Consider the following 288,358-nt stretch of genomic DNA (forward strand, 5'->3'; position numbering starts at 1 on the left):
ATATTTTGTAATCCCATGTATAGTTTCTCGAACCTGCAAACATGGTTTAAAGGTTTTCATACTTATGATTATCTAGCTTTCAATTTGAAAACTGTGGCAATCATATTACTTTTCTGTTTCTGCTCATCATCATAAAAGCTATTTCACTGTGTAATAGTAGCTCTCTGTTGAGATATTGATATTATTCAGGGGGTTAGGCACATGAGTTCTATATCTGTTTCATCCATTGGTCTCCCAAATTAAAACAAAACCCCCAAAACATTTATCTTAGATGCTCTGGCATAATAGCTGACCATTATTATCTTAGAGGTACAACATCAAACTGGCGCTATTGCCAGGGACTCGAATTTCATTAAGTTTTCTTGGGGCAACGATATGTATTCTATTCCTTTAAGGTGATTAAAGGTCTAGAAAGGTTAAAATCCTTCACCTAGCGACTCCACTCTCCCAAAATGGCACCTTTTAAGCACACCAGATCTCGTTTAGAGGCTGACTTAGTTGATCCTTTATCAGACCCTGAAAAAATTATAAGAAAAGCCAGTTCTAAAAGGGGACATCAACCCTCTTCTTCTTCTTCTTCAGTCTTGCAGTCTGAAGATTTACCACCATTTGATCCTTATAGTAACATTCCATCCAATCCAGATTACTCCCACTTATCACCTAGGGTTGCTGAACTCTTAAACAGGGGAGTTGATTTTAAATCAGCATTCCTCATTCATTCATTTGAAATTCATCTAAAACCCTCACTACCACTAGGATCACCTCAACTGAGTCTGACTTGGGTGTTAATTTACCAGAATACAAACCAATAGATTTCATATCCCCTACCACTTATTCATTTCCTCCCACTTTTGGACAACCTGAAGCTTCTACTTCTGAACAACCCGAAGAGACCTTCTCTATGTATTCAAATCCACTCTTCAAAACAAAGGAGGGTATTCATCCACAGGTCCAGAAGTTAGTTCTTAATACTCCTTTGAAATCATTCAGGAGATCCCCTCCTTCTTCACCTCCAACTAGTTCTTCACCCCCTCAATCACCTTCTTCAACCCCTTCTTCATCTTCTTCAGTCCTTCATCTACCCAAACACCTCATACACCACCTCTCACTATGGCTTTCCAACCTATTGTACAGGCTAGATATGTAGCTTTAGTCTTACCTCCTAATCTCGATGCACTCCCAGCTGGATACTTGAAATACCTTCCCAGGTATAATGGGGAAACCGACCCTTCTGTTGAATACCATCTTCAATCCTTTTTAGACTTTGCAGATAACATGAATATTGAACAAGAAAATGTTTACATGAGGTTGTTTGTACAATCACTTGAAGGAAATGTAAGAATTTGGTTTAGGCAGTTACTTGCAAATTCCATTAGAAATTGGGAAGAACTTACAAATATATTTAAAAACCAATGGGGTGTGAAAAAAGATCCTCTTTACTTCTCGCTGAGTTTGATGAACTTAAAATAAATTTTGGTGAACCTGTATCAAACTTTATCAAAATATTCAATAAGCTTTATCATAAAATTCCCCCTGATTGTAAACCCCCTATAGCAGCAACAAAGTATAGATTTTCTAAAGCCTTTGATGATGATTTTGTTATTATGCTGAGAGAGAGAACTTCAAGAACTCTTGAAGATATGCAAACAAATGCTATTGAGGTAGAAGCAAACAGGGCTACTTCAAATTCTTTGAAAGCTAAAGAGGAAAAGGCCCAAAGAAAACTAAAATAGACACAAGAGGTTTCTAGTTCCTCTAAGACTAAAACTGAAGATTCTAAAATAGATGAAATAACTTCTCTTCTTAGAAATCTATGTAATAGAATTTCCAAGATTGATACTCAACGTAGGACAATTCAACAAATAGTTTCCAGACCCCAAAATCAAAATCAAGGTCAATATAAAATAAATCCACAGTTACAAATTCTTCAGAGACCTAGTAATGATCAGCAGATTCCCACTCCTTTGTTGATAGATGATCAACAACCTGATGATAATACTATGATCATCAATGAAGATATAAATAATATGGATACTTCCTCTGATCAAACAGTCATTATTCCTCTTACACAACAAAATCAGGTTCAAGAAGATCAAGAGTCTTCACAGGTTTCTAAATACCATGCTTTCTCTGAATTTTTAATTACAAAGTTGAACAAAAGATATGATCTTAGGCCTAGGCCTGGCCCTGGAAGACCTCCTAAAGAAACTCCAGTAATTGAACCTCGTGCCAAAACTGCTCAAACTCAAACGAATTTTATTTGACCATTTTATCAGCCAGTTGATATTCCTCAAAATGACAAAAATGTATTGACTACATTTAATGTTGAAAAAGAGTTAGAAAGAGTTAAAATCCCAATTCCTCTTTCAGAACTTTCTAAAAACCCTGGGTATAAAAATCAGGTCTCCAAATGGATACAAAATACCTCGGTTGATGTTGAAGGTGATATCATCAGTCTGCAAGATGAAAAACCAGCAGTTGTTTTTGGCCCAAGCTCAGATATGATAGATGAAATAGTGCCTCCTTTCTATGTAACCCTTAAGACAAATGATTCCATGTTGTATAATTGTATGCTTGATTTTGGAGCATCACATAACCTCATGCCAAAAACTATCATGGATCATTTGAAACTTGACATAACTAGATCCTGTCATGACTCGTACACCTTTGATTCTAAAAAGGTGCCTTGCTTAGGATTGATTAAGGATTTAGTAGTCACCCTTGCCCAAATTCCAGTGAAAAGTGTAGTACTTGATATATTTGTCACAGATATCCCTCCCAAATTTGGAATGATCCTTTCTAGGTCCTGTTGTGCCAAATTAGGGGGAACTCTTCAGATGGACATGTCTTATGCTACTATTCCAATTTATGGGGGAGAACACCTAAGATTATATAGGGAGGTGAAATTTGTGCACACTGTTTGCAAAACAGACCAGCCAAGGAACCATCCCATTTATGCAATTGACCAAGATTTTGGTTGCTTTCAACTCTCTTCAAACCAAGTGCATGAAACTCAAGTTAAAATTGAAGATGTAATTGAAAGTCCAGTACCAAATCAAACTGATATATGGAAGCTATTCTTTGATGGCTCATGTACAAAAGATGGATCAGGAGTTGGAGTAGTTTTAATATCACCAGAAAAAGAAAACATTACCTAATCATGTAAGCTTAACTTCGAAGTTACAAATAATGTGGCTGAATATGAAGCTTTCCTTTTGGGATTACAATTAGCCAAAAGCTTAAAGGTTCAAAACTTAAGTGTTTTTACTGATTCAGAACTTATTGTCAAACAAGTCAGAAATATTTGCCAGACTAAACACCCTAGACTTAGGTCTTACCGAAATGAAGTATGGGATTTAATTGAAAACTCCTTTGATGCTTTTAATTTGACTTATATTCCAAGAGATCAAAATATTCATGCAGATGCCTTAGCTGTTTCTGCTAGTTCCTTTAAAATTAATGATCAGACTAATTTACTCTAACAAATACAAGTCAAGTATAGACCATCTATCCTAGACAATCTAAAACACTGGCAGATATTTGAAGATGGTGAACACTTGAAATCTTTTCTGCAAGTTGTAGATCAATTATCTGTTCTACAAATTGATGAATATAGATCCGAAATAAATGAAAATACAAGTGAGAATGATACTTCAGATTTCAGTTCAAAAATTGTTGATCGTGACATTATTCAATTGTCTAACAATTTTATTCCCAAAGGCTTGATACCTTTAGAAAAATTGTTTGATCAAAATGATGTCCTCCGAAATCCTCAGTCCATCTCTTCGGAAGAGGACATAGAAGAAATTAACATTGGAACAAATGATGATGTAAAAAGCATCAAAATATGTGCATCTCTAGACCCTGAGATTAAAACTCAATATCTTAAGTTACTTCGAAATTATAAGGATGTTTTTTCTTGGACCTATGCTGACCTAAAAACTTATGATACTTCATTAATACAGCATAAGATCCCTTTGAAGCCAGAAGCAGTACCTTATTAACAAAAACTTAGGAGGATTAATCCAACCCTTCTACCAACTGTCGAAAAGGGAATTAAGAAAATGCTAGATGCCCAGATCATCCTCCCTCATAGATATTCTAATTGGGTTGCAAATTTAGTTCCTGTTAGGAAAAAGAATGGAGAAATCAGACTTTGTGTGGACTTTAGAAATTTGAACAAAGCATCATTAAAGGATAATTACCCTTTGCCCAAAATGGACCAGTTACTTCAAATGGTTTCAGGAGCACAAAGACTTTCTATGCTTGATGGTTTTTCAGGTTATAATCAGGTGAATGGTGATCCAGCAGATAGAGAAAATACAGCCTTCACTACACCCTGGGGTACATTTATGTATGCTAGAATGCCATTTGGCTTATCAAATGCTGGAGCAACATTTCAGAGAGCTATGGATGTAGCTTTCATGGGTCAGGTAAACAAATTTGTGGTTATTTATCTTGATGACATTACTGTTTTTTCTAAATCTGATTAGAAACATCTAAAGCACTTGATCAAGGTTTTAGACGGGTGTAGAAAATTTGGGATATCATTGAACCCTAAAAAGTCTTTATTTGCTATCAAAGAAGGAAAGCTATTGGGCCATATAATCTCAAAGGAAGGAGTGGTAATTGATCCCAAGCGTGTGTCTGCCATTGAAACATTGACCTTACCTAGAAACAAGAAAGAAATTCAAGCTTTTCTGGGTAAGATTAATTTTTTAAGGAGATTCATCCCAAACTATGCAAAGAGTGTAAAAGATATAACTGATATGCTCCGAAAGGATCATGAAGTTAAATGGACTGTCTCTTCCAAGCATGCATTTGATCAGATCAAGAAATCTATATTCGAAGCTCCCACCTTAGCCATCCCTGATTATACTAAACCATTCAATCTCTTTTCTTTTGCCTCAGAAACAACCCTTGTTATTGTTCTATTACAAAAGAATGAAGATTCCCATGACCAGCCCATAGCCTTTTTCAGTAAGGTTATGAGAGATGCCGAGCTTAAGCATGACATAATCAAGAAGAAAGCCTATGCCCTCATTAAAGCCCTGAAATATTTCAGGATGTATGTCCTACATTCACCTATTACTGCTTATGTTCCTAATGGTGCTGTAGAAATCGTTCTACTCAACTTGACACTGATGGAAAAAGAGGTAGGTGGATCACTCAAATACTTGAGTTTGATCTAACTATCAAAACTACAAAGCTAGTAAAAAGCCAAGGATTAGCCAAGCTTCTAGAATAATCCAATTGCAAAGTGCTTGGAATCAATTCTATTCTAGAAGTACAAGGGAAGAATCCACAAGAACCTTTTGTCCTTGCACAAGGGAAGAATCCACAAGAACCTTCTGTCCTTGCACAAGGGAAGAATCCACAAGAAACTTTCCTAATTTTACAAGGGGAGAATCCACAACAACCTTCTCTTCAACCTGAAGAAAAGAATCCACAAGAACCTTTACCTTCATATCAGATTAGCCCTTTACATATTGATGACAAATTTCTATTGTCAGATTGGTATCAAGACATTGTAAATTTTCTGCTCCATTTTGAATGCCCAACATCATTCTCCAAAGCCCAGTGTAAAACTCTTAAATTGAAAGCAGTCAAGTACTACATCATAAATGCAAATTTGTACTGGAAATATCCACTAAATATTTTGTTATTATGTTTAATAGAATCAGAAACTGAAGGAATCATTGATCAGTTTCATACAGGATTTTGTGGAGGACATTATGCTTGGAGAGAAACAACATACAAGATTTTAAGGGGAGGATTTTATTGGCCAACATTGTTCTTGCAAGTAGGAGCAAAGGTCAGAGGTTGTGTTCCTTGTCAGATGTTTGTTGGTAAGCAGAAACTAGCAGCTCTTCCACTAGTACCATCAATAATATCAGCACCTTTCCTTCAATGGGGATTAGATTTTGTTGGAGAAATCCATCCCACTTCAAGTAATTAGCACAAATGGATCCTCACAGCAATAGACTACTTCACTAAATGGGTAGAAGTAATTCTGGTAAGAAATGCTACCGATTCGATAGTAATTAAATTCATTGAAGAAAATATCTTATCTAGGTTTGGTTGCCCAACTCAAATTGTCACGGATAATGCAGTAGCATTCTCTAGTGTTGAATTGAGACTTCTGTGACCCATAACAGTTGTAAGAAGAGCTTCGACGTAAATCACATATTGAAAGATCTTTTTCAACGCGTTTCGAACCAGCAAGTGTGGCTCATCGTCAGGACAAGTTGAAGAAACAGATCCAGCTTTGCATGATAAATAGTCTGAGCAGGGCCTCCAACAGGTATCTAGATCAACAGCTAGCTGAACAGTCTATACAATCTCCAACTTAGTCTACCACTTCTCATGAACAACAAATAGTCCAACATGTTGGAGGCATTCCAGAGAATAAAGAGGAAGACATCTTCCATGTCTTCAGTGAAATCAAAAGAAAGAATGAGGAATTGAAGTTAAATACTTACACCCAGTTCTGGAAGCATTCTTCCAGCTCTCAAGCAAGGCTTCTTTCAGTCTTTGACTCTGAGAAAGGGAAGATGTAAATGGCTTTCTTACAGGCCCAAGTTCCCCAGCCCAGGACTGCAGCACAATATCAGAAACACACTTCTTTTGAGTTCATTGTTCAGGATGTGCATCCAATTGATCAAATTGAGATGCACAAAAAAACTGGACAGATGACTGCTTCAACCCTGACAAACACTACTATGACTTTGTCAAAATTGCAGGTTACATTGGCCAACATTCAGTCACAATTTAATTTAGAGAAGCTCTCCTCGCTAGCAAAGGATACCAAGATTCAATCCCTGGAAAATCTAGTGCTAAGGATGGGATATGATCCATCAAACATAAATGTTGCTGAGGAGCTCATTAAGAAAAAGAACACTGAAGTTGCAACACTAAAGAAATAGCTAAAACTACCAGCATCTGAGGATCCAATGGCCAAAGAAATCAAGGACACAGAGACTCAAAAGTCAGACATGATGAAGCTCATCATAGAACAGAATTTGCAAATAAAACAAATGGAGGAGCATATGGAGAAATTGGTTAAGGAGAAGGAGGAAGATATCAAGAACATTCAAACTTCAACAGATGCAGTTTCTCTTGCAGCAGTTCCCATCACCAGAGTCTCTACTACAGCCACTACATCAGCAACAGGTACAGTAGAAGGAGCTGAACAACTTACTGAAGTTGTCTATCCAAACATGAGAAATCAATAAATTGAAGGATGAGCTCAAATAATTATGCCTCTTCAAGTCTATATCAGACAGTACACACACAACTGAAACAAATAGACTTAAAGGTCAAGTGGAAGTGTTGAAGAAAGAACTCACAGATTCCTTCATAGGAAACAAGTTGTGTTTAGCAAAAGAAATTCTGTGGGAAGAAATCACAGAGGCAATCAAGGAGATTTGGCCCTCCCTTAAGATAATATTTGACCAAAAAGGTATTTTGGAGAAAGCTCAGGAAGCAGTGGAATCCATAAATAGGTAGTTGGAGGATATGCCAGAGACTGCCTCTGATATAATCAAATTTCTAAATTCCAAGGATTATTATGAGCTTGAGGAGTTAAGGATAAGTGATAGAATTGCAGCAATATTAGAAGTAAAGAAGGTTATCACTAAAAGAAATCTCAACCTTCAGCTACAAGGAAAGTGCAGCAATGTTAACAACATGGTTCAAATATTCTTCAACAAAATTGAACCTTTGATCAGCAAAGGTTTACCTTCCATGATGGTTATTAATGATAACTTGATGCCAATTGAAGATTATGTTAAGAAGTTAATAGAGATGGGCACCCATGCAGCTTCAATAGCCAATATCAAAGGAACGGAAACACCGGCTCTCATACTAAAAACACTCAAGGATTCTTTCTTCATCCTGGATGAAATCAAGCACATATTTTAGTAAAACCCACTTTTACTAAATATACCGAGATGGATGAAATCTACAAGAGGGTAACAAAGATTTCTATCCCAGATAAGAAACGCTAGGAAGAATTAACAGATTTACTGGATTAAGGATAATGGAACAGCATTCAGTTTTTTGTGGGAACAGTCAATGAGCTCCAACCATTTTTCAACTTTTTCAGCATTAGTCATCAAACAGCGCAGCACCAAAGCAGTGCCAGATCATTAGACAGTTTTATTTTTTATTGTGTAAATAATCTATTTTTGTAAAAGCAGTTTAGGATATTTTTCATCCTACTGTTGTATAAATAACTCTCTTCATGAGTTATTAAGGGTTTCACCCTTGAAGAAGCATTTCTAGACATCTGATGTAATTAATCTTTCTGGATCATTAATACGAAGCAAAGGATTCTGAATTCTGTTTTGCACAGTTTGTGTTTCCTGTAAGTGTTTCCAGTGTCATTCATTATGTTTTTCTTCATATACTTGTATCTTGCAGAGATAACTAGGTAGGAGATTGTATTTCAATCTATTCCTATAAGCTTTCTGAAGTGATAATCTATAAAGAGAATGATTTAATGAACTGTTTGTTTAACTAATTCCCTCAAAATTAATAAATCATCAGCATCTTTTGTAAGCCCATGTGTATTTTCTCGAACCTGCAAACATGGTTTAAAGGTTGCCATTATTATTCTGGTCGGAGGAAATCTTCAGATGCATAGGGGATGACTTTGGTATCTATCTTGACCATGATAGAACCTACATTGAATCAGGATGTTTATCCATCGCCAGGATCCTGGTACACCTGGATACGAGAGAGGGATTAGGGGAGAGTTACCGGCTCCAACTTGGGGACATTATTCGATGGTATATCCTTGATTATGAGGGGATCCCATTTCAGTGCAGGAGGCGTCATGAGGTGGGGCACCTGTATAAATATTTCCCGCTTATTACTAGGATGTACACTGAGCCCCCGAAAAGATTTGTTATTGCGAGTACCCAGACTATCTCGGAGGTAGAATCAACCCCTGCACAAAACATCACAGAGGATCCTCAGAGGAGGAGGAGGGTGGATGTGGAGGCATCTCATCACGTGGGCACCCGGACTCTTGATGCTTGGGTCACTCGCTCATGTTCAAGGGGTCCTGATTTATTTCTGGGTACTCTTAATTCCTCTCCCCCCTCTTCTCATAATTTTATGAATTCTGGCATTGCATTGTTATCTTTAGTTGCTTCGGGAATGGGTTTAGATGCATGTAAATTGAGTTCTATTAATTTCCCTGTTGCATCGGCTCCCCTCACTGATCTGGTTACTATACTGACTATTACTTCGGACCCTATCCCTATTCCTACTAGGGAGGACTCTAATTCTAGTATCTCACATAGGTACAACCTTCAATCACAGTCCCATCTCCAAACCCTCACCTTCGGATTGGGTGAGGACCCCATCCCCTCAAGAGCTCAAAAATTGCCCAGGGGTAGATAATCATATATGTCAAAAGCAATCTTGAGAGTGTTCATAGAGGTGGCAACTGGTATCCTGATTCCTATTGATTGGGTTCTTAGAGCAAAGGAAAACCCTGATTGGGTTATCCCATGAAGTGCCTATCTTTCTATTGCAGGAGTTTGGCCAACCCGGACAAGAAACTAGCGCTCAAAATACTATTAGGCTCGTCAGGATTGATGTATTATTGCTACAAGAGACTTTGGGAGATGGGGCCTCCATCAAAAATATTATGTTGAGCATGCTTTCGGCTTGGATTTTCCATACTTTGGATGTGAGAGGGAGATATGGGGGATGTGCTTTGGGTTTCAATAAAAAGACTATCAAGATTGACAATATTTGGGGCAGAGAAGGATATTTGGGGGCTGATTTCATAGCCACTGATATTGATGTGCCTCTCAGACTGATAAATATTTATGGTCCCTACCATAATAGGGATAGTTTTTGGGACACACTGATAAATTCATCAATTATGCATAATGACAACATTATCATAGGAGGAGACCTAAATTTCTCCTTCGTTCATGTTGAATCTTGGGGAAACAGGGCACAGACTGACCCCTTGACGACATATTTTGAACACCTGTTGGACTACAATAACCTTATGAACATTGACTCAGCCAAGATTATGCCGACTTGGAGGAATAAGAGAACAAGTGAGGATGCTCTGGCCAAAAGATTGGACCAATTCATCATCAAAGCACTTCTGTTGGCGAAGCTGGACAAAATCATACAATGGGTGGGATCGGGGGGTATATCTGACGACTCCCCAATATATTTGGAAATTATGAATTCCAATCACAAGCCAAACTCCCCATTCAAATTTAACTTGACTTGGCTTGCAGAAGCTAAATTTCACAAATTAGTCATGGAATCCTGGACTCACTGTGGTCATGAAAACAACTCTACTCCAGTTGTGGTGATTGCCAGCAATTTAGCCCGTATCAAACTCAGAACCATAAGATGGGCCAAAGAAAAAAATAATAGGGATGAGGCTACTATACAGAAAATTGAATCTGACATTTCGGAGTTGGAGAGCAAGGGTATTGCTAGTTATTCATCCTGTGACAGTAAGGAACATTTAATACGATTGGAAACTGAAAAGATTTGCCTCCTAAGACAGCAAGAGGAGACATGGATATTGAAGAGCAAAGCGACTTGGCTGAAGGCTGGGGACGAAAACACAAAGTTATTTCAACAATGTGCCAGGGGGAGGAAAATAAGTAATACAATTTGGACTCTAAGGGACCATATTAAAAGGGAAGCAAACACTTTCAACCAGCTCACAGATATGGGAATCAGACATTTCTCCCAAATGTTCAAATCACCCAAGGATGCTACCATTGTTGAGGTACTCCGCATTGCTGTAACAATGCTTAGATTTGTTGAGGGAGAGGATATAGAGACATTAAACAAGCCGATGACTTTGTGGGGGATATTGAGGTTATTCTGAAGTGGTTCAAAAGAGACAAAAGCCCGGGACCAGATGGATGGTCTATGGAATTCTACCTTACCTTCTTTGATTGTACTGGGGTCAATCTCCTTATGGATATTGAGGATTGTAGTCTTTCAGGACAGATGCATGAGGGATTCAATTCGACATTTATTTCTCTCATACCCAAAGTTGATAACCCTCTATCTTTTGATGATTATCGTCCTATATCCTTATGCAATTGCATATACAAAATAATATCAAAAATTATTGCAATTCGCATCAAGCCTATTTTATCCAAGATGATTTCCAAGGAACAATTTGTTTTTTTAAACCATCGTCAAATTCATGAAGCCATTGGGATAGCACAAGAAGGGATTCATTCGATAAATCTCAAGAATACTAAGAGTATCATTCTAAATATTGACCTATCAAAAGCTTTTGACAGAGCTAGTTGGACATATCTCCAACTTATTCTAACCCATATTGGATTCCCTCACTCATTCATAAAATGGATCATGTGTTGTTTTACATTTGCATCATATAGCATACTCATTAATGGGGTTGCATTTGATTTTTTCCATGTTGAACGTGGTCTGTGACAGGGGTGTCCTTTATCACCTTTGTTATTCCTTCTGATCATGGAGGGACTAAGTAGACTTATAACAAAAGCCCATGCAGAAGGGTCTTTAGGTGGTGTAAAGATGTCAGATGTTTCCTATCTTTCTCATCTATTGTTTGTAGATGATGTACTTATTTTTTTAGATGGTTCTATCTGTGATACCACTTGCTTCAAGAATATTCTATCCCTATTTTGTAAAGCTACAAGTATGGAGCCCAACTACAACAAGTCTACCATCATGCTAGTGTCATGTTTACAAAATGAGCAAAGACATGCCTTACAACATTTTCAATTTGTCAGGCATTTTCAATTTGTCAGGCAAGAAATGGAGATTGGACTCAAATACCTTGTATTCAGGCTCAAGCCAAATGGTTATTGTATTGCAGACTGGACATGGCTTATAGAAAAAATTGAAGGGTGCGTCATCATATGGTAGTAGCAATGGCTTTCTAGAGTAGGAAGAGTAACACTTATAAAATATGTCTTGGATGCCATCCCAGTATATTGGATGGCCCTTGCCTGGATCCCAAAAGGCATAATCAACAGAATACAACAAATTTGTTGTCGATTCTTATGGCGGGGGAAAAATGTTGGGAGGACCTTTGCCTGGGTTAGATGGGAAAGAATTGGAAAACCAAAAAAATGGGGAGGATGGGGTATAAAGGATCTGCACTTATTTGCAAAGGCACTTGTTGCGAAGATGGCGTGGCAGATTATCACATCTGATAGTCTATGGAAAGAGGTGGTTTATTATAAATACATTCACCCTCTATCAGTTATGGACTGGATTCGCAGGCCGACCCAGGGCAACAATGGCGCATCTATCATATGGAAAGTTATTACTCATTCCATCAATGTCATTAAGGAAGGACTGGCTTGGTGTATTGGAATGGTGAGCTGGTGCGACTTGGCATAGATGCTTGGTCTAGATGTGGTAATGCACACATTCTACGACTAGAGCTCAAACAGACTCGGCATTGGATGGAATCACTCAACTCTCTCATATTGCAGATGGTCGAAACTCATCCTGGATCTCACAAAAATGGTTTAATTCACAAGAACTCAGGATTCCGAAAAGGTGGATCAGGGTGCGGCATCGTTTCATTTGTGCACTGGAAGAAGCTCACATTAGGATTACTATATAGGAGGATGAAATCATATGGGCTATTGCAACACATGGTCAATACACCCCTAGGGATGGATACTCAGCTCTTATACTAGCATAGGACCTAGTGGAGGTGGTTTGGTGGTGGCGCCCACTATGGAAGCTTAAAGCACCTCACAAAGCCCACCTTTTCATGTGGTGTATATTAACAAATAAAGTGCCCACGGAGGACAACCTAAAGCGTCGTGCCTATCATGGTCCTTCTAGATGTTGCTTTTGCAAAGACAGTGCCGCAGATATTGATCCCTTGTTCCTACATTTCCCTGTGACTAGTCAGGTGTGGCTTCAGATCACTAGCTCCCTCCACATTGTGCACAGATGGGATGGGTCTCATCTATCTGATGTCTAGAAAACTTGGTGGAATGCTGCAGCAACACAAAAAATAAGGAACCTCCCTCTGCTTGTTTGTTGGGGTATTTGACTGACCAGGAATCGTACTATTTTTCAGGATGCACCCATACTATGGCCGGCCACTTGTAACCATATTGCTACTATATATCATTTGATCCCTGAGGATTCAGGAAAACAACCTACCTGTGTCATCATTCCTGAAGTTATTGATAAGAATATCCCCTGGGCATATTTTGATGGGTCGGCACAGAACACTGGATGTGGGGGTGGGGCGGTACTACACATTAATGAATCACATCATTTCAAGCTCAAATTGGGAAGGGAGGCACCAACAATTTTGTTGAACTAAATTGTCTCAGATACCTTCTCATTTTTTTCTCTGGAACAAATCTTGTTATAAACTGGATCGACTCTGCATATCATTGTCACGTGCACACACTCAGGGGTTTACTAGATGAAGTCATCACTTTAAAATCACATTTTGATTTTATTGTATGCTCACATATAGGGAAAGGAATTTGGTTGCTGACTTTCTTTCCAAGGAGGTCGTGCAGCAGCACAGGGGGCAGTGGTTGATTCAAGAATTTCAAGACCAAGAGTTCTATCAGTTTTTCCACCAGCCATTCATTAAACAGGATGGGTTTATATCCGATTGATCATTCGACAGACTAGATGCATTTTTGTTTTTATATATTATGAACTATATGGACAACTATGTTTTTTATTTGTTAATAAATATGTCTTTCATTGTAAGTATTGGAACTATATGAACACTGATCTAGATAGAATGGCTTAGTCCATTACCTGTGATTATGCATACTCACACGCTAATAATACAACATGTAATTTTCTTATCTTGTTAATAAAAATTACAATTTTTTCTTAAAGAGAGAAAAAAACAGAAACAAAAAACAAAAAAAACAAACTCTCGAGATTAAAAAAGACACTAACAATTTTAATCAAATAAAGATCAGTAAATATTAATGGCCACTTCTAAACACTAATAATAATAATGATATAAATTAAATATTCATAGGTTACTAGCATAATCTTACATATAAATATTATAATTATAATTTTAAATTAATACGTAATTAACATAATAATAAATAACATACATACGGAAAACATAGTTAATATATGACTCGCATTTGATATATATAATATATATTATATATTATAGATGTAGGTAAAGATACTCCTATATAATATATAGGGCATAATAATAAAACTTTCCATTATCTATTAGAATATAATAATATAAATATAAATTAAGACTCCTATAACGTAACAAAAGTTTAATATATATTATTAATGGGAGATATATATTTTATTATATAAACACTATAATATATATAGATATATTATAAGATTCTTTACATCATTATATAAACTATAATATATATAAATATATTATAAGATTTTTGACATCATTATGTAAATGTATTAATATTTAATTAATTATTAATTTTTGTTCATGTCAACTATTTAGAGTTTGAATGGTGCATTTTTTATTTATCTCAATATTTATTGTTTTTTATGTTTTTGACATTTCCTCAAGTCTTGAAGATGGACATGACTTGTGGTTCCAAAACGTCGATTACAATATCTAAATCTGTGGATCTTCTTCTATTAATAAAAAATCTCAAACAATAGTCATATATGTAGTCAAAAACCTAGTTTAGTCAACAAATATAGTCTTGTACCTCTAGGTGCCTATGTATGCTCCTTCTACAGTCTTGTACCTCTAGGTGCCTATGTATGCTCCTTCTACAAGTACAGGTGAAGTGGGGGGTTTGAACCTTGAACATCAAAAGTTCCTAAAATAAAAAAGAAATCATAAAAATTAACTATATTTTAATTTTATTTAAAATAATAATAATTATTAATAACCATATAAAAATTCACTCTGTGATGTGTAGGTCACTGGTTCGAAACTCCGTGGGCAAAAATCTAGTCATGTTAAGGGTTGGCGTGGCCTAGGCCGAGTGCGATCTAGGGTGATTTTGACAACTTAGATGCCCCTAGGTCGCGGTTTCTCAAGCCACAGATCAACCCTGATGTAATCTCTAATGAACTATAAGTTAAACATATGCATTTTAAAAAGGCGTAGTCTAACTTATAGACAAAATAACCTTTTTCACCGGAATTCACCAAAATCCAACAATACAATTTCAAGATTTTTTGTTGTTTAAAATACATTTTTGAATGCATAAATGGATTCTGCACCCTGAAAAACCCCTAGGGCATTCGAATTATGCAGATTAAACAATTTGAACTCAAGTTTTTAAAATTCTTTGGCGGATTTTGATTAAAATTAACCATAGAAAATCTCATGAAAAAGGTTATTTCGTCTATAAGTTAGACTACACCTTTTTAAAAAACATGTAAGAATATCTTTACCCCATTTTATCATGGAGATTCTTAATATGTAAATAAGCTTTGTTGCAATACCATGAGCCAATACCATGGCTTATCAATACCACATGTCTGAAAAACCATAACTTATTTCATATGACACTTGTTCATATGACATTTTTTAAATTAATGAATTTAATTAAAAAAAGTGTAACTACTTTGAAAATAAATCTCACTGTTTGATTTGTATATACTACTAAAATTATTCTAAAATATTTTATGGAGGTTAAATCTCTACTATTCACATAATAATTATTGATAATCAAATTAAAATTGTATAAGCTCTATTCTAAAACAAGTATAATATGCATTGTTGTTGCTTAGTATCTGCCTCTTATGCGAAAAGTAGAGAACCCTTATGGCATGAATGTTTTTATATAACTTAGTTGTATTAAGTGCATGATTTAAGCACCATAACCTTGGTGGAGAAGGAATCAAATTGCTAACAATCTATTGGTACATACTAACATAGTTTTATGAAAAAATGGTCGTCAACAATTAAATAATTAAACTGTCAAAAAATACTATGATTAATAAAATATATTAATTGGAAAAAGGTGGAAAAACATTGTTATTAGAAATAATACAATAATTAATAATGATTATAGGTTAATAAATATTTATTGTTAAAAATAAGTATGATAATGAATGAAAAGAACATAATAATTATGGAAAAATCAATATATTTAAATTATTATTTTTGATAATTAATTTATGAAGACACTTGATGCTTGATTGTTTTTAGAAAAACAAAATAATGTTATTAAAAAGAATACAAAAACAATCAAGGAATGATTAGAGGTTAATAAATATTTATTGTTAAAAATAAATATGATAATAGATGGAAAGAAAATATTAATTATGGAAAAATCTATGTATTTAAAAAAAAATGATAATTAATTTATGAGAACACCTGGTGATTAGATGGTTTTTTATTTTATTTTTCTAAACAATTTTAAATTCTGATTTTAAACCACATCAAATTAGTCGTCCACCAATTGAAATTAGAAATTAAAATTTTAAAAATTCAAAAAATAATTTTCAATTTCTAAAATAATTAATTTTATATTTAATTTTACCAAAACTTTAATAAACTTTGCAGATAGTTTTTAAAATTTTTCAAATTAATTAAGAGTCAAAGCATTTTGACCCAAACTGATTACTATATACTTTGTCTTCTACTCGCCAATAAATTTATAATCTAATGAATGTTGACAAGTACATCCTAGATGTGGTTACTCTATTTGGATTATGTTGACATTAAACTTCAACAACAAACCTTGCTAAGGTTGGCCCCTAAAATTAATCTAATTAAATATTGAATCTTAAGTGCAGGTTTCTCCAAAAATGACAAGTCAACCTTGTTTTAGAATAGCTCGACTAGTATAAATAAGGGTCACTTCAACCCTATTTTGAGCTTCACTCATCCAAGCATCAAGGAGAGGAATTCAGATCTAAAGAAAGGGCAACATAGGTCATATCCCATGAACCTTAAAGAGGAATGAAGGCAGAATTACTTGGTTCTTATCTCTAATTTTGGGAAGGGCTATTGGTGTTTTTTTTCTAATTATATTTTGGGAGAATTTTGAAGTTATATTTTATTGGAGTTCGACCCTTTTTTGTAGCTTGAACTTGCCCTGAACTCGGCTTGATCTAGCCTCAAAATTCGTCCTCTTGACAACTTGAAATTTAGCCGGGGGAGTCTGTGATTCGGCCTGAGGAGTCTATGATTTGGTCTATGGTAATTCAACCCCTCGTGTCTTATAGAGTTTTGACCCTGAGGCAATAAATTCGGCCTCCTGTCACAACTTTGGTCCTGAAGTAAAGGGGTATATTTGGCCACAGTTTTTTACCTTATTTGGAGCAAGCTTTGGATCAATTTTTAAGGATACATTGGATCAACTTTTGGATAGACATTACATCATTTTTTGGAGACCTTTGAAGAATCCCTAGAAGCCTCCCTTGAAACAAAGTGAAAAATATTTGTGAAGTAGACTTGGTGAGTTTTTAGAGCAAAATTTTGAGCAGACCTTGAAGTATCTTTCTAAATCAGATTTGAAGCTTACCTGGAGCATATTTGGAGTTCACTTTGGATTTTTTGGGCTAGTTCTATAACAGTCATTGAATACCTTTAAAGCAACTTCTTTGGAACATTCTTAAAGACCTTCGGAGTAGGCTTTAAACCATGTTTGAGTTCATTTTTGAAGCAAATTGGGAGGCACCTTTGAGCAAGTTTTGAAGACATGTGTTGGAGATGTCCTAGTGCAGACTTTGGAGACATTTCTTGAGCAGACCTTGGACCAATTATGAAGTTTATTGAGGAGACCTTAAACTAGAATTTCAGAGACCCCTAAATCAAAATTGTTGAAGCATCTTCGAAGACCCCTGTAGCAGACTTAACGATGCCTCTTGAAGCATATTTTGAAGACCCTTTCGGAACAACTATCGAAGATAGTGTTTGGAAGTATTTTGGAGAGAGTGGGGCCTAAATTAGCTTAAGAGGATTGGATTTCTCATATATAGATCAGGTTGGAGCCTGACTTAGATTGAGAGGTTTGGAATCCTCATTCAAGGTTGGAACCTTGAAAGAATTAAATTTTTGTAGAGCCAAAACTTGAGGATTAGAGTCCTCACCATTTGATGTATTTTAACATAAGATATTTTATTTCGGTGAATTGGGGTATCTTGTGTTTCATTTTGTGAACAAATTTTAACTGGCGTAATATAAAAATTGAAATAAATACTGATTCTTCCCCTCATCTTAGTATTTCCAACAATTGGTATCAAAGCCAGTACCTTCAGTCTTAGCCTAACAACTGAAAGGAAGATCCAAATAATCAAATGGCAAGGTCAAGAAGTAAAGCCTTGTTGATGTGGATTTTATGACCTTTGTCAACAGAGGAGAAGTGCCCTAGACCGAAGCTCTTTAAATAGCCCAAGTTGTTCGGTGTGGTCATTCTCGATGGGTTTTAAGGCTTTGTTATGTATAGGATCTACCACTACTTGTTAATACACCTAAAACTAATGATTAATATAATGTACAAGTTGAATAATTAACAAAGTATAATACATAAATCAAATTAGCATTAGTAACTAAAATATAGAGAGCACTGTACATCAATTATGATACAACAGATGAAAGACCTAGAAACTTAACATTAATGGTGAAAATAATAATTGTATTTATATTTGTTACAATGTATCGAAATGGAAACTAATTTTAATTTATATATGCAATTATAAATTAAAATTAATAATAGTCTTCAACATGAGTAAATAAAATACGAATGACTACAAAAAGGTAAGTATCTTATATTTTAAATCAACGTAGAGAAATCAATGTTCATTTTTAATGATTCACATCAAGACATGTAGAATACTAACTAATGTTAAATATCTACTATTTTTTAGCATAAACAAACTAGAGAGATGAATGTAACTATTTCCAAGGATTTAAATAAAGTTTCAATTATCTATTTATGAGTCAAACCAATAAATAAATAATGAAATGTAACAAACATATTAGAAACAACTACAGTGCATATGTTAATTCAACTCATATATAAATGACATTATTTGCAATCAAGATTTTTGAACACAATTCACAAGAATCTGGATTGAAGTAATACCCAGATTAGTATCACCCTTGGGATAAAAATAATTGAAGGGAGATATAATCGATTATAAACAACTAAAATTGAACTGACAAGATGGAAAAGAAATGCAAATATTGTCATTGTTCGTTCACGGGTCCAAGCCATAGAACAACAGCATGTTATCTTCCCAAAATTTAGGAATCAAATCACATAACATTAAGAAGATCAAAAACAAAAGTGACTATGAAAAAGAGGAATCACATAAATATCATTTGATTGAACCAAACCAAACCAACCACCCTTACAATAAGGTTTCCAAATCAAAATTCCATGGTTAGAGTAATGTTTTCCAACATTTATTTTCAGTATTATCTCTCCTAAGATTCCACCCCCCATTAAAAATGTTTTATAAAATCAAATTGTTTATTTTCAAAATTACAATATTTTGTCTTTGACATATCAATCATATCCTAACTACTTGCAAGAAATAAACATAGAATAACTAACAAGTAATCTTCGCATGATTGAAGGGTATCCATAACAACTGCTTCATTGAAATCAATATCCCCACAGAGACAACCTGTCAGCCAACAAAGCAGACATAATTAACAACTTATAATAATATTAAACAAAGGCTACTACAGAATTGAGATTATGTAACAGCCGTATTAAATTTAGTAAATGTAAACAAAACAAGGCATACCTTTAAAATTTTGTTGAAACAAAGATAAACAAAAACCTTTATTTAGTAGGATTTGAATATGGAGAAATGGAAACCTTTACATTTGAATATTTAATGACTATATGAGTCTCTCTAGATTGAGTTTTTACTTCAGTTTTCGTAGACTTGTGTTTACTGTGACTTTCTCTTAATCGATTTTAGGTTTTAATTTTATCATTCTCCTATAACAACTGGTTAATACGATGTTCCAAGTGAGGTATTGTAACAAGAAATTGTTGGTGCTAGTACAAGTCCAACAAACATGGGTGAGAGGAAGAATTACTTTGAGGAGTCTTCTCTACATTATCATTTCCATTACGCTTAAACTTATCATTGTCAGAGAAACCAAAATTGTCTTTGGCCTAAGGTTTAGTCTTCTTCTATGAAGGCTCATATGGATCTTCTACATCGACAAAGACCTCCTTTACAGGAATGTTCTTCTACCTATTATGCCCACCTCTTGAAATTTTTCTTTCATTCAATTTAGTCTTTACTTTAGATTGCAAGTTATACTTCGGTTGACTGCTTTGTTCTCATTTTGTAGGTTTGAGTCGAGGGCTACAATATGAGGGTTTAAACTCCTTAGTTTCCCTAAATTCGAGTTTCAGATCCTCATAATGAAATTCGACATTTTTAGCCATGCTTCTAATTACACAAATTGGTGCAATTTCAGTATTTACAACCTCGTTATCATCAAAATAATCTGGGTGCTTTGCATGAAATGACTCATTGGGGTCATTATCAACTTGAGAATGAGAGGGGAATGGTTTTGTAGGTGGGGATTTAGACAAGACCCTAACATTGGGTTCTGGTTTCTCTGCAACATGGGGTTTCTGCAGCTCATTACTGTGGAGGAACGTATTCCACACATTGTCATTTGTAGCCAAATAATACTTCACAGAGATACAAATAAAGTCATGGTGGAATAAGGACATGTCAGGGTTCTTACATTAGGCCTGATAAGATTTGGCTATTTTGGCCAACCTTTTAGAAAGAGAAAAAAAAATGAACGTATTCCACACATTGTCGTTTGTAGCCAAATAATGCTTCACAAAGATACAAATAAAGTCGTGGATGAATAAGGACATGTCAGGGTTCTTACATTAGGCCTGATAAGATTTGACTATTTTGGCCAACCTTTAAAAAAAAATGACGGCAAATTCAATTCATACACCATAAATGCCATGAGGAGACACATATGATAAATGAACACCAATGCATAATTCCCCTCACATGTGACATAACGACGAAGAAAAAACAACAATTTTGTCACTTTGGTTTCAAGAAGGGGATCAGCATACCTTTGACATCATACGTGTGATTTTTGTTGGAGAGAAACTTCTTCCATGGAATTTCAAGTACCAAGAAATTATTTTACCATTTATCTCTTTTTGTGGGAAGGTGGATCGCCTCGGTGATAAACCAACATCTATAAGAATCTCAAGGTCATCGTCTCTCGTCGTTGCACCATCAAAAGATAGAAGCAAAGGCTCAGACTACTTCTTCATTAAAACCCTGAAATAGCTAAAGGAATTCCCACCATCCAACTTGTTTAAACAATGGTAAATACTCCTCATAAGTCTCCGTGAGGTCGGATCCAACTAGATCTATTCTAATTACTGGAAGCATGGTCGAAATATTGATAAATATTTTCTAGGGATATGGCTCAGAAAGGAGTGACATAGTAGCGAAAGGTTACGAAAACCTAACAGTCAGTAGAGCAACATGGGAAGGTTGAACAACAAACACAAAATGCATTGAATGGGAATAAAAACCCTAATGCATGAATCGGTGGAATAACGGGACCATTCGTACAAAGAAATAAGTGCGACAACCAAAACAATACCATGGCTCGATGATTTGAGTCGATTAATGGTGAATGGTATTAACAGGTGATGAAACTACAGTATGGGTTCAGACATGCTATGCCAAGTTATCAAAGGCCACAAACATTTTAATCGACATAAATCATGATGGATCTGCTTACACTTGCCTCACATCGTTTCATCATAATACGTAGAGAATTATGGATACGAACATTAAATTTTGTACACAACCAAAGATTTTGTTATTGAATATAATGACCATCAAACCATAGCTACAAGACAACACATTGATTGATAGCTTTAAAAATCATCAACAATATGACAAGGTCACGAATTGACAAGGTTTCCAATGTAAACATATGAAACCTTTGCCATAACAAATAAACCATATTAATGTAAGAGCAATAAAACTTATAAAACCAGAGTATCAATACCATCAAATTTGGAATGAGACCTTTCACATATGGTAAATAGACCAATGTTATATTAAGGTTCGACATCCATATAATTCAAATAACCCGTTAAAACGTAAACAAAATCATGACTGGCGTGCAATGTGAAATAAAAATAAAAATAAAAATATATACATAAACCATAATGGAAATTTTAATAACATGTTGACTAGATTAAATACATAGGTCAAGTTGTTATTGCAACAGAAACAAATGCGCAATATTATGTAACAAAAACAAGCAGTAACACACGTCAAGAAATTAAAGATAAGTGTTCCATTTGGATGGAGCAAGACGCCATTATTATAAAAAAAAAGTCATCTTTAGAATCCATATTGAAATCCATACTTCAAACCATCGTCAAGACTTGAATTCAAAACTAATTACGAAAATCAAAAGAAAACACCCAAATCAAAAGAGGGGCCCATATCATTTCAAAAATGAGAGGGGAGTTAGTTGGGTAGCCAACAATCAACAGCTCGCTGGATGAACCAGTTATCTTTGTCTTGAAATGAGTTAAGTATTGGGAATACAAATTATTTGTTATATAAGATATAAATGATAAACAATCTAAAAGTTGATCGCTTCAGTTTTGCTTGAATGTAATTAGCATTAAACTATTCAAATACCTGTTGAAATTAAAACAACATACATAAATCTTATATGTAATTCGTATATGCTTTCAGAGAACCAAATAACCAACAAGTTAAGAGAATGAACTAGTTTATCAGGATGGTGGTTTAAATGCAAATTTAATACCACATGCATTACTTGTAACAACCCTGGTGAAAATTCCATGTAATAAAAGTTAATAAAGGCAAAATAACAACCACGGTTATGGGACACTTATTCCAAGTTGAATGTTGTGCAAGACATCCTACTGTGGGTGTTCATTTGGTTTATTATGGCTAAGGAAATTGACAAAGTCAATGGCAAAGGCTTTTGAAAGGCAAAATGGAATTTTTGGCAATTTATTTATGAAAATAATGGAAATTAGGAAAAAAAGGAAGGTGAAAGGTCACAGGTTGCATGTGAGGAGGAAAATGAAGGAAAATAATGGAAAATGAAGAAAATAGAGACCACAATAATAAAAAGGCTTCTAAGGATTAGTTCATAGCTTTTGGTTAGTTTATTTTTGGAGTTCTCTCTCTATTCTCTCTCTCTCACACTCTTGGACACTTAGAGTTTTCTTGGAGCATTTCAACATTGGATCAAGAAGGGCAGAGAAGGCAAAGAGGAAGCAAAGATTAAGCAAGGAAGAGCAGGATCAAGCATCTACAATGGGTTTACTTGCAGGTATCGATTTGCATGTGTGATTTCCTTGCTAGATTTGGCATGCATGATATTGCACGTGTGTTCTTGGTTCTCTTCCTGTCATTAGCATGGGTTTTTCCAGGTGTGATAGTGTTCTTCCGCCTTGACTTTCCATTTCCGGATAGCCATGATGTGATGGGGTTCTCATGTTTTGGTTGAGATGGATTACCGAATGGATTTGAATCTGAGTGACGTGGATCTATGAATGAATGAACACATGGCCTAATGATCCCTGAACCGAACTGTGGAATGTGGTAAAGCCACTGGCCTAGTGACCCCTGAACTAGACTATGGGTTGAGGTAAAGCCAGGTATTGTGTGCCTCAGTGGGCCTAGGAATCCTTGGCTGGTGAATGGCGAGATATATGGTAAAGCCTAGAGTTGGTTGCCCTTGATCAGGCCTAGGAATCCTTGCTGGTGAATGGCAGGATATATGGTAAATCATGAAAGGTGGTGTCTCGATTATGGCCTAGTGATCCCTATATCAGACCGTGGATTGCAATAAAGCTTAGAGACTAGGAAGCAGGAAAATTCCTCACGTTGTAAGTGGATAAATCTGGTGGCGTCCATGCTTGTTTATGGCTTAGTGATCCGATGAGGATTATGGTAAAGTATGATTCTGTTGATGAGGGTGAGGTGGCTTAGCCTCGGGAAGCCCTAGTTGGTTCTTTTGGTTTGGGTCCTGTTGTCATTGTGTATTTTTTAGGTTGAGGGAGTAAACACATAAGACAACATCAAAACCACTTTGGACGGTGGGATCTAGCCCTACCAGCTTCAGAGAGGGATCTCTCTGTAAAATTTAGCTTTGTTTTGAGGTAAATTTTAGGCTAGTTATGATTGTACTTGTTTGTTTTGATTTGATTGGTTTGGTTGATTTAAGTGTTATAATTGCATTGGGCTATGGAGTCTATCAATTAAACTGGATTTTGCATCAATTTTTTGAGGAGTTCTCAAGGGCAAGGTAGGTTGCACTATTCGGATCTTTTTAGAAATTAAATGGATTGTGAAGTAGCAGAGACGAAAGGCTAAATAAAAATTAAGGAGAAATTAAGAATTCCTTAATTTGACTTCAGTGGAAAACATGAAAATTATTAACAACCAAAATAGGGTGCTCTAAATAACAAATCATATTCATCACAGTTTCTGCTAAATAATTGAGATTTCAGAATAACAGAGAAAGAAAAACAATGTTTAAACAAATAAACTGAAGAAACACATCACCATTTGATACACCACATGAATCTTGTGAAAGGTCCCTGTCTTATTGATGCTCCAACACTTTGAAAATTACAATATGCAAAAGAAATTACATTTAGAAATCAACATCTCTTACTTCAAATGATGAAGTATTTATAAAAATTCTAAACTAAAATATCTTGAAAAAATATCAAGATTTGTTACAAATATCTCAAACTGTATTACACAAATAGAACTAAAATATAGGACATTCAAAACTAATGAATCTACTTGGAACTATATTTTTGGATTGTTGGTGACAAAGAAGAGCAATTCGAATATGATAGCAACTCTTATTTGATGAGGTGGCCTCCAAGTCACTAACTGTCTTTGAGCTTTTTCCTCCCGAAATTCTAAAAAATAGGGTCCTGTAATCCCTTTGTATATCCCAAACCGTAATAGCGGTTAGAAAACTGAGAGATGTTTTTGTAAATGATGATGTTGGAAACAAAAACCTCTTTCAATTTTTGAAAATTCATTTCCACCTGCTCGAAAAACCACATTTGAAAACACTAACTAAAAACAGGAAAATTTCGGGAAAACATACCTGCAAATATTCATCCAAATCTCCCAAACCATAACAGCTGTTACAAAACTGAGAGAGGTTTTTGTGCATGAGGATGTTAGAAACAAAAATGTCTTTCAGTTTTTGAAAATGCATTCTCAGTTGTCTGTAAACCATGTTTTAAATGACTGTGTTGTATATGAAAAAACATATTTTTAACTAACCATGAAACGAACATATGACGTGGAGGCATGAGGTGACATGGAGGTGGGGATGATGTGGAGACATGACGTGGAGGTGAGTGGGGACAACAATCCAAGTGGCAGGCAGTGAGTGGTGTGGGAGTGACAGTGAGGTCAAATGTTAATTTCGTAACGGACATGGCCAGGTGTCGGGATAGGAGTGGAGGGGAGCGCGCAGGAAGAGCTAGTGGGAAAGGGGGAGAAGGTTGGTGGATTTCGGAGGGGGTATAAGGCGGTAAGTGGTATTAGTCGGCGAGGTGGGCAAGGTGCGAAATGTGGGGAAGGTGCCACGTATGGATGGGGCTCGGCAGGAGAAACTACCTTTTTAGACCCCCCCCCTCTCAGCAGTAAAGGTAGGATGGAGAAGGGGGGCCGAAAAAAGATATGAGTCATTGATCGAGATCAGTGGGGAATCCCGATGCTCTGACAGCAGCATCCTTTAACCATATAAGACAAAACAACTTTGTCCATATGCGCCTTATTACAATTTATTTAATCACATTTAAATGATGTGATTAATTTAATATAAACACACTTAATTATTCTCTAATGTTGCATTTCGACTTGCAAGCATATTTTTTTTTAATTTCTCAAGGTTTTGACCTTTTTGGAAATAATTTAAAACATGGAATATTATTTACAACATCTGAAATATAATAATCATCAGCTATAATTAAGCAATCCTATAAAAATTATAGGACCGTAACAAGTCCCACGTTCATGCTTGGAATATGGCATAGGGGTGATTGGATGAAGAGAGATTTGGGTCAGCAAATCTATGGTCGAGTAGAACGTGGCAGTCCCATACTGGGTTAGCTTTTGCAATAATTAATAAAAGTTCCTTTCTTCAGTGTTTTATGAGCAAACGTACTTGATTATATGTGGCAATTATGGTTGTTGTATCCTCATTATTTATGTTGTTTATATGTTGGTTATGAGTATGTTTTATGATAGTGAATATGTGTTGTTCTTGTCATGTTTCAATTTGTAAATGTTTGAGCAATGAATCTATGACCTAATTGATGATAATGCAGCTAATGTGATAAACCATCAATCCTTCTTAGCGATTCTCAGATAAGTATAAGACCCCTATGCTCAGATATGTTATTATGACCTGTATAATACATATTTGTGACATGTTTGATGAAATTCCTGCCATGGTTAGTAGGGGTCCATTCAAGTCTTTGTTCAAGAATTTGTATTGGCATCATTGTCTTTATGTTTCTTTTCATTTCTGTAAATTCCATGAAGTTATGGGTAGTGACTGGGTCCTAGCCCTGGAATTTAACCTTAAATATCGCAGTTGTTGGCATAACATTGACAGAAAAAGGCTACAGTTGTACTCAAGCATGCTCATGGGAGTGACTGGGTCCCTCAGTTGCTTGGAGGGCTTGGCAAGGGAGCGACTGGGGCTCTAGGTCCTTGAACTATTGAGTTGCCTCAAGGGTTGGTCACCTGGAAAGGTGGGGTAGCTCTTGGAGGTTCTGTAGGATATGTGGATGTGTGGATGTTCAGTTTAGTTGTGTTTTGTCAGTTCCACTTCCTTAAGGTGACCTAGGAGGTTGAAACAGATCATAGTAGCCTCTTGTCACATGTTTACCCAAGTTGGTCGGTTACTTGGGTAGATGTGAGAGGAGGGTGTTACAAAGTAGTATTAAAGCATGGTTTACCCCTTGGACTGGATGGGTGGTGTGTTGGTCATGCATTCATGTTGGTTGCATATGTGTTATCATGTTTGTGGTCTATATACTGGATATGTATGCATGGTGTTGGATATGGTTGCGGTGGTGTTACCGTGTGAAAAGTTAATGCGTTGTTGTTGGATGTGTTTATCATGAGTTTATGTCGGTTATGCATTAGATATGCATGTCAGTGTTCGTATGTCTCGTGTATACATGCATGTTGTCCATATGTTGATTATGCATACAGTGATATGGTTATAGTTGCTATGCATGAGGTCATGATGTGTGGTGGGTATGGTCATGTTTTTATGATTCGATAATGGTTGAGATGACGATTAAATGATGATATGATTATGTTTATATATGTATTGTACTAATCTAGTCAATCTTGCAGATGAGATAACCTCCCTGAGTTATACTAAGGTATGTTGGTTTGTTTATGATTTGATTTAGAGGACATAATATGCCTTGCAGGAAGAAATCAAGATGACTAGCAAGATGGTAGACTACAAATATTCTCCCTATGAATCAGATGAGCAACATGGTGTTGGGCACTCTTCTGACTTAGTAGACACGTTGAGGAGTTTGAAGGAAGAAATAAGGAGTTGTAAAGCAAATAATGACATAATCATGCAGGCACAAGAGAAACAAGCAGAAGTCAATGCAGTAATTCTTCAGAGTTTGTCAGAATTGTTGAGACAGGGACCAATCCAGATCAGCTATGGACAGGAGGATGGGACAAATGGGGCATATGGAAGTAGGTCTCATGGTGGTCACTAGTTAGATATAGATGACATGATTAGAGATGGTAGATTTTTGGGTACTCAGGATAGAAGAGGTGATGGAAACGGGTATTATTCTAGTTCTAACACGCACTATGATTGTCACCATTATCACCTTTACAAGAGAAGCGATAGGGGATACTTGCCGGATGATTTTAAGAAAGCGAAGCCACCTACTTTTGATGGAGAGTTGAAGAAGCTTGAGGATGCAAAGGCTTGGTTACTTGGCATGAATAAGTTATTTGAACTGCATGATTATACAAAGAATATGAAGGCTAGAATAATTATCTTCAACCTCAAAGGGAAAGCAAATATATGTTGGGAAGATGTAAAGCGGGTCAAAGACATCAGGATAGAGGAGTTGAGTTGGTATGAATTCAATAGACTCTTCAGAAATAAGTACTTGTCAGAAAGGTACTATGACAGCAAAGCCAAGGAATTTTATGAGCTCTAAGTGGGATCGATGACAGATGAGGAATATAATACCAACTTCTTGGAGCTATTGAGGTATGTATCGTATCTTAAAGATGAAAAGGTTAAAGTTCATAGTTTTTTTAGTGGATTGTCATTAGCATTTAGAGATCATATTGAGTATGATGAGCCTCGATCACTTAAGGAAGTTATTGGGAAACTAAATCATTGGTATGCACAGTAAAAGCGCAAGATAGGATCTCAGCAAGGATGGAAAGGGAAATATAAAAGTAAGGGTAAATGACAATCAAAAAGAACAAGGCCTCAGAATTCATAAGAGAAAGAGAATTTTGCATCGCATAAGAAGTTCAATGCAACTAGACAAGGACATGGGACACAATAGTAGAATAGAGGTGATGGTACAGGACAATTGGAGTGTTGGACATGTGGTAAGGAGCATCTTAAGAGGGATTGTCCACAGAATCAAGGTGGTAGGCCTCAGATCTATAGTGCACAGCAGGCATAGCCTGTTGGGGATGTTGGGAAGAGCATTCTTCATATCTATGAAGTGTTGGATAATAGGCAAGAAAATCATCAAGCATCTATCATTGAGATGGATGGTAAGCTTTGTGATCAAGTTGTTTCTATTTTGATTGACCCCGGATCTAATTATAGTTATGTTAACCTTGACTTGGTGGCTAAGTTTGGTTTGAATAAAGAAGTGAATGATGAATCTTGGTTAGTGCAGTTGACTATAGGTACCAAGAAGAGAGTTCATCATTGGGTAAGAGCTTGTGCATTTGAGTTGAATAGCATGCCTACTTCAACACATTTGAAAATACTACCGTTGGGGTCATATGATATGCTTTTGGATATGGACTGACTATATTTTCATAGGACCAAAGTGGATTGTTATGACAAAGGCATTGTGTGCTTGGATGATAATGGGGAGGAAAGAATCTTACAAGGTAAGACGAAAGAAACATCAGTTAGGATGGTGACAACTATGCAGGAAAAACACAGTCACATAAAAGGGTGTGTGTTATTTGCAGTACACATTTCTAATGATAAAGGTAAGGAGGATGTGGATGCAGAGATATTGAGCAGGTACCTGATCTTGCAACAGTTTCAGGATGTGTTTCCAGCTGAGATTTTAGAGTTGCCACCTCACAAGGAAGTAGACTTTTTTATTGAGTTGGTACCAGGGGAAGCACCAGCATCAAAGGCACCGTACAGAATGAGAACTCCAGGGTTAGTAGAGATGAAGTTGCAGTTGAAGGAAATGCTTGACAAAGGATACATTAGGCTAAGTGTATCACCATGGGGTGCATCAGTCTTGTTTGTAAGAAGAAGGATGGTACTCTCAGGTTATCCGTTGATTACAGGCAGTTGAACAAGGTGATAATCAAGAACAAGTACTCGTTGTCGAGGATTGATGACTTATTTGATCATTTAAAGGGAGAAATAGTGTTCTCAAAGATTGACTTGAGATTTGGATATCATCAGGTACACATCAAGGAAGAGGACATTTACAAGATAGCTTTCCAAATTAGGTATGTGCATTATGAGTTTGTTGTAATTCCATTTGGTTTGAATAATGTTCCAACTACCTTTATGTGCCTGATGAATAGTGTGTTGTGTCCTTATCTAGACAAGTTTTGTTGTTGTATTCATTGATGACATTTTGATATATTCTAAGAATGAGGAAGGGCACGTCGAGAATTTAGCAACAGTGTTGAGACTGTTGAGAGAGTATCAGTTGTATGCTAAGCTCAGTAAATGTAGCTTCTTTCAGATAGAGGTGCATTACTTGGGGCATGTGGTCTCCAAGGAAGGCACAACAGTAGATCTAGAGACGAAAAGAGCTATCATGGAGTGGGAAGCTCCTAGAAATAGGGATGAGGTAAGATCATTCATGGGGCTAGCATGATATTATAGGAGGTTCATCAAGAACTTCTCTCAGATTGCATATCCTATTACGTCATTGCAGAGGAAAGGTAAGAAATTTGAATGGATTAAGGAATGTGCAACAAGTTTTGAGAAGCTAAAGTAGTTGTTGACAAATGATCCAGTGTTAAATATTTCAGACCCGGATAAACAGTTTGTAATGTGTACATATACTTGCAAGAGAGGACTTGGTGGAGTCCTTATGCAAGAGGGACATGTAGTATGTTATGAGTCATGGAAATTGAATGAGCACGAGTAGAACTATCTGACACATGATCTTGAGTTGGCAGTGATTATTCATGCATTGAAGATGTGGAGGCACTATCTTCTTGGCAGGAGGTTTGTATTGATGAGTGATCACAGTGGGTTGAGATACTTGTTTGACTAGCCAAATCTAAATGCCAGGCAAGCTAGATGGTTGGACACGATTAGTGAGTTTGACTTTGAGACCAAGTATATCAAGGTAAAGAGAACATGGTTGCAGATTCTCTTAGCAGGTGGATACATGTAAATCACAATTCAGCTATGAGTTCTTATGGGACAAACTTACAGGATCAGATTTTATAAGTAGGTCGGCAGGATGACAGGTATAGAGAGCTTGTGCACAGGTTATAGTGGAGTATGTTTGGTCCCTATAATACTAGTGTAACCCCTCATTGTTATTAGTGCAACCCCCTTATTCTTTTGTTGTGCCCATGTAGTCCCCATATTGTTATTATTGTGCCCCATAGAAGCCCACTATTGTTATTGTTGTGCCCTTACATTATTATTGTTATGTCGGCTTTGATTATATTATGACCACTTAGACTCCTATATATAGAAAGGAGGTTTAGTCATTTGTATCATCCAATAATTGTTCATTTGTGTAACTTAAAGGAGGTTTCCCCCTCGAAGAGGCTAATTTTTAAAGCGTTGATCTATCTTTTCTATCTTTTTGTGAGTTGGTTTCATAACATTTGGTATCAGAGCTTTGGATTTTAGGGTTTCGCTGCTCCAAGCAGGGCATCGTGGAATTTTCGCTATAAATTTTTTTTGCGACGTTTCAAAAGCTAAAAAAAAAAAAACCATTTCAGCTGAAATCATTCTGAACCTTAGGTCTGAATTTTAGATGTTGTCTCGCTATATTTTTGGAGATATGATCTGAGGAAGTTAGGGTTTTTGTAGACTCTCGAATTACATTCCAAACAGGTAACCTTGGGAAATTCGTCATAACTTTCTCTCTGGGCATCTAATTGAAATGTCGTAAAAAGTGATAGAAATAAGACGGAATGTAGTTTGTTGAATATCAGTTATTGAACCAGAGGTCAAAACAGTGACACGTGGCACATCGTACAAGTTTTCTCTACTGAACTAGTCTATAATTAGGTCATTGCGGGAAATTGGTCATAACTCTTTCTTCGGGAATCCAATTGTGATCAAACTTGCAGGGTTAGAAAGAGGACTCAAATAACTATTACAAGGTGTAATTTATGAAATGGGAGATCCAAAATTACAGAGTTACAGTCGTTTCAAGATCGAGCTCCTAAAATCAAGAAAAAGCGATATGAGGAAGTTTGATGGCAAGGATCTGTAAATTGGATACTACAAATGGAGCAATATTTTGATCTGCATGGTGTACCACTGTTACAAAAGGTACATATTGCATCTTTATATTTAGAACCATATCAATTTTTATGGTATAAAGGGATTTGTTCTAGTAAACCACTTGTCACTTGGTCAATTTTCACGAAGGAAATGATAGCACATTATGAGGATACAAAGAGAAACACCTTCTTTAGCCAATTGATAAATCTCAAACAAAAGGGTTCAATGGCAGAGGACATTGAGGACTTTCAAAAATTGAATAAAAGGGTAAATGATATTCCAGAGAAGCAGAGGATTAATGTCTTCATAGGGACTTTAAAAGATAACATCCAACATGAGGTTCGCCTTTCAAAACCTGATTCATTGGAGAAGGCATATAGGTTGGCAAGAAAAGTGGAAAGAAAAATTATGGCAACAAGGAAGTCTACCCCTCACAACTATAAAGATGGAAGTGTTGTTTCTCCTAGCCTTCCACAACCTACAAGGTTGACACCACAACAATTGGAAGAAAAAAGAGCAAAAGGGCTTTGTTACAGTTATGATAGCAAATACACTAAAGGTCATAAGTGTGTTGAGAAGAAATTATTTTACATAGATTGTGAAGAGGAGGAAGAAAAGGATCAAGAAATGTCAAAAGAAGAGGATATACACCAAGAACCAACCCCAGAGAAAGAAGAAATGAATCTGACCATATCTTGTAAAGCATTGGAAAGAATTACCACTCCTCAAACTCTCAAGATAGAAGGACATATCAAGAAGAAGAAGGTTCAAATAGTGAAATATCAAGAAGAAAAGGTTCAAGAAACATCAAAAGAAAAGGATAATCACCAGGAACCAACCCCAAAGAAAGAAGAAATGAATCTGGCCATATCTTGTAATGCAATAATAGGAATTACCACTCCTTAAACTCTCAAGATAGAAGGACATATCAAGAAGAAAAAGGTTCAAGCAGTGAAAGATCACATCGAGCATCAACAACAAGTTCTCCAACTTTTAAAGGATAACCTCACTTTGGCACAGAATCAAATGAAACAACATGCAGATCAATATCACAATGAAAGAAGTTTTGATGTAGGAAATTGGGTATTTTTACGAATACAACCATACAAAAAAATGTCCCTCAAGCAAGCTAAGAAGGATAATAAATTATCACCAAAGTACTATGGTCCTTACAAGGTGCTGCAAAATATTGGTACTATGGCATACAAATTGGAGCTTCCTGCATCTTCCCAAGTGCACCCAGTTTTCCATGTTTCATGCTTAAAGAAGGTTATAGGTGAGAAGATCGCAGTTCAAACAATATTGCCAGAACTTAATGAGGAAGGAAAAATCATATTAGAACCAGAAGCAGTCACAAAAACAAGAAATTGACAACTACGGAATCGATCAATTTTATAGTGTCTCATCAAGCAGAAGAACTTACCCGCTGAAGATTCCACATGGGAGGATGATAATTTTATACAGAAGCATCTAGAACTACTCAAGCGTTGAGGACAACACTTTTTGAAGGAGAGGGGCATGTTAGGTCCCTATACTACTACTATAACCCCTTATTGTTATTAGTGCAACCCCCTTATTCTATTATTGTGCCCATATTGTTATTAGTGTGCCCCATAGAAGCCCACTATTGTTATTATTGTGCCCTTATAATATTATTGTTATGTCGGCTTTGATTATATTGTGAACCCTTAGACTCCTATATATAGAAAGGAGGTTTAGTCATTTGTATCATCCAAGAATTGTTCATTTATGTAATGTAAAGGGGGTTTCCCCCTCGAAAAGGCTGATTTCTAAGGCGTTGATCTATCTTTTCTATCTTTCTGTGAGTTGGTTTCATAACAAAGTACAAGTAGTGGTACAGGTACAGTTGCACAGGATGCGAACTATCATCTCTCAGCAAATGGCTTGATCAGATTTAGGGACAGGATATATGTGCCAAACAACAATGAGCTCAAGAAGATTATTTTGAGGGATTTTCATGTGAAACCGTATTCAAGTCACCCATGCTGCCAAAAGACATTAATAGTAGTAAATAAGTTGTATTATTGGATGAATATGAAGAAGAATTTGGTAGAGTTTGTGGCTAGATGTTTGGACTGTCAGTAGGTAAAGGTAGAGTATAAGCATCCAGGTGGACTACTACAGCCGATTCCGATTCCAAATATAAATGGGAGCTCATTTCTATGGATTTCATTACTGGTTTGTCGAGGACATCTAGACAACATGATTCCATCATGATTGTGGTGGATAGGTTCACTAAGGTAGCACACTTCATTCGAGTGAAGACTATTATTCAACTAGTGATGTGGCACAGGTGTTCATCAAAGATGTGGTCAGATTTCATGGTGTTCCGAAGAATATTGTGTCAGACAAGGATGCAAAGTTCACTTCCAAGTTTTGGAAGGAGTTATTTGCAGGTTTAGGTATAGAGTTGGCCTTCAGTACAACTTATCATCTGCAAACATATGGATAGACATAGAGGGTTAATAGGATATTGGAGGACATGTTGAAGATGCATGTGATGCATCAGTAGAGGAGATGGGAGGAGTACCTTCTGTTGGTTGAGTTCACTTACAATAATGGTTACCACGAATCACTGAAGTTAAGTTTGTTTGAGGCATTATATGGGCGAAGTTGTAATACTATAATCAGTTGGAGTGATCCAATAAACAAGGTATTGATTGGACCAAACATGTTAGCAGAAATGGAACATGAAATACAAGTAATCAAGAAGAATCTAAAGGCAACACAGGACAAGCAGAAAAGTTATGCAGATTGGAACAGGTTGTTTAAGGAGTTTCAGGTTGGGGACAAGTGTACTTGCGCATCAAGCCAAAGAAGAGCTCCTTGCATATTGGATCGTGTGCCAAGCTAGCACCTCGCTTTTGTGGACATTTCAAGATTATTGAAAGGATTGGTCTAGTAGCCTATCGACTTGCACTGCCTCTGACAGTGAAATTCCATGATGCTTTCCATGTGTCATCGCTTACGAAGTATGTTAAAGATGTCGATCATGTGATTGACTTGCTTGTATTGCAAGTGGAGCCAGATGGAGAATTCCAGTTGGAACCTTAGTGTATATTGCAGAGAAAAATTCTTATGCTCCAAAACCGAACAATTGAGCAGGTTAAAGTGCAGTGGAAGCACTTTGGGTTCGATGAAGCTACATGGGAGATGGCAGATTAGATGTGGGCTATCTATCCTTATTTATTCGTTGGTTGAGCGAATGTCCTTGATATATGTTTTGGGTATATGTTTAATGTGATGTTTTGGTATAGGTACATATGCATATGTCCGTAAATACCGCCATGAATTGTGATATAAAGCTCCAATAAGTGATATGGGGTTCATTTTAGTATGATTGTCATGTTATTATGTTGTCACGTTGGTTTGCTTCTCAGCAGGTTGATCATTGTAAATACTGCAACGAGCTAAGTTATAAAGCTCCATGGGCAGTATTTTTTTCTTTTAGCAGTCTTGTTGGTTGTGAGTGTCATTGAACACCGAGGACAGTGTTCCCCCAAGGGGGAGGGTTCTATAACAACCCTTCTTTTAGCAGTCTTGTTGGTTGTACGTGTCATTGAACACCGAGGATGGTGTTCCCCGAAGGGTGGTGTCTCGATTATGGCCTAGTGATACTTGGATCAAACTGTGGATTGCGGTAAAGCCTAGAGACTAGGAGACAAGCAAATTCCTCACAGTGTATGTGGAGAAATTTGGTGGCATCCATGTTTGTTTATGGCCTAGTGATCCAGTGAGGATTGCAGTAAAGCTCAATTCTATTGATTAGGGTGAGGTGGTTTAGCCTCGGGAAGCCTTGGTTGGTTCTTTTGGTTTGAGTCCCACATTCATGCTTGGTATATGACATGGGGATGATTGGATGAAGAGAGACGTGGCTCAGCCAATATACAGTCGGGTGGAGCGTGGTAGTCCCATACTGGGTTGGTTTTTGCATTCATTAATAATAGTTCCTTTCTTTGGTATTTTATGAGCAAATGTATTGGATTATATCTGGCATTTATGGTTATTGTATCCTCATTATTTATGTTGTTTATATGCTGGTTAAGAATATGTTTTATGACAGTGAAGATGTATGGTTCTCCTCATGTTTTAATTTGTAAATTATTGAGCAATGAATCGATGGTCTAATAGCTGATAATCTAGCTAATGTGATAAGGCATCAATGATTCTTAGTGATTCTCAGATAATTATAAGACCCTTATGCTCATATATGCTATTATGACTTGTAGAATGCATATTTGTGACATGTTTGACGAAATTCCTGTCATGGCTAGTAGGGGTCCAGTCAAGTCTTTGTTCAAGAATTTGCATTGGCATCATTGTCTCTATGTTTCTTTTCATTTCTGTAAATTCCATGAAGTTATGGGCAATGATTGGGTCCTAGCCCTAGAATTTAGCCTTAAATATCGTAGTCGCTGGCATAGCACTGGCATAAAAAGGCTACAGTTGCACTCAGGCAGGCTCATGGGAGCAATTGGGACCCTCAGTTGCTTGGAGGGTTTGGCAAGGGAGCGACTGGGGCTCTAGGTCCTTGAACTACTGAGTTTCCTCAGGGGTTGGTCACCTGGAAAGGTGGGGTAGCTCCTGGAGGTTTTGTAGGATGTGTGGATGGTCAGTTTGGTTGTGTTTTGTCAATTCCACTTCCTTAAGGTGACCTAGGAGGTTGAATTAGATCATAGTATCCTATCGTCACATGTTTACCTCGGTTGGTCAGTTGCTTGGGTAGATGTGGGAGGAGGGTGTTACATTACCTCTACTATTAGCAGGCGTCCATAGCCTTGAAATGAGTGCCTTTTAACTAAATTTAGATGCTTGGATCCCATCATACTAGTTGTTTGGTCAATTTAGAGTGTCCTAAATTGCTATATTAATTGTCAATCCGGGAGTCGTAAATTGTTGAAGTGTGGCGCACTATATGTGCAAGATAACCTATTTCTTACTTTTTGTCATTTTTTATTTTTTTATTTTGTTTTGGGGGTTTTTATCTTCGTTTATCTCCTAATGTGAAATGGAAATTCTATCCCTGAGTTTTAAGATTACTCTAAAAGACAAGTATGGATATAAATTTTCAAGGCAATTATGTCCTTTATAATGATTTCCAAAACTTCAAACTTCAGAGGGTCTTAGAACATACTAATGATGAAATTAATTCCTAAAAGAAAATGAAAATGTGCCACTATTCTAATCAAACAAACAGTGAACTATTGATCATGAAACCATTATCCATGCTACTATCTAAATACAGAAGAAATGAATTAAGCTACTGCACTCAACGAAATCCAAAAATTGCAAGTAAAGTAAAACTAAAATCAAATTACATAAATTCATAGTCTGACCCCTCGCCAGTTAGTCCAGCTATGGCTTTTGGAGGTAATCATCAACAACTTGAGCAATCTGATATCTAATTGCAGAAAAGTAAAACTAAAATCAAATCACATCAATTCATAGTCTGACCCCTCGCCAGTTAGTCCAGCTATGGATTTCGGAGGTAATCATCAACAACTTGAGCAATCTGATATCTAATTGCAGAAAAGTAAAACTAAAATCAAATCACATCAATTCATAGTCTGACCCCTTGCCAATTAGTCCAGCTATGGCTTTCGGAGGTAATCATCAATGATATGAGTAAGTTGATTTCTAAACTAACTAATAAAGCCAATGAACAAGACTGAAATAAACAAAACAGAACTGGAATTAAAATCTAAGAAAAGCAAGTCAGCGGAAAGACTGATTCCATGTCACTAGGTTTTGCAAAAGGGAATGTATGAAGATGCCTGGGCCTACTGTAATCTGGAACATACACATTGATCAGCATTAACAGCAATGTACAAAGCATGTAAAATTATGAACAAGAATGAAGCGTTAGTACCATAGTAAATGAAATATACATAAGTGAATAACTATGGCATATTTGTAATAAACATAAAGAAACACAACATGAAACTGTACAGCAATAAGAAACAAAACCTCGGCGTGTGCAGGGGCCCTCTGCACAACCTCGGGCAACAGCTATCAATCAAGAATTACGCTCATGCAATCATGTAGAAACAGAGTCTTCTCATATATTTCAAAACGCAGTCACAACAATGAAACTAGTGTCACGGCACAGTGGGCTTTTTTAACAGCAAAATTATATTCAAAAGACTAACTCCTATGCGTATAGAAACACATTATTTATAACAAAAGGTTACATAACTGTTTTCCTGTAAACTACGCTGACAGAGGACACGTAAACAACAGCGTCCATGGATTTAGCATCATGGCTGCTGAGATTATGCAATCTATTGAAAACGGCTTGTTGGATTCACATCGTGGGCAGCCTACAAGTGTCAGCGCGCCTCCAGAGATCTAGAAACGACCACGAAAATCTTTCACGTTCTTGGAAACGGAGTCCTGTTGTCGTAGGACTCTTTTGTTTAACCACCGCTTGACCACCGTTGACCACGACTTCCCCTGATGAATCCGACTGAGTCAATAGGACTCGGTCCATGTCCAAGTCATTTCCAACTTGCCCATGTGGCTCGCTTTGCTTAATGACACCTGCAATGTAGACTTTAACAAAAACAGCTGCGGAAACTTGAAGCAGTTGCGGAAAGTGACAGGATTCCGCAGCTCAATGAGCAAAAATCTAGCTCAAACAGCAGACACAAAACATAGTTAAAAAAAAACCACTTTAAATGCTCTTTTATGATTAATATGCAATGATGTTGATAGCTTAGGAGATCCAGGTGAATGGAAAGAGTCTAGGAAAGTGTATAGGAAAGATGCAAGTTCAGGGCTTAACACTAGTTATAAATTTATGGCTTAGGATTTTGTTTGTTTGTTGCCTCAGAAGTAGACCCTGAACCTCCTTAAAAGCTTGAGATGACATGTAGATTTAGAAAGATAACATGTGAAAAAAATTAAATATTAATTTGGAATCCCATATGTCACAGGCAGAGCCACTGCTACAAACAAGCATCCATAACCTCGCCAGAGACATCTCTTAAACTCATTTTACTTTAGTGATTTTATCCCAATGAAATAACACAAAGAGAAGTTAAGACTATGAGTAGTCATTGTTAATATGCATTAAGAATCTCTAGTAATTGGGGAAGCAAGTCTAAAATCCCCTTAAGATATAGGATGGTGTAAAAAGTTTTAAAATTACCAACCTTACATTAATTACACTGCTCATAAAAATTATATTGTTGAGCATTAAGCTCTCTTAACAAAGTAAGAATTTTAAATCATCTTCATTTCTGCAGCAATAATGAGATTCCTTAAACATAAAACACTTTTATTTATCAGTTGTTACTGAAGTAAGCAAATCAGAGAGTTTAAAACATCAACAAATAACATTTGTTACAAAAATTTCCATGAAAAATATGTTTAAGATAGAATTATTTTATTTTCAAGTTGTGGAATTCATCAAACAAGCAACAGAAAGAGAAAAACCATGTTGAAAAAAAAGCAAGCAAACTTCAAAAAAAAAAAACAAATTTATAGAAATAGGAGATCCCCAAAGGGATTTAGGAAAACTACTTCTTCAAAAGTTTCCCATTAACTAGAAGGGGTTCAGACTGACCTTCAAGAGTTTGTAGACGTAATGTACTTGGGCCAATCTTTTCTGTAACAATGAATGGCCCTAGCCATAACCTCAAAAACTTGGAATGCTCCCCTTTGTCCTTGTGGGCTTTGTCCCATTTAAGAGCCAAGCCACCAACCTCAATATTCTCGTAAGAAGAAGATCTGCCATCAAACCACCATTTAACAATTTTTTAATGTTGATGTAGTTCATGTTTTAATTGCTTTCTTTATTCTTCCAATTTAAGCAAGGCATTTATCTTGTTTTGCATGGCAGAGGATTTGACTTCCTGTACTTGTTGAGACAACTGTAGAGAAGGTAAGAAAATATTAGGCGGTAGAATTGCTTCTCTACCATAAACAAGAAAAAGGGGGAGTTCCCAATTGCAACTTTGGGGGTTATCCGATTAGCCCATAATGCGTTAAAGAGAGCAGTACATCGCTTTTTGTGATGCTCAAAAATTGTTCTTTTAAGGATTTTTGTCAGATTTTTGTTTGAGGATTCAACAAGACCATTCCCTTAAGGGTAATAGTTTTTTGAGTATTTAATCTAAATACCTTTATCTGAAGCATAAGCATCTAGTTCCTGAGAGGAAAATAAGATGCATTATTGAACATTAATGATTTTGGAACTCCAAAACGAGTGATAATGTTAGAATCTAGAAATGGAATTACCTATTTATCATTGACCACTTGCAAAGGAACTACTTCCACCCATATTGTAAAGTAATTGGTAGTTTTTATGATATATATTTATGTTGTTGTTTGAAGGAGGATTCATGGGACCAGCAATGTCTAAGCCCCACTATTGGAAGGGAGCTTCAACAGTAATAGGCTTAAGGGGAAGGTTGGTTTTCTCATCCTACCGACAGACTTTTGGCAAGTCTCACATCTTCGTACCAGGGAATGAGCATATTTAAATGAGGCGTGTCAATAATACCCAACTTTTAGCACTTTGTGAGTAGTGGTATCTCCGCCAAAATGACCACCAGCGGGACCAAAATGAAGTTCATGGAGTACTTTTTGAGAATCATTTTGTTCTAGACAACGAAGTAATATCCCATCATAATTCTTACGAAATAGAACATTATTTATCAGTTGATAAGGAGCAAGTTTGAGCCTTAATTCTCTTTTGTTTTTGGGTTCAAGATGAGGCGGTGTTGTACCATTCTGCAAATAAAATTTGATATCAAAATACCAAGATTTAGGATAATCTAATACACAGGAAACCTCTTCTTTCATCAAAGAAACTTCGTTATTAGAACAAGAATCCCTGTTGGGAGAGTTAACAAACTCAACAACCACATTGAAAAGACCATGACCTTTCACTATTTGAGTAAGTTTGATCTCCAAGTCATACTCTTGGAGGGTTTTCATCCAATGAGCCCTCTTTTCTACTAATTAATTCTGCACAACTAAATTTATTACTGTTGGATAAGGAACAATTACCTTTGTTTAAGATTTTAGCAGATATGACCGGAAATGCTTTACTGCCTTGAAGACAAAAGGCCTATTTATCTATTGTCAGGTAATGTAATTCAAACCCCTTAAAGGAAAAGCTCATAAATGTAATAGGAAACTCACTATCAAGATTTTTTTTTGTGTAAGGACAACAACATAACCAAAATCAAATGCAAAGGTATAGAGTATGAAATCTCTAGAGAAATTAGGGCTCATTAGAGAAGGAGCCTTAGAGATGGATTGCTTTATAGTACCAAAAGCCTTTTTTTCTTGATGTTTCTACTTATTGTTATAATTCTTTTTAACTAGATCTTGAAGTGGCTTGATTATTTGAGAAAAAACTAGGGACAAATCATCTAATAAAATTGATTTTCCCGAGGAAAGAATGCATGGTCTTTTTGGAATTTGGAGGTGGAAAACTATCAATGGCATGTGTTCTTACCAGGTCAATCATTATACCATATTTAGACATGATACACCCTAACCATTTTCCTTTAGTGACTACAAAGATAGACTTTTTGGGATTTAAAGAAATGCCAAATTTCCTGCATCGTACAACATGTTTCTAAGATGTGAGATATGGTCAGATCTATGTTTAGAATAAACAATGACACCATTAAGTTATACGACAACATATTCGTTTATAAGCCCCCTAAAGGAAATATCCATTGCCACAACATTAATCAAATCGAAGGGCATATTTCTGTAGGCGAATGTTGCCCATGGAGTTCTAAAGGTAGTTTTGAGTTGGTTAAAGGGAGCCACCATAACTTGGTTATAGCTCGAGAAACCGTCCAAAAGAGACAACATCTCGAAGCATGAAACTTGTTGTAGGATTTTCTCCATGGGAGGTACTAGGTAGTTATCTTTGTAAGAGGCTTTATTCTGGTTTCTGAAGTCTAAACAGAGATTAAGGTTTTCGTTTTTCTTTTTCATTGTGATAAAATTTGTAATCCGTAGCATATGAAAAACATGGAAGATAATTTTTAAAAAGTAATTTGCCACCAATTCATAAATGGTCGTGACTATAATTTAATTTTTAGGCATGATAGATGACATTTCATCCATGGAAATTGTTATGATATTTTCGCCTTAAAAATGAAAAGAAACCAATAATTGTTGTCCACTTCGAGGGGGAAACCTCCTTATACAATAAATACAATGAGCAAGACAATATTTGATGATCCTAAAACTAGGTCTCCTTAGTATATATATAGGATACAAATGATAAAATTATAATAAAATGGAACCATGAGGGGTTCTAGCCTATATAACAATAGAAATGTAATCACTCAATATCTATGGCTTAATAAGGGGTTTTTTGGGTTAACATGAGGCTTATATAGGGCTTAACATGCCTCTCCCCTTCAAAGAAGTGTTGTCCTCAACACTTGACTATCTGTGGGTGTTTCTGCATGAAACACTCATCTTCCCATGTCACTTCTTTCACTAGTAGGTTCTTCCATTTGATAAGGTACTCAATAATTAGGCTCGGTTTCTTAGCTGCTTATTCCTTGTTTTCAAAATTGTTTGTCATTCTAGTATTATTTTCCCTTCCTATTTGATCTCCGGTAGAAGAGTTTGGACTAGGATCTTATCATCAATGACCTTATTTAAGCAAGAAACATGGAAGACTAGATGTACATGTGAAGATGGAGGTAGCTCCAATTAGTAGTACATACTTCCAATCCTTTGCAACACCTTATATGGGCCATAATATCTTAGAGCTAATTTATTTCCCTTATTTTTTTGCTTGAGGGACATCTATTTATATGGTTGTAGTCTCACAAATACATAATCCCCAACTTCAAATTCTCTTTCACTGTGAAGTCAATTTGCTTGTTGTTTCCTCCTATTTTGTGCCACAACCAAGTTGTTCTTCAAAAGTTTGAGAACATCTTGTTAGTGTTGGATGTGGTCCAAATATTTCCAGTGAAAATTAGATCTTTGTCACTAACAATAATCTTTGGTATTCCATGTAGCTTTTGGATTGCTTCCATGAATGCTTCTATCGTAATATTTTCTTTAAAAGGATGAGAAAGAGAGCAAAAGTGGGCATACTTTGTCATTCGATCTACCACTACCATAATGAAACTCTTTCCTTTAGATTTGGTGAAACCTGTAATAAAATCCATTGAAACTTCTTCCCAATGTTGGCTTGGTATGGCTAATGGTTGAAGGAGCCTTGGGGTCTTAATAGGCTCTCCTTTTATTTTTTTGGCATACCGTACATTCCACCACAAACTTTTGCACATATGCTTTAAGACCTTCCCAAAAGAAATTATTTCTTGATCCTATAGTATGTCTTTAAGAACCACAAAATTCCTCCTATAGGAAAAGTGTATAATTCTGATAAGGCCTTTTTTTTTAGTCGGGAATTCTTACATAAGTGGTCTTGATACCATAACAAAAAAGATTTCCATGTAAATTTCTCTATTGCATCAGGGTCCTCCTGTAATTGTTGAATGATATTGCATATCTTCTCATCTTGTTGCCATTTTATCCTTGCTTCTTCCACCCAATCAAATTGTGGAATGGAAATAGCAAATAATAAACCATTTGTGTATTCCTCTTTCCTTAAGAGTACATTTGCCACAATATTTTGTTTTCCCTTTTGTAGATAATTTCAAAGTCATAAATCAAAATCTTTGTGACCCATTTTTGTTGCTCTTTTGAAGATATTATTTTCTCCAAGAATTACTTCAAACTATCATGATCTATTTTTACTTTGAACTGTCTTTATATTAGGTATGGACACCATTTCTTAACTACATGTAGTATGGCCAACATTTCTTTTTCATAGATTAGTCTAAGTAAGTTCTTTCCTTTAAGTTCACTACTTGCAAAGGAAAGGGGTATTCCTTCTTGCATTATTGAGGCATCACAATCCACAAAAAATATTTTTGTGAAGCTAGTTGTGGCCAAGAAAGGAGTTGTACACATATCCTTTTTAAGTTTTTAAAATGCATTGGTTGCTTTTTTAGTCCAAGGAAATGCTTCCTTCTTCAATAATTTTGTTAGAGGTGATATTATTTGACCATAATTCTTGACAAATTTGTGGTAATATCCTGCCAATCCTAAGAATCCTCTGAGTTTCTTCAAGGTCTTTGGGATTGGTCATTCCCTCATAGCTTTGATTTTGTTATGATCCACTTTGACACCATCATGTGATACAATATGACCCAAATATTCCACTTATTGAACCCCAAAGGCACACTTGGAAGGATTTGTATATAGTTTTTTCTCTTCCAATAGTGTCAAGACCATGTCAACATGTTGTACATGTTCTTCCCAAGATTTGTTGTAAATTAATATGTCATCAAAAAATACTAGCACAAATTTTCTAAGGAAGGGTTTGAAAATAGAATTCATCAAGCTTTGAAATGTTGAAGGTGCATTTGAAATTCCAAATAGCATAACCAAAAACTCATAATAACCTTCATGTGTTATAAAGGTTGTTCTGGGAATGTCTTCTCACCTCATTTTGATTTGATGATATCTAAATGAAGATCCAACTTAGTAAAGAAAATTGTTCCATGTAATTCATCAATGACAGGAATAGGAAACTTATATTAATTTTCATTTTGTTGACTTGTTAGTAGTCTTGACACATATGCCACGAACTATCCTTTTTTATAACCATCACCATTGGTGAAGAGAAAGCACTTTGGATAAGCCAAATGATGCCTACCTCTAACATTTCTTGAACCATACCATCAATCTCACTATTTTTTTTCATGTGGATATTTATAAGGTCTATTGTTAGGTGGAACACTTTTAGGTTGCAGATGAATATCATGGTCATGTTCTCAGACAGGTGGAAAACCCTTAAGCATTTATCCAAATACCTTAGCATGATTGTTGATAACTTTTTAAAGATTCACTAAAGTAGAGGATACAAATTATTGAATATCTAATGAACACAATTGAGAAACTACACCTTAGTGTCCCTTTTTTAGAAACTTAGTCATGTTATTAGAGGTTACCACTTTATTGGCTTTCCCTTGGATAAGTCTAAGCTCAGTTTCCTTTCCTTCTGAGAAAAATATTATAAAAAGATCTTGGAAATTAAGAGCCATTGTTCCCATTGATTATAACCATTGGATTCCTAATAAAACATCAACACCACCCATTTATATTGCAATCATGGAACTAACCAATAAATACTCCCCATACTCAACTTAATCTTATTGTACTTCCTTGAACAATTTATGGTACCACCATTTGCAATCATTACTTCAAATTTAGGTGTTGGATATACAAATCAATTAAATTTTTAATTGGTGAAGTTATAGGTACTATTTGAATCAATCAACATTGTTACCCTTTGTCATTTGATATATCCTTCTATCTTGAGGGTTTGTGGAGTGTTGATGCCATCCAATGCTTGACAAGACATTGTTGGAGCAATTTCTTCTAGCTCTAGATATTGTGAAGTTTCCACTTCATGATCTTCTTTGTCTTCACAATCTATGTAGAATAATTTATTCTCACTACATTTATCCCTTTACTATACTTGTTGTCACAGTTGAAACATAGTCCCTTTGCTCTTTTTTCATCTATTTTCCTAGGAGACAACCTTGTCGGTTTAGGAAAGTGAGCTTGATTTTCTCTATAGTTATTAGTGACCAATTTCCTATTGGCCATATTTTTAATTTCAACTTTCCTTTCTAGACTGAAAGCATGCTCTAGAGATTTGGGTTCAAAGAGATGCACCTCATGTTGGATTCTTTCCTTTAAAGTAACCATAACTAGGTCTAACAAGTTATCCTCTGGAATATTCTTTACTCTAAGACTCAACTTTTGGAATTGTTGAATGTGCTCTATAATAGGACTTTTTTTTTCAAAGATTTACCAATTGAATAAAGAATGTGTTGCTCTTAATATCCCCATAATGTGTTACCATTTCCTCTCTAAAATTGGACCAAGATATAACAAAATATTTTCTTTCTTTCACAAAGTCATTAACGATACCATACATGTTGCTATTGTTCTAAAAAAATTGATGCAATATTTACCTTTTGTAAGGATGCCACTTGGTGTAGATCTAAGTATTACTCTGTCTAACATATCATGTTACAAAATCATTACCATCAAATTTTGTCATATTAATATTTGGGATGTAATAGTCCTTAATGTTGACTTGAAGCCCTAAAAATGTGGATCTTGGATTGAAAATTAATGGTTATGGTTCTGTGATTCAAAATTTTTGCTCTTGAATTGTGATAGCATGCTCCTCATATGAGATTGATTCACAACGATATGCTTCTCCTTATGTTCAATATTTCCTTGGATATCCACATCCCTTTTAGGAAGCATCTCCAAGAGAATATTTTCCATGGAAATCATGGATTTTTGTATTTCTTCCTCACTTTCATTCATCTTCTTTTCCATTTCTCTATTAAGAATTTTTTGGGAATATGAGAAATCTACCTTTTTCAACATACTACCATCCATTTGATTAACTTTCTCTTCTAATTGAGATAACCTAAATTCTAAGGCTTCACTTTCTTCATGAGTAAAGGGTGGGCCTTTAGTAGATTTTGTTGGTTCAATATTTTTCTTTGGAGGAATTTTGGAAAATAATAATATCCCTCCTCTTTATTACAACCAAAAAAAGAGGATTTTCTAATGAATAGTTAGGTCACTAGTAAGTCACATACCTTAATTTGGACAATATTGGAATGGTTGAAACTTTATTGATATATCTCTGATATTTGAGGCATTCTAGATATGAAAAATTGTTTTGTACTACTTTGATATGTAGTTTCTACAATTCCATAGGTGTGAACTAAATCTGATGTGTCAATTGGGAGTTGTAAAAATCGTTCCCAAAACTTGTTGATTTGTTTTTGGGATCTTCCCACGCAAACTTGTATGCCACACGTCCAATTATTGAAATATAATTTTAGAACCAATATCTAAGGTATTTATATATGTCTCCTAACAGTGCTGAAGATTTCATATCTAAAAATTTCCAGACAAGAAGATATAACAAAAATACCAAGTTGACATGTTTAAAATTTATTTCATGACTATTTATAAACCTTAAGTTCCATAAGGTATAAATCCAAAAGTATAGTCAACCAAATTCCAAAAATGGAACCAACTATTCCTCGATATTTCTACTTAATATGGTCAAAGTTACACTTTATGAAGCCTTGTAGAAAAAAAAGTTATAGCACAAATGCCAGATTGACCCGTTTGAGACTAAATTTTGGAGCATACATAAACCCTAACTTCCTTGGAGCATATCTTCGAAAATACAGTGAAAAAATATTTGTAACTTGGATGAAATGTTCTCCAAGAATTCTCCTCAATGTGGTATGGGTTTCATGGTCTGGAGCCTCACAAGAAAAAAAAATTATAGTGAAAATCTTGAATTGACTTGTTTGAGATAGATTTTAAGAGCATTAAGAAACCCTAACTCCCTTGGACCATATCTCGAAAAATATAGCGAAACAAGATCTTAAACTTGAATCATAGATAGCCCAAGATGTATGCTCAATCATATCCATGTTTCACCATCTGAAACCTCCTATAAAAAAAAATTATAGTGAAAATGCCATGATGACATGTTTGAAGCGATAAAACCTTAAGATCAGGAGCTATGAAACCAAATGTTATGATATTTACACCTTAAAAATGATAAGAAACCAATAATTATAGTCCAATTTGACGGGGAAACCTTCTTATACAATAAATACACTGAACAAGATAATATTTGATAACCCTAAGATGAGGTCTCCTTTATATATATATATATATATATATATATATATATATATATATATATATATATATATATATATATATATGAGACAAAGGATACAATTATAATAAAATGGGACCATGAGGGGTTCTAGCCTACATAACAATATAACAATAGAAATGTAATCACTCAATATCTAGGGATTAATAAGGGGTTTTTGGGTTAACATGGGGTTTACATAGGGCTTAATAGAAACCATCTCCAAGTTGTTCTTCACATCACTAGCTTTGAAATGAGCTCTCTTTTTCACAATTTGGACATTGGGAGCTCAAGTTATGGCTTTTGGAACTTAGTGACTCAACATTCATTGATTTATAAATATTGACATTTTATTTATAAATATGGACTATTTATCTCACATGCATTATAGGTGGGCATTTGTAACAATTTACAAGGAAATAAGATTCCCATATAGTTTTTTATGGAGTAGAAATAGTCATGGGTCCTCACGTAGTTTGTGTTTAGTGTAAACTTTTTGTCACCACCTCAATGCCCAATCATCATGCCAAGTCACCTATTTCCAACTAATACCTTCCAAGTGTCACCTAGAGATACTACCATGTGTCATTATGAGTTGTGCCAAAGAAAGAGGGGGGGAAACTTAGGATACGAGAATGCATGAAAATAATCTAAATGTAGAGAATGTAAAATTTTGGTCACTGCCTCAATGCCCAATCATCATGCTAATTCATATGTGTCCAACTAATAGCTTCCAAGTGTCACCCAAAGATACTGCCATGTGTCATTGGGAGACATGCCAAAGAAAAAGGGGCCAGGAAAACTTAGAATATGAGAATGCCTAAAAATAATCAAAGTGTGGATAATAATACATATATGAATAAGGAGCCTAATACAAAGAGGTAAAAGTAATGTTGAGAAGTAAAAAGTAAGAAAAATGACTAAGTAAATTGATGGAGAGAAGTGAAGTCCACAATCTGCATTCAAAGAATGGCTCGGTTGTAAAATTGAGAGTATATGTGAAAATTGACTGAGTATAAACAAGTGGATGAAACAATTTGCATGAATAACAAAAAGGCTAAGTAAATTGGTTAAATCACTAAGTAAAAATAGTTAAATAATGAGAGGGGAATGAGAAAGAGTGATTCTACATGGAAAGAATCACTTAGTAAGAGTTTTAAAATTGGATGGGAAAATGGATCATGAAAATAATATTGGGAAATGGGAAATGGATGAAAAATAATGAAAAAAATGGATAATTGAGGAATATATAATGAAGAGGATGTAGTTAAGTTAATTCTATAGGTTCTGATACCCACCAAAAGTGGGTGACCCCATAGGAGAATTTTATCTCTCATTATCTCTTCCAGTCGGTAGCCAGCAGCCCCTGACAGCCACTAGTAGCTGTTCAATCAATTTAATGTCTTAAATTGCTAACATAAATTATCGACCAGGGTTAGTAAACTAATGAAGTGTGGCGCACAATATGTGCTTAGTTAACCTTGTTTCTTACTTCGTTGAGTATGTTTTTGTATTGTTTTGAGGGTTTTTTCTTCTATGCCTAATGATTTTAATGGATGTTAAGTCTCAATGACAAACTAAGTCTAAATGGATGTTTAATATAAAACCTAATTTCTAAGAAGGAAGAAAAGGAAATGTACTTCAACTAACTTAATTTGCATAAAATCAAATCAAAAACTTGAATGGTTAGTCTATTCTAGGCCGACACTGTGTCTATGAAAAGCAGAGCATTATTCTAGATACAATTGTATTCATTGATAAGATGAAAATGAAATCACTTCCTATCCTATCCTTGAAAACTCTTGATCAAAAACAAAATTAATCCTATTCTATTTTATGAAAGCAAGCAATATAAAAACAACTATGGTCTACTGCATGCTCAAATACTATTGTGAACATTCAATATAGGAAGATTTCGAAATCATCTTCTTGAAATGACTTAAGCAATTGAGTATACATTAGATGTGATATAAGAAAACATAATAAAAGCATGGAAAGGAAAACTTGCAGCTACTATGTGATCTAATGCCTCTTAGGCAACCCAAATTGGAAGAACTACCTTCTTGGACTTGTTGATCATGAGATTACACAATAGGTGAAAGCATAATCTAAAAAGCATGACAAAAGCATAAGGGAAGAAACTAAATCAATGTTTATTCTTAACACCTCAAGCAACCAATATTGGAAAATAGTTGAATGCTACCTTCTTGAGAAGCTCTTTGGAAAACATAAGGTTAAATAGTGAATGTAAAGCTAAATCTAAGAAAGCATTGTAATGACATGTGAAAGAAAACTAAGTCACTATATGCTCTAATGCTTCAAACACAATCCAATTTTGGAAAAGAAAAAATTATTTTCTTGAGATGCTTTGATTAGCATGAGATTACACAGTAATTAAGAAAACAATAAATCTTAATCTATGAAAGCAAATAAATCTTAATTTATGAAAACAAATAAATCTCACACATTGTAGATGGTCAATCCAAAAGTATGAGGATGGAAAGTTGAGAAGCTCCAAATGCAAACCTTCTTCTTTATTCAAAACATGAGCAATTCCCCGACTTTACACATAAAATGATAGGAGAAAACTTCCCCTATTTATACAAAAAGATGAGAAGTTATATCATTAATGAGAGTCCATGAATCTCTCTCCATATCTCTAGAGTTACAATCAAAATAGGAAATGATAAGACACGTCTTCTTAAAGTTTCAATACAAATAGGAAATGAGACACATATCCTTATGATCCCATGGTCTTCTCCACTCAAATTCGAATTTGGTTTTGGGAGGCCATATAAAGGTCTTTTAGAAGTTTCCTTTTGACCTACACATGTCAACAATCTCATCCCACTTGTTAGGTATAAGCATATGCACATTATCTTCTAATTTTTAACCATAAATTCATTTAAAAATGTTAAGAATTAAAAAAGTTTGGAAAAACATAAATGTGACCCAATAATGATAATGGTAAGGTAAATGTAATGAAATTGAGGTGGAGTGAAGGTGACAATATGGAAATATAAGTGAAAATGTAATGGAAGTGAATGACAATTTCAAGGCCCAACATACCCCCCAACTGAAGCTATTGCATGTCCTCATGCAATCTATTACATTAATTCTTTTTGATCCTTGAGCTTTGGCTTAACTTTGCATGATATCATTTGATAACTTCATACTTCTACAAAGTCTTTTAGTTGAATTGCAACATGGTTGGTTCTTGTGTTACAACCATATTTTGTTGTTGCATTCATTTTTTTATCTTTGAACTTTTCATAGTGATAATTTGATTATTGTTGCAAAGTATAACTTTATTAAATTGCATCATAGTTGATTCTTGTGTGACAAATATGATTGTGTTTGTATCCAACTATCTTTTCAATACTTTTGAAAAGTCTTTGTATGCTCATAACAATAATGTAATAGTTAATATCTTTTGAAAGTATGTGGGTTTTTGAATGTGATATGAATATGGCAAAATATGAATATGAATGTATCCCCCCCCCCCCAACTAATGATATTGACAATTTTATGAGATGAGGAAGAGAAATGTTTTTTTCCAAAAATTATCATTTTAGCTTTTCAAGGAATTTTATGGTAAAGAGTTAGAAAATGACATACCTTAACTTACTATTTGGAAATGGATGAGCTGCATGTGTGGTGGCTGCAAAATTCTGATCATAATCTTCTTCAAGTAGTTGGACAAGTCGTGGAGAAAAGAGTCAAAATGGCTTTTTATTGCTTCTATTAAAACTTGTTGAATCTGTTACGGACTAGTGCTAATTCTGCTACTGCCATCTAATTCCGCAGCTGTTATTTGATTTTGTAGCTGTCATCTAATTCTGCAGCTACATGTCTTCTACATTTGCTCCAAAATGCTGAAAATGATAGTCTTCATGTCTTCAAAACTCATTGGCACAATTCTTGCTATGTGAATAGATGTTCTGATGTCGAACATAGCAGGAAATTGTTGACTTAGTGGCCATTAATGGATGCCACTAGTCAACACGAGAACTCTCACCATTGATGACAATGAGAGTCAAGATGCCCAAACACATCTTGCTAGGTACGAATAATTTTGTTGTTGTCGAGTACCTAGAAGATCTGATGAACAAGAGACATTAATGTATTCCCATTGTTCGTTGGCATGAGGACTTGCCATTAAGGCATGCAAGCCTCAAGGTGTTTTTGCAGTGATTTTAGACTCAAAGGACTATGGACTCAATAATTTTCATTTAAACAGGGTATATTTGCGAAATGAAAAGGATAGGAAAGGAAAAACGAAAATGGAAGATGACAATGGAAAATAATAATGACAATGGGCAATAAGCATGTCAGTGAGCTTCTTGCTTTTATTTGCGGGTCAGGAGTAGACAAAAAGTAATGGGAAGTGTATGTGAATAAAGGAAAATGAACAACTGACTCTTGCTGGGAAAATAACTGTGGCTTGATTCGAAGTTCTTGGTTGGATTTATAATTCAAAAGGGAGGAAGAGTAATGGTTTTGATGAATATGGACATGGACTTGTTTTTATGTTTCTCATGAGATTGGTCTTTTGAAAACTAATTGTCATCATAATTTAATCTCCTTGTTGATCATTCAATCATCCTAAACATGCAAAAAAATTGACACAAAGAACATAAGTGTGTTAAAAAAGAAATAGCTAATTTCTTTCTGATTCTTATGCAAAAATTGAATGTCAAATGAAATAGATAAAGGAAAATCAAAAAGTGTTATATTCGGTCCAATTCATGATATCGATAACAATTCATTTTTAAGAAATAACCATGAAAAATAAATCATCTCCCTGTTGTCGGATGACTTCATTCACTGTGCTCAGTAAAATTATTGGCATCACAAAGATTTGTTGTGTCCTGCAAGTTAAAACTTCATAGAAAAATACACAGCAACAATATTAATGTCAAATGTTCATAAATCGTCTAAATAATTTTCCAATTGTTTTGCAAGCCATTATTGAATCGTCATCTATGCTGCAAAAATAACATGCTGTCAAAAATATTTGAAGCGGCAAAAAATATGAAAAAGTACTTGTACAAAATATATATATATATATTTCAATCAAATTTTGCAAGTATTTTTCGTTTTTATAAATTGCTTCAAAAAATTGATTGCATCATTGCAATTTTTTTCTTTTAATTAATTTTCTTTATCAAAAAGACATTATTAATAAAGAAAATGATTTGTTTTATTATTATTTATTTTTTTAATCATGAGACACATATGTGTCTAAAATCAAATTTATTAAATCAAATTGGACTCTTAGACCTCATGCCATGTGGAGCAGAGTTTGTTATTCACTTGGATTTTTCTATTTTCAACTTTCCATGTTAAAATAGTTCCAAACAAATCGTTTTTTCCTCACGCAATCTGCAAAACGGAGCTCTAAAGAACCATAAAATTTGTTCAAACGGTCGTGAAATTCAGAAAACCATTTATGGGTTACCTAATTCACCCTGTTCCTGAAAAAAATGTGTTTCATGTTTTTCTAATTTGGTTTGGTTTGTTCAGAAAATGCATTTTAAAATCATGTGTTTTTAACAGTTACGCATTTTTGGCAATTTCGCTTTTTGGCAATTACTTGTGCAACAAACTAAAATTGTTGTGGTTTGATTTATTATTATTATTATTATTATTTATTTTTTTAAAATTTTTTTGCCGGTTTGTTGTTGGTTATGCCTACTGGTTCATGAGCGTCTTGGGAAATGCTTGCAGAAATGCTATGAGCAGCCACAACTTCTCTCTAACTGTGTGTAGACGGGTTGTTGCATCATCTGCTTCCGCCATGATTTTTCCCTCTGTTCTGTGCCGCCTCTCCAATTAGTTTCAACGACCTTTTCAGCCTCCCTTCGTGTTCAAGATTTCAGGACATACAAGGGTTTGAAATCTAGAGCAGAGCACCGACTTCAAATGCAGGTCTAGTCTGGTTTAAAGATCTAGTTGGTTTTTCGGAGCAAACCAATAAACGGAAATAGATCCGAGATCTTCGACATGCAAATCATATTATAATCGAATATCAAACCCACGTGCCAGGTTATTAAGTGCCACCGAGCCATCGAAATATTTGAATTTCATTCCAATTAGTTCTCCTCGAAAAAATATGGATCTGCAATATCAATTGTCGACTCATCATCTTATAGAAACCAATATTTTATAACAACTTTGGAGCTCGAAGCTCTACAAAATGTGCATATGAATTTACGGGTTGATCAAGGTTGGGCCAAAGCAGCCATTGTGTTTTCACCAAATGTTGCAGCGTTGAAAACTATGCTTCTGACCATACTATATAATGGCGTGTGTGCTTAATTCATGAAAGCCCAACTCATGGTTTTTTGCGAATGATTTTGTTTTGTGTTGGTCCTTTTGTTTGTTTTATTGTGTTGTTTTATTTTTTTATTTTATTGTTTTTTCTTTTCTTTTTCTTTTTTTTTTAATTTAAAAATAAAGGTTTTATTTAGTAAAAAAAAAAAGATAAATAAATTAACTAGGCATTTTTATTTTTATTTTTTAATAAACAAAGAAAAATAATTTGTTTTAAGAAGATTTGAGACAAGAGAAATTGAGATGGAGATCAAAATTTAGGCAATTTTTTTTTACAAGGAATAGTCAATTTAGATCTCCTAGTCATTTTTCAGATTTATGAATTTTATTACAAAATTGCAAAGCTAACTTATTCAATTTCCTTTTTGATCTTCCAGGTCGCACAAGGCACAAGAAGAGAGCATACTTGGGAATTTTTATTCGTTTTTTTTTTAGATGTAAGAAATAAGGTCTCCTAATTACACTTCCCCGACAACGGCACCAAAATGTTTAGTCAATTTAATGTCTTAAATTGCTAACATAAATTATCGACCAGGGTTAGTAAACTGATGAAGTGTGGTGTACAATATGTGCTTAGTTAACCTTGTTTCTTATTTCGTTGAGCATGTTTTTGTATTGTTTTGAGGGTTTTGTCTTTTATGCCTAATGATTTTAATGGATGTTAAGTGTCAATGGTCAACTAAGTCTAAATGGATGTTTAATATAAAAAATAATTTCTAAGAAGGAAGAAAAGGAAATGTACTTCAACTAACTTAATTTGCAAAAAATCAAATCAAAAACTTGAATGGTTAGTCTAATTTAGGCCAGCACTGTGTCTATGAAAAGTAGAGCATTATTCTAGATACAATTGTATTCATTGATAAGATGAAAATGAAATCATTTCCTATCCTATCCTTGAAAACTCTTGATAAAAAATAAAACTAATCATATTCTATGAAATGAAAGCAAGCAAAAAACAACTATGATCTATTGCATGCTCAAATACTATTGTGAACATCCAATATAGGAAGATGTCGAAATCATCTTCTTGAAATGACTTAAGAAATTGAGTATACATTAGATGTGATATAAGAAAGCATAATAAAAGCATGGAAAGGAAAACTTGCAGCTACTATGTGATCTAATGCCTCTTAGGCAACCCAAATTGGAAGAACTACCTTCTTGGACTTGCTGATCATGAGATTACAAAATAGATGAAAGCTTGATCTAAAAAGCATAAGGAAAAAACTAAATCATTGTTTATTCTTAATGCCTCAAGCAACCAATATTGGAAAATAGTTGAATGCTACCTTCTTGAGAAGCTCTTTGGAAAACATAGGGTTAAACAGTGAATGTAAAGTTGAATCTAAGAAAGCATTGTAAAGACATGTGAAAGAAAACTAAGTCACTATATGCTCTAATGCTTCAAACACAATCCAATTTTGGAAAAGAAAAAATTATTTTCTTGAGATGCTTTGATTAGCATGAGATTACACAGTAATTAAGAAAACAATAAATCTTAATCTATGAAAGCAAATAAATCTTAATTTCTGAAAACAAATAAATCTCACACATTGTAGATGGTCAATCCAAAAGTATGAAGATGGAAAGTTGAGAAGCTGCAAATGCAAACCTTCTTCTTTATTCAAAACATGAGCAACTCCCCGACTTTACACATAAAATGATAGAAGAAAACTTCCCCTATTTATACAAAAAGATGAGAAGCTATCTCATTAATGAGAGTCCATGAATCTCTCCCTACATCTCTAGAGTTACAATCAAAATAGGAAATGATAAGACACATCTTTTTAAAGTTTCAATACAAATAGGAAATGAGACACATATCCTTATGATCCCATGATCTTCTCCACTCAAATTCGAATTTGGTTTTGGGAGGGCACATAAAGACCTTTTAGAAGCTTCCTTTTGCCCGACAGATGTCAACAATCTTATCCCACTTATTAGGTATAAGCATATGCACATTATTTTCTAATTTTTAACCATAAATTCATTTAAAAGTGCTAAGAATTAATAAAGTTTGGAAAAATATAAATGTGACCCAATAATGATAATGTTAAGGTAAATGTAATGAAATAGAGGTGGAGTGAAGGTGACAATATGGAAATATAAGTGAAAATGTAATGGAAGTGAATGACAATTTCAAGACCCAACTGTAGCCAATGACGATGTGTCATTCATATCTCCACCACCAGCATTAGTCATATGTTTCATTTCCCATTTTGCAAGAACACATGTTGGAATGTGGGTATCCGATCAAAAGGTACTTTATTCATTTTGCAATCAGTTGCTTACGCTTGTTTGTATTTTGGGCATTTGACATGGATTATGGGGTAACTTGGAAGGAGGAGGGGTATTGACCATGATCTTGTTCTCTCACCTTAAATGGGGGGTTAAATGTAGATCAAGAGGAGAGCTTGGTTTATGTTCATTACAACTTGTGATTGTTGTCCCATTATTGTGAGGAGGCAAAGAATAATAAAGACCTTAACCTTTGGGACAAAATCCAAGAGGATGTTAATTTGGAGGATGGAGCATTGCAATTAGAGAAACCGGAGGATGTTCTTATCTAGGATGATGATGATTGATATGAGACAACACCCTCATCCAGTGTTATGGTCCCTAGGTTACATTCTTCAACAACAACAACCAATGCTTCATCTTCATCAGTTCTACAACTTCCACAACCACCATCTTCTTCACTTCCACCACATGGAGGCTCACATAGTGGTCATGGTGTGAGGAGGAGATATTAGGAGATAAATTCACAGTTCACTACTTTTGTCACAGCCTAAAGTCTCTAAACTCTATAGATGATATATTATACTCTAGAGTGTTAGACTTATGAGTGTTGTGAATTTGAACTTTTCAGTCTTACTCTTCTTAGTTAAATGTGTAGTTGGTTGTGGCTGGGTGGCCTTTTTGTAAACATTATTATTTGAATTTTGGTCATGACTCATGTTGATATTTACTCGCTAGATAAGTTATTTGACTTTTATGATTTTATCTTCTTAATGTCCACTTTCTATTATATGCTTAAAATTTTGGTGCTTTCTCCCTTCTACCTTCTATTATCTATGATATGCTTAAAAATTTGATGTATGTTTCTAATTGCTAGAGTCTAGATGGTTGATGCTTGAATAATTAATCATTGATGTACAATGGATGTTGTATTTATCTTGATTTATGTACAAATATGCATGTTTTCATATTTTTTTACAACTAATTTGGTATTTTGGATGTTATATATATATATATAGAGAGAGAGAGGGGGGGGGGGGGGGGGGGGAGAGAGAGAGGGGGGGGGGGAGAGAGAGAGCTTCCGACGTTTATGACAAAAAAACGTTCTGCTTCGCGCAACATTTGTCCTTACCATAAACAAATATACATAGGTGTGTCTATTTTGAAATAAGGCTTACAAAATTTTAATTTAATTATCAACAATTAATAGTTGGATGATAGGAATTTAAATTTTATGGAATATTTTTAGTGGTAGGAAAGACAGGGTTGAGATTTATCTCAAAAGAAATTATGATAATTTTGCTTTTCAATTTAATTAAAAAGAAATATAAAATCAAATTAAAATAAAATATATAAAAAATATTTTGACTCTGAAATGAATTATGGTTTTTTGGGAATGTTGTATTGATAATCCATGATATTGGCCTCTAACATTATAACAAAGCCTATTTATAAGTTAAGAATCTTTATGATAAAGTGGGGTGGAATCTCCATGGTCAAGAATCTTGTTATATATTTTTAAAATGTATATATGTATAATTTTATATCATTTTTTAACAATATAACGTGCCTTTTGTCTTTGATCAACGTGCTCTTCACTGCTCCAAGGATATTGCAATGAAACACAAGCCCTTGTTGTTGTGCAATATGACCTTGATATTGTTAATTTTTCATCAATTTGTTCTATGTTGCAACTATTACTTCGACAATATCCAATAGCACCCAATCTAACAATTTCATTTCTTCAATTATCCAATGATAGTAGAACAATAATAGACAGAACAATTAGACAAATGCACAATGAAAGACAACCACAAGATGAGACACAAATTTGGTAAATGACCAGGGAAAAACCCCACTAGGGGGAAAGGCCTTGCAAATCTTCTTCTATTAGATTGTCTTCAAATGTTCAGCGGAGAGAGTACATCATCCAACATCAATTTCAATATCCAATATTCAATTGGCTATCCAAAATGGAGATGAAAGAGAGTCAACAACAGTCAACTCAAGTGCAGATCTGTCCCAATCAACAACAACCAACATCAACAGTCAATGCCCTAACCAGTCAACAGTTCACGGTCAAATCAACCCTTCAGCAACTCGTTCTAGGATAGTCAAATTTGACCTTTAAATCTTGTCAAATATTAGTCAAAACAGTTCCAAAACATATGGTCAAACTCTGTGAAAGTCTGTTCTTTTGCCTGCAGTGAAATATGTAGTCAGCGTCAGTCAAAGCGCCCAGAACTTTTCAGTTTTGGTGCCAAAAGATGTGGCCTGGAAATATCGATGTTATGTTCAAATCCACAACCTAATTAAGAGTTATAATCCCCATTTCATGTAGAAAAACCACCATCTCCTGTGGAAGAATGAAATTCGCCCCATAGTTGACCCAAGCATCTCGACCAATTCTGACACGATCACCAGGGCCAACCTTCCATGCTAAACCTTGTTCAATCACACCAAAAGACTTAATGACAACCTTCCAAACTGCTGAGACATTTGGCTTTTGCTTGTTAGAGGATCTAATCCAATCTTCTATGGATAAAGGAAATATGTATTTTCTAGTGACAAAATTAATCCACAAACTTTTTGTAGATAATAACCTCCATCATATCTTTGCTACCAATCCTTTGGAAAAAGACACTAAATTTTTCAGACCCCACCCACCTGATTTCTTTGGAAGAGAAATTTTCTCCCATTTGACCCATGGAAAAAATTTGTTGTCCTTTGACCCCAACCATAAAAATTTACAACCACTTTTTCAAGCAGAATTGAGAATTCCTTTTGGAATCCAATGAAATGACATATAGAATACTAGTATTGCTTGTAAGGTTGATTTGATAAGCATTAATCTACCTTCCTGAAACAACCACTAAAAGCTCACACTCTGAGCCTTTTTTCTATCTTTACCAATAGCCAATGCCAGTCCACCTTCTTGTAATCGTTAGGCTTAAGATTATAAAGCATCTACAACATGTAATATTCATAATTATAATGGAAATTATGTTTTTTTTCTAAGGAAAAAAAAATCGTTAGGCTTAAGATAAAATCCCAAATATTTAAGCCCTTCCTCAATATTATTTATTTGAAAAGGAAAGAGGTTTTTACCATTAATAAGTTCATCTCTAGACAATCCTACCGTAGTGAAAGTTGATTTCTGCAAATTAACCAACATATCTATTGCTTTTTCAAAAAGAGATAGAGCAGATTTTATTGAGGCTATATCTCTCCTAGTTTGATCGGAGAACAACAAAATGTCATCAATAAATGAAAAATGAATCAGGGTAAGATCTCCAACTACCGAAAATCCCTTTAAATCACCCCTTCTTTTCACTTATGCCAATAGCCTACTTAGTCCCTTCCCTATCAAAATGAATAACAATGAAGATAACAAACAGCCTTGCTGAAGACCTCTTTTAGCATGAATTTTTTTTAAGTAGATCCATTGATAAGCATTGCAAAGGAGACTGAGGTTATTCAAGACATGATCCAATTTATGAATCTTGCCTCAAAGCCCAAGTGCGTTAATAACATTATGATGTAAACCCAACTAACTCTATCATATGATTTAGATAGGTCGATCTTGAGAAACATACCTTTTAACTTCTTAGTTTTTAGGCTATGGAGGTCCTCCTGCGTGACCCCTATGGCCTCATGGATCTCCCTTCCTTCCAAGAAAGAAAATTGCTCCTTTGAAATATTTCGAGAAACAATTGACTTCAATCTATTAGAAATGATCTTTGCTATAATTTTGTATATGTTGTTGCATAATGAGATCAACCTGAATTCATCAAAAGAGTGAGGGGAGTCAAATTTGGGGATCAAAGATATAAAAGAGGAGTTAAAAGCATCATACATTTGTCTAGACTACCTATAATCCTCAATAACTTTGATGAGATCCTCCCTAAGTATATCAAAAAATTCAAGGTAGAATTCGATCGACCACCCATCGGGACTTGGGCTTTTGTCTCGCTGGAAACCGTGCAAGACCTTCTACAGCTCCTCCTTAGAAACTGACTCCATGAGAGAATTCTTAGCATTATCATTAGATAACCATGGAAAATGTCTAGCGAAATCTATCACTTCAGTTAGAGAGATGTCTTGGGGAGCTTTGAAAAGGGAATTGAAGTGACTTATGCCCAATCTAGCTACAACATCAAAATGATTTGCTTGCCCCCCATTCATATCATCAAGGGCCCAAATGGTATTCATATCCTGACGCCCTTTAGCATATTGTTGAACAAACTTCGAGATCTTGTCCCCACCTTTCAACCATATCTCCCTACTTATTAACCTCCAAGACTCCTCATGTTCCTTCAATATTCTATTTTTGGAGGCTTCAAGTTGGATAATTATTTGTTTGGATTCCTCAGATGAATAACCCCCCCTTGAGGATCTTCTAATTACTCCAGCTCTTGCTACACCCTCTTCAGGACCTCAAAATATGTTTTCTTTTTTTCTTTTTCTCATTCAATGGTGGCTCTTTTAATTCTTTTGAGGTTGTTCACAAATCAAGCCATAACTGAGCCTTCCCTATCTGGGCAATAGGGGATCCAATGCTCCACCATTAGATTTCTAAAGGATTCATATTTCATCCAAGACGAGATAAATTTGAATGGGGATATGGAATTTCTAATACCTCCTATTAGTTCAAGAAAATTGGGATGGTGATCAAAGCTACCCTCCGCTCTAACCCACTGATAAAATAGGGAGATTTTGTTACCAAGAAGAGATCAATCCTTCGAACTATCATTGCATCCCTTGAGCACCTATTACACCAAGTGGGCTTTAATTTTATTAAACCAACATCACATAATTTATGCACCTCCAAAAAATGAGCAAATAAATCAGAAAGAGGATCTGAATGGGAATGCATATCCCAAATTTCTGAAATACCAAGAGAGAAATTCATGTCACCTCCGATAACCACATTATCTACATTCATGTAGGAACTTTCCATCAATATTTCCTTGAAAGAAACCCTGTCTTGACAAGGCCCATAAATGTTTACCAACCTGATCTCCCTTCCCAAATTCAACACAAAAACATTGGCCCCTAGGCCCCTTCAACACCCTAGGAGCTCAACATTTTAATATTCATTTGATTAATACCTAACACTAACCCACTAGAATGCCCCCTGGCACCCATTGCTACAAAACTCCAACTTGCATTTAGAGATTCTGATATTTTTACAGTTGCATCACCAGGGCCAAGGGTTTCTTGAAGAAAAATGACATCAAAAGAGTAAACAAGCAAAAGTTGTTTAAGAAATAATATTTTCGAGGAACTAGCTGGTCCTCGATAATTGAAAGAGAGGAACTTCATGGAGAACCTGAGAAAGGGGCTTGTGCTGCTCTAAGTGCCCCAAGAATATATTTTTTCCTTTCAACAACAACATCCAAACTGACCTTCAATTTAGCCCTAGAGATGTGAGATTGTCGGCCTTGAGGGTTTGTTGTTTAGATAAATCCTCTCTGCAGACAGAGATGATCCCTCTAGCCCAATGAGTGGGACTAGCAACCTATGTGACAATCTACTAGAGACTTTCCTAAGCTACAATTGAAAAGAGAGATGAAGAAGATGACCTACCTCGTTCTGATGCTATCAAGTCATCTTTTGTTGAAAATCTTGAATCACTTGTGTCACAAGCTCGTTCCTACTGCTTACAGCGTTTATGCACCTGCATAAGAGATCAAGACACAACAAGGAATGCAAATACCAATAGCATATTCAAAAGCAACCTACTTAATTGATTAAGGAATGTTAAGATAGATGATACATAAGCATACACATCAATGGAAAATCAACCAGCAGTTGTATATTAATAGAAAATAAGGGAGCATACAACCAAGCCTTTATGTCAATAGGCTCTCCTTGAATGAATGTCCAAGTCCAAGCTAGGCTCTCCAAGCACTCCTTCTCGAAGCCAAATGAGTAGCATATAGGCACAATTTTAGCATAAGGGTGCAAATAGACATAGACCAACCATTTGGGAATGGGAAAAAATGAATATATAGGCAGGGAAAGGGAGTTAGGATCTCTCCAAAGATAGGAGAAGACCCTCATCTCAAGGAAGTAACTCATAGGGATAAGACCAAGAGTCCAAGTTGGGAGAACTCGACCTCATCCACGTTGAACAACCTCCAGCTCGCCACTTTGGAAGTTTCTAGATCACAAAGCTTCTCATCCTCTTTTGGAAAATTTCCTTTTAGGGATCATCGCGAGTATACAAGCAAACAGAGCGATGGCATTGCGAGGTTAGTATAGTGCAACTAGCGACCATCGCGGTTTTTAGTCTCATAAGAGTGATGATCCTCAAATTAGGGTTTAAGATTTATTTCCTTAAGGGGAAGCTCAAGGCATTTTCCAATCAATGTCTTAGGGAGGATCTGAGCTGCATATATGAATGAGTGCACTGCATAATGGTCATGTTTCAGGCACTTCAGGGTATGTCACAGGGAAGTGCAGGAGGTGTGACAAAATACTGTGTAACAGATGCCCCTTAAAGCATGAAGGCAAAACGGGGAGTGATGGTTGAGATACTTTACAAGATTTTGCAAGGATGAGGAAAAAACTGTCAGGAGACTTGCAAATCAAGGATGCATATACATATACATATCTGATATCAAAACATGAATCCATGGTATGGACACAACCATCCAGATGATAAGGACTATATGAAAGGATCCATGTCACGGGCTCAGCCATCCAAATGAGAAGGATCATATGTAAATATAAGATGTAAGGTATGGACGCAACCATCCAATATAGAAGGATCATCATAAATGTAAAGTCCCACATATGGTCAAAGCCATCCGCATAGCAGAAACATGTGTACAATGACGAATAACACATAACTTCATGCAGCCTAAGTCATATCAGACAAGACTCAGGGTCTTGCGCTCCATCCCAACCCGATCAAAGTACAATTTCTAACATGCTAGAAAACCACCTTATTATCGGCCAATGATGTGGACCGTTAACAGGCATGAGAGAAACCACCAATAATGACAATGGCTCTCAAGGTACGACAATACAAGCTGTGAACATGAAAATGAAGCTGATGTTGAACACTCGTGGAATCACCCGATCGAAGGTCAATAGTGAAAACCTGTTGTCGGATGTGAAGAACTTGTCATTAAGGCATGCAAGCTCCAAGGTACTGAAAGGAAATTTCTAACTCATCTTCCTGGATAATGAGCTGAAGTCGACAGGAAGTGACTCGTTGAAGGAGGGCCATGATGATTCCCCCATCATCAACATGAAACAAAGAATAAAGTGGAATGAAATGAGTAAGATCCAAGACTATAGCAAAGGGTTAGACAATGTATAGGTAATAGACTGCAGATAGGACTTCTCTTGAACATATTGGCAACACGACTCTGGAGTGTGGCAGCATTAGACTCAACATAAGACCAAGGGTCATAACGACGAAGTGGAATAGTCAGATGAGAGTCAAAATGGATCATTCATACCCGAGAAGACAAGTGATTGAGTGAGGATATCCCAAACCTGACACGAGATACAAATGAGTGTCATGTTCAAGAGCGACATGCTACCTATACAAGAGATGTTTCACTTTCATTTTCCCCACTATTTATAGTGAGTACCTCTTTATTTTTACACAAGATTGAAGAGGATACCATATGCTTGTCGTATAAGTTCATTCTTTGAATGAATCCATCCTAGTAAGTTTTACGAGTCCTAGGAAGGAGAAACTCGGTCTCATCATGGTGACAAGTCTTTCGCCGTTTAACTTTTAACGAGTCCGACGGAAGAATAACTCGGTATATTTTTCATATTTAGAGAGTTTGAAAAAGAGACGAAAAAGAAAACTCCATCAGGTCCCTTTTTGTAATTTGTCTCTCGAATTCGAAAAGGTAGAAAACAATATTCGAGAGAACCTCTTGACCATGTCGACCAAGGTGTACCTTTTTCATAAATAGTCAATCTTAGCCCAAAAAAGGGGTAAACATATAGTGAGACGACGTCAATTCATTTAATTTAACAAGTTCGAAAATAAAAGTACTCGGAGATTTTTTCATTTTTCGAGAGTCAGAAAAGCGCTGAAAGATGACTCTGCTTGGAAGAATGAGTAATATAAAAGGATAGCAATTGGTTCTAATCATGATGGAACTACTCAAAACACGTAAGGGTCAAGAGGCTGGCTAATAAGACCAATCACCGCAGACGTTCCCTAGGCAAGGGTAAAACAACCAAGTGAAAGCGTATGATCGGCCAAAGAGATGGTGACGATGGAATGAAAAAAGCAGGGCTCATCTGGAAAGACAGGCTGATAAAAACAACAATCACGAGATGTAAAATGGGAATGGTTTCATTTTTACACAAACTTGAAATATGGGAAACTATACTTGAGTATACTTGACGATGGTTTCATTTTTTCACAAGCTTGAAACGTGGGAAAAAACTATGCTTGGATTTGGTTTCATTTTTACACAAGCTTGAAACGGAAACAAACTATGCTTGGGTTTGGTTTCATTTTTACACAAGCTTGAAACAAAGATAAATTATGCTTGAGATAAGTTTGCATGCCCCCATCATACTGAGATGACTTCAAATCGAGGAACATTCCCCCCAAGCTTCAATTCATTCACCTAAGTGGATGGAATGAAGGTTCACCTACAAGATCAAGTGAAAGACTCAACTAGAATTTTACGAGATCTAATCAAAGACTCGAATTGGAAGGGGATTTGTTTCATTGTTTAACAAGCTTGACAAAGGAAAAGAACCATGCTCATGACACCTTATTTCATTTTTTAACGGGGTTGACATAGTAAACAAACTATCCTCATGGGGACCTATTTCATTTTTTAACGAGGTTGACATAGTAAAAGAACTGTCCTCATATCCTTTATTTAATTTTTTAAGGAGCTTGACATAAGACAAGGAACTCTGCTCCATGATCCTTGTTTCATTTTTTAGCGAGCTTGACACAAGACAAGGAACTTTGCTCCAAGGGACCTATTTCATTTTTTAACGAGGTTGACATAGTAAAAGAACTATCCTCATGGTCCTTGTTTCATTTTTTAACGAGCTTGACACAAGACAAAGAACTCTGCTCTATATCCCTTGATCACAACCCAAAAGAAGCCATGGCTTCCAAGAGTTTCTCATTAGGTGGGAGAACAACACTCCAGAAGGGATACATGTCCAGGGATCTAAAGTAAAAACTGGGCTCCAATGCCCCCAATACATGGCGTACTACATCACCTATGAGAGCATCAGTGGATGTGAGCATGGAACATGTGGCCATGTAATTAGCCTGTGGTGAAGGTGATACTGCTTGCACATAAGAACCATGTAGGGATGATGGTTGAGTGGGTGTTGAGTCAGGACCAATGAATGTAAGTTGATCAATGATCACAATGCTTCCTTCATGCGGGAAACACATCACTCGAAAGAGGGAAGAGACAAGAGCTCCCATGACATAAACATAGTCATGAACAAGGAGTCGATTAAAATTGAATGGGCCTTAGACAACCATCACGTCTATATAGACAGTCTTTCCTCCCAAAATAATAGGTAGCTTAGGAAGGATCCCTAACAGTTGATTGATTCCTCTGTTAAAAGCTAACAGATTCTGGGTGATGGGGACAAGCTGGGGAGAACCTAAAGCTTTCCAAGCAGTTGAGGACAGAATACTAACAGATGTGCCCTTGTCTATGAGCGTGCTAAGTATGACCATACGGTAATCTAAAAAGGCACATAAGATGGAAGGCGATATCCTACCAGTCGACTCCAATCAAAAGAAGTGACTAAACTACTCGGAGGGGGTGTCGTAGGAATGTGAGAACTGCCCTCTTGCTCTATGGGAATAGGAGAACTACTCTCATGCACCTCAAGAACTGAAGGATTTCCCTCCTGTTCATTGGAAACTGAAGAAACAAGAAGAACCTGAGCGGTATGGGGTTCACTCTCTACTAGAAAGGGACGGTTAACTGAAGGTGGAACCAAGTCTACTATTTTCTCGACCAATGGTTGGTCAAAAACAAACTCACAAGACTCACTTTTAGAGAGAACGGGGTTAACCAAAGTTGACTTTTGATCAATCACTGGATCAACTAGTGAAGGATCGAGGGAAAGCTTTTGATACCCAGTCGAAAGACGAGGTTGAGAAGCTGTAAGGTTTTCCAACTCTTTGGAAGCTTCATCTATAATAGGAAAAAGGTGAATGGGATGATTACCTTCACACAACTTACAGGGAAATTTCACTTTTCCCTTTTTCCCATGGGATTTACTGTTACTAGTTGAGGGTTTGTCACTAGCATGAACTCCAGAGTCTGATGACAAAGGTTGATGTGAACCTGTGAACCACACTTCTAAGACCTTGGGAATGCCAAGACAATTTCGAAGAAGCTGATCACCCTTACATAACATGCAAGGGAATTTTACTTTCCGGGGCTTGTTGGAAGATTTTTCTTCATTAGTTGCATCGGTAACAATAGTTGTTTGGTTGCCCCTTTGCTTATTTTTCTTCTTCTTCTTCGTCCTCTTCTTCTTCTTCTTAGCTTCTTGGTTACTAGAATCCAAAATTTCACCAGGCAAAGAGGAAGAAGGTGAAGAAATAGGCGAAGAAGCCAAGGGGTCAACTTTAGGATCAACATGAAGTTGATGTTGTTCAGATTGAGGAGAACTTGGTTGAAAAGCAGTTTGGACACTCAGAACCACCGAGGTCTAAAATAACCAAACTCACAGATCAATGGTCAACCCAGGAAGGTACAACGTCACCATATAGGGAGCACCAACATTTCTAAAAGAAGGAAAAGGAATAGGATTCCTGTCAGGGGGATTTCCTTGGTTGGTAGACTCGGGAAATGTTGCCATTGGTATCAACCTAAGATCTACTAAGGAGTATTTCCACAGAAAGGATGTTGTTCCGTGGTTAATTAATTTTAGAATTTGAAACAAAAACTTTGCCTTTACATGTTTTAAGAGTCGAGAAAAGGACAAAAATGTGACTCTAGTCGCTTTCATTGGTTTAACGAACTTGAAAGAACAAGTACTCGATGATCTTTTCAAGTTTAAGGAGTCAGAAAAGATCGAAATGACTACTCGAGTTACTCTAGGCAAAAGGGATTACCAAGTAACCGTGAACTGCAATATACACCTTAGCAAATAAATTTACTAAGGACTTGACGTATGTGCAGGCAATCTCCTCGAATGTTGTTTTCGGTGTATCACATTTACAGGGCAGAAGACTCGGCTTCTTATGGATAAAGGTTTGCAACCTATGAGGGTATCCCTTTATATACTCGACGGTACGGGGAGCACAAGTCCGTGCTAGCGTTGTCTAATGCAAGAGAATTTCAAACGACAACTGCTAAGTTTTATAGACGTCGGAACACATCTCTAGCCTAGACCACTAAGTATGAGTGTTAATGTTTCAAATGCTCCTTAGATTAATTGATAGATTTCAAAACGTTTATCTTCAATTATGTTTCAGTTTTGGGCTCAAAACGATGTCACCTGAACACCTATCATGCAACTATATGAGAAAATGAAAACTTTCCATTTCTATGAAATCTAAGCTAATCAAGGGAAGAAATTTCAATCAATAATGCATCATGAAAAATGCCTTCCACTAACTTTCACAATGCAAAATGTGAAAATAAAATCTAATCTTCAATTTCACTAAATGCAATGCCAAAATGTGATCCTCTAAGAAACGAAAATCACTTTCCTTTCACTAAGATGCAATAATGAATTTTCTTTTCACTTTGATTCAATCAATGCAATCTAATGCAATGAGCAAAGGAAAATGCAATCAACTCAACTCAATGAAAATTTCTTTCACTTTTGTCTACCAAACGCAATGCCAAAAGTAAAAATGATTTTCACTTTTCACTATCCTAAATGCAAATTTTCGAAAGCAAAATGATTTTGAATTTACTAAGACGCAGTTATATGAAATATGCTTTTCTTTTTGTTTTGAATGATTTGATGCACCTAATACAGTTTCTAGCTTTCAATCACTGAAAAATGTAATCTATTTTCAATGATGAATCTCAAAATATAACTTTTCAATGCAACTAATCTAATGCATTTTCACGAAAAGTAAATTTTGAAATACAAGCTAAAACAAATGCAAAATGATGTTTTCAATGATTTCCACATAAAACAACACTCAATCAATCATCAAAACAAGCATCTCAATGACACCAATAAGCCGCAAGTGATGACAAATTGACTAGAAACCGTAGAACTCAATCAGATTTCATTTCAAAGCCAATGAGACAAATTTTGCAAATTAATCAAGACAATCAATCAAAAACACCATAAACACTTTGGAAAACCACTAATAGAGGACACATAGACTAAAAACAAGAAGAACAACCCTATTTTCTCTCATACTCTAGGATCATCGCTCTTGTTTAAGTCAAAACAACGATAATCACAACTGTAATTTAACATCAGCGATGTCATCGCGAATGTCAGTTAGAAAATTGTGATGGGCGAGAAAAATGAAGAACAATAAAATAAAAAATCTTTAAGACCAAACAAAAATCAATGTCCTCAAGCAATCACCAGCAAGTGAAAATAGTTATAGAAAAGAAAACAAGCTATAAAACTGGCGGTTAGTCAAACTCATCACAAATTCAAGGTGAAGGATTGAATGGAAAGGTTTATAGCCTCCCTTGGTTAGGTGCTCAATATCTAGCTCAAAAAACAAAGTTCTCATATTGGCTCAAAACCTAAACGAATGCGTCTGTCTCGTTAAGACGATCGCAACACAATTCGTTTCACTGAAAATTGAGTCTGGATGAAGGAGAAAAGGCCTAATGTTCGTTTTCTTAAACAACTAAAAAAACTGTAGAACATGACAGAATGATGACATGGAAATACAGTCAGCATAATGGGAATCTTCTTCAGTTTTTGTCCAATAAGACTGTGACAAGTGTCACTTCAAGATTCGTCAGTTTGGTTGTGTGAAGGTGAAATTTCTCAATGTCCTCCAAGGTGGAATTATGGCTTCATGGTGAATATTATGTGGAAATTGTTTGTTTATATATCTATATATATATATATATATATATATATATATATATATATATATATATATATATATATATATATATATATATATATATATATATATATATATATATATATATTTTTGCATACATATTAAACAATGGCACATTTCAAATGTTTTATGGGATAGTTCCGAACTAGATACAAAGGCGTACATATTTTGGATGGCAAAATGTGTTAAGGAATGGGCAGAGGGTTGGTCGAACCCGTGACCTCCCCCTCCCAACTCTAATACATTGCCAATGAACGAAGCGCATGTTTTGTTAAACGGAGGCCACAACACCATATTTAAAACCTACAATGTATGCGACGGTGGAGCGGAGGGAGCCAGCCCCACAGGCCATCCCCCTCACGATACGACCATATGCTATGACCACGGGCCAACGCCAAGCATAAGCGCGCCTAATGCACCATTAATCCATACTTAAATTAATTAATCCGTTGTTAAGGTTGGCGGAAGTTTTGGCGGTGCGCCAATTTCTGCGGAGTTGCCAAATTTGGCGGCGCTAACTGGAGTCTTCTCTAGTTTTAGCGAAGTTTCTTAGGGAAACATTAAATGAAGCATATCTTGAGAAATTTTCGACCAAATTGAGCTCAGAAAAAGGTGTTCTTGGATAATTTGGACACTATGGACTCATTGGCATAGGTTGCAGAGGCAATAGAATACTTATATAGGTGATTTTTCCATAGGGAAGTTCAGGGAAAACTAGGGCCATCAAGGAAGGAGGTCATGCCCAAATCATCCATAGTCAATTTTTAGAGATCTAATAGTCATTTTTGGCTAATTTGAACATTCTGAACAGATTGGTGTAGGTATTAGCCATAAAGCTTTGTAAACAACATTTTTTCCACATTGAGCTCATACAGAAGCCCAAGCCATGGGAGATGGACCAAGGAGATGTAGCCCAGGAGGGGTGAACTCCTTCATCAAAACACTGTGTTAACGTGTCTCTTTGATGGTTTGCTACACTGTATATGTTTGTTGTTCAATATTTCTTTTTGAAGCTATTTTGCTCATGAATTCCTTTTAAAACTTAAGGAAATTTAACTGATTGTATGCACAAAGAGCTAATGAAACCTTAGCACAAGTAGAAATAAGCATACACATATTTATAAATCTATAATTGTTATTAGCACATTAAAACTAATCATACAAAAATAGATCAAGTTGGTATCAGAGCCAAGTTGAATTGATTGATTGCTTGAGTTTGTGCTATTAGCATTTTAATGGTTGCAAAATTGTGATGCTTACAAGGTTAAAGTTGCAGAAAGGAGAAGAGATGTTATTGGTTGCAACTCCTGCGGTAATGCCCAGAAGAAGGAGAACCACAAGGCCACAATCTCCACCACCCAAAGTTTCGATTCCAACTGCACTTGAAACTCCTCAAGTTTTGTCTTCAACTGAGATTGAAGAGGTACAAGCAGTACCAGTTTTTGAGTCTGAATCCATAGCCATTATGCCTGGAGAAAGGGACCCTGAAGGTCCCTCTTCAGAAGAGGAAGAATTCAAGAAAGCTTTCTATACCTTGACTGAGATGGTTAAAGTCCTCTATGAAGAGAGGAACACTAGAATGGTTGGTGAGAGTTCTAAACCTCCACATGGAGAAAGAAGCTCAGAGGACAAAAAATATGAGAAGAAGGATTCCAAAGGGAATGATGGAAATCCACTTCCATCTCCACCATCCTCATCATCTCCATCATCTCACACAACATCATATTCCACTATCACCACTGAAACTACCACTACTCATTCCAAAACTCCAAAATGAAAGACTCCATTACTAAAATTGGACATAAAATTCGAACTTCCCATGTACAATGGAGAGGTGAATGCATAAAAGTTGGACAATTGGATTCGACAGTTGGAGGTATACCACGGAATTTAGAACCTTCAAGAAGACGACATAAAGATCCAGTTGGCTTCACTGAGTCTAGAAGGAGTTGCACTAGTTTGGTGGGAAGCAAAGACTCGAGAGGAAATGAGAATCCATGGTAAGATATCAATCACTTGGGTTGAATTTGTTTTTGCAATTAAAAGACAATTTATCCTTTAGCCTATATGCAAAAATCCATTATGAGTTGGCATAATTTTAGGCAGCTTAAAGGCCAAACAGTCCAAGATTATACACAGGAGTTTAGGAAAAGGGCTTTGTTATTAGGAGTGAATTTGAATTCCCAAGATACACTGCTGAAATATATTGGGGGTTTACATTCCTATCTTAAACACACTATTCTTATGTTCAATCCAACTAATTTAGATGAAGTATGTGTGCAAGCCACACATCTTGAATCTAGAGGAAAGAACACTTATGAAGAGAATAGTAATAAAAAGCCACCTAAGGGTAAGGAGAAAGAGAAAGGAGGAAAATGGAAAGGGAAGAAAAATGCAAGTGTGAAGAAAGAAGGGGATAAATTTATCTGTAAACACTGTTCAAAAGAGGGACATAATGAGGATCACTGCTAGAAACTCCATCCAGAAATGAGACCAAATAAGTTCAACAATAAAGGGAAACAGAAAACCACTGCTATCACTCAAGAAGATTTAGGTTCTGAATCAGGTGATGAAAACAAAATCACTGTCATGGGAATCAAAGGAAAACAAGATATTGCAAGCACTAGTTCACAAAACTGTAACACTACTACTACTCCAGATGAAAAGAGACGAATTGAGTTATTTCATGTTAGGGTCATATCTAAACACACCAAGATTGACACACTCTTCAATAGTGGGTCACAAGTGAATCTAATCTCTGAAGAATTAGTCAACAAATTGAATCTTGAAACTATACCTCACCGTAAACTATACCCTTTGGGATGGATAACAAGAGACACCAGTTTACAGGTTACAAGAAAATGTTTGTTTAAGTTTATAATCACTGCAAATTTTGTTGACGAAGTAGAGTTAGATGTGGTATCACTTGATATTTCAGGTGTGGTGTTGGGTAGTCCATATTTGTATGACTGGAAAGCAGTCTTTTACCACCATGAAAACAAGTATCACTTGTTCAAGGATGGTGTGGAGTATATAGTGAGAGCCCATCACAAAAAGTTAAACATATCAGTTGTTAATGCAGGGCAGGCAAAAAGACTAGTGAATTCAAGTAAAAGTTTAGTACTTCTCATGTTCAAGCCAAATGATGATATTGTTTATGAAAATGTTGTTGCATGTAATGCAAGTTTCAATTATGATTTGGTTGGTTCAGTTCATCAGAGTGATGAAGTATTTCAGGTTGTGAAAGAATCGTCCTTCAAGGAGAAAGAAACTTCACATGAAATATCTTTGCAGCAAGAGGTTTTTCTTTGTGATGTTAGCATGCAAGGGTTGAAAAATTGCAAAGTGTAGAGACATCAATGCAATGCAAAAGTTTGTTGAACAATGGGCTCACTCAATCATCCCTTACACCACGTTGTGCACCGATGGTTATGGTGCCAAAAAGGAATGGTAAGCATTTCAAAAAAAAGGACAAAAGAAGTAGTTTTCACCAAAGCAAAGTTGTAAAAAGAGATCAGTGCAAGAATATAAATAACACCAAACAAGAATGGTTTGTATGGCTTTTAATGTTGTATGTTTTTTGTAACACTTCTATTACATACATGTATTTGAATTATGGCAAAAAAGAGTCATTTTTTGAAGAAATTGTCCACTTGGGTAACATAAACATGTTTAGAAAGTTTTCTTATGCACATGTCATCTATGAAGGAAAATTGTTTGATATTTTGAAGATATCAAAGTACAAGTTGGGTTTCACTTCTTTGATGCATTTGGGCCATGATATTGGAGGAGGTAAGTTGAAGTCAAGCCTCTCCAAGTTGGATGCCATTGTTGATTGGTCAACGCCCAAGATCGTCATTTTGATAAGAGGTTTGTTGGGAGCAGCCCAATATTGGAGGAGAGTTGTTTTTGACATTTCTTCTTTCGTGGCTCCTTGGCATGCATTGTCATGTGTGTGCAAAGTCTTCCACTGGGGAGGCAAATAGAAAGAGGCATGTGTTGCTTCAAACCAAAAGATCAGTTCAATTCTTTTTTATGATCTTTCAAACTTGAAAGGTTCATTTAAGTTTCAAATTTATGCAAGCAACTTCACCATCTTATTTCTTATGCACATGTCATCTATGAAGGAAAATTGTTTGATGTTTTGAAGATATCAAAGTACAAGTTGGGTTTCACTTCTTTGATGCATTTGGGCCATGATATTGGAGGAGGTAAGTTGAATTCAAATCTCTCCAAGTTAGATGCCATTGTTGATTGGTCAACGCCCAAGATCGTCATTTTGATAAGAGGTTTGTTGGGAGTAGCCCAATATTGGAGGAGAGTTGTTTTTGACATTTCTTCTTTCGAAGCTCCTTGGCATGCATTGTCATGTGTGTGCAAAGTCTTCCAGTGTGGAGACAAACAACAAAAGGCATGTGTTGCTTCAAACCAAAAGATCAATTCAATTCTTTTTTTATGATCTTTCAAACTTGAAAGGTTCATTTAAGTTTCAGGTTTATGTAAGCAACTTCACCATCTCATTTCTTATGCACATGTCATCTAAGAAAGAAAATTGTTTGATGTTTTGAAGATATCAAAGTATAAGTTGGGTTTCACTTCTTTGATGCATTTGGGCCATGATATTGGAGGAGGTAAGTTGAAGTCAAGCCTCTCCAAGTTGGATGCCATTATTGATTGGTCAACGCCCAAGAGTGTCATTTTGATAAGAGGTTTGTTGGAAGTAGCCCAATATTGGAGGAGAGTTGTTTTTGACATTTCTTCTTTCGAAGCTCCTTAGCATGCATTGTCATGTGTGTGCGAAGTCTTCCAGTGGGGAGGCAAACAACAAGAGGTATGTGTTGCTTCAAACCAAAAGATCAGTTCAATTCTTTTTTATGATCTTTCAAACTTGAAAGGTTCATTTGAGTTTCAGGTTTATGCAAGCAACTTCACCAATTTATTTCATTAAGAATATTTCCATGGTATAAAGATTAAGTTGCAGTGATCCATGCACTTTCATTGGATGGATACTTGTCAAAATTTTCACTTGGTTTGAAGGTACAAAAGAGGTATAAGCAACAAGTTCATTGTTATGCCTTTTAGGCCTATTGGTTATGAAACTGTTGTATTCATGCATCATTACGTTTTACATGAAATTTATGTTCATAAAATTTCATACTTTCAAGATGTACAATCGAGCTTGAGTCAAGAAAACCAAGTAGTGAAATTTGTCATCCATTTGCATTATATTTTGTTATGTCATCTTGGTAAGAAGGATGTTACTTTTGATGACGACATGGACAAAACTATGAGTTTCTATGAACGACTGAAAATGGTGCAACAAACAGTGCAAGATCAGCTTGAAAAGGGCAAAGACAAGTACAGGTATTATGTCAATCCTAGTTTTCAAGTCAACGGTGCAAGCTCGTGTCAGTTTTGCAAAAAGAGGCTTCAAGTTGTTGAACAAGGAGAGAATGTTCAGATTTCACATTCTGAATGCATTCCTACAAAATTTCTGAATCAGTTTCAACAAGACGCCATCCGTGATAGAAGAACAGGGTCCTCAAGGCAAGTGAATGTTGATTTCCTTAGAGAGGAGCTCAAGGAAACAAATTCGTCAAAAGCCAATTGGATCAAGCTTGGAAAGGTGAGGGGGTTGTACCCTCATCTACTTGTCAGATAATAGTATCTTTTGGGGCCCAAAAGGCTTATAGTGGAGAGGAATGATTAGGTGCTCAATATTTAGCTCAAAAATCAAAGTTCTCATATTGGCTCGAAACCTATACGACTGCGTCCATTTCGTCAAGACGATCGCAACACAATTTGTTTCACTGAAAACCGAGTCTGGATGAAGAAGAAAAGGTTTGCTGTTCGTTTTCCTAAACAACTAAAAAAATTGCAGAACATGACAAAATGATGACATGGCAGTACAGTCAGCATGATGGGAATCTTCTTCAGTTTTTTCCCAATGAGGTTGTGACAAGTGTCACTTCAGGATTCGCTAGTTTGGCTGTGTGAAGGTGAAATTGCCCAATGTCCTCCAAAGTGGAATTATGGGTTCATGGTGAATATTATGTGGAAATTGTTTGTTTATATATATATATATATATATATATATATATATATTTCAAAAGGTGGAAAAACCTATCAAACTCAGTTGTCAAACCAACAGTGAGGACAACCATCTCTGGCTGCTATCCGCGAATGTCGGTTGACGCATCATTGTTATCAAGGAAAACCACGCCACCTGGAATAACCTGCTGGTGGTCCGTAAGGGAGCAGGCTTTCACTACTGCCAGATGCCTCTGGGTCTTGGGCCGTTAACCTGTTTCCTTACGTCCGAGGAAGACGAGCTCTTAGCCAAGCAGAAGCAATTTTAGGGCATACTCCAGGCCCATTATATATATATATATATATATATATATATATATATATATATATATATATATATATATATATATATATATATATATATATATATATATATATATATATATATATATATATATATATATATATATATATATATATATTATTTTATATGATTTTTTATTTATTTATTTATTTATTTTTTCCCGTAGAAAAAATCGTAATTTTATTCATATTGATAAAATTAGATTTTGTAGATGCTTGAAGCATATGCAAATGGCTGTTCCTGTGTAATGACAGGCAGAAAATAGCGGATGGCTGTTCCTGTAAAGACAGGAAGGTAACATAAATAACAGAAAAGTAATGTTGTGTCAGCAAGCCTATGTTTTCCTGCCTTTTTTCTTCTCTACTTTGCGCCAGACTCCAGTGTTGGGAGTGGGAACAATTATAGCAAGTTGGTTTTCCTCTGTGTACATTGGTTGTTCTTTATCAGATTCCGATCCTTCGGAGCTATATGCTCGTTTGGCGCCGCTTATTTCCAGCGGTGATTCTTGTTGCCGTACCAAGTGATCTGGCTCCAAATTGGGCCCCTCGGTGCTCTCTTCCTGTGTTTTTTCCTGTCTCCTACGTGCGTCTGTGGGTTCTGTGTTCAGTGCCTCTTCCTCCAGTGGTTCGGTATGCTGCCAACCTTTGGGTTTTTTCTGTTGTTTCTTGTTCCCTTTTGGCTCCTTGCTAGCCTGTGGACATGCATATTGAAGGTGCCCTGTCTGCAAGCAGCCGCGACATCTGAATGCCGTGTTCTCGTAGTCAAGTTGTTGCGTCCACAGTGAATTATTAAAATTCAATGTGATGTGATCTGGGAGTCCTTGACTTAGGTCCACTTCAACACATATTCTGGCATATGTGAAAATTCCTCGAATAGCTCTGTCTTCATCTGTTTTAAGATGTTTTCCTAGGGAATTCCCAATGGCTATTTTATATGATTTTATTATCATATATTATCTTATAATTATAATTATATATTATATATTAAATATCGAATATCATATAAATCCACATAATATATAGATATATTTCTATGGTATAGTTCTGAACCATATACAAAGGCGCAAATATTTCGGATGGCAAAATGTGTTAAGGGATGGGCGGAGGGCGGGTCGAACTGTGACCTCCCCCTCCCAACTCTAATACATTACCAATGAACCAAGTGCAGGTTTTGTTTAACGAAGGCCACAAAACCATATTTAAATTCTACAGTGTATGCGACGACGAAGCGGAGGGAGCCAGCCCTGCGGGCCAGCTCCCTCACCATACGACCATATGCTATGACCATGGGCCAACGCCAAGCATAAGCGCACTTAATGCGCCGTTAATCCAGGCTTAACTTAATTAATCTGTTGTTTAGGTTGGTAGCAATTTTGGAGGCATGCCAACTTCGGTAGAGTTGCCAAATTTGGCGGTGCTAACTGGAGTCTTCTCCAGTTTTAGCGGAGTTTCCTAGGGAAACATTGAATCAAGCATATCTTGAGCAATTTTCGACCAAATTGAGCTCAGAAAGAGGTGTTCTTGGCTAATTTAGACACTCTGAACTCATTGATACAGGTTGTAGAGGCAATACAAGACTTCTATAGGTGATTTTTCCACAGGGAATTTCAAGGAAGCCAGAGCCACCAGGGAAGGAGGTCATGCCAAAATCAACCAGAGTTAGTTTTCAGATATCTAATAGTCATTTTTGGCTAATTTGAACATTCTAAACACATTGGTAAAAGAGTCAGGAGCCATAGAGATTTGTAAACAACATTTTTGCCACATTGAGCTAATACAGAGGCCCAAGCCATGGAAGCTGGACCAAGGAGATGTAGCCTAGGAGGGGTGAACTCCTTCATCAAAACACTGTGTTAATGTGTCTCTTTGATGGTTTGCTGCACTGTACATGTTTGTTGTTCAATATTTCTTTTTGAAGCTATTTTTCTCATGAATGTCTTTTAAAACTTAAGGAAATTAACTGATTGTATGCACAAACAGCTAATGAAACCTCAACATAAGGAGCAATAAGCATACACATATTTATAAATATGTAATTGTTATTAGCACAACAAAACTAATCATACAAAAACAGATCATCCCTAACAGAGTCGCCATTTTGTTGTCTAGGTAAATCCTCTCTGCGGATAGAGACGATCCCTCTAGCCCAATGGGTGGGACTAGCAACTTACATGATAATCTACTAGACACTTTCCTAAGTTACAATTGAAAAGAGAGACGAAGAAGATGGCCTACCTCGTTTTGATGCTATCAAGTCGTCCTTTGTTGAAAATCTTGAATCACTTGCGGCACGGGCTTGTTCCTACTGCTCACAATGTTTATACACCTGCACAAGATATCAAGACACAACAAGCCATGCAAATACCAATAGCATATTCAAAAGAACCTACTTAACTGATCAAGGAATGTGAAGATAGATGATACATAAGCATACACATCAATGGAAAATGAACCAACAGTTGTATATTAATAGAAAAGAAGGGAGCATACAACCAAGCCTTGATGTCAATAGGCTCTCCTTGAATGAATGTCCAAGTCCAAGCTAAGCTCTTCAAGCACTTCATCTCCAAGCCAAATGAGTAGCATATATGCACAATTTAGCATAAGGGTGCAAATAGACATAGACCAACCATTTGGGAATGGGAAAATATGAATATATAGGCAGGGAAAGGGAGTTAGGATCTCTCCAAAGATAGGAGAAGGCCCTCATCTCAAGGAAGTAACTCGTAGGGATAAGACCAAGAGGCCAAGTTGGGAGAAATCAACCTCATCCACACTGAACAACCTTAAGCTCGCCGCTCTGGAAGCTTCTAGATCACGAAGTTTCTCATTCTCTTTTGGAAAATTGTCTTTTAGGGATCATTGCAGGTATACAAGCAAACAAAGCGATGGCATCACGGGGCAAGTATAGTGCAACTAGTGACCATCACAATTTTTAGTCTCATATGAGCGATGATCCTCAAATTAGGGTTTAAGAGCTATTTCCTCGAGGGAAAGCTCAAGGCATTTTCCAATCAATCTCTTAGGGAGGATTTGAGCTACATTTATGAATGAGTACACAACATAATGGTCATGTTTCGGGCACTTCGGGGTATGTCACAGGGAAGTGCAGGAGGTGTGACAAAATACTGTGTAATAGGGTTCCTGAGGGTTTTGGATGGTGAGGGGCGACCCAAGCCACCCACAAACTCCAGTGGCACAACATGGTTAATTTCGACCTTAAATTGTATCGAGAAACAATATCTGAGGATGACGAAGAATCCCTAGAGAGCGAGGGAACAGGCAAAGGAAAAATCATAGTGGTAAGGGAAATAGGGCAAGGAACAAAACCTAAACAAAATCCAGACGATGCAGAACATGATGTAGGACCATATGCAAATGCGGAAGGAAGCGATTGCATATCCATAACCAAAGAACATAAAGACTTGATGAGATAAGATATAAGGAGGGATGATAAAACAATACCTGACGCCGGTGGTGCAAACGAAGACAAACCATCTTTCAGAGTAACCTGATCATTGTGAAGAAGCCACAAATCTTCATCCATCGGACAAGGCCCGATGTCAACCTTATGAGACACCCCAAGATACTACTACAATTATCTCAATAATTAAGATGATAAAAAAAATAAAAAATAAAATTAATAATTATAATTTAAACTATAAAATTATTGTTGTTTACTCTAGATTAGACCCATCTCAACTCTGGACTTGATCCCTCAGGTGCTTGGTAGATTCAGATTTAAGATGAATCTAGGCTTGTAAGTATAACAATAAAAGTTACTTTAACAAGCTATTTGATATTATATTAGATGGTTATTTAATTATTATTATTTATATTTTTATACATATAAGTTTTGGAGATCAGTGAGTGTAATTATTTTGAAACAAATAAATCATAGAGAGTTGAGGTCACTAAGTTCATAAAGGATTTAGATAACTAGCTTAGATCAATCTTAACTCATGATGTATCAAGTGCTCGGAGGAATTGAGAACCGCTCCACATCCACACGATCCCCTTTGTGATGCTCCATTGAACCACCCTGCAGGCATAATGATTGTAGGAGAAGATCTTGTCTTCACAGAGATCCGGTTTGAATGTGTGTGTAATGGAATGGCATCCTCCCACGAGATCACTTTGTAGCAGATTATGTTGTAGTCAATTGGCTTCCCTTCAAATATATGTTTGTTCCTTGCATTCCAGATCTCCCAGATAACATATATGGGCATTTGTAATTCCCCAGATGTGCATGCAAACCTTTGGGACATAGAGTTTTCCAAATTTGTAGCCGAAATAAGAGGGATGCTCAAGAAATATGCTAGGTTTCTCAAACCAAATAATAACACTATATACAACCTTCATTGGAATGGAGGCCCTGGTACCAACACTAGAGTTGAAATCATGGCACTTTGGGGGTTGCTCTGGTTCGCCAAAGAGAAACATCTGAATATCATCAACATCTATGGAGATTCCAAAACTCTCATAGAAGGTATTATGGGACACTCTGCATTTGACCCACCTCTATTATCTGGATGGATCAACAGGATTAAACAGGTGCTAACCTCTATCACTTCCTACTCCATGACACATGTATACAGAGAGGACAACAAGGAAGCAGAGAAGCTGTCCAAAGCGGGTCTACAGAGGCAATATGGTATCATGCATTACAAACTAATAGTAGATCAACACATTAGAGAGGAAGGCGAGATCAACTTGCCATAAAGACGAATATTGTATTTACTAGTTTTTCTTATCTTGAGTATAATTATGATGGGTAGACATACACTACAATTTTTTAATTTTGCTTTGTATTTGCTTTCTGGATTAGTGTATTAAGGATTGTCTAAATTGAATGCTATATTCAGATCATCTAACAACTTTTAACTAACTGTCACTATGTTTTTTTTGATATATTGCTCTGATGCATGTACTAGACTATTATTCTCACTATGCATGTATTGGACTTTTAAATATGTATAAAAGCCAACGTTTTTTCTTTTAAAAAATGTGCCGAGAGAAATAAAATTTCTAGAAATGCAAACCTTCATAGATCTAGATTAGTTTAGTTATTTTTTATGATTTTTTTTTGAAATATTAATAATGTGAAATGTGTTATGAAGTAAAAATATTGAGAGATTTATTATACATCAATATTTTGTTTATCAACTATTTACTAATTATTTAATTAAATTATAACATCTAATTATATAATTAGACTAATTAAATTATAATATTTAACCGGTTTTTATAAAATTAAAATGAAAAGTTAAAGAAAAGAGAAAAGCGAAAGAGTTCGTCGGTGCAAGGGTGATGTCACAATTCAAAAACGAAATGGGAAAATATGAGAAACCAAAATGACAGAGGGTAATATTCCGCCCACAATCAAGCGAATTTTTTGTTTATTTTAAGTGAAGTCAGATAGTGGTTTGAGCTTCGGTGCGCGATACACAGATCCACGTCTGCATTGAATGCAAGCAAAAATCAAGGGTGGTAACCTCGTGTGATCCGCGGGGAGAACCGCCAGACCACCCTCCCAAATTTTGGTACCAGTTGTCGCTTTGATTTGATTCGATCCAGTAGTTTTCGCTCTTCAATTCAACCTTCTTCGCGGTCGGAAAGGTTCAATTTGGACTAACATCGGACCAAACTGAGAAGCGTTCCAAGTTCCAGTATAAATGCGCAAGGGGACAGCCAACTGAATTCAAGCTCACGAGATCGTGTAGGTGAAGTTCCCGGCTTTTATATGGTTTTCCACTTATTTTGGTAAACTCTGTCATTGTTTGCTATACTCTCTCCAATGCAGGGTATGGGTAATAGCCTTCTAGGGCTTCGATTTGTTTAATTCTTCTTCTGGTTTAGGTCGGGCGGTAATTTAGCTTCGTATATAACCCATGATCGAACCCTCCCACCCCGCCTGTGTGTTTTCAAGGAAGGCTTGTGAATTGTGCACCGGGCAAGTCATTTGGTAAAGTTCGAGCTGAATTTAGTTATAACATAGGTGGATGTGGGAATTAAAGCACACTGATCGTGATTCGAAGCATTATAAGCTGCGTTCATTCCTATTTGGTCTTCATGCTCTGCAGCTTATATCCCTCCTTGTGTTTGTTTTCTCGCCAGAGATGATCTGATGGCGAGATCCGATGAAACTCGTACCAATTCCATGATAATCATCAGCCGGATTTTGATTTGCCAGATAAACAAGAATTGGGTACACCCAAGCGTTCTAACCAGTACATAAAATTAGCGCTACCAAGGCATTTAGCTTTTCTTTCCCTTCGCAATCAGAATGTCAATTTTTCATGGTGTGGGAGAAACAAAAAGCTGGGTAATTATTTAATACAAAATTGTAAGTTGGCAGTTTGAGTAAAAATAGAATGTTTTCTTTCGTTTTTCCTTCAGAAGGCTAATGCCTAAAATCATTGCTATGTATTTGCTCTTTGAGACGGGAAACTTTATGCTCAAGTTTTCTTTAAGGCCAAAGGAAATGCAGAACACGAAAACTAAATCTTAAGTTAAGATAAAAATTTGTTTGTCTGGTAGACCGTGATCCTTATCTGGAAATACCCTATAGTACCCTTTTCTCATGCTATTCCCACATGCCTGTTAAAAAGGTTAGATATGCCAAGTGAGCATCTTGGAGTTGTTTTTACCACACCTTTCATGCTTTGCCTTCTGGTCTTCTCCTGTGTTGTGGCCAAAAGAAATATTCATAACTGGTAATACTCTAGAATACTCCTATCCCATTCTATCCAATTGTTGATTAAAAAAGTCAAACATAGAAATTAAACGTCTTAAAATTGTTTCTAGAATTATAAAATTGTTCTATACAGAGAATGTTCTTTTGAGAGGGGACACCAGGAATTGGTTGTGTATGCAAGTTAGGATATGGTTTACCAACGTTTACAAAAGTGAGTGAAATAGGCAGTGTAGAAATAAGTAAATTTCTAATTCCTTTGCATGGCGTGTTTCAGCCTTTGTGGCTGCTTATGAAAAGGGTATATTGCACTCAGGAATATTAACTTGTGGAATAAAACATCAATTGTGAAACAACTTTTTAGATATTTTAATCAAGGTTACGTATGGCTTTTGATTGCTGAACAGATTTGCCCTGTTGAAGTCTTGGGTTCTTTTACAAGCTTCTTCAGCAACAATAATAATTGACTGCGAAGATGGTCAAACTGACGATGATTGCTCGTGTTACTGATGGTCTTCCTTTAGCGGAAGGCTTGGATGATGGGCGGGAACAAAGAGACCTGGAATTTTATAAACAGCAGGCCAAGTCATTGTTCAAAAAATTGTCACACGGTCAACATGAACCTTCAAGGATGTCCATTGAAACTGGCCCATATATATTTCAGTATCCTTTAACTAGGTTTGCAGTAGACTTCGGTCATTCTTCTTGATCAGAAGTCCTTAGCAAGTGTTCCAAAATTAAAACTATTTTAAGATGCTGCATTTAGTGGATTGTCACACGGTTATCTAATATTATAAATTGTATATAGTGCTTTTCAATTTTGTGGGTAAATTGTTGGACAATACTAGTTCACTGTTCCCAAGTCTCAATCTAGTAGATGGAAGCCTGTTGGTTAATATTTTCAAAATTGTAGGCGATAGTGGAACAAGAGTAAATTGAAGTTTCTTTTCCTAACAATTTCTTAAAACCATCCTTGGTTTGTTCCTCACCTTATTTCAAAATTCAAATATGACAGCCCTAATTTGTAGCAGCATTCTGTTTATGAAACAATCAACCTTTGCAGTTTATTAGTGCTGGTAAAGATGATGCGAGTTCTTGTCCAGCTCCTGCTAACCTAGGCACAATATTGTGTTTTGTGCCTTCTATTTATTTTGCTGGTCTGATGGTACTAGCTTCTTGTACAGTAACCACACCTGTCTCTATACACATTTGCTAATAGCTTGTAAGCATGGTGGGAGCCTTGAGGTTCACCAGGGATTATGAGGCAGTATGTGTTTATGACACAGAACATTTTTAAATTTGGAATTAGCAATAATTTTGTGTCAACACCAATTCTTAGAATTTCAACTTATTTGTGATGATTGACTTGGATGCCCCTTTTGACTGAGTAAACATTTATTTTGGGAAAATAGATACCAGGTCATTTTTTGTGGTTTATAAGAGGACTAATGATTTAACTGTGTTCCCATTTTTCATTCTATCTTGGCACGGTCTTAGAAATTGTTTATGTTTTTATATGAGATTAAGGGTATGACAGTTACGTTTCTAAATTCTGGCTGTATTGTCAGTTTATTAAGTTACTCATTATGGATGTTGCACCCGAATTGTGGTCGTAGAGTAAAAGATGTGGTGATGCCACCCCCATGTACTGCCGTGGTCACCTTGACGAAGACTTGAGCAGAATGAGCTTCTCGTCCAGGTTCATCTTTAGTGATACCTCCATCACCATTACTATAACTGTGTGGGGGCGGTGGAGGTCATGGTGGTGCCAAGAGGAAGGAAAAGTAGATAGATCATAGAATAGTTGTTTCTCTTTTTTCATTGCTTTATTTTTCATAACTTCTACTCAATTTTGCATTTCCTTGTTTAGACTTAACTTAAATTGGAAGTTATGCTAATGGCCTTGCTATCACACGATCTTGCACCTTAGTGCAAATATTTCACAAGGTACAAAGACGAGTGGAACATGGAAGTGTTGCCACCATCACCTAGACAACTACTTCCCTTGTTTTAGAAGGATGAGTCCAACACAAGGAAGGCTTTTCTAGTAACACTTAGGATTCTGAAGGCAAAACAAGTCCATTCTAAGGTCGCCTATGTTGTTACCCAATTACCACCAATTCTTATGATATACGAGTTGTGTAATTATCGGATCCACAAGGTATTGATGTTGGATACACAAATCTAGGCTTTAGGTACGGATACGAATATGGATCCACCTAGATCCACGTACAATTTACCACGTAAACAAATCCTTAAACCTAGAAATGGATCCCATGCTACTGAAATGGATCCTGTGCTAGCTAGCCTTTACATGTCGGATCCCAAGCAAATAACATTAGAGTTTTTGGTTTATTTTTTGTTTTTTGGAGGATATTTGCTACTTGTTTGAATTTTGAAACCCTAAAAACCAAATATTCTATTTAGATTTTTGGTTTGATTATTTATTAGTAGTTTGTAGGTTGTATAGTTGTATAAGTTATTAATTACCTACAGGTTGTATAGCACACGATAATGTTAGCATGAAAGGTTTAACACATCAAATTTTTAATTTTCATTTTTTGATAATGCTAACAGGAAACCTTTGAGACAATACATAGATAATAGTGTATAGTGTACAAAGGATGGTTATGTGATTAATAATTTAATTGTGTCAATCCCATCCAACTCTAGGTGAAGAGTCCTATAACAATATGATACATAGATTATAACACGTTCTCAGCGTACAATATTCATTTACCATTGTAGTTAGATGGGAATTTTTAAATTTTAAGGCAAATTTCAAGGAAGATGACAGGTTGATCATGACGTAGAGTTGAAATATTAAATGATAAGCATGTAGACCTGCATTTGGACCTACTTTACATCATCATATCAATAAAGTGATCATTGATGCGACTCTAAATTTTGTATTTACAAATATATAAATTGCAGTGTTGAAAATATCGGCATCGGCAAAATATCGGTGAGGGTCTTGAAAACATCTTATCGGCAATATTGGCGAAAATATCGGCAAACATAAAAAATCAAAATTTTTAGTTTTCTAAACATTAGCTGATATTTTCAAAATATGGTGATATTTAGCCGATATTTTTAAAATATCGCGATATTTAGCCGAGATTTTCAAAATATCGCGATATTTTCAAATTTGAAAATATCGCAATATTTACTTGCCGAAATATCAATTCCTTGAAAATATCGCGATATTTCAGTTCTAATGTAGTGATTCATGAAAGGTTTTAATTTTTAATGTTGAATAAGTTTTTTAAAATTACAAAAAATATATAATTGTATTCTTTTGGATGTGGTGTTTTCCCACCATATCCAAATCCTAGCTTCTTCTTCTTTTTTTTTTTAATTTTTTAATTTATTATTTATTATTTATTTATTTTATCCCACCGGAAAAATCGTAATCTCTCATTATATGGTGAAAAATTACATATAGTATATGCTGTTCAGCATATGCGGATTGCATCCATGTCTATAATATCTACAAACCATTCCTGTACATGTCTGTGTCAAAAACAAAAAATCATCACGCAGGATGATGCTGTATCAAAAATCAAAAAATCCTCGCACAGGATGATGCTGTAAAGGTATTCTATATAAAAACATAATTGCACCTTGCAGGATGCTGATCATAAATAAAACTAGATTATCTACATCATATACACTTGACAGTTCTTCAAAAATTCAATGACCATCCACTTGATTGTAGATTTGGTTTATATAAGGCCTGTGGAAGTACTGGTACTGTGAGGTGCCCCTCTGTTCTTGGATTATCCATTGTCCTCCTGGCAGGTGCGTGGCGTCCTTGGATAATTCGTCGGCACTATGATTATGCTCCCTGTAGATATGACGAACAATGATGTTATTAAATTGTGTTTTGAGATGCATAACTTCGTCCAGAATATTTAAGAGTGTGTGCGCATGACATCTAGTTTTCAAATTGATCCAATTTATGATAATATTTGAGTCCCCATATATCTGTAAGTCTCTGCATTCATGATTTAAAGCAAAATGCATAAGATGATGAAGAGTTATGAGTTCTGCAAAGTTGTTCGTTCCTACGCCTAAGCCCATCTTGACTTTGTAATAATGCTGATCTGATAGATATAGTATGAAGCCCCCCCCACATCCATGTTGTTGAGCAGCTCCATCGAAAAATGCCCATGGTGTGGAGTGGTCTATGGGGTCGGGGCAGTTGGTCTGCGAGAACGAGGAGGAGTATATTCAGGCAATTCGTGATATGCTGCAATGATTTTGGCAATAACAGATTGCCATCGAATTGAGCCATTTTCGAAGATCAATTTGTTCCTAGCCAGCCAAATTGCCCAGCAAATGATGAGAGGAAGGCATGTGCGGTTTGTTCCAGCGTGTGCTCAGTTCCAGGTATCCCATGCTGTTGTGATGTTTTCACCCTCCCATGCTCTCGTGAACTTAATTTCCTCAGCCACGTCCTTCCATATATGTTTTGTGGTTTTGCAAGTAAGAAAAATATGAATGGTCGATTCAGATTGCTGTTTGCAGAGTATGCACTAGGTGGGACCATACACAGACTTGTTCATAAGCGATTCCCCAGTAGGGACCTTATTTCGGAGAATGCACCAGAAAAAGAGTTTTGTCTGGGGTGGAGTCTTTAATTGCCAGATGAGCTTCCACCAGCTTTGAGTGATTTCTGGTTGTTTGTTATTAATCAGACACAGGTAACCTTCCTTGGGGGAGTAGTATCCAGATTCGGCCTTGTTCCACATGAGCTCGTCTGGGCCTTCCTTGATGCGAATGTGGGATTCACTTAGAGCACTTGTGTAATCCTCCCAATTTTGGTGCCAGATAGGAGGCAAATTTAACTGCGTTGCCGATTTCCATGCTTGTGTGAAAATGGATGAATTCTCTTGGTCCGCAATGTGAGCTATTACTCTAATGTTCTTTTGATCGAGTAATCGAATAAGCTCACGAGGGAGATAACATCTCCCTCCTCCACCTGTCCATGGATCCATTCCAATGCGAGCCCTGGTTCCATCATTGATTCTCCACGTAAGATGACTGCGAATGAGGGGGAGCGAGTACAATAGGGCTTTCCACACCGATGAAATACCTGTTCTGTTCCAGCCAGGCAGTCAGATCCAATCCATGACTTGTAAGGGCCAGATGTATTTATGGTATGAGATAGACGTCCAGAGATTTTGCTTGGTAAGCAATGTCCATCCCATTTTCGCAGCCAAGGCATGTGCAAAGTATGATAGATCTTTTAGACCCCAGCCTCCCCACTTCTTAGGCATGGCAATATTATCCCATCTAATCCATGCAAAAACTCGCTTATCCTGTCCCCCATTCCAGAGGTATCTGCAACAAATTTGCTTGAGACGGGCAAGTATTCCTCTAGGTATCCATGCTAAAGCCATCCAGAATACAGGTGTGGCCTCCAGGACTGATTTAATGAGCACCAACCTTCCTGCTCTGGATAGAAAGCGATGGCTCCAGTGTGAGATCCTCTTCTCAAATTTGGAGATCAGCCAAGTCCAGTTCGCTATCTTGTGTCCCAAAGGCTTGATCCAGTAACCCAAATATTTGAATCCCTGATCCAGAGGTCGAGGGTTATAAGGGAAACGATGCAAGGCAAGATTGGATTCTTGAGCAGAAGTGTAAGCCTGGGAAATAGTTGATTTTGTGTGGTTTGCCGACATACCAGTGGCTCTGTAGAAAGAGGCAAGGATCTTATCAAGAGTGATCGAATCTCGTATACTTCCGTCCAAGAAAATGAGGACATCATCCACAAACAGGAGATGCGTCAGGTAACACTGATCAGTAATCTTTAAACCTGACAATCTGCCATTCTGCTTTTCATGATAGATGAGTCTGCTCAGACACTCCATAACAAGCAGAAAGAGGAGCGGTGAGAGTGGGCAGCCTTGCCTGAGACCCCTTTCAGCATGGAAAAAAGGAGAGGCAGAACCATTAATGAGCAGACTGTAGGAGGGGGTTGATATGCAAGCCATTATCCAATTGGTAAATGAGAGGGGGAAGCCCAGGTGAATAAGCAGCATTTTGATATAAGTCCAGTCCACCTGATCAAAGGCCTTGGCCAGGTCAATTTTGAGAATGATACCTTTTAGTCTGTGGGCTCGGATGGAATGAATGGCTTCTTGAGCAGTGCCAATTGCTTCATGAATCTGGCGATCTTCAAGAAAAGCAAATTGTTCAGGGAGGATATGCTGAGAAAGGATAGGTCTGATATGATTAGCAATGATTTTGGAGATAATCTTATAAAGGCAATTGCAGAGGGAAATGGGCCGGAAATCATCAAAGGAGGCAGGGGAATCAGTTTTAGGGATGAGGGCGATGAAGGTAGAGTTGATAGCATTGAACAGTCTACCAGATGATCGACATTCCTCCACAACCTGAAGAAGATCCAATGCCAATAGATCATAAAAAGCCAAATAGAATTCTATAGACCACCCGTCGGGTCCCGGGCTTTTATCCTTTTTGAACCACTTTAATACCCCCTCAAGTTCCTCCAGAGTGACAGGTGAAGTCAATTCATTTGCTTCTTCCTCTCCTACAAAGCGAGGGAAGAGTCCAGCCACTTGAATGATATCTGCTAGATTGGCCTCATGGGGAGATCTGAACAGATTTCGAAAGTGGGAGGTGCCCAATCTGGAGAGTTTTCGGAAATTGTCTGCTTGCTCTCCATCAGGAAGGGGCATTTTCCAGATCGTGTTAGTAGTCTTCCTTCCCTTGGCAAAATTTTGGTAAAATTTGGTATTATCGTCTCCTGCCAAATGGCCCTGCTCTTCAATCTCCATGATTCTTCGCTTTCCTTAAGAATCTTGTCTTTCTGCTTCTTAAGCTCAATCAGCTTGATCTTCTCTTCTGCTGAGGTAAAGCCAAGATTCTTTTCATCCAGCAATAATTCCAACTCAGCTTCAATGGCCAAAATCTTCTGATCATCCTTAGCCTTCTTCTCCTTTGCCCAGGCCATGGTTAGTTGTTTAAGATGAGAAAGGTTGTGGCAAAATCCCTCCGCCGCTGTTCTGTGATTAGATATAGGGTGGGAGACCCAAAAGTCCTTAACAAGTCTAGTATACTCCTCATCTTGGAGCCAGACATGATTGAATTTGAAGGGTGCCTTTGGCTTGGCATCAGGTCCAAGAATCTCTAGATAAATAGGAGAATGATCAGATTTTCCCCCTGCCCCCACCCATTGTCTGTATCTGGTCAATCTTTGAAGCAGGGGGATTTTGATCAGGAATCTGTCGAGTCTTCTAGCCAGGGCTGCATCCCCTACTCTCCGGTTCCTCCAGGTAGGCATAGGCTTGTTCATGGGGATATTAGCAAGATGGTGTTGGTCCAGAATGTCTTTAAAGAAATCAGACAAGGGGTCAACTTGGGCTTGTGATCCCCAGGATTCCCCATATCCCATGGAGAAATTAAGATCACCCCCTATGATGATTTGATCCATAGATGTCGAGTTTAATCCGAGAAAATGCTGCCAGAATTCCTCTCTCCTCTGGCAAGGGCCATATACATTGATAATCCTCAAGGTCTCCCCTAGCTCAGCCGAGAAGAAATCCATGCCTATAAAGCCCACTCCTCCCCAGGTGGCAGTTACATTTATGGTCCGAGGATTGTATCCGATGGCTATGCCTCCAGCCCTACCTATGGCATCCAGTGCATGGAAGTGCCATCCAGGTCGGATGGTAGTAAGGGTATGCTCAATAGAATCTGCATTGCCCAAAGTCTCTTGCAGCATAATGATATCAGTAGGTTCATTCTCAATCAACCTCCGCATGGCTAGTTTTTTGGAGGTACTAGCCAGACCTCTGCAATTAAAGGAGAGGCATTTCATGGCGGAACCCCCTCTGGGGTTTGCAATGCTCTAAGAACCCCTTCCATGGTGGATTGCTTGCCCAATGCTACCTTAGCACCGGGTTTTTGTATGGCCTTTGTTAGGTAAGATTTACGCCCGCAGGAAGATTGAGCAGGGGGTCCAGGGTAGGCCAGCCCCAGCCTAGTTTGCGGGTCAGGACCCGATATGAGCCTGGATCGAAGGTTGTAGGAGTGAGGCAATACCGGGTGGGAAGAGGCCGAAACCCCTGTTGAGGATGGGGTCGGATGGACAGTAGGGGAGGAGGGGGCAATGATGGGCGGGGGGATGGAAATCGCACAAGTAACCAGAGGTGCATTTACATCCAATGGTGCAACAACGGAAAGTGATAATGAAGATGAGTGAGAGATTAGAGGAGAGGAAGGAGAAGTACCCGATTTCCGCGCCATCTCCGCAGCAGCTGCAGCTCTTGCTCGCGTCAAAGGGGGCGAGGGCGGCCTGTTGGCTTCTTCCGCCTCCTTTGAGGATTCACCCAAGTTGAAAAGCTTTGGAACCGGAGTACTGATGCGCGATGCCGACACAGGAGCTCGAGATGCCGACACAGGAGCTTTTCCTTTTAGAGACGATGGCGAGCTGAGGGAGTCAGCAGGTTTCGTGAGCAGAGGACATTCCTTGAATACATGCCCTACCTTATGACACCTTCTACAACGGAAAGGAACACCCTCGTAATCCAAGATCTGTATCTTAGTGTAATGCCTCCATTTCAGGGTAATCTTCTCTTCCAGGCCCTCCCTTGTGTCCAAGTGAACTAGGATTCTTGCCAGCGCTCGGTTTTTTGTTTGAACATAGGTCTTATCATATTCCAAATACGTCCCAAGGGCATTTCCAATCCTAATAAACACCGCTTCAGACCAGAATTGTAAAGGAAGACCTGGTAATCGCACCCAGATAGGTCCTGCTCCAATTTGTTCCCGCTCCGGATCGAATAGCGGTGACCAACGCTTGAGGAGGACTGGTGCCATCTCTATGTGCCAGTATTTGGCAAGAATCAGATCAGTATATTCAGCCTTTGAAAAGTGTAGGGCAAACCAACCCCGAGCCAGGCTCTGTACCTCTGGGAGCTCCTGAAGAATGCCACCCCAGATCTCTTTTACCCAATTTGTGAGCCTGGTTGCTGAGTAAGCCCTTCCTCGCACATGTCCAACAAGTACTCTGTTGGCCTTGTCCACGACCTCGCCCATTGGTATATCTTCACCGAATGTGATGGTAAGGTCCTTTGCGGACGTCTTCACGCACTTGACCTTTCTCTTCCCTGTTCTCGGCGCCGATGGGTGTTCCGTCAATGGATCTGATCCCGCATCCTTCAGGGGAGTCGCCGCTTTAGATTTTATGACCGGAGAGTCGAAGCAACCCGATGGGAGGGAGTTAGGGTTTGCAGAAACTGGAGGGGGCGAGCTCCGGGGAGGCGCCGGGTTATGGAGGGGGAGTGGATCGAAATCAGGTGAGGGAGGCGTAATGGCAGTGAGGAGATCGAGCGTGCCAGGGGAAAGCGGGGGGTAATCAAGACCCGAGGTTTCCAGAGAGAGAGATCCTAAGCGCAGCGACGAGGCTGAGGATCCCGGAAGCGCAACAATCGGCGAAATGTCCGGGAGAGGAGGAGCAGATCTGTCAATGCTAGGGTTAGGGCTTCGACTGCCAAAAATGGTTTGTCCCTCGAACGGATCCTGGGAATAATCAAGGGCCTCCTCTTCGATATCCATCGCTTCCATTAACGGAAACTACCACCAAAACCGCTAGGAGATAGTTGACCATGCACAACAAACAGATGTCGACAGGTCGTTGAGGTAGGGTAACAACTATCACATATGCCCGAATAACTGCGATTAAATTAAGTTCTGTCTCTGTGCAGGTGCAGGGAGGCGCTTGTGCCACTTGCCCGCCTGCGGCCACGTTAGAGCCCAAAACATATTCGCTGCCTACTTCTGTAGACTCTGAATCCTAGCTTTTCAAAAATATGGTGGATTCATATTTGAATCCGATTTTGTAATACCCCAATTTTGATTTTCCGCATTAGAGATGATTTTTGGAAGAGGAGGAAATTCCGACGTCGGGACTTAGGAGGAAAAAGGGAAATCAAAACTTTAGTGGAGAGTGGGGACACCACATGGAGAGAAAATTCGACCCAAATGGAAATTCACAATAGTGAGAAGAGACAGAGAAAGGAAGGGGTGCGAATTAGTGGAAGGTGGGGACCACCAAGGGAGATAGGGCCAACAATTATAAATAGAGCTTGAAGGCCTCCATTTGGTATCTTTGGTCATTTTACAATTTTAACATTAGTTCTCTTGAACTGCTTAGCCAAGACAACCGTGTTGGTCAGCACATGGAATTTCTAAGCGAAAATTTCACCTCTACCTTCGGTGAACTTCGAATGTCACTCTAGGGGAGTAAGGAGTTTATCCCAGGGCTTCTCTAGGAGCTACATTGTAGACTATTTTCAGCTGGAGTGTGCTTCTCTTAGGGCGCAAAAAGAAATTCGAAGGGGCTGAGAGGAAGTTAGCAAACAATGGAGTATTGGCCGGAGAATTTGCAGAGATTTATCCATGGGGGGGCGAGTTTTTTCTTGGTGATTTGCAGGGCCGAGAGTGCTGCATTTTGGAGGGCCTAATTTATCTATTTCAGGGCCTTCATAGGGGTTTCTGGACAGTGATTGCATAGACATTTTGATAGGGAGTTTTGGGGAGTTTGGGCTAAGGAGAAATAAGGAGGTTTGGAGGAGTGATTAGTAGGGGTTGGAGGAGATTTTCCAAGAGTTGATTTGGCTTTTTACAACTAGATTCTTTCTACCCGACATTTTTTCTAGCTAGTTGGAGCTTTTTTTCTTTGGGGTCAACTCAAACCCTTTCTAGGTTTTTGTGGGTTTGGTGAGAGGAGGCTAGGATTAATTTTACAGAATTTTCTGAGCACTTCTGAGGGTAGATTTCCTAGTTCCATTCAACAACCAGCAACAAAAATTGTTGGAGGGCGCAGTTTACCCTAGAACCATTTCCACCACTTGGGTCCATGAAATATTTCTGGGTTTTGTTGGAGCTGGTGTGGAGAGCCTACATTTAATTTTGCAGAATTTGTGGAGTAGATTTGAGGGCCGAAATCTCATTGCGCCTACAACAATAGTGGCAGTAATTTTCTGGGTCATCGCAAAGGTTGTTGGTGGAGTCATTCTAGCACTTGGGCATTACAATTCCGACCTGGGGTTTGCCTAGCTTGCTGTAGCAAGCTCAGGTTCCTCTTTCCATACTTGTTTGTACTCCATTTTGCTTAGAAATACATAAAATGGCTTTGAGTTTTGGTGCATTTCCTCGTGTTTGATTTCGTGTGTATGTGTTGAATTCCCTAGTTGTTGTTTTTTTTTCCAAAGAAAAAATCAAACTTTTTATTACCAGGATAAAAAGTTACATAGCATATGCCAAAAGCATTCATTTTGCTCTATAATTTGCGAATCATAGAGCTCACTGGATGAATATTCATTCTAGCTAAAAACAAGTAGAGAAAGTTACTGAGCATATGCACGGCCTCCTCAAATGAGGAATATTTCAAGCCAGTGCCTATCAGAGATGAGGGCAACATTAAGAAAAATAGGGGCAAAAAAATAAAAACAAAATTTCAAGTGGTAACGACCACATCGAGAACAGAGGAGCCAAACTTGGAGGATGAAGTCTTCCTCCCTGTTTTCTTCTCCACCTTTCGCCATTCTCCTTGGGCTGGGGTTATGAGAACAATATGATGTGAATTTTCTTCGCCGGGTCGAGGATTTTCTTTGTCTGAATCTGAGGAGTCTGATGAATGTTGCCTTTTGGTTCCACTAATTTCCATTGAATTTGGATTTTTCCCAGATTGTGATTCCTTGGTTTCTTGTATAGAAGTCTTTTGTGTTTCTCTTGGGATACTTTCGTTTGGATCAGGTTCTTCCTCTTCATCCTCTTCCGAATCTGAATGGCTGAATTTCCATCCTTTTTGTTGACTGCCGGTTCTCTTCTTTCTACGGCTGTTCTTTTTATATTTCGGACAAGCATTTTGGAGATGTCCAGTTTGTCGACATATTCTGCATCTGAAAGCTGTATTTTCATAGTCTAAAGACTGCATCTAGCTGCGATCTTTGTGATTCAGTTTTATGCTTCTCGGTAATCCTTTACTGAGATCTACCTCCACGCATATACGTGCGAAAGTAAAAATTCTTTCCTCTATTCTTTGTGTATCCATTTTGATATATCTACCTATGGCGTTTCCTATGCTTGCTAGTACCTTTTGATCCCAAAAATGGATAGGGAGGTTGTGAAGACGTACCCATACAGGCATCTTAGACACAACGAAAGTGTTTGCATCAAAATCTGGAAACCATGGAGTGATGAAAAGACTCGAAGATCCCCAGAACCAAGGTCCTTCCTGGATCACAAGATCTCTGACTTCTGGGGATTGAAAAATGACTATTAAAAACCCTTTTGAGCAGAGATGGATCTCACAGTCCAAAGACCATTTCGTGAGAATCCAATGAAACAGGGTAAAAGGTTTGGGCCAAAAGCCATTAAAACGGCAAATGATGGCTTGCTTTTCATAGTTGTTCATACCTTCTCTGCTTCTGCTGTTTCGATTGTTAATTCTGGAGTGCGTTGCAGTTGCTCTGCTATGTATGGGCTCGGTTCTGATCCAGCCTGTTTCAGGCTTGTTGGAGAAACTTTCCCTCCTTGTAAAATATGCTTGTAAGATGTTCCGCCGCCTCTATGCTGCTGGAGTGGATCTGGGATGTGTGTTGATTTAGATCCGCTGCCTCCTGCTGTAGCTTTGCCAGCTGCTGCGCCTCCTTGTAGTCTCAAATTGAGGATGATTGTAGATCTTGGCTTAATATTGTAATCCTTTATAGATCGGAAGTCCTGAAGAGATCTGCCTCCTGTTAGAAGGTGTTGCTTGCCAACCGGGTAGCCGATCTGATTTGCAATGTTGTATTTCGGATCTCTTATACTATCTGTAGCTAAAACCCATATCAGTGTTGAGTTCCCCTTGGGTGTTCTAACGAAGACTTGGAAGTGGTCGCTTAATTCCAAATCTGCCCCGTTTGCCGGATCCGACTCGATCAGATCTGCATCATGTCCATGGGGCCAGACCTGGTCACGACGCCCGAATCCTTTTCACCAGTGTGCCGGCATTGGGAAGATGGCGTGCCTTCTGGTTGCCCTTTTGGATATCGCTGAGAACGGATTCCTGATTATCGGAGGCCTGATGCAGCCAATCTCTGCATTGATCATATGAACTAGGCTGTGGAACGGCCATTCTTTGAGGAAACAAGCCGTGTCAGACCAGTGAGAAAAGAAATCCATGGCAAGAAATGTAGATCTGATTCCATATCCAGCCTCCAACGCTGTGTGTGGCTCGAGATTTGTTCTCCCAGCAGCGTAGAGACTTCGATCTCGTCCTGGGTGCCTCCCTTCCTCCGCTTGCTGGTATTCGGCATCAGTGATCGCTTTGGAGGAAATGCCAATGCTGTTCTGTGCTCTCGTTCCAAGATAGTTCTCGGGTGCCTGCACCCTCATCTTTCCCACGTTGTAGCCATCCCTGCGCGTCGCTTCGAGCCAGAGGCCGTTGAGTTTGCGAGAGAGTCATTGATGAAGGGTTTCCTTACTACGTCCTTCTGCATTCTTGGTTCGCGAGGGATCAAAACGTCCGAGAGCCGCAGAGCCAACTTGTCCTTAATTTCCATTCCCTAGTTGTTGTTATAGTGCATGTTTATGTTATTCACTTAATATTTCCGTTAGGAATATTACAGATTTCGGATCTGTATTTGTTTCCGTTTCTTGGTAACATAGTATATGAGTTAGAGATTAGGTGGTTATTCAAAGTGAATTCTAGATTTAGGTTTGTTCATTTCTAGGGCTGTTTTAGAGGGTTTATCAAGTGATTATCCAATGCAAAATTATCCCAAAACAATCTGGATCTGAAAATTACTCAAGGTTGTCATAAAACTTGCATAAAAGATAAATAAATAGCAGTAGTAAACAAGTTATAACAGAAATATTTTTCAACCACTTAAACAGATTGCAATAAAGAAAATTTTAGGGCTAGAACGATGAACAAAATGAGGGTTTATGCAATGTCAATTTTAAAAGTATATCAGCATGTAACAGACAATAATACCAAGATGTCCAGCCTTATTTAGGTAGCAATACAAACCAGCTAGGTTGATTTTTCAATATAGATGGTTTTTGAGTAAAAAATGTGTAGGGAAACCCTATATTGTTTAGGGCTTTGATGGCTGATAATTAGGTATAAGATGTTAAAACCTTAGATTACCCTAAAACAAAAGTAAAATATGGAATTTTAAGATTGACTAGATAAGAAAAGACTAGTGCCTATTATTTTTTTTGGGCATATGGAGGTCAACCAAGGTTCCTCCTCAAGAAAGTGTAGGTGAAACTAGGGTGATAGTTAGGGTTATCCACTGCAAACCCTAGCAAATCCTCCTAGTTGTTGATGTTTGTAGCAATGGATAGGAACTTCTGCATAGATCTAGTGTTGGACGTGTGGGAGTTATCCAAAAAGGTCCTTTCTATTTTGTAATTCACTTTAATTAAAGTTAATAATAAAAGTGAAGAGTCTTTTAATAGTGAGTTGATTAGTGTCTATGTTAGTGATATAGATGCAATCTCCAATGTCGATTGGGATTTAATCTCAACCGTCAATCTCATTGAGAGATTATGGCTATGGAGACTTGGTCATCAACTCAATGTTATAAGAGAAAGACAAAGTGAAAGGAAAAAAACACGGAGAGTGTTAGAGAAAAACACAAGTGAGTGATAAAGGATTTTCACTCAATGTGCAAGTCCAAAGGAGAAAAGAGGAAGCGGTGTGAGTAACAAAAGGAGAGTAACCCAGCTCTCAGAAATTGAAGCGGCCATACATAGCAGGTGTAGAGGCAATTGTAGAAGGTCATACAACCCAACAAAAGACGAGGGCGGTTGTACAAATTTCTGAGACAAATTTCAACAATAGTATGAGGGTTTTTACAACTACTTTGAGCAGGGTCGTATAGACTCTATGCTGCACTAGAGAAACTAGGTTATATTGTAATCTTTTCTTGTTCTCATTGGACTATTTTCCCACTTTGAGAGCCCTTGTAAGCTTGGAGTAATTTTAATGAAAACTTGATATTTGAAGGGCATAAATTTCCGTGTGAATGTTTGAAATTCGTTTCCTGTGCTTATGCTGATTTTTTATTTCTAATTAAATTTCCAACAAAAGTATTTTATTTTATGAGCTAAAGAATTCAATCTAAATTATTTTTTTAATAAGGAAATCTTATGGAATTAATTTAGCTAGGTTGTTGGAATAGGGATTTTAACATGGTATCTAAGCCTGATCTCTGAGAGAAGTCGATTTCCAAGTAGTTATAGCAACAAATATAAAGGTCATCATAGCAGATTTGAAGGACACAGCAGTAGATCTGAAGGTTACAAAAATAGATCTGAAGGCTACAATTGCAAATCTGAGTTTCCAACAGACAAATCTAGTGTGGATTTGGTTGTATAACAAATAAATCTTGCATATTTGAGAGGCCAATAGTTAGATGTAGTACAAATTCGGGTATATAGCAAGTAGATCGTGCAGATATGAGTGACCAACAGACAAATCTAGTGTAGATCTGAGTTTGCAACAGGCAAATCTTGTGGATTTGAGTGACCAACAGATAGACCTAATGCAAATCTGGGTATACAACAGGCAGATCTAATAGATCTGGGGACCAACAATTATTTTTAACCAGGTGCTTGAAATACTAAGCACATTTGCAGGGCAATTTTGTTTAGACTTGGAAGATGGAAACAACAAGTCTCAGGTCTGAAGACAGATTGGATAGAGCTTCAAACTTTCTGCCTTGGAAAGCAAGAGTTACTTTGCTTTTGAAGGAAAATGATCTCTAGGAGATTGTTGACAAAGTAGTTTCTTCACTGACAGATCTGCATCAGTTGGTAGCTCATGAGGAGATAAGATCCATGCGAGTAGTCTTGGATGTAGTCAAGGATCATCTGATTCCTCAGGTGTCTGGGAAGAAGACGACTATGGAGATGTTCAATTCCTTGGGAAGTTTCTATTAGAGCGAGAACATAAACATGAAGATAATATAAAGGAATGAGCTCAGATCTATGCAGATGTCTGGATTAGATTTAATTATCAGTTACCTCATGAAGATTGCTCAGATCCGTGATCAACTTGTAGTAGTTGGGGAGAAGGTGATTGATATAGAATTGGTAAAACGACATAGAATGGATTCTCAAAGCCTTGAGAACCATTTCTTAAGTGTATTTTTGCATGAGAGAACCTTTCAACTTTGGAGAGGCTTTGGGATGATTGCGTTTAGGAAGAGACTCAGGAGGAGTCTAAAACCAGTCGATAGGAAGGTGACAAGAACTTAGCCCTAGTTAAGTCAAACAAGGAAGGGTAAAATAAAGGGTTCTGATAAAGGAAAGAGTGGGGAGTTGGCCTCACAACCAAGGACGAAGAAATATTTGAGTAAAATCAAGTGTTCCATATGTCACAAGCATGGTTACTATGCATCACAGTGTTCAAAGAGGAAAAAGGGTGGAGATAAATCATAGTAGCAGGAGGTAGTAGCTTCAACAAAAACTCAGATGAGTGAGTTTGCTATGAAATTTGAGAAGGATTTCTCATTTTTTTTTTGCCTTTCTACCAACACAGTTTCCAGGAGTGCATAGTACATGGACAATGGCGCATCTAGCCATACAACATTAGCACTGGAGTTGTTTACTAGTCGGACGAAGCAAGACTCAAGAGTACATGTGGAGCTTGGTAATGATTCCGAGTATGCAATAAAGGAGTTGGGACAATTTCGTTCAACTTGAGTTAGGTAGCTCATTGGAAGTGAAGGACGTGTTGTATGTTCCAAGGCTCAAGTTCAACCTGCTTTTAGTCTCGGACATGGAAGGTAAGGGTTTTGTTGTGGAGTTATAGAAAGCGTAAGCACTTATCAGATTAGAAGGATCTAGCCTTGACGCAACTGAGGTTATTGGGGTTGGAGAGGGCAATTTGTACAGGTTGTAGGGTGAGTCTGTTTGAGCCTTGGTTCATACTAGTGACAACCTATTTGAGTTGTGGCACAGGAGGATGGGTCAATTGCATTACAAGGTGTTGTTGATTTTGAGGGAGATTGTCATTGGTCTTCCAGATTTCAATATTGAGCAACAAGAGGTGTGCAAAGGTGCACACTTGGCAAGCATGCCAAGGTTGCTTTCCTAAGTAGCGAGTCCAGATCCAAAGATGTTTTGAATATGACAATAGCATCAATACTTGAAGGCAGGTATTACATGCCTTTTATTAATGACTTTCTAGGAAGAGATGGATCTACTTCATGAAGACCAAGGATGAGGCCTTTAGTTGGTTTTAGGAGTTCAAGACTCTTGTGGAGAACTAGACAGGGAAGAAGATTAAGGTCCTAAGGTTAGACAATGGGGTTGAGTATACCTCTAATGACTCCAAAGATTTTTGCAAGGAGGCAACAACTAAGAGGGAGTTGCCAATATCTTATAGCACACAATAGATGAGATTGCAAAGAGAAAGAAATCGTCAATCATAGGGGCTGCTAAGGCCATGATCCATGATCAAGATTTTCCCATGCCCCTTGGCCAGAGACATGTAATACGACAATATACATTTAGAACAAAAGTCCTCACAGGATCTTGGAGGACAAGACACTAGAGGAAGCATTCACTAGTGTGAAGCTAGAGGTGAGCTACTTATGTAATTTTGGTTGTCCAATGTATATACATGTACTAGAAGAGAAGAGGACCAAGGTGGAGCCCTCTAGCATAAAGGTCATGTTTTTGGGATACAACAAAACTTTAGAAGCTTATAGGATTTTCATTCCATCACAACAAAGGACTTTGGTGAGCTAGGATATGAAGTACAAGGAGGAACTCACATCTAGGAAGTCACATGAGACCTTATTGGTGAGAGGACAAGGAGCAAGAAGCCCCGAAGGTTGAGTGTAGATCAATAGCTTCTAGTTTAGGCAGTTAACTTTCAGATGAGGAGTGATCATCTCCTTCTAGTTCTGTTAGGAGACCTCGATAGTTCATTCAAAAATTGAGAGATGTTCAGGAGCATGTGGAGGGCCCTAGGAGCATAGAAAGTCTATGAAGAAGATTCCAAATCATATGGCACTAATAAGTAGCATCATTGAAGAAGAAATAGACTAACAAGTTTGGAGGAATGCCATGATGAAGGATGATGTGTGGGACACTGTGCCAAGACCAGAGGGAAACCAGTCCCAGACAACTCTTCAAGAAGTTCCTTCCTCCATGATGAAGGATGATGTGTGGGACACTGTGCCAAGACTGGAGGGAAACTAGTCCCAGGTGGCTCTTCAAGAAGTTCCTTCCTCGCTAAGAGGGGGTCTTGATGTTTGGCATTGAACAAGAAGTTCTACACATATCTAGTGTCAAACATGTGGAAGTCATCTGAAAAGGTCATTTCTATTTTGTAATTCACTTTAATTAAAGTTAATTATTAAGTGAAGAGTTTTTTATTAGTGAGCTGTTCGATGTCTAATAAAATGTAACGTATTTATAGTAGTGATTTAGATGTAATCTCCAATATTGACTGGGATTTAATCTCAACTCTCAATCTCCTTGAGAGATTGAGGTTAGAGAGGCTTGGTCATCAACTCAATGTTATAAAAGGAAGACAAAGTGAAAGGAAAAGACATAGAGAGTGTTAGGAAAAAACACAAGAGAGCGATAAAGGATTTTCACTTAGTGTACAAGTCCAAAGGAGAAAAGAGGAACAACATGAACAACAAAAGGAGATCAATCTAGCTCTTATAAATTGAAGGGGTTGTACGCAACATGTGTAGATGCAACTTTAGGAGGCCATATAACCCAACAAAAGAGAAGGGCAGACATACAAATTTCTGAGACAGTTTTCTGTAGTAGCAGGAGGGTAATGTACAATAGGTTTTGGCAGGGTCGTATAGGTTGTATGGTGTACCAGAATTGTTAGGTTTTGCTGTAAGTTTTTCTTGTTTTCTTAGTGGGCTATTTTCCCAGTTTGGGAGTCCTTGTAAGCTTGGAGTAATTTTAATGAAATGTTGATATTTGAAGAGAAAAATATTTTGTGTATGCTTCATATCGGTTTCTTGTGCTTCCGCTGATTTGTTATTGCCAGTGAGATTTCCAGAAAGTTTATTTTATTCTATGAGCTGAAAATTTCAATCTAAATTAAATTTTTTGGTATGAAAATCATAAGGACTTAATTTGCATAGGTTGGAATAGAGATTTTAACACTAGTGCCTTACAAGCTTCAACATGACTGAAGGGGAATATACTCCACTGGTAATCATCCAAAGGCTTTGAAGAAGGGACTTATTCAAGAAAAGAGAAAAAGGGTGCACCACTACTACTAGAGAAGCACAACCACACTTACAATTGTTTATAAATAAAATCCACAAAGATTAAAAGAGATCACTTACTCATTAAATCGATTCATTCACACAACCCTTGATCCAAGAACATCCATAAAATTATAAACCATCCAAAGACATCATCCTCAAGAGAATGCTCTAGCTATCCATCCATGGTAAAAAGATCTTAATAGTAGACAATTAGTGTTCTCCACAAATTCTAGCAATGAGTTAAAAATGAGAGGTGTTTGTCTTTTTATATGAAGAGATCTAGCAAATCTCTCTATATAAAGATAATATTCTCCTCACCTTTAGCTTAGGAAAATATAAAATACCATTATCTTTTCTCAAAACCTAGAGATATGGTCAAAATACATAAAGTGAGGTGGTTATGCCACCTATACAACAATATCCATGATATAAGAGTGAATGAGTTAAAAGACTCCAAAGATGCTTCCATAATCAAGTAAATTTTCCTCAAGTGCCATGTCCTCCTCCTCAACATGTGGCACGACCTCCTCAAAAGCCTCAATGACCTCCTCCAAAGTGTCCTACAAGTGGTAAAATAATTGGCAATAATCTTCTCGCGATAGATTTTAAGCATCATAACCATGTTAATTTTATTTTTTATTTTTCTCAATGCTTGTTATGACCACATTTTGGAAATCCTGTGGCCATTCTGCATCTAATGGATTTAATTTGGTGGAATTCTGGGCATTCTGTCAAATGATAAATGCTCTTGAAGCTGGATGCCCTCTGAACATGTGCAAAAATCTCCACGCAACATAAAAAGTGAGTCATGTCAAAATGCAAATGCGATTAGGCAGAGAAACATTATGTATCATCTTCTAAGTTTCTAACTTGACAATAACTCATAGAATTTATACCATTTTTGAGAAAAGTTAAGATATGAGCAGGACATGGTCAACCCCTATAGCATGTGCCAACACCTAAGAGGAGAAATAGTGATGTGTATTCATAGATAGTATGGTTTCGTGGTTAACTTAATGACTTCATTGCATAGTCATGTGCCAACACCAAAGAGGAGAAATAGAGATGTGTATTCATAGATAGTATGGTTTGGTGGGTAACTTAATGAGTTCATTGCATAGTCATGTGAGGTTGTTTAAGATGTTCATCCACATGATTTCCTTTGAAACTGAGGGAGCGCTTATGCATTGAGTTACCCTTTCCTCGACATCGTTTCATGTTACCCATTGCCTTACTTATTTCATCTAGTCCTTTTTATTAATATGCTTTTAGGCATAGGACTTGGGGTAATGGCCTCATAGCTAGGGGGCATTGCTCAAGCTTTATTTTGGCTTTTGAATTTTCTTTATTTTGTTCCTCACTACGAGCTTATAGCTTTTTTAGAGAGGCTTTTCTCATGGGACTATGAAGGGACTATGAAGCACAGATCTTTTTGTGACATATGACAACCAACCATTAGTGGGACAATGAAAATTGGGAATGATGGTGAGTGTTTCATATGGATTGGGATATGGACATGCTACACCTTTCATATTCCCCCAGTAGTACAATTCAATCCAAGAGTGACAACACTTATCTAAGGGTTGACTATGACCCACCATGGAAAAGTAGGGCAAATGTCATCAATTTAGAGTGTATTGATCCATTATTTGACTCAAGCAATGAAATAATGTAAATCTTGTATATCAAACCTCATAAGCATCATCGAATGTGAGTGCGCTGAGCAAATATATGAAGCATCTTTGGCCAAATGTCCATGGAAGACCATAAATCTCATTTGTGGAATTGCTGCTGTGATAAGAATCACAAGTGAAAAGAAATATCCTCTAGTTACCCCTACATGTTAAGGGTAACATGTCTATTTTATAAATATAACTTTTTGGTCATGTAACATATTGGCAGATAACTTATTTCATTCCATAAAATCATGGTTTGTTTCCTATTATATGTTCTAAAATTTTGTAAGTTTGTAACTACTAGATCATAGATGGTTGACGCTTGAATGATTAATCATTAATCTACAATAGATGACATTTTTAACTTCATAATAATGCAATATTCAACTAAATGTAGCATAAATATTCATTCATGTTTTCATATTTTTAATTAATTTGTCATTTGGCATGTTTTTTTTTGAAAAAAAGAAATACCTATTCTATGATCTATCTTGTTTGCCTTCCTCTTGGCATCACTATGACCTCCATGGTAGTGGCATTAAAGGTACCACTGAAGATGAACCTAGGCATGAATTTATTGTTGTTAGAGTCCTAGTCAGGGTGACCATGGTAATATATGGGGGCAACATCTCACCATGATGATCATCATCAAAAAGAGTGGTCTAATATGTTTTCATATTATTTTTGCATGTTTTTTTGAATTGGCTTTGTTGGGAAATGGTGCTCTCAACACTCTTGTTCTTGACTTCGCTCCATGCGTTTGCTTCGTTGCTTGCAATCATAACATGCCAATGATATACAATTTTACTTCATGTGTACAAGATGCAAAAACATCTCAAGAAGCATGGGATAAACTGAAGACTGTTTGAAATTTCTAAGACAAGTAGGGTTCTTTATTTGAGAAATCAAGTATATCACTCGAGGAAGGATGATGGTGAATTAGCTATATATCGTCTTACCAGACTTAGAAAATATACAAGATTAGTTGGTTGCTGTGGGAGACATGACTAAAAATATGGATATAATCACAATAACACTCAATATTTTGCCTTGAACTCTCTAAAAGCTTGTTGCAAACCTCAATTGATCGTCAAGAACTAGTGAATTAACATTTGATGAAGAAGGTCTTCTTGCAAGAAGCTATGTTGCAGGAAACGTTGGGCCAGAGGGAGTTTCTAGCAAAAAACGAAACCATAATGTTGAAACACGTTTGGTACATCTTTGAAATGCGTTTCAGGTTGTATTGACACGTTTCACGACGCTGAAACGTGACCTAGTACTGCGTACGACCACGTTTCAACGATAAAGTGACTTTTTCTTTTCGGTTTTTATTTTTTATTTTTCGTTTTTATTATTTTATTTGGCGATTAAAATATTTTTTGGATGTTTCTAGATGACTCTTGCAAGTTATAAAAAGACTCTTGCCTCATTCCCTCATCACACAAATTGAGCAAGTCGTTTCACTTGGAGGGGCAATTTTAGCAAGGAGAAAAGAGGAAGAGAGCAGTGGTTTTAGCTAGGGCGTTTTCAACAGTGAGCAAAGGAGATTTCAACAACAAGAGAAAGAGATTTCACAAGAAAATTTGGAGTGGGGAGTTTCCGGCTATGACATTCTTGGTTTTTGGCTTAGCTACAACCATCTTTCTCTTGTCTTTTGTGGCATTTTGGGGTAGCTTCAGCTACAAAAAAGTAATTTGGGTAAGAAGCATTCATTTTCTTAGTTTTTTCCCACGATTTCTTCTATTTTTCGAGGGTTTATGCTTCCAAAAATGTGAGAAACGTTTTGGATTGTGGTTGAAGCAAGGAAGAGGAGAGCCACTCAACAACAAGAACAACCACCATCCAAAAATACCAGAGGGGCATCCACTTCAGTTCAAGATAGCAAAATTGCTAAATTGGTGAATGTGCAAGCAAGAGAAGAAGCTGATTCCAGAGTGGCTAGGTGCATCTATGCATGTGGTATCCCATTCAATGTTGTTCGCTCTCCTTACTGGCAAGATATGATAAGGGCAGTTAACAAAGCTCCCACAGGGTACAAGGGGCCCAACTATGAGAAAGTTAGAACTCAGCTTCTCAAAAATGAGAAGGAGCTTGTGGAGGATATCTTATCACCGATTCGTTCTTCTTGGAGTAGCTCTGGGGTTAACATAGTCTCAGATGGATGGAAAACTGCAAGGCGTAGGCCATTGATAAATATCATTGCCACTTCACCAAAAGGAGCAATGTTTTTAAAGGCAGAAGTTTGCTCAAGAGAGGTAAAAGATGCACAGTTTATTGCTGATGTTATAATAAAATCTATTGAACAAATAGGACCTAACAGGGTGGTGCAAGTTATCACGGATAATGTACCAGTTTGCAAAGTTGCAAGTTTAATTATTGAGGGGAGGTATGACCACATCTTTTGGACACCTTGCATTGCCCATAATTTGAATATGATCTTAGAGGAGATCGACAATAAAGTTCCATGGATAAAGGAAATCACAGGGGAAGCAAGGGACATCGTTAAATTCATCACCGACCACCACCAATCTCAAGCAATATTTTGAGACTACTCCAAATTGGAGTTGTTAAAAGTTGCTCAGACAAGATATGCCTCAAACTTCCTAATGTTGCGTCGCCTTGTTGAGGTTAAGCAACCATTAGTTTCTATGGTGGTGAGTCAACTCTGGGCTGAGTGGAGACAGGCAGATTCAGAGCGGGGATATATGGTGTGTAGATTGTGCCTTGATGAGGAGTGGTGGAGCAAGATATATTTCTTGCTAAAGTTCACAACCCTTGCATTTGAGCTTCTTTGGAACGCTGATGCAGACCAACCTTTCTTAGGAGAGGTATATGATGGCATGGATACCATGGTTGAGAAAACTATGGAAATCATTTCACAGGAGTCTCCACAACTTTTATTTGTTGATGATCATTTTGCTGATTTAGTCAAGAAAATCATTGTTGATAGGTGGAACAATTTCAACACTCCATTGCACACTTTAGCACATGCCTTGAACCCCAAATTTTATGATGAGGAGCTTATTGCTCAAAGCAATGGGAAGAGGAAGGCACCCCATAAGGATAGAGAGGTGGCTAATGGGGTGAAAAATGCCCTTATGAGAATGTTTCTAGCTTATCTACATAGGGAGGTGAAGGAAGAATTTGCCAATTTTGCTGCAGGATTAGATGATTAATCAAATATATCAGTTTTGGAGAAGAGAAGCACCATAAATCTAGTTAGGTGGTGGATTTGTCATGGAGCAAATGGTGTACATTTGCAAAACCTTGCCATTCGTGTTCTTTGACAAGTGGCAAGCTCTTCATCAATAGAAAGGAATTGGAGCACTTATGGTTTTATTCATTTTGTAAAGTGCAACAGGTTGGGCTCACAGAACACAGAGGATCTTGTTTATGTGCACTCCAACCTTCGCCTTACATCTCGTAGGGGTCTAGAATATAGTAATGGTCCTTCTAAAGAATGGGATGTGGATCCAAAAAGTCCTGATTTGGAGCTCTCTCTTGCTGCCTTGAATATTGAGGACCAAGAGCCTAGAAGTGGAATTGGCCAATCATCTTCTTCAGCTCCACCATCCACTGTTGAGCATGCTTTTGCTTCTATTTTTGATGAGGATTATGATGATGAGGATGAAGATTGAAGACTATTAGTCTTTAGTCTTTATAGTACTTGCAACGTCATAGTCTTTATTGTACTTGCAACCTCATATATATAATAAAGGCTGATTTTGAAATTTGGATATATAAGAAAGGCTGATTTTGGATATTGCTATTTTCAGTATGTGATCATTCATGTGTAAATGTGATGTAAATTTAGAGACTTATAATTTTTGCATTGACATTAGACAATTTAAAGATAATGTAATAAATTATAATGTATCATATATGCTTTATGATTGCACATAACATTTCTTAAATGTTCTAACACACACACTCACATATATTGCTTTTCCTCGTTTCAAAAATTTTGGGGCGGGGGGGGGGGAAGGGTGGCAGTCATGTTTCATACCCGTACCCGTTTTGGAAACTCGTACCCATTTCCCCGTATTGTGCAACTTAGGCAAGAAGTGAAAAGATATAAGCTTTATGATAGAAATGGGAAGTTTGAGTATTTGAAATGAAGCAAAAGGGCAAAGGAAAATTGTGCCTTGGCCAATGAGGAGATAAAAGGGAAAGTGAAAGAGAAGGTAACACTGGTAACATGGATATAAAGAAGGTCTATGCCAACTCAAGTAACAATAAGTGTTTTTGATAGGGTAAACTTGGTCATTTGGAAGAGTCCATGAAATAGGAAGCACAATTTTTTGCAATTAAAGTAGACCATTTGAATAATGATGTTAGGGACCATGATGGCAATGCTAGAGGACTTAGAGTGTAAACCCTTTACTACTTTGCAAAGAGAATGAAATGCATCAAACTATGCAAGGTATAGACTTAGGCGTTGCTAGGCATATGATAGATTACAAATAGTGGTTTGCCACGTTAGATAACAACAAACATTATAGGGTAATGATCGCTTTAGGAGATTAAAGAGTACCCATGATAAATGGTTCATAGTTAATTTTTCTTTTAAGGTGTCTTATAGAAGAATCAAGGTAGTGCATCGAATATTGTATGTGCCTACATTGATGAAGCTTTTTCTTTTGGTAAGCCAACTTACAAAACTTCAATGTTGAGTTTGATGAAAAGATATGTACTTCTTAAAGGATAAGAACCATTATGAAGGGAGAGGAACTCTACCATACCCGAGGAGAATACATGGCGGCTCTGAAGAAACCGGCGACCTCCTGCGCGCAGCTCTGATCTGATCTCTCCTGCGCCCCCGTGCCTGGCAGCGTCGCTGCTAGGCCCGCGTCCTCCCTCTGCTGACTCCTCCTTCGCCCCTGGGCCTCCTGCCCTCCCCCAGCACCGGGGCCTTCCCCGGTTCCCCTCTTGAGTTCTTCGATCTCCTCCAATGCCTGAAATGGACCCCCCGTCTCAGGACCCTGAAGATCTTGAAAAATCGTTCGCCTCTCTCATTCCTGAGAATGCAGCAGGAAAAATCCGCCCTACAGCTTCTAAGTTCATCAAGAAGCTAGATGAAATCCCGGAAGTCTCGCTCCCTCCTTCCCTCCCGAGGAGAGCAGCAGTCTCCTTAGCAGAACGTGGCCTGGTTGGTCAGTTCACGGGACTGTGGCCCTCCCCCCGATCAGTTCAGAGATGGGTCGAGAGAAACTGGAACTCGATGGTGCAAGGGAAAATAGCAATCAGGTTCTGCGGCAGAGGGTTTTACACCTTCCTTTTCGAATCAATGGAGGACCGGAACCTCATCTTCAGAAACGGCCCTTATTTCATGGACTCTCGGGGTCTTTACCTAAACAGATGGACCCCAGACTTCGATCCAGAGATGGACGTCCCCAACGCTGTTCCCGTCTGGGTTCGCCTGCCCCACTTGCCGCTTCATTGCTAGGGGGACGAGTCAGTAAAAGCCATAGGGAACGCTGTCGGTAAATATATTGACAGATCTGAACCGAAGGAGAACATGCATGCATGCGCACGGATATGTGTCGAAGTAGATCTGGGGAAGGGACTGCCGGAAGCAATCAAACTCAAAGTCGATCAGTGGACGCACATACAGCAAGTGGACTACGAGCAGCTACCCTTCAAGTGCAAGGTATGTCATGAATATGGGCATTTCGCCAATAGGTGTAGTAAATCTAAAACAAATGTATCTGAAGGCACTGTTGAAGCCCATGAAGAAGCCTGGGAGCACGTCAAAAAGAAAAAATCAAACCCACCTCCTGGACCAACCTCAAAGAACCCCCATGAAAACCCCTTCCTCCCCTCTCAACCCTCTGGATCTGGCCCTTCCTTCCCCTCCTCCTCCAACCCTTTTGAAACCCTGTTCGCAGAGGACCCCCCATCCCCCCCCCTTCCCCGCGAGGCCCCACTGTAACCCCTTCCCCTATCTCCCCCCCCCAGCCCTCTCCTCCCCCAACAGTGGAAAGAATCTTAACCAGGAACAAAACAAAGGAAAACAACCTCTCCACTGACCCTCCCAGAAAAGTTGGAAGGAAGTCTAACAAAGAGATTAGGGACGAAAATGCTGCAAAAGAAATGGCTACCGGAACGCAACAACCAATGGACACATACCTAGATAAAACCAAAGGAAGCGGAGAAAAAATGAAAGAGAAAAGCGGGGCTCACAACAAACAAGGTAAATGATGATTTTGGTCTCCTGGAATTGTAGGGGGATGGGCTCCTCCCTAAAAGCAAATGCAGTCCAAGACCTTCTCAAATCTGAACATCCAGACCTTCTCCTTCTCCAGGAGACCAAAATCACGGAACAAGAATTCCAAAATCACATAAAAAAAAGCAGAAGCTATGCAGGTATAGCAATAAGTGCAGCTGGTGCCTCAGGAGGCATAGGGACAATATGGGACAAAAACAAATGGGAACTCAAAGATCAAAAGTAGTACAGATGGTGGATAAGATCAGACATGCAGAACATAGCCACGAAAGAAGAATACTCAATCTACAACATCTACGCTCCCAATCATTATAGAGACAAAGCTTCATGTTGGGACTCAATAACTTCAGACCTCATGACAGTACAGGGAAGGAATATTTTCCTTGGAGGAGACCTAAATCTTATAAGGAATGCTGATGAGAAGCTGGGAGGAAACTTCTACGCTGATCCTTCAAGAGACTCATTAGAAGAAATAATCCAAACCCATAACTTAGTGGACATACCTCCGCAAAATGGGAGATTCACTTGGTCCATAAAAGAACTGGCATCAACAATATAAAAGAGAGATTAGACCGAATCCTCGCCCAAGAAAGAACAGTGGCAAGATTTCCAAATATTCAAAGCAAAATCATTCAAGGATACATCTCAGATCATAAACCAGTGGCTTTGACACTAGATAAAGGGAAGAACATGGGTCCTCTTCCCTTTAAATATAACAAGGCTTGGGACAGCAAAGAAGAATTCAGAAACATGATCAAGGAGCAATGGGCAAAAGAAATAATTGGCTCCCCCCACTACATTTGGGAAGCTAAGCTCAAATCTCTCAGGACTGTCATTAAGCAATGGGCAAGAAATTATGCTGCAGAGGAAAGCAAAAAAAGAACCGACCTCCAAGCAAAGCTGGAACAATGGAGCCAGGAAAAAGAAAGAGCACAGTACACAGAGGAAGATCAGGCCAAAGAGAACGAATTGTACAAAGAATTGTATAAGCAGAACAGAAAGGAGGAAGAAGAGCAAAGGCAAAAGTCTCGCTGTCTTTGGCTCAAAGCCGGAGACAAAAACACTTCATTTTTTCACAACAGCCTTAAGCTCAGGCGGGCAGGGAATCATATAGAGAGAATAATGACGGAGGGAAGCGAGCTCAGAGATCAAGAGGAAATAAAGGAGGCAGCGTCCAGGCACTTCTGCGCTCTTCTTACTGCAGACCCTCAATCCACCGATAATTCGGATTTTCTCAGCCTAATTGAAAACAAAATATCAGCAGCACAAAACACCGAGCTGGACAAAGAGGTCACGCCAGAGGAAATCGAGTGGTCAATCTTCAGCATGGCTCAGGACAAGGCACCGGGCCCAGATGGGTTCACTGTGGCATTTTATAGAAACCATTGGGAAATCATCAAAAAGGATTACATCAGAATGGCAAAGAATTTCTTTTCGAAATGCAAAATGGGAAGCAGCATCAAATCTTCTTACTTAGCCCTCATCCCCAAGGACCCCAATCCCCAATCCTTTGATCGATTCCGCCCAATCTCCTTATGCAATGTCTCCTATAAAATCATCACCAAAATCTTAGCTAACAGGTCAAAAAAGCTTGTCCCTTCCCTCATCTCGGAGAACCAAGGAGGATTCGTGCCTAGAAGACAAATAACGGACAATGTTATTCTTATTCAGGAGGCAATTCACAGCAGTATAAACAGAAAGGAAAAGGGCATGATCATCAAACTAGATATGGCGAATGCCTTTGACAGAGTCAATCACCAATTCCTCAAGGCAGTCCTCGGGAAATTTGGCATATCTGAGACCTTCATCAGCAGGATCATGGAGTGTATTTCATTCCCCTGGACAACCCCTCTCATTAATGGCAGGCCAAGTAACTTTTTTCAGAAGCTCAAGGGGCTTGAGACAGGGATGCCCGCTCTCCCCCTTCCTCTACATCATCATGGCCGAAACTCTAAGTATACACCTGGAAAATCTACGCAGGCTAAAAGAAATCACAGGTATCAGCATAGTGCGGGGAACCAAGGGGATAAACCACTCTCTCTTCGCTGATGATACTCTTCTAATAGGAGGAGCTTCCAGTCTCATGGCTAGAAGGTTCAAGAAAACGCTTGAGCTCTTCCTTCAAGTGTCTGGAGGCAAGCTCAATAATAATAAGTGCATGATATACACCTGGAACGTCCCCAGGCATATTATCCAGAGAATCTCCACAATCTTGGACATCCCTGCCCAAAGGAACTGGACCCATTTCATGTACCTGGGGTTACCATTAGCTAAGGAGCCGGTCAAAACCGAAATCTGGGTCAAATTAATAGAGAAGCTGAGAGGGAAGCTTCAGAGCTGGGGGGTGTCCTGGCTCAACCTGGCTGGAAGAACAATTCTTATCAAAGCCATTCTCTCAGCCCTTCCAATTTATCAGTTTGCAACCACTCTCGCCCCGGCCAGCATCCATAAGCATATGGAATTAATCATTAGGAGCTTCTTGTGGCAAGGAGGAAGGCAGGACTCCAAAAAGTTCAGCCTTGTAAAGTGGGATCAGGTCATCTTACCCTTCGAAAAAGGAGGGCTTGGAATTCGAATTCCAAGATTAGCCAACATGGCCATGGGCTTTAAGTTGATCTGGAGAATACTCAACGAAAAAGGAGCCTGGTGGACAGAGGTCATCAAAAGGAAATATTTGAATGGGGCCAACTCCAATATCCTATCAGAAACCATTATTGACAGGCAGTGCACCCCAGTCTGGAAACTTATTAAAAAAACTCTCCCTCACTTCAAAGCCTGTATCTCAAGAGTCCCGGGCAATGGCAGAGACATCAACATCTGGACTGATAGAATAATGGGCTCAGAAGCAAGGGAAGCTCTCCCAAATCTCAGGCCCCTGCAACTGTGGATGGAAGGGAAAAATCTTAAGACCCTTTATGACATCTCCTCTTGGGATCAAAACAGATGGCTAGGCTGGAAGCCCCTTCCCCTTCCTAACAATCTAAAGAATCTGTGGGCCGAACTCAAGATATCCCTCACAGGCTCAGCTCCCCTTAACAGTATGTCCGAGGATAAATATGTTTGGGACCCCAATGGTGGCAGCTACACAGTCAAAGAAGGATACAAAATCCTCCAAAATGCCTCAGCAACAAACAACTGGCCTCTTCACAAAGTGGCTTGGAATCCGGAATGCCTCCCAAAGGTCAAATTCTTCAATTGGACCCTCCTCAAAAGCAAAATCCTCACAGCGGAAAATCTAAGGAAGAAGGGTATCCTTGGCCCCTCAATCTGCTGCCTGTGTAGAGCAGCGGAAGAAAGTAGCAATCATCTCTTTCTAGAGTGCTCCTTCGCTCGAAATTGCTGGAAGCTCATCACTAGCCCGCTAATGATTGGTGATCTTCCCAATCAGGTTACCCTCCTCCAAAAAAATTGGGGGAACAGCTATCCTCATCCCAAAAAAAGCAAGACCCTGGCCAAAAGGCTGTGGAACAACATTCCTTCAAATCTTTGCTGGCAAATTTGGAACGCCAGAAACAAAAGCATTTTCAACAACAAGAATCCCAGCATCTCCAGCACCCTTGCAAAAACAATCGCCCTCATCTCCGAGACCATTGGAGCGAATGGAATAGCCCAAGCAGACCATGCACCTGGGGATCGAAGTGAAATGGAATGGATGGGTAAATTCAACAATGAAGCAAGGATCCAAAAAACTGTAAGCACAGGTAAGAAAAAAATTGATTGGAAGCTGAGAGGAACCAAAGAGGAAATCAGAGAATGGTTACAAAATCAAAAGAGGCCCTCCCTTCAATTCGACTGGGCCTCAAAAAATAACTTGGGCCAAGCAGTTGCAGGAGGAGTCATCAAAGACTTTCAAGGGAAAACCATCGTGACCTACGAGTGGGGATTGGGTACAATGTCCAATAACAAGGCCGAGGCATATAGCCTTCTCCTGGGAACCTCCATAGTGAGAAAACTCGGCCTTCAGAACCTGCTTATAATGGGTGACTCAGCGATCATCATAGCTGCTATGGTCTCAGGGAGGGATTTCAATCAAATGGCCTTGAACAACATCAAATCCAGGATTATGGACAACATCAGAGAAATAAACGGGGCCACCTTCAAACACGTCCTAAGGAGCAGCAACACAGAGGCCGATGAACAGGCCAACAAGGCAGCCAGCAGACAGACAGGCCAAGTCAGAGAAAATGACTCAGTCTATGACAAAGCTATCCCCTAATCAATCCCATCCCAACCTCTCTTCTCAGAATCCGAGTCACCTCAGGCATCATTCTCCTCGAAATTTGTCCACCACCGAATCTCCTTACCCTCTGCCATATCTCCTCGACTGCGCAAACCTGTCCATCCCATCTCAAATCCGCCCCCCTGCAATGGATTATATCACCTCTCCCAGCCTCGACATGGAGTTTCACTCATCCCCAACAGCCATTTACTGGCTCTGCGCATTGGATCATCACCCTCGTACCTTCACCGCTCGCTGCAAGATCTTTTCTTGGGATCACAGTCATTTCAAGAGTCGACCCTCCCAGCACTGGCTCATGCACCCGAGAAACCTCCTTCCTTCTATTTATAGCAGCTTGGGCCTCATCGCCTTCTCATCTATCAGTGCTGCAAGGGCTCTGGATTGCGCCTCCTCTAAGCACAGGCTTTTTCTCGAAGCTGCACTCAGCCATCGGGAGCTCGGCCCTCGCTCTTCGACAGTGGTAATCTCAGGTCTCCTTATTTTTGTTTTAAATTTCTTGCTAACTGGTGGTTTTACTGGCTGTAGCAGCGCGTTCCCTCGCATCTCTCTGCTCCCCTGTCATTCTGTCCCTCCCTGTGCTGCTCCGCTCCCCCCCTCTCTGTGCTCTCTTCTCCCTTATATCGCCCTCCTCCCTGGAATTTGTCCTCTCCCGCATCCTCAGCTCGTCGACATTCTTCACCAGTTCAGTAAAATGGCGGATCAGCAGGACCAGCAAGGTGCTCAGGTGCCTGTCAACAATCCTTTTGACAAGATCATCACCAACAGTGATTGCTCACTTTGCAAAGCGCATACGTTCATGATCAACAGATTCATCAAACATTTCAACGAACTCAAGGATGATTACCAGGCAGACAGCAGATCGAAACGGAAGAAGCTTGAGAAGCAAAAAGCAGAAATCGAGGCCTTGAAGGGCAGGTGCACTCATCTTGAGGAAGCCTTAGAGCATATCAGAACTCTCACCCAAAGTATGCAAGCGGAGGCTTCAACTAGAGCCAGTGCAAGGAAGGATCCCCTCCCTGATGACTCTGTTACCCAGAAAATCCCTTAGGAACTATGGTTTGTAAATTTTGTTGGCTTGGAGGCTCTTTTATTCGGCAATATAGCCGTTACCTCTTTAATTTCAGTTATCGTTTATGCAGCAATGAGGAACAAGGGTCTGCGAACCCATTTTTGATCCTCATCGCCTTGATCTATCATATCTATGTACTAGGACGCAGTCCCTGATGTTTTTATAATATACAAGTAACCGATTCTGTTAAAAAAAAAAGAAGAACCATTATTAGGTAGTGGCAGTAGGTATTAAGCAGCCAGTTTATACAGTTTTACAACTTCAATGATAGAACAACAATCGTTAATGTTTGAAAATGGTGCCAAAAGTCAACTTTGGCATTAGAGGTTGATAAGGGCTCACGGTTTGTCTCTTGTGCAGCAGGAAGCATGTATGTATCTTTAGCTTATGTGTTGGGTGGGCAACATAAACAAAAGGTTTGTAAGTAAGGTTCATAGATAAGATAAGATAAGATAATTTTATTAATGTCCAACAAATGACCATAATAGGTCAACGGGATTGTCGGTTACAATGATTACATCTTGCCAAGCTGGTGGACCAAACGGTCCCCTTTAACATTTCTTTTAAAAAGCAGAAAATACATCTATAATCTAAGTAAATGTAAATGTAAAAGCTAGAATCTCTCGGCTTCGAAACAAAGCACTGCGATGAAGCAGAGAAGGAGAAGAAGAAGAAGCAGGGAAGGAGTCTCCTGTCCAGTGCCTACTCCTAACATCTCCGAGGTCGAGAGAAGAAAACTGAGAGAATTTTGTCGAAGTCTGCTGTCCTGTGGGCATACTGGGCTGTCGCTGCTGTCGCTTAGAGGTTCTAGGGCGCCTCCCAGGGGTGGATCCAATCTTGGAGCGCTGGTGTAGTCTGGTGGGTGGGCCCCCTCGGGACCGCACTGATCTGGTCTCAGTGTCTGTGGGTCGGTCAATGGTTCTTTTGGTGCCCCGCGCTGATGGTAGCGCCCTAAAGAAGTTCGTGATCTTCTGCTTGGTGTCCGATCTGGTGAGGGGCTGAAGAAAACGGGCCCGAAATCTGAAGGTCTCCTGGAGATACAGTGCAAGGCATCTCAGATCAACATATATGAGGAAGCTGGTCAAAGTCTGAGAAGACCCGAAGAGACAATGGAAACGACCTCGAATCTCGTAGTAAGCAGGGCGTTCGAAGATGAAGTGTGTCTTTGTCCCTATCTCCTGTAAGTGACAGCGCTAGCAAATCCTATCTGCCCTATCGATGTGGTGATCTGTCTCCACCCGGAGTCTGTGAGACCCAACTCTGAGATTCCCGAGGGGGATTCTAAGGGCATGCATCCAATGCTAGAACGTGTACTGGGGTTCGATGATGAGCCCATCCCTGATCTCCAGGCAATGCTCCGTGTAGAAGGCCATTTTTGGACGCAACCCATTGGGAGGATTGGTCCATGTAGTTTGAATGTATCGTTTGTAAATATCCTCCTAAATGATTTTATTTAGCTCTTGCTGATTGGGAAGGAGTTGGCCTGGAGCATTCAGAGAGTACTGAAAAGGAGGGAGACGGTTAATCTGGATTCCTGAAGCCTCTAGAAGCTCTGTCACACTGGTGTACCAACATTTGGATTGACCTGTCTGCATACGGGCGATGTTCTCTGAGGAGCAATATGCTAAGTATGGGTATCTGTCACGACCCTTCCTCGCGTCTGCCAGGCCTCGGAGCCTGTGCAGGAGCGACACTAACTTGAATATCACCTCTAGGTGGAAAGGTTGAGCCCCGAACTCTACTAGAATGATGTGCCGAGGAACTGTCTGCTTGCACCTAATGAAACGACACAAAAGGAGGGTCTGGACCCGCTTCGCTGAAGCCCAATTTGACTCTAGGAGAGAGGGACCCCAAATCTCTGAGTTGTAAAGCACTGTGGGGCGAATCAAAGTGTCCATGATGCTCATTTTGGACGAGATGTCCTAGAAATGGTGCCGTAAACATTGCCTCTATAGAAGGGCTAGGGAGCCATACCCTTTGTTGATCCGAGGCTGAAGGGCTGGCCGCATGTTGAAGGGCTAGCCGCAGGTTGAAGCGAGGCCCTGAAAACTGAACTCCCAAATATGTATAGGTGCTGACAATCTCGATCTCTTCTCCTTTAAATAGGAAGTGGAAGTCCGAGGTTTTCTTGACTCCATTGAAGATAATCACTTTGGTTTTACCCAAGTTCACAGTTAGATGCCTTCGGTCACAAAAAGCTGCGAGAGCATCCAGCTGTCTCTGAAGGCCTTCTTGAGAGGAGGCAATAAGGGCAATATCGTCTGCAAAGAGGAGGATGGAAATCAGGACCTCGTGAAGAAGACACCCATTTGTATCTTGGATATGCTCTTGGAGGAAGGACTCAAGCTCATCGATATAGATCCCGAATAAAGTAGGAGAAAGGGGGGCATCTTTGCTTGACTCCAATGGTGCTTCGGATGAAATCCGACATTCCTCCGACTGTGTGGAGACGACCAAGGACGACCTCATAGAGGCGCCTGATCGCTGTTAGGAGAGTCGAGGAAATGCCAATCTCTCTTAGCCTCTGGAAAAGATCTTCCCTCGGGACTGAGTCAAAGGCCTTCCGGAAGTCTACAAAGCAGCAGTACACTTTAGAGGATTGATGTCTAGCCTCCTCGATCACCGCACGAAGAGTAAGGATGTGGTTGATTGTCTGGTGGTCTGGGCGGAATCCTGCTTGGTCCTTGGCCTTGAGTTGTCTCTGCTAAAGGAAATGGGAGAGTGTCCTGTGGAGTGCTATAACATATAGCTTGGAGAATGTGTGCCCAACCATGATTGTCCTGTAGTTGTTTGGGGTCGGAAGTAGGCCCTGACTTGTGGATCGGGTAGATAATGTGGTATGACCAACCATCCAGAAATCCACCTCGAACCACCTAGTTGAAAAGGTCCACCAGATATCCTACTAGGGGGTGAAGTCCATGCTTGAAGAATTCTGCCTGGAAGCTTTCTTCGTCTACTGCCTTGCTACTATTCATTGTCCATATTGCCTCTCTGATATTTTTGTCGAAGAAAAGGTGGCAGGAGGCGAGGGGGGGGGGGGAAAGTAACCTGAATCAGAGGCTACCCAGGAATGTCATACAGCGGGGAGGTGTGAGAGAACATTGAGGCAGGATCAAGGTCGATTGGGGTAGGTGAGCGTCGGGAAAGGATGGTCTCCTATGGGCAATGAAAAGGCGTTTCTTGCGGTGAAGGAGGTGATGGTAGGCTGAACAAAGGTCTGGGTATGTTGGTAAGGAGTTCCGGAATGCGTGTCGGAGGTCCTGATGCATAAACTTACATTCCTGGTCATACCCTTTATTCATAGGGCAATTTCCTGGTTTGCGGGAGGTGGTGGCAGTACAGGTAGAGTGGGGGAAGGATTGGAGCGCAGCTTCCCAGATTGCATATGAGAGGCACTGGTATTTGCCCTTGGCGGAGCTGAGAGAGGCGAACTGGGAGTCCGTTGGGAGTGTTTGTCTGGGGATAGAGGAGAAGAGATCAGGGTCACCCTCCTCAAATCGGAAGGTGGTCCTGGGAGGGCTGCGGGGAAGAATAGGAGATGGATTTGGGAGGTCAAACTGCAGAGAGAGTGAGAGAAGTGCATGATCTGCGAGAGGGATGGGGGTGATCGAGAAATTTTTGATGTAAGGGAGGAGATCTGGGTTTGCAATAGCGTAGTCAACCAGATTTGCCCCGCCTCCAAATGGTCTGCAGGTAAAGAAGTGCGAGGATGGGAAACATGGTAGACCATTCAGAATTACCAGCTCATGAGATTCTCCCAACTGCAGCAGATATCTCCCATAGGCTGTGGTGGGTCCCAAGTGATCCTTGGAGGTCCGGTGCATGCCGATCATGGTCGGGTCAATCCCCCGAGTGCAAAATATATCCTCTGTCCGGTCGTGCATAGGAATCTTGAGGTCTTTGGTCCGGGCATTGAAGTCCCCCGTGAGAATGACGTCCCCTACTGCTCAAAACCTGGTGATGTCTTAGTACAGGTTTGTAAAAGGGTCTCTGTCTGAGCTATTGTGAATAGCGTAGGAAGACGAGATAGGTGGGAAGTAACAGACTACGACATAAATGTCTCTCGGAGGTGATGTTCTGGCTCTGATCTGAATCCACATGAATCTGACATACTCATCGGTCGCGACCATCGATACTCTGCCCTTGAGGCTATCACGGACGAGGCAAGTAACACCCCCTGATCCCCTGACACCTCCTGAACTCCTTGTCTCCTGTTTGCAAACTGCGGTCCACTGGTATCCTGTAATGTTGGGGAGAGGTTGGACTGGGCTCGCATGAGTCTCGGTAACCAGGAGGATGTCTCCTGGTGAAGACCAGAAGGAGCCATTGCCATTCCAACAGTGAACTGAGAGATCCATGCCCCGCCTCCTTTCCGCTCGGGCCCGTCATTTGGAGCTACTTGAACGGGATGCCCATCCTGGGGGAAGGTGTCCCGAATAACTGCCCTAAGGTTTCTAATCACTGCCCATTTCCCTGCCTGTCTTGCTGCTGCAACCTGTTCTGTGGCCTATTTCAATTCAGCTACTTGAGCTCTTGTGAGGTCTTCATCCAAAAAGAAAATAGCTTTCGCTTGGCTCGGAGTACCCAAAGTCTATTCGAGGAGTCACGGAACCTGAGGAAGAGGGTAGAGTCCTGCCCTAACCAGGCTTTGTCCAAGGTTATGTCTGGTATGTCGAGAGTGTCGCATAGAAACATGTTCCTCAGTTCCATTGGGTCTGCTGAGGGGGAGGTGTAGCGAGTCCTCTTACCTTAAGATTTAATTCTCTTGCTCGTCGGGTTCTTTCCTCCACGAGCTTTGCCTGCACTACTTCCTCCACCGCTATAAGCAGAGGGGCCTTGTCCTTTCCTTTGACCACTTGTGCCCATGTGCTGATATGCGACTCTGTTTCCTGTTTAAAGGACATTTGTTGGGATCTAATTTCCTCCTGTTTGCTTTTAAGATCTTTGATCTCCGCCTGTAAAATCTCGTCGGAATTCTGCCCCGCACTTTGTTCTCGGTATTCCTGCAGTGTTTTTCTAATAGATGCGTTGTCTCCCTCTACTGATAGAACTCTGTTTGACAAAGTGCTGATGTCGGCTCGCAGCTTGCGATTTTCCGCCTCTAGGTGTTCCATTTTCCTCATAATTTGTCTAATTTGTGATGTCCAGAAAGCAAAATCTGTTTCTAATGCAATATCAGTGGGGCTGTATACATTCTCACCTTTATTGTGGCATTGCTGTAAGTACTTCATTGGACCTCTGTTGTTGAAATCTTTGGACAGTGGCGTTTCAGCTTCCCCGGGGTCCTTGTTGTGTTGCTGCTCTATCATGGTTGGAGCAGCTAATTTTTCCAGGGCTGAAAAAGGTTGTAGAAGGCAGGGTCGACGCCGGACGGTGGCTGTGTGGCCAAGGTCGACGGCAGAAGTGGCGGCAGCGGTGGCAAAGATTGACGGCTTTGCAGCGGGCAGCTGCGTAGACACCAGCAACTGCGTGGCCGTGGAGCAGCAGTGCTGCGTGGAGTCTGCACAGGTCGTTGACGGGTCGTGGAGCAGCTGCGTGGACAGGTAGTGGCGCAGCTGCGTGGAGCAGCAATGCTGCGTTTACAGCCTACAGGTAACCGTGGAGCAACAGCAGATGGATTGAGGGTTTGCAGGCAGCAAAAGGGACTGAGCCGACGGGAGAGCCGACGAGATGGGAGAGCCGACGGGAGAAATAGAGAGTAAGCAACAAGTTAGCACATTTCTGTGGTTCTATGAGAACTTCATTATAGGGAGGTTTGAAGTATTACATGAAATTTATTGACGATTTCTCAAGGAAGGACTGGGTGTATTTTTTGAAGTAGTGAGAGGTGACTCATATATCAAAGGTTCAAGTCTTTGTTGAATGGCAAAGTGAGAACAAGATCAAAGGCTCTATTAAGAGATGGTATTAGAGAATACAAATCTGATGACTTCTACAATTATTGCAGGTCTCGTGGCATTCACAAACAACTAACTTTTTCATATATCCCTCAAGAAAGTGATGCTGTAAAGGGGAAGAACATGGCTGTTGTTTAGATGGCAAGACCATCCTGAAAGGTTAGGATATTGGGTAGAAGCAATGTGCCCAATAATATTCTTTTTTTGAGAAATACATCTTATAGAATCTCTTTGGCTAAGCTGCTGTGCTATAAGAGGGGCGTATCTATGCCATCGAAGTCCCTTAGGACTTGTTCCTGGCCTCATCTGCAGCCACTCAGGGGTTTTAAACCTGTGTCTCCATGCTAATGATAAATACAAGTCTGATCACCTCACTACCTGCTGCTAGACCACACTGCTGTGGGCTGTAATAATTTATCTACTTAGCAGAAGTTTGAAAAAATCTGTTACAAGCTTACAAATATCATACCTGAAGAAGCATTGAGTGGTAAGAAGTCACCTGCTGTTATCTTAAATTTTTTTGAATGTAATATCCATATACATGGACTGAAAGCAAGAATACATAAACTGGAGGATAAAAGCATGCTGTGTATTTCTGTATGCTACATAAAGAGTTTGAGACAGACATGCTTTTTGGTTTGAAAAACAATGATATAATTATCAACTAGGTTGTCATATTGATGAAGATAATATTTAGATAATGCAGAATGCAGATGAAATTGATGTTGCATGGCTTATTGAAGATAAAGATGATGCTAAGAAGGTGACAAAAAAGTGGTCAAAATCAAGAAGGTCAAATCGGTCAAGAGTCAAGTGATGATAAGGAAGTCAGTGACAGCAAGGTTAGCAGTGATAGTACATCACTAGAGCCCAAGAAAATTCTAAAGTGGTATTTGTAGGGTAGTTAAAGCTACAGGATTTACCAAAAAGTAGTAAAAGAAACAGGATGTCATTGCAGCAGTCACAACTTCACAAGGTAAATATGGTTTTAATGACTATGTAGGAAAATATAGAATACACAAACACAACAATAATGAACACACAAGTACAGAGAATAACAAAAGTTGTATTAAATTCTAGTAAATAAATTACAAAAGGCTAGCCCATGGAAGGCTGCTTATGTGCTCACTGTTACTGCTCAAACTAGCAGGGGTCCTAAAAGGGGATCCTTGAAGGGCTACCACTAGGTCAAGGGCAACAATGGAGCAATGGCCCACTGTCACCTCGACTAAGGCTCCCTACTCTTTACGGACTTTCACTAATGGGAGGAGACTTGTTATAATAAGGATCACGAAATTGATGAGAGGTGATCCTGAAAGCCTATTCACAAGAGAGGCTCAGATATATGGCTTGCTTGCTTTGAAAGCAAGATGATGAAAGGCTCTCTAGGAAGGGCTTGGAGGAATTCTAAAAGCTAGGGTTTGAGTATGTGACTTGTCAAGAGGGTTCTTAGCTCCTAAAATCCTTGTGGAAACTTGGTTTCCAAGTGGTCTTTGTGAAATTGGCTTCAGTAAGTTGTGGGACCACACGGGACCAAGTGGACCCGAGGTTAGGTCAAGGGAATGGGGTTGAGAAACCAATGATGTGCTTGACCTAATCAGAGAGGAGAAGGGGATCAAGGAAGGAATTTTCGATGAAAGGTAATGCAATGATCCCAGTGAGGTTTCTAGCCAAGGGAAACCTAGGGCAAGGAATGATCCCTGAGCTAGGGCTTGCAATATCTTGATATCCCACCGTCGGATTTGCTTGGAATTTGAAGGGATTTTAGAGCAAAGTCTAACGCAGTTGTGGACAAAAAATTGAGGTATTTGGATGGCTAGATTGTGAGATAAGTGATGCCCTAGGAGACCTACTGGGCTAGGCCTAGAAAAGAAGAGGTGGGGGAAGAAAATAGGTTTAAGGTGATCACCTTATGGTGGACCAATGCCTAATCCTTTGGGGAGATTTGGAGTCAAGAGTAATTATGACTATGGACATTGAATTTTCTATGTCAAGGAGGCCTCAAAGGCAACTTCGCATAACATTAGTGCAACACAAAAGCAACTTCAAGAACTTTATACTTCGTTTTGCAAAATTGATGGCTTATCAAGATGAATTTCAATGAAGAAGCATCTCTAGGAACATTCATTCATAATACATGGCCCATACATGAAGCATCACTATCTAGAAACCAAATTTCCACAACTTCGCATAAATGGATGCAATAAATTAGTCCTAGTATAGTGAAATCCCAGCAACAATGTGTTGAAAAGTGTAACTAGGTTCGGTCTTCATAATGACATGTTAGTTGTGATTTTATGTAAATGATGTAAAGAAGAAAAATAAAATTATTATTGTAATGCTTGTCTCATCAGTTTCATGAGCAAGGGATTTTATTTTTAGTAATGGCTCCCATTGTGAGCCCTTAGGATTGGTTATAAATTCAAAGAGAGTCAATGTCATGTATGAAGGACCCTTCTTGGGCATGTTACGTTTATATGAGTTAATGAAAGTGTCAAATAGCCCTCCAAGACCAAGCTCAAGAAACTCCCTCAAGTCGGCCTCAAATAAAATTATGAATTTGCTTCTAAAGCCATGTCGGCTCACCCTCAGTACAAGTTGGCTTATTATGAAGGCTCCAATGGCTATAAATAGGGTAGCTTGGCCTCATTTCAATCACAAGAAATTTGGTCAAGATCTGAAGTAGTAAGAAGTGCGAAAGTCACCAAGAAAGAAGCCTCATAGCCAGAGAGAAAAAAGAAGGAAAAGCAAAGTTCTTTGGATATGTTTTAGGGCCGTTTTAGCGTCACACATGCGAAGGAGAGAGGGATCATCTCTTGCAGGAAAGGTCGAAAATATTGCGGACCTCTAAGGCAACCAAATTCAGGAATAAGTCAAGCCAAAAAGGTAGTCGAGTTAAAGGAAGAAAGTCTCCTTCTAGAGCGAGGAAGATAAAGGGTCAAAGTTGGTCAAACACATGTGCTAGGGTTTTTGAAATAGAGACAAGGAGTGCAGTGCTGAACCAAGGATTGAAAATCTGAAGTATAGTTGAAGTACAAAGAAGACAAGCAGTTGGATCAAGTGTTAACTTGGGCACGAAAGAGAAGCAATGAAAGGGCACTTTTGTCTTGTTATTGGAATGGCAAATAGGTGAAGGGTCTCGGTCTTGGTATTTGTCAATTGGAATCATTATAAGAAAAATAATTTGTCTGGGTTTTCCTCTCAAGTGGGAGAGGTTTTGGCCCTGGCTAATAGCCTATATTCTATGTCTCTTGTCTCTTTATGGTTTATGCATTGGTAGTTGTATGACTAAGAATAACACTATAATAACATAAGTAAAAGAAGATCCTAATCTAAGAAGTAAAAAGCATTCACAAACAATTATCAATAGAAGAGAAATCTCCTAATTGCTATGCCCTAGATTTCTCAACGCCATGTATGTGACAAAATAGAAAGAGAAAATAGCATTAAATTGTACTTACATGTATTAAGAGTATATCCAACCATAAAAAAAGTACCAATCAAGAAGCTCCAAGACAAGAGAAAACAATCCAAACATTAAAATTCATTCCATGCTCCAAAATTTGTCCAAGAAGGATAGCGAAATTCTAAAGAGAGATACGAGTCCAATCCAAGTGATAATGCTAAAATGAATTCACATCACTTGTATTTATACACTTCTAATGAGTTCGATTTAGCTAATTAGGCCTACATTAGCCCTTAAAATAAAATAATGTGCAAAATAACTAACTTCTGGTGACAAGTCCACCAAACTAGCTCATAAACAAAGAATAAGCCTCTCAAGAGTTCGAATGATCAATAATACATGTCCTTGGGCCTTCTAAGAGGCCTGATGAAGTCCATAGGTGCCATAATGAGAAATAGGACTTCCAAAAGTAGTGGACAAGGGGTTGGCCCCTTGTTCTCCAAATAATAAACCTGTGGTGCTCCCAATGGGTGTGGGGGGGCATGCAAGTGTCCTCATGGGTCTCTAAATAGATCGAAGATGCTTGTAGACCATCTGCAAGGGCTCGGATGATGGTATAAGTGATGCCACATCATCATATAGGTCTTGGGTCATCTGCCAAGTGCATGACACAACTATGGGGCTGACTGGGCATGGTGAACCAGGTGCATTTTCCTCGTCCAATAGATGAAACTCGAGCAATCTCTGAACATCTCTGGGGATCCATGGGATGCTGTCTACTGTTGTGGAGGCCCATGGCTCTTTACACACACCCTACATGTGCCAACATAGCCATATGGAGAGTTAGGACCCTGTATAGGGAGACCAAACCCAAAATGGAGAACATCTGCAATCCTACATAAGATCTAATGCGTCCCTTCACCTTCCAGCACAACAAGTCATTTAAAGAAATTGAGTTAAAGAGCTTACAAACCATGGACAACAGGTGAGCACTTCATAATGGCATGCCCTTCCATAGTGGGCTTTGTCATGTGCTAATGTCTCCAAGCTCCAAGGGGGTTAACCAAGTATCCTATTAGGTGGTTTCTACTTTTAAAGTGGATGATATGTCCAAGGTACATCCTTCAAATGGTGGTGGCATGCGATAAAGTGATGGAACATAGTAGGAGATAAAAGGGGTCAATCCTGAGCCACATGTCGAGGCACAAGGGTAGCTAATGAAAGGAAGCTCACACTTGGGTATATAATGCATAGGAGGGAGCAATCGTGGTACATGAGTTTTCCTGGCCTTGGTTTTTCCACCCTTCTTCATATGCCTTTTACCTTTTATGATTTTTCTTTGGTTAAGTGCTCGGGTCTCAAGGAATGAGAGCATGATGTATAAAGTATAGCAGTGCATATAGTGCTCAAATGGCTTCAATAACAACCCCAACAACTTCAAAGCTATCAAACCCACCCTTTCAAGGTGAGGCGGTTCATTTCCCACCAGGGGTTGGGACAATCATGGGTTCCTGAATGATATGGGAGGCTCATCTAGGGCCTATAGGAACCAGGGTGATGGCCATGTAGATGGTGTAGAGCTCATGCATTGGCTTTTGCCCACGCGCTAAATATGCTTGGCCCGACCATCTTTTGCATTTTGTGGTACATTTCCTTGTTGAATGTAGCCAATTATGCTTTTACTTCTCTTTTTAGTTGCATCAACCTCCAGGGCATCATTTCGGGCCCTACCCAAGGTGTGGGCAAGGGGAAGGGGAGGCCAACCCTATGTGGTCCCAAGCGGGAAAAATGATGAATGGAAGGGGAGTAATGTATGTGGATGAGGGAGTAGGAGCACACAACCAAAATCGGGGTTTCCCATGTAGTACCACCCTAAAACCCAAAGGTTAGTAAAGGAGATTCCACAGGCCTAGGATCCAAGGGTAACATCCAAAAGAGGTCTAGGGGACAAGAGCACAGACCTAGCCCACTCTTTCTACTGAATCCCCCCATTAATCCATGCCTAGAAATTTCCATGATAAGTAAACTACAATTCTCAATTACCAAATTACAAGGCATACCTTTAGGTTTGGAAGGCCCACTTTCAAACATACGATCATGACAAATGGGTGAGGGGCCACATGGCTGGCTCAGGTGGCGGAGAAATGGCACAACAAGCTAGTTGGCGGTTACAAAGGGCTGCCGACTGAGGACCATCTTGGAGAAATTTTTTCTCCTAGGGATATCACCCACAAAATGGTGGCTAACACTGACCACTCTCGCAGATTACACCAACTCTCCATGCATTGTTCGTTGTACACCATAACATGCCTGCTATGGTGGTTTAAGCACCTAACATTAAGATTACTGCAGATGATCACATGTTGGTCACATATCACTGACATTGATAAATATAAATGGTCATATAATAATACAAATTTTCATCTGCTAACAATAGATGGTACTTGTTAACATCAAATTCTGGAGTTTGCTGTATGATCCTCCAACACCCTCTTCAAATGAGAACGAACTGGTAACACTCTTCATATCTGATCTATATATCTGTGTCTTCAAGGCCATTGATTGCATCTTCAATATCACTAAAAGCTTGATGTTTGTGATCACCACGCTCCATAGATGAGAGATGCAACTGCAAAACTCAACCCCTGATCCAAAAATTATTGCTACAACCTTTTTTGGAAACTACCTATGGAACACCTTGTAGGGATACTATAGATGAAACGTATGCATTGATCTAACTGCTGTGCACGTGCACCTACCCATTCTCGCAGCGGCCCGATGATAATTTCACTAGTCAGAGAATTGTTCCACAGTAACACCAACCACCTATGAATGTTCACATCTGGCAACAAGAAAGATTCTCAAGTGCTCTGGACATACTTGGAATGGATTGGTAACCAACTGCTCCAAGGGTGCTTAATGGCACTAGATGTCTATCAGAAGGAACACTTAGCTTTGGTTCGTAAAATTCTGTGAATGCCAGAACAATTTTTCAAATTGATATTTATCACACCAACACAAAATTTTCAACTTACCACACGTGGGTCCTGTGCATCCAGCTGGACCAAAATCCTTATGGGTCAACCACAGTTAGTCAGGATGAAGCCACAGCTAACTTGAAAAGAACCTTCTTATGTTTAAAAGTACATCCTTCTCTGGGGGAGTAATCACAACAACTCTTTTTCAATGGAGTTGTCTTTAGTGCAACTTTTGGACTTTCCGGTGCCGGAATTCGGCAGAAAAAATTGAGGTGAAATCTTGATTTTTGTTATTTAAATTGGTTTTTTTGACACTATATATGGATTTAGCACCCTGAAAAACCCCTAGGGCACTTCGATTGTGCAGGGGTTACCCATCAAGCTTGTGATTTCAATAAATTCCTACCGGATTTTAGAGAAATTAGACTGGAAAAACCACTGGAAAAGCTTCCAAAAAGTTGCACTAAAGACAACTCGTTTTTCAATTTGCTTTTGCTTTCTTTTGGCCTGTAAGTTGGTGCTAATCAATATTTGCCCATTCTTGCATTACATATGTTACTGATATCCAAAATATGCTATGGTCAGTTCCAACACATACATTTAACAACATTGGTCTGTTTGCCAAGCCTGATGTGAGAACAATTGAACTTTAGCTAGATCCTTTACAAAAACTTTTTGTAACCAAAACACAAATCACAAACACTCTTTGTGACCAAAACAGACTTATTTAGGGAAATCAAATTCAAAGTATACAATTTCATTTACGTTTACACTTACTGAACACAATTAATCTTGTTCTGGAAAAGAAATTTGCTCTTGGAAGTTTACCAGCCAATATAAATCCACGAACATCACTAACCAAACATAAATCCATATCTAATTTCCCATGTAAATGCTTATTTCTTTTTTTTCTTCCCCAAAAAAGACCTTGTAGAAAACCCTCTTAGTACTTCCCTGTGATCCATGGATGGTAAACAGGGTAAACTATTGGTGCCCAAGTTCCAAACACCTAACTCCAAGGGGATCAAGAGAGTTTAACCTTTGACATCCCCAGATGGGGGAGAGATCTCACGTTTGGCTCATGACTGCTTGAGCTAACCCTTGGAGCTTCACAAAATATTTATATCCTTGCAAATGTTTCAAATTTACTGTTTTTAATTTTCATTTCAGAGTTTGCTGTTTTGACTATTGGTTTTTGCTCTGACAACTAGTTGTGGAACTTAAACCCAACAGCAAATTTTCCATTTTAGATTTCTTATATATTAGTGAGAAAAAAACGTACTTATAGAGTATATGTGGAACTTAAACCCAACAGGTTTCCTTTATAGATTTCTTAGTTATCAATGAGAAAGAGTACTCATAGAGTATACGTCACACCTCTTCTCTAACAGCTGATTTGTTGTCACATAAACAAAATATTTCTCCAGGCTCCAACGACTTGCAAGCTTTCCAACATGCTGGGTGACTGTTGAACAGTAACTGGGCAGGAAAACAACATATATTTCTGTTTTTAAAATTTTTTGGCTGAATGATGTTTGCATGCCCCTTTCAAACTTCATGTTGTCTGAAAGAATGTTGAAGCTTATGCTAATTGTCAAATGTTAGTGACACCTGAAAACTCTATAAAGGATTTTTTAAAAGACATTGTTGGACATGTAATCTTCTCCTGGATTTTCATTGATGCCTTATCTTCTTTGACATTGAAGGAACATGATAATTAATGGTTTAAATTTAATGTACTAACATTGATAATGTTATGTTTCAACTACTGCTGCCACTACAGTTCTCTCAACGTTCACTATTTACAGATCTCATTATCTTAATAAACGTTGACTGTGTTTACTTTTTCTTGCTCACATGTCAATGCTGTTGAACCCTTGATTTGGTAGGCTTCTAGTGGGTTTGCTCAATGCTATCACACCGAGTCAAACAGAGTCTGTGGGTTTACTTGGCATCTACATTTTTCTTGCACTCTGGTGCTTTTTTTGTTGTCACTGGTTCGCTGGCATTGCTTTATCATTGCTCTCATTAGTGTGTTCAGAGGTTGACCAATTAAAAATTCTTCAATGGCTGTGCTGGCAATGTGCCACTTTCACACAAATTTCACTTTCGTATATCCAACATAAATCATCAGTGGATTTCCACAAATAGTATCACTGGGCATAACACTCAGACTTAAAATGGCTTCATTTGTATTGGTTCCACAGTGGACAACACACTTGCCTGAAAACATGAGCCACATTGGGCTTCCACTCCATACACTAGGCTGGACTTCATCATTAAACTTGCTTGCTCTGATACCATGTAGGAAAATATGGAATATTGACACAACCATAATGAGCATAGAGGAGTGGGAAAAATAATGCGAGTTGTGTTAAGCTGCAGTAATATATGTTACAAAAGGCTAGGCCAAGGAAGGCTGCCTACATACAAACCAATCTCCCAAATTATACCATCTCCTGATACATTATTTATTTTATTACGACTCATACGATGGTTTAATCATCTAAAAGTAACATAAATACATGCGATCACAAGTTGGCTGGATTTTGGGGATGATTAAATGGTGGGGCAGACAAATGTGTTTCAAGGACCGCTGGAAGGCAAAGCCCAAATTCCCAGGAGATGGACAGATGAGGATCGAAGAATTTAATTAAAAAAAATATAAAAACTTCTTAAGAATTTAATAGCAAAAATTATAGAACATGGGGCTGCAATACATCTCAATAAAAGTAGCAATTCTTAAGTAATAAGTCCTGAAGACCATTGTGTAGATATCAAAACCACGGATACACAGCTATAGGGTACAAGAAATTATCAAACATGGAAGTCAAGTTTGTTGTTGTGGATACCCCGAATTGCAGCAACATACTTGATAGTTGTTTGAGAATTGTTTGTCTCTTGGAAGTTTTTAAAATAAAATTTCAGATCCAGAATGTTGTTGGAGATGTGGCTGTGGATTACCTCAGATAGATTTGGGAAGCACTGGTTTGTGCTTGGGGGCAACCATTAGGCTTCGAGACCATAAAACAAGAGGAGAGAGAATATAAAGAGAATTTTGATGGAGGATGGCAACAAAAAGTTGCCAAAGTAGTCATAAGGCTGGAAAATTTTTGCTGGCAAGGAGAAGTCGCCAAGGTAAGCCGCAGGGTTGGACAAATACACTGGTTTCTGTTGGGAGGGAGCTAGTGCTAGGTGAGAGAAATTGAAGTGGAGATAATAGAAAGCTCTGATAGGTGGCCAGTTATTGGTTTTGCCAAAAGAGGCAGGAGGAAAATGGAAAAGATAAGTTGTTATTTTTTGAAGTTTGTGGTTACAAGATGGCAAGCCTGCAATGTAGAAGTTCATATTCTCAAAAGTATGGTTAGTGGCAGCAAGTAGATGTCTCTTGGATGTGATATAGACAAGTGATACTTGGCACTAGCAGCTCATAGCATATGATGAAAATAGGAAGGACTGGTATATGTCCTTTGTGGAAGCTAAGTCTACAACAAAAAACATTTACTTTGAGCAAAAACATGACCCATGTTGTTGAAGGGCATTGGGATGTTCAACTATAACTAACAAGTGGTAATAAGTTTATGTTTGAAAATGCTCTTTACATTTTTGGTCCAAGTAGAAATGTGTTTTTTGTTAGCTAAATTGGAGGGAAAAGTCCATGTAGAAGTTTCTTTCACAATAAGTAGATGCTTATTGAATGACATAAGGAGGGGAAAAATTATAGCTTAAGAATTGGAAAGGCATGTGTTATGTATGTTTGAATGTGTGGTAGTGAAGGATTCAAAGGATGTGGTATATTCACATGAAATGGTGGATAGTGGAGATACTAATGTAAACGCACTTTGGCATCGAGGTATAGGCATTCATGTTCTTCAACAACTTTGTCTTCTTCACATGATAGATATGGTTGCTGGTCTAACTACTGTTTAGGAGAAGGAAGGGAGATGCATAACATGTTTGACAATGGAGCAACACAAGGAGGTTGTTGACGCAAGTAGAGCATGGAGAACAAGTAGAATGTTGGATCTTGTGCATGTAGAGATTTAATGGTCACACTATTATTGTAAATACTAAGTATTTTTCGCTTCTTGTTGATGAATATTCAATTTTCATAGAAATTATGAGTACTCTTTCTTAAGTAGACACTTTAGATGATTTGAAGAAATTTAAGGTAGTAGTAGAAATGTAAGTATTCTCAATTAAATAGTGGAGAATAACCAGTAGGGGCATTAGTGGTTGGTCAAGAGGGGGTGGTGATACCCCACCAACTAGGGTTCAATTCCCATCAAAGCATGTTGTATGTTTAGCCCTTGGAAGACTGGGGATGTCATGGTCACATAAGAGAGTCGAGCATGATGACGACTTAGTTCCTAGTCTTGGTGCCAATAACAATTTTGCCTTAGCATCAAATGGGCAAGCAATAATTATTTGGGGTTTTGCCTTGAATTTTGTAACTTGGTTGCAACATGCTTGCTACTTCATGATAAGTGGAAGGTGCATGGATGTACGTGTTGATTTTTGGGTAGCATCGGATGTGCTCTAGCTTCGAAATTTTGTGGAGGGGCTAGAACGCATGAGATCTCTAAGACCCATAAATCGTTTGGTGAAATTCCACCCGGATTGTATTTTATTAAGATAATTAATATCCTTAATGGGGTTCCTAAGTCTAAACTTAGGAAAATTAAAATATTAATGGGTATTAATAAAAATATGGGTGAGAAGCTTCTAAGAGACGAGGATCAAGTCTAATTTAATCTTAGCTGTTGATTAGAGACTTAATCTCGGTCGCTGATTTCTCAACAGGAAAAGTATAAATGGAGGCTTGGGGTGAGTTGGAGAAGACAAATAGAGAGATTGAGGAAATCGATTTTCAGAGGGGAGAAGTTCTCAGGAGGGAAATCGATTGGGGAGATCTTGCAGCTGAGGGGCAGTGATAGTTTGGGAATACTGACAGAGAGGCGGAGAGAAGCTTGTGGAGGCAGCGCAGTAGCTAGGAGAGCTGATGCTGGGCCAGTCTAGGTCCACACAGCCTTTATGCAGAGCCAGAATGGCCAACACAGAGGGAGAGAGTTGCCTTCCACGCAGAATGTTCGAACTGCCAGAAATTGCCCGAACAACTGGGAAAGCTGATGTAGTGAGCAGAAGCGCTGATGTAGAGCTCCACGCAGTTACTTCAAAGGGGTAGCGCCGCTGTAGCCAGGGCTAGCCAGTTTTGTTGCCGGATTAGTCAGAATCTGTCGGGTGAAGTGAGGTAAAACTCACTCAGGTTCTCCGCCATTGTATTTTTGTGTCATTGATTTGCTGGGAGGGCAACCAACATTTGTTTTCAGAACTTCTGCTTAATAATATAAAACCCTCAGAGCTGCTGCACCGGTTTTCCTGCATTGGGTTTTCCCGGGGACGTTTAGTCCAAAAATAAGTGTCCTTTGCATGGTTGTCTCATTTATTTTTCAGTACTTGATCTGTATAGAGGTGTAGGCTGCGGTGTATTTACATTTATATTTTTTGAATATTTTTGAAAATAACTTGTTAAATGAAGAATACAAGTAGTTAATGTAAATTAGTTTACTACAGTAGGATTTTTGGTTTGTTAGATTCAGAAATTTTCATATGGTATCAGAGCCAAATTGCAGATCAAGGAGGACTGAAGCCACTGACAAAAGAACATAAAAAAATTTGTGCGCGAAGGCAGCTGTCCCGAGCAACAGAGCAGTTTCTGGCCAAGAGAGCAGAGGGGTGACATTGTCACCAAGGGAGGCTCATGAGACCCTGCATCAGCCTGTTTGTGTGACGCTATTGCTGTAGAGGCAGCGTAGTGATTGCTGGGCCAACGCAGAGACTGTTGAGTCTCGGTTTTCCAGTTGCTGGGGCTAGAGATGCAGCGCAGATTTCATCTAGAGTTGCTGGTGGGGTGCTGATTCTGTTGGTGCAGAACAATACCTAGTGGGGCAGAAGCAAAGTAGAGGGAATCAGTTCCTCAGAAGATTTCTTGCCAAGAAATCTAGATCTAGTGCTGAGCAGCAGCAAAGAGAGATCAGAGAGGGGTGGTTCGACAGTTGTTGGTAGAAGGATTTTTGTGAAGGAAATCAAATTTCAGAGGGAGCTTGTTCCTTAGAGGATTTCTAGCGCCAAAGAAATCCAGATCCGAGTTTTGCTGGGGGAGTAGCGAAAGAGGGAGAAGAGAACCTGTTCGACACTCATTTGAGTAGAGACGACAGTGAATGGACTGAGGGATCATGAAAGATTGGATGGAGCATCCAACTTTGTCATTTGGAAGGTCGCAATCCTGGCAATTTTGGACAAAAATCGCATCAAGGGTTATGCCTTGAAGGCGATTGCTGTTCTGATTGATGCTGATGCTCTCAAGAAGTACGAGGAGGCTCAGGCAAAAGCGAAGTGCATGATCTTGGACGGGGTCAAGGATCATGTGATCCCACATATTGTTGAGAAGGACACAACAAGGGAAATGTGGGAGGCCTTGACCACTTTGTACGAGGGAACTTTCGTTCAACGAAAGATGTTGCTTGAGAGTCAGCTGAGACAGTATCAGATGCAGAAGGGAGAAGAAATCGATCCCTTCCTTCTCAGGTTGCAAGGGATCTGAGACCAGCTAACTTTCGTAGGGTCTACACCAGATCCTAAATTCATGGTTAGGACTGCCCTAAATGCAGTCACTAAAGACTGGGAAACCTTTGTCCAGAGCATCTTGGGCAGGGCTTCTCTCCCCAGTTGGGAGGAGATGTGGGCAGCTCTTTGACAAGAAGAGATCAGACGATTGACCAAGGCGGGAAGCAGCGACAAAGGGATCAGAGCCAAGGAGGAAGAGGAGGATGCAACTCTCGCATCAACAGGACAACAAGGGAAACAAAAGAGGAAAAAGAAAGATATATCCAAAGTCAGATGCTTCAGATGTGGAGAACTGGGTCATTTCGCCACTCAGTGCCCTCGGAAGAAGGGCAAGGAAGAGAAGTCTGACTCAAAGGCTGCTCCAGTGCAAGCTGACAAAGAGGGCGATGATGATGATTGTGCCATGAGTGCTCATGCACCTCTAAAGAAGAGGTGGGGCGATATTGAGCTGTAGTCGAGAGGACTACAGAATTGGGCACGATCCTTGAGGTGCCCAAACTCTTGGATCACATACGGCTACAGGATCCCTTAATGACCATAGAAGAATGATAGGAGTCAGTTGGTGCGAGGGATGATGGAGAAACAGTGGTAGAGCTAGAGTGCCAAAGTTGAAGCAACGCAGTGGAGTGTTGCAGCCGTGCGGAAGGCACAGAGCATATACAAAAACAACGTAGTAGCATCAGAGGGTCATAACAGATTAACAACAGAGGTAGCTTCAGCGTCAAGGGGCATCAAGACTGACCAACTTGTCAACTTTTGGGTGGCTTTTCAGTTGCTTACTTCTCAGCAACTGAGTTGCAGTGCAACAGTTAACAGTGGCAGTGTTATGGGCAGCATGATGCAGGATATTGAGAGGGAGCTGCATTACAGATGCAACAGTGACAATGGCAGTGTCATGGGCAGTAGTACAGATTGCAACAGCACAATGGATGAGGGGCAGTAGGCCGAGCATCAACAACACAAAGGACTGATGCTGTGGATCAGTGTGATGCTTCTGCTGGGAAGTATTGCTAGAGCACATTCCTTGCTAAGAGGGAGTGTTGATTTTTGGGTAGCATCGGATGTGCTGTAGCTCTGAAATTTTGTGGAGGGGCTAGAACACATGAGATCTCCAAGACCCAGAAATCGTTTGGTGAAATTCCACCCGGATTGTATTTTATTAAAATAATTAATATTTTTGATGGGTATTAATAAAAATATGGGTGAGAAGCTTTTAAGAGATGAGGATCAAGGCTAATTTAATCTTAGTCGTTGATTAGAGACATAATCTCGACTGTTGATTTCTCAATAGGAGAAGTATAAATGGAGTCTTGGGGTCAATTGGAGAAGACACAAAGAGAGATTGAGGAAATCGATTTTCTGAGGTGAGAAGTTCTTAGGAGGGAAATCGATTGGGGAGATCTTGCAGCTGAGGGGCAGTGATAGTTTGGGAATACTGACAGAGATGTGGAGAGAAGCTTATGGAGGCAACGCAATAGCCAGGAGAGCTGACGCTGGGCCAGTCTGGGCCCACGCAGCCTTGACACAGAGCCAAAAGGGCCAATGCAGAGGGAGAGAGTTGCCTTCCATGCAAAGTGTCAAAACTGCTGGAACAACTGGGAAAGTTGACGCAGAGCTCCACGCAATTACTACGAAGGGGCAATGCAGGTGTAGCAGGGGCGAGCTAGTTTTGCTTCCTGATCAACCAGAATTTGCCGAGTGAGGTGAGGTAAAACTCACTCAGGTTCTCCGCCATTGTATTTCTCTGTCACTGGTTTGCTAGGAGGGCAACCAACATTTGTATTCAAAACTTCTGCTTAATAATAGAAAACCCTCAGAGCTGCTGCACCGGTTTTCCCGCATTGGGTTTTTCCGGGGACGTTTAGTCCAAAAATAAGTGTCCTTTGCATGGTTGTCTCATTTATTTTTCAGTGCTTGATCTGTATAGAGGTGTAGGCTGCAGTGTATTTACATTTATATTTTTTGAATATTTTTGAAAATAACTTGTTAAATGAAGAATACAAGTAGGTAATGTAAATCAGTTTACTGCAGTAGGATTTCTGGTTTGTTGGATTCAGAAATTTTCACAGTACGATGCCCAAGGATGGGGGGGGGGCTATCCTCCTCTTCAACTTGATTATGAGGGCATTCTTCTTCTCATGGAAATTATTACACCTTCGACACCAAGGAAATTCCTCTTGATTTATCATAGTGGAAGGGGCAAGAGTGTTAGGCACAAAATATGGAGACACATTGTTGCCACCACTTGGATTTTAGCTCCTTCTAGGGGCCCAAAAGTTTGATAAAATCACTAATGAGCTTATGCAAAGGCAAATGGGCATGATGAATAAGTTGACCATCATAGACAAAGAGAGAGGACCTCATCCAACTATCTTCTAAAGCTTCAATTCAAAAATATAAACCTATTGACAAGACCATCCTTGCATTGTACATTGATGCTTTTCCTGGACATATATCTTATGCCTTGAAAGACAAAATTCCTTAAGTAACTTAGCAAACCTTTGAGTGAAACCCTTAACCCTTTCATTCTCAGTTTTCTTGGTTTCTTGGAACTTAGCTAGAAGTTGCATGCCTGCGTTCATAATGGCCCATCTTTTATTGAATGATCATGGAATTGGGCCTAGTCTTTTGTTCCCCTTGCGGGTAAATGTAGGTATCGGTCTCTGGCATTCTTCTCTAAGGAGAGGGAAAACAACCTCATGAGCACATCCTCCTCTTGGATTTTTCTTCCACCAATGTAGCAATAAAAATCATCCATGTATTGCTCATTGGCGATTGCATTAGTTCCATTGAATTTGGGCAACCATTCTTCATACTTGTGTGGGTATCCCTGAATGGCACTTACATCAAGGGGCTTGTAAGTAGTGTTAAACCATGGCTTGGTCATTGTGGCTGAGGTAAAAGGGTTACCAAAAAGAGATTTAATTATAGGATAGCTTGAAGTAGAAATGGTATTTGGATTAGTCTTCTTTCTAGGAGGAATGGCTCCTTTGGACTTGCTACTGGAGGCTCTTGCATGGGAATGGGATTTAGGAGTTGCCAAATGATGTCCTCATTAAAAGATATTGAAGGATAGACTTTGTATTATGAGGAAGTGGACTGAACTCCTTGACAATGATGCCAAAAATGTTATTGCAAAATCTAGCAAGCCTAATGCAAAGCCCCACTAGGCAACCTAGGTCTTAGGGCAACAAGCGATCAACCGCCACTGTAACTTCAATGGCTTCTTTCCAGTAGTTTAGTGGCAAATTGAATTCTACAACGGAGGCTTTCTTATAAAGATCACCTAAGGATACTCAATAAATAAAGGTTTAATGGTGATGCAAGGTCTAATAATTGGAGGAAAGGTACTTGCGGAGCTTAGACAGGTTGAGTTGAAAGGTGCCCAGAGTTCAAGTACACTTCCTTAAGTCCTATGTAATTTAGAAGAGAGATGCTATAAGATAGGGTTTGTAAGGTATATTTAGGGCGCATGATGGCATATAACATCTCTAAAAGATAGCTTATCATTGATGGATCAACAAAGGGACAAGGCTATCAAAGGGTCAACTAGGTTGAGGGCAAAGAATGTAGTTTTATGGCTGAAAAATGCATAAAACAACAATAAATACGATGGTGCTAGCCTTATCTTAGGGTTGTAACATGCAAATAATGCTTGATTTTGTCTTTGTCGAGTTTATTAAATACAACCCCTTAGATAGGGAAATAACACATAAATATTGATTTGTTGAAAATGCAAATTAAAACCTAATTAAAACCTAACCCTAATTGTAGTTTCCAAGAAAGAGAGAAATATAAAGAAATTAAGGTTTGATCAACACCTTCTAGGCTAGTGCTTTGATCTAATTGGGCAATGTAGTCATTTAGGGTAAAATCTATTAAGAGGGTCTTGATGAAGAGGGTGAGAGAATGATTATCTATATTAGAAACCCTAGCGACTTCCTTAAATGGGAAATTTTAAATTCAAGAGATGCATATATCAAAGTTCTCTTGAAGGATTCAAGTAAATAAATTTTACATGCCATGAAAAATTAAAATTTGAAGAAAAAATATTGCAAATTTTAATATGGCACACATAGAAACCCTAATTCACATAATATAGCATGCAAAATGGAATAAATTAAACATGAAACTTAAACCTTTCCACAAGAATCTCTTCAGTGAATCCCAAAGAAATTCTCCCATGCAAAATTTCTGTACACAAAACAATTTACTCCACAAAAATTGTAATGTCTCTTTCGAAATGAAGCCCTTGATGACTTAGTGGCCTATTTAATTCCCATAGGACACAGTCTAATTTATAAGGGAATTGTTGTTTAATATTACTTAGGGGGTAAAAGCCCATTCTTATAAAGTAACATTAAATAATTAAATTAAAAGGTGGTTGGGAGGGAAATTAGAAAGATTACTTAAATTTGAATTTAAGAGGGAAATGTCCAAAATGGAACTATATAAGGGAGAGGAGTCATTGTGAAATCATGCATCATGGATTATTGATATTGTTCTTCTTGATTTGATGAGCTGAGGCTCTGAGGTGTTTTTGAGGGTTTTGTCGGATAAAGTTGTCATTGATGTCAAACCCTAGCATTGTTGAAGATGATGAAACCCTAACATTGTTGAAGAAGCCCTAAGCATGACCCTAACATTGTTGAAAGATGATGAAACCCTAGCATTGTTGAAGCACGCCCTAGGTGTGCTAATAGTGATAAATACCTAGGTGCATGGAAAACCATGGAGGCACTGTTCTATTAGAAACTTGGAATATTTATTGACTTGTATGAGAAAATTTGACAGGGTTAAGGGGGTGCGGTCTTTTCCTTGGACAACTTCAATGACAATGCCAAAGCAATAAACACTTGTTTGGTGAAGCAAAACAGTTTTGCTCAATGTGATAGATGAATACAACAAAGGGTTAGCTTCGTTGACCTAAGAACATTGTATTGAGATTGACTCCTTGAAGGAATTGCCAAAGAAAAAGGTATGGAAGACAAAGGCACCCTTTTTAGATCCTTGACAAAAGGACGCTGAGTGGATCCAATGATTAGGCATGAATACTCCTTGAGCACATGTCACAAGTCTATCAAGAATCACAAAGATCTCAAGAATTTCAAGGAAGGTAGAAGGTTTCAATCATAGTCAAGTGTCACAACCACAAGATTTTCACAAACGATGAAACAATTCAAAAAATGTATATAATATACATGTCAACTCCTAAATGGTCATGTCGACCCTATCAAAGCCAACAAATGTGTCCTTTCACATATTTGAATAAGTATAAATATAAAGCCAAACTCTTCATTCTGTAAAGGAATCTCGATCAAGGAATAAGAAGGAATTCACATTTGAAGAAGAAAAACAACTAAAGAAAAAGGGAAGATTCAAATGTAAGGCAAGGAGGACAAAGACCATCTAACGTTTGGCACTTTTTGGAGAAACCTATGCATTTTCATTGTGTTTTTTGTTGACGGAACTGTGAGAAAATATTCTGTCTTGAATTATAACTCAGGCTCTTTTGCAGAGCCTTCAGACCTGTAACGGACCTGTGACCTGTGGCACTTAATATTTCGGATCTGTTGCACATTCTGGACCTGTGGCACACCTTGGATCTGTTGTAGAGAAGTTCGACCTGTTGCAGAGAAGTCTGAACCTATGACCTATGACTATACCTCAGAGTCTCAGACCTGTGGCCGTATCTCAGACGTGAGTTGAGACATTTCAGACCTGTGGTTTAGTGCAAACCTGTGCAAACAGATTCGGACCTGTGGTAGTATCTTCAGAACCATGCCTAGCATGAACTTGTGATGAAGGAATTGTAGACCTGTAGCATTTATAGATGAGTTCGGAGCTTTGACAGGAGATAAACATTGGACTTGTGCCTAAATACTACAGACATGTGGCTTATCTTGCACTGTAGCATATATTTGACTGTAACATAAGGATAATAACTCAAACCTGTGGTAGAGAAGCTTGAAAGTGTGACAAGTTCAACTTGCGCAATCAAATGTAGCTTGAACCTGTTTAATCAACTGTTTTGGACCTATGGTAATTTCTGGACGTGTAGAAACCTTGATTTGTGGAGAGAAGGAGCTCGAACCTGTTGTGATTTAGACCTATCTTGTGAGCTACCCTTAAGGGTTTGACCTGTGGCAGAGGATCATTGACACATCAAAACATCTATTGAATCCAGACATTGTTTGAGCAGACCGTTGGGCATTTGTTTATGGTTACCTTCTGACACCTTTTGAGCAAAATTTGGTTTGGTTTGAGAGACTATTTGGAGCAACTCTCTATTGAAGGAATTGTAAGAGCATTCACTGAAGATTTGATGAAGCACTATTAAAGTACCCTTGAAGACTTCTTAAAGATTTGTTGAAGCATCATTTGGAGCTGATCTTTGAAGCAACTTGGAGCAGCCTCATTGAAGAGCCCTTGTGTTGACTTGAGAACTTATAATACAAAATTTGAAGACACATTTGGAGCAAGCATTTTGGTCTACATTTGGAGCAGCTTTGTAAAAATCTCTGAAGACAGTTTTGGAATATCCCTTGGAGATATCTTGAAGATTAGTTTGAGTAGGCTTAAGAAACCCTAATTGAAGCAGTCATCTATGAAGATGCAACATTGTTGAAGACCTCATGGAGTAACATTATGGAAGATTGTTTATGCATATATGAAGAGTCTTGGAGACACATACTAGCCTTGCTGAAGATGACCTTGATGGACTAACCCTTGGAGCATTTTGTAGAATTTGTTGAAGTAGATCTTGGAGTTGTTTTCAGGACTTGTTGAAGAAGATATTGGAAGTCCTAAAGTAGTACTATAACCATTTTGAAGAATTGAAGCAGAGGGTCCGAGCCTTAGAGGATTAGAGTCCTCACAGAAGGTTGGACCTTGAATTGTTGAGAGGATCGGAGTCCTCAAATAGACCAAGTTGGAGCTTGGTGGTATAGAACAAGTTGGAGCCTAGTTTAAAATCGAAGATTGGAGTCTTCGTCTAGGGTTGGAGCCTTGAAGGAATTATAAGTGTGATTCTCCAGAGTTTTGTTATAAAAGAGGATTGGGGTCCTCATTATTCTTGTTAATAAAAATTATTCTTTGTTGTACATTTTGTGTTTTGGTTTTACTAAGTGATCTTAACTGGCATAAAATAACAATTGTAAAAGAAAAACTGATTCACCCCCCTTCTCCATGACAACTCAATTAAAAGAAGCAAAGAGAAGGGAAGGCATTTTAACAAGTCATCTCAAACAAAGATTTGAGGACTTGAGAAACAAAAATTGGTCAACATGAAGAAGAAGTCAACTCCCTAAATGTTCAGCTAGAGGAAGCAAAGGGAGTAGAACTTTAGAACAAGTAATGAAAATCCAACTGACAAAGAAAGAAGAAGACTATGAAAGGCTTGAAGAAGAGATTGTTTCCTTGAGAAATGAAGTCAACAAGCTATCTAAGAGTTTGAAGAGCTCTCAAGTCTTGGATGACATCCTAAGTCGTCAAAGATCACCACTTGACAAATCTGGTCTTGGATATGTAGGTGAGGCTTCTAGCAAAAGTGATGCAAACCCTAAAGCATCAAAGAATAAGAATATGGAGAAGCTTGAAAGTTGTACCCCCAGCTCCAGCAGAAGCAAGGAAAGGAGTCAAAATAACATTGGAAGAACCTATGCTCCAAGAAGATATGTTGATGCTGTCAAAAATACAAATAGCAATCATTAAAGCAACTCTTAGGTAGAACAACTTCAGAAGTGCACCAAGAAAATTATCATCTTTCAGGTATCAATCTATATTTTTTGGTCATTGTTACTCTTGTACAAATTTTGGGCACATGGCAAAGGATTGCAGGGCATATGACAAAGACATTTATGAGGACTCCTATCAGTTCCCCAGAAGTAAAATTGCAGGAAGATACTCCAATGTGTTCACCAACATAAATTATGCTCCCTCATTCATGTACAAAATTGAATGCTTCAAATGCTATAATGTTGGACATATAGCTCGAGATTACAACTTGAATTGGGTTCTTAGACAATCTGAAGAATAATCAACCAAGGAAAAAAGATGAAGGTTTGGAGAAGTAAGCATGTTGAACCAGAACAAGAACATGTTGGAAGTGCCTTGAATGTTCAAGACATCAATCCTTGCTGCTGATCAAATATGGGCGTCTTAGGCAGAAATTATGTTCCACCAAGGTTCTGCCAATTAGAAAGAGGAAGATCATGCACACTGTTAGGGGGAGCACAGGTCAAAGAATGGTTACTTAAAAATTGGCTCACTAAACTAACACTATGATAGGGGGAGCAACTCTATGACAAGAAGGACAACATGATGACGAGGAGTAAATGACAGGAGGAGCACTTGATGGAAAGACACTGCCAGGAAAAGCACCCCATTTGCCATTGATGTCAAAGTGGGAGAGAAGGAAAATGAGTTTCATCATCAACAAGAGTTATACTTGTATGTTACCATCATTGACAAAGGGGGAGATTGTTGGATAAAGTTGTCATTGATGTCAAACCCCAGCATTGTTGAAGACGCCCTAAGCATGACCCTATCATTGTTGAAGAATGCCCTAGGTGTGTTAATAATGATAAATCCCTAGGTGCATGGAAAACCATGGAGGCACTGTTCTGTTAGAAACTTGGAATATTCATTGACTTGTGGGGGACAACTTGATAGGCTCAAGGAGGTGTAGCCTTTTCCATGGACAACTTCAATGACAATGCTAGAGCAATAGACACTTGTTTGGTGAAGCAAAACAATTTTGCTCTATGTGACAGATTAAGACAACAAAGGGTCAGCATAGTTGACCTAAGAACATTGTATTGAGATTGACTTCTTGAAGGAATTGCTAAAGAAAAAGGTATGGAAGACAAAGGCACCCTTTTTGGATCCTTGGCAAAAGGAGGCTGACTGAATCACAAAGATCTCAAGAATTTCAAGGAAGGCAGAAGGTTTCAATCATAGACAAGTGTCATAACCACAAGGTTTTCACAATGGGTGAAACAATTCAAAAAATATATATAATATACAGGTTGGCTCTTAAATGGTCTTGCGGCCCTATCAAAGCCAACAGATGTGTCCTTTTACATATTTGAATAAATATAAATATAAAGCCAAACTCTTCATTCTGGAAAGGAATCTCAGTCAAGGAATAAGAAGGAATTCGCATATGAAGAAGAAACACAACTAAAGAAAAAGGGAAGATTCGAATCTGAGGCAAGGAGGACGAAGACAATCTAACGTTTGGCACTTTTTGGAGAAACCTCTACATTTTCATTGTGTTTTCTGTTGACAGAACCATGGTAAAATATTATATCTGGAATTATAACTAAAGCTCTTTTGCAGACCCTTAGCAACTAGGACCTGTGACTTGTGGCACTTAATATTTCAGATCTGTTGCACATTTCAGACCTGTGGCACACCTTGGATCTGTTGCAGAGAAGTTCGAACCTGTGACCAGTGACTATACCTCGGACCTGTGGCATTATCTCAGATGTGAGTTGAGATATTTTGGACGTGTGGTTTAGTGCAGATCTGTGCAAAGAGATTCAGACCTGTGGTAATATCTTCAGAACTGTGCCTAGCACGACTCTGTGACAAAGGAACTGCAGACCTGTAGCATTTATAGAAGAGTTCAGAGCTTTGACAGAGGATAAACATTAGATCTGTGCCTAAGTACTCCAGACCAGTGGCTTATCTTGGATTGTACCATATATCTGACTGTGACATAAGTATAACAACTCAAACCTGTGGCAGAGAAGCTTGAAAGTGTGACAAGTTCGACCTGTGCAATCTGTTGAAAATTGTAACTAGGTTTGGTCTTCATAATTGTCATTGTACTTATGTAATTATATATTTTATGTAAAAGCAAAAAGAAAGAAAAATAAATTTATTTTTTCAAGCATGGGTTTCATGCTCAAGTCAATTTATTAATTAGGTCAAGCATGTTTTTCATGCTTCTAGGGTTTATTGAGTCAAAAGAATATTTCTCCCGAGTCAAATTATTGTACTAGAGTCAAGTCCCATTTGGACTTTGAAAAGAAAGTGGAAAAATATTTTTATTTGTGTCAAAATATCAAATTTGTCTCCACAAGGCCAAGTCGGCCTGAAAGTGAACCATTTGACCTCCTATATGTGTATAAATACAGTGTAACTTGTCCTCATTTGAAGAATGATCAAGCAAGTTCGATTTCTGTGCCAAGAAGAGAGAAATACAAGCAAAGAAGTCCAAAGGAAGAGCGAAGGTCAGAAGTTTGTCTTTCTACCCTAATTTTCTCACACATGTGAGTTTTTGGAGCTACTGTAGGGGCCAAAAATTTCTGAAGTTATTGCAGGTCCAAATTTTGATGCTGGGGGCCGAAAATCTGAGATTTGACCTAGTTTGAAGAGCTTTGGACTATTGCTGATCCAGTTTGACTTTGACTTGTTGGAAGAACTTGAAAGGAGGGTTGACTTGGATCTTGTGGGAAGTCTTGGTCTTGGTGTTTGGGTCTTGGAATTCTCACTTTGATCTTATTCTATAAGAAGAGAAGATTTTCTGGGTTTCTCCCTTGGAGGGGTTTTGCCTTGGCTTGGAGCCTATATTTTGTGTTCATTGTCTTTTTGTGATCTTCATAGTTTATGGTTTTGGTAATTGTTTGATGATCAAAACATAATAAAATAATAAGAAGCCAACACATAATCACAAGCAATTATCAAGTAAAAGATAAATCAACCCTAATTGTTGCCCTAGTGATTTCTCAACATGGTATCAAAGCTATGAAGATTTTGTTGGATACGATATTGAAGCATTCAAAGAACATATTAACTAATAAGCAACATCCACTGTGTCTCAGACCTGTGGTGACTTTTGGACATGTAGAAACCTTGATTTGTGGACAGAAGGAGCTCAAACCTATTGTGTTTCAGACCTATCTTGTGAGCAGACCCTTAAGTGTTCAGACCTGTGATAGAGTATCATTGGCACCTCAACACATCGATTGAATCCAGACATTGTTTGAGCAGACTATTGAGCATTTGTTTAGGGTTACCTCGTGACACCTTTAGAGCAGAATTTGGTTTGGTTTGAGAAACTATTTGGAGCATCTCTCCATTGAAGGAATTGTAAGGGCATTCACTGAAGATTTGTTGATGCACTATTAAAGTACTCTTGAAGACTTATTGGAGATTTGTTGAAGCATCATTTGGAGCTGATCTTTGAAGCAACTTGGAGTAGCCTCATTGAAGAGCCTTTGTGTTGACTTGAGAACTTATAGTACAGAGTTTGAAGACACTTTTGGAGTAGGCATTTTGGTCTAAATTTGGAGCAGCTTCGTAAAAATCTTTGAAGACAATTTTGGAATATCCCTTGGAGATATCTTGAAGATTAGTTTGAGAAAACTTTAGAAACCCTAATTGAAGTAGCCTTGTTGAAGCAACCATCTGTGAAGAAGCAGCATTGTTGAAACCCTCATGGAGTAACATTGTGGAAGATTGTTTGTGCAGATATGAAGAGTCTTGGAGACACATACTAGCCTTGTTGAAGATGACCTTGATGGACTAACCCTTGGAGCATTTTGTAAAATTTGTTGAAGCAGATCTTGGAGTTGTTTTCAGCAGTGTTGATAATATTGGCGATATTCGAAAATATCGCGATATTTTCGACAAAACGATATATCGCTGAGTAAATATCGCGATATTTTCAAAATATCGGCAAAATGTCGCCATATTTTGAAAATATCGGCTATGTTTAAAAATCTTGAAAAATTGATTTTTTATGCTTGCCGATATTTGTCGATATTTTTCCGATACCGATATTATCAACATTGGTTTTCAGTGCTTGTTGAAGAAGATATTGGAAGCCTTGAAGTAGTACTATAACCATTTTGAAGAATTGAAGTAGAGGGTCGGAGCCCTAGACGATTGGAGTCCTCACACAATGTTGGAGCCTTGTTAAAATCTAGGTTGGAGCTTGAATTGTTTAGAGGATTGGAGTCCTCAAATAGACCAAGTTGGAGCTTGGTGGTATAGTACAGGTTGGAGCCTCTTTTAAAATCGAAGATTGGAGCCTTCGTCTAGGAGCCCTGAAGGAATATAAAGCATGATTGTACAAATTATTGTTGTAAAAGAGGATTGGATTCCTCGTTATTCTTGTTAATAAAAATTATTCTTTGTTGTACATTTTGTGTTATGGTTTTACTAAGTGATCTTCACTGGCATAAAATAAAATTGTAAAAGAAATACTGATTCACCCGCCGTCTCAGTTTTTGCAACAGTGTTTAATACTCCTTTCTTTGACTAGTCTTTGATGGTGAAAGATTCCACCCTAGATAGTCCCTTCTCCTTACTCTGTTCTCTAAGGCAACATTCATTCACTCATTCGTGGCAACAAGGATCTCTGAAGGGCTAGTTTCTGTGGCAACGAGGGTTGTTGGTATCTGTTGATGCATCAAAGGACTGTCTTGAGGCAGCGTAGTGATTCTGATGCTCAGTGGATAGTAGTGAGGGTCCTTGTATTTTTGTTTATGCCAACGACCCATTGGGAGGGCACCTTCTGAGGTAAGGACACGTTGGGGAAACCTAATTTTGAGGTAGCGTGATTGACTGCAGTACACCTTCTGGACAACGAGGGTTTGTGAGGTCACCCACGCTTGGAAGTCACTTATCCTGAGACAAGAAGTTGGGTAGCCATCTTGTGGCTACGAGCCACCCTAAGGGCACACTTTTGTGGTAGTGTTGGTCACCTGAGGCCTGCTTTAGGGAAGCGATGGAGCCACGACATGATTTAAGGTAAACGACTGACTCAAAGGAGTAAATTATTGGAACACTGGATCACAAACAGGGCTCGAAACTTTACTAGAGTTAGTGGAGGGAATCTTCTTGTGGCAAAGGCAACTGTGTAGCCCCCTAAGGCCGATATATTTAGTAGGGATCTGTTAGGGAAAATTCGTGTTGATTCATGGAGTACTATGGTAGCGAATTGTGGCCAACGAAGGCTGGCTAGTTGGCAGTAAAGAGATTCATAAGGGCTGGTTGCAAGGTCAGGCCAAGAATAGCAGGTTAATAGGATTTGTTGACAATTTAGCAACTATTGTGTGTCTAATCTGTAGTGTGGAGTTGAAAGGATTGTGGTTTAAAGTTTAAACCTAATATGTACTGTTGGATTGGTTTCATAAATATGAGTTGTTGATACACTATTTATTGTATTCAATATTATTATTTATTTGCAAAAATTGAAGGAACACTGTGATACTAGTTAAATTACAAATCTGTCATGTGCTCTTTCCTAACCCTAAGGGTAATTTTACTTCAGTGAAGCATAACTCGTATTAGACCTGCGAGTATTCGTGGGTCTTGGCGGGTTCTATACCAAGCCGGGTCACTCTCATAGAACTTGCATTTAAGACCCGGACTCGACGGGTATATTATAGACCCTGTCTACACGTATAAGACCCATATCGGACCCCTATAGAAATCGTCGAGCCTCAAAAGGCACAATTTGTTCAATTTTTTTTTTTTTTGGAAATGAGTTGGAGGGAAAGCGAAATTGGAGGGAAGAAACTGCTTTATAAGCACTTCTCTCCCTTCCATTTGCCATTCACTTGTCATTTGAGTGTTTGGCTAATTTGTATGAGTGTTGAGTGACTCCATTGCACAGTGAAGGAGCTCTTGGAGGAGGCTAAAGGAGGCTTCATTGGATCAGACCCAGCTTCAGGTAGGCTTCATGAACCTTGTTTGAATGTTTTCCATGTAATTTTTTTGTATCCAATTTAGTTTTTTTTTTTTTCGTTTATTATATTTGCATTTTTTTTTTAAATGTTTGGCCATGTGGCTGAGAAACTCAGCCACAGGGCCAAAAAAATTTGCAAATTATTTTTTTTTTCAAAACCAAAAAAAAATTTAAAAATAAAAAAAAAACTAAATTTTTTTTTTTCTTCTAGATTCCGTCACCATGCCACCAAAGGGTTCTAGAAAGTCTCGTGATCCGGCATGGGCACATGGTCAACAAATCATTGCCGGTAATGACCACCATGTCAAGTGCAATTATTGTAATGCCATAATGCATGCAGGCATAAACAGGTTGAAATACCACCTAGCCAGAATTCCTGGGAATGGTGTGGGATGTTGTCAAAATTGCCCTGATGAAGTCACTATTGAAATGGCAGCTGCTTTGGAATCCATTAAAGAAGAAAGTTCCAAGAGGGCAAAAAGGAAGGATGAGATTGTTGGGATAGTTAGATCTTCATCTCAGATTCAAAGTTTAGGTATTGGTAGCTCCTCTTCAAGTGTTGTGGCAAACAAGAGTATAACCTCTTCTTTCTTCAGTCCTCATACAACTCCAGGATCTCAACCAACTTTGTATAGTTTTAATGAAAAGAAGAGGAAGGAGGCGGATATGGCAGTGAGGAGGTTTTGGTACCATAACAGTCTTTCATTCAACTATCCAAAGTCTTATTTTTATCAGCCCATGGTGGATGCCATTGCAAGTGCTGGCCCTGGATACAAAGCCCCATCTTATAATGCACTTAGGGGGAAAGAGCTAGATTAGGAGTTTGAGTGTGTCAAGGAACAATTGGAAAGCATTAAAAGATCATGGAAATTTATAGGTTGTACAATTATGTTTGATGGGTGGATAGATTAGAGGGGTAGAACAATAATAAATTTTGTTGTAGCTTGCCCTAAAGGAACCATGTTCCTAAAATCCATGGATGCATCTGCAAATGTAAAAGATGCACATTTTATTTTTTCATTGTTCGCTGATGTGGTGGAGGAAGTTGGCATTACAAATGTTGTCCAAGTAATGAGAGACAATGCAACAAATTATGTGGCACCTGGAAGGTTGCTTTGTGCCAAATATCCCACCATTTTTTGGACTCCATGCGTTGCCCATTGCATGGACTTGATGCTAGAGGACATTGGGAAGTTGGAGTGGGTGCAAGATGTCTTGCAAGAATGCAAGTAAATTACCAAGTATATTTGTAATCATGCTTGGGTGTTGAACCTTATGAGGGAATTCACACAGGGCGAGCTTAGTCGCCCAACTATCACACGGTTTGCTACAAACTTTCTTTCCCTCCAAAGCCTTTTGTATGAGTACCAAGCTTTGAGAAGAATGTTTTGTAGCCAACAATGGGTATTTTGGAAAGATAGCACAAAACCAGAAGCATTGTCTGTGAAAGCATCTGTCTTTGGTGATAGTTTGTGGGACAAAGTCACTGAGATTGTCAGCTTCATTGAGCCCCTTGTGAAAGTCTTGAGATTGACGAATGGAGAGAAATATGCGATGGGATATATTTATGAGGGCATGGACAGGGCCAAAGAGGCCATCAAGGCTTTCTATAAGGGAAATGAATCTAAATATCTCCCTATATGGCAAATTATTGATTCCAGGTGGGACAGGCAACTACATTCACCATTGCATGCAACGTGAGCATATCTCAATCTGAGATTATTCTATAATGAGGGGTCTGGCATTCAAAGAGATCTCGAGGTGATGAGAGGTGTCATGATATGCATTGAGAAGATGTTCCCGAATCAAGATATTCAGGACAAAATCAACATACAATGAGATATGTACAAGGAAGCATCTGACATGTTTGGATTCAGCTCAAGCCAATGTCTTGTGAAAATTCCTACACTCGAGGAACCCCTACTGCAACAACTCTGAATCTACTTCATCTACTTGATTTTTAAAATTACATTCCTAAAGTTATTCTTTTGAATACTGAAGCAAATTACTTCTGCAGACTACACTAATTAAATATTTGATCTCATGAAACAGAAAACAGAGCAAAGAACAAGAGACATAGGACACACTTATTTTTTGGACACAATAGTCCTCGGAAAAACCCAATGCGGGAAAACCGGTGCAATAGTTCTGAGGGTTTATTATTATGAAGGAGAAATATCTGAATACAAATCTAGGATGCTCATCTAGCAATCCTTTACAGTTCACCAGGCAGAATTCCTGTTGATCCGGCACAAGACCGGTTAACCCTAGCTACTTCTTCGTTGGCCCTGCATCAGCCTTTCAGGCTTTGCGTCAGCGCTATTGTCCTCTATGTCAGCCCTCTATGTCAGCTATCCCGGCAGTTCCCGCCAGTTCCGGCTTCTACGTGACAGGCAACTTTCCCCTCTGCGCAGGCCTTTTTGGCTCTGTGTCAAGGCTGTGTGGGCCCAGACTGGCCCAATGTCAGCTCTCCCGGCTACTATGCTGCCTCTCTGCAAGCTCTCTCCGTTTCTCTGTCAGTATTCTCCGCAAAGTCCTCCTGGATTCTCACTGCCCTTCTGCTGCTAAATGATCACCTAGTTCGAATTTCTTAGCTTCCTAGCCCCAGAAATCGAACTCCAGATCAATTCGTTCTCTTCGTGTGTGTTTCCAAATGAACCCCAAGCTTGCATTTTATACTTTTCTTGTTGAGTCTTCAACGACCGAGATTAAGTCTCTAATCTACGACCAAGATTAAAACATGACTTGATCCGCCTTCTAGATCATTCTCACCCATTATTTGATTAATACCCATTAATATTTCAATTTCCCAAATATTAATTATTTTAATAAAATATAATTTGGGTGGAATTTCACTAAATGGGTTTTGGGTTCTTTAGAACTCATGTGCCTTAGCCTCTCCACCAATTTTCAAGGCTAGAGCACTTCCGATGCTACCAAAAACTAACACGTCTCAATGACAAGAAAATGCCTTGTAAGTGCAAATTGTTAGAACTTAGCTTGTAATTTTGCTCGTCTCTTTTATACGTTTGTCATTGCAAACTGATAATCTTTGTTGTTATTATTTTACTACTCATTGGTGGATAGATTGGGCACTGAGGCACCACAATTACAAGAATTCGCCATCAGAGTTCTGAGTCAACCCTGCAGTGCTTCATCTTGTGAGCGCAATTGGTCAGTGTTTGAACACATCCATAGAAAAAAGAGAAACAAGTTGGAGCATGAGAGGTTGGAGAAGTTGGTTTTCATCTACTACAACCTTCGAATGCTCACAAAACAAGTCTGATTGGGTACTATTGATTTAGAGTCTGATTGGGTTGTGGAGGAGGAGCCCCCTGATTTGAGTTGGCTTGATGAAGAGACTGAGGATCTCTCTAATTTTCCATCTCAAATGGAAACCCCAAATACACCCGCCTCATAGTTGCTTCAACCTTCCGATGTTAGCACTGTTGATTTGGGGTAGCATCAGATGTGCTCTAGGCCTCAAATTTTGCAAGGAGGCTTGGGCACATGTATTCCAAAGAACCCAGAAAGCGTTTTGGGAAATTCCACCCAGAGACAATTTTATTATAATAATTAACATTTTTTAACGGGACCCTAAGTCTAAACTTACGAAATTAAAAATATTAATGGGTATTAATCTAATTGTGGGTGTAACTTCTAGAAGAAGAAAAAGATCAAGCTAAACTGATCTTAGCCATTGATTAGCTTTTAATCTGGGCCGTTGAATGTCAACAAGAAGATTATTTAAGGGAGCTTGAGGGTCATTTGGAAAATACACTGAGAGATCAAGAGATCGAATTTCTGAAGTGAGAAGTTCTGAGGAGGAAATTTCGATCAAGGAGATTTCTTACAGAGAGGGGCAGTGAGTATCCAGAAGAAGGAAGTTTTCTTGGGCCGGAGAGTACGAGGCAGAGAGAGGGTAGAACGACGTCCAAAGAGAGGCAGACGTTAGCCCACGCAGAGCTGACGCGGTGGCAGCACATGCCTTAGAGGGAGATCGAATTCCTACTGAGGAAATCAAGTTTCAGTGGCCAGAGTCGGGGTGTGAGTTTGGGAGTTAGAGATTCGCATTTTCCAGCTAGCAGAGGATCCAGAGAAGGAGCAGCGTGATACCTAGCAAGGGTGATAGCAGGGACTGCGTAGGAGTGATGCAGTTCTGTGCAGAGGGTACGCAGTTCTGCGTAGGAGTGATGCAGTTCTGTGCAGAGGGTACGCAGTTCTGCGTAGGAGTGATGCAGTTCTGTGCAGAGGGTATGCAGAGGCTCTAGTTCAACGTGATCAGACTCAGATTCTCCCAGTGACAAGGTGAGATCATTCCACCATTCATTTTGTCTAGTTTATCTCTGTATCAGATTGCTAGTTGAGCATCCAGGAATTGTACTCAGATTTTCTCCTGCATAATAATAAAACCCTTAGATCTGCTGCACTGGTTTTCCCGCATTGGGTTTTTTCGAGGATGATTGTCCAAAAATAACGGTGTCAATTGTGTTGTATTTCTCTTTCTTGCTTAGTCTCTTGTTTTCGCATAATATTTAATTAAGTGAAGGATACAGTGTATGTATTTTGATATTTGCCCTAGGAAACTGCAAGTAATTTGTCTAAGGGAATTTAACAAATAGGAGTACTATCATTAGTTGCTGCAGTAGGAATTCCGGTTGAGGAATTTTCACAAGCACTATCTCCACGGGGGCTTATTATAGGCGTAGTCGTCCATGAGTGATGAGACTCAAGATTGTTATGAAATTATGAGACAATCATTTATCATTTATGACATATGTATTTGAATTTTGAACTTGCTGACATTTTTGATTTTAATTATGGAATCATGAGTCCTTTTCTTATTCAGTATCTAAATGTTTTGCTTACAATAATCGAATATGTTATGTTGTACTTTTATAGATATGAGATGATGTTATGAATTATTGCATATATTGTGGTTTTTATAACTTATAAGGATTGGAATTGTCATTAGTTTATTTTTTGTGCTTAAAATTTACCATATTTTAACGTTTTTTGTATTTTGAAGAGTCTTATACGAGTCTTATAAGGGTCGTTCCGAGTCTTATACGAGTCAACGAGTCAATGTTGTGACGAGCCTTATACTAGTACGAGTTGTGCAACATTGGTTTTACCATAAGGGATATTGCAAAAATCACATTGCGTCTTAGCAGTAAGGGACCAATAGCTAGTGCCCACTTCGTAAGAGAGAGAAGTGTGATGAATGATGATGATGAGTAAATGAAGTTGAATCCTCTCTATTTTTTGTTTTGTTTTTGATTACAGAGGAATCGGCAACTGGAGCAGCCTCGCAACTCGTGTTACACGGGGTCAATTCTGACCGCTACCACTATAACCCCTGGGAAACTGCGCTCGCCCCTCTCCACGGCTTTCGAGCTAGTCCGGGGGATATGAACTCGTGACCTTCAGTACGGAGCCCGCCTTTCTAACGAAATTCACCGCATTGTGATTACCAACTCGCCTACCCCCGTGGGGCTGTTGAATCCCCTCTATTGATATGAAGGTAACCAAGTCATTTTTCATTAGTTTACAAGCAAAAGCCCTAAAACATTTACTTGAGCATTCAACTAGGTCAAAGGTCTCGAGTTGACCTTGAGATAGCTCTAAAACATAATAAAATGCCAAAAATAGCCCACATGTGTGGGAATAAATGCTCTCCACCATGGTGTCATCCTTCAAGAATGATCAATAATGCATCAAGCAAGTGATGAAATGGTCCAAGAGTGATCCTCATTCCAAGAAAACCTCAAAATGCTTGGGTACATCTCTAAAAGGCCATGACGTCATCCAAAAAGAAGCCAACATCACCCTTCCATGGCATGTTGGAATGACGTGACACTCTCTAGGGCAAGCGTTGGCACCAAGGAAGGATGTGCTAGCCCTCCCAAGTCATCTTAGTGACATCCATCCTCATTTGGGCCCTAGAACAAGGCATTGCCCATCAAATGGGGTCAAGGCTAGTCTGGGGGCGTCTTAGGTCCATCTGGGCACATCATTGAGTATTCTGTTGCCTAAGCTCTCAAGCTCAGTGTTTCAGCATCTGTAGGTACATCAAGAGACATAAAATCTTGTACAAGCTACTTAAAGCACAATGCTCATCTCTGGAGGGGTAATGTTGGGGCCACAAAGTCATATATGTTCTCAGAATGGGGCAAAGCATCCTCTAGAATGTGCTGGAAAAGGGTCAAGCCATCCCTCAAGGGATCTTTGTTGCATTTGTTATACCACCTGAACAAACCTCTCAAGATCAAATGAGATCAACATCATTAGGGATATAAAACCATTAAAGCATCATAGTGGACCATATCTAATGCTAGGGGCATAGAAGTACTTCACACAAAACTTACATTCAAATGTCTAACTAGCTGAGGTTTTGTAAACAAGTTATGTCACTTACGTTAGGGATGATTAGGTCAACAATCCTATTAGGTGTTTCCAACCTCCAAAGGGGAGCGACATGTCTTAGGTAGACCCATCAATCCATAAGTGTATGTGATAAGGTGGTCATGGAGTGGCAAAGACTTTAAGGAAGATGCCACAACCATGAGACCAGCTAATGGAGGTCCAACATCTTAAGTGTAATGATGTAAGGAGGAGCAATTGTGGAGGCATGAGTTACACCTTTCCTCGGCCCGCTTTTTCTACCCCTTTGGTGCGCTCTTTTGCTTTAATGATTTATCTTTTTTTGGTGCATAGTTTAGGAGACCGAGCTTGCTTTGTGCTTTTCCATTACCCCTTAAAGATCTAAGAGTTTCTTAGTCATCAGGCTCGGGACATTCAAAATTTCCTTTATTTTAGATGAGTATTAAATGCTTGAGGAACTGGGTGATGGCTAATAAGTGGGTGGAGCTCATACTACGATTTTGCCCAAGTGTTAAATAAGTCCCAACCATCTTTTGCATTTTACATGTTCTTTCCATTGTGGCTTTATATGCTTTAACCTTTATTTCCATTGCATCAACTTCTGGAGCCAAGTTTTGGGTCTTGACTTAAGGATGTGGATATAGGGTGCCAATCCCAATGACCAATCAAAATTAACCCAAAGAATGGAGATGAATAATCGAGAAAGATGGAAAATGGTAATTATGGATTACCCTGGTCACTCTATATCAATCAGTGCTTCCCTACTAGTGCCCTTCCTAAACCATAAGGTCGTCCCATTGGACTAGAGTCAAAGGATAACCTCATAGGGGAAGTGTGGGAACAAGGATACAATCAGGGGTGTTCAATCATCTAATTTGCCCCATGATTCATATTAATATGCCCATAACATTAAATGAAAGCACTTGATTGCTAAAATGCTTGAAATACCTATTGACAGATGACCCATAATCCTTGAAGAAGAATGCTAGATGGGTGAGAGCACTGATTGGAGCAAGGGGTGGAGACATCTGGCATAATGCTATTTCAAGACCATCATAGGGTTGTTGGCTAGTTGACTGTCAAATGATGAGAAATTTTTTCTCCTATGGGTTACCTACTTTTGTTGGGTAACAGTTCCTACAATGATTCCTCAAGCTTCTTTAGTGAAGATGGAATTTCCTATGTCAAAGGACGAAGGAGGTTTAATTTGTGGTCATGGATGGGATTCTTTTATAGGGCATGGAAAGCTCCAAAGGCTTGGTCCTTGCAATATTGTTTCAACAACATTTTGGAGTTGAAATTAGCTTCTATATTTGTGGAAAATCATTGACTCTTATCTAGTTGAAGTTTTGATCGGGTGGTTCATGAGGTGGTTTACTTTACATCAACCATGCAACCATGCTTGTTACATGTCATGCAATCAACAATTCTTTCACTGTTCTTTGGAGTGCATTTGAGAGGCAGGCTGTAGACATTTTCCATGCAGTTGGTCTTGATAAGTTTGTATTGTGGGACAAATGTTTGTTCACGAGCATTATGGGAGTGTGTTAGAGTTAGCTTATAATGGTCACATGTTAATGTTGTTAGTTTTTGGTAGCATCGGATGTGCTCTAGCCATGAAAATTGGTGGAGAGGCTAAGGCACATGAGTTCTAAAGAACCCAGAAACCGTTTGGTGAAATTCCACCCGGATTGTATTTTATTAAAATAATTAATATTTTTAATGGGGTTTCTAAGTCTAAACTTAGGAAAATTAAAGTATTAATGGGTATTAATCAAAATATGGGTGAGAATGTTCTAAAAAGCGGATCAAGTCAAGTTTTTAATCTTAGCCGTTGATTAGAGACTTAATCTCGACCGTTGAAGTCTCAACGAGAAAAGTATAAGGAGGAGGCTTGGGGTTCATTTAAAAACACATCGAGAGAACGAATTGATCTAGAGTTCGAAATTTCTGGGGCTTGGAAGTTGAGAAATTCGAACTAAGTGATCATTCTGCAGCAGAGGGGTAGGGATAGTTCAGGAATACTGGGCAGAGAGGCGGAGAGCCACCAGTGGAGGCAACACATCCCCTAGAGGGACTGACGCTGGGCCAGTCTGGGCCCACGCAGACTTGACGTGAACCAGGGAGAGCTATCGCATAGGAGAAGCTGCCTTCACACAAAAATCCATAATTTTGCCTGGGAGTTGCCGGAACAACTGGGGAAGGTTGACATAGAAGCTCTAGGAGGCAGAAGAGACAGCGCAGAGCTCACACAGAGCCTGTAAGACTGACGTAGGGCCTATGCAGGGCCAACACAGAGATAGCCGGGGTTAGCTAGTTCTGCTGCCGGATCTGCCAGAAAATGCTGGGTGAAGTGAGGTAATCTCACTTGGTTTTCCGACATTATATTTTTTTTTTCTGTAACTGGATTGCCGGGAGGGCATCCAACATTATCTTTAGAACTACTGCTTAATAATATAAAACCCTCAGTGCTGCTGCACCTGTTTTTCCCGCATTGGGTTTTTTCGGGGACTATTTTGTCCAAAAATAATGGTGTCCTATGTATCTTGTTCTTTGCTCAGTTTCTTGTTTCATGTAATCAAATTAAATTGGTGTAGGCCGCAGAAGTAATTTACTTCAGTATTTTTCAGAAAATAACTTGATAATGTATATTAAAATCACGTAGGAGAAGTAAATTCAGTTTGCTGCAATAGGGGTTCCTTAAGTGTAGGAATTTTCACAAATGTAGTCTTTTAAGTTTAATAAAGTTGTACTGTTGTTTAATAAAGTTTTTCTCATTGAGACCTCAACCACTGAGATTAAGTCTCTAATCGACGGCTAAGATTAAAAACTTGACTTGATCTGCTTTCTAGAACAGTCACCCATATTTTAATTAATACCCATTAATAATTTAATTTTCCTAAGTTTAGACTTATGAAACCCATTAAAAATATTAATTATTTTAATAAAATAATCCAGGCGGAATTTCACCAAACGGTTTTTGGGTTCTTTAAAACTCATGTGCCTTAGCCTCTCCACCAATTTTCATGGCTAGAGCGCATCCGATGCTACCAAAAACTAACATTGCGCACTGCCTGATACTCAAGGAACCCTTACTGCAGCAAAACTGAATTTACTTCTCCTACTTGATTTTAATATACATTATCAAGTTATTTTATTAAAAATACTGAAGTAAATTAGTTTTTGGTAGCATCAGATGTGTTCTAGCCATGAAAATTAGTTTTGGTAGCGTCGGATGTGCTCTAGCCATCAGAAACTGTTTGGTGAAATTGCACCCGAATTGTATATTATTAAAATGATCAATATTTCTAATGGGGTTCCCAAGTCTAAACTTAGGAAAATTAAAGTATTAATGGGTATTAATCAAAATATGGGTGAGAATGTTCTAGAAAGCGGATCACGTTAAGTTTTTAATCTTAGTCGTTGATTAGAGACTTAATCTCGGCCGTTGAAGTCTCAACGAGAAAAGTATATGGAGGCTTGGGATTCATCTAGAAACACACCAAGAGAACAAATTGATCTAAAGTTCGAAATTTCTGGGGCTTAGAAGTTGAGAAATTCGAACTAAGTGATCGTTCTGCGGCAGAGGGGCAAGGATAGTTCGGGAATACTGGGAAGAGAGGCGGAGAGCCACTAGTGGAGGCAACGCAACACCTAGAGGGACTGACGCTATGCTAGTCTGGGCCCACGTAGGCTTGAGGCAAAGCCAAAAGGGCTAGCGCAGAAGTGAGGCTGCCTTCACGCAGAAATCTAGAACTGTCAGGGAGCTGTCGGAACAATTGGGAGAGGTTGACATGGAAGTTCCAAGAGGCAAAAGAGACTGCGTAGAGCTGACACAGAGCCTGTGAGGCTGACACAGTACCTACGCAGGGCCAACGCGGAGATAGCCGGGGGTTTGCCAATTCTGTTGCCAGATTAGCCGGAAATTGCCGGGTGAAGTGAGGTAATCTCACTTAGTTTTTTGCCATTATACTTATCTTTGTAACTGGATTGCTGGGAGGGCATCCAACATTGTATTCAGAACTACTGCTTAATAATATAAAACCCTCAAAGCTGTTGCACTGGTTTTCCCACATTGGGTTTTTTTCGGGGACTATTTTGTCCAAAAATAACGGTGTCCTATGTATCTTGTTCTTTGCTTAGTTTCTTGTTTCATGTAATCAAATTAAATTGGTGTAGGCTGCAAAAGTAATTTACTTCAATATTTTTTAGAAAATAACTTGATAATGTATATTAAAATCAAGTAGGAGAAGTAAATTCAGTTTTGCTACAGTAGGGGTTCCTTGAGTATAGGAACTTTCAGATGGTATCAGAGCATTGATTTTGAAACAGGAAGAGCAGATCCAACGCTGAGCAGAGAGGTGAATAGCTGCATTTGGTAGCAATTCGAATCCCCTTGAAGCGATTGCGTAGTCCTTACCGGGAGAGCAGAGATTTCGAGGAAATCTCTCTCTGAGAGAGTCAACAGAGAGGTACAATTTCCTGTTCGTGAGCTTGCAGAGGCAGAGGGAGTGATGTAGAGCCTCAACGAAGTGTGTTTTAAGGGCGCAATTTTTGCTAGGGCAAAAATCCGTCGGAAAAGAGCGAAGACACATAGAAAGGAAATTTTCTCCTTAAAGGAATTTTCTCGCCAAAAGTTAGAATTTTTCACTTGCCGGGCAGCAGACTAGTGCTGCGCAGTGACTAGAGGAGTCAATTTGATAGTTTGGGTGAGATGGCATCACATGGGCTCAGAGATCAGGACAGGTTGGAAGGACGTTTCGAGTTTCGGCTGTCATATGGAAGACCAGAATCTTCCCTCTTCTAGAGGAGTATGATCTTGAAGCTTACGTCAAGAGTGTTGTAGTTGTTCCCGCAGACAATGATTAGAAGAAGAAGTACAAGGCCGAGCAGGCAAAGGCAAAGAGGTACATACTTGATGGAGTTCGAGATCATGTGGTCTCACACTTGCAGGGGAAAGATACAACCTGAGAAATGTGGGAAGCTTTGTCTTCACTGTATGAAGGTTCTTCTGAACAACGGAAGATTTACTTAGAACAAAAGTTGCAGTGGACATTGATGCAGAAGGGAGAAGGGGTTAACTCCTATCTTCAATGTCTTTAGGACATCAGAGACCAAATCGCTGCAATGGAGTCTATTCCTCAGTCTACTGCGATGGTAAGGACGACCCTGAATGGAGTCTTGGATGAATGGCAAGTCTTTGTCCAAAGTATATTGGGTAGGGAAAGACTACCTTCATGGGAGGAGATGTGGGCAGCCCTCAAGATGAAGAATTAAGGAGGGATATGGTTAAGGTCAACCTCAATGGCAGGAGTGGGAGTGGCACGAAGACCAAGGAGGAGGAGGAGAACACAGCTCTAGCATCAAAGGGACAACAGAAGCAAAAGCTGAAGAAGGACATTTCGAAGGTGAAATGTTTTAGATGTGGTGAGATGGGCCACTTTGCATCCCAGTGTCCTTTGAAGCAAAAGGATAAGGATGATAAACCTGATCCTAAGCTAGGATACCGGAAACGGCTGCCTGAAGGGCCAAAACGCCGTTTTACGTTTTGGATACGTATCCACCCCAGAAACGGAAAAAAAACGGCCAAAAAACGTTTTGGGTGATTTGGAAACGTTTTGTTTTTTCTCTAGCCGTTTTTCAGGCGTTTTCCTGGAAAAACCCTCCCGTTTTAAAAAACCCAATACGTTTCAGCAAATCGTGAACTGCTATGCAATAAAGGACAGAAATTGTTAAGGATGTGCTTTGGTCTTTTAGACGTGAAAATTGGAAAGTACTATGTAAAAACTTAAAAGGCACATGAATTATCGAGAATGAGCTTTGGTCTGTTAGACCCAGAAATTGGAAATGCTTGTAGTTTTAAAAATATGTTATTAAGATAGGATACTGTACAGTACAAGAACATGATCTGAAAGTAGTTTATGAAATGGCCCTCTGAAGATTTTAATGGACTGGTCACTGAAATGGGAAGAAGAGCTATGAAAGCACCCCAGATATCTTAAAGGTTATTTCAAATTTTTAAATTTTGAGATCAGTGCAGCAATGCTCTGAAATGGCTCAAACATCCATGAAGAGGGAAATAGTTCATTTTGTTTTAATAATAAATACACAGGCAAACCTGGATTAACAATGCTGGAATCAAAGGATTCCATGGCTTCATTCCATTATATCATAAAAGGACAAAGAATCAGAGGTTTTGCCATTTGGCATTATCTTCATCTTGGAAGTTGGAACATAGTTGACATGATACAGGCAGACACAAGCAAGACTGCCTCCCTTGGCTTTTAAGTTTTTGCTGGAACTGTTTTGGTCTAGCACAAGCTAGATTCAAAAAACGCAAGACTGATATCAAATATTACCCATAGTTCTTCCAAACAAATCCTCAACCACCAATAACAGAGGTCTTGGGGAGCTTGAATGGCACAAAAAGAGGGGACTAAACCCCCTTTTTAGTAGCATCTTGAACTCCAGAAATAGACTGGAACTGGGTCCTCAGAAGGACAAAACTCAGCCCATTTAAAATGGCAGAACTCAGCCCACAAAGCAGCAAACTCGACTAGCAAGTAATAAGAGGTAAACTCGGCCCAGATAACAAGATATATTTAGCCAGCAAAAAAGGAACCCTTGGCTTGATATGAGAAGGTAATCTCTGCCTCTTTGGAGAGTGAACACTGAAAACGTTGCTTCAATATGGCATATGTTGAAACTTGAATTGATGATGATGAATCATGATAGATCATAGATGATACAGATAATTTAGATTCTGAAATATGAATGGTGATATGAATTTTTTATTTTTAATATATATATATATATATATATATATATTATATTTATTATGTGCCGTTTCTTGCCGTATCGTATCCAGATTTTTTGAAAATTTGCCGTATCCGTTCCCGTATCCGTTTTCTGGTAACTTAGATCCTAAGGTTGCTCCAGCAAAAATTGACAAAGATGAGTTTTCCATGAGTGCCCACACATCTCCAGGAGGGAAATGGGGCGATATAGAACTGTAGTCTGGAGGACTACATGTGGGCAGGATCCTTGATGAACCCACCTCTTGGATCAATTCCTTGCTACGGGAGCCTGAGATTCAGTAGTAGCGATATGGACTCAATGTCAGATGATGCAGTGGGTTGGTTGGAGAAATAAATGTAGTAGCCTAAGACCAGAAACTGATCAGCGCAAAGCAAGGTTGGCGGCAGTGTAGAATTCAACAACAATGCAGAAGATTCAGAGGGTCAGAGACTAGTAGCTGTCAGATGCCAACATTCACATGGTGTTATGCTGAACGTAGTTAGTTCAGTAATTTTGGGTGTTTTTCAGTTGCTTCTCTCAGCAATTGAGTTGCAGTACGAATGTAGTGTTAGCAGTGGCAATGCTAGAAGTATAGCAGATGCAACATTTGAGAGGGAGCTATAGTACAGATGCAGCAATGGCAGTGGCAGTGTCATGGGCAGCAGTACAGTAGCAACAGTAGCACAATGTTGGTGGCATCAACTGTGCAAAAAGGAGATGCTTGAGAGACAGAGCAGTGTGCAGTTGGACATTGTTGCTAGACCACATTCCTCGCTAAGAGGGAGTGTTAGTTTTTGGTAGCATTGGATACGCTCTAGCCATGAACATTGGTGGAGAGGCTAAGGCACATGAGTTCTAAAGAACCCAGAAACCGTTTGGTAAAATTCCACTCGGATTGTATTTTATTAAAATAATTAATATATTTTATGGGGTTCCTAAGTCTAAACTTAGGAAAATTAAAGTATTAATGAGTATTAATCAAAATATGGGTGAGAATGTTCTAGAAAGCGGATCAAGTCAAGTTTTTAATCTTAGCCGTTGATTAGAGACTTAATCTCGATCGTTGAAGTCTCAACGAGAAAAGTATAAGAAGGAGGCTTGGGGTTCATTTAGAAACACAGTGAGAGAGCGAATTGATCTAGAGTTCGAAATTTCAGGGGCTTGGAAGCTGAGAAATTCAAACTAAGTGATCATTATGCAACAGAGGGGCAGGGATAGTTCGAGAATACTAGGAAGAGAGGCGGAAAGCCACCAGTGGAGGCAGCGCAACACCTAGAGGGACTGACGCTGGGCCAGTTTGGGTCCACGCAGGCTTGACGCAGAGCCAGAAGGGCCAGCGCAGAAGTGAGGCTACCTTCATGCAAAAATCTGGAACAGCCGGGAGAGGTTGACGCAGAAGTTCCAAGAGGCAGAGGAGACTGCGCAGAGCTAACATAAAGCCTGTAAGGTTGATGCAGGGCCAGTGCAGAGATAGTCGGGGGTTTGCCAGTTCTGCTGTCGGATCAATTGGAAACTGCCGGGTGAATTGAGGTAATCTCACTCAGTTTTCCACCATTATATTTTTCTTTGTAATTGGATTGCCAGGAGGGCATCCAACATTGTATTCAGAACTACTGCTTAATAATATAAAACCCCCAGAGTTGTTGCACCGGTTTTCCCGCGTTGGGTTTTTTCGGGGACTATTTTGTCCAAAAATAACGGTGTCCTATGTATCTTGTTCTTTGCTCAGTTTCTTGTTTCATGTAATCAAATTAAATTGGTGTAGGTTGCAAAAGTAATTTATTAAAGTATTTTTCAGAAAATAACTTGATATTGTATATTAAAATCATGTAGGAGAAGTAAATTCAGTTTTTCTGTAGTAGGGGTTCCTTGAGTGTAGGAATTTTCACAAATGTAGTCTTTTAAGTTTAATAAAGTTGTATTGTTGTTTAATAAAGTTACTTATTAAATTCATGTCTTACTAAGTTATGTTTTAACTAATAAAGTGGTTGTACGAGACGTATGGCATGGGACATTATCTCTACTTTATGTTATGATGTTCTATCTATTAAATATTGATCATGTACAATCTCTTTGAATACTCACTTTTCTCTTTGCAAGTATGCTGCTATTTTGTATGTTTATTATCCAACATCTTGTGCCTTTGAGATGTTATCATTGACTTTTGGACTACTTTTTGTTTTTGTTGTCCCTGAATATGGTGTCTTTGTTTGCCTATAACTTGAATGTTAGTGCTTTATCTACATTTTCATCGACTGTTTTGTGTATGTATCTCAATTTCTTCTTATATTGTTGTTTAAGGACATCCATATCAGTGTTATCTGGACCAAACCAAACTTGTCTGAACCGACTAGTCCGATCGGTTTGGACCAGTGAGCTGAACTGCTTTTGGCTGGTTCAATACCAAACCAACCGGTTCTTGTACGAAACTGGCCGATGTGGTAACGAACCGACCTTTTTTCATTGGATCGGCCAGTTTGGTACCGAACTGGCTAGTTTTGTACATTGTTGCCAAGGACCCTTTGAACACAATTTTTTTCAAAAAAGCAATGGGGGAAGCCTAGTATTTGACCATATTGCCCTAACATTACCATGAAATGACTTAGGATGTTTGAGAGTGGTTCTAAACTCATTGGATTTCATATGGAATAAGTAGAAGCTTAGATCTCACTCAAAATCCAGTAGATAGTTTTCCAGGATTTTAGGATTGGGGGGATTGCAACACTCCATTGGATTTTGTCATGTGCGAGGGTATGGAACTGGTATTTAATCAAGAGCACCAAGCCCTCTATGTACCTTCATGTTAGTGGCATTGGTTGTCGAACTCCTCACTAGCCTACTTAAAAAAAGTACCCTTCACTCGAACAAAATCTTGACTTAACATGCTATGCTTTTTTTATCTTATTTCAATGCTTAGAGGGTGATATTGATGACGAAGATCCCAGTATAGGCAATGATTTTGATGATATGTAAGTATTTGTTGTAACATGTTTTTTTTGGGATGCTAGAGGCCATGTGGAGCTTTTTTTGTTGATGTATTTTCAGTATAGATATGGATTGCACTCAGTGCTCTTTTAGTTATGTGCACCCTTACATGCTATATAAATGAAAACTTTTGCTTATTTGTGTACAAATGGTTTGGATTCATATGGATGCACATGAATATATATGTTTTTCTTTAAAATTGGAATATTTTATGTGTTTTTGGTTGACTAGTTTTTTGGTCCTGTTTTTTTACTATTTCCAGTCCGGTTCTGATTGGTTTTGTTGGACAGTATTGCCATTGATGTCAAAGGAATTGTCAAGCATGGGCGATATTGGTTGACCAATGAGTCATTGTGTTAACCATCTTTCAGTAACTGAGGAAAGGCATGATGTCATAATTAACTTGCCCACAACCTTGGAAGATCTTTATATGGGGAGCTCATTAAAAGTTTGGAGGGAAAATAACCCCTGGTAAAAGCAAATCACAAAGCAAGCATATGAGTAGTACCCTAATGCCAAGTATAAACAAGAAGGCAAGTTTATTATTGTTGCAATGCTTCCTATTGGACCTGCAGGAAGCTTGTGGGATCTCCTCACAAGCTCTCAAGCGATTGGCAACTTTCTATGACTTGACGATCGACCTTCCTACAACTCACAACAATGCTACCTCCTCCACTAGTGCCCCCTTTGTTTGTTGTTGTGATCTATCTTGATCAGATCACATTTGATTCTTTCAAACCTCTGTGCATGTTGTAGGGTTCAAATTATGGTCTCACTTTCTAGCCAACACAAGCATTTTAGCATTCATAGAGTGCGGAGATCAATACTGGCTTCAGGCCTGTAGAATTCACTGCAAAAATTGTTTACATTAACATAGGATTGTTTTTGAGTGGGTGAATGCATCAACCATGGGTTCAATTAGTGAATTGATGGAGTCTGATCTGAACTTGCGTTCTATCCGAGTATATTTATGATCAATGCGAGTATATTTATGATAATATTGACTTGGACAGTAGATTGAACTGTTGACAAGATAACTCTCAGCCTTATGCATAGATTGAAGAACCACTTGCTCAATATAATATCTACCCATGCGTTTTTCATAACAACAATCTCCACTAGCAATGTCGGTCTCCTTATGATGAGGTCGACCCTCTTGAGGAGAAATTCGCATGCCCAAAACTCGTATAAATTTACTCAACCGCCTCATTTGATGAAAAAAACTCATCTATGGAGATCTAAGGAAGAATTCAGTTAAGTAACGAATTGAAGAGGACTTGGTCAAGAAGCAGAAGAAGGAATTCAGCCAGGTAATTCAAGCTCTGGGAAAATCACACGAACTGAGGAAAAGATCTGAGATAGAAAAAAGACAATGATTGAGCAAAAAGTATTTTTTTGAGTTATTTGGTGTTGAGGACAAAACCTTTGAATATATTTTAGCATACATCTTTAGTTTGAAAAACCATATTTGTAGCAGAGATTGCAGGGGTAAAACTTGAAGTTTGTAGCAGATCATAAGACAGGTCAAGCTGCCCTTAGAGTGCCTTGATTTCTAGGAGTACTATTGTGAAATAATCTACCAAGAGTAGGACAATGCAAGTTTCAGAAGAAAGCCTATCGTTGTTCTTGGCATATGATTTTTGTGGCGGAATATCACTGGCAAAAGTCATATTTTAGGATAGTATGAAGCAGTAAACTGGTTTATAATAAAAGAGGACAGTTATATCCTTGATGTTAAATTTCCATGAAACTCTGCAACTACTTAGATGAATAACAGAAAACAAGGCAACTGAAAGCTGAAACCAAATTTACTTCCATCAAGATACAGAGTTTCTTAACTATTTATAAGTAGTGGAATAAAAACACCAGAGAGATAAAAACACTTCACACAAATTAACACTTTTGTTTACCCAAGAAACCTAAAAGGGAAAATCCGCTATCTTTGCTGTGGTATTTTATTGATTGTTCTTGAGCAATTGGATCTATTACAAAGCAATCTGTCTCTGAGAAAGTGTTCATCTTCTTCCCACTAATCTAGCTGATACAATTGATCTCGACCTGCCTTGATCACAGCTTGATCTCGCCCCTCTAGCAAACAATTGATCCCTTGCTGAACTAGCCTAACTTGTCCTGCAAATCCCTGATCCTTCTCATCAATGTTACTTGGGAGCGGGAGCGGGAGCGGGAGCGACCATTTTCAGAAGCTCCCGGTTTGGGAGCGAATCCCGGAGCGATTTTTTAAAAATATATATATTTTTTATATTTTTTAATTTTTGATACATATATGTCAACAAAAACATGTAGAATGATGAATTAGATATAAAAAACATAAAAAAGCATAGATTGAACCATATAACAACAATCATCTAGAAGTTATAATCTTCATCAACCACGTCCGCAAGTTAGTAACATAGTAACATACAACATATTGAGTCTCATGATTCATCAATCTTAAAGTTTCAAGCTTTCAAAATTCAATATATAACATTTATCATCATTGATCACCAAAGTTGTACTTGTAAGCTAAGTGTAACCATTACAACAAATAATATCTAACATGAAATGAAATGTTATAAAATGACATGAAATGAAACAACTTTCAACTTTCATGAAGCATCATATTCATAATTCATTACTAATGAGTTATAATTGCCAACTTCAAACTTAAATTGTCATATATTGTTTAAAAAAATATCATAATAAATATGAAAGAGTCAATAGTTATAAAAGCTACTAGAAACTAGAAAAGAGAAGTAAATCTATTATCTATTTCTTATGCTTGGGCCTCTTGCCACCACGAGAAATGTCTAATTTTTGAGTCTTGTTGCAAAATCAGGATCTTTGTCATTAATATCACCCTCCAAGCATTAATATCCAGAGGTATCTTTGTCATTACCTTTGTATCTGTATAGGGATCTTTGTCATTAATATCACCCTCTAAGCATTAACATAAGATAGAAAAAGCATAGCATGTCAAGTCAAGATTTTGTTTGAGTGATGCGTACATTTTTAGAAGGGTCATGATAGAGGAGTTCGACAACCAATGTCACTAACATCAAGGTACATAGAGGGATTGGTACTCTTGATTAAATATGAGTTCCATACCCTAATACATGACAAAATTCAATGGAAACATTGCAATCCCCCAATCCTGAAATCCTGAAAAACTGATAAGTCTGCTGGATTTTGAATGAAATCTAAAATTCTACTTTCTCCATATGAAATCCAATGAGGACGAAACCACTCTCAAACATCTTGAGTCATTTCATGGTAATGTTAAAAATTTAAGTAAAAGGATGAAAATGAAAATTAAAGAAAATGTCACTTTTACTTTAAGAATTTAACATTACCATGAATAGCATATCAATACTAGGGCCTAGACTTGATCATTAAGTTGCCCCACTCAAAAACTATTTGTTTCTTTAAAAAAAAATTGCATTTCGAACATTACTACAAAAAAAAAAAATGCAAAAAAGGCAAAACGCTCCCGAAAACGCTCACGAAAAGGCAGGGAGCGAAATTTTTTTTAGGGAGCGCGCTCCCGACCCGCTCCCGAGTCGCTCCCGCCCGGAGCGCGGATCGGGAGCGGGAGCGAGGGGGGGGGGGCGCGCCCCCGCAACACTGCTTCTCATTGACCTTTGCACACTAGCAACCCCTATTTCCTTGCGCACTAGGTCCCTAGTTCCTAGCGCACAAGAGGCTCTTAAATCCTTGCGCAAATCTGTCCCTGTTTCCTAGCGCACAAGTCCCTATTATTTTGCGCACTTGAGGCTCCTATTCTCTTGCACACTTGTGACTTCCTATTTCTTATTACACAAGCTCTCAATTCTGTGCACACACAACAAAGAATAATCTCACAAACTTGTGAACAAACTTGTGATTTCCTGTGCCTTTGTCCTCCTCTTTATAGACCCAATTTGATCATTCAAGGAAGGCCCAATTCAACTTTAGAAGTTGAGTTCCGATAGTGAGTTAACTGAGAGTGATACTCTTTCTCCCTCCAATCAATAGTTGGAGTCTTAACTCGTTCTTTCTTCAATCAAGACTAAACGCTAACTCACTCTAACTGAACTTGTAACTGCCACCTTGTTTTGTAGTCAAACTGATGAAGAGTCCACTTAATTGAAGCTCCAACTCTACGCATGCCATCTTGATGATTATTCTAGTAAACTAGAAATAAATTCATCCTAACTGAAGTCTAACTCATGAACTTGCACGCATACCGAGAGAAGCGCAAATCAAGGTCTTCATTGGCTAAGGCACAATCCAAAAGAACTTTACTTGCTACATTTTCAACACTCCCTCTTAGCGAGGAAGGTACTTCTAAAAGAACCTCCACCTGGACCTGTCTCCAACACGACCACGTTATCTACTGTTATCGCTGCTTCCCCTGAACTAGAAGACTTCCCACGCTCCCATCTGCTCCATGCTTCACCTTGTACACACATTGTGAGCCTACTACTAATTTTCTATCTAGGCATAGCACAATTTCCTAGACATCGTTCTTCATGATGGAGGAAGCTTCCTCCACCATGGCATCCTGCCAAACCTGTTGAGAGGTTGCCTCCTCATAAAAAGAAAGCTCTGAGTCCATCAACTCAGTCATCAGTGCCATATACTTGGTGTACTTGTGTCGCTGTTTGCTTTGCCTGAATGTGGTACTGGGAGGTCCATTTCTCTCTCGATCCTCCCTAAACAATTCGTCTGCCCAGCTGGCTTGAACTCTTCTTGTACTAGGAGTCACTAAATGAGTGGTTGCCTCCACTTGTCCTGGTCTCTCCTCCTGAGCGACCCTCCTGCTACCTGACTGCGACTCAATCTGTGAAACTGGTTGAGTCTCCTGCTTGGGACAAGTAGCTTTTCTTTAGGTACTCTAACCTGTTCTCGCTCTAAGGACTCCCTTAGAGCTCTGCTCTCCTCAAACCTCACATCTCTACTCTGCGCACTTCGTGCCTTGTTGCTCAAGGGTGCGCCTGTCGCAACTTGTAGCCTTTACAAATTTGTCATCCCCACACCTCTTTGCTTCACACATCCAAAAGCTAAGTGCTTGAGGCAAGCCTTACATCTGCTAAAAATGTCATCACAACCCTTGTCCTCTAAGGTAGCAACAAAAACAAGGTTCTACTTAAGGCCTGAAACATAGAGGACATCTTTGAGATGGAGAGAGCTCCTAGACTCCCTCTCAAAGCTGACAGTACCAACTCCCCAAGTTGCGTACTTGCCGTTATCTCCTAGCTGAATATGAACCTGCATGTCCTTTCCCTACAGCTAGTTGAAATACTCCCTGTTCTCGGTCATGTGGAAGGATGTTTTAGAATCAATATACCATGTGCTGCTGCCTACTAAGCTTGCCATGCAAGTTATCAATGAGAAGTCTTTCTCGAACTGAGAAGAAAACACATCTATCTCAGCTGATGCGGTGACATGGTCCTTACTGGACCCTTTCTTCTAGTTAGGACACTTGGTGGCATAATGCCCAGACTGGTGGCAACAAAAGTATTTGATCTTGCTCAGATCTTTCTTCTTCTTCTCGCCCTTTTGACTCTTCTTCTTGCCCTTTTGACTCGACTTGACCTTTCCTTGGCCCTTCTTGCCCTTGGCTTTGCTACCTTGCCTGCCAAGGCAAAGTTCTCCTCGTCCTCTGTCTTTGTTGGACCTCCAACTCTCGCCCCCCTCCAAATTTCTTCTTGGATTTAGTCTCCCCACAACTTTTCTCAATTGGGAAGATTCTCTCTGCCATTGACTACACCTGGAAATTTTCCCAAGACTTATGAAGTCCCAGTAGCCCAAGACTGACAAGGTCTTTATCTGCTATAGTCATGCCCACTCCAAATAGCTCGTCCCGAACCTGAGTGAACTTTGAAAGATATGTGATGATGGGCTCTCCTTTGCTCATATGGATATTTCTTAGCTTCTCCTTCAGAGCATGCTTTTTGACACCACTGGAACCTTGATACAAATCTAAGATGGCTTTCCACTAATCATAAGCTGTCTTCTTCCCATGGAGATGAGGGATAATATGGTCTTTGGCCCTCTCAAGAATGATTCTCCTCGCCTTGGTGTCATTCTTGTTATGCTAGATCAATTGTTGGGCATCTTGAGGTGGATTTATCTGATTTGCCACAAATTCTAGCACCCCATTATCTTCCAACACCATTGAGATCCACTCCTTCAATGAGTAGAAGTTCAAGGCTCCTTCCATGAGTAGAAGGTCGTGGCTCCTTCTAAATTGTGATCCACTTTTAGTCCTAGGAACGCCATCTTGCTATCCAAGGAGCTGCTCTAAAACTCTAGCGCAAGCCTCTTGCTTGATTTGCGCTCTTCACTAACTGAACAATCCTGGCGCTTGGTTTTTATATAGAGCGTGGCTTTGATACCATGTTAAATTTCCATGAAACTTTGCAACTACTTAGATGAATAACTGAAAACAAGGCAACTGGAAATTAAAGCAAAATTTACTTCCACCAAGATATAGAGTTTCTTAACAATTTATAATCAACATAATAAAAACACCAAAGAGATAAAAACACTTCACACAAATTAACATGTTTGTTTACCCATTAAATCCAAAAGGGAAAATCTGCTATCTTTGTTATGGTATTTTATTGATTGTTCTTGAGCAATTGGATCTATTACAAAGCAATCTGTTTATGAGAAAGTGTTCTGCTTCTTGTCACTAATCTCAGCTGATACAATTGATCTCGGTCTGCCTTGATCACTGCTTGATCTCGGCCCTCTAGCACACAATTGATCTGCTACTGAACTAGCCTAACTCGTATTGCAAATCCTTGATCCTGCTCATTGATCTTTGCGCACTAGCAGCCCCTATTTCCTTGCGCACTAGGGCACTAGTTCCTAGCGCACAAGGGGCTCCTAAATCCTTGCGCAAATCTGCCCTTTATTTCCTAGCGCACATGTCCCTATTTTCTTGCACACTTGAGGCTCCTATTCTCTTGCGCACTTGTGACTTCCTATTCCTTAGGACACAAGCTCTCAATTCTGCACACACACAACCAAAGAATAATCTCACAAAGTTGTAAACAAACTTGTGATTTCCTGTGCCTTCGTCCTCCTCTTTATGGACCCAATTCAATCATGCAAGGAAGGCCCAGTTCAATTTTATAAGTCGAGTTCTGATAGTGAGGTAATTGAGAGATACTCTTTCTCTCTCCAATCAACACTTGGAGTTTTAACTCGTTCTTCCTTCAATCAAGACTAAAGGCTAACTCACTCTATCTGAACTTGTAACTGCCACCTTGTTCTGTAGTCAAACTGATGAAGACTCCACTTAACTCCAACTCTATGCATGCTATCTTGATGATTATTCTAGTAAACTAGAAATAAACCCATCCTAACTGAAGTCTAACTCATGAGCTCGCATTCATACCGAGAGAAGGACAAATCGAGGTTTTCACTGGCTAAGGGACAAGTCAGAAGACCTTTACTCGCTACATTTTCAACACTTGAAATATTCAGTGATGTGGGGACTATTAATGGAGGTCTAATGCACATAAAAGAAGACTAGAGCAAGCCTCTTTAAGAGGTTGTCTAGAGGATGAGATTTGGGTCTGTGGAAAGTAGGTTTCCACAGTAAAAGAATAGCAAGGTGTCAAGGACAGCAAAAGATGGTGTTGAAGAAATAGTGGTTAAGGATAGACTTTAGTGTGACAGAAACAATTGTACAGAGAACAGTCATGAGCTGATTTGTTGGACAATTGGAGACAAGACAAATACAGACCAGGTGGCTGTAATTAGAATTGAGAAAGGAAACCTACTGATTGCATGGTGAAGTGACTGTCAATTCAGATAGAAGGAATTGTTAAAGACTAGAAGAAATTTTGAAGACCTTTGGAGCACTTTTGAAGACTTTAAAAGCACCCTTTGGAAGCATCCTTGAACAGATTTGAAGACATTCTAGAGCAAGTTTTGGATGCAGCTTTGGAGAAGTATTGGGAAAGTATTTTGGATGACTTTTTGTCATTTGAAGCAGTTAAGGTTGGAGCCTGATTTTATAATAGAGGATTGGAGTCCTCATACAAGGTTGGAGTCTTGTCAGAGACCAGGTTGGAGTCTGGATTTATAATAGAGGATTGGAGTCCTCATACAAGGTTGGAGCCTTGTGAGAGACCAGGTTGGAGCCTGGATTTATATTTGAGGATTGGAGTCCTCATACAAGGTTGGAGCCTTGTGAGAGACCAAGTTGGAGCCTGGATTGATATTTGAGGATTGGAGTCCTCATTCAAGGTTGGAGCCTTGAAGAAGTTGGAGATTTTGTTGTACAGGTTGAAGAGGATTGGAGTCCTCACTTTCTTTATTAATAAAATTATTTTTTATTATTTCTTTGTTCTGGTATATTGTGCTTCTAATCAAAGAAAAATCTTAACTGGCTAATTAACAATTGAAAGAAATACTGATTTATGCCCCCCTCTCAGTATTTCGAACAGGTTTCTGGTCGGGGGGGGGGGTCTACCGGTTCGATGACCAGTCTGGTTCTGATAACATTGATCCATATATGCTTAAACTTTTAGAAACTTCTTGGAAATATATTTCCATTTTCTTAAGGTTTATGGTCAAATACATTGTCTACAATGGCTCATTCCCAGTTCAAGTTATTCCATTTTTCTCATACATGCGCCATAACTGTGCATGCCATGTGTAAAATTCATGTCTAATGCCTAGTGAGTGTCAATGTTGTACATGTGAATGAGGTGAGAATGATGTAGTAAAGGTCATAGATTTGCATTTGAATAGTCATTTTTCACATCAAAAGTTCGTAAAATTGAACCTCTGATGGAGAATATTTGGTTTCTCTATCTGAAATATTCTCCATGCCATTATTTTTGAAGGCGAAGTAGACATTGATATTGAAATTTCGTGGTGGATATGAACAAGATAATCTAGTTTTTTACACTAAGCTTCTGTACATTTAAGTTGATTTCTGTGTTCATGAATCTTAGCATTTCTTTAATTTTTTTTTATTCATGTTTTGTCTGACTGATATATAATTCACTCTCAAGTTTCAACGTATAACTTAACTGGACTTCTCAGCTATATCATTGAAGCTCGTGTTTGTTACTTAACTATGTGTGATCGCTCTTATCCAAAGAAGCTTGCATTTCAGTACCTTGAGGAGCTCAAAAATGAGTTTGAAAAGTTGTATCAGTCTCAAGTAGAAACTGTTGCAAGACCATATGCTTTTATTAAATTTGGTAAGTTCACTTTTTCCTCTTTTGACTTCCCAAGTAAGGAATCATAAAATTTGAACTCTTCTTTTTTCTTTTGTTCTCACATGGTTGGGTCTTGTGGCTTCTTTAATAGATACATTTATTCAGAAGACAAGGAAACTGTACTTGGACACACGTACACAGCGGAACCTTGCTAAACTAAATGATGATCTATATGAAGTTCAGCAGATAATGACACGCAATGTTCAAGAAGTGTTGGGAGTTGGGGAGAAGCTTGATCGTAAGTGGTTTCCTTCTGAACGTTTGAAGTGCTTTTATCTTTGTCCATGACATGGTGCAAATTTTGTTTTGTCTGTGGATAGGCAGGGAAGGGGTTGCTACATGTCAAAGGAATTCATATTCGCAAACATTGAATTTGAAAGACCCATTTACATGTTTCATGATATTAATCATATATTTTGTTTGATAGGATACATTTCTTCAGCAAGTAATTGTTCTCTTCTTTTTCTCTTATTGTGTTTATGTTGGAAAGATAAAATGGAAAGGTGATAATTGACAGAGGAATTCATATTTTCAGTCATATTTTCGTTTTTTAAAATTCAAACTATATTTTTGTGTTCATGAGGGGATGCATTTCCCCAGAAAAGACCCCTATTGTTTTTCCTCTATTGTTGTGCTTGGTGGGGGGGGAGGAGGGACATAGAGCTCACACAGATGGCTTTTGTTCTTGCAGAAGTCAGTCAGATGTCTAGTCGTCTGTCATCAGAATCTCGGAAATATGCTGATAAAGCAAAAGATTTAAGTAGACAGGTTTGTGTCATTTGGCCCATGCAGGATTTTCACTAAATTTGCTTGATGTATAAGAAATTGCTTATATAGTCCAGTCAAAATACCTATTAATGTGTCTTATTTTGTTTGCAATTTTGTGTTTGGCTTGGTGTACTTTTGTTCCCCTGTTAATTATAAAGGCAGATATTTTTGGGCAGTGTCTCATTCTGAATGTCTTTGTTTTATCTTGCTGAATATTTTGTAACATATCAGATATTTCCATGTGAAAACATAAAAAACAATCACTATAGGATGCCCATTTTGTTGATTTAGATCTTGGTGGTTAACACCAATATAATCCTAGTGGGTGCATCATAGTCCACAAATGTTATGGAATATAACAACATAATCTTTCAACAATGAACAGCTGATGAGATGAATAATGAAATATTGAATCAATGTTACAATTAGTGAACAAATAAATTGTTCAACGAGAGGTTCTAATTTTTATCAACTGGTGATTCAAAGGGCATTTCCTCTAAATCACATCTGTATCTGTTTGGATTTGCATATCTATCATGCTGGCATTTGACCATGATTTTCCATGGAAGCAAAAGGTTCATCTTTGCCCTTTTTTTGGTTCTATTTTTAATTTTATTTTTATGTTGAAAATAAAAGACAAAAAGCAAGATTATGCTGCTCACAAGATAACACTATTGAAGCTGAGCAGAAGACAGAAAATTGCCACTAAACAAAGAGTAATAATTCAGCCACATGGCAGTAAACAATGGCAATGAAGTTATGAACTATAACTGACTGGCTATACTGGTTAAACCAAAGATACATAAACTGATTCTATAAAAAAATACATTGAGAAGCATGGACATTATCCCCAACTGTGACAGTTGAGTATTAAATTCTGGCATAGCATACTCTTAACGGTCAGGAAGATTTACTGGACTGTCATAGATATCAGTTTTGAGCCCTAAGCCTTCTCTGCTGTGGTGAAGGAGCTGGTGCCTCTTTTGCCTGTGATACTCTCAAGAACACTAGAGGGTTGCAGAAATCTTAGAGGTTAATTGACAGAGTTCAACAGCAAACCGAGTTATTCCATATCTAGTTGGAAAAAGAACTGCACAAAGACATTGAACACCATGACTTTCAAACCGAAGTCATTGCTCTTCCTCTCTGTTCCTCTCTCTCTTTTCATTGTTAGTGCAAAATAAAAGCAATAAACTAAAACAAACCTGTTTAATCAAGATCTGCACCAGTACTAACCTTTCATTTTGTCCCTTTCAAACCTATAAGATCATTTTTCAAGCCTGGAGACAAGTGATTAGAAATCTATATAGGAGAAGAAGACTCCGAGGGAAAAGCCATTGGACCCCTTTTGACTGAAAAGGGTATGGAACTCCTTACAAGATCAATTTTATAACTAGTAACCTTTGTCTATGATGCCATGGTTAAGGGGTATCTATTCCATAAAAGTCATCTAGGACTTGTGTGTGGCCTCATCTGCATAGATGACTACATTAGCATGGGGTGACCCTCCTCTAATGAAACACCCACATTGTCATGGGAATTTGTGGTGTTGTATTAACATGAACCACATCTCAAAAGACTTGGCTAACTGCAATCTTGTAGGGAGTGAGCCAGGGTTTTGAACTCGAGTTACTATCACTGCGAATGCTCTCACTTGCCACTAGACCACAGGTTGATGTATGTTGATGCATCATTAATATTATCAATGGCCATTGATGTCAAGAAGTACTTTAATGAGCCATTATTTATGCATCATCGATGATACATACATAATGCATTATAGACTATTAATGCATTAGAAATCTTAATGTATTATTATTTTTTTATTAATGCACAAACAAATAAATAATGATATATTAATAATACATTTTTTTAGGAGTACTTAAAAAATATTCCCCATGGAACTGCACTGCATAAGCTAGGGCTGGGGTAGATATTCCATCAAAGTTATCCAAGACTTGCTTCCAATCTCGTCTCTTTGAATCTCATTCCATTAGGGTCAGGCAAACCACTACGAGATTGGAACCCTGCTGGATGTCTTAATACTTTGTTGCCCTCATTAGTTAACCAATGCTGCATTGGCATTTTGACAATCATACATACTTAATGTATCATCAATGTTTATAATGTTCTATTAAATAATATTAGTAGTGTAATGATATTGATATTTTATTTTTAACGTACTTCTAATAATTTCAATAATTTAAGTGTGTTTTTTCCTCATTTTCTAATATTTTGAACGTGCCATTTTTACAACCCATATCATATTGGAAACTTGCTCTTGTTTCCCCATTATAGGTGATGTAGCTTGACACTATTATGATCAATGTTGCTGACATCATATCGGTGAAAATATCGCGGAGGGTACGAAGAAGCAAAATATTGTAAATATTGCCAAATATTGGAAAAATATTGCCAAATATCAGTAAAATTAAAAAAATACCAAAATGAGCCAACCACCCCACCCCTCTCCCCCCCAAAATAAAAAAGTGACTTAAAGCACCATAGTCTTTGTGTAGGAAATATTTTCAATCATCGCACAATATTATTGCATTATTTAGGATATTATATCACCATCTGAAAATGTCGTGACATTTGCCAGCAATAATATCGGCTAGTGGAAAATATTGGAATTTCGCAATATTATCGTGATGTTGGCAACATTGGTCTGATGATTGGCACATGCACAACCCCAAACATCCTTATTGTGTTTAAAGATCACTTGGGTTTGTTCCAAATAATTAACTGTCTAAAACTTGACCTTTTCGGTTCAAGTGGTTTCTTCTAGAGTCTAGCAAAATATTCTAATGCAAAAACCAACTCCTAATTCCACACCCCAAGGTTTAAGAGATCCATTGCACCTATACATACTAGAATCAAAGACCTGAGAACAAGATAATATAGGTTCTTCTATCATCTTCTTTTAGATCATATCTTAGCCTATGTTCACTCCAAAAGCACCAAGCCTTCAATTAGAGCACACATGACTAAAGTTAGCAATACCCCATGGAAACCATTCAAGGCTGAAAGCCTAAAACAGCTCTAACCAAAGTGAGGGGATTCCATCATGATATAAATTCCACCTCAAGCTTCTATCTGCAAAACAACTTCGAGTATTAATTTTTTTTGAGTGAAACGAGAATTTGTAGAGAATCGCTAACTTCGAAAGATCGGCTGCCAGCCTATCACTATTACACCAGATACACCTATTTCACAAATGCCACAAACGGGCCAGTTACAACATGTCTCCGGAAACTTGAACCCACGCAGCTGGGGAAACAAATTGCTCACCAAACTGCTCAAGTGAAGATCCTTTGACAAAAAAACTGTATTACTATTAAAAAATAAGAGGTACAAAAAAAGATTTGAAAAGAAACTGAGATTTCCCTATTGAGTTAAAAATTAGGGAACCAACCACTTTGACATCAGAAGGGTGTCAAACAGCAAATCAGGGAATCGTATTCTACTTGTAAATTTTGTTTCTTAGGAAGATCCACCTTCTAAGGTTATTCTTAAATAGATTTGATAATCCATTTAGAGGCTAATCCATCTCCTTAAAATCTGATATTCCTTAATCCCAAACCATCTTTACTTTTAGAAAGGATACAAAGACTCCAAGCGACTGAATGTCTCTTTCTTGTTAAGTGGCTTGTTTCATCTGACCATAAATAGTCACTTAATCTTCTTTACATGACCAAAATAACCATTGTTAAACAACCAACAAGAATCATAATAGATATGAAATGCAAATAGTGCTTTCTGACACATTTGATATGTACTTTCCAAGGGGAAAACCCTTTGTCTATTAAGTTAGCTTAGCATTGAATTTTTCCAAAAATCAATTCCGCATCTCTTTTGGGGAAACTTTCAACGCAAGAGAGTATTTAAATTTTGAATGAAATTGGAAGATAAGATGATCTTATTAATGCCCACAAATGACCAAATGGTTATTTAAATTTTGAATGAAAGTGGAAGATGAGATAATCTTATTAATGTCCACAAATGACCAAGGAATAGGTCAGTGGTACTAGGATCTACAACCAATTAACATTGGGAGTGCCAAGATCACTCTAATGCTAAACATGAAAAGATGCACATGGTTAATTTCCAACCCTGCTTGATGACCCAAATCTGTGGGGGTGGGATTGTCACCAAGAAATAAGCTTAGATTTATCCAGCCAACTTTTGAAGATGAAGATAGAAAATATGTAACTTAAAATATATTTTAGAGAACTCAGGAAAAATTGAATTGTAATTATCAAATTGAAGGTCTAGTCACTCCAAACAATCACCCTTTGGCTGGGGGTGGGCGGGTGTGCGTTGCAGAGATGTCTCTTACAACATAATACACATCCATAGTTGACAATACAAAAAGGGGTGCTGCAAGAGGGCAACCTTGCTTGATAGGTCTCTGCAAGTGAATTTTCTCAATAAAATCTTTCCTTGATTTCTAATTGAGCAGAAGGATCCTAAGAAAATTAACATTAACCATCCTTATAATGCTTTCAACATGAATTTAATAGAGTCCTATTCAATTCTATCGTAAGACAATCAATGCTGATGGAAAGTTCTGAGTAGAATTATTGGTATAATACTTAACTTTTGATGCAGAATTCAACATTTTCTCCTAGGGATGAATCCAGTTTGGGTAGTTCATGTTTCAGTAGACAGAGCTTCCTAGATTCTCAAGGCCAAGATTTTGTAGGAAAGATTGAACAAGGGAATGCGTTTTTAATTCATAATAAATAATTCATCCCTAGGCTCCAGAATTAACTTAATAAAGGTGATCTTAAAGGAATTGAAATGTCTAAGTCCATGCTAGTTGGAGTTGTGCTAAGGAAAAGTTCGACGGGAATCGATGCAGGGGCATGCAGAATTGATTGTTGTATCAGAAGTGTGGAGTAGCATAGAAGAATCAATGCAGGGTGCACATTGCAGTGACCAGCCCCTTGTGTAGTTCATAGTTGTAGATAGTGCTTGGTTACGAATGCACTAAAAAGTTAGGGTGCACTATATAGAGCCATGACCCAGTTGCACATGACAAAAGTTTGTCCGTCTTATATTTTGCATGCAACCTAGTGTGCTGGTTTCATTGCAAACGCCACAACTAAAAATAATTTGGGTGTGCATGTGGAATTGGACAACTCATGTTGATGTTCGTAGCTTGGGCAGGTACTCATGCACATGCCTAAGTGTTTAGGCATGCAGAAGTCGCCCAAGATCTCCTTAGACACTTGCTCTAGTGTGAGCAAGTTGCATTACTTGGCCTAAGTTTCAACTTAGGAAAAGCACATAATTATTATGTTGGCTAATTAAGCTAAAGAAACATTAGAAAATGTAAAGTATTTACTTTAGTATATATGTTTTAATCTTAGACATTGATCTAAAGTGAGGCGAGGTCTAATGTTGGTTGTCAATCACTTTGGAAAAACACATAATTATTATGTTTGATAATTGAGCTAAAGAAACATTAGAAAAAGTAAAGTATTTATCATAGTAATTATGTTTTAAGCTTATCCCTTAATCTAAAATGAGGCGAGATCTAATATTGATTTTCAATCACTTTGGAGATTAGGGTTCGATATTTTGCTCAACTAAAGTTATAAAAGCAAGGATAAGAAGAGGGAGAAGATACACCATACAAAACCATAAGATTGAGAGAGGCATCTCAGTGAGGAGTGTGATGCGCTAGTATGTTCGGTCCAAGGAAGGGGGTAGAAAGGAGATCCAGATCAACCAAGGAGGGCTTGATTAGCTGGATCAGATCCAATTGTTGTACATGTATTTCCTCAGTTGGGCCATTACCCCAGAACGAGAGTCCAAGTATGTTATGAATATTTCTAATGATGCACTGATTTGTTTGGGCATAATCTATTGTGTCAATGTTTGAGATTGGTTACATTTTTGCTCCCACTAATAATTTTAAGATCCTAGTTGTTTATTCATTCAGTATATTTGTAGTATGCTAGGTGAATGGTTTGCTGGTTGCTAGGTTTAGGTTTGCAGGAGAATTAACATGGTATTAGAGCAATAAACTTTGAGAACCGATCTCAAGGTGCCAGATTTGTACAGGATCATTAGGGCCAGGTTTGGCTGTGATCGTATGGTGTGAATCTTTTTTTAAGGGTGAAGGATCTTGGCCCTATGGAATCCACACAATGGTATGGATGAAAATACACCAGGGGCCGAATTCAAAGTTTGTTGCAAGTATATATAAAAAAATAAGAAAAAAAGAGAAAAAGGATGACAGTTATGTCCAATAGTTGTGATGCCGCAGTCAGACCCAACCCCCTACGTAGGTGAAGGGTTGAGACAAGCCGAGAGAAAGGGAGTCGATTGATCGAGCATCGAAAGATTCAACGACTGCAGCAACATCGGGCTACCAAAAGACACTGACAACAGTAGGGTTCAGACTAACCGGCCAAGGCATACACCGAGACAATTAGCTTGCAAATATGCCAACCGATCAACAAAATGAAAATGCGACGGTGATAGGACTGTGTATAGGTGTTAAGGAACAATAGCCCCACATGCACAGGAAACCACTAGACGATAGTGTGAGAGGCGGAGCAATGGGGAAAACGAGCAATGGAGTTGACCAAGGGTTCTCTCTCATAGAAACAAGTGGTAGATAACCACAAGCAATAGTAGGCTTACTTCAAGAAGCATAAGGAGATCGAGAAGGTGGATAAGGTGACAAAGCTAGTAGACCCTTTCTACAACCTGGTAATGGATATTTGTGTTGCATAGGTTTATCAACCACCAGATAGCAGTGTGGTGGTCAAGCAGAGGGTACAAAAGACTGTATTAGTCATAATCATATTTGGGTGCCTAAAGGACAAGTTAAAAAATTCTTCAGAAATACATCAGCGAGATTTGGAAATATGACTATAGTAGGTCTTCGGTTTGAAGACATATTAGATGGAACTTCAAACTTCCTACCTTGGAAGGCTAGGGTAACTTTGGTTCTCAAGGAAAACAATCTTGGGGAGATTGTTTAGACCAAGATCTTGGAGCCGTTAGATCCTTAGGAGAAGGCCATCCTATCAAAGAGGGAGATAAAAGCATAAAGAGCACTCTTGAATGTTGTGAAGGATCATTTGATTCTTGACTTAACCAAGAAGCAAATAGCCAAGAGATGTTCGAAGCCTTGGTAGGATTATACCAAAGCAAAACCGTAAACTTGAAGATGATATTGAAGGAATCTGAACGACACAGATGACCAAGTTTGAATCAGTTATGAGTTATTGATGAGGATCACGCAGATTCGTGATCAACTCGTAGTAATGGGTGAAAAGGTAGAAGACTTAGAACTAGTAATTGTGGCATTGAATAGGTTCTCAAAGACGTAGGATCTGTTTTTCAAAGGAGTCTGTGCTTGAGATAAACTACCCACATTTGATAGGCTAAGGGATGACTGCATACAAGAGGAAATTAGGTTACAGTCAAAGGGCAAGATCAACAAGCAGGAAGATGATGAGAATGTGGCTCTGATGGCAAAGGGAAAAGGAAAGAGTTTGAGTAGGAGTGAGGAGTCAGCTTCACTGTTGAAGAAGGAGGACTGGACCAAGGTCAAGTGTTTCTCATGTTGTAAGACAATGAAATATGCTTCATAGTGTCCAGAGAGGAAGAAATGAGGAAAGGCCACAGATTCAAGTGTAGCTACGTTGATAGAAGATCAAGAGGAGTTTTCCAGGAAGTTTGAAATGAAGTTATCGCTTGTTTCCTACCTTTCCTCGAGCATCTTACCAGTTGGTGCGTGGCTACTAGAGAGTGGAGCCACGAGACATATGACAAGAGCATGGGGACAATTTGGCAACTTGACTGAGTAGGACTCAGAGTTGGATGTGGAGTTTGGTGATGATGCCAAACATGTGGTAAAGGGGGTTGGAACCAGTGTATTAAGAAATGGCCGGCTCAGAACCGACTCGGCCGAGTTGGTTCGAGCCAGGCCTCAAAAATTTGACTCGGCCAAGTATTCGGTTCGGCCAGCCGGGTTAATACCGAGCTGACCGGCTCGGTATTAACCCGACCGGCTCAGCCGAGTCTGTATTAACCCGACCGGGTTACATACAGCGACCTAGGCACATAAAAAACATCGATTTTTTTTTTTTTTAATTAATTGTTTAGCCTGAGAGAGATTTGTTCTGGGTTGCTAGCAGTAGAAGCTATGATGGTTAAAATGGACAGAAGCCTCTTAACCAAAGTTTCTTAGTGGTTTGTAATGGTTTTGTAGAGCAGTTTTTGGAAAAGGCTAAAGCTTAGTTGATTGTACTTGGATGCATATACATAGTAAGGATCTTTTGAATCTTAGAATAGAAATATATTTCCTGGCCACCATGGAAACCAATGAAACATAATATATTAGAAACTCTTACAGTAGAACAAATTTAGGTCCCATTTGAACTTTTATATACCTGTTGTCTGACTCTGATGATGATCCAGAGATTGATCCACATGATCTTGGCTCCTCTGGCAGTAGGTACTAGCTAGTAGTACTAGTCACAGTTTATTTTTGTTGTAGACGCCATTTCTAGCCTTCTTGGTTATGTGTTTTTGTTTTGATCATGTATGTATTGGACAGTGCACTGGGTGCCATTTTGATATAATGGATATATTCATGAGCCTACTTTGATCATATGTTGTCTTCCATCTATATTCTAATGCTGTGTTTGGAAATATGAATGAAAATCTTTAAAATTATGTTTTTTTATAAAAAAATAAATATTTAATGTATTTTTTACAACGATCGAGTCATTGAAATCGAGCCGCCGAGTCGATACAGAGTCAGAGTCGGAGTTGGAGTCGACCCTCGGCCGAGTCGGTGTCGAAGTCGGAGTTTTAAAACATTGGTTGGAACAATGGTATTTCAACTTGAGTGAGGAGGTAGGATGGAAGTGAAGGATGTGTTATGGGCGCTAGAACTCAAGTGGTGTTTGCTCTCAGTCTCTATGATGGGGAAAAAGGGGTTTTGTGTAGCATTCCATGATGGAAAGACACTAATCAAACCCATGAGATCTAACTTTGATGAGGGACATGTCATTGGAGTTAAAGAGAGCAACTTGTATAGGCTAGCCGCTAAAGGGCCAACCTATTCGAGCATTGGCAAGAAGCAGAGCAGTGAGATTCCTCCAAATCAGTCAAGAAGGTCTCTTGGTATGAGATGATGTTACAAGATGTTCAGGAGTAGTAGGCTTCCAGGAACTAGTCAATGGGGAGCATGACTTCGAGGATGTTTCCAAACCAAGTGGCAGGGAAGGCTTCCAATTCAGAGGGAGTAGCTAAGACGAAGGATGCAGTTCCAGAATTGAAGCCAGTTCCAGGAGGCAAAAGTACTCCCTCGCTAAGAGGGAGTGTTGATGTTTGTAGCTCGGGTAGGTACTTCTGTACAAGCCTAAGTGTCTAGGCGTGTACAAGCCGCCAAGATCTCCTTATTAGACACTTGCTCTAGTGTGAGCAAGTTGCATTTGTAACTTAGCCTAAGTTTTAACTTAGGAAAAACACATAATTATTATGTTGGCTAATTGAGCTAAAGAAACATTAGAAAAAGTAAAGTATTTACTTTAGTAATTATGTTTTAATCTCAACCCTTGATCTCAAATGGGACGAGATCTAATCTCAGTCGTCAATCAATTTGGAGATTAGGGTTAAGATTTAGCTTAATGAAAAGTTATAAAAGCAAGGCTAAGGAGAGAGAGAAGATACAACATACAACAACAAAAGATTGAGAGAGGCATCTCAGTGAGTGTGTTGGGTTCGAGGAAGGGGGCAACAAGGAAATCCAGATAAACCAAGGATGACTTGATTAGCTGGATGAAATCTAGATGTTGTACATGTATTTCCTCTGTTGGGCTATTATCCTAGGACGGGAACACAAGTAGGTTTTAAATATTTTTAATGATGAACTGATTTGATTGGGCATAATCTATTGTGTTAAATTTTGAGATTGGTTATGTTTTTGCTTCCACTAATTAATGCTAAAAACCTAACTATGCATTCATTCAATTGATCTGGAATCTGCTAGGTCAATGGTTTGCCGGGTGCTAGGTTTATAGGAGAATTAACAACTCAATGAGTGGGTGCATGGAATTCCAATAGTTGTGATGAGTTGTCTTCAAAAGGTGTCTCCCCTTGTTCGAAAAGTTAATGTAAATTATTGTATTATATGGAATATGAATAGAAGAAAGACAAATCACTTTGTCCTCAGATTATTTATACACCTTGTAACATTGTAAATGGGATTGGATGAATTGGGCTTTTTTTCTTAGAGGCCTCATGTTCATATATCTTGCCATACTTTTTAACTTTATTAATAAAATTTAAGTTGATTTGCTACCCAAACATAGATGCCATTGAGTATGAAATGTTTGTTTGATGAATGTGAACTTTATTTTTCATGCTATAATTACAAAGTGTGTATGGATAATTAAACTCCATAATTTGTGTTGAGGTTATAGTATTTTTGTGAGTGTACTCCCTCGTTTTCTATAAAATTGGTAGCATATCATATTTTTCAATGTAATTGTAGGAATTTCATGCACAATTTAGGGTAAGGAATTGCTCTAGAGATGGAAGATAATTTGTAGTGTTGAATTGAAGTGCTTGAGCAAGGATTTGCTAATCTTAATGACCAAATGGGAAACATTGATGGAAAAATGTTTGATATTGAGCAACACCTTTTCTTCGTTGTCAAATTTGGGACCCTCACTCAAAGTGGAGATGAAGGAATTTTTTTCCCTAGTTAGATAGTTGCTCTATAATTAACAACTCATTGAGATAACTTGATTTCTATTATGATGTGCAACAATGCATAAATGAGTACACGGTTGCCTTCACAACGTTGAGAATGCATGGAGAGGCTTTTTTGCTTTGATGTGATTACTTATGTCAACGTAGATAGACCCTAATCACCACTCAAATTGTGATGTGGGATGGGTTTAAAATTTTGGTCCAAGACAAGTTCTATATGATCAACTGTGGTAAGGAGAAACAAAAACAATTGTAGTCCTTGTAATAGAAGTCGAATCAATCTTTAGATGTCTCTATCAAAGAATTCAACCATTATACCACTCAATTGAGAGGATGGATGAAGAATCTAAGTTAATCACCAAGTTCACTGTTGTATTGGTCATCTAAATCTAGGAGGTACTTGAGATATTCAACATTTGCACTCTAGAAGGTGCTTGTTGTAGGATGAAGTTAGTGTATGCCAAGATTAATTGTAGGAAGCCAAACAATGGTGTTAGTGTTGATTCCGCTTGGGGAAAGAAGACTAGTTTTAAGGATAGTGTGCAGAAGAAGACATTACGAGGCACTGTGTAGACGAAGAGCAACTCTAGGACATTGAAGAAAGGAAGTTTCACAATGAAGAAAAAAATTCCTTTGGGCAATTACTATTAGTGCAAAGGGCATTCAAAAGAAGATTGTTGGAGACTACATTTGGAGAACTGCCAAAAGTTTGCATACACAAAGTACGGTCAAAATGAGTTATCAATTCTTGATTCTATAATCAAAGGCATTTCTTTGATGTCGACCATTCATTCCAATGGCACAGTGACTAAAAATTTATTTCTTTGATGTCGACCATTCATTCCAATGGCATAATGACTAAGAAGTTATTTCTTTGATGTCGACCATTCATTCCAATGGCATAATGACTAAGAAGTTATTTTCCATCGGCACCCACATTAAGGAATTTGTTACTATATATTTTGATACTGGAAACCAATAAGATTTAATATCAAAAGTATTAGTCAAGAGCATAATTTGCCTATAGTGGTGTATCTTGAACGCTACTCCTTGGGATGGCTTAGTAAGAATAAGGGTTTGTACCAATGCAATGTGAAGTTAACCGTCTTAGTTGATTATGTCGATGAAGTAAATTTCAATGTGGTCCCTTTAGATGTGTCTTGAGCTTTTTTGGTTGAAACATACATTTTATATTGAGATAAATATGTTTACATAAGTGAGAATAAAGGTGGAAGGGCATGTACAAAGATGACTCATATCTTCTTCTTCAACGCTACTAGGGCAGAAATAAAATCCAAATATGCTAAAGCATCTAATTCTTTAGCATATTTAATCAAATATAGACTTTAGCTAACAACTGCGAACATACCTCTTCCCACCAAACATGAAAAAAGGAATGAAATGAATTGATCTCATTAGAAAAGTCATACTTGCATCTTCACCTCCGACAAGTGAATGATGTAGTGATTCTAAGGCAATGCGAAATTTGTGGGAAAGTAGAAGGCACTTTGTATCATGGATCTCCCAACAAATCTGCTCCCCAATGTAGTGATTCTAAGGCAATGCCAAATTCCCGAGAAAGCAAAAAGCACTATGTATCATGAATCTCCCGACAATGTTGCTTCCTAATGAAGTTTCCATTGAAACAAAATTGAGTGTTGATCCTGGATATATTTCCAAAAATCCTTAGCAATTCCTTGCTATAAATTGATTATTGTTAATTCCTAAGCTAAATTGATTAGCAATTCCTTAACAATTCCTTGCTAATCATTTACCTATTAGATTCTTTGCTGTAAATTGATTATTATTACAAATCTATTGATTAAAAAGCATTATTGAGATTTTAACACCTAAATAAAATATAACTACGAAAGCGAAATAATATACCAATCTCAAACACATGCACACATATATTTTTCCCTTCAAATTTGCTGATTCATTAGTAATAATATTCAACATACAATGGCTCCTTTACTGGGATAATGGCCCTATGAGGAAAAATACAAATATTGTTGGAAATCAGGAGGTTTTTCATCTTATCATTTAGGATTTTTATTACATGATAATTACTTGTGAGACTATTAGCATTCTTATTATTATGTTTTCTTTCTTCATCAAGCAATTACCATAAAACATGAAGATCACAAAAGACAATAGAACACAAGATATAGGCTACAAGCCAGGCAAAAATCCCTCTAAGGGGAAAACCTATAAATTTCTCTTCTTATAGAATTAAGTCAAATGAGATATCCAAACCCCATAACCATAGAAAACTTCCATCTCTAGATGCCAAGTTAAGCCTTTCTTCTTTCCAGCAGATCCATCAGCGAGAGAGCAACAACAAGAGAAGTATCAAGGCAGATCTTCCACAAACCCTAGCTCAAGAGAAACTTTTTTCTTTGGACTTCAACCTCCACTTCTTCTCCGTCCTCTCTACGATATTTCAGACCATAAATAATCAAGTGTGAGTGTTCAAATGAGCTCCATCTTCCCTCTATTTATATAGTTTAGAGGGGGTGTGAATAGACACGTCCATTGGGGCAGAGCCAACTTGTCATTTAGGCGAACTTGGCAGCTAGAGGGTTTTTTGACCTAAAATTACATATTTAAATTTTTTTTTTTTTTTACAATATGTCCAAATAGGACTTTGACTCAAAAACCTAGAAACATGAAGAATATGCTTGTCTAGAAAATAATAATAATTTTTCTTTTTCTTTTCTTTTGCTTTTTACATCAAATACATAATGGTACAAATTATGAAGACCGTAACTAGTTACATTCTCCAACACTCCCTCTTAACTAGGGAGGTATTCATAATTGTACACCTAGTACAAGGATATTCTCAAACTGAAGAGTTCTCATAAGAAGAGTTGGATTGGTAAGCCATTTTTAAGCATCAACATCATGACCAACATTGTCAACATAGTAAGGCCTTAACTTGACAAACTCTTCTTATATCAGAGCATAATGTTGGGAGGCTTTACGTGAAATACCACACTACCTCTTCAAGGTACATACCCATCTGGATGTTCACTAGGTATGTCCTTTTAGGACTATTCTTATCTTGGATTCCCAATCCTTAAAGAATATTGATCCTCTTTGACCACTCTTATCTTGGATACTTGTCCAATCCTCAAAGAGTGTCGGTCAACACAAATACCTCCTATCTTGGATTTTTTATCCTCTAGGAGATCACAGATGCTTATCCAATCCTCCATTCTCCCTACCATGGCCTTCACTTAGACGTATGATTGTTAGTCTTGGCCTAGTGCATGACACATGATAGAAGAGAATACAATGTCCATCATCACTCCCTCTCAACCAGGGAGGATATCCTCATTCCCACTTGATCAGGGAATAGATCCTTGCTCCTATTTAAGGAGACTTCTTACTCCCTCTAAAACATAGAGGAGATTCTTTCACTTCCTTTCAATTGGGAAGTCATAACCACAAGCTCTCTAGCTTGTCTTCATACGTTTATCAGCTTCCCGTTCTTCATGGAGATAGTTGTTGCATAGATCCTTCTTTCTATTGTATCTCATCATATTGAGCTTATTTCTTCTTGGATGTTATGGAGCCATCTTTTTCCTTCAATCTTGTGACATGATTCAGGCCATCAACCTTTCGTATCACTTTCCTTTAGTTATCGTCAATAAAGGCATTATATTGAACCTTATCATATTTCCTTTTAAACATGAAAGTGATCTTCATGAACATTAGGTTATCCTCTTATATTGCTACCTTTCAATCCCAAGGTGATAATGATGTAAACACCTTGACTACATAATCCTTTAGGCAAAACCATTCACTCAATCCATATGTTCTTTGAATTGAGTTCAATATCAATAGTTGAACTTTCCTTAACTGTCATTATGTATTTTTGGAACATCCTTCTAGGTAGCAAAACAATATGTCAACCAGATAACCAATATCAAAAATTAATATTAGACTTACCTTATCATGATGGCCCCTTTCATCAAAGTATTTTCTTACTTGAATCCTTTGAGATCAACATCCTTTCGCATGATCCATCTCCATATTGTATAAGAATCTTTCTCCATGCATTCATTTTAATCAGGGTGCCCATGGATCGAACTTGATTAGCAAGCTACAATATCTTCTTCCTTGGAGTTGTCATTGTCAACTCTCTTTCTTTCTTCAGGAGACCATATTTGATGTCGATCAAATGAGTTCTCTTTCCAGCCTCTTCATGGGCTTTTGCAATATGACCTACCAGGGATCCAAGTCATATCCCAAGCAGATCATCAATATCAGAGTTGTCAAATTATAACAACTTCTTGGAAAAGGTGTCAAATTATGCTATATGCTCCCTCTGAAAATCAACATTTCTTTGCACGCTTAATCTTCATATTGCAACAAGATTTTGCTTCATCGAACTCATCGGTTGGAAGCTTCAACATTATGTTCATTAGGGTCTTTACAGTTCCCTCTTTCCATCATGCTCCTCATCGTCAAGGAGTCATCATCAAGCATGAGTCTTGCTCAACTTTGTTCTTCCATCCTTCTCGTTTTGCTTCCTTTATTATGTACTTGCACTTTTTATCGACAAGTACAACAAAGCAAAATATGCAAAGACAAAAGCATGATGTCAATTTTGTCAATCTAGGGTTCCCATGTTTCTCAGACGGTGTACTTCTAGGGTTTTAGTTACAAACCCTATATTTCTTGATCCAACCCTTGATAGGTTTTTTTTTTACTTTCAATAGAAACATCAACCCTAGGGTTCTAATTTTAAATCCGAGGTTTTATTCAATTCAACCCTTGCTAGCGTTTTACCATATACCCTAGATTATGCTTAAACAATTCAAACCTACAAACCCTAGATGTTTTATTTTAAGTGCTAGGGTATTTTTAGAGAGAACAATCAATTAGGGTGAGGGTTTTCAATCCTAGGTTTAGTTCAAAATCCCTAAATTTCAACATTCTTCAAGACTTTTACAAACCTACAACCCCTAGAATCTCAAGATATGCAATAGATTAACTGGAAAACCCTAAAGACTCTTACAGACCCTTTGTAATGATCATAACCATAGTCTAGACACTTAACATGAGATATATATAAACATTGTACATACTCTTCAATATAACCATACCTCCAAAGATTTGGTCTTGTCAACACTTCTTCAACATATGCCTCAACTTCTCTTTTGTTGAGCTTCCAAATTTGTCTTTATGCAGAGCTATGCCATTCTTCAAATGTCATTCCTTTCTTTCTTTAAGAGAGAGAACTATTCTCTATCAATTCTACCAATGTCATTGTACTTCTTCGAAATGATTTAAACCACCATGAAAGCCATTCGGTTACAATCATGCGTCTATCATTGTCATCGTGGATCACAATTTTATTTTCAATTAAATGTTGTCACTGTGACCATAATTCTAATCATTGTCATGTTATCGTGGTCAATTTCCAATTATATTGTTGTACATGGCAATGCTTATTTCATTGCCAACGCTCATACTTCAAGACATAGTCAGAGGTTTCGAGCCATGAGTCACAAGTGAGATCATTGTCACATGGGTACATGCTAGCTATTTATCAAATTCTGATTGTCATATCCGTCACTTTGCATTAGCTTTTATCTTGTCCTTCTTTCATAGAGCATTGATTCCTTAAATAGGTCGACCACATTGATATCACTGAGTCACCATATTACCTACTATTCGTAGACCGTCATTAATAGTTGTTGAATACAATAGTATCAACGCTGAACCGCTGTCTTATGTAATGCTAAATAGAGCCCAAACTACTTCAGTCAAGGTCAGAATTATAGTGTCACTATGTCTGGAAAGGCTAAACAAAATGATTGAGCCTGTTTTGAGTCAGAATATATAGTATATGACGATTGAGCTACACATAGTATGATCATATACGAGCTATGCCAAACAAATGTGAACGAAGCCATACGACACAAAATCCTCGAGCCATACAAAGTGCGATTTATTGTGTGATGACATCATAAAACATTGCCTCTATTCAAAACAACTGATGGCATCCTTTAGATCGATGTAAAACGATGAGTCATAGAGTTGAATCTCAGTTCTCATGACTGCGAACCATACGTTGAACCATGTAGAAAAAGAGAGAGAGAGAGAGAGGCCCAAAAACATCAATCTTGATCTTCTTCTTCTTCTTCGTCCTTTTCCAGCTTCTATCTTGAGGAGATCGAACTTGCTTGAGTGAGTGTGCAAATGAGGTCGAATTCCTTCTTATTTATAGGCTTATGAGGGGTACAAATTTTTATCTTGAGGCCGACTTGACTCTATGACAAACCTAGAAGCACTCAATGGTTGCTTGACCTAAAATTAAATTTCTCTTGAGAATGAAACCCATGCCTCAAGAACACATAATAAATTTATTTTTCTCTTTTCATTAAATACATAAAATCACGATTACATATGCCATTATGAAGACCAAACCTAGTTACATATTTCAACACCAACAAACACATTGGAAAAAGTACTTGCCCTTGGTTGAATTTGCATACAATAACAGTGACCACAGTTCAATCAAAATGCCTCCATTTGAAGAATTATATGGAAGACCTTGTAGAACACCGCTAAGTTGGGTAAGGTTAGAGGACCGAGTGATAGTAGGACCAGAATTAACTCAAGAGATGGAAGAGCAGGTAAAAAAATTAGACAACGGTTAAAGGAAGCACAAGATAGACAAAAAAGCTATGTTGATGCTCACAGGACAGATAGGAATCATGAAGTAGGGGATCAAGTTTTTATCTGCATTAGGCCAAACAGAGCACCATCCGGTTTGGAAAAGAACAAAGTTGTCACCCCGGTTTATTGGATCATTTAAAGTTCTGGAAAAAGTTGGACATGTTGCCTGTTGTCTTGCACTGCCACCCCACTTGCATAAAATTCATAATTTTTTTCATGTATTTGTACAGAGACATTACATAGCTAACGAATTGCATAACCTTCAATGAAAGAAACTGCATGTATCGGACGGGGGAACCATTTTGGTCAAATCATTATGTATATCGGAACGTAGGGTTCGACAACTCAAGAAACGCCCGGTAGACCAAGTTAAGGTCCAGAGGGACAAGTATAGTCTTGGATTGGCTGCTTGGGAAGACATAGAGACCATATGCCAGAAATACCCTAACTTGTGTTGATTTTGAAGCACTTAAAACCTTATTTGTATATTTTTATTTATTTTGGCTGGATACTTGAGACTATCATTTTTCACAATTCTATAACTATGAAAAGTTACCAGTAAGAATGATATTTCAAATTATTATGCTTAATGTTGTTGGTACATGTATACCAATATAAAGTATGTTATATGCTTAACATTGCTGATACATGGATACTAATATGAATTATGTCATGGATGTGATGTCTATACATTTTATTTTACGTATCAAGATGAACGATGAGATGGAATGAAAAGAATGACTACACTTGATTACTTAAATGTGAAAGCTAACTTAGAGATATATTGGCTAGACATAGCCAAATATGTTATATGTACTCGAAGACCAATATCATAAATGGCAACATATTAGGAATGCACAAAAACTATTATCTTAATACAATTGGTTTTGGATATATTGATGCATATGTTATAATGTGTGAACAAGTGTTCCCATTGCAGATATTATTGTTATTGAACCGACTGCGTCATAACAAAACTACAAGAACAATTGAGGCTTAATGAGATTCCATGATAGGGTGTTGACCTTGGTCCTACTAGGAGGGGTGGAGGTGTTGCCCACTGTTTATCCTCCAAAACCTGGAGTCATGGGAGAACTGTGCGAGTCACGCTGCCCTAGACAGATGATGATGACTGCCAGATGCCTACTGGGAAATTAGGGCAATATAGTCGACGTTGTGGCTTGTCACCCTTGAGGTTTATGATTGGTTTTGCTGGTATAGTTAACGCCATGGCATATTCTAGTAGTGGACAGATAGGATGAGAGTGAAATAGATTAGGAAGGATAGGATGATTTTAGAATAGCTTGGGAGCTCAATTAGTGTAGGGAATGACTATTAAAGTTGTAAACCTATAAATGTTCAAAACACAAATTTTAAGTGCCCTCACATTAAACGAGAATTCAATCAAATGACACAATCCTTACATGATTATATTAATCGCTAAAATAATTATTAATATACTATAAAAACCCTAACTTCAGGACAAAGTTTTTTGAAGGAGGGGTGTATGTAATGACCTATTTTAAATTACAAAGAGTATAAGAATATTAGCATGCATAAGAGAGATGCATATGATAGCTACATATGCATGCATCATATGTACTGTAATAGTATACATACTAACTTATTATAAGAAAAAATGTTCAAGTATAGGGTAATGAATCAATTATTGAAGTACTAAGTAAATAATCAACCCACCATAATATAATGAATATATTGAGTGGAGTACTCAATGTGTGTATTACCATCATAATTTATAACTAGAATATATTATACAAAATAAAAAGTAAATACAATGGGTTATACAAAGTATAAAGGGGAATATAATATATATTGCACAAAAGAGAAATTATAACATATATATATATATATATATTTATTAATTTGTTATGCAAATTAAAAGAAATTAAAATATAAATATTATCTTAAGTAAAAGAAATCATAATATAGATATTTAACAATCTAAAGGAAATAAAATACAAACAAATTAATTAAGAAATACAATTCATATGGGATTATAAATAGAGTCTTGGTCGTTAAATGAAGGCGGTGCCCCAAATCTATTAACCCATCTTGTCAGAGGGTAGTGACCGCCTGCAAAATTTCGGATAATATTTTATTGAAGGCGGTGAAGAGATTGCGGGGCGAGGAAGGAACCTCGAGGATTTAAGGAGAGGAGGAGAAGTTTAGAAGGGGGAATTGAAAGTTTGTCTTTGGAGTGGAGAGAAGAATTTGTCTTTGGAGTGGAGAGAAGACAGAGGAAGAAATATAGAGAGAGCCATAGATAAAGGAGGAAGTTTGAGCAATTGTTCTTGGAGCCTTAGGCACAGGGGCCATAAGACCTCAACTTCAAAGTTTTCTAGATCTAGAAATCAGATAGATTGATCCCAAATAGGCTGGAAGGAAATGGTCGGTTTGGAAGCAGGAGTAGATTGGGAGCAACGACAACTGGAATCAATTTCAAAGGAGATTTCCAAGTATTTGAATTAAATTGGTAAATTTTGGTTAAATTGATTATTTGGTAAATTGTAAAAATCTAGCAATTAAATTTCTGGTTAATTGTAAAGTCTGGGCTTTAAATATCTCAAGACATTGTAATGCGAGTTCTAGATGAAAGTTGTTAAATGAACCTAGATTATCTTTTTATAGTGCACAGTGGATATACAAGCCACTGTACTGCATTTTGAACCATATAAGTCTGATCCATATATGAACCAAGCAAATAATGCTTCAGATCTCGGATCTTGATCTCCTTTAGGTTTAATGTCACCAGAACATGATCTTTAGCCTCCTTTTTCAGACCTTAGCTCTGATACCATGTTGAAAATCAGGAGGTTTTTCATCTTAACATTAGATTTCAATTACATGATAATTACTTGTGAGAATATTAGAATTTTTATTATTATGTTTTCTTTCTATTATTATTATTATTATTATGTTTTCAAGCAATTACCATAAAACATGAAAATCATAGAAGACAATAGAACACAAGATATAGGCTCCAAGCTAGGGCAAAACCCAAATTTTTTTCTTATAGAATCAAATCAAATGATATATCCAAGACCCATAACCACAAAAAACTTCCACCTCTAGATGCCAAGTTAAGCCTTTCTTCTTTCCAACAGATCTATCAACAAGAGATCAACAATAAGAGAAGTATCAAGGCAGATGTTCCACAAACCCTGCTCAAGAGATTTTTTTTTTTTTTTTATTTTTGTTCAGACTTCGGCCCTCCACTTCTTCTCTGTCCTCTCTGCGATATTTTCGACCACAAATCATCAAGTGTGTGTGTTCAAATGAGCTCCATCTTCCCTCTATTTATACAGTTTAGAGGGGGTGTGAATAAACACGTCCATTGGGGTAGATTCGACTTGTCATATAGGCTGACTTGGCACTTAAAGGGTTTTTTGACCCAAAATTACATATTTAAAAATTCTTTTTCTTTTTCTTTTACAATATGTCCAAATAGGACTTTGACTCAAAAACCTAGAAGCATGAAGAACATGTTTGTCTAGAAAATAATAATAATTTTTCTTTTTCTTTTCTTTTGCTTTTTACATCAAATACATAATGGTACAAATTATGAAGACCGAAACTAGTTACATTCTTCAACAAATACAACAAAATCTGGAGATATTCCAGTTGATCAAACCTTCCAAAATCTATCCTTCCATTCTGTTGGCTGATTTTGATCCTTCTCCCTTACTGTCGCTTGCACTCCTCAACTCTGCACACTTGGATGAAAGTCCTTCTCCACCCAATCACTGAGATCTCACTATCTCACTGTCTTGCGCTCACTTGATGTATCTTTCCCTTAGCATAGCCTTCCTTTTATAAGTTTGAATTATTGACCAAATCCCCAACTGTAATCTCCAAAGTGATTGATGGTTGAGATTAGATCTCAACATCACTTGAGATCTATAGTTGAGATTCATCTAATTCACTAATGCAAATAAAATAACCATTGCATTTCATTAGATTAACTCGATTTTTCTTATAAAAGGAAATTATTTTAATAATTCCTTTAATTAAAGTAATTTGCTAAGGATAAAGGTCCGTTGGATGACTTTGACATGTCTAGACACTTAGACTTGTGCAGAAGTACATGTCCAATGCTATTATCATCAACACATTATTGTAAAATCCCAAAACAATTGATACTAGAAGTTAAAAATTGTTAATTTAGGTATGTTCTATGCTTCGAGCAATTTATTTCAATTTTCACAGTTAGCTCAATATCTTTTCCAGATTAGCAATCACATCAGCATTAAAGTAAAGTGCAGATAGAACATAAACATAAATCGCAGAAGACAAGCCAAGACAAGAAGACACAAGATGTGGCGCTAGCCAGGGACAAACCCCAATGTGGGGAAACCCTTGATCAATTCTTCTTATATGTTCTTAAATAGTTCAACAGAGAGAGAGAGATAGTATGTTTACAACAGAAGTCAACACTTTGACTTATCTAGATAAGAGCATAGATCATTTCTAAGAAGATGATACATGAGATTAATTTAAGAATTGCTACTTCAACTGATTCTCCAAGGTGAATCCTTCACCTATCGTTGTGCTGCATTTCGTCATCATGCTGCACCTCACCGTGCTGCACCATGTTGCACCCATCATCACTATGCTGCATCTCATCATGCTTCATTAATCATGACTGTACCAATCACGGTACTGCATTATGTGCCATTGCTGCAATATGTTGCCATCCTGACCTATGTGTTGGTTGCACCTTGCTTGCTTGTTCTCCCTAGCATGCTTGTTGTCCTTAGCATGCTTGTTGTCCTTAGCATGCTTGTTGTTGCATGCTAGTTGTCCCTTGCATGCTAGCTGTAACATTGCATGCTTGGTGTATTTGCTGCTAAGTACCATACAACTGTCCCAATGTTAGTTAGTTGTCCCTTGCATGCTACTCTCCTTTGGAGACAGATGCTCGAGCTATTTCGGCAGTTCCCGATAGTTCTAGCACTTCCGGCTGTTCCAGGTAGTTTCGGCAGTTCTGGTTGTTCCCAGCTGTTTTGGCAGTCCCGGCTTTTCCGATAGTTTTGGCTTTTCCAGCAGTTTTGGCTTTTCCGGCAGTTTCGGCTTTATGCCCTCTGGATCAGGGCAACATTATTCCTTAGGATCTCTTCTCCTACTAAAACCCAAAGACAAGTAGAGAGAGGAAGAGATCCCAAGTGTGTTGAAATGACTTGAAGGCCACCTCTATTTATACTAAAATGTTGAGCACATGTGGGGTTTATTTGGTTGCTGGCCGACCTTGACGAATTGTCTTATAATGCAAATAAATTCATAACTCCATGAATACTTATCGGAATCGGATGATCTTTAGATCAATCCTACACCTCTCTATGAGAGGGATCTAAGAAAAATATCAGTTGCCATAAATAAGATGACCCACATGGAGTTTGGCCCTAGTTGCCAATTTTAACACTCCGTCTCAACTAGGGGAACTCCATCCGTTGATCCATATGTCCGATTGTGCTATCTCTGCTCTTAGTGCCCTACACTGCTCTACTCTTCTCTGATTTGCTGAGCTCTGCTTTGATCTGCTGAACCATGAAGAAGAAGAATTGATCGAGAATGTCTCATACCATTCTCTACTGACCCGAAGTCAGTTTCATCTGAAGAGAGTGTGTCACATCACTCTTACTGACCCGAAGTCAGTTTTATTGATCCTAGATCAATATCACAAGAGAGTGTGTCAAACCACTCATACTGATCCCAGATCAGTTTCATTGATCCCATATCAATGTCACAAGAGAGTGTCTCAAAACACTCATACTGATCCTAGATCAATGGAGGTCATCCTAGCATAGGGAGTATGGTAGATACAGCGATGCGTCCATTGATAGTACTACTATGGTCCCTATCCTCATTTCCCTGCTCATTGATCAGATGAGAGGTACTTCCCATGAGTCCCAAAGTGCATGGGTAGGATGCCTTGACAGGAGAACTAATCATCCTGTCCATAGGAGAGCGAATCATCCTGTCAGTGGATGCCACAGAGAACTAATCATCCTGGCCCACAGGAGAACTAATCGTCCTGTTCCACAATCGCCACGGAGAACAAATCATCCTGGCCCACAGGAGAACTAATCATCCTATTCCATAGTTGCCACGGAGAACAAATCATCCTGGCCCACAAGAGAACTAATCATCCTGTTCCACAATTGCCACGGGAGAACTAATCATCCCGGCCCACAGGAGAACTAATCATCCTATTCCACAGTTGCCACGGGAGAACTAATCATCCCGGCCCACAGAAGAACTAATCATCTTGTTCATAGCGCATCACCAGGGGAGGGTGAGTCGCCATGTGGTCGTATGTTGCTCCAGTAAGTACCCCAAGCCCCGAAATCTCCCAGAGCTCAATGCATGCATCATGCAAGACCCTTATAAGGTCTCTCAACGACTCCAAGTCGTTCAGGAAAGTCACAGATTTGACCTTTCCCGGGGCTTTGACAAAATGTTTGCGACCTGTACATTAGTCTCAATGCGATGGAGCCTCCTCGCTCATCGACTTACCATATCACAGATAACACAGTATTTGATGTCTATTTGTTGGAGCAATCATTGAATATGGGATTCCTTAATAATCGAAATCCCCCTCTGGTTGTTACAGAGAATCACAGTTGTATTCATCATGTGTACAAACAAATCACTTAAGAGCTTCTGCAACCATGCAGCTTCACACAAGATCATACTTGTAGCTATGTATTCGGTCTTGGCGGTGCTTATAGCAACCAACTTCTGCTTCCTGCTCATCCATGATATCGAAGCAGAATCCAAAGAGAACCAGCGCTGAGAAGTGCTCTAGTGATCCTCCACGCTGCTTGTCCATTCAACATTTGAATAATCATGCAGTTTCATATTTTCGACAGTGTATCTCAATCCATGAGAGATTGTGCCTGAAGATATCTCAGAAGATTCTTGGCACCAATCCAGTGAAGCTCAACCAAATATGGGCTCACCATGCTAATTGCAAAACATATGTCCGGACGGAAGTTCACCAAGAACATCAATGCGAATGAGTTTATGAAACTCAAAGGCATTTCCCAAATCTGGTCCGACATCACTACCATATGAAAGTTAAGATCCTTGAGGTAGTCACAGGCTTGCAGTTTATCATTCCACATCCGGAATCCAACTCCCTCTTACTTCTGCAAATGAGAGGGTCTGCACCTATCAGAAATAGGTCGTCCTCATAAGGTGCCAGTATGAGAGGTCTATCATCCACAACCTTCAGGTAATGGTTTGGATCGGTTTCACTCTTAGTGAATCTCAACTTCATTAGACAACTATCAATCCTCTCATACTACGCCCAGGGTGTTTTGCTTCAAGCCATAGAGGGCTTTCTTCTACCTGTATACATGAGATTCCTGATCATGAATCTCAAACTCCTCGGGTTGTTCCAAACCTGTAGACCTGCTGCATGAGGGGAATAGTCCCCTTATAAGATTTTCCTTCTGTACATCTCAGACATGTACCTTCATGCTCTACTTGAATTCAGACATCCCTATCACCATTTGACTCACATCAAGTAGGGCCCCATAGGTAGACCTTTGGTGTTATAAATGCGATATGTCAATTGACATGATCCCTAATGGACCATCCTGCAACTTGATACAAATTGCGAACCCTGAACCCATGAGAAAAAGCATCTTTGAAAATTATATTTTTTAACACGTACCTTTCCATCGATGAATGCCACCCTGAAACCTTTGACTTCCATTTCCGAGATGGACACTAGGTTCTTCTTGCGATCAGGTACATAAAACAGATTCTGTAAATGAATCGAGTTACCCTTATTCAATTGAGAGTTAACATTCCCTACACCCTTTCTGGGATAGGTGGCATCGGCTCCAAGTATAATCCCACGATTGTTTCCATCTCTACCAAATTAGAGAGTGCACCCATCTATCCGATGAAGTGCCTTGAAGCACTACAATCTATAAGCCAAATTCCCAAAGAATCTGAAGGAGAGGGCCAATACAAGATAACGCTTCTTTATCTTATCAGAAACAACATTTGATTCTTCATACCTGGGGTTCCTTGCTTTCTATGAAGAGTCGGCATTTCCTTGTTGACCTGCATTACCTGTCATTCCTTTGATCATTGAAGATATCCCTGGAATGATTGTTATCATCATCAAGTGATGTGTCCCTGCCATTTGGACACTCCTTCGCATAATGGCCGAACTAGTTATCTGCCTTTCCTTCCACCCTGAGATCCGGTCTTCCAATGAAGTGATCTTTAGGTAGGCCATATTCCGCTGTGTCATTCTGATAATATCTCTGCTTCGACTTCACCCTTGGTGAATTTGAAGAGGGATGACGAATCCATTGATCCTTTTGTCCTTTCCCAACTGTCTTCGGTGATTGCTCTTTCACTCTTGCTTGGGCATTGTCCTCACCTCAGCTCTGATACCATGTTAATTTTAGGTATGTTCTATATGCTTAGAGCAATTTATTTCAATTTTCACAGTTAGCTCAATATCTTTTCCAGATTAGCAATCACATCAGCATTAAAGTAAAGTGCAGATAGAACATAACATAAATCACAGAAGACAAGCCAAGACAAGAGGACACAAGATGTGGCGCTAGCCAGGGACAAACCCCAATGTGGGGAAACCCTTGATCAATTCTTCTTATATGTTCTTCAATAGTTTAGCAGAGAGAGAGATAGTACGTTTACAACAGAAGTCAATACTTTGACTTATCTAGATAAGAGCATAGATCATCTTTAAGAAGATGATACATGAGATTAGTTGAAGACTTGCTGCTTCAATTGATTCTCCAAGGTGACTCCTTCACCTATCATTGTGTTGCATTTCATCATCATGCTGCACCTCACTGTGCTGCACCATGTTGCACCCATCATCACTATGTTGCATCTCATCATGCTTCATTAATCATGATTGTACCCATCACTCTATTGCATTATGTGCCATTGCTACACCATGTTGCCATCCTGACCTATGTGTTGGCTGCACCTTGCTTGGTTGTTGTCCCTTGCTTGCTTATTGTCCCTAGCATGCTTGTTGTTGCATGCTAGTTGTCGCTTGCATGCTAGCTGTAACATTGCATGCTTGGTGTATTTGCTCCTAAGTACCATACAACTGTCCCAATGTTAGTTAGCTGTCCCTTGCAAGTTGCTCTCCTTCGGTACAGATGCTCCGGCTGTTTCAGCAGTTCCCGACAGTTCTGGCTGTTCCCGACAGTTCCGACAATTCTGGTTGTTCCCTGCAGTTCCGACTTTTCCGGCAGTTCCGACATTTCTGACATTTCCGACTTTTCTGGCAGTTTCTACTTTTTTGGCTTTTCCGACAATTCCAACTTTTTCGGATTTTCCGACAGTTTCGGCTTTTCCGGCAGTTTCAACTTTTCCGGTAGGTTCAGCGTTTCCGGCAGTTTCGGCTTTTCTGGCTGTTCTGGCTTTTCCGACATTTCTGGCTTTTCTGACATTTCTGGCATTTCCAGCTTTTCTAGCAGTCCCGGCTTTTTCGGCTTTTCTGGCAGTTCCATCTTTTTTGACAGTTTAGGCTTTTCCTGCAGTTTCGGTTTTTCCGGCATTTTCGGCATTTTCGGCTTTTCCGGCAGTTCTTGCTTTTTCGGCAGTTCCAACTTTCTACCCTTTGGATCAGGGCAATGTTATTTCTTAGGATCTCTTCTCCTACTAAAACCCAAAGACAAGTAGAGAGAGGAAGAGATCCCAAGTGTGTTGAAATGACTTGAAGGCCACCTCTATTTATACTAAAACGTTGAGCACATGTGGGGTTTATTTGGTTGCTCGCTGACCTTGACAAATTGTCTTATAACGCAAATAGATTCATAACTCCATGAATACCTATCGGAATCGGATGATATTTAGATCAATCCTACACCTCTCGATGAGAGGGATCCAAGAAAAATATCAGCTACCATAAATAAGATGACCCACATGGAGTTTGGCCCTAGTTGCCAATTTTAACAAAAAGACAAAGACTTAACAATTAAAACTGACATATTATAGAGTAATAACATTCTTAAAAGTCTTGAAGCTGAATTTATCGTAGTTTGGTGCTCGTCTATAATCGAATTCTAGTAGTATGATTTGATTTTCAGGTAATAGAGTGCCTTCTTAAGAGAGCTTGTCTAATGATTGGCTCAATTTCCTGAAGATATGGGAAATTTCACTTTGAACAAATAAGCCAGTGGTCGCATGAAGATGGTCAGTTAGAGGGCCTTAAGTTGATATTATGTAGTTGGAAATTGCTAGATACATGGTTGATGTCCAGTTCGTAATTTGCATATACTTCAAGGGTATCTTATCCTTAATGTAGTGAGAACTTTAAAAGTAGGAAGAGAGCCATAAACTCAATGAGAATATTGTTGAAGAAAGTGTAACTAGGTTCGATATTTACAAATGTAACTTTGATCTTTGCACTTGTCAAGAAAAAGAAATCTTGTTTGTTGTAAATTATAAGAATGAGTTTTTTGCTCATTCCATAGGTCTAGGAAAATCAAAGAGTCGAAGATATGTAAAGATCTCTTCTTGAGCATATGTGTAAATATATATTCTAGTCTAAAAGGCCCTCCAAGACAAGCACAATCCTCCAAAGACAAGCACGAAGATGTCTGCCAGCTAAATGATGAAGAAAGGAAGTCATGTCGGCCTCGAGATGATGAAGAAAGGAAGTCATGTCGCCATAGAGATAAATATAAATGACAAGTCGGCTAACAAAGGAGACACAACACTTCAGGTGGACATGTCAACTCAAATACAAGGACAAACTACTATATATAGGAGTCTGCACCCTCGCATTTGGTCAAGAAGATCCTCGCACTCCTCTCTAAAATCTTGGTCAAGTTTAATGGTTACAGATGTCTTGGAAAAGGTGCAGGACAATGTTTCGGTTAGCGAAGGATCCCTCTAGATTTTCGGATGAAGATGATTGTTGTATACTCTCATATACCCTTGTTGTTTCAGATGAGAATGATCGCTGTATACTCTCATATACCCTCGCTATTTCAGATGAGGATGATTGCTGTGTACTCTCACATACCCTCATAGTTTCATATAAGGATGACTGCTGAACATACATAGCTACACTCTCAGTCAAGGTGCAGTCATGACCCTAACGTGGTCATGATCTCGGTAAAGGCTACAAGAAGACAATTATGATGTCGGTTAATCAAAGGACAACTCTCCAATACATATCTCAACATGAAGATCTATTTGATGAAGACTTCGGTGAAGGGACAACAAAAATGTTGCAACAGTAATGAAGTGATGCAGTAGTGATGATCTCTGGTGCAACAATGAAGTGAGGATTGGTGTCTTGATCTTGGAGTGGCCTAGTAGGCCTAGGGTCATGGTCTTGGTGTTCGTCAGTTGGAACTCCATAAGAAGAATTATGTGCGGGTTTTCCTCTCCAAGAGGGAGAGCTTTTGGCCCTGGCAGAAAGCCAAACATCTTGTGTTCTTGTCTCTTTGTTTTGGTGGTAGTTTGATGAAACTAACACACACACACACTAATAATAAGAAGAAGATCAAGCTAAGATAAAGTGAAAGAGCACATAAAAAATTGTTATCAAGTCTAGAAGAATCACATTAATCCCACTTGCCCTAGATTCTTCAACAATTATTAGTATCCTCCCTTCTTTTACTTTGAGATGAAATAAATGGTAATAAGAAAAATGTAAAACAAAACCACATCCATATTATCCTAGCATGCACCATTGAAAAAGCACCATGCCTTGGACTTGTCCACCTTGAACTTGCCCCACAACCCTTGGTTGCATTTGAAGAATGTGAATAAACCTAGGACCTGAGTAGATGTCTTAAAAGATGGAACAAACCTTTCTTCAAACTAACTTACGTGCCAGCTAAATTCCCCAAAGGACTGAGATAGCAAGTGCCCAAAAAGGCTTCAAATATGTGTTGGATAACCATCTATTGAATCAAACTTCTATAGTATCCTTATTCCATAAGTTTGTGAGGCCCAAGTGACCTTCAAGGCCCCTTGAAATTTGCCGAGAATAAGTATAAGACAAAATATATGCACAATTGTTTCTTCACTGCTCCTACGAGGAAGACAAATACCAGGCCCCTCCTTGTTCTTTTCCTTAAATTTTCGAGGTCAATACCATATTATCAATAACATGCCACAAATAAAATGAATTTTGGGTGAGCTTTGACTTTCCATAGTTTCCTCTGCCACCAAGCTTCATTATCCATCCTTGGACCAAATTGGGCCTTATAACCCAATTTAGTTGAAAACTGCCTCTAACCATATTTCCCCCCTAAATAAGTTCATCCTGAAGTGGATCAAGTCTAATATATGCCCTCTAAAGTGTGGGTATGTAGTTATTCGGATCTCTAGCTCACTCACCTGTCATGTTTAAATTAGCAGTGATCAACCGACCTTCTGAGTAGATGGTGGTGATTACTAGATTTAACATTGAATTTAATGTAAATTTCCCAATCATTTGAAAATGGTAAATCAATTCTTTAGAAACAAAGATATTTTTGTTACAATCAATTATAGCATCAACACCTGCTTTGACTTGTGATCCTCTGCCAATTTTCTATGTTATGAAGGAACCCATCACAAGAAAATCCAAGGTCAATGTTTTCCATTGGTTTGAAACATTTTGGATGCTTCTCATGTCTCTCCTAAACCAATTCATTATTGTAACACGATCTACTTTTGAATTAAAATTCATCTCCACAAACTTTCTTTAGATCATATTCCATAGTGATTTTGTAGCATGGGACTATCCAAACATGTGTATACTTTAAACGCCCCCTCCTAATTCCTTCAGGGCTACAATTTTTCTCCAATTTACCCAGTGGGTACCCTTATATTCACTACTACCCTACCATTGGAAGTGAAACAATACTTCCTAATATTTTTAAGATTCCTTTTGGGATATGTGCTAGAGTGTGCCAGTATATAGGAACAATCTCCAACACAAACTTCACTAGAACTAAATGTTCTCCTTTTGAAAAGTATCTATTGCACCATTGTGAGATTCTTTTTTTCCACCTTCTTGGTTAGCCAAAACTAGTCATTCTTCACATGGTTATTTGGTTTCAGATAGATAGATACTTTACCCTTGCATTGATGTCTGAAGCCTAGAAGGGCAAATATTGAGCAACAATTGCATCAAGTCCATCATTGGGCTTATATGGATAAATAGCAAATTTAGTCTCATTGATACTCGTTTCGGTTTTTTTTTTTTTTTTATAAAGTAGGAGAACATACCAATAGGGATTGAGCTCTAAATATCATCGATGAACATAAGATGTGTGAGTCTCTATTGCTTGCCAACCCTTATATACGAAAGAGTGAATAGAAATAATGGATTATATGAATGTGGGAAGGACTTATTAGCCACCACCTGTGGGTAGTGTATATGGGAGAAATTTTTTCTCCCAGATGGTCCTCAGCCGACAACCAACAACGACTTGCAGCGCCTAGATAGCTCGATGTGCCATTTTCATCGCCACCTGAGCCAACCATGTGGTCCCTTGCGCATCTGTTATGAATGTATGTTTGAAGGTGGGCCTCTCGACCCCAAAGGTATGTGTTTTCATTGGTATAGTTGAGTAGTTTTCCTTACTTTTCATGGGTACTTTTGGGCATGAATGGGTGGGGGTATACAGCGGAAAGAGTGAGTTAGGTTTGTATTCTTGTCTCCATTGCCCGGTTTCGTGGTTACCCTTGTATCCTAGTCCCATGGGATCTCCTTTACTGGTCATTAACTTTAGGGTTGGCACTACATGGGAAATCCCGCTTTTGGTTGCATGGTCCCGCTTCCCGATACCACCTACATTACTCCCTCTCCACTTATCTGAGCCACATTCATCTCTTTTCCCATCTGGGTCCACATGCGTCCACTGGCTCCACATAGGGTTAGCCTCCCCCTCTCCTTGTCCACACCTTGGGTCTGGCCTAGAACAATCCCCCGAAGGTTGATGCGGATAAAAAGAAAGTAAAAAGCATAATTTGGACACTCTCAACAAGAAATGTACCACAAAATGCAAAAGGTGGTAGGGACATACAAATTTAGCACGTGGGCAAAAGCCAAACATGAGCTCTACCCCTTACTCATGGCCATCACCTTGGTTCCTATGGGCCCTAGATGAGCCCCCCCCATCATTAAGGAACCCATGATTGTCCCAACCCCTGGTGGGTGATGAACTGCCCCACCTCAAGGGGGTATCCATTGCTATATATTACACATCATGCTCTCCATCCCATGGAGCCCCAAGCAATTATGAAGAAAAATCAATAAAAGGAAAAAGGCATATGAAGAAGGGTGGAAAAACAAAGGTCGGGGTAACTCATGTACCACAATTTGCTCCCTCCTACACTCATATACCTAGGTGTGGGCTTCCCTTATTATAGCTACCCATGCACCTTGACATGTGGTCTGGATGATTCCCTTGATCCCCCACTCCATTCCATTATTATATCACTTGCCACCTACCTCTTAAAGGATGTACTATGGACATGCCACCCCCTTTAGAGGTTGAAACCACCTAATAGGGTCCTTGGTTAACCCCTTATTGAGCTTGGAGACACTTGTACATGCCAAAGCCCACTATGGAAGGGCATGCCACCATGAAGTGCCCCATTGATCCCATGATTTGTAAGCATTATTACTTGATTATTCTAATGATTTGTTGTATTGGAGGGCAAGGGGATGCATTGGATCTTATGCAGGATTGCAGGTGGGTCTTCATTTAGGGCTTGGTCTCCCTATACGGGGTCCTAGCCCTCCAGAGGGCCACATTGGCACTTGTAGGGTGAGCATTGAGAGCCATGGGCCTCCACCATAGCAGATATTACTTCATGGATCCCCAACAACGTTCATTGATTGCTCGTGTTCCACCTTTTGGATGAGGATGATGCACCTGGTCCACCATGCCCAACTGGCTCCACAGTTGCACCATACACTTGGCAGATGTTCTAGGATGCCTCTCGTTGCAGAGGGAGGGCTTATGTCATTACTCCAACCCTTACAGATGGTCTATAGGCATATTTAATCCATTTGGAGACCCATGTGGATGTCCTTGTGTCTCCACACTCACTTGGGAGCACCACAGGTTCTTGATTGGATAACAAGGGGCCAATCCCTTGTCCGCTATGTTTGGAGTCCATATCTTCATCATGGCACCCTTTGGACTTCTTTAGGGCTCTTCAAAGGCCCAATGACTCACTTTGTTGATCATTTGACCCTCTTGAGAGGATTATCTTTACATTATTGAACTATTTGGTGGGCTTGTCACCAAAATTTTTGTTATTATGCACATTATTTTATTTTAGGGGCTCAATTAGGCCTAATTAGCTAAATCGAATTCATTAGAAAGTGTATAAATGCAAGTGTGATGAATCATTTTGATCATCATCACTTCGATTGGATCATTCTCTCTTGTGAGTCTTTCGCTATTCTTTTTAGAGGACGAAATTGGATGAATGGATGAGTTTTGATGTTTGGATCTCCTCATTTTTGTCTTGGAGCTTCACTATTGGCATATAATGATGATTGGATATACTCTTTCTTACATGTAAGTACTCTTTTAATGCTATTTTGTTACTTTCTTATTGTCACATGCATGTTGTTGGGGATTTTCGTTATACTAGGTTGAATTTACTGCTTTTCTTATGCGAAATTGTGGAAATTTGTCTTTTTATAGCGTTGCATCATGTCATGGGCCATGTATGAATGAGTGAATGTTCCTAGAGATATTTTGTCGAGTGAATGTTCCTAGAAATTTTGTCTAGATAAGTCATCATATATTGCATATGGAAGTGTAAAGACCTTGAACCAATTGTCCCATGCCCTAATTCCCATGCGAAATTGTTCTAGAGGCCTCCTTGACTAAGTGAATTCATTCCAAGCATTTAAACATCCTTGACTCCATTTCTCCCAAAGGATTAGGCATTGATCCTCCATAGATGATCACCTAAAAGAATATCTTTCTCACCTTCTCCCTTTCTTTCTAGGCCTAGCCCCAATAGGTGACCTAGGCAATCAAATTTCTCACGATTCGCCCACTCAAAAAATTCGATCTCTTGCTCGCTACTGTGCTATTGTGTCTCCTATAAGCCCTCTAAATTTGAAGTAGTTCTGACGATGGGATCTTGGGATATTCCAAGCCCTAGCTCCGAGATTGATTCTTTCCCTTGGTTTCCCTTGGCTAGTGACCTCATTGGGATCATTGCATCAAAATTAGTGAAAATTTCCCCTTTGATCCCCTTCTTCCCTTCAATTAGGTTAAGAACACCCTTGATTGATCAACTTTACACCCTTGATTGATTAATTCTACCCCCTTGACCTAATTCTGGGTCCACTTGGTCCCGTTTGGTCCCACAACTTACTGAAGATAATTTCACAAAGACCTTTTGGAAACTAAGTTTTCACAAGGGTTTCTAGGACTAGCTCCCTCCCTTACTAGTCTCATTTGCAAACCCTAGCCCTTGAAATCCCCTTGGCCCTTGGAGAGCCTTACACCTTGCTTCTCAAGCAAGTAAACCATGCAATTGAGTCTCTCTTGTGAATAAGCCTTAGGGATCACTCTTTAGTTCTTCATTGATTCATCCATCTAGTGATCCCCTTCGTAGGTCTCCTCCCATCAGTGAAAGTCCGTAAAGAGTAGGGAGCCTTAGTCGAGGTGACAGTGGGCTATTGCTCCATTGTTGCCCTATAATAGTAGTTTCCCTTTTAGGATCCCCTCCTAGGACCCTTGCTAGTTTGAGTGGTAACATGACTCTCTCCTTCCTTTATATATATAGGAGTGAAGCGAGGCCAATAATATAATGTGGGCCAATGCCCTTACAAGCAACCTACAATAATCAAATGTAGGCTCACACAAGTGAAGTGCTCCAATCTAAGGGTACACATATTAGGCTCCAATGTGATGTCTTACACAATTAGGGCTCCAAGATGATGTGGCTACACAAGGTGTGTCCACAATCCTTTGCCACAAGCCGACACAGGCTCCATCACTCCCCCTAAGCTATGTATTCTACTGGGTCGTCTACCTTTGCATGGACAATATCGCAACCCAGGCATCCCCAAGCCTCCATACAATAATTTGAGCCACCCCATAATATGAAGGGGTTATTGCACTCCTTCAAGATGCATAATGTTACTCCTCCAAAGTATGGTGTTTTTCAAGCCAAAAATTCTTTTTGTGTGGCCTATTGTTGCAAAATCTAGTAGGCCCTGTGTAAAGCCTCACCGGACGAGGGGCTAGATCTTATGGCAACAAAGAGGAAGGGTTGCCATTGTTACCTTAACAACCTTCCTCCTACTCTTTGGCGGGATTTAAACCACAAGGGAGGCTTCCCTAAATCACCTATAAAGATACTTTAATACTAGGGCTCAAGGTGATGAGTTTTAAAAGGTCTAAAGTTGGATAAAGCATTGGCAAGGCAAAAGATGGCCTAGGTTCTCTATGAGAGGGTTCAAGTACTTTAAGCCTAGACAATTGAATGGGTTGCTATAAGTTAGGGTTTGGATGATATTCAATAATATGGCTTTCAATGTCATATAGTAGCCTTAGAGATGGCCTAAAAATGATATTAATCAAGAAAGGAACAAGACTTTCTAATAGAGATTAGGTTTAGGCTAAGGTATATAGTTCTATGGCTGTTAGATATGCATAAACAAGAAAATGGAGGGCCATCAGCCATTTTGAGGTATATTAGACCATGCCTTGTGCTATATTTTTCTTGTAGACAATTTATAGAGGCAAATCCTAAATTATGAGCCGCCCATATGCAATCAAATGACACTTTTATGCATAAATCTGCCCTAGAAACCCTAGCGGATGCCTTAGCCGTCTAGGAGAGAGAAAATGAGATAGGATTTATTTAGTTTTATGGTGATCAACGCACTCTTAAACTGACGCCTTATCCTACTAGGGTCCAATATGTTGAGAAATCTAGGGCATGGAAAGTTAAAATATTTCTCTACTTGATAATTGCTTGTGATATACTTTTACTTCTTAGCTTATAGTCTTTTCTTCGTTATGTTATTATTGTGTTCTTTTCATTAAGACAATTATCAATATGCAGAATAAAAGACAAGTGACACAATATGTAGGCTTGTCAGCCAAAGCCAAAACCTCTCACCTCTTGAGAGGAAAACCCGATCAAAATTCTTCTTCTAGATCTTCAATTAAGTACCAAGACCATGACACAAACCCTTGACTCTAGTATCCTCCCAAGAACCTTGTCACTAACCTTGATGCTCAACCTCTTCCTTCTCTTGACTTCCTTCTTGATCTTGAACTTCTCTTCTCGGCTCTTTCTAGAGAAACTTTGTCTTTATTCTTTAATTGCTTCTTCTCGACTTCCCCTAGAGAATCTCGGTCTCTAGGCTTTCACTGATCTTCTCTAGAGAAACTCGGTCTCTAGGTCTCTACCTCGGTTACCCAGAACAAGTGCACTAGAAGAAACCCTTTCTTCGTTGATCCCAGAAGAAACCTCCATCGCTGCCCCAAAAGAAATTCTTCTTCGCTGCCCTAGAAGAAACCTTCTCTTCGTTGATCCCAGAAGTAACTCTACTTTGCTGTCCCCAGAAGTAACTCTTCTTTACATCTCATTACATTAAATCATAATTACATGTCATTATGAAGATCGAACCTAGTTACACTTTTCAACACTCCCTCTTAACTAGGGAGGTATTCATAATGGTACTTGGACTTTCTCAATCTGAAGAATTTCTCATAAGAAGAATTCGGATTGGTAACTCATTTGTATAGCATCATATCAACCAACATTGTTACATAGCAAGGCCTTGACTAACAACTCCTTATCTCCACAAGATCTGAGCTCAATGCTGGCAAGACCAATGATTTATAGACACTCTCATCATTATCTCTCTAAGAACATACCCCACCCAGGTTCTCCCAGGGTATGTTCCATGAGGACTATTATTATCTTGGACTCCCCAACCCTCAAGAATATCGGTCCTCCACGACTACTCTTTTTGTTGGATGCCCTATCTCATCCTCAAAGAGCATCAGATGCCAAATGATTACCCAATCCTTCATTTTGTCTTCCCAGGTGAAGACCAAAATGTTATCTCCAACTCTCCCTCTCAAATAGGGAGGCCATATTTCAATAAGGAATGTACTTATTCCTACAAAAGGAATGTACCTAAGCTCCCTCTCGGCCTAGGAATTTCCAAGTTTCTTCCAAGTAAGAAACTTCTTTTTCTGGCTCCCTCTTAACTAGGGACCTACAACAACTCCTCACGTGGAACAACCAACTGCTTGAAGAACTCTCTTCTTTGATATCATCAATTTCTTTTGTCATGTAGTCTTCATCTTTCAGGAACTTCTTCATAGGGCACAAACCATCCATCACTTTCATCCATGAGTTCGTCATGCCCTCATTTCATTAGAAAGTGATCCATTAGATTTTCCATTTGGCCTTTGCTTTATGTCATTCTGCCTTCATGCCATATTTTTCGGAAGGATCTTACATCCACAGATTTTCCCTTTGGCAGTCCTACATAAGCCCATCCAGATATTAGTTCAAAAATAATAAATGAACACTTTTAATCACTTTGAATGACATCTTCTTGTAGGTATCAGCATCCTGCATGCAGATTGATACATTTCCCACAAATATCTATTGTCAAAGGTCTCTATCTTTTTCCGACTTCCATCAGAGTCTTCATATCTTCCAGGAGATATTCTAGTCAAATCTTCTTGGACTTCGGATGTTGAATGCCTTCTAATTTTGTTGCATATTTGCACGATCTCTTCCTTTCTTTTCACACTTCATTCCTAGGAGCTGCCAATCAGAGTTCGTCAATTGTAGCCAACTTCCTCATGATTCATATGAGAACATATTATGTTGATTTCATCTGGTGTGACTTATGCTTCTCTGCGATCTTTCAGAGGAGGAGATCCCTTCGTCTTTTGATCATATTTCCCAAGATGGAAATAGTGATCCATATTATCTGCAACCATATGACATGACTTTCATAATCTATGTAAGCATACATACCTCATCTTTCCTTTTGGTCATCCAGACTTCTTGTAGCAGCTTCAAAAGACATTTATCCTTTAGACCTGCTTTCCTAATATGTCATCATACCATTATCTTTTTAATCCCACGAGTTGGAATTCCTGTTGAAACTCTTGCTTCCTTTCTAGATCAGTGAATCCTTTGATAAGGATTCCATTGTAGAAACTTGAGGATCTTTCATATCCTTACTCGATAGATGTTTCCTTGTTGACTCTTGTATGATGATTCTAGTCGATGATGACCTCTACTTCTTTCTATAAGAATCACTTGAGGTTTCAATGAGGTTCCCAAGAGCTCCCATTCATCGTAAACAATAGTATTTATTCCATACATTCTTTCTACTTACCATGTTAAGAGCTCTTACTTCTAATGCTTCTATCACGATGCTATTTTCTAATCGGATGCATCCTATTTTATATTTCTTTCTATCTATAAATTACAAGTGAAAAGTACCTTTGAGTGAAGAAGATTATCTCAGTCGTAGTATAGATCTTTTGTTTCTTCATTCTTAAACTTCTTTGTCTCGGGCTCTTTCACTATTTCAATAATGTGGGCTTCGTCCCTATCCCTCTTGTCCTTACTACATTTAGGACAATCTCTTCTATAGTGCCCAAGTTCTTGACTTCCATAGCATCTTACCTTAGCCATGTTCTTCCTTTTCTTTTGAGGACCAAATTTTCCAAATTTTTCTTTTCTTCTTGCTTTAGTATCATATGCTTGATTCTGCTCATTTGGTCCAACATTGACCTTTGCCTTCAGTCTGGTTTCTTTGATCTTACAAAGTGACCATAGATCTTGAAATGGAGTAGTCTCTTTCTTTCCATATAAACTTGAAGTGAAGTTAACCCATTCTTTTGATAGTGCATTTAGTACCACTGTGGTCATCTCTCTATCAGACATGACTTCTCCCAGTTCTTGTAGTTGATCTAGAATTTATGATATCCTCATAAAGTATGAGGATATTCCATCTTCCTTGGATATCTTTAGTTTGTAGAGTTCTTGCCTTAAGGAGATTACTTCTCCTGCAGTACTTACGAAAAACAACTCTACCAATTTTTCATATATAGCTTTTGCAGTCTCCAACTTTGATACATATGGGATTAGAGAGTCTTTTATAGATTCTATAAGAATCCTTTGGGCTCTCACTTATCCCTTCATGAATCTAGCATGTGCTTGAGTATCTTCCTTTGGAGGCTGGGTTATTGATCCCTTGATGTGATCCATGACCTCATTCTCAAGACGATTTAGGTCTGTTCTTTTCTTCCATGCAAGGAAATTTGCAGCCCCAACCAATTTATTGCTTTCCCTTGCAAAAAACATTTTATTTTTATTAGATATAGTCAATAGACTTACTTGAGAGATTGATGCTTTCGTCCTCCTTAATCTTGATGTTGATAGAGGATTTGCTTCTTGAGAGAGAGCTTGATTCACAATCCTCCTTGAATGATTTAGACTTCCTTCTTTCTTGAAGATGGTTTCAAGACTCTTGTTGGTGTAGATTTCTTTGATCAAGGGTTTTGAGGATCTTGACCTTGGTAGCCCTTGAATCTGCTGTGATCCTTGATGTCTTCTTGATTGGATGGCTTGGTGTTCTTTGACTTGCTTTGATCCTTCTTTGAAGCTCGATTCTCGTGTGTAACTTGCTTTGAATGCCCCTTTTGACTTCAGCACTTAAGCTCTGATACCATGTTGAGAAATCTAGGACATGGAAAGTCAAAAGATTTCTCTACTTGATAATTGCTTCTGATATACTTTTACTTCTTAGCTTATAGTCTTTTCTTTGTTATGTTATTATTGTGTTCTTTTCATCAAGACAATTACCAATATGCACAATAAAAGACAAGTGACACAGAGCGTAGGCTTGTTATCCAGAGCCAAAACCTCTCACCTCTTGAGAGGAAAGTCTGATCAAAATTCTTCTTCTAGATCTTCAATTGAGTACCAAGACCATGACATAGACCCTTGACTCTAGTATCCTCCCAAGAACCTTGTCACTAACCTTGATGCTCTGCCTCTTCCTTCTCTTGACTTCCTTCTTGATCTTGAACTTCTCTTCTCGGCTATTCTTTACACTGCTTCTTCTCGACTTCCCCTAAAGAATCTCTATCTCTAGGTTTTCACTGATCTTCTCTAGAGAAACTCGGTCTCTAGGTCTCTACCTCGGTTACCCAGGACAAGTGCCCCAGAAGAAACCCTTTCTTCGTTGACCCCAGAAGAAACCTCCTTCGCTGCCCCAGAAGAAATTCTTCTTCATTGCCCTAGAAGAAACCTTCTCTTCATTGATCTTAGAAGTAACTCTACTTCGCTGTCCCCATAAGAAAGTCTTCTTCGCTATACCCAGAAAAGAGTTTCCTTCGCTATACCCGGAAGATACTCTTCTTATCCTTTCTTCGTTCTTCTCTTTGTAGCCTTTCTTCTTCACACTTCTACACCGAATGTATGTCGTGTTGCTTTTTTTCAAGTGAGCCGAGTTAGGCTATTTGTACACTTCTTCTCATGTCCTTTAGGCTGACATGATCTCAAGAGGTTAGGCCGACTTCTTCTAGCATGTTCTTCCATTGTTGTAGGCCGACTTGAAGAGGATAAGTGACAAGGTCTTGTAGGATACTTTACATAGACAAATTTGTCCTCTTACAAAGTGTAACATGACTTCATTACATGACAATGACTCTATCATTTTATGACTAGATGACAAATAAATCCTAAAGACTCTCAATGGGAGTGTTGACTCAAAAATAAAATTTCTTGCTCACGAAACCCATGAAGCAAGTTAATACAATAATTTTATTTTTCTTTTTTACACCTCATTACATAAAATCATAATTACATGTCATTATGAAGACCGAACCTAATTACACTTTTCAACACGATGGAGTCTTTATGACACAAATTCAAGGGAAATATATTGATGTAGTAAGGGGGGTGCCCAGGGCATCTACTTCTAAAACCCTAAATATTGCTCTTATGAGGGGAGAAATTAAATATAGGATATGCACATTAAGAGTTTCCTTATAGGGCCTAGAGGGGACAATTTTACATGCAATACTGAAGCAAAATTTTAACAATAGTAAAGCATTTAGTCATGGCACAAGTGAAAACCCTACTTTAAACATAAAACATGCAAAATATCAATAATAAAACAATAAACTAACAAAATCCTCCACAAAGGTACTTATTTCAACCCTATAACAATGTCTCCATGCAAAAATCACATCCTCAAGCAAGTTGCACCAAGAAAGATCCCAATTTGGTCAATGTAGCGAAAAAGACTAGCTCACACTTTTTTAGAGAGGAATAGGATTCAATGTATGATGATGGGAAAATGAAATGAGAGGAGGCTCTATTTGTATGAAACCTATTCCACTATTTTTTACAATAATTCAACTAAAGAAGCCCTATTGACAAGTTCACTTTGAGTGTTCCCCAAGAAAGAGGTTACTAGCCAACCTCATAGCTCAAAAACATAACAAAAATGCCGTAAATGGCCACACGTGTGGGAGAAAATCCTCCTCAAGCATGACGTCATCCTCCTAATGAGCTCTAGATGTTAGAAAAAGGTTTCATGTGGGCTAATGAGTGCTCCATACTCTAAGATGTGTCTCCAAGATCATGGGCAAGCCTCTAAAATGCCTCTATGCCAACACGTCATCTCCATGGTGCCCAACATCACCCTCAAAGGAGCAAGAGGAGTGACGTGGCAATTTTTAACTCAAGTGTTTAGGCTCCAAAGTGATGTGCAAGCCCTTCCCTATCATCTCAAGGATGAACATCATCATCTTGGCTTCAGAACAAGTGATGCCCTCAAGGCCAACCTAGAGGCATCTTGGGTCTACTAGGCACATCATCAATATCTCCAACACTAACCTTCATGGGCTCAACATTTTAGCATTGGGGGCCTGTTGAAGTGTCAAGCATCATGTGTGGTCATCAAGTAGCCCAACTCTCTGCTCTGGATGGCCATTGTTGCATCAATAAGGTCATACTCTCTCTTTGCAATGGATAAAACAAACTGTGCTAAGAAGATCAAGTAATCACTGCAAGAAGCCTCTGCTGTTGTGAACCATATGTCAAAACCCTCTCAAGATCAAGTGAAAATCAATAATCATTAGGCACAAAAACCATGGATGCATCATAATGGACCATAATTAATGCGATGGGCACAATAATACTGCGCACAAAGATCACCTTCAAATATCTAACTAGATTGAGTCTCATATAAATGTTCCCTCCTTATGTTATGAATGGTTAGATGGATAACCCTGTTAGGTGTTTCCAGCCCCCAAGGGGAAGTGATAGGTCCCAAGTTAGCCCATCAATCCATAGGTGTATGTGTAGGTGGCAATGGAGTGGGCATGACTTCATGACAGGGTGCCATAGTGAAGTGACCAACCAATGATGGCCCAACATTTTGAGTGTATAGATGTAAGGCGGGAGAAATCGTGGAGGCATGAGTTACCCCCTTCATTAGTTTGCCTTTTCCACCCCTCTGGTTCGCCTTTAAATTTTTTATAATAATGCTTTGATTTGGGTGCATAGCTTAGGATCCCAAGGTTGCTTTTTGAGAATTAGCATTTAATACCCCTTAATGATGAGGAAGTTTATCGCTCATCAAGGTTGGGACAATACAAGAGTTCCTTGTTATAGATGGAGCATTGTGTGCTCGAGGAATCGATTGATGTCTAACAGGGGGGTAGAGCTCATGCTAGGCTTTTGCCCACAAGCGAATCAAATGTCCTAGCCATATTTTGCATTTTATCTTTTTCTTTCATTTAGGATTTCTTATACTTTTAACTTTCTTTTAGTTGCATCAATCTCTAGGGCAAAGTTTTTTGGCCCAGACTCAAGTATGAGGATGAGAGGGTGCCAATCCCCATGACCAATGACCGCTAGCTCAAAGAATGGAGATGGAACAATGGGAAAAATGGACAGTGGTAAGTATGGGATATCATGGACATGTTATTATTATCAGAGCCTCCCCCGTAGAGTCCTTTCTAAAACCCTAAGGCAATAGAGGAGGTCCCACTAAATCAGTGTCGAAGACTAGCCCCCTATGTGAAGTGAGGGAACAAGAATACAATCAAGATTGGTTAATGATCCATATCACAGCTTGATTCATATTAGTATGGTCGAAACATCAAGTAAACGCACTTGATCACAAAATGGTTGATTGATGACCTACCTTCCTTCAAGAGGGAATGCCGAATGGGAGAGAAATCTAACCGGACCAATAAGTGGAGGATCTATGGCATAATGCCATGTGCTAATCAATATGGTTGCTGGTTGGGTAGCTATCCAAGGAAGAAAAACGTTTTCTCCTATGGGTTACCCACTTTTTCATGGGTAACATCTGGCTCCAACTTAGGGACATGTGCTCACTGTAGAGCACTTGATCCATGTCCTTGAATGAGGAGAGCATGAGAACTCAAGTTTCTAGTATATATTATCATCAATGTATTTTGAAGGAAGTTATTACCAAAAATTTTCAATTTATGGACATTGTAAACTTTTGTATTAATGCGTTTTTTGAATGAAATTTAGTGAGTCAACTCTTGCTCTATGGTGTTATCTTTACAGACACAAAATGTAACTTTTTTATTAATGACTTTTTTGGGTGAAATTTAGTGAGTCAACTCTTGCTCTATGGTGTTATCTTTACAGACACAAAATGTAAACTTTTGTATTAATGCCTTTTTTGGGTGAAATTTAGTGAGTCAACTCTTGCTCTATGGTGTTATCTTTACAGACGCAAAAATGTAGACAAGAAAATACACATACTAACAAGAGAGAAGAATTTGCTTGATTATTGAGTGTTGCAGTATTTAAATATCTAGTAGGACCCAGGAGAGCAAGGAGTGAATTATGTAACTCCCAAACACCTATTCTTTTAGTGACTGTATTTACTATCACATCACCTGATTCCGTCATGCCACTAAAGAGGGCTCTACCTAAGTCATTATTGTGACTTTATTACATATCGAAAGTATGGCTATATCTAAGTAGGACAATTATATTTAACACCCTCCCATAATGGTCATATTACATAGAGTTGCTCGTTCCAAAACAAAAACAAAATTTTTGGGCCAAGCAAGACATTTGTAGCCTAGTTCAAAGCAAAGTCTTCAATCAATGAATTGAGGTGAACTGTATTCAGCAAGGTTGATGAAGAACAAGTCATGTCATCAAGATTTTGTTTAGAGTTATCAACTATATGAGAGCAGATGTTCACTGGATAGTTGGCTTTTCCACTGTCGATGTAGAACCTGTCTTCCATGTCAAAGTTTTGCATTTGTTTCTCTAAAGAAGCATCATTCTGCTTCATCTTCACCTTCTCTGAGGGTCTTTTTGTCTTCATGAAAATCAGTAGATAAAACTTGATGAACATGCTGCTTAGCCATAAGTATCATCTGTCAACTATTTTTGTCCACAATAAAACAACTATTCTTATTGAAGACAACATCTAAATGTGGACTATGCTTCATAATCCAACTAATAGATAATAGATTATTCTGCAAACAAAGGACATAGTAGAAATCACTAAACAGGAAACTGTTACCTCTCATCTGAACTTGCATGCTTCCCCTGCCTTCAACTTTGTATACTCTACACCACTTAAGACAATAAAAATTAGAAATGGATGTGCTTAGTATACCAGTCCTTCTGATTAGTAAAATACATTATTCTGCAAACCACCTTTGATTTTCCATTCACACTGCTGCTGCTGAACTATTTCTTCAACCTGTCCTTGTATGGAATATTATTGATCTATTTCTTGAATGTTATATCAACATCATCAGAGGTTATATTCAAGGTCTCAACAAAATTTTCATATGAAGTGGTAGGATTGTCAATGTAATTATCACCATATCTCCTTATTCAACTTTTCTATCAGTTGCTTTCGGCTTGAATGTTATATCTTTGGTTTTCAAGAATTGATCTTGAAGAGAATGGTATACCTTCATCTTTATTGAAAAAACAGATTTTGAAGAACACTCTATCTTTATCTAGCATTTCAGGTAACTTTTTCAAATGCCTCCAAATCCTGAAAGCATCATATCAGTGACTGAGCCTGATCAACATCACATCCTTCCTATTTTTTCCATCATATTCAGCTTGGTCATACTCATCTATTGCACTTTCCCAATACAATTCTGTCCAAGCCCCTGTATTCAAAACTCACAAACATCTTTGCTTCATATGATCAACCTTTTATTGTGAAACCTTTGATAGCCTGCCAACATTATATGCAATAGACTGACTATTTTTAAAAGTTTAAACACATCAAAAAAATCTGAATAGGGATTACCTCTGACTTTCACTGTTATGACTCAGAGTTTGACAGCCTGACTGCTGTCCCACACACCTACACAGTCAGGTACTAGTACAACCTTACTGCTTGAACCAATTTCGATGTCAACCTTACTCCTGTAAATGCTTCAGCAAATACCTTACAAAACAATCTATTACAGGTTAGCTCAGTTGACTGGTTTAGTTGATCCTAGTGTGCATTGTGCCTGAGTCCATTATTCTTCCATTTTGTTTACAGATCAGTTTTGCTGATAAATTGGCTTAGGGTGTCCGGTTTCTAAATCTGTAACAGTTCAGCGATATTATGAATGTCGGCTTGGGCTATTCTAATTCTCTGTGGCTAATAATTTATGTTACATATGGTGGCTTCTGTCAATCCTTTAATTGGACTACATGGCCTTGCTGTGCCCTAAACGATCTGACTCTGTTTTTTTGAGGCCTTATAGTCACTGTTGTGAGTGGTCTATCTCCTGTGTCCATAGCCTCAGCAGAGTTTCCTGAGATCATGTGTCTGTAGCTTGACTTCAATGCTAAAACATGGTTACTGAACAAAGGGATTTTGACAAGAATCATGGCTTCAGACTGTGATGTTTGGTTTTGGCCCAAAATGTATCTTGTCATATACTTCAAGGTTGGCCTGAAATTTAAATTTTAAAATCAAATATTCAAGTACGTTAAGGTTGGCTTGCCTTTTTCCCTATGTCGCAGGAAATGGTCCCCAACCCAGCATACCCATACTGGAAACACCTTGAAACTTCAAAATGCCTGTATTCCATTTCCTGATTTGGAAACGTTGTATGGTACGGCTGCAGGCATTTCAGCACAAATCTGCCCTGTTTCCAAGGCTGTTTTGCCTTGTGCGGGCGATCTCAAGGATCCAAGAAGGGTGTGGTGCCCTTCTATGGCCAAAAAAAATATTAATCTACCACTAAAATTCATCTCTAATCACTCAAACTAATTTATCTCTAATCAATCTATGCTCAAGTTCTGCTGAACAAGCACTTTTTTCTATTTTTGTTGATGAGGATGAGGATCATTAGGATTTGTAATTACACTTGTCTTTAGCTTATGTTTTATTTCATTTTCAGCACATGTAACCATGTATAAAGGCTGATTTAGAATGTATAGTCTCATGTATAAAGGATGATTTTAGATGTATACCCTCATGTATAAAGGCTGATTTTGGAAGCTTGAATGTGTATCCTCATCTATAAAGGCTAATTTTGAACTATGCATCATGTAATCATCTATGGGAGTTAATATAGACATGCTTTTCCTTCTAAAATGACATTTATGTCCATTTTTTTTTTTCTTGCAAGAGAATGTGTTATATGTAAAGAAGTTATATATATGTATCTATGATGTTTCCATTTTGAGGGGGTCATCCCATGTCAAATTCACACACACATGAATGTATACAGGAAATTCGAAATACACATAACAATGAGAGAGAGAGAGAGAGAGAATAGTTTGCTTGATTATTGAGTGACGCAATGTCTTCATACATAGAAGAGAGAGCTGTATGTTATGTATCTCCTGAATACCTAATCTTTTAGTGACTACATTTATTATCTCATGATTACATCACTTTATTAAAAAGCACCGTACTTAAGCCATTTATTGTAGCTTTATTACATTACAAACGTACACGTAAATCTAATTATGATCCATTCCACATGACATTTGGCCTTGCCCAGTCATTCTCCTTGTCGACTCTGGTACCTTTGAGTTATGGGCAGCCTCTCTCTCTCTCTCTCTATATATATATATATATATATCAAAGATCTTGGTTGCTATCTCTGGGTGCCTGCAGCTTCTGGCATATATTGAATAAATGAAGGAAATTGTAAAATATCCTGGTTACATCAAGTAGCAGACATTCTCCAAGTCGACTATGATATTTTTAAATTACGGGCAGCCTTTCTCTATCTATATATCAAAGACCTTGGTTGCAATCTTTGCTTGGCTGCGGCTTCTGACATAAACTGAACAAAGGAAAGAAATTGTAAAATTTCCTGTTTTCTACATCTTTTTTTTGCATGCATTATTGATATTTATATTGTTTATAATTAGTTGCTGCTACTTCTTTATGTCAGGCATTTATCAAGAAGTGGGCACCTGTGGCCGTTGTTTTGGGAGTTGTTTTTGTGCTCCTGTGGATGCGAATGTATATTTGGCAGTGATTTTCTTTCAGCCATTATTACATGACCTGGGTAGGAGTGGAGTTTAGCTGCTCAGAGGCAGATAGTAACAGGCAGGTAATATTTTTGAGGGAGGGCATTCGGGGGAGCATTTTGTTTTGGCTTGGTTGCTTTTTATTGAATGCAAATTTGAAATGAGGAAAGAGAGATATTACTGAGGGCAATGACCAGTTGTATGCCGAGCTTGATTGGTACAGGTGAACGTGAAACAAGTTTCACTATTTGATGGATGAGATGAGTAAGATTTTATTTTAGTTGTTAGAGGAAGATAATAATATTGCTCTGGTCAGATAGCGTATTCATCAGGGAGATGAAATTTTAAATATTTACCTTAGGGTTTCTCTGTGATCAGTTGTCATTGGGGCCATTATTTCTTTTTACAGTTATTGTAATTATTTGTTGGTACTTGTCTAGTTATAAAACAGTATTTGAATATTTCAATTAAATGCACAAATAACTCAATGAGGCTTTTCATAATTATTACTTGTGTTACCGTGTTAGTGTTTTATGTCAGGGATTAAGCATTTTGTCTTCATGTTTCACAGTCAAGTCCTGCTATTGGGATTCAAAATATTGATGTAACAACTTTATGGCTAAGAAAGGTCCTAAAATTATTGACGGTTTATAGATTAATGTATTGTCATGCATCCATGATCCAATTGTATGTTGTTTGTATTACATGCAAACATACTGATGCTGGAGAGCGTCAATTTAGCTTTTCAGGGAGATGCCGGAAACATCATTTTGGTAATTTGTGAAACACAGTATGACATGTCTACAAAATATAATCAAAATATTCCAAAGAAAAATCACTGGGGTAAACTAACCATGCAGTGAAGAGACTTGGTGATCAACCTAAGCTTTGTGTGTACTTTTATACAGGTAAAACAATTTGATCTAGGTTAATTTAAAATAGTGTTTAAATGCTAAAAGTGAAGGAAGCCAATTCCATTTCACTTTCGACAGAGCCTTTGAACCCCTTCATTGAGATCCGTTGAACCTCAGGTTTGCATCAGTTTAGTATTTGGATTTTTCTTTAAACTTGGACTGAAGTGTTATATATAACTTTATTGCACGTACAATATGATCATGCTGTAAGTTTCTGAGAAGATTAGTTTAAACATTAACAAGTATAAACTTAAGTGAATTCTAATGATGGCTTCCAAAAGGTCCTCAGCTGTCATTACTGATAAAGACTGAAGGAACTGGAGAGAAGTGTTTCATTTGGATTTTGATTTTGTATCTCCAGTTTTTGTGTACGTGGATGATAAATTATGTTATCCTGTGCATTATATGATTGAGAAATATGACTAAAGAAATTCATGTAGCATTGTCAGTTTTGCCTAGCTGGATGCGTGAGATAGATAAAAAGGAAGAACAATTACTTCCTAAAATCCATTGGCAAGTAGACTTCTGACAACCAGTACAAAGAGAAATATTTACTACCAAAAGAACTTCTAAAGCCACCTCACCAAAGGAAGTCACTAATCAAGTCAAGTCATGAAAGCCAAACAAGAGGAGGAAATGCAAATTTGATCCAGTTCCTTTGTTCAAATCATTTCTGCTCTGAGAACAACTTTTAACTAAGGTTGCCTGGCCTTTTCACTAGCTAGGTGGTCTGCCATAGTTGTTCATTGCAAGATTCTTGCCAAAACAGGCATGCAAGCTATGCCCAGTACGTGTTACATTAAAATGTATCAGTTGGTAGATTTGCTTCCCACTTAAACTGCATTTTGGGAGATTGTTTCCTGAGCTAAATGCTTGCAGTCTTATTGAATTGCCAAAATAAAAACAACGGTACAATTTGTATTTTTTAATTTTTATTATCACAACAGAAAAACATATTGTTATAAGCTCTGGAATGTTCAAAAAGGATAACTAGAAGTATAGACTATTTAGTTTTGCTATTGGTGATCATCATTCATCATCAGAGTAAACTAGAAAATGTCAGATTCTGGATCTAAGTAATAGGAACCAAATGTGGATTGTTGTCATTTGTTTCCATGGTTATTTTTGATCTGACCAACCTTTGGCTGACCTTGCAGCCATTACAAGTGTTCAAAGGGATTTATTGAACCTTCCATAGAACTTGTATAAATTATACTCATTTCAAAATGACCAATGCAATGAATATTCAGTGAAAACCCTATTTCTCAAACTGTTTTGGAATTGTACTTTCTTTCCAGAACGTGTTAGGGTAATATGCAATATCCTTTAGAGAGCTTAAACATTTTTTTGGATGGTTTAATTGGGCAGTACTACCTGTGGAAGTGTTCAAGTTATATTGTGCAAGTTTTATACAAATAATGGTAGAGATGACTGCTAATATCTTTTGGAGAAGTCTTACAAATGTTTCTTTTTCTCAAGCACAGAGATACAAAAGCTAGCAAATATATGTTTATCTATTTATTCTGAGTGAAGGAGACTAGTAACATAAGTAATCCATATTTTAATTTGTAGGTATGGGAAGATTATTTAGTTGCATTTGCAACAAAATATTGTCTGTGGTTTTGAAATGTCATTTATACGAGGTCTTTATAGTAAAGATTGGAATTTTTTTAGAGTACCCATGTTTTATGCCTGCTAGTATGTATTAATCAGTTTTTATACATTGAAGAAGATGAGTAATATAAGCAATCTATATTTTGTTTTGTAAAGATGGGAAGATTATTTAGGTGCATATCCAACTTGAAGTTTTTAAATATTGTCAGTAGTTTTGAAATGTTGTTTCTATGAGGCCTTACAAATAAAATTTGGTTTTTTTTTTCCCTTTTCTGTCTATGAACTGGTAAATGCATGGATTGTAAAGTTTTGAAGTTTTTGTACATGATTGCGACTGTGAGAATTGGTTTGTTTGTTGAAAATATGGGTCAATAACCCAACATAGATCATAAGCATGGTATATCAAAGGTAGAGACGTGTTTTTTTGAGTGGCTGGGTAATCGATAAGCTCATATGGACTCGAGTGTTTGTAATTGTGGTGGTAACCACATTTTTAAGTGCTAGGCCTATATTATGTAACATTAATTCAAGCAACTATTATTTGCCAACTAATGGTGGGACATTAATATGAACAACCACTAGGGTTACAGGTCAAAATCAACCAACATATCTCCCTTCAACTATTATCGATATTGTGGTGGTAACCACATTTTTAAGTGCTAGGCTTAGATTATGTAACATTAATTCAAGCAACTATTATGTGCCAACTAATGTTGTGACATTAATATGAACAACCATTAGGGTTACAGGTCAAAATCAACCAACATATCTCCCTTCAACTATTATTGATATGGAGATAGTGAAAATCTTCAACTACCGTTTCAAAAAATAGTGAAACAATTTTTTTGTTGATTTTTTTTTCTCTAAAAAAATTATTTCACTATCTCCTTAGCACCACCTTACCACCTTGAAGTGTTTTCAGGATCCAACTTAAAGGTGACTTCAACCAACTTTGTAGCACCTCCCTACCACCTTGGAAATGACAAAAATTTAATACAATATTGTGGGCTCCCACACTAAGGATAATGGTCCACTTACAAAGATATACAATGACTTTACTTCAACTAACCAAAACCCTAAGACCTAAACCCTTGTCCCAACAACAACCACTAAGACCAAATGACTCCTACAATTCCTTGTACAATAATGTCTTTACAAAATTTTCACAATACTCTGAATTTACAGAGCACAACTATACAATGAAAATGTCTCTAAAGTGAGGAAAACGTCTTGTAGATGAATGATAACCGCTGTGAATTAAGCCATCGCCACTGAGATTACTGATGTACTAGATGCGAAAGGCTTTACTGCTTGAACAAGTTGCTCATCCAAAATTGATGACTGTAAAGGATATATGTATACATATTGTACTTGAAATTCTGCCTTTCAAATCAGAAGCATAAGATTGTGACTATGGAAACATCAACTGCTGAGCAGATGTACCCTTGACTAGAGAGATTTCTAAAACAATTGCGTTGCTAGTGACACTGTGCCTTTGCCTTCTGCGTTTGATCAACGTGCTCTTCATTGCTCCAAGGTGTAGGCTACAAGAGATATTGCAATGAAACACAAGCCCTTGTTGTTGTGCAATATGAGCTTGATATTGTTAATTTTTCATCAATTTGTTCTATGCTGCAACTATTACTTCAACAATATCTAATAACATCCAATCTAACAAGTTCATTTCTTCAATTATCCAATGATAATAGAGCAATAATAGATAGAACAATTAGACAAATGCACAATGAAAGACAACCACAAGACGAGACACAAATTTGGTCAATGACCAGGAAAAACCCCACTAGGGGGAAAGCCCTTGCAAATTCTCTTCTATTAGATTGTCTTCAAATGTTCAACAGAGAGAGTATATCATCCAACATCGATTTCAATATCCAATATTCAATTAGCTATCCAAAACGGAGATGAAAGAGAGTCAACAACAGTCAACACAAGTGTGGATCTGTCCCAGTGAACAACAACCAACATCAACAGTCAATGCCCTAACCAGTCAACAGTTCACGGTCAAATCAACCCTTCAGTAGCTCGGTCTAGGATAGTCAAATTTGACCTTTAAATCTTGTCAAAGATTAGTCAAAAGAGTCCCAAAACATATGGTCAAACTTTGTCAAAGTCTATTCTTTTGCTTGTGGTCAACTATGTAGTCAGGCTTAGTCAAAGTCCCAGAACTTTTCGGTTTTGGTGCCAAAAGATGTGGCCTGGAAAAATCAAAATTTTGGTGGAAAAATCACAGTCAAATGATAGGTCAAAGTGCTCAGTCAACGCTTTGCAACTGCTTTGAAATTTGACTTGCAACAACTTTGTAATTCGGCTAGGTCAAAGTGCTTGGTCAATGCCTTGCAACTGCACTAAAATTCGATCTACAACAAGTTTGTAATTCAGCCCAAAAAAAAAATCCCTTGTCCTTCACATGTGAGAAAATCCTTCCTTCTCTGAGTTGTACAAACCAATAGGAAGAGGAGAGATAAGATATGTGAGTGATGATGAAGTGCCAAATGAGGATGAAGGTCACTTGTATTTATATGAATTGATGAGGGTGAAAAGACATGTCGATTGGGCTTTACGAGCCTACATGATAGTGTAGTCGACCTTGCCAATTTGCACATGAATTGACTTTAATTCAAAAAAACAAATCTCCTTGTCTGTTTTGAGTGATCTTTAGGTCGATTTTGGTCATTTCGAAAAGAGGAATTTAATATAATAATGATCTCCATCAAATGAGCTGTCCAAAATAGAATTTGACCCTAGTCGCATAATTTAACACTCCCTCTCAACTAGGGAGAATTCCGGCTGTCAATATCTATCTATTGATCATCATGTCAACTTGTTATCTTGTACCATCTCTACTCGACTCTACTCATCTCATGCTGAACATTCTCATACCTAAAGAAGAAGAAATGTTGCAGGGGAGCTCCAACTACCACCCTGCCTCTATCACCATCGGAGAGATTCTTCTACCATTTGAACTCATCATCATCATTATCATCATCATCAGGGAGCCATACCTACCACCCGAATCCAAAGACAATGGGCGAGACCAATCTACCCCAAGTGTAGGGATCACACTCTATCCCCAAGTCCCTGACAACAGGTGAGATCAACTTACTAGAGGTAAGGATCACAATCTACCCTATTGTCCTTGATCATCCATCTTAACCTAAAGAGTCAGATGGTAGAACACATGCATCCACCAACTTGGGTGAGATCCATCTACTACAAGGGGTAGGGATCACACCATATCCCAAGTCCCTCAACCCATTGGCCAAATGGGAGAGGTTATCCCATAGAGTGGGTAGGACACTAACCAGGCCATACTTTGACTAGGGGATATCCTAGGTCTCAACATCCTATCAGTCAGAGGTATCTCATCCCTAGGAGCCCTATAGCTCCATTCCACACACTAGGAGCTCAACTAGGGGGAAGAGCATTGCTTAGTGTTCTTGATTAGCTTAGACCCTTATTCGAAAGGGTCATCTCAATTAGTCCAAGTTTCTCTTTGAAAACCAAGAACTTCCCTTTCGGCAAAGCCGTGGTGAGGATGTTGGCTATCTGCTCATCTGTTGAAATGTGGAGTCTCATGACTCCTCTCTGCACCATGTCTCAGATATAATGATGTGTGATCTCGATATGCTTGGACTTGTCGTGAAACACATGATTCTTTGACAAACAAATCCCACTCTTACTGTTGCAATAGATGATTGTCGTGTCCAGAATCTGCTTAAATAGCTCTTTAAAGAGCTTTCTCAACCAAACTGCTTCACAACTCGCAAGTCTAGCTGTAATATACTCGGCCTCAGCAGTGCTAAGGGCTATAGATTTCTGCTTTCTGCTCATCCATGATATCATGGTAAATCCTAGACTAAAACATCCAAAAGTACTCTTCTTATCGATAACATTGTTAGCCCAATCTGCGTCTGTATATCCATGTAGTCTAACATCTCTAGTGGCATATCTCAATCCAAGGTTAATAGTCCCATGTAGATATCTTAATACGTGCTTGGCGATGACCCGATGTACATGGTGAGGCTCAATCATAAACTGGCTCAAGGTGTTAACTACAAAACATATGTCGGGGCGAGTATTCACGAGAAACATTAGAGCACCAACCAATTGTCTATACTCAGAAGGGTTTGCTAGGTCCGGTCCAACAACTTCTCCACACAACTTCTTGAAATTCATCTCCATAGGTGTAGGCAAGGACTTGCACTCAACCATGCCAAATCTCTCTAGTAGTTTCACAACATATTTTCCTTGTGAAAGGAAAATCTCACCCGACTTTTGCCATACTTCTAGTCCCAGGAAATAGTGCATCAAACCAAGGTCTTTCATCTCGAATTCGGAAGCCAACTTCCTCTTACATTCTAGAATGAGAGGGTCTGCACTTGTCATGAATAAGTCATCAACATATAATACCAAAATGAGAGGCATACCTTGGACCATTTTGAAGTACAAGTTTGGATCAAAATTTCTCCTTATGAATCCCAAGTTTATCAAGTAACTGTTGATACGCGCATACCAAGCACGAGGGGCTTGCTTCAATCCATAGAAGTATTTCTTCAATCGGCATACATATGTCTTCCTGTCATGAAATTCAAATCTTAGAGGTTGTTCTACGTACACTTCTTGCAACAAACCATGTAGGAAAGCGGTCTTCACATCCATTTGATGGAGAGTCCATCATTGACTTGCAACAAGGGCTACTATCGAACAAATGGTTGCATATTGGGCCACAGGAGCAAATATATCATCGTAGTCTTCTCCCTACTTTTGAGAGAATCCACGGGCTATGAACCTTGCCTTGTATTTTTCGATGTTTCTATCAACCCCATGCTTGATCTTAAAGAGCCATTTGGAGGTTACCATAGATCTTCCTTTGGTCTCGACACAATATCCCATACGTCATTTTTCATAATAAACTCATATTCTTCAGCCATTGCATCCTTCCAGACTTGTTCCTTGATGACTTCTTCTAAAGGTAATCTTTACTATATCCAACAAACATACCTTTCCTCCCTGTAGTTTCTAGTTTATTTCCTTTGTCCTTCGGCACATGGAAATACAAGAGGCAGTGAAAAATTCGTAGATGACCAATATCGAGCTTGACACTTGTGAATACTTCCTCGGGAGTCTTGTTGTCCAAAGCTTGATGAGGCATCTTGTTTTGAACATATACCGCTGTGTTTGTTGCTTCAGCCCAAAGGAACTTTGGCTATGTTTGGTCATGGAGCATGGCTCAAGCAACTTCTATAATGCACTTGTTCTTTCTCTCATCCACTCCATTTTGTTCGGGGGTGTAGGGCACAATGGTCTCCTTCTTAATTCCTTCCTTCTTGCAAAAGTCTATAAATTCATTTGAGGTGTATTCCCCACCGTTGTTGGACTTGAAGTTTTTATTTTTTATTTTTTTCCCTGTATGATTTTCAACCAAAGCCTTGAAATATTTGAACATTTTGAATACTGCATCCTTGTGCTTCAAATAGTATATCCATGGCTTCCTTGAGAAATCATCGATGAAGGTGATGTAATAAAGGCGACCCCTAAGTGAATGCACGGGCATTGGACCACATATATCAGAATGAATAAGATGAAGGATGTCTTTTGCCTTATTTTTGCTAAATGGGAAGGGTCCCATTGTCTTCTTTCCACTTGCACACTGAGGGCATACTCCATCATGTTGAGCTTGAACATCGGGGATCTCAGAGACCAACTTCTTCAATTTTGGAAGTGCATCATAGTGTAGATGGGCCACCCTTCAGTGCCACAGCTCGCTTTGAAGATTTGTATTATGGACCGTAGCTAAAAGAGGTATTCTAGTGACTCTCTAGAGTCCTTTAAACCTAGTTCCAAAGTGAAGGCATTTCTCATGTAGGATTCAACAGGCCAAGTAATTACTTTTCCTTTAATGAATGCAATCCTCATTCCTTATCCTCCAAAGCAGATATTGAAACCAAATTCTTCTTCAATCGCGACACATATAAAACATCATGAAGCAAGACAAATTCCCCATAATTCAAATGAAATTTGACAAAACCAAAACCCTTTACGGGATGAGTGGTATTGTCACTAAGAATAATGTTCAAATTTGTCTCCCTCTCTACCAAATTAGAGAAAACTTCCTTATATCTAGAAAAATGATGAGAGGCCCCACTATCAACCAACCATCTGAAGAATTTGGAGGAGATGAATTAGCTAATGCAGAAATAAGAATATATTCAGATTGATTAGTAGCATTGCCTTCATACCTAGAGTTCCTTGACCTCTTTGGAGATTGATGGCTATCTTCATGATCATCAAGGGATTTTCTTCTTCTTTCATTCCTTGTTCTATTGTCTCTTCTTTCATATGACTTCTTGTTGTTGAAGCCATAACTATTGTTGTAGGACCTTGAAGAGTTCCTTCTTGGAGCATCTCGCTTTTTGGGACAATCTCGAGCATAGTGACCCTTTCAATGACAATTGTAGCACTCAACATATCTATCTCAACTTCTTGAATCCTTGAAATCTCGATTAGATTGAGGAGGTCTGCTAGATTTAGATGGATTTCTCTTTTTTTGCATTCTTTTTCTTTCATTGAGCAACGTAGGTAGAGGGCTCTCCTGCATTTGATCCTTGAATTTTTCCTCTAGTATCATCCTTGATTCTTCTTGAGTGAGATTTCCAATAAGTTCATCAAATGACGAGAAGTTATTGTTGTTACTTATAGTAGTAATGAAGGTTTCCCAAATGGGAGGGAGGCCTTTGAGAGTTACAATCATCAATTCCTTGTCAAGTGTGGTTTCCCTAATTCTTTGCAATTGATCTCTAAGACGAGGTATTCTCATAATATATGACAACACATATTCTCCTTTGTTCATATTTGTATCTTTGAGTTGATTTTTCAAAGAGATGATTTCATTCAATTTGTTGACTTCATACATGTTGTTTATCTTGTCATACATGTCCTTAGACGTTCTTAAATTTCCAACATAAGCAAGTAGATTATCTTGTAAACCATCAACTGTAATTTGCTTTGCTTTTAACTCACCTTTCTTATGCTTGCTTTTGACATCAACGGAAGCATTTTCGGGAGGCTCAGGTACCTTTCCTTGAATGAAGTCCTAAGCATCATTGTTGTTAGCTATGATCTCCAACCTGACTTTACATGCAACAAAGTTAGATGAATCACCCAACTTCTAATGCTTCTTGAAGAAAGAGGAAGACAGTTTTACCAAAATATTTTCCCTTTCTTAATCAAATGTTTGAAAGATGGATGCTCTTGCTCTATGTCTCTTGGGATTGTCTTCACTTTAGCTTCGAAACCATGTTAATTTTTCATCAATTTGTGCTATGCTGCAACTATTACTTCAACAATATCCAATAGCATCAAATCTAATAATTTCACTTCTTCAATTATCTAATGACAATAGAGTAATAGTAGATAAAACAATTAGACAAATGCACAATGAAAGAAAACTAAGAGACGAGACACAAATTTGGTCAATGACTGAGGAAAAACCCCACTAGGGGGAAAACCCTTGCAAATCTTCTTCTATTAGATTGTCTTCAAATGTTCAGTGGAGAGTATATCATCCAATATCGATTTCAATATCCAATATTCAATCAACTATCCAAAACAGAGATGAAAGAGAGAGTCAACAATAGTCAACTCAAGTGCAGATCTATCCCAGTCAACAACAGTCAACAACAATAGTCAATGCCCTAACCAGTCAAGAGTTCATGGTCAAATAAACCCTTCAATAGCTTGATATATGACAATGAAATTCAGCCTTTAAATCTTGTCAAAGATTAGTCAAAACAGTCCCAGAATAGATGGTCAAACTTGGTCAAAGTTTGCTCTTTTCCCTGTGGTCAAATCTGCGGTTAGTCTTGGTCAAAGTGCCCAAAAATTTTGGGTTTTGGTGCCAAAATATGCGGCCTACAAAAATTGAAATCCTGGTGGAAAAATCGCAGTAAAATGATAGGTCAAAGTGCATGGTCAACACTGGTTAATGCTCCCTACAACTGCTTTGAAATTCGACCTGCAACAACCTTGTAATTCAGCCTAGAAAAACAGTTCCTTGTCCTTCGCACATGTGAGAAAATCCTTTCTTGTCTGAGTTGTACAAACCAATACGAAGTGGGGAGATAAGATATGTGAGTGATGATGAAGTTCCAAATGAGGATGAAGGTCACTTGTAGTTATATGAATTGGTGATGGTGAAAAGACATGTCAATTGGGCTTTATGAGCCTACATGATAGTGTAGCCGATGTTGCCAATTTGCACGAGTGGGATTTAATTAAAAAAGCACACTTCTCCTTGTCCATTTTGAGTGATCTTTAGGTCGATTTTGGTCCTCTCAAAAAGAGGAATTTAATGCAATAATGATCTCCATCAAATGAGCCGTCGAAAATGGAATTTGACTCTAATTGCATAATTTAACAGATACTACCATTGAACTCTCTTCACTATGAATTCCTTTATCCGATCAATGCTCTTACAATACTTATGGCTTAGATATGTAGACAGTCACTTTGATGAGCCAAATTTTGAATGGATGCTTGAATGGTCAACTTCAATTAGTTGAGAAACATTGAACAAGCATTAATTCTGATAAAAAAATGAAACATCAGACCTCAGATCAATAATTAGGACTGATATTATGTTTGAGACCCATCATAAGTAATCCGTGACTTGTGCAAACCTTCGGTGCTCAGTATAGATGTAGCATTAAATGTCAGGTACTGTTCAAAGGAATGCCCTAAGGAGGGTTGAAAAAGCCAACACGATTGCTTCAGATTTTCATCATCAACTTCCTACTTTCCAAGCTCAAGAAACCATCACCAAAATAAGTGACACAAACTTTTTGTCCTTTGTTGTTCTATAGTAATTGTGTTTTGAACAAGTTCCCTAAATAAGGGTTGAATCACAAAAAAAATGCCTTATTCATTCACTCCTGTAGAGATGCTGTAATCTGAAACAAAGGAGCACTGAGCCTTCACTTTGATTTCTTGATAAGAAAAAGATAATGATGCATGAACATGGTTCTTCACTTGTTCAGTTGCACATGGGTTGCTCTAACAACGACCTAGTAGAGGATCTGTCATCGAACTGTGCAATAAAACTTCCACAAAGATATCATTAGAGGTATTGAATGATGTATGCACTAAGGGGCCGAATCTCAAAGAGGATTAGAGTTTTGTTGTTTCAGAAAGAGGGCCTTTAATAAGCCTTTCCCTGCAATAGAAATTTGACCAAGTGAATCCCAAACCAAAATGCAAACAAAAATAATTCCCAAAACCTATTTTATGATCTTTCTCTTCCTGCACAAGGGTCGAATCAATTTTAGAGCTTGTTCGCTTTGGATTTTTCATTTCTAGTGCATACCTTAGAGGTGAGGTTTATGCCTCCTTTTATAGTTTATCTCTTGGATAGAAGGGGCTCCAAAGAGATGAATGTCAGAGGAAGTTTAGGGAGGGATTTTCCTTCTGATATTTAAACTTTGTTTAGATTAAGGCCCAAGAGTAGGCCGTCCATCTTTTGAGGATGAGAGATTTCTGTGATTTTATTAATAAAATCCAATGCTCTTCAAACTCTCGTCGAGATTTGACCTTTGACTTGCCCAATCGTCCTTTGGGTTATTTTTTGAGCTATAAGATTGGAACTCAACAAAAATATTAAGTCCCAGTCATGATTTTAACCTTTTGACTTTTGGGGTTATTGTCCACATGATGGAGGAATCATTTTCAAATGAGGATATCTCACAAACCATGAGGCCTCTTGTGGCGTGCTACATACCATCGAAAACAACTTGACGAGGAGAATCCAATAGGGATGATCTGGACACGAAAAACCATGAATTTCCATGTCATATTATTCGACAAAAGGTGGGGCATCTCCTGGTGCTGCTTGGGTTGACATCAATGACAACCACCTATCAACAATCTCCCCCTTTGGCATTGATGGCAACACACATACTCCCCCTACGATCATTGCTCCCCCTGACATCATGCCTCTGATCTTCCTGACCTGCTTTCTCTCCCTTTTTGAAATCAATGGCAAAGGGTGACTCCCCTTGACAATCTTCCTGCTCCTATGGCCTATAACCTGCCTCTACTCACCCTGTCTGCTTGGCTGGATAAAAGAGCATTTTAATGTGAACTTGGGAGAATCCCGAGTTTTTGTCAAAGGCACTCAAATGTCTCATGTGGCAATGGTTTAGTGAAGATGTCAGTCATTTGTTCTTTTGTCCCAATATATTCCGCTTTTATGTTCCTCTCAGCAACCTGTTCTCTAACAAAGTGATATTTGATAGGAATGCATTTTATCTTTGAATGCATGACAAGATTCTTGGAGATGCTAATGGAACTGGTGTTATCATAGAACATCACAATGGGATCATCAAAATTCACTTGAAGATCTTGCAATGTTTGTTTCATCAAGAGGACATGCGTACAACAAGTTGTTGCTGCTATGTATTTTGATTCCATTGTGGACAAGGAGACTGAAGATTGCTTCTTGTTCAACCATGAAACAAGAAAACCACTGAGATAAAAAGGTGCTCCACTAGTGCTTTTACAATCATCAATGCTTCCTTCTCAATCTGCATCTATATAACCTGTGATAGTTACGTAATTTCCTTTTACATACCATAAGCCAAAATTTGTTGTTCCCTTGAGATATCGAAAGATTCTCTTCACTGCAACAACTTGGGATTATTTTGGTGCTGCTTGGAAACATGATACCTATCCAACCGCTTGCATCACATATGGCCTGGAAGCTATCACATATAGAAGATTACCAATCATAGATATGTACATCCTCTGGTCTGCATCCTTGGATAGATCACCAATGCTAAGCTTGCAACCTGTCACCATTGGGGTGCTGACCAGTTTGCAATCTTCCATCTGAAACCTTTTCAACATTTCTTTGATATACTTGGTTTGACAGATGAATATGCCCTTGTCTTCCTGAGCTATCTGAAGTCCCAAGAAGAAAGTTAGTTCTCTACGCAGTGACATCTTAAACTCACTTTGCATATCTATTGCAAACATCTTGCTTACCCTATCATCATCACTACCAAAAATGATGTCATCCACGTATACTTCAATTATGGTCAAGTCGTCATGTTCAACCTTTATATAGAGTTTACTATCGATATTTCCTCTCTTGAACCCTTGTTTCTTCAAGTACTTGTCAAGATGAGCATACCAAGCTCTAGGTGCTTGTTTGAGACCATACAATGCCTTCTTTAACCTGCAAATATAATCTTTCTTGTCAGTGAGCAAAAATCCTTAAGGTTGTTTTATATATACCTCTTCTTCTAATTCTCCATTCGGAAAGGTTGGTTTTACATCCATCTGATATACTTTGATCTTCCTTGAAGATGCATAAGCCAAGAACATTATGATGGATTCCATTCTGGCAACAAGAAAAAATGGATCTTCGAAATTTATTCCTTCAACCTATGCATACACTTTGCAGACCAACCCTACTTTGTTCCTGGTAACATGTCCATCCTCATTCAACTTGTCCCTGAAAGGCCATTTTGTGCCAATGACATTTTTGTCCTTTGGTCGTGGAACCAACTCCCATGTGTCATTCTTCTCAATTTGATCCAATTCTTCATTCATAGCTACTACCCCAATGCTCATCATGACTAGCCTCTTCAAAGCTGCTAGGTTTAAATGTGGCCAAGAGTGCTAGATGTGCTTTCTCTGTCTTGCATTGCTGTCGATTTATTTTGGTTCCTATACTTTCATTTATACCCCCAATGATTTGATTTGAAGGATGATTATTTTTATACCATTCTTTAGGAGTCTTTTAAGATACTTGCTGATCATTTCTTGCTTCTTCTTAGTTGGCATTAGTTTCCTCATTCGATTGTACTTGCTTCAGGGCTTCCTCTTTCACCTTTTCTGGTTCTGCTTTTTGTATCTCTGGTTCACTTTTATATGAGCTGCCTTGTTTAGCCTTTGATCCATGTACTTCATCAAATGTTACATTGACGCTCTCAACTATCTTGTTGAATCTTTGATTGTAACATCTGTATGCTTTGCTTTTGCGTGAATAACCAACAAAAATGCCTTCATCTACCCGAGAGTTAAATTTTCCAATTTTCTAATCTTCCCTTTTAATGTAGCATTTTCTTCCAAAGTCTCGAAAATGTTTGACATTTTCCAATCTTCTGCTCCATAGTTCATACAAAGATTTATCACAGTTGGTTGTAAGTAATCCTCTGTTCAAAATGTACAAAACTGTGTTTATTGCTTAAACCCATAATTTGCCTTCCAATTTTGAATCATTTAGCATTGTTCTGGCCATCTCTTCTACTGCCCTCTTTTTCCTTTCGACAACCCCATTTCGTTGAGGTGTCCTAGCTGTTGAAAACTGCCTCTTTATGCCATGCTCTTTAGAGAAACATTGAAATTCCTTAGATGTGAACTCACCTCCATTATCTAATCTTAGATAATTAATTTTAAAATCAATTTCATTTTCAACCATTTCCTTTTAGATTTTGAAACATTCAAATGTTTCATATTTCTTCTTTAGAAAACTGAAAAATGGTCATCCTAGTATAATCATCATTCATCAACAGGAAATATTGTTCACCATTCAGTCCCTTGGTCTTCATTGGTCCACATAAGTCAATGTGTATCAGCTCCAAAGGTTTTGACGTGAAGTGTTCCTTGGTCTTGAATTCAACTCTTGTTTGTTTTCCAGCTTGCAATGTTTACACGAAGCAGTTGGTTTTGAGATCTACGACATTTCTCTCACAACTTCCATTTTACTGATTCTCACAAGATTTTCAAAGTTTATATGTCCCATTTGCTTGTGCCAAAGCCAACTTTCATCTTTTTTTATTATTATTGAAAATGTGGCAAGAAAATCTCAGTTTGACTTTGCCTTGGTCAAACTAGAGAAAAATTGAATTTCCATTTCAACATAAATCTTGGAGGTAGTTAACTGAGGTGACATGGCACTTGTCACTTAGTTAACTTAGTTAATTCGAGTTGGGGAAGCTTGAGTTCAATTCAGTATGAATGATTGCTAATTTGTAGCAATATATTTAAGTTAAATTGAGTTATGGCCAGTGAAACTAGTTCTAACTGTTAGAAGAACTAGTGGAGGTCAAGTTGTGGAACTGGAACCTCAACCACACTTAGTGATCAATCAATTAACTAATCAATCAACCCAAAATAACTGATGCATGCAGAGAATTCGAGTTACCCAGTTGAGATGGAGATTCCAAGGCAGTGTACTATCAGTTGTAGACTATTCCCATGTGTATAGGTGGTGCATGCATTCAGAGGAAGGACCTAGAGGAATTTCACAATCCAATTGAGGGAATTTCCTAAATAATAGGGGCTAATTTCCTCAAGGAACAATGCAAGGAAATAGGAGCTTGAAGGACTTGAAAATTGGATAAGTGTTGGTCAAAGCCAGTCAGTTAGGCAGAGGGATAGACTATACAATTGCAGGTTGTCCTCAGGCTTCCACAAACATATGTATTTCATCTCTATTCTCTGATTAATGCAATCCAAATAGGAAGGGGTCTTGAGTAGTGGCTTTTGCCCTAGATAAATATTTGTGCATGTGTGATGTTTCCTTTTGCATGTCTATGATTTATGTTCTAGATTGTGAATTAACTTCCGCAGATCAGTAGAGTAGCTTCAAGTCTTGTGATTTAGTAAATTTCATGAACAATTTTGAATCTACACAATAATTTCTACATGGTATTAGAGTAGGATTCATAGTAGAGAAGGAATTTCAAAGTTGTTATTGCAGGAGGATCAGATTTGCAAGATCAATTCTTCAGAGCTAGAAGGATGGCTTTCTATGGACTAAGACTCAAGTATGCCCTTGAGGGAATCTCAAATTATGTTGCTTGGAAGGACTGCATGGAGGCAGTTGATGCTTAGGATCTAGAAAAATGGAAGAAGTTATTAGAAAATTATATATTATAGAGCAATGGAACACATAAAATATTGCAGAAATATAAACACAGAAAACACATAAAACAAGAGAGACAGATATATGTGGTTCACCCAGTTTGGGCTACATCCACAGAGAAACATCCAGTCCTTCTTTTATTATATTACCCAACAAACTGAAGAGATACAACCTACAGCAGATCCGCTGTAACACCCTCTTCGCTCTCAATCTCCTCTCTCTTCCTCACTCAGAATATAGATATCCATAGACACAATACAATTCCCTCATATATACTGAGGGGTTTCCTTCTAGGGTAAAAAACCCTAAATTAAACATAACTTCTACCATCAGATCATCCGCCTAATGAGTGACCCAGATTGACTAGAAATTATTGGACTTTTACAAGGCAATTTTACATCTATTTTTAGCTTCGGGGGCGCTGCCCTCGAACTTTCGCTGGGGGACTGCTGGCCCCCGGACACCCCAGCCGGGGGGATTAGCCCCCCCGGACCCCTGCGGGGGGGACAAGTCCCCCCTGCACCCCCCCGCGTGGAGGGGTGTATAGTCTTCCTAGGGTATAAATCCAGCTAAGACATTTGAATACAGAAGATAATCAGGCTCCACGCCCAACAGAAGTGTCTAGCCAAGGTGAGGAGAATCATATTGGAGGGAGTACGAGACCATATTGTCTCAAATATCCATGGGAAAGAGACTTTGTATGCAATGTGGCAAGCATTGACATATTTGTTCCAGAATAGTAGTGACCACAAGAAGCTGACACTCAAGGATAAACTTCGAAATATCAAGATGTAGAAGAACAAGACTATTTCACAGTACTTGAGCAGGTTCACACAATGTCATGATGAACTTGGTCAAGTTGGTTTTACTGTAGCAGAAGATGATTTGGTAAGCCTAGCCCTTCTAGGCCTTCCCAAGAGCTGGCACAAATACCAAGATTCGATGAATGGGAGGGAGAAACTACCAAATTGGGAACGCCTATGGTTCGATTTGGTACAAGAGATGTAGAATACTAGAGATGGGACTTCATCCAAGGGCGAGGATGAAGAAAATTGTGCCTTGGCTAGAAAGGAAAAGAAGGGAAAAGGGAAGAAATCCCAATCCAAAGCAGAATCTAGTCAAGGGGGCAAGAAGAAAGACTTGTCGAGAATCAAGTGCTTTCACTGTTATGAATTCAGGCACTATGCCATGAAGTGTCCACACGAGAAGACAAGCAAGAAAACCTTAGGAGGAGTAGCATATGAAGCTTTGGCTTCACAGTTCAAGCTTGAATTTACTCTCATTGCATGCATGGCCAACACAGTGATGGGGAGCATGTGGTATTTGGACAGTGCTGCCTCATTCCACATGATGGGGAATAGAGAAATTTTCAGTGATTTTGGGGAGAAATATCTCCAGATGTACATCGAGATGGGAGATGATGGAAGGTACAACACGATCGAGATTGGTACAATCACCTTTCAGAGGGAGTCAGGCTCCCCTCTCAGACTCAAGGATGTGATGTTTGTTCTGGGTCTAAAGAAAAATCTCGTCTTTGTTGCAGCTTTGGAAAACCATGGTTATGATGTGATCTTCAACAAAGGGAAAGCATTCCTGAGAAACATAGCTATGGGACAAGTGAAATAGATTAGGGTTTGTGTGAAGAGCCTGTACAAGCTAGATGTGGAGGATTGTGCTGCATTAAGCACAAAGGCAGAGAAGGTATAGAGCTGCAATGTTGGTGAACTTTGGCATAGAAGACTTGGTCATTTGCATCATGATGCTTTGAATATCATCTAACAGATAACCACAAGCCTCCCCAAAGGAGCACTAGAGGAGCATGATACATGCAAAGGGTGTACCTTGGGGAAGTAGACAAAAGCCACTTTCCATGATCGAGACAACATAACACATGCAGTCTTTGAAAGGATCCACTCTGATGTTTGTGGACCTTTCTCGACAACCTCCACTGCCATACACGAATGTTTTGTCATTTTTATTGATGATTTCTCAAGGAAGTGCTATATCTTCTTGATGCGGAAGAAGGATGAGACATTCTCCAAGTTCATAGAATTCAAAGCATTGGTTGAGAAAGAAACGAGCAAGAAGGTGAAGGCTCTCAAGAGCGATAATGGAGGTGAGTACATGTCGAATGAGTTCAAAAATTTCTAGACTATACACTTGCAGGTTGTGCTCAGGATTGAGCAAGCATATGTATTTCATCTTTATTCTCTAATTAATGTAATACAGATAGGAAGGGGTTTTGAGTAGTTTCTTTCCCCTAGATAAATCTCTTTGCACGGTGATGTTTCCTTTTGCATGTATATGATTTGTGTTCTAGATTGTGAATTAACTTCTGCAGATCAATAGAGGAGCCTCAAGTCTTGTAATTTAGTAAATTTCATGAGCAATTTCGAGTCTACACAATAATTTATACATCTTTTGCCAAGAAATAGCCTTTAGCAGTCTCATCCAAAGTATATATGCCATCTGGAGTCCTAGTTAGAGTAGCCACTAATTGGTTAGTTTTCTCTCTTCTTATCTCACATTTCTTTGAGTCAAAGAACAATGTGTGTCCCTAATCACTCATTGACTTATACTCATCAGACTATGATTCTTATTTTCAACGCCAAGCACATCCTTTGCTATAGCATCCTTGCTTCCAAGCTTGACTCTACTTGTTCCTATAATATTTGTAGACTCTTCATTGACAAAATATATTATTCCATCCTTTCCTTATTTTAGAGATATGAATTTATTCCTGTCTCAGATCATATGCTTTGAGAAACCACTATCAACATACCATAGATTCTTCTTTCTTTGAGCTTTTAGGGAAAGTGCACATCTTTCAGTTTTCTTCCTTCAGATTTGAGCATTTTGATTCTCCCGTGATTTTCTTTGGGGAACGGTTAACCTGCAATATTTAGCCAAATGTCCAAAATTGTTGCACTTATAAAATTTTACTTCATTGCTTAAAAAACCAAACCTGTTGTAATTTTGCCTATTATTATCCTGCAAGTTTATGGGATAATCATTCCTGAAATACCTTCCAAAGTTGCTTCTGTTCCCACCATAGGCTTGGCAATTTACAACTTTATGTCCAAAATTTCCACATGAATAACAAACACCAAGAAATATTTTCTTATACCTGAGAGGGTGAGACTTTCACATTACTGTTCCCCATGATCCTTCTTGTTGATCTTGAACCTTCTGTTCTGTTGGGAATCCTCTTTCCTTCTTAGTAGATCCTATAGCAATGGCTACATAAGATTTCTGTTCATCTCCCTTTTCTACCGTGGAAGAGGTTGATCCTTTTAACAAATGTTTTCATTACCATTTATCCTTTCTTGTCTTCTTGGATGCTGTGAATGCCGCTTCTCAGTTAGATGGATCATCTTCCTGCTTAATCCTCATTTCATAAGCTGCAAGAATCTTGTGTAGCTCATCCATGCTAAAGTTTTTCGAGTTTGATCTATCTTCTAAGACAAAAACTTGAGGATTAAATCTTGTTGGAAGAGATCTAAGGACCTTTCATACAATAACCTTTTTACTAGCTAGTTTTCCTAGTCTTTCCAAGACATTTGTTACTTCATCCACTTGTTGAAACAGAGCTACAATGTTCTCATCTTCCTTTGTCCTCAGTTGTTCAAACTGAGCTCTGCAAATTTGTAGTTTTTCTTCTTTGGCCTTTGAGTCTCCTTCATAAATGTTTTGAAGCTTGCCCCAAATTTCCTTAGCTGTTTTACAACCCAACACCTTAACATAAACAGATTGAGTGAGTCCACTCATAATGACATTCTTGGCTTTGGCATAATATTCAACAAGTTTCCTACCTTTTTCATCTGTTTGAGGAGAGGCTTTTGCATCATATCTTGGGAAAAATATTGAGAGGGTGGTGGGCGAAGGAGGGGGTGGGGTGAATCACTATTTTAAAACCACTTTAATTTTTTCATTTCATATTCTAATTTTTGTATACTACTATCATTTAAACAATCAACATATGTGCATGATTTTAGTGAAAGCAAACAACGTATATCTGTTAACTTAATTCTTCATAAGTTCCATAAGATATTTATCTTTAACGAATGCATTACTAATTTCATTAGACATATATTTTGTAGTAAAGAGAAGAATAAACCATCACACATAAGCAACACAACAACATATGAGAACACCTGGATTTTTAGGTGGAAACTCAATGTGGGAGAAAACCACCATTGCTGTCATCTCTGTCTTCTTTTTTTATTATTAAGAAAACTTGCTACAGTTTTGTACTGGCGTGGACTTTTACCAGCACGCAAGAACACACCTGCAGAAGGCTACAACCTTCTCTCGTTCTCTAACACCCACTAGAAGGGAGATCCAACCCCCCGATCTCGTTTACCGGATCCTACTGGAAGGGAGCACCTACCCCCTGCACAAATTTACTAGCTACTACTGGAAGGAATCTTCAAATCCCTTACTGAAGGCTCCAACCCTCACAACCTCTAGTTGACCACATTTCATAATAATCATACTAGATCCACCTGACTCAAAAAATCAAAACCTGTAGGCCACCTTTCATCATATTTTCAAACTGGACCCACTTCCATCATTAAGCCCAATACCAAGTAATAATTCTGAAACCAAACATTAAACCAACTAAATCATTGTATTACCATCAACCAATCACTGAATCTCAATCAATCATTGCAACAAGATCAAACCAATCAATAACAGATATATACCATCAGATAATGCACAACTATTCATCAATATACCAAACCATACACTATTCAACATCACAAAAGTCAATTGCTGTCACTGGAAACCTTGATCAGATATGCTTCAAAATGTATACGCTACTATTCTGAAGCACACCCGCGTATGTATGCACTTCCTCTATATGACACCTACGTACAGATCTCAGAATACTGAACACTGAATCATCAATCACTGAACCATACATAGATCATCCCATCAATCATAGATCACTTGAACCAATCACATATTACTAAACCAAACATAAATCACCATACTGTAGCATCATTACCAATCAATATACCATTCCACATTTAACCCAGTCAACATTGTCAGATATAGATCATCATAATAGAGACATCATTGACAAACAACAACAATTAGAACAAAACTGATCAAATGTCATCAACAAGTCATACTGCAAAACCCTAGTATATGTACGCGACTTCCAAAAAACATATCAACGTATGTACATGCTTACCATGCACAACACCCGCGTATAGATCTCAACATACAATATAAATTCACAGAATTTATGTGACCCTGCAAAGATAGATCCACGTATGTACGCGAATATTCCCAAACATACTTGTGTACAAATCTGAAAAAATTTCACTACAAACACAATTTCATTCTCCACAACCTTTACTATTAGAATTACAAACTTTAGAATACTTCATTTAGATCGGAGCATCATTATAACCACAAATATATCATTGTTAGTTACTTAGACATTTTCAACTTGTAAATCAAATAAGCATATATGTCAACATACTCTAAATCTTTCAGATCTAAGTCTTTTCCTTGCTCCCTGGTGCACACCTGTTTTAGATCAGATCACACATGTATAACTTATTACTTGCACACCTAACACCTTGATCTCCATCTCCTTGTATAGTCTTTATCCTTAGCCAATACTTTAGGTAAATCCCTTGGTAATATCATTAGAAATCTTTGACAGGATCAAATAACCATTTTCGCTTCCATAACTATGGGCCAATACCATGGTAATGCCCCCTGGTATCCAAAATACCATGGTTCAGATTCTGTATGCGACTTTTCTTCATAATACTTGCATATGCACGCAACCTTGCTTCTCAAGGTCTGTATATACTTTATCAAACATCATCTTTATCATTCATCTATCTATGATCTATCATTCCTTCTTCCATATCACCTATAACATCTGTACAATCTATATAATCATCATGTTATCATACTATTGACATCTTTATCAAGTAGGTTTCCATCAAAGACAACACATTAGCCGTAATGCCAACAATACCCCCCTTTGGACTTGATAACAATCACTTTGGTGTTTTGTCACCATCTGTAAACACCTGCAAACACACCTGCAAATACCAAAACTTCTTACCAAGCTTTTCCAAACATTATTCTCCAAACACCAAGCTTTTCTCCCCTTTTGAAATCAATGGCAAAGCGTTGGTCAATGTTGAATGAAGGCTTCTTCGCCCCTTTGTAGAGAGTATCACTATAGGTCTGATCTGCTGAGTATGAAAACTGCATACTGACCATGCTCCTCCTGAGCGTATGCTATAACATCTAAAGATATATAATAAAATTACCAGACTTTATGACTCAACCAAATATGACCTTTCTCATCATCAATGACTCATGATTACATCAATCACCCAACATAGTGGGGTTACATATTTGACCCAACATCACATCAGTTTCCCAACATAATGGGATTGCATACATGAGTGAGTTGACCCCATTAGCCTATGATAGAATTTTACAATGATTTACAACATGGATCTTTACACGACCTTTACATCAAGAGACATATATTACACTTATAACCAAGAAAAGACCTCAACATTGAGGTAGCAGAACCATCATGATAGTCATTAACAACCATCATACATAAGAACCTGCAATATGAACATCTGATTGCAGCAATATAGAAGCAACATGAACATCCTCATCATCAAGAAGATATGTAAGATAAGGAAATGTAGCATCAATCTTCAACATCATCAACATGTGACCAAATATGCAGTGTCTCCAAGAATCACCAAGCACTGAAGTAGAAGCATAAGATAGTGCAATAAATTTATGTCAGCAACTCATCCCTTTGACCTCATATCATCAAGATCAACATGATCTCTTCACACATAAAAAGAGCCATAATCCTCAAGCAACATATACATCATCATATGCATCAACATGTGTGAAAAACAAAGAGAACCTCCAATCATCACAAATTTGATCAACAACATCATTAACCATCGCCATATACATATCTTCAATGAACATAACATATGTATCTTCTTCGTCAATGTTTGACAATAACAATTTTTCAAATGTAGCTTAAGCAACATATAGACATTATCCACAACTTCATCATCACTAATGACATAATGACAACAACATATGTATCTTCACCAATAACAACATCAATAACTACACGTCACCAATGATATGTAATCATCATGAACATCATCATGCAAGAAGGAATGCTTTTAGAAGCATAACATATGCTCCCCTTGAACCTGTGCCAACTGTTTACTGTCAAATCTGATCATATCCACCTCATCAATTAACAATTCCATCAAAGAACCATAACAATAATAACATTTTTCAACAACTCATGAACCATCATGAAACAACATCATTCCTAATAATCATTTGGGCATTATTAATAGTCTGCAATAAACTAATGTCAGCACCTGAATATCAATAACCAACTAATAAGAACATATGAAAGGCTCCTCCTGAATTTGTGCCACGATTTATTCATCAGTGAGAAATATATGCGACTGTCTAGATCAAAACTCGCGTATATACGAGACAGTCCTTTATGAAATCTGCATACAGAAAGGGGTCGATTCTTTATAGTCACAGGTCCCCTTGAACTTGTACTTTCTGTTCTTGTTCACATTTACTTCATCAGATGTAATGTTAGTAATACCAAAACATTATCAAAAGGAATATCAAACCAAAATAGTGAACCATCACCAAGATACTCATTCATAGCCCCCCCTAAGATCACACATCAATGATCCTATGGATCTGATAATCATCACCTGCTCTTCATGAGGTCATGTACCTCACATCACTTTTGCAGTAACTGTTAGAAGTATGATTTAAACAAAATAAACTGCAGTGGGAACTATCTTCTTTTATTCTGAATCTGAAGAAGAAGAGGAACTATACCTCTTATTTCTGCTTGAATTCTTCTCTACTAGCACATATAATTTGTCTGGATTTCTGTATCCTCTTGCTATAACATTTCCAGTTTCTTCGTCTATAACTTTTCATTTAGTTGATGTAAATACAATTATACGTCCTTTCTTAGCTATTTGACCTACACTTAGAATATTCTGCTTTAGCCCTTGAACTAATAATGCATCAACTGCTTTTGCATACTTCTCAAGTTTGATTCTACCTTTTCCCATAACTTTTGTTGGAGCACTATTTCCAAGAATCACCTTACCATCTTTGTTTTTCTTGAGAGACTCAAACTTTTCCTTATCTCTAGTCATGTGATGAGAGCATCTGCTATCTATGTACCATTCATCTTCATCTTCAAATGAGCAAAGAGAAAGACCACACCTTATCTCTTCTTCCTCTTTCTGCTTATTATGAGAAGTGCTGGTGGATCTATCTTTCTTAGCTCTTTTGGTAATAATGCTCTTATTTGATTGTTTTCCATGTTGTTTGTGGAGGTTCATCAACTTGTTCCTACATTATTTTGCTACATGCCCAAACTTCTTACAAGTATAACATCTTATATGACCAGAAAAGGGAGCAGAGGAATTATAATATTTCTATTTCATATTCCTCCTATTGCAATCAATAACTTAGTGGCCAAATATATTGTAATCAAAGCAATATCCCTTAAAGAAGCTTGAGTACCTGGGAGCTGATGACCTTCCTGTGAAGTGGCTATTTGCTTGAGATCGAAACAATCTGCTTTTGCAATTGGCTGCAACATGTCCATAATTATGACATATAAAGCATTCAACATTATTGATTAGAGGAGAGAATTGATTAATGTTTCTATTATTGGGAGCAAATGATTTATTTTGAAAACTTATCTTTCTTGGATGTTGATTTGGTTGACTTCTTATCTCTTTAACATGAATTTCAGATTTCATATTGTTATCCTTCAAGATTCTTGCACAAGCCTGTGAACTAGATTCTCCTTTTATAGTTTCATGAAAACCAAGACCAGATTTAATGGAAGGAGACCTTTGACTACTAAGGATGCTATCCAAAATCTTATTGCTATCTTGAAATCTCAAGTGTATTATTTTCTTCTAATTTACCTTTTAGAATGTTTACCTCAACTTTCATTCTTTGGTACTGTTCTTCCTTTTCCAGATACTTCTTCCTCATTCCTTCTTCAACTTTTCTTCCTTCTTCCAATTGCTCATTTAATTCGATAATCTCTTCCTTCATCCCATTCTCTTGTTCTTCAAATGCTTGAAGTAGCTCTTCATTTCACTTGTTTGATTTTTCAATTTCTGCTCTTAGTTAGACGATCTCTGCTTCAAGTCTTTCACAATATTGTTTAGATTCTACTGCAACATTTAATGATTTAACATGATCCCTGTTATCATATGCCTACAACTTATCCTTAAGATTGATAATCCTTTTCAAAGAAAATCAAGTTTTATTCTAATATTAAGACCTTCCTCTAACCTGTCTTCTTTTGAATTAGTAACTCTATCTGACATAACAAAGGTTGTTTTATCATCATACTCATCTTTTGACACATATTTAGAAATAATATTACCTGATGGTTCCCCTGATGACCAATCTTCCTTTGATTTTCCTTCATGAATGACCTGCAGATTATCCCATACTTCCTTTGCAGTTTCATAATGCATAACCTTTCCTAATGCTGAATCAGTCATGTTACCAATGATTTCATTTAATGCTACATTATTCTTTTGTAATTATTCACTTGATGGAAGAGTTGTAGTGCAACCATTAAAAACTAAATCCCAAACATCATATCCTAAGTTTATTAATTTAGACTTCATCTTTTCTTTCCATTCCTGATAGTTATCATCACTTACCATAAACATACCTTTATTTTCCATTGTTTCTGACTTGCCTTGTTCTTTTGTTGCAGACTGTCCTTCATCCATAAATGCATATATTGCTATAGCATCAGATGCATCACTGTAATTGTTCTCTTGAATTGAATTCTTCCTTTGACTGCCTTCTTCTTTTGCTTCTTTCCCATTGTCCCTAATCCACTCCAAGCGGTTCCGATTTTTGTACGCTACTTTCATTTAACAACCAGCATATGTACACAACTTCAGTGAAACAAACAACATATACCTGTTAACTTAATTCTTCATAAGTTCCATCAAATCTTTATCTTTAACCAATGACTTATTAATTTCATCAGACATATATTATGCAGTAAAGAGTGGAATAAACCATCACACATAAGAAACACAACAACACATGAGAACACCAGGATTTTTAGGTGGAAACCAAATGTGGGAGAAAACCACTGCTGTCGCCGTCTCTGTCTTCATCTTTTATTATTAAGAAAAATTCTTACAATCTTGCATTGGCATAGACTCTTACTAGCACACAATGGAAGCGAGCTCCAACCCCCTGATCTCGTTTACTGGTTCCTATCAGAAGGGAGCACCTACCCCCTGCACAAATTTACCAGCTACTACCTGAAGGCTCCAACCCTTAACACCTCTTGTGGACCATGTTTCATAATATTTCATACTGGATCCATCTGACTCAAAAAATCAAAACCTGTAGGCCACATTTTATCATATTTTCAAACTGGACCCACTTCCATTATTAAGCCCAATACCAAGTAACAATTCTGAAACTAAACACTGAACCAACTAAATCATTGTATTACCATCAACCAATCATTAAATCTCAATCAATCATTGCAACATGATCAAACCAATCGATAACAAATATAGACCATCAGATAATGCACAACCATTCGTCAATATACCGAACCATACACTGCTCAACATCACATAAATCAATTGTTGCCACTACAAACCCTGATCAGATATACTTCAAAATGTATACGCCACTGTTCTGAAGCACATCCGCGTATGTACACGCTTCCTCTATATGACACATGCATACAAATCTCAGAATATTGAAGACTAAATAATAAATCACTGAACCATGCATAGATCATCCCATCAGTCACATGTCACTTGAACCAATCACAGATTACTGAACCAAACACAGATCACCATATTGTAGCATCATTACCAATCAATATACCATTCCATATTTAACCCACTCAACACTGTCAAATACAAATCATCATAATAGAGACATCATCGACATACAACAACAATTAGAACCAAACTGATCAAATGTTATCAACACGTCACATTGCAAAACCCTAGCATATGTACGCGACTTCCACAAAATATATCAAAGTATGTACACGCTTACCATGCACAACACTTACGTACAGATATAAACATACAATACAAATTCGATAAATTTATACGCGACCTTGCAGAGAGAGATCCGCATATGTACGTGCCTATTTTCAAACATACCTGCGTAGAGATCTGAAAATATTTCGCTGCAAACACAATTTCATTCTCTGGAACCTTTACTGTTAGAATTATAGACTTCTGAATACTTCATTCAGATCACAACTTCATTATAACCATATATCTATCATTGTTAGTTAGTTAGACATTTTCAATAAGTAAATCAAACAAGCATATATGTCAACATGCTTAAGATCTTTAAGATCTGAGTCTTTTCCTTGCTTCCTAGTGCACACCTATTTCATATCAGATCACACATGTATAACTTATTACTTTCACACCTAACACCTTGATCTCCATCTCCTTATATAGCCTTTAGCCTTAGCCAATACCTTACGTAAATCCCTTGGTAATATCATTAGAATTCTTTGACAATCAAATAACCATTGTCGCTCCCATTACTATGGTCCAATACCATGGTAATGACCCATGGTATCCAAAATACCATGGTTCAGATTCTGTACGCGACTTTTCTTCATAATACCTGCTCATGCACATGACCTTGCTTCTCAGGATCTGCGTATACTTTTTCAAACATCACCTTTATCATTCATCTATCTTTGATCTATCTTTCCTTTGTCCATATCACCTGTAACACCTGCAAAATCCAATGCCCTTCAAACCCTTGTCTAAAATTGACCTTTGACTTGCCCAATCATCCTCTGGTGTTTTTGCCTGAGCTATAATATTGAAACTCAACAAGAACATTAAGTCCCTATCATGATTTTTACCTTTTGATGACTTTTGGGGTTATTGTCCACATGATGGGGGCATTATCTTCAAATGATGATGTCTCACAAACCGTGAGGCCTCTCGTGGCGTGGTACATAACACCGAGAACAACTCAATGAGGAGAATCCAATAGGGATGATCTAGACACGAAAAACCATGAATTTCCATGTCATATTATTTGGAAAGAGGTGGGGAATCTCTTGGTGCTGCTTGGGTTGACATCAATGAAAACACCTATCAACAACATTGAACTTCCTATTGGTACATTGACAATGCTTATGGATATTTAGAGAAGAATAAAAGCTATTTTCCTGGATTCATATCAACAAATAAGGTTTATTATTGTTGGATTAACGATTAGTTAAGTGACATTTGATCTCTTGCTTAAGGGTTTCACATCAACTTGTGTCATTTGTGGAGCTCTTAACTCTTTTTATACCAAATTTGATTTATTTTATTAAATTTTTTATTAAAAACCCTTAAAATATTTTTTCTTAAATATTTTTAAAATTGCTGATAAAATAAGCATTGTTGTATATTAAATCAGTAAATAAAATGAAATGGAAGTAAATAAGGAATTCAAGCACCAAGAACAACGAATTTATGCCCAACATGGTCTTCCTTCATATCATATTTCTCAAGAAAATTTGGGGCTAGACCCACAAAGAATACACAAAAAAGTATAATGGTTGGGAACTTGGAATTGAGTCCCACTGGGAAAAATTGATCTTGAGGAAATTGAACCCTAGAAATTGGCACTACTGAAGAAAATTGACCTTTGGGAAATTTAGCCTCCCTCACCAAAAATTCGATCCCTCTCTTTTTTGTTGTACCACCATTGCACACTTGAGTAATTTGGCCTCTGGATATTTCAACTCTCGTTCAATAATTCAACCCTCCTCTTTAGCTGAGTTGGCCTCTCTCTTTCCTATCTTTGGCTTCCATGATTTTTTCTTTCGAAATTCCATGCTACAATTTCCTCACTTTTCTTAAGTCTAATGAAGGCTCTTACTCTTGATAAAATCACTTTCTCAATATAACATGTCTTCACCTTTCCCTTAAGTTTATTTTATAATTTTATTAAGCCAAAATCCTTGATCCTAATCTCATAATTGATCAATGACTAGGATTAAATCCTAAGACTCTCTTGAGATCAACGATTGAGATTATATTTAAGTCACTTATATAATTTTATTATTTATTTTTAGAAGTTTAGTATTATTGTCCATAGTAATTAACTAATTAATTATTGTACCTTTCCTAAGTTAACCTTAGGAAAATAAATCATAAAATCACTTACTCCACCATGCAAGCACCTAAAGAGGAAATCAAATATATTCTACATGCTAACACACCAAGCCAATGTATAAGACCTTCCAGGCTACAAAATCAACACTCCCTCTTAACAAGGAAGGGATTCTCCACCACCCCCAACTTGTCTTTGTAAAACATAACCTTCCCCTCACTAAGGGCTTGGTGATAATATCTATTGCCTGCTCCTTTGTGGAGATGTACTACAATCTCACAACATCTGTTTGGACCCTATCTTTGATGAAGTGGTATTTGATCTCCACATGCTTGGACCTATCATGAAACAATGGATTCTCAGAGAGCTTAATGCAACTCTCATTGTCATAGTGAATCACATTGGGCCCCATCTCAAGACCAAATAATCCTGTGAGCATCTTCTAAATCTATATCCTCACAAATCACTAGACTTGCTGCCATGTACTTGGCATTTGTTGAGCTTAAGTGCCATTGAGTGTTTCTTCTTACTATACTATGAGATCATAGCTAATCCCAAGCTAAAACAATGAAGTGCTCTCCTTGTCCACCACACTTCTTGCATAATTTGATTTTGTGTAGCCTTGCAACTCCACTCAACCAACTCAAACATACATCAATCCATACTCCATTGTACCTCGAAGTTATTTGAGCACATGCTTTGTTGCAACCTAATGAATTGTTGGGTTGTGTTATATTCTTTCCACGTAATTAATAGGGGGTTTGAAGGGCACCCGTAACCCCACTTTATGGGGTTCGGGGCAGCGCCTCGGAAAATTTTGGTTTTGGACCATATGTTAGGTTGGGCAGACCCACCTATGGTTTTGTGCATGATTTTCGCACATGTTTTTTAGACGCGATGGTTTTCGGTCCATGGTATTGGACGCGATGGATTTCGGTCCATGGTATTGGATGCTTCGGCATGTATAAATATGTATTGTAACATTGAAAGGAACATAATGAAAAATCAAGCTGGTAGTCCCGATTTTGGGATCCAGGGAAAAATATCTGTGCATATGTGTTTTATGGGTTATGCTCTCGCATTGTTTATTTTCTTTGTTTAAGAATTCGTATGCAGGTAATTTCTGTACAGGGTTAAAACCTACATTTGGTATCAGAGCTATTTTGGCTTCAAGGGGACGACTTTGTTGCTGAGGGGTTTTGCTCGGGCCTGTGGTAGACCCTGTTCAGTGGGAGATCTACGAGATCGATTCTGGTGGTGAAAGAAGATGGCGAGCAGTGGAAAGATAGAGATTGAGAAGTTCAATGGTTAGAATTTTGAGTTGTGGAAACTCAAGATGGAGGATCTGTTGGTGGATAAAGATCAGTGGATCGCGGTAGATCCGGGTACTAAACCATCGGGAGTGACCGATGAAGAATGGAAGAAGTTGGATTGGAAGGCAAAGAGCACAATACGATTGTGTGTCTCGGATTCAGTATTGCTGAATGTATCAGGGGAAGCTACGACAAAGGCTTTGTGGGTCAAGTTAGGGACTTTGTACCAATCTAAGTCTCTGGTGAATAAACTGTTCCTGCGGAAAAAGCTGTATAACCTAAGGATGAAATATGGAGACTCGGTGACAGAGCATCTGAATGCGTTTAATACTGTGGTAAGTCAGTTATTATCTGTTGATATTAAAATTTCAGATGAAGATAAGTGCATCAGTCTGTTGTGTTCTCTACCAGATTCGTGGGATAGTCTCGTTATTGCAATAGGTAGCAATGCAACTACTTTGCAATTTGATGAAATAGTCTCAGCCTTGCTGACGGAGGAGATGAGACGGAAAAATATGGACAACCAGAATGGTGATGCCTTGTCTGTACGAGGACGGTCCCAGAACAGAAACAAAAATAAGTCATCGAGTGGGAGATCTAAATCTAGAGGGAGATCTAAATCTCCAGGAAAACCTACAAAGGTGGTGTGCTGGAAATGCGGAAAGGAAGGGCACTTCAGAAGAGATTGTAAATCTAAAGCTCCTGATAAAGGAAAGGGATCTGATGATGCTCCTTCTGCAGAGGCGAAAACCACCTCAGATGAAGGTGGGGATGTGTACTTGGCTTCTTCAAGTACACATGTAGATCATGAGGCATGGTTGATTGACTCAGGTGCATCCTTTCACTTCACTCCCCATAGAGAGTGGTTCTGCGAGTATGAGAAATACGATGGTGGTGATGTCTTCTTAGGAGATGATAGGAAGGCTAGAATCATTGGTCGGGGAAAAGTAAAGTTGAAGTTGCAAGGTGGAAGGGTTAGAACACTTCCGGGTGTTCTACATATTCCTGCATTGGCCAGAAATCTGATTTCTGTAAGCAAGTTGGATGATGCAGGTGTAAAGACGGTGTTTGAGAAAGATACCTGCAAGATGGTTCGAGGAGCACTGATATTGATGTGGGGAGTTCGGATTAGAACTCTGTACAAGCTGCAAGGTAGCACTGTTGTTGATGGGTGCAATAGTTCTATGGTTCCTGAAAATGGAGTAGAAAATCTAGTGGTCTCTGGAGAGAAGAACATGTTGTGGCATCAAAGGCTTGGACATATTGGAGAGAAGGGTCTTCGAATACTTCATGGTAAAGGTATGAATAATAGCTCTCTGGATTTTGATTTTTGTGAAAATTGTGTATATGGGAAGCAGAATCGGGTGAGTTTCCCCTCTGGTGGTAAGAGGACGAAACAGATATTAGAGCTTGTGCACAGTGATGTGTTTGGACCTGTGAAGGTTCCATCACTGGGTAAGTATGTGTACTATGTATCATTCATAGATGAATGCTCAAGGAATACATGGATATATTTTCTTAAGCAGAAATTTGAAGTCTTTGACAGGTTTAAAGAATTTAAGGCTCTGGTGGAAAGTCAGACAGAGAAGAAGATAAAGGTGTTGAGGACAGATAATGGTGGAGAATTTTGCAGCAAGGAATTTGAAGAATTCTGTAAGAAGTGTGGTATAGCACGACAGAAGACTACTCCATATACACCTCAACAAAATGGAGTTGCAGAAAGAATGAATAAGACGTTGATGGAAAGGGCAAGAAGCATGCTTAGTGGTGCTGGGTTAGGACAGGAATTCTGGGCAGAGGCGGTGGATACTGCATGTTACCTGGTCAACAGGTCACCTTCATCAGCGTTGGAGGATAAGACTCCACAAGAAGTATGGACTGGTAAGAAACCCTCTCTTTCACATCTGAGGGTATTTGGATGTGATGCATATGTACATGTTCCAAAGGAGAAACAAACCAAGTTGGATAGTAAATCTGAAAAGTGCATCTTTATTGGGTATAAGGATGGTTTAAAGGGTTATAAGCTTTGGAACCCAGTCACACGGAAGGTTGTGTACAACCGAGATGTGTTGTTCAGAGAGGTAAAAGATGTTATTCAACATGAAGTCCAACCAAAGGAACCTCAGAAGATAGAGTTTGAGCCAAAGGAGGAAGAATCAGACTCTGCAACAGAGGAGGAATCAGAAGATGAAGAGCCACAAACTCCGGCTGTGAGAAGATCAGTTCGAGAAAGAAGGTAGCCAGAAAGGTATACTCCATCTGCTTTCAGTTCAAATTTTGCTTTGTCTGTTACTGATAATGATCCCAGAACTGTGAAGGAAGCAGTGGATTCAGAGGATGGAAAACTCTGGAAAGAGGCCATGGTCGATGAAATGGCATCTTTGCACAAAAATGAGGCTTGGGATCTGGTGGAGTTGCCGGCTGGAAGGAAACCCATTGGCAGCAAATGGGTGTTCAAGAAGAAGACAAATGCAGAAGGAAAGGTGGAGAAATACAAAGCTCGGTTGGTAGCAAAAGGTTATTCCCAGGTGCCGGGAATTGATTTTGGTGATATTTTTTCTCCTGTTGCCAAGGTAACTTCTATTAGATTACTTTTATCTGTTGCTGCTGCTTTTGATTTTGAGGTAGAACAGATGGATGTGAAGACAACATTTCTTCACGGGGATTTGGAAGAGGAAATCTACATGAAGCAACCTGAAGGCTTTGCGGTGAAGGGTAAGAAAGAACTGGTATGCAAGTTAAAGAAGTCTCTGTATGGGTTAAAACAGTCACCAAGGATGTGGTATCAGAAATTTGATACATTTATACGAGGACTTGGCTTCACCAGAAGCAAAGCAGATCATTGTGTGTATTTTAAATTAATTGGTGACCGTGTTATTTATCTGGTCTTGTATGTGGATGATATGTTGCTGGTTGGAAATGACAAAGAAATTATCCAGGATTTGAAGACCCAATTGTCTTCCAAATTTGACATGAAAGATCTTGGTGCTGCAAACTATATTTTGGGCATGGAAATTAAAAGAGATCGGTCAAAGAGGAAGCTCTGGTTAAACCAGAGGAAGTATGTCGAGACAATACTGCAGAGGTTTAATATGCAGGATAGTAAACCGGTGAAGGTTCCTATTCCTGTAGGTGTGAGGTTATCTGCTGAACAATGTCCCAAGACACAAGAAGAGGAAGAGGACATGTCCTGTGTTCCATATGCAAGTGCAGTGGGTAGCCTGATGTATGCAATGGTCTGTACTAGACCAGACATTGCACATGCAGTGGGAGTATTGAGCAGGTTTATGTCAAAACCTGGGAAGGAGCACTGGACAACAGTGAAGCGAGTTTTCAGGTATTTGCGTGGCACTAGTGATTATGGTTTGTGCTACCAAGGAAGACCAGGATTGGACAGAGTGTTGGATATTCATGGCTTTGTTGATGCAGACTGGGCTGGAGATCTGGATCAGAGAAGATCTACAAGTGGGTATGTGTTTAACCTATTTGGAGGTGCAGTCAGTTGGATGAGTAAGAAACAATCTGTAGTGGCACTATCAACTACAGAGGCAGAATACATGGCAGCCACTCAGGCAAGCAAGGAAGCAGTTTGGTTGCAGAGATTGTGTTCAAGTATGGGGTTAGTACAGGGAGCTATAAGAATAGACTGTGACAACCAAAGTGCAATTTTCTTGGCAAAGAACCCTGCTTATCATTCAAAGACAAAGCACATTGATTTTCAGTATCACTTTGTGAGGGATATGATAGAAGACAGAAAGGTGTTGCTGGTAAAGGTGGACACTTTGAAGAATACTGCAGATGCATTGACAAAATCTGTGAGCTCTGAGAAGTTCTCTTGGTGTAGAGAAGCAATGGGAATCTCAGGGTTGAAAAAAAATGACTAAGCTCTCCTGTGGCCCCCTGTGGAAAGAAAACAACAAGTGGGAGATTGTTGGGTTGTGTTATATTCTTTCCATGTAATTAATAGGGGGTTTGAAGGGCACCCGTAACCCCACTTTATGGGGTCCGGGGCAGCGCCTCGGAAAATTTTGGTTTTGGACCATATGTTAGGTTGGGCGGACCCACCTATGGTTTTGTGCATGATTTTTGCACATGTTTTTTGGACGCGATGGTTTTCGGTCCATGGTATTGGACGCGATGGATTTCGGTCCATGGTATTGGATGCTTCGGCATGTATAAATATGTATTGTAACATTGAAAGGAACATAATGAAAAATCAAGCTGGTAGTCCCGGTTTTGGGATCCAGGGAAAAATCTCTGTGCATATGTGTTTTATGGGTTATGCTCTCGCATTGTTTATTTTCTTTGTTTAAGAATTCGTATGCAGGTAATTTCTGTACAGGGTTAGAACCTACATGAATGCTCCTCAATATCACCATGAATTAGCTAAGTTTGTTCACAGAAAAATAAATATTTGGGTGTTGATCAAATACATCAAGGATCTAATCAACTGTTTGTACATGTTGGATCCACCAACTCACCCTAAGAAGCACTTAGATTCCTCAAGTTTGTGATCATAGGTGTAGACATTAGCCTGCAATCCTCCATCTTGAATCTCCTCAAAATTTCAACTGCATACTTTCCCTACCCAAGGAATATCTTTCTTGGTTTCTGCCACACCTCTAATCCCAAGAAGTAATGCATTAAACCAATGTCTTCCATCTTGAACTCCAAAACAAGGTCCTCCTTGCACATACCTATGAGCTTCTCTGATCTTGTTAGAAAGAAATCATCAACATATAACACCAAGATAAGCGACTCGTTATCAACAACTATATAGTACAAGTTTGCATTCACCTCATTCTTGGTGAAGCCCAATCCAAGTGGGTACCCATCAATCCTAGAGTACCATGCGTGAGGTGCCTACTTTAGTCTATATAAGGACGTCTTCAATATGCATACATTTGACTCCCTCCCATGCATCGTAAAGCCCTGAGGATGCTCAATACACCTTTTCCTCAATAAACCCATTGAAGAAGGCAGTCTTCACATCCTTTTAATGTATCCTCCACTCCATCTTAAAAGCAATAGAAATCTATTTGATGTATTGCATTAATATATGCATATCTGGTGATAAGGGAAAATGTCTCCTCATAGTCTACTCCCTTCTGCCACGAACTTCACTTTGTACTTCTTGAAACTACCATTTTCTAGTTGTTTGATCTTATAGATCCATTCTGAAGTGGCCATTGAATTTCCTTTAGGCCTTTGTACTATTCCCACACATCATTCCTCACGATGGGATTGTAGTCTTCCATCATGGCATTCTGTTAAACCTGTTGGTCTGTTGTCTCCTCAAAGGTAGAAGGCTTGAACTCATTGATGCTTCTTTTCAAGGCCAAATAACTAGAAAATATGGTAGATGGTCTACTCTCCTTGAAAGTGATACTAGGAGCCTCCACATGATCCTCAACATCTCTCAATCTCTGCTCAACCCATCTCATCCTCCTCTTGATAGAGCTCAAAAGAACATCTCGCCCCTCTTCCTATTTGAAGGCTTTGACCCCCTGCTAGTGGTCCCTACTGAACCATCAAAGCCTCTCACTCTTAATCCTTTGCCTTTGTTGGATTTGTCCCATGTGACCTTTGAAAGGTACTACCCTCTTCAAATTTAAAATCTATCTTAACCATTATCTTTTTCTGTCCTAGTATATAGACCTTATAGGCCTTTGCAGTCTCGCTGTATCCAACAATAATGTTATTTATGATGGATCCAATTTAGTCCTCTTCTCTTAAGGAATGTAGACATACATTGGACTACTGAATATGTGGAGATGACTCACCTCCTATTTTACTCTTGTAAATCCTCCTCAGGAGTCATGTCTTCCAGTGCCTTGTGAGGACTCCTATTTTGTGAGTATACAACTGTATTACATGCATTCACCCACAAGAATGTAGGTAGATCTTGATCATGGATCATGGCCTTGGATGCTCCCACTATAATCATGTTCTTCCTCTCTGCTACTCCATTCTACTGCAAACTGATGGCAATGTCAACTCTTTCTTGATTATTTCTTCCCTATAGAATATGATCTCAAGAGCTTAATCTTCTTTCCAGTTTATTTCTCCATAAGAGCTTTAAATATTGAAACTGATTGAACACCTCATCCTTGGCCTTTAGGAAGTAAATCCATGTTCCCCTATAATTGTCATCTATGAATGTCAAAAAATAATTTCACCTTGAGATAGACTCCACTGACATAGTACCACAAATGTCATAATGCAACAAATTCAACACACCCTTGGACCTGGTCTCCTTGCTAGGAAATGTTGCCTTGACCTGCTTGCCAAGTACCATCATGCTCTATACTGAAATTTGAAAAACCAAGATCATATCTTGTAAAAGTGGTAAGAACTATGTAATGTAGATGTCCCATCCTTCTGTGCAAATATGACTCTAGTTATCACTGCTATGTACTAGGGATTTTACTGGCCATCCTTTCAATAGATACATGTTATTCTCCCTACTGCCTATAACTCACCTCATGATATGATCAACCCCTTTTGATTTTAAAACTACCTTACCTCCCGTGAAACCGACCTTAAGTCCTCTACCCTCCATGCCATCCATGGCCGAAATTGAGAGTAAATTATTCTCCAACTTAGGTGCATAGATTACCTCCTCCACCTCTGTAATATTCTCTGAGTCTAGCTAGAATTTTATGCTACCAATGCCCTCCATTGCATACTTGGTGTTGTCACCAAGATCCACATGTATATCTTTGTGCTCCTTAGACATAATAGTGAATATATCATGAGATCCCGCCATGTGATGGGATGCTCCATTGCCCACAAACCACACCCCTCTTTTAATGGTGCCAAAAAGATAGGATACCAGAACAAATTCCTTCTCGAATTTTTTCATGAACACACCTATCTGTGCAGATGCAAGTATTCTTGATGGTTAAAAATTAGTTAATTGACGAACTATGAAGAGGGGGGCTACTAATTCACTCCCCCTCTCAATATTTCCAACAATTGTTAGATCATAATTGAACATATTAAGGTGACTAGAGAATTTTACTTATATTTCCATGGCTTATTTCCTAGGCTATAGAATCCACTCCCATAAAACTTGGGATTATTTAGGTTGCAATAGAAAGTATTCCAAACTCTACTCCTATTGTGTTTTGTTTCTATTTGTTATTATATATATTGGACCTCTCTTTCGAGGTAGTTATCATTCCCATACATAATGTCAACTTTTTGAATTGTTCCTTTCTCCTATCAATTAATGCAAATTTTGTGCTACCATGGGAATTATTTTGCAATCCCTTCTTAATGTATCCTTTTCCAATGTTTTTATATCTCCATTCATATGTAACTTCGTGATTTGGTGTGTTCACAAGGGTCCTTTAGAGTTCACAATGTTTAATTATATCTATCGTATCTCAATAATAATCTCTTTTGCACCATAATATCTCTATTTATTCACACTATTGACTAGTATTATGGCCATTATTCCTTAAACATATTCAAGCATATTTAAGATCAACCAAACAACCTTACTGATGGAATTTAACATGTGTTCCTTTAACTCTTTTTTTGTATTCAATTTCTATTGTAGCCTTTCTCCCATTTCATAAATTTAGGCATGTTTCACCATCCAAGTTACTAGGCGATTCATATGTCTATGGTTTTCTTATAACGAGATAAGGAAATTATTAATTTAGGGGATGTGTGCAAGGATATGTATAGATATGCACTATTCCTATCATCACATAAGGACAGCCCACACAAAATTATAGAGATTTACAATTACAATTCATTATAGAGTTTGGTTCCCCTTAGCCATAAGTATGAATATATCAAAGGAATGCTCAAACTTACACATAATTATATAGTCCCAACCACAGTCGATATGACTTTCTTTTCTTTGATTTTAATTTTTATAAATATAGAGAGATATTTTTTGTTCATTCTTGAATTGAACAAAAGGATGGGTAGAATATTTGACAATTGCAAATAATGACATGGTTTTAAATTGAAACATAATATATATAGCCACATTTACTCTACTTAGCATATAAAAACAATTAGTTTAGTTAAAATACTAAACTTCTATAATAAACAGAGAGGAGAAGGATAATCCAAGCAATAAAATGTCTTAGTATTATTGGGTAAAATAAACTATGCATTAAATGATCAGTAATACATAATATGTGAAATTGATATGAATCACCAATTCTAGTTTTCTGTAACATGCAACCTCCTTGACTCTTAAATTTTTAGTTGAAACACATTTAGATTATTATTAAGTATTTAGGATTTATGATGGTTATGACATCATTCTCCACTATTGCAATAAGTATGTTTAATTAAAAGCTACATGATATCTATATGTTTACAATGTAAAAGTAATTTTATATGCAAGAAAAAGAGAAAATTGGTCCATTAAATCTCATAAAATATGAAGACACATTAGAAATAACAAGAGAAAATTGGTCCATTAAAGCTGATAAAATATTAAGACGCACCAGAAATAACAAGTGCCTATATATTAATAATATAATGTCACGAGAAGGTGTCTCAATCCTTTATTTGCAATCTTCCATTGGTTGCAATTAGAAGTGATTTGTTTTACTAGATTGTTGGGTGGCTAAGATAGAATAACATTTTTATTTATGATGGTTAAAGAGGTGATCAAAGATTATTGATAAAAAATGAGTTTAGATTCCATCAGTTTCCAACTTATAATTTTTTCTAAAGATATGGTAACATATTTGCCTCTTCATGTTTGGTAAAAAGACAAATGATTTCACAAGAGTTGTAACAATAATTCTATTCATATCTCTGCTCATCTTTTTATTCATTATATTTTTTGGTGTACATAGATTGTTAATTTTTTATGTTTCACTACAATTAGTGTTGGATTGTGCAAAATATAATGAAATATAAGTGTGGATTTTTTTTTCATTAAGTTGATAGACATATAAATACAAAGTCCATGACTGTTGGATTCAACTTACAAGATCTCTTGGACTCCTTCTGATAATTCGCATACCACACCATAATCCTAAAAGATTGTGTGTCCAACATTAACCCCCTTAATTTGAAGGAGTGTATGTGAGTCCAAGAAGTGAGCTAAATACAAAGGTGGATAAGAACCAATGGCTTTATGTTCTCTCTGAAATGGTGGTTTAAAGTCACAAACCAAATGAGTTACAGAAGCCAAAGTCCTCTGCCTGTGGTGGTTTAAGGCTAGCCCCCAACTTTAGAACTTGGGTCAAAGTAGTTTTGGAACAATTCTGAATTTGGCTATAAGCTGAAAACTTCTGCAAAGTGGAAGTGTTGCTTGATGATGTTTTAAATATGACCACAAATTGATGAAGTGTTGATTTGAAGTTGACCACAAAATTTTGGAACTTGGGCTCCAAGGCTTAATGGTTCCAAAAACATTTCCAAATCTAGAAAGAAGTTGCTACCTTCTGCTGATTGTAAGTGATCACAAACGTCTATTTGAAGGTGACCTCAAAATGATGTTAATTTGAACATAATTGAAAGTTGAATCATGCTCATGGCTTTGACTCTAGCTACAACTTTGATTCGATTAATGACTTGAGGCTATGGCTCAAGTTTGCTTGTACATGCTTGATTCACAAGTCTTCAAACTAGAAGCTGAATTGTCAATATCTAATATTATTTCCCCTCGTCAAATGCAAGGTGAGAGGGTCGAACTCTTTCCACAAATCTCACATGGATGAAGATAAAAAAATATGATCATCCATGTGGCCAATGCTGAATTTTGTAGCAATGGTCCACCTTCATAACTAATATTTTAGCCCTTGAATTATGTAAGACATGTTCTTAAAGTCATTTTAGCTCTTGAAATATTATATATAATGAATATAAGACATGTTCTCCATGTCGTCTTCAAGAGAGAAATTTTGAATTTTGAATTTGAATTTTTGGCTCCAAAATAAGGTCAAGTCGGCCCAATTGGAAGAGCCACCCATTTGGCCTCGTAGAAGTCTATATATAAGTCATTTCATCGTCCTCCTCAAGCTATAATTCATATCACCTATGAAATGGAGTTCAGATCATATGAGGTAGAGAATAGGGTGGATGTGAGCTAGAGAATAGGTCAGATTTGAGGCAGAGAATAGGATCAATCTAAGGCAGAAGTAAAGGTCGAATCTGAGACATAAATCCAAGGAAGAGTTTTTTGGGCATACCATGAGAAACAAGATCGATATTATTGGGCACAATAGGAGGCCAAAATTCGGCCCTAGCTAATCAGACCAAGCCAAGTTCATTGGGAAACCCTTTGACTTATCTAAAGGGAAGTTTGACCAATTGTGACCAGGGCTATGTTACTAGTCAATTTTACTTTGTATTTGACTTAGATGTATCTCTTTTTGAACTAAATAATTTCTATAAGGAAAAGGTTGTGGATTTCCCCCCCATATGGGTTTTCCCAGGGTAAAATGTTTGTGTCTCTTGTTTTGCTGTCTCTTTATTATCTTACTAGAATTTTGTTTATACTGTTGAGATCTTCTGTGTAATTTCTTTATGATGAGTATGAATGCAATAAATGATTAACTTAGGAAATCATAAGAAGTAATTATCAGTTTAGAAGATCCCTAAAAATTCAACATAGTATCAAATCCATGGGTGAAAGAGTAGCCTAGAAAAAAGCCAGTCTATTTCAAGTTATCTTCCAAGGATAATTTAAAAATAAGCCTAGATTTTCCCCTTTTGCTCGAGTCCTAGAAGTTATACATTCTATGGGTCCAATGATCCATGTTTTATTTTGAAGACAAGCCTGTTTTGTATTTGAGCTAAAGAAGAAGGGCCAAAGTCTCAGACAGACCGAATAACCTTGGGAAGGCTAAAGCTTCATCTCTCTATTGAAAATAATACTCCTTTCTTATGAAGCCACGATTCATTTTGATGATAGAAAAAATGTGATCCATTTTGAGGTTCACCTAAGATTGTAATAATATTTTAAGAAGTGTGAAAATCCTCAAAGTTAATATTGTAGTAGGACGAAGGCCTAAATTTTTTTCACAATAGGGCGAGAGGCTTCAAACATGGCCTCAAAAGATTTGAGGTATCTAAGAACATAATACCTCTTATGCATGGGGTCTAACTAAACTTGCTTGTAAGCCATAAACCATGAATCGTGGAAAGAACTATACATCTAGAAAGGACTTGATTGACATGTCACATGATCAACGAATGGTTTATTTCATGATATTTTGAAACTCATTATTGATTGGTTGAAGTTCAATATAGTGGAATGAATGGAGAGTGATATTATTGTGGATCATTGAATAAGTTGTTGCTGAAGATATACACTCTATGAGTAAAGGATAAGTCCATAAAATGTTGAATGATTACCTTCACCTATTTGTGTAAGATAAGAACCAACACGAGCAAGAATGTCAAGAGCTATTATAAGCACAAACAAAACATATGGTGCATATATGTTATCACAGGAAAATATATAGTAAGCATGAATGAAAGCTTACTCATCACAATGAATGTGGAAGATATAGCCGCTGATCTATGGAAAGTAATTGTCTATTTCAAGAGGAATTCCTCTTTTGATATGAATTCAAAAGGTAACGTGTTGTTGCACAAACCTAAGCCTCATGTCAAATTCTTTGATTATATTGGTATCATTGCATGAATTTAGTTACTCAGAATTGATAGAATGCCATAAAGACATCTTGTGACATTTCTTGAAGCCATTTGATATACCATTTGAAAGGGAATTCATAAATCTCTCATCAAGTTTTGAGACCAAATCCTCTTGACAAGACCTGAAGTTATCTTTGTAAGAGACATAATTATTTCTATTACTTAGTTTGGAATGGAACAATATTAATAATGCATATTGAGGACACCTATTTCAAGTTTGTGAACTAATAAGACTTAAAATGAAAAGGGCACTCTCAAGGAAGAAGCCAAGTTCTCTACTATAGCTTTAATCAGACCAAGGATATTTATAAGTATCAACTCGAAATAAGTTGTATGTACACTTTCTGCTCTGTGGGATAAATCAAATGTGTGTTCTATACGTTTTTACTCAAAACAAATAACATATTAAGGACACAGTGAATTGAAAAAACATGTGTAAGGTATGTATTCAAGAACAGAAATGGTACTGAGATATAAATCTCTAAATCCACATACCTTACACTATAGTGAAGATATCTTGTATAACTGAATAAGGGTTTTAGTATTGCATTGCAACATTGTGATTATGATTGTGCCATTAATTATATGGTAAAACTTTAGAAATATGAGAACACATCTCTAAAGTTCCTCTGTGAGCCAGACGAAGTTAAGAAGGTAATTTTCAAGCAATATTATCAAAGGGATGCTCGATCCAAGAAGAATCTTATTCAACCTTTGAGAAACTTGGTTATCAAATTTGAAGAAAATCCCTTTAAGTCTCTTGTTAAGGAAAAATGCATTTTGGATACACTTTTTTTAAGTGTCATGAACCAATAGGAAATTTTGATGATTAAAATTTAAATCATACTCAAGGGTTGAGTTCATTTTTGATGACATGATCTAATTATTGTTGCTGCTACAATAAGAAGATCGAGTTACCTAAAGGACCTAGATTGCACTACTAAATTTTTTTTGATGCATTTGAATATTGTCTATCTATTAAGATTTTGAAATTCTGTTGGACCTGTGAAAGATGAGTATTATAAAAACTAGGGTTTGTAAATCCTAGAAGTCTAGAAGTCTTGGATGTGAAATCCCTAGGGTTTGTCAACAAACCCTAAATATGGATCTAGATCAATGTTTGTGCTAAAAGAAGAAACCCTAGCTCATGCAAGGTATCTGATGATGAAGACAAGGATGACAAGTCTACCCATGATGGTTTCTGCAAGATGGAAAGGATTAAGAGGGAGTTCACAAATCCCTTCAATCAATGAAAAAGATAAGTACTTTATATCTCTCTTCCTTAATTGTTATTGTTGTTTTACTATTAGCCTCTTGTAATTGTATCCTTTGCTTGGTTATAATTTTTTTCCATGGCCTCCTAGTGAGGATTGTAGGTACATAGTAAAGGATGCCAAGGCTCTGGCAACAGATGGAAGTAGTGGAATAATGAAGAAAATATTGTGGCAAGAGAACTCTCCTAGAATTGGTGATTTGTGTTGAGAGATATTATACTATATGAAATTTGAGCTCATAGGGTGTAGGCATATCAACAATTTTGAAGTATACCTTGATTGTGCCGAAGGAAAGTCAACGATGAATTACAAATAGATCTACAAGATCTAGTGTGTAACAAATGGAAGCATAGACAAGTTCAAAATGAGATTTGAGACTAGAAGGTTCTCCTAGAAAGAGGGAGAGGATCATGAAAATATATTTGCGCCAATTACCAGGTACACTTATATTAGATTTATTTTTTCTTTTGTTATGGAATTACATCAGATGGATGTAAAGGCTGTTTTTAGCCATGAAGAAATTTAGGAAGAAGAAGTGTACATAGAGCTACCTCATGGTTTTGAGGTACATACGAAGGAGTCTCATGTTTGCAATAGAAGTAAACTTTGATTGAATGATAAAGGTTCATTCTATATGAGTTGTTTATGTCAAAAGTAGAAGGACTCATGTTAGAGGGAGGAACTGCAGAAGAAATATTTTCTTCTGTAATAGAGGGAGTAGTCAAGGAGCCTTGATTTAGCTTTAGAGGGACTTAATCTATAAGTTCGAGATGAAGGATATAGATTTGATGCATTGCCTCCTTGAAACATATTATTGAGATCCATCAAAGATTTTTGGGATGATGGATTGTCATTTTCAAGTTAGATAGCTGATATGCTACAATATCTAGAAATATACAATGGGAGAGGGAGCAACCAAGATTGCCATAACATGATATTTTTTTGAAAGAACACGCTATTAGGGTAACTGAAAAGTAGCTGATAAACATATGATTGAGCCGAGGCATGTAGATCAACATGTGTTTAAGTACCATCACGGTATAGTTGGCTATGGCACAACCATTTATGGTTTGAGATATGTCTCAAACAACGAAGTATAAGTGTAGGGATAAATAGGTTAAGATTGGGCAGAGAGTGCATAAGACAGAAAGAGTTCATTAAGATATTTCTTCAATTTGGGATTCATTATGAATTCGTGGATGAGAAGGAAGTAAACATCTCTCACACTCATTACTGTAGAGGTTGAGTATATTGCAGCTTAGGTGGCAAGTTGAGGAGCAGTATGGATTCAAAAATTGCTTGCATGATTGTTTGATCAAGTGCATGTGACGATCATGATGTCAGATTGAAGCACAATGAGACCTTGTACCGAGATGTGGTACAGAAGGGAGCAATGTGGCTCCAGTACTATTCTATAGTAAAGAATATTGTCTTAGGATGAAGTATGTACCTCAAGAAGAAGCTTCGAATGATTACACATGTATTTTTCAGTAAGAGGGAGTGATGAAATTGAAACATTAAGGAAAATTATTCTCTCTGGGTTAGATTGACTAGGAGAATGGTCCAGAGTGTTCATAGCATCAAGGATATACATTCTCTTTGTATCAAGTGTGTTGACCCAAATTAGGGAGCATGGTCCAATAGAGGATAATCATTCTTCTTGTGTCAGGTGTGTTGATTGGAATTAGGAAGAATGGTCCTAAAGGCCCAAAATCACTTAGTTGAGTGGTTTCCTTTCAACATTAGGCTCAAAATCTTTATATAGGTTGAGTGAGCACATTTAGCATTAGGCCCATAATTACTCATGAAGAGTGAGGCCTTTAGATATTCACCATGAGTCAAATATATTGACCAAGGTGATGATGAACTAAGACTAGTCTATACACCATGGGTCACAAGGACTAGAATTATGGTGACTAGTTGATGCTAGTAATGTACCATGCGTCAGGAGTACCGACTAGGATTATGGTGCACCATAGGTCAGAGGTATCGAAAAAAATTATGGTAACTAGTTTATGTTGTTGATTTACCGTGAGTCAGATTTGATGACCAATGATTCTGATGCTGATAAATTGTTCTAATGTTTTCTTAGAAAAAAATTTCAACAAGAGAACATCTAGATAGCCATTATGAATACCTACTTAGCTAAGAGGGAGAGTTGAATTTTGTAGCTATGGTTGATCTTCATAATTAATATTTTATCCCTTTAAATATATATAATGAGAAATATAAGACATGTTCTTCATGTCATATTCGAAAGAGAAATTTTGAATTTTGAATTTGAATTTTTGGCTCCACATAAGGTTAAGTCGGCCTTGTTGGGAGAGACACCCATTTGGCCTCAGAAAAGTCTATATATAAGTCATTTTATCCTCCTCCTCAACAAATAATTCATATCAACTTTGAAGCATAGTTCAAACCATTTGAGGTAGGGAATAGGGCAGATGTAAGGCAAAGAACATGTCGAATATGAGGCAGAGCATCAGATGAATCAAAGGCAGAGGTAAAGGTCGAACCCGAGACAGAAATATGAGGCATATTTTTCTAGGCATACCATGAGCAATAGGACCAATATTATTGGGCACGATAGGAGGCAAAAATTCAACCCTAGTAGATTAGACAAATCTAAGCTCATTGGGTAGAAACTTGACTTATCTATAGGACAATTTGACTAGGTGTGACTAGGGCTATGTTACTAGCCAATTTGACTTAGATGTATCTCTTTTTGAACTAAATAATTTTTCTAAGGAAAATGTTTTTGGGTTTTTCCCCCATGTCGGTTTTCCCAAGGTAAAATGTTTGTGTCTCTTTTTTGGCTGTCTTTTTATTATCCTACTAGCATTTTGTTTACATTGTTGAGATCTTCTTTGTATTGTTTTATGATGAATATGAATGCAAGAAAAGATTAAATTAAGAAATCATAAGAAGTAATTATAATTTTATAAGATCCCTAAAAATTCAACAACCAACTCAATGAGGGTGTCATATTCTTTTGAAAACGCAACCTTTTACAAAGCAATTTAACTAAGAAACTTAGAAAAATCACCGTTTGTAAGTTACCATTGTTCATGATTATGGAAGCAAATATATCCAGGAGTGAATATAAAGAAATTCCATGTCCCCCCTAACCAATGTTGGAAACATAATCCTTTTGGGTTACGTGAATTTGGCACATTGACTTGAGTGGAAGGCAAAAAGCCTCAAGTGAATACCAACAATCACAAAATTCTAAGACACCTCTTGGAAGATGAATACGAAGGGTCAGGAAAATTGTGTATTAATATATATATTTTGTGAGTAATACACATCACATGTTCATTCAAATAAGTCTATTATTTGTTTGTGTTCAACAATGGTATTATAGCTAGTCTTGTTCAGATACCTGTCAAACTTTCCCCTGTCAGATCTACTTATGACTAGGCCTAAACATTATTGACCATTTATTATCCTTTCTCTTCACTGGTTGTTCAATATCTAGGCATTACTTATGCCCTTTCCATGTTTGTTTTCTTGTATGTGGCTTGCATTCTTCGTCAGGCCTTACTCTGATACTCTGCCATTATATCCCCGTTTCCTTCTCTAAATACTATAGAGTTTCTCCACATGCCTTGTTCAGTGCATTATGCTCATTTTCTCTATCTACATCAAGCATTACTCTGAAACCTTAATCATTTCAATTTGCATACCATTTTCCATTTTCGGAAATGATTATGGGATCTGTCTCATCTGAGGAAGTTGTCTAGCAGAATGGATTGTGCTTTGATGGAAACAAGGCTTGAATGGTGAAATTTATGAAATTATAAGAGACCTTTGTAGCTGTTGAGCCTCATAATTGCTTCTTTTTTATACCCTTTTTCACCTATCTTATTCTTATTTGACCATCATAATCACTCAATGGGCATCAAATCACATGATTTATGGCATGGCAGGTATATAATAGTCTTATATTTCATAAGTTAATAATGTTCTTTATTATTAGTTGTTAGTTTTTGATAGCATAGGGAGCACTGTCACCTTGAAAGTTGGTGGAGAGGATAAGGCACATGAGTTCTAAAGAACCCAGAAACCGTTTAGTGAAATTCTGCCCGGATTGTATTTCATTAAAATAATTAATATTTTAATGGGGTTCCTAAGTCTAAACTTAGGAAAATTAAAGTATTAATGGGTATTAATCAAAATATGGGTGAGAATGATCTAGAAGGTGGATCAAGTCATGGTTTAATATTATCCATTGATTAGAGACTTAATCTCGGCCATTGAAGTCTCAACAAGAAAAAGTATAAGAAGGAGGCTTGGGGTTCATTTAGATACACAAAGAGAGATTGAGGAAATCGATTTTCTGAGGTGAGAAGTTCTTAGGAGGGAAATTGATTGGGGAGATCTTGTAGCTGAGGGGTAGTGAGAATCCAGGAGAATGAATTTCCAAAGAATACTGACAGAGAGGCAAAGAGAGCTTGCAGAGAGGCAGCGCAGTAAAGTTCCCTGTCACGCATAATCTAGAACTGCTGAAACAACTGGAACTGTTGAGAACAGTCGGGATTGCCTGAACAATAGAGAAAGATGATGAGGAGGGAAGAAGCCAGAACTTCTGGGAACAACCGGAACTACAGAAAAACCGGGAAAGATGATGCAGAGGGCAGAAGCTAGAACTGTCGGGAACAACTGGAATTGTCGAAAACTGCGAGAAAAGCTGGGAACGCTGACGCATAGGGAAGAAGAGGTGACACATAAATAACTGGGGTTAACCAGTCTTGTGCTAGATCAGCTGGAATTATGTCGGGTGAAGTGAGGTAAAACTCACTCATATTTTCCACCAGTATTTTATCTGTAAAGGTTACTAGATGAGCATCCTAGATTTATATTCAGATATTTCTCCTGCATAATAATAAAACCCTCAGAGCTCCTGTACTAGTTTTCCTGCAATGGGTTTTTCCAGGGATTATTGTGTCCAAAAATAAGTGTGTCCTATGTATCTTGTTCTTTTCTCTATTTCGTGTTTCATGAGATCAAATATTTAATTAGTGTAGGCTGCAGAAGTAATTTTCTTCAATATTTAGAAGAATAACTTGATGAATGTAATTTAAAAGTCAAGTAGGTGAAGTCGATTTAGATTTGCTGTAGTAGGGGTTATTTCGAGTCTAGGAATTTTCACATCTTATCAAAGGATTGATTTTGAAATAGGAAGAGTAGATCGAGTGCTGAGCATAGAAGCCAAAAGATGCACTTGGCAACAATTCGAATCCCCTTGAAGGAATTGCACAGTCCTTGCTAGGAAGCAAAGATTCTGAGGAAATCTCTCTCTGAGAGAGTCGACAGAGAGGTAAGATTTCAAAATCACGAGCTTGCAGAGGAAGAGAGAGTGACGTAGAGCCTCAACACAGTGCTTGAAGGGCGCAATTTTTGCTGGGGTAGAAATCCTTTGGAAAAAGAGCGAAGACACATAGAAGGGAAATTTTATCCTCAGAAGACTTCGAGCTGAGTCTGAATCATCACTTGCTGAACAACAATGGAGAGGGGAATATCTACAACCTCCAACGGCGAGTGCGTAGGCTGGTCTAGTGCTGTGCAAAGGAGAGAGGGGGTCATTTTAGATTTGGCAGAGATGGCAACTGCATCTCCAGGAGGGAGGTGGGGAGATTTAGAGTTGTAGTTCGAAAGAGCTACATATGGGCAAGATCCTTAAGGAGCCCACCTCTTGGATCAATTCTTTACTATGGGAGCCCAAGATTCAGCATTAGCAAGCTGGACTTAGTATCAGATGATGCAGTGGTCTGTTTGGAGAGATAGATGTAGTAGCCCGAGACCAGGAGCTGATAGCGTAGAGCAAGGCTACCAGTAGTGCAGAAGTCAGCAGCAACACAAAAGATTTAGAGGGTCAGAGACTAGAGAAGTTAGATTCCAACATTCATGGTATTATGTTGAACACAATTAAGTTCAATTAATTTTGGATGCTTTTCAGTTCTTCTCTCAGCAACTGAGTTGTAGTACGAATGCAATGTTAGAAATGGCAGTGCTAACAACATAACAAATGCAACATTTGAGCGGGAACTGTAGTACATATGCAACAATAGAAGTGGTAGTGTCATGGGTTGTAGTATAGTAGCAACAACAACACAGTGTTGGTGGCAGCAATAGGGCGAAAAGGAGGTGCTTCAGAAACTGAGAAACATGCAGTTTGACATTGTTGCTAGAGCACTTTCCTTGCTAAGAGGGAGTGTTATTTTTTGGTAGCATTGAAAGTGCTATAGCCTTGAAATTGGTGTAGAGGCTAAGGCACATGAGTTCTAAAGAACCCAAAAACCGTTTGTTGAAATTCCACCCAGATTGTATTTTATTAAAATAATTTATATTTTTAATGGGGTTCCTAAGTCTAAACTTAGGAAAATTAAAATATTAATGGGTATTAATCAAAATATGGGTGAGAATGATCTAGAAGGTGCATCAAGTCATGTTTTAATCTTAGCCATTGATTAGAGACTTAATCTTGGCCGTTGAAGTGTCAACGAGAAAAGTATAAGGAGGCTTGGCGTTCATTTAGACACACACAGAGAGACTGAGGTAGTCGATTTTATGAGGTGAGAAGTTCTCAGGAGGGAAATCTATTGGGGAGATCTTGCAGTTGAGGGGCAGTGAGAATCCAAGAGAAGGACTTTCTGTATAATACTAATAGAGATGCAGGGAAAGCTTGCAGAGAGGCAACGCAGTAGCCAGGAGAGTTGACACAGAAAAGATGCTTGTCACGCAGAATCCAGAACTATTGGAACAACCGAAACTGTTGAGAATAGCCGGAAATGCCCGAATAGCCAGGAAAGTTGATGCAGAGGGTAGAAGCTAGAACTGTCGGGAACAATTGGAATTGCCGGGAACTTCTGGAACAGTCGGGAAAGCTAACGCAGAGGGCAGAAGAGGGTACACAAAAATAGCCGGGGTTAGCTAGTCTTTTTCCAGATCAACCGAAATTTTGCCAGGCGAAGTGAGGTAAAACTCACTCATATTTTCCGCCAGTATTTCTCTGCAAAGGATTGTTAGATGAATATACTAGAATTGTATTTAGATATTTCTCCTATATAATAATAAAACCGTCATAGTTGCTGTATTGGTTTTCCCACATTGGGTTTTTCCGGGGACTATTGTGTCCAAAAATAAGTGTGTTCTATGTATCTTGTTATTTGCTTTGTTTTCTGTTTCATGAGATCAAATATTTAATTAGTGTAGGATGCAGAATTAATTTGCTCCAGTATTCAGAAGAATAACTTGATGAATGTAATTTGAAAATCAAGTAGGTGAAGTAGATTCAAATTTGCTGCAGTAGGGGTTCCTTCGAGTCCACGAATTTTCACATGGTGTCAAAGGATTGATTTTGAAAAAGGAAGAGTCGATCTAGAGTTGAGCAGAGAGGCCAAAAGCTTCAATTGGTAGAAATTTGAATCCCCTTGAAGGGATTGCGCAGTTTTTACTGGGAAGCAAAGATTCTAAGGAAATCTCTCTCTAAGAGAGTCGACAGAGAGGTATGATTTCAGAATCGTGAGCTTGCAGATACAGAGGGAGTGACATAGAGCCTCAACATAGTGATTGAAGGGTGTAGTTTCTGCCGTGGAAGAAATCCATTGGAAAAAGAGCGAAGACACATAGAAGGGGAATTTTCTCCTCAGAGGAATTCCAGTCGAGTTTGAATCTTCACTTGCTGAACAACAACGGAGAGGAGAATATCTACAAGCTCCAATAGGGAGTGTGTAGGCTGGTCTAGTGTTGTGCAGAGGAGAGAGGGGGTCATTCGACATTTGGCAGAGATGGTAGCCACATCTCCAGGAAGGAGGTGGGGAGATTTAGAGTTGTAGTTTGAAAGAGCTACAGATGGGCAGAATCCTTGAGTAGCCCACCTCTCGGATCAATTCCTTGCTACGAGAGCCCAAGATTCAGCAGTAGCAAGCTGGACTTAGTGTTAGATGATGCAATGGACTATTTTGAGAGACAAATGTAGTAGCCCGAGACTAGGAGCTGATCAATGCAGAGAAAGGTTGGCAACAGTGCAGAGGGAACAATGCAAAAGTCAACAACAACGCAAAATATTTAGAGGGTCAGAGACTAGAGAAGTCAGATTCCAACATTCATGGTATTATGCTGAACACAATTAAGTTCAATTAATTTTGGATGTTCTTCAGTTGCTTCTCTCAACAACTAAGTTGTAGTGCGAATGCAGTGTTAGCAGTGGAGTACTAGCAACATAGAAAATGCAACATTTGAGAGGGAGTTGTCGTACATATGAAACAATGGTAGTGGCAGTGTCATGGGTTGTAGTACAGTAGCAACAACAACACAGTGTTGGTGGCAGAAACAGTGCGGATACAAGGTGCTTCAGAAACTGAGCAGCATGCAGTTAGAAATTGTTGCTAGAGCACTTTCCTCACCAAGATGGAGTGTTAGTTTTTGGTAGCACCGGAAGTTCTATAGCCTTGAAAATTGGTGGAGAGGCTAAGGCACATGATTTCTAAAGAACCCAGAAACCGTTTGGTGAAATTCCACTAGGATTGGGGTTCCTAAGTCTAAATTTAGGAAAATTAAAATATTAATGGGTATTAATCAAAATATGGGTGAGAATGATCTAGAAGGCACATCAAGTCATGTTTTAATATTAGCTGTTGATTAGAGACTTAATCTCGACTGTTGAAGTCTCAACGAGAGAAGTATAAGAAGGAGACTTGGAGTTCATTTGGATACACACATAGAGATTAAGGAAATCGATTTTCTGAGGTGAGAAGTTCTTAGGAGGGAAATCAATTGGGGAGATCTTGCAACTGAGGGGTAGGAGAATCCGGGAGAAGGATTTTTCGGAGAATATTGACAGAGAGGTGCAAAGAGATTGCAGAGAGACAACATAGTATCCGAGAGATATGATGCAGAAAAGATTCCTGTCATACAAATTCCAGAACTGCCGGAACAACCGAAACTACTGAGAATAGATGAAACTGTTAGAACAGCCGGAAAAGATAGCGTAGAGGGCAGAAGCCGGAACTGTTGGGAACAACCGGAACTGTCGGGAACTACTAGAACAACTGGGAAAGCTGATGCAGGGGGGCAGAAGAGGTGACACACAAATAACCGAGGTTAGCTAGTCTTGTGCTGGATCAACTGAAATTCTGCCGAGTGATGTGAGGTAAAACTCACTCAGATTTTCTGCCAGTATCTTCTCTATAAAGGATTGCTATATGAGCATCCTAGATTTGTATTCAAATATTTCTCCTGCATAATAATAAAACCCTCAAAGCTGCTGTACTGGTTTCCCGCATTGGGTTTTTCCGGGGACTACTGTGTCTAAAAATAAGTGTGTCCTATGTATCTTGTTCTTTGCTCTATTTTTTGTTTCATGAGATCAAATATTTAATTAGTGTAGGCTGCAGAAGTAATTTGCTTCAATATTAAGAAGACTAACTTGATGAATGTAATTTAAAAATCAAGTAGGTGAAGTAGATTTAGATTTGCTGCAGTAGGGTCTAGGAATTTTCACATTAGTCTATATTTTCTTTAGCTACCAAATTGGGATGATTCCGTTGCTAATGTCTAATTCTGCAGCCAAGTCCATAATTTGATAGGTTCCAAGGTGCTAGCTGGAGAGTGAATTATATGGAAAGGTGGCAATCAATGCACTCAACGATTCCCTCCTACCTTGATGAACCAGATTGATAAACGAAGATTCTGGTTCCATGGTCAAGGATAAAGTCAACTCTGTCAGCTATAACAGGTGAGCGAGGAACAAGATATATTTCTCACGATTTTCTTTGTTAATAGAAAATTGCGAGCAAATTTTGTTATGTTATCTTTTCATAGTTAATTTTAGCATTATGTTAGCAAGGTTAGGCATAGAGCTCTGAACATTTAATGATACGGTCTTTATAAAAATACCTCGCAACATACATAAACACAATGATTTTTATTTATGCACAATGAAGACTTAAAACTCTATTTTTAATTCAGTTTATGAAGAACCTTTCCATCTCCATGCGTTGTTGACTGTTTGATCGATAGCTTGATTACCTACTTCTCGTGGAGGGCCCCCTCGAGCAGTAAGGATTTTTATTTGTCTTCAATAGATAGAGTTTCTATGTAATTTCATAAGCTTTCTGTTCAATTGAGTAGATGTGATTTTAATTTCTTTTAGATTCAAACTATGATGGCTTTGCTAACCTTGTCTTTTGTTTATGGATGCACATGAATTAAGTTTAACAATAGTGATAGCAGTAATGTGAGTTTGTACTTAGAGTAAGATTGTATTTCGTAAAACAGAGGATTTGTTTGCAGGTTATATTTTAAGCATGAGTGATTTATAAATGAGCAAGTGTGGTCATATTTAAGCAGAGATTTAGTTTATGAAAGAGTGTGTTATATTGATAAATGAGTTGATTCTTACAAAGTATCTTTCAAATATATAGGAGAGTGTGTTTGTTTTATGAATTGAGTTTCATTCACGTTTCATTTTACATGTGTGAGATTGATTTACAAGTCTAAGATTTTTATTGGTTGTGTGGATTTCATAATTAGTTATAATTTTTAAAAGAGTGCAATTAATTTTCATTTACAATAGGTGTGGGATTGATTTACTTATATGAAAAGTTGTGAGATTTTCCTTTTGAAGCAGAATGTGAGATTTTCCATAAGTAGTCTGATAAAAGAGTGTGATCATTTTATTTTCTAGGAATAGTTTCTTTACTCATGTGCATTTCAATAACTTAACTTAGAATTTATATTTCGATAACTCAACTTAATTTAGAATTAGGCTGAACAATCGAGGACTTCTAGCACATACAATGCACTTACACTTTATCAGCTTACTAGCACTGGACAATAATTTATGCAAGTAATTTAAGGTTAATTAAATTACCAAACATTTTGGTGCCATTTTCGGGGAAGTGTAAATAGGAGTCTTTTCTTTTTATTAAAAAAAAAAGCAAAAATGATATGCATAGGGATAGAGATTCTAGAGTTAGATTTGTAGGTAGAGGTAAAAGTTTAATTCCAACAACATCACTCACGCCACCATGACCTCATAGTGCCATACCACCCACTCAAACTCATATTCCATCATTGCAGTCAAACATAAACTTCCTGAGGTACTTAGATCCAAAATCCAACCTAGAGATTCACCAACCTCATCAACCGAAGCAGTAATAGAAGAAGAAGATCCTACATCCCTAACAGAAGGAGTAGTTTTCCTATCTTCAACTGGAGAAAGACTTATAGGACAAGAGCTAGAGATCCCTAGTGAAGAATAAGAGGAAGGAGTTACTTATTTTTAACTTACCATTGATAGAAGAACCAAAACTAGAAGAGCTAGAAGAAGAACTAGAAAACCAAATTTTGGAACCTTATATTAGTTTTGAAGAATTTACAATGGCTGGAGAAGGGGAAGGGGAGGTGCATAATGTTAATGGTGAAAAACCTAGGATTGGAGGAGGAAGAGGAGGAAATAGAGGCAGAGGAAGAGGGAGAGGTGGAGGAATAGGGAGAGAAGCAGTTAGGTGAGATCCAAAACCCTTTGGATTTCCTATCCTCGATGACGATACAACAACTACAATGAAAAACATCTCACCCTCCATCCTTCCAAACTTACATGGATTAAGAAGTGAGGATCCTGAAACATTTCTCTTTGAGTTTGAAGTCTTGTGTAGTGTCTTATGATTACTTGCTTGACCCTCAAAAGTTGAAATTGTTTCCAACAACTCTTAAGGATGCAACATTAAAATGGTTCTAGGGCTTAGGAGCACACTCTATAAGAACATAGGATGAAATGAAAACTACATTCTTAGAGAAATATAAGGATTATTGTATGCACCATAATCTCAAGGATGAAGTATTTAAAATGATGCAGAAAGAAGATGAAAATCTTGAAGATTTCATTGAAAGATTTGCTTATAATGTTAAAAGGGCTAAAATGAATGAACCAAATGAAGAAACTTTGAAATCTCTCTTCTTAAAATCCATCAGAGATGAGTGGATTGATCTTCTCTATTTGATGGGTAAGGGAGATATTTCTCAGTTATCATTTGGAGAAATTTGTGAGTTATGCCATTTCAAGAGGTAAGGCAACAACTGGGAAAAATCCAAGAGATCCTATCATGTCTAGGATTAATAAATATGTAGCTTGGACTGTAAGTAGGGTTGAATTAGGAAATTTGCTTGACAATTTTAAAACAAACATTTTGGGAAGTCTTAGTGAACAAATAGATACCCTTAAAGTGAAAAACAAGCAAAATGTTGAAAATGTTGCATTGTCAATCTTTTGTCCCAAATGTAGAAAGAAACATGCTCTGAGAGAATGCCCTCTTGACTTAAAAGTGTAGAAACCTGTGTTATATGTGCAGAAAATCATGATACAAAAGAATGTCCTTCAATACTAGGTCTTAAAGCTATTTATCAAGAGGAAATAATACCAAATCAAATAGATCCCCTCTGTTTTATTGCTAAGAGACCATGGAAAAATTCACAACCAAATATGACTCAGGGATTTAACACTCAAGCATTTGCACAACCATCACAAAACAATTGGATTGCACCCATGCCTTGGAAATCTTGGTCTAGACCTTAGGCACAAGGATGGAAAAATCCTTATGGTAAATATCCTCAATATCAACAACCTTATCCTGTTTTTCCACCACAATATTTTCCTCAACATTTTCAACCAACTGAACCTTAGAATCCAAATCCACAACTTTCATTTCCATTTCCGCAAAGACCAAATCAATTGCCTGATCAACCACTTCCAAATCCAAATAATAATAAAAATTCACAACCTGTTTACAATATGGAAGGACAAAATTTCCAAGCCTACATGATAACTCCACTAGATCTATACAATCTGCAACTTGGATCTGGTAGAGTATTGGAAAAGAAGTCTCGATCAGTTGTTATTCAGGAATCTGAAAAGGAGATTCTCTCTGAAAAAGAGAAATCTCATAGTCAAGAAGAAAAATCTCAAAAATAAACCACCGTTATACATTCTGATGATATTCCAATAAACTCAAATCCTATCATAGAACAACCTTCAACATTTGTCCAAACACCACCTTTTCCTGAAAGATTAAAATTAGATAAAGGGGTTGAAAAACATATTTTATTTCTTGATTACGATATGATAAATGAACCGAAGAATGTTTTCATAAAATTCCCTTTGCTACAAGCCATTAAGGAAATACCAATTTTTGCAAAGACAATCAGGGAATTGAGTATTAAAAGACCAAGAAGTAAGAGAAAAGAAGTCAAAAGAATTCAGTTAGTTGGAAAAATTGCAGATATCATGATGGGAAAAACAATAATTCAGAAATACTTTGATCTAGGAATTCCCATTGTGAAAGCATATATCAATGATATTGAGATTCCAAATACATTGATTGATTTAAGAGAAGCTATAAACATCACGAGTAAACAAACTATGAATCAATTGAGACTTCCTAATCTTCAATATAAACCTACATTGTTCCGATTAGCAGACAAATATGTTATTAAACCTGATGGTGTATTAGAAGACATATTTGTATCCTTAGATTCTTGGGAGTATCCTGTTGATTTTATGATTCTAACACCCAAGAGTAATTTAGGAGGACATCCATTTATTCTAGGAAGACCATGGTTAGCTACAGTTGATGCTTTTAAAAGTTGCAAATCTGGTGATATGCTTATTTCTGATGGAATTTTAACAAAGAAATTCACATTATATCCTCCTGCAAAAACAACAATAGAAGTAGAAAGTGAAAATGGATAAATGATGATATTGATAGGCGACAAATCTTTGTTACTTCACAAATAGATGAAGAAGATCAAATTTTGAATTTAATGGAAAATAATGAGTCTTCCTCATATTGTGAATCTAATCAAAATTTTCAAGAACAATGCAATATTGAATATTTATCATCTCGTCAATTATCTTTACATTCTATGGAAAAAATTGGAAATTTTCCAATAGAAATTTTCCCAAAAAGAACTTTTAATATTAATAATAATCTGGAAGAATTTCAAAAGGAAAACTTAATAAAGATGTTACAAGATCATTCCTTTGCTTATGCATGGGAATACACTGAGATGAAAGGAATTGATCCTAATACTAGTATACATCATATTTACATTGAAGAAATTGCTAAACCAATCCGACAGCCTCAGAGAAGAATGAATCCAAATTTGAGAGAAATTGTTAAAGATGAATTACAAAAATTTTTAAATGTGAATTTCATTTATCCAATATTAGATAGCCAATGGGTTTCAACATTGGTAATTTTTCCTAAAAAGAATGGAAAATGGAGAGTATGCATTGACTACAGGGAATTGAATAAAGCTAACGTAAAAGATCATTTTCCACTTCTTTTCATAGATCAATTCTTAGACACATTGACAGGAATGAAATATTTCTCATTTCTAGATGGTTTTAGTGGATATAACCAGATCCAAGCAGCTCCAGAAGATCAAGATAAAACCACTTTTACCTATCCATGGGGAACCTATGCCTGCCGAGTACTTCCTTTTGGATTGTGTAATGCACCTGCAACATTCCAAAGGGTAGTTTTAGGAATGTTTTTTTTTTCTTCTTGTGATCTAATTCATGATTGTGTGGATGTTTACATGGATGATTTTACTATCTATGGAAATTCTTTTGAAGAAGCTCTTAAAATTTTGGAAAAAGTTCTCATTATATGTAAAAAAGAAAATCGCTCATTAAGCCATGAAAAATGTTTTATGATGTTTAATGAGGGGATTGTTTTAGAACACCATATTTTAGGAAATAGAACTAGAGTGGACATATCTAAAGTAGAAGTTATTTCTAGATTTTCAATTCCAACTTGTCAAAGAGATGTCAAAAGTTTTCTCAGTTTTACTAGTTACTATAGAAGATTCATAGAAAACTTTACAAAAATTGCATCCCCACTTTTCAAATTGCTCACAAAAGATTGTGAATTCAATTGGAATTCTGATTTCTAAAAATATTTTGAAATATTGAAAGCAAAGATTTTTGAAACACCCATTTGGAGAGGGCCAAAATGGAAATTACCTTTTCACATTTCAACCGATGCTTTAGATACAACATTAGGAGCTGTACTAGGACATAAAGATTTAACTAGTTATGCCATTTAATGTACCAGTAAAAAATTGACTCTTGTAGAGTTAGATTATACAATAATAGAAAAGGAGTTTTTAGCTGTTGTCCATGCCATCAACAAATTCAGACATTACATCACTAGCTATGAAACCTTTGTACATACAGATCATTCTGCAATTAGGTACTTAATGAATAAACCAATTACTAATGGAATAATTACAAGATGGTTATTGTTGTTACAAGAATTCAATATTACTATTTTGGATTGACTTGGAAAACAAAATACAGTTGCTGACTTTCTATCTAGGATTCAAAATGATAATAATGATGTACCTATAGAAGACAATTTTCCCGATGAATATTTATTTGCAGTATCTACTAAATCTCCTTGGTTTGTAGATATTTCTAACTATTTGGCTACAAGGAAGTTACCATTATATTTGTCTCCTCGAGAAAAAAGAAAAACAATTCAAATTAGTGCATCTTACTCATGGATAAATTGGGAATTGTACAAAACAAGGCCAGATCTGATCATTCAAATATGTGTTAGAGAAGATGAAGTACCAGAGATAGTGAATGCTTTTCATGATGAACCATGTGGAGGACACTTTGCTAATAAAAGAACTTCCTACAAAATCCTTCTCTTAGGATATTATTGGCCTTCCCTTTTCAAGGATTCCAAAGAATATGTAAAGAGATGTGATAGTTGTCAAAGAACGGGGAAAATTGTTGCTTTAGATGAAATGCCTTTCCAACCTCAGGTACTCATTAAACCTTTTGAGAAATGGGCTCTAGATTTTGTTGGTCCAATTAATCGACCATCAAGACAAAAAAGGTACATTCTTGTTTGCACCGATTATGTACAAAATGGGTAGAAACTAAAGCAATATCTTTTGCTACTGAAAATGTTGTAGTTTCATTTCTTTTTGAGGACATTTTTACTCGTTTTGGTGTCCCAAGGGAAATTGTGACAGATTAAGGAACTCAATTTACATCCAAGTTGGTACAAAAGATAATGGAGGAATATAAAATCAAACATCGAAAGTCCACTCCATATCATCCACAGACAAATGGACAGGTGGAATCCACCAATAAAGTAATTCAAGAAATTCTTACCAAGACTGTGCATCTGCATAGAAGAGACTGGGAAGAAAAACTTCCAGAAGCTTATGGGCATACCATACCACATGGAGAAACACTACATGACATACTCCCTATGAACTTGTTTATGGGAAGAAAGTCTTATTTCCTATTGAGTTCTAGGTAAAGACCTTCAAGACAACAATTAAATTAGGTGTTGACCTATAGGAAGTACATAAACAAAGAATGGAGCAACTGAACGAACTAGATGAGATAAGACATGATGCTATTCAAAGAACCAACATAGTTCAACAACAAAGATCCAGGTGGCATGACAAGTACATAAAGGAAAGAAAATTTCAACGAGGAGATTGGGCATTAATTTTTGACTCAAATTTTAACGATTTTCAAGGAAAATTTCAAACTTATTGGCTTGGGCCTTATGAGATTGAAACTATCTTTGATAATGGTGCAACCAAGGTTAGAACAATTGATGAAGAAAGAGTGACCTTCCCTGTAAATGGTCATCGATTGAGAATTTATCACAAGCCATTGACAAAGGAGAAATTTGTTAAAAACCTGCAAGAAAATATTGATTTGAAGATGATTAGGAATGATTTTCCTTCCTCTCCAACTTGATTTGTAAATATTTTTGTTTTCTTAAAAAAAATTAAAAAAAATGAAAACAAAAAAAATAATAAAATTGTATAAACATGAAAACCAACTCTGTTGGCATGTTTATACAAAAAATTTAGGATGAAAACCAGGAATTCTTGGCACCCTAAATTTTCTTTTTCAATCCTATTCTAATCCCCATTTTCTTTATATCCCTTTTTTTCTTTTCAAAATAAGTAGCTACAGAATTGTTGAGAATATGCAACTTTGACAAAACTCTGCAGCTGATATTGATAGGAATCACTGATTGGGATAATTGAATATTCTAACAGAAGGAAATGATCAAGCCTACAACTGAAAGTACTCGAGAAAATATAAAAAAGAATAATAAAGTATTAGAATATTTTTTTGAAGGTATGTAAATATTGGATTTAATAATAAAGGTAAAAAGATTATATTATGAAATAATATAGATGTCATATTGCCATTCGAAATAATGATTACTTCGGACTGAGTTATAAATATCATGTCATATCAATGACGTTAGTTGAGAAAGCCCATTTTCCATTCATCGTTACGAAAACACTTCATTTTCGAAACTTTGCTTCATTGATAATTTTGCTCACTCATATCCATTCATACTCTGTTTTCTCAAGAACCATTCTACTCATTTCCATTTCCAATTTCACTCTTGTCCATAGTCATATTTCCGAAACTAATATCATTCCAAAACCCTGTCAAAGAAGAAATTGTGGAGTAAAAATTCACCAACATGGAAGCCATTGTTAGAACAAAGCCAAATGGGAAGAAATTTATGGAAGGGTACCCATAGGTCAAGAAAATGCTACATCAAGCATAGTGGTTGGATTTTATAGAAAAAATTGATGGCTATGACAAAGAGGTAACCAAGTCTTTTTCTCGAGCCTTTGATGGAACTAAAGCAGAAATCATGGACATCAAAATAGTGGTGACAAAATCCTTCATGGTTGAGGTAAGTAGACTGCTTAGGGTTCACGAGAAGTGGTTCAAAAACATGGGAATTGAAGGGAATGAATGGAAGACATTTCTAAAAAACCCAGGTATGGATACTACTATCTTTAAAAAGGGTATTCCAAGCACAACTCTCAAAAGTAAATGGAGGAATTTACTGTTAGTTATTTAGAAGTTCATTACTTGCGAGGGTAGATTCAGTAGCATGTTTTTCTACCATGTCCATTTAATGATGCACTTTCTTGAAGGAAATGAAATCAATTTACCCTATTTTCTACTTAATAGCTTGAGGAAGATGTCTAGCAATACTCAAAGAAAAATACAGTTCATTGAAAATACTATGTATCATCATGGTCTTGTAAAAATGCTTATTGAAGCCCATCTTGAGAAATTAGGAGATAACTGGGAGAGTTTTCTAATCAGAAATCATTTTAAGGAAATAGAGCAAGAAGAACCTAGTAGCAGTAAGGTAAAGAGAAGCAGAAGAAAATTGTCTGAAAACCCTACTGATAACCCACTTCCACAACCAGAGAAGAATTTAGAAGATGAAATTCCCCTTGTAAATGTTTTAGAAAACATAAAGAAGAAAGGTGTTAGAAGAAATAAATCTAGTGAAAAAGAATAAAATACACCCAAAAATAAATCAGAGGAAATGGAACAGACAAAGGCTGAGCAAGCAAAAATTCAAAGGAAAACTCCTCTTACTAAAACTTCATCTACTGTTAGGAGAAGTGCCAGACTCAAAAAATCAATAAAGGAATCATCTCGACAATCTGTAGAGTTTGTCAATTTGGAAGAAGATGAAGAACTGAAGATTCCATATCCTATAGCTCCATCACCAACTTTATCACTAGTTTCATCACCAGTTGCTAATATAGTGAGAAGAACACCAGAGATTGACCCATTCCAATAGGAGATATATGACTACATTGAGTCTCTTGAGAAGAAAGCCACATAAAATGGCACTACATCCTCAAATAAAGGAATTCAATATGATAATCCAAAAGAACCTCCAATTATGAGTACTCTCAAACAAGAAAATTTTAAATTGGAGATATTAAACAGACACTTAAAGCAAGAACATGAAACACTGAAAGTGAAAAATGAAATACAAAGGACACAAAATGACAGTATTCTCTTACATCTTTCTATGTGGTATGATAAGAATAAAAAGCTAAAGGAAAAGAACAAGTCTCTCAAGCGGAAGGTCATAAGTTTGAAATACAAAATTTTGATGAAGAAGCGCATGATGGCAATTGCTAAGAAAAAGGTAAAGAAAACAAATTTGGATGTTCTGGCTCAAGTTTTTGAAGGAGTACAGTGAAAGAGAAAGACTATCATTTTTGAATTTTTGCATGAGTCTCATAATTGCTTCTTTTTGACACTCTTTTTCACATATCTTATTCTTCTTTGACCATCATAATCACTCAATGGGCATCAAATCACAGAATTTATGGCATGGAAGGTATATAATTGTCTTATATTTCATAAGTTGATAATGTTCTTTATTATTAGTCTAATATTTGCTTTAGCTACCGAATTGGGATGATTCTGCAGCTAATGTCTAATTTCGCAGCCAAGTCCATGGTTTGATAGGTTCCAAGGTGCCAACTGGAGAGAGAAATATATGGAAAGGTGGCAATCAATGCACTCAATGATTCCCTCCTACCTTCATGAACCAGATTGATAAACGAAGCTTCCAGTTACGTGGTCAAGGATAAAGTCAACTTTGTCAGCTATAACAGGCGAGTGAGGAATGAGATATACGCCTCACGATTTTCTTTGTTAATAGAAAATCGTGAGAAAATTTTGTTATGTTATATTTTCATAGTTAATTTTAGCATTCTGTTAGCAAGGTTAGGCATAGAGCTCTGAACATTTAATGATACATGATTTATAGAAAGATCTCGCAGTAGACATAAACACAATGATTTTTATGTATGCGTAGTGAAGACTTAAAACTTGGGTTTTAATTCAGTTTATGAAGAACCTTTTCCATCTCCATGCGTTGTTGACTGATTGATCAATAACTTGCTTACCTGATTCTCATGGAGGGCCCCCTCGAGCAGTAAGGATTTTTATTTGTCTTCAATAGATAGAGTTTTTGAGTAATTTAATAAGATTTCTGTTCAATTGAGTTGATTCACTTTTAATTTCTTTTAGATTCAAATTATGATGGATTTGCTAACCTTCTCTTTTGTTTATGGATGTGCATGAATTAAGTTTAACAATAGTGATAGCAATAGTGTGAGTTTGTACTTAGAGTAAGACTGTATTTCGTAAAATAGAGGATTTGTTTGCGGTTATATTTCAAGCATGAGTGGTTTATAAATGAGCAAGTGTGAACATATTTAAGTAGAGACTCAGTTTATGCAAGAGTGTGTTATATTGATAAATGAGTTGATTCTTACAAAGCATATTTCAGATATATAGCAAAGTGTGCGTGTTTTATGAATTTAGTTTCATTTTACAAGTGTGAGATTGATTTATAAGTCTGAGATTTTTATTGGTTGTGTGGATTTCATAATTAGTTATAATTTTTATAAGAGTGCAATTGATTTTCATTTACAATAGGTGTGGGATTGATTTACTTATATGCCGAGTTGTGAGATTTTCCTTTTGAAGCAGAGTGTGAAATTTTCCATAGGTAGTCTTTGGTAAAAGAGTGCGATCATTTTATTTTCTAGGAATAGTTTCTTTACTCATGTGCATTTCAATAACTTAATTTAGAATTTTATTTCGATAACTTATCTTAATTTAGAATTAGTCTAAACAACCAAGGACTTCTAGCACATACAATGCACTTACACTTCATCAACTTACTAGCCCTTGATGATAATTTATGTAAGTAATTTAAGGTTAATTAAATTACCAAACAATAGCAGATAAAGGTCAAATGTAGTTTTTGTCTAAAACACCATGTAAAGAATCAAGGTTTGTTTTCTGGGGCTTTAAGACTACACCATCATCAACAACCACAATCATAATAATAACACTACCAGGTTAAATATTCATTAGGAGAAATTTCTAGAACCAAGAAGCCTTTGTTTAGCATTTCTGAAGAAAATAGAGACTAACAATTTAATGTTCCCATGGAAGTTCTCCTATATTTTCATCTGACGAACATTGAATCTGTGCACCTATATCTGAAAAGTAGTGGAGGGAGGATTCCAGGGTATGTAAGAGCATTTTTGAATTCTTGTTTTTGAACTCAATCATCGTGGGTAGTTGAGCCACCACTTGTGTGAGCCATTATAAATTTTTTTTAGGAATAAAGGTCGATCTATACGTCAAATTCAGGCATTTTGAAAGTGGCAACTTTGACTATTTCAAAATGAGATAACAATTGTGAGCATATGAAAGCATGTGCTATGGAGGGTATATATATGCTTGTGCATCATTAAGCATTTCTGCATTCACTAATGGAAGCATGCAAACTAAGCGTACATTGAAGTGTGCACCTATCATAATAACTTACTATATCCTTCAAGTGTTTATTAATTCTCTGCAAATTTTCCATTCAAAATTTGAAGGAGAGTAGTGGAGGATGAATGCATGCATCTAAAGAATAATGTGAATAATTTATTTATTTACTTACACTTTTTTGAAAGTAAGTTGAATTGCATTGTAAACAGGTGTATTTTTGGTTAAAGAAAACACCTTTTATTTTCCGTGCTTGAGAAAATGGCTAGGCATGATGGATTATTAGAGTTACTAAACAACCTAATAGTATCTAATTTTTATAACACAATCCAAATCAGCAAGACCACTCTTGTTGGTATTAAAATTTTCTTACAATATGCACAAGAGAAGATTGAGTTTCTCTAGCTTGAATCACAACTCCAGTATGAGGAATTACAACAAAAAATTCAATATGTTGAACTAGTTATTGTTCATAAAAATTCTATTTTTGAGTTTGAGAAAGACTCTTATCAGCAATCAACACTTGAATAGAATAATAGTGCCATTTTAGGAACATATTTACATGAAGATATAGAAGTTCATCTTACACTCCCCAAGCCCATCATCAAACCTTAGAAATAATTTATTAACAATAGGTACATAACCAATATTGGATATGAAAAGGATGTGACCTTTCACATTCCAAACTATTTCGAACCAATCCAGTTTCAGCGTTGGGTTTCTTCATAACAATTCATCTTTTCATGCTCGACATTCACTTCAAATTGTCAAATTCCAATATCGTGATTGAGTTGACCACATGAAAAATTAGTGTTTTTATATTCATCCTTCTGAATGTTGTCGAAAACATACTCATCATTTATAAATATGTTCTATACACAAGAATCCTATAGGAGAAAATATTCACCTTGGATGGATCACTTCTTGGAAATGGTATTTATTAACAAATAAGATACATTGGTCATAACACAAAGTTAATTCTTGAGTATTGGCATGTATTGTAGTGAATATATCTTCATCTTCCTGCCTTGTATCTAAAAGGGGTGAGTCAACTAATAGATTTGAAGTTATATCAAGTGAGCCTGAGCCATAACTTGAACTAGAGACTACTTCCAGAGCCTAGAGCCAGAGTCAGCTAGTGCAAAAGTCAGAGTTGTAGCCAAAGACAGACTCATGTTCCATGAGCATGAATTAGTTGGTAGACAACCTTAAACCACTACCTGTAGAAGACTTCAGATTCTACTATGCATCTCATCAGTTTGTGGTCATCTTCAAACGATCACCATGGAGGGATTCCACTTCGCAAAAGACTTCAACTTTTAGCCAAATTTGGAATTTTTTCCAAGAACTTCTTAGAGCCAAGTTCCAAAGTTTGTGGTTAGCCTTAAACCACCATCAGTAGAAGAATTTAGTTTCTGATACCTTATTTGGCTTGTGATCTTCCTTAAATCACCATTTCAAAGAGCACATTCGACCATTGGCTGCTATACACCTTTGTATTTTAGCTCTCTTCTTGGAATCACATATACCACTTCGAATTAAGGTGAGGAATGTTGGAAACATAATCATTTGGGGTTATGTGAATTTGGCACATTCACTTGAGTGGAAGATGAAAGGCCTCGAGTTAAGGCCAAAATTCATAAAAATCCAAGAGACCTCTTGGAATATGAAAAACAAGGATTAGGAAAAATGCGTATGAATATGTATATTTTGTGAGTAATACACATCACATGATTTATCCAAATTAGTCGATTATTTTTGTGTATTTTCAATCATTACGAATAACATAATTAATTGTATTGACCTTATTTTTTTATAGCATTTGTTTGACAAACCATCCTAAAGACTTTCCTTGAAGGCAAGTGCTACAAAATGGCGGTGATATTTTATTATACAATGTGATTTTAGATATGAAAATTTGGGGCTCCAAGCCTTGTTTTTAACTTTCACCTAGTTCTTATTTGACACATGTGCATATCATTCACTTGTTAGTTATGGAACTTATATGTTTTTAATCATTTAAATCCACTTTAGTTTCCATTTAAAATTAAGCTTATTGTGTTGATCCAAATGTGACCACCATTGATTGAGTTGTGATCCAGGATGTTTTTTCTTATAGATGTATGGAAAGAATCACATGTAAAATTGCAGCTTAACACATAAATGTGCACATAAGAAAAGAAGAAGTAAACACATAAAAAGGCACAAAAGAAGACACCAAGGCTTGATAACGGAGTTTGTCCAATTCGGACTACGTCTCTGGGCCCAACTCAACAATGGGGAGGCCTTTCTTATTAAATGGCATGAAAGAAAAGAATTACAATCATCAACTGTCCACAAGAGGCTTATACCTCCAATCTGAAAGATGGCTGTGAAATGGATGCCTCAGATGGAGAAGTGGGCAACATCAAAATGTCTATGGCACTGAAAAGGGGCTGGAAACATTGGAAACTTGTCCCAAACGGACGAAAATGCACTCTCAACCTCCTGCAAAATGAAACAATGTGTTGCAATTGCCTCTCCCATGCCCTTTCCAATTATTGTGGTTTTATAATGGGCTTTTGGACATAATCCCATTTAAATCGGGGCTTGCCTGGTTCATAATAGAGGTTGGTGGCGTGGAAGGATTGGTGGGCATAACCGCCTCGTAAAATGGCCTCTTATTGTTGAAACGAACAATACCACAAAATCTCGAGAAACACTAAAATCTTGCGAAAAAACAATTTACCCGGAACTCAAAACACATTAAATCGGGCGCATCTTCGTATTGGGT

At 38.0% G+C, this 288,358-nt stretch overlaps 1 protein-coding gene across 2 annotated transcripts; it reads left to right on the top strand.

Moving 5' to 3' along the window:
- The first annotated feature begins 80,864 nt into the window (after positions 1–80,864).
- LOC149157996 (25.3 kDa vesicle transport protein SEC22-1-like) lies at positions 80,865–220,959 on the top strand. 2 transcript variants are annotated; one of them, XM_089436079.1, is made up of 6 exons: positions 80,865–81,248; positions 82,627–82,882; positions 172,539–172,699; positions 172,809–172,955; positions 173,409–173,485; positions 220,375–220,959. In XM_089436079.1, exons 2-6 carry the CDS (start codon positions 82,695–82,697, stop codon positions 220,459–220,461), a joined length of 660 nt encoding a protein of 219 aa, XP_089292205.1. In that variant the 5' UTR covers positions 80,865–81,248; positions 82,627–82,694; the 3' UTR covers positions 220,462–220,959. The 2 variants fall into 2 exon arrangements, with proteins under 2 accessions (XP_089292205.1, XP_089292204.1); XM_089436078.1 differs by having other exon boundaries at positions 80,866–81,244.
- The last annotated feature ends 67,399 nt before the right edge of the window (positions 220,960–288,358 follow it).

Source organism: Pinus tabuliformis, chromosome 5_2 (genome assembly GCF_031772625.1).
Source record: "Pinus tabuliformis cultivar Carrire ecotype Pingquan chromosome 5_2, CPIR1, whole genome shotgun sequence".
NCBI classification, from domain to species: Eukaryota; Viridiplantae; Streptophyta; class Pinopsida; order Pinales; family Pinaceae; genus Pinus; species Pinus tabuliformis.

Bases quoted from the DNA above. Each gene is read 5' to 3' on its own strand.
- LOC149157996 (XM_089436079.1), top strand. From the start codon at position 82,695: ATGGTCAAACTGACGATGATTGCTCGTGTTACTGATGGTCTTCCTTTA. The intron at 172,700-172,808 runs GTAAGTTCACTT...CTTCTTTAATAG, and splicing joins ATATGCTTTTATTAAATTTG to ATACATTTATTCAGAAGACA. The intron at 172,956-173,408 runs GTAAGTGGTTTC...TTGTTCTTGCAG, and splicing joins AGTTGGGGAGAAGCTTGATC to AAGTCAGTCAGATGTCTAGT.